At 39.8% G+C, this 288358-nt stretch overlaps 2 protein-coding genes and 1 long non-coding RNA gene across 4 annotated transcripts; 2 read left to right on the top strand and 1 right to left on the bottom strand.

Moving 5' to 3' along the window:
- The first annotated feature begins 88309 nt into the window (after window positions 1-88309).
- On the top strand, window positions 88310-226650 carry COL5A2 (collagen type V alpha 2 chain). Its single transcript, XM_047720551.1, has 54 exons — window positions 88310-88676; window positions 155640-155864; window positions 158456-158469; window positions 162768-162800; window positions 163879-163911; window positions 164919-164972; window positions 169718-169828; window positions 171341-171418; window positions 172989-173033; window positions 173986-174039; window positions 174422-174475; window positions 175620-175673; window positions 178794-178847; window positions 181381-181434; window positions 182399-182443; window positions 182921-182974; window positions 186207-186251; window positions 187359-187412; window positions 189637-189735; window positions 190060-190104; window positions 190221-190319; window positions 191702-191755; window positions 191985-192092; window positions 193174-193227; window positions 193822-193920; window positions 195067-195120; window positions 195956-196054; window positions 196162-196215; window positions 196318-196371; window positions 198013-198066; window positions 198785-198838; window positions 201401-201445; window positions 201771-201869; window positions 202865-202972; window positions 203322-203375; window positions 205554-205607; window positions 205825-205878; window positions 206619-206672; window positions 207109-207216; window positions 207325-207378; window positions 207897-207950; window positions 208638-208799; window positions 209447-209554; window positions 210651-210758; window positions 212165-212218; window positions 213830-213937; window positions 214462-214515; window positions 217041-217148; window positions 217538-217591; window positions 218625-218732; window positions 220788-221079; window positions 221810-221997; window positions 224061-224300; window positions 224966-226650. Exons 1-54 carry the CDS (start codon window positions 88583-88585, stop codon window positions 225110-225112), a joined length of 4497 nt encoding a protein of 1498 aa, XP_047576507.1. The 5' UTR covers window positions 88310-88582; the 3' UTR covers window positions 225113-226650.
- On the top strand, window positions 133172-135380 carry LOC125094894 (uncharacterized). The gene is made up of 2 exons (XR_007125732.1): window positions 133172-133304; window positions 134346-135380. It is a non-coding gene; the product is annotated as an uncharacterized LOC125094894 (long non-coding RNA).
- Window positions 226651-238255: 11605 nt separating the features above from the next.
- COL3A1 (collagen type III alpha 1 chain) lies at window positions 238256-277948 on the bottom strand. Of its 2 annotated transcripts, XM_047721296.1 has the most exons (51): window positions 277729-277948; window positions 266996-267198; window positions 266687-266737; window positions 266115-266228; window positions 264743-264823; window positions 262908-262961; window positions 262394-262447; window positions 261577-261630; window positions 260920-260973; window positions 260701-260754; window positions 260007-260060; window positions 259525-259569; window positions 259339-259392; window positions 258641-258685; window positions 258028-258081; window positions 257538-257636; window positions 256970-257014; window positions 256721-256819; window positions 256466-256519; window positions 256269-256376; window positions 255992-256045; window positions 255075-255173; window positions 254730-254783; window positions 254464-254562; window positions 254021-254074; window positions 253850-253903; window positions 253477-253530; window positions 252895-252948; window positions 252530-252574; window positions 251867-251965; window positions 251672-251779; window positions 251360-251413; window positions 249800-249853; window positions 249662-249715; window positions 248920-248973; window positions 248232-248339; window positions 247742-247795; window positions 247397-247450; window positions 247053-247214; window positions 246828-246935; window positions 245767-245874; window positions 245046-245099; window positions 244856-244963; window positions 244361-244414; window positions 243887-243994; window positions 243544-243597; window positions 243342-243449; window positions 242238-242535; window positions 240978-241165; window positions 240334-240576; window positions 238256-239366 (listed from the first exon to the last, which is right to left on the bottom strand). In XM_047721296.1, the coding sequence occupies exons 1-51, from the start codon at window positions 277805-277807 to the stop codon at window positions 239220-239222; spliced, it is 4401 nt and encodes a 1466-aa protein (XP_047577252.1). In that variant the 5' UTR covers window positions 277808-277948; the 3' UTR covers window positions 238256-239219. The 2 variants fall into 2 exon arrangements, with proteins under 2 accessions (XP_047577252.1, XP_047577253.1); XM_047721297.1 differs by lacking the exons at window positions 244361-244414; window positions 244856-244963; window positions 245046-245099; ... (3 more) ...; window positions 247397-247450; window positions 247742-247795.
- Window positions 277949-288358: the final 10410 nt, after the last annotated feature.

Genomic DNA, 288358 nt, shown 5'->3' with positions numbered 1-288358 from the left:
TTCTTATTTTGAAACTGTTTTTTTAATTTGTAGTTCATTAAAAATTGAGGTGAAACCGTTTAACAAATTTTTAGACAGTAATATTGGCAAAACAATGCTAGAAAATGGTTACTTTTTATGGAGAATACTGTTGACTGTGACGTGGATTCTCTTAGTGCTTATGCCTTGGACTGTGTTTGAGAAGTCTCTAACGACTTCTATAGCTCTCTGCATGCGGGACGGCCCACCTTTTCCTCTAACTCTGCCTTCAGCGTGTCTGTTTAGTGTGTTGCTGTAGCAGTCGCAACTACGCTTCCTCGTGCTTGGCGGGAGGTGACAGACATGGCAATCTTGCTCTAGTAGTTGGCCAAAATAAAGGATGGTGTGGATGGAGGAGAGGATTGTGACACTCTACCCCCAATTCTGTGTGAGTTCGAGCAATGTATTTTACAAATCTTAGCTTGGTCCTGCAAGCAAATGTATAAAGTAGTTCCTGCCTCCTAGAATTATGACCAAGAACTCGCTAGCAGACGTCTGATTCAGAGGCACTGCATGACAAAGGAGATAGACTTTCATGATTCACATTTTCTCCTGATCAACTGCCAACTCTCTTTTCTGACTGACTGACCAAATGTCAAATATCCTTTGGAGGTTTCTGTGTCTTTTTTTTTTTCTTAAGTCAATCTGTAAATCTCATTAGTTGTCTAACAGTCTTTCCAGAACCTCTTTTGTATTTACTTTTCCATTATTTTCTGCATAGTTTTTCAGACTGTACTTTACTTAAGACATTATTTTAACATGTATGTATATGTAGAGATGAGAGTTATTTCACCTAAAAAACACAATTTCAAAAGTTATAGTTGTACTGCTGTATCTTGATGTTTTCACTATTAATTCTTTTTTTTTTAAAGATTTTATTTATTTATTTGACAGAGAGAAATCACAAGTAGGGAGAGAGGTAGGCAGAGAGAGAGGAGGAAGCAGGCTCCCCGCTGAGCAGAAAGCCCGATGTGGGGCTTGAACCCAGGACCTGGGATCATGACCTGAGCCGAAGGCAGCGGCTTAACCCACTGAGCCACCCAGGCGCCCTCACTATTAATTCTTATTCATAAATACTAATTTGGATTAGCAGGAATACTGAAGATGATGAATGGATTCTATGAGACTATGTTGACTCTGAATTATATTAAGCATATTTCTATTCTCAAAAGTTTCATGTAGAAATGTTTGGGTGAAATGTCAGATTAGAGAAATTCAATGGATTTCAAAAGTAATTATAAAGATTGTTAAATAAATATCAAATGTAGATATTCCAGTCTTCCTGAGAATTTGAATATGTCCATATATGTCCGACCTGATCAGTTGTTTCTGACAACCCTTGTTTTTAAATCAGTGAAAACACACGAGCATCTGTTCTATTTTTAAATATTTCATTGAAAGACAATAACAATGTCCATCAGTTACTAGGTCTCAGGATTAACAAATTTCATTGGATAGAAGATTTTCCTTTTATATAACCTGAATTCCTCCTACTGTAATGTAATTTCCCTTTTACAGATTCTAAATGGAGAACATCTGGTCCCCATCTTTCTTTCTTTTATTCTTTTACCGTTTGCCAAAGCCATTAGCAGAACCCTGTCCTCTGACCTTTACTATTTAAGTCTGACCCTTAAAATCCCACTATTTTGTCGTGTGGTTCGGGCGTGGTGCAGAGGTGGCAGATTCTTTTTTTTTTTTTTTTTGGGTGGGGGGGGAGGGGTCCAAATAACTTTATCTGAATGAAAAGTACAAATGAAAGAAGTTAAGTAGATGTTTTAGTACAACTTATAGAAAGGAGATGGGATAGGTAACTCCAACATGAATGCCCTGCCTTGGTGACCAGGGAAGAAACCCTTCTAGCTTAGGAAGACAGCCTAAGGCTTAGCTCTCATTATCACTGTTTCCCAAGGTGAGGTGGCAGATTCTTTGATTGTCTCAGCTTCATTGGATTTTCAACCTTTGCTAGACTCAGTTCCCATGAGCTGGGCCCACTCATTGTCACACGCAGGTCAGCTCTGCTTTACTTTCTAAATGCAACGGGGCACTTGTAACGTGGTAATAAATAGCCTTAGCTTCCCATGGAGGCTGACTCTATTAACTATCCTCCCAATTCTGGAAACTGGGGCCTCCTCACTTGTCAGCGGGCCATCCGAATTGTCTTAGCTGCCAGCTAGCTTTGGCATTTACTGGTGATGGAACTCCTAGATCACTGTACAAAGTCACGTCTCTCTTTGCTAGAAGTTTTAAATTCAAGTCTGTTGGTTAACTTTCTAAGAAACTCTGAGTCCCCTGAAATTGCCGTAAGGCACCACATGTGTATTTTTTTTTTTTTTGGACACTGTACATTTCAGTAGTTTCTCAAAAAGTTATGTAATACAACAAAGTTTATAAACAACTTATATTTTAGATATGTATGCTGGATTTTAGAAAGCAACATCATATCTACAGCCAACATACAATAAAATTTAAGAAATAAACACTTTACTTACTTCCATATGTCCTTGTGCCCAGTATTGGGTGTTTTCTTTGGTATGTGATTACCCACATTGCCCTTACCTGTCTCCTTCCTGTGTGGATTTTCAGTAGTAACTGAGGTTTCAGCCCAGTTACCAAGTTCTTTGGCCCTTATACATTCTTCCCAGAAGACAACCGCCCTGTCTAGCTTCCTACACTTAATTGGCTTCTTTCTCTTGTTAAGGATCCTAATATCTCCTCTAGGAAATGTCATTAACAATAGAACAGTCCTGACTTGGCCTTTCTTCCAGCCCTTCTTAACTCTGTGAGGTCAGTTACTATAGCCAAATATTTCCTAGTATCTGCATCTACCTGAAGGGTAAATCTTATGTCCGGTTCCAACTCCTTCAGTCACTACAGTAGCTTGTGAAGCCATTAGCCAAGTACAAAGATGTGAAACATGAAAATCTGGGTCTTTCCTTCTGTTCTTCTCATATCAAGTTTGTTATTATAATCAGGGAAGAAAGACACAGAAAGGGAATAATTAGGTATATATGTAATCATATTCCCCTAAATTTAAAAAAAGAGATAAAGTCTCAAGCTTGGTCTAAATTTGTAACAAAATGATTACAATTGAGGCTGCCTTGGAAAATTGGTGACATATGGTTACCATAGTGAAGTAGAACAATCACATTTTTACTGGTGAAGTTAAAAATAACCTTGGAAAATTACACTTCAATGAATATAAGACTATAAATGGAAAATCAGAGAATGGCTTACAACATTCAGTTACACATTTTCTTTTTCACATTTTGAGAAGAAAATTATCACATATTTCTTGTTTGTGTAATTATCTCCTAGTGCACATTTTTCTTTGAATAGCATCTGATCTGCCACCAAAGACATTTCTCATTTAAAATGGACCAAAAGTTCATTACAGATTACTTGACTGATGTGTGTAGAAGAGTCAAAATTAGCTCCTTTTCTAACTCAGATGAACTTTACTTCTTATTTGCTGTGTTTGGGTGGTAAGAGTGAGGGTGGAATAAGGTTGGGATTATCAGAACATACACACCATATTGGACCAGGAAGGCATCTTGGAGATCATATGGTCAAACTTTTCAGCTAAGGAAACAGATCAAGGTTTGGTGGATAATTTGCTTGGGCTCATTTGGCTGTCAGAGCTGAGGCTGACATCCTTTCTCCTGGCTCCTGGATGTGTGTTCTTCCGGTGTCATCATTTTTGTCCCCTACTACTAAGCAATTTTCTGGGCTACTACAGCTCCCTGTCCTTTCTCTTCCAGTAAGGAAAAAAAAAATCCTTTTTTGGCGGGGGGCAGAGAGAGAATCTTAAGCAGGATCCACACCAGTGCAGAGCCTGACCTGAGGCATGGTCTCACAACCCCGAGGTCATGACCTAAGCTGAAATCAAGAGTCAGAGGCTTAACTGACTAAGCCATCCAGGTGTTCTGAAAAAGAATCCTTTTAATATTACATGTCTCCTATTTTACACACAAACTCAAAACATGTCACCCTCCTTACAGTCTTCTATTTTGAAGGTAGGATTTAATTAAGAAACCCTATATTGTTCTTTCTGCAATACTGGGCTCAGAATTACTATGTTAAACAAAAATTAGAGAGTTTAATTTTTACTAGATTAGTTATCATCTCTTCTCAATAAGATGATAGGGTGGCATTAGCCAACACTTCTGTTCAGAAAAGGATGATAATTTAAAATTATAGAGAAAAAGCAACAATATAATGAATTATTTTGGGTACAAAATTGGCTATCATTAGAGTAATTTTTAGCCCAAATATTTTAGTTTTCATGAAACAGTCGAAGAAAATCTGAGGTAAGTGTTTATTTTACCAAAGTTTGTGGTATTATCTGTTTAATCATTTGGAACTATACTCTTACAGTGACAGAAATTAAGTTCATAAGAGAAACAATAAGAATTTACCCAGCAGAACTTACTTTTACAATAAACTTAAATATATGTATTTCACAAGAAATACATGTATTTTAATAAGAGATAGTATGGTATAGGGAAAAAGATTTTCAAATGGATAAGATAAAATACATACATTTTCATTTGGGGTTATATTATACTTGGAAAAATTGTTTTAAAAATATATTTTATGATAATTGGTAACTGGCAGGGGGAACCAGTATCTTATCTTCCTTTCTATTCCCAAGATCTGATCCATTTCTTTACATTTCATGCATGTTTAAAGTAGTCTATAAAAGACATCTAAAAATGAAGGAAACTTGCATAAAAATCTAAACAGTGTCGGGGCACCTGGGTGGCTCAGAGGGTTGAAACCTCTGCCTTAGTGTATCGAGCCCTGTATCAGGCTCAGCAGGGAGCCTGCTTCCCCCCACCTCTCTGCCTGCCTCTCTGCCTACCTGTGATCTCCGTCCGTCAAGTAAATAAATAAAATCTTAAAAAAAAAATCTAAACAGTGTTTTGGTAAACATGGTGGGAACAAACTGATTCATATGTTGCTGTACAAGTCCTATGAAGGACAATTTAACGATGTCTACTAAAATTATGACTGCACGTAGCCTTTGATTCTGGGTACTTATCCTAAAGATAAACTCAAAGGTGTGTGAAATAGGAATGTACATGTCACTAACTGCAGTACTGTTTGTGATAGAAAAGTTTGTCAGTAATATAAATTCCAGCAATAGTAGATTGATTAAATCATTATGGTACATTCAAAAGCATGTAAAAAATACTGACGGCATAGATTTGGAAAGATCTCCAAATTTTCCTAATTATAAAGTCTTGAATTAGCCAGCCTTACCCACCCAGTTGTAGTCAACTGTGGACAACTTGGGGAAGCTGAGGAGAACATGAGTTCTCTGAGGGCAGTAAGAGAAATGGTCAGGGCTCTATGCTTGTTTTATCCTTTGAAATTTGCCAACCTGGTCAGTCATTTCTCCACCTCAGGGTGAGAAGAGAAGCCGTGGGTAATATTGCTAATCGCCTTCATTCTGCTAGGAAGGAAGCAGCACAGGAGGAAAATAAGTGTCCGTCAGGATATACCAATCTTCCCATTTTCTATCTTTTATCCCTCCAATCTGTGTAACATTTACCAAAGAGTGCTCTCAGAATATGGTTTCATTTACTCATCTGTTTCCACAAAGACCTTCAGAAGCTTCTTGTTGCCCACAAAAATGTAATAAAATTTTAAATTTGCATTCCAGATTTCTAGACAGGAAGGCACGGACTGAACCTTAATCCCCATTGAATCCTCCGTACCAAGTGCTCTGCTTGGAATACAGCAGACATGTAGTAAATACATCCAAGTATATAGTAAATAAATAACAAATAAATGCTGATGGTCAAAATCATTCTCTAATCACCTTTAAAGCCCCACCTCCTATTCCCAGCCCCCATATACTCTAGCCATTCTACATTGTCAGTGCACTCACCCTCCTCATACTTGAAAGGCTTGATGTTCCAGAGGGAAATATTCCGCCAGTTCGTTTCTTTCTTTCTTTGTTTGTTTTTTTGTTTTTCTTTTTAAAGATTTATTTATTTATTTATGGAGGGAGAGAGAGGAGGGGCAGAGGGAGAAAATCTTTCAAGCAGACTCCCTGCTAAGCGAGAAGCCCAACATGGGTCTCAGTCCCACAACCCCTGAGTTGAAACCCAGAGTCAGTTGCTAAACCGACTGAACCAGCCAGGTGGCTCGAGTGCCGTTTCCTTTATGAAACATTCCCCGATTCCCCTCATCAAGAGGAATAGTTTCCCCTACTTTACTCTTACAACATGTTTGCAATTCACTTTAGTTCTTACATCATTCCACTTTATGTTATAGTTGACTAATTTTATGTATATTTTACCAATTAGATTATAAACTCTTTGAGGGAGCTTATTTTATTGTGTATAGAGCCTACATTAGAGCCAACCTATAGTAAGAATTAGTAACTTTAAATTGAATTGTGTCAAAATTAAAAAAATATGGTGTGTGCTGTGAAATGTGTAAGTGTGACAATTCACAGACCTGTACCCCTGGGGCAAATAATATATTATGTGTTATTAAAAATAATTAATAAATAGAGAAACATTTTAAAAAATTGTGTATTTGGCAGTGACTCTTTTGATGCACAGAGAATTGGTATGTCATGGACAACATAAATTTAGTTTGTTTTGTGAAAATATCAGCATTTTTCAAACATTTATCCAAGTAGTAGTGGGTTTCAGAACAGAGATTTGGGGAGTTAGGGTTGAGAAAAAGAAGGTGGCCATTTGGATGGAGAAAAGTTAAGAGTACAGATGGCATTAAAATTACTCTATAAATTTTATTACACACTGGAAAGAATGTCAAATGATACACAAATTTGACTGTTTTAGTAATTAATTGTGGAGTGCAAATTTTTGACTCACATGGAATTTATATTTGAACTAGACTTTTGATATGTTTGGATTTTAACTATTTTTAAATCAACTTAATCACCTATTCACTTAATCAACACTTGAAGTTTATGTTTGCATTCTTAGACTCATATCAACCAAAGTCTTTGGATCAGAGACACATATTTGTAATATGTGGGAAAGAACCCGGCTCACCTATGTTCTGATTGGTGGAGAGGGGAATGATACATCACTTTTGGCTTCTATGACTTAAGGTCTACTTCTTGGGAAGGGACATAAGATGGGGTGTGCAACTACTTTCTCTGTGCACTTTATTAATAGCAAATAGCTGTTTGTAGATGGCAGGATAGAGTTTATAAGGCACAATGATTATGGTGTCTTCAAAATGAAAGAAATATGTGTCCTGATTCTTTCAAATGAGAAGACCTTAGTTGCTAGATTAAGCAAGAACCTGTGAGGTGGCTTAATCTCCACACTGGCCCAAGGTTCACAGGTTTCCTGGCGTCCCTCAGCAACATTTGCTTCTAATGCAGTGAAATACTGTCTTTTGGCTTCTGGTGACAAGCAGAGGTAGCCTGATTCTGTAATGTGAGTGTAATGTCAGGGGAAATGTTCTGTCACACAGAACTTGGAGTGGCAGGAGTTACGTGGGAGTGCTGTCAAGGGCCCAGGCAGAACACAGCACCAGAGGCCAGGAGAAGAGGTCATGAAGATGCTGTCTTCCCTGAGCCTGGTCAGGCAGGTTTTTTCCCTTCTCAGTCCCAGACTTGGAAGTCTGGAGGGTACATGTGTTTGGTGGCTGCCCTTCCGAGACATTTTTAAGCCCTGCTGAAGATCTCTTAGTGGAACAGTGATACTGGTTTAGACCATTGGCCATAGAATCCTTGAGTTTCTAAACTAAGAATAAGCCAACCAAAATTTACACCCCTCATAACTGTTATTTGTGAAGCATTCAGATGCCTGCCCACACAATGAAATGTAATGTGACCCGAGCAGGATAAACAACTATCATCTCTGTGAAATTATAGCACAGCATATGCTTAAAGATTAGAATTATCTTAATTGAGAAGACTTGAGTTTTACTTTTTGGAAAGACTTTGTGAGGATAATAAAATATTCAAGGACCACCAGCAGAAGACCGGAATGTATGAACTTGATTACTTAATGAGCACTTTTTAGATTACTTCCTGACAACAGGTTCCACAATGATGACACATGAAAGCTAAGTATTGACTACAAGGACAGTCAGCTTATGACAATAAGGAATTTATAAAATATTTGATAAACTTCCTTTGACTTATTTGCCATTGCATGGGGTGAGAGATTCGTCAAATAGTTATGCACTGTATTTATTCTTCTAAGACACCGGTCTGATCAGGTGTAAGTGCAGGGAGAGTTGCAGTGCAGAAAGGGAGTCAGGGAGCAATGAGGGGAGATGAGTTGTGCACATTAGGTCCTCAAATGCAAGACTGTTTGTGGGGAAGGTTCAAAATGACCCAAAGTCCAATGAAAGTTCAGGGGCTTGTTTGGCAAGGATTTTAGAGAACTTTGATCGAATTTAATTCAAACCTTATGAACTTAAGTCCTGGGGATTTCAAAGATGATGAAACCATGGACTGTGGTATTAGCTTGGATTTTGGCGGGTGTAAATCAAAGTGAAAGAGATGGCCTGAAGAATGATCTGGTAGAAGTAAAAAAAAAATGCAATTATGTGTAGAATTCTGTGGTGCCGAAAACTGGATATTAATGATTGACTTTAATTCTCAAAGCATCTCTAGAGGTAGATATTATGATCATCTCTACAAATGAGAAAAAAATGGATCTAAGGAAGGAATGTTAATTTACCTTAATCAGACAGCACGTGGCAAGACAGGCTAGGACAAGGGCAGTCTCAGAGCCACATGCGCCATGAGCCATCCTTACTGACAGTGACTGAGACCGCTATTAGGGATGAGATCTTCACTCTGACAGTGTCACTCGTCACTGCGCTATTCGGCTGTTTACCGCCTCTCATCCTCACCGGGATACTGTCTTACCTCACGTCTTCAGATTTGCTCGACATTGCCTTCAAAATCGCAGTGGGAGATACAGATTGGGTCATGTCACTCCTTTGTTAAAACAGGTCGTGTCTCGTTGCCTCTAAGAGCGAACTCGGGGGCGCCTGTGCGGCTCAGTGGGTTACGCATCCGACCCCTGATTGGCTCGGGTCATGGTCTCAGGGTGGTAAGACCCGAGCTGTGTGGGGCTTCACACTGGGCTTGGAGCCAGCTTGAGATTCTGTCTCTCCCTCTGCCTCTCCTCCACCCTCCCCCTAAAAAACAAAATAAAACGCCAACTCAGACTTCTCAGTGTGGTATCTGATTCCCTTTACCATCTAGCCCTAGTCCCGTGGTCCCTCACAGCCCGTCCTCTGCGACTCCACCCTCTCCTCAAGCCTCTGGCACATCCCAGCCGCACGTAAATATGCTCTGTCCTAAAACTCTGCCAGAGCCTTAGGGCCCCTTTAAAATACTGTTTTTTATGTCTCCTGAGAGTTCGTGCATGGGACCAGTGAAATAGTAAGAAATAAATTAAAAAAAAGATTGAAGTTAAAAAAAATTAAAAAGACATTGAATGACAGGCTAAGGACTTTGAAGTTTATCAAACAGACAGTGAGGAACTGCTGACGACTTACAAGGCAAGAACCCATCAGGGTGGTTCTTTGGGAAGATTAATTTGTTGGAGTGGGCAAAATTAGACAATAGAGGGATTTTTTTTCTGCTTAGTTCAGGTGCCAAGAACGACGCCCGAAGAGCAGTAGGTGGTCTACAAATATTTGCTGAACGAATGATTCTAGAGCATGTCCTGGGAACTAGTGCGTACACAGTATCATTCTCTTTCTCCATTCTGACCTCTAGCTCTCTCTCCTTCAACAAATGTGCTCCCTCTTTTTCATCCATTATGAACTCTTTCCTCAGCTATTATAAAGAATAATTTTCTGACGTAATTATTATTGTAACTATTACAACTCATAGTCAGCACGTATTTCCTAATTATTGTGTCCCAAGATGAGTTGCAGTGGTATTTGCCCACGTGATTGCATGTAATTCTCACAAGAACCCAGTGGGATGGGTGTCATTGCTCACATTTTGCAACTGATTGATGTCAAGAATCCATACAGATTTCTGGCTTCAAGTCTTGATCTCTTTACACCAGAGTAATCGAACAATTCATATTGTGATTTTTTTTTTTTTTTGGTCTCTGATTGACTTAACCACCTTTTTAACATTAAAATAAAAATTGCAAGAGGGGAAGGAGTGAAGATGGGATGATAGCTTTACAGGGAAGCATGCTGGAGGGATTGTTTATTTTCTCAAAGGAAGCAGAGATGTGAATGTGTTGTAGTCTTGGGCAAACGAAGAAATATTGTGCAGTAGTGTGAGGACAGTTATGAATCAAGATAATTTAGAGAGTATGGCAGCACACGGAATTAAGCACTATAATGGGACCTTGAATTAGTGTTGGGAAGGGAGAGGGATACTTATTCCTTCAATGAAGGAAAAAAAAAGTAGGGAAAACAGTAAAGCACTAAGATGAATTTTCAAGTAGGGGAGAGAAGGAGTTGCAGGAAATCATGTCAGTAGATTGAGACCCTATTAAAGATTGTAGCTAATTGGTTGGACACAGAACATTTGCAGCAACTGTCTAAAGTATTTGTCTCTAGAAATGCAAAAGAGCCTGGTTAAACTTCATTACTTGGTTAAGAGTATGGATTATGGAGTCAAACTGTCTGAGTTTTAACCATGGCTCCTCTGTTTGCCAACTGTGTGATCATTGCAGTCACTTAATCACTCCGGGCTTTAGTCATCATCTGTAAAATGGGAGGATACAGTACTAACCTCATAGGTTTGCTGTGAGAATTGAGTTAATATATCTAAAGCTCTAGGAATGGTACTCTTTATTTATTTTTTAATATTTTATTTATGTATTTGACAGAGAAAGAGTGAGAGAGCCTGAGCAGGGGAACGGCAGAGGGAGAGGGAGAAGTAGGGAGCCATAATCCCAGGATCATGACCTGTGCTGAAAGCAGACGCTGAGTCACCCAGACACCTCTAGGAATGGTACTTTTTATACAACAAGACTTAAAATAAGTGGGAGCTGCTGTTCCAGTTCCCTACCACCTCAGGCATCTTGAATATTGTTTATCCTTTTCATATAGAATATATTTTCTTTGGAAGGTGTGGTTTAGCCGTAGACTAGAAGAGAAATGTGCTGTTCTTTCTTCCACTTTTACAACATACTCATGTATATGGAATGAGAATCAGATAATTACTCTGGCCTTACTCCAGCTGACAGCTGTGATTGAATGCAGTCTTTGTTATTTGAATTGTTTTATTTTTTTTAAAGATTTTATTTATTTATTAGACAGACAGAGATCACAGGTAGGCAGAGAGAGAGGAGGAAGCAGGCTTCCTGCTGAGCAGGGAGCTCAATGTGGGGCTCGATCCCAGGACCCTGGCACCATGACCTGAGCTAAAGGCAGAGGTTTTAACCCACTGAGCCACCCAGATGCCCCTGAATTGTTTTATTTTTAATTAAATAATTAAGTAGGAATATTCAATCAAAAGTGACCATAGATAAAAGGACTACTTTAAAAAAAAAGATTTTATTTATTTATTTGACAGACAGGGATCACAAGTAGGCAGAGGCAGGCAGAGAGAGAGAGGGGGAAGCAGGCTCCCTGCTGAGCAGAGAGCCTGATGTGGGGCTCGATCCCAGGATCCTGGGACCATGACCTGAGCCAGAGGCAGAGGCTTAATCCACTGAGCCACCCAGGCACCCCAAAGGACTATTTTTAAAAGCTTAATTTGGGATTCTGTAATAAAATGACAAAGACAGAGGAGGAGTCAAGATGGCGGAGAAGTAGCAGCTGAGACTACTTCGTGTAGCGGGAGATCAGCTAAATAGCTTATCTAAAGATTGCAAACACCTACAAATCCAACGGGAGATTGAAGAGAAGAAGAACAGCAATTCTAGAAACAGAAAATCAACCACTTTCTGCAAGGTAGGACTGGCGGAGAAGTGAATCCAAAGCGACGGGAAGATAGACCGCGGGGGGAGGGGCCGGCTCCCGGCGAGCGGCAGAGCAACGGAGCAACAGAGCAAAATCAGGACTTTTAAAAGTCTGTTCCGCTGAGGGACATCGCTCCAGAGGCTTAACTGGGGTGAAGCCCAGGCGGGGTCAGCACGGCCTCAGGTCCCGCAGGGTGGCAGAAGGATCGGGGGTGTCTGAGTGTCGCAGAGCTTACGGTATTAGAACGGGGAAGCCGGCTACAGAGACAGAGCCGAGGAGTGACTCTCAGCTCGGGGTTGCCTTGAACCGGTCGCAGGCTCGGTCAGCTCGGAGCGCGGCCGGAGGCCAGGGTGACGGGAGTCATTGGGTGCTGTTCTCTGAGGGTGCACTGAGGAGTGGGGCCCCAGGCTCTCGGCTCCTCCGGGCTGGAGACTGGGAGGCCGCCATCTTCATTCCCGTCCTCCAGAACTCTACAGAAAGCGCTCAGGGAACAAAAGCTCCCGAAAGCAAACCCGAGCGGACTACTCAGCGCGGCCCCGGGTAAGGGCGGTGCAACTCCGCCTGGGGCAAAGACGCTTGAGATTCACTACAACAGGCCCCTCCCCCAGAAGATCAACGGGAAACCCAGCCAGGACCAAGTTCACCTACCAAGGAGTGCTGTTTCAATACCAAGGAGAGCAGCGGAATTCCAGAGGAGAAGAAAGCAAAGCACGGAACTCATGGCTTTCTCCCCATGATTTTTTAGCCTTGCAGTTAATTTAATTTTTTTTTTCTTTTTCAATTTTTTTTTCTTTTTCTCTTCTTCTGCTAAATTTTTTTTAACTTTTACCGTTTTCTTTTTTAACGTTTTTTAAATAGTTTATCTAATATATATATATATATATTTTTCCTCTTTTTATATTTTTTTCTTTATCGGCTTTCTTTTTTTAAATAGTTTCTTTTTTTTTTAAATTTTTTGAATCCCTTTTTATCCCCTTTCTCCCCCTTCACAATTTGGGATCTCTTCTGATTTGGCTAAAGCATATTTTCCTGGGGTTTTTGCCACCCTTTTAGTATTTTACTTGCTCCTTCATAAACTCTTATCTGGACAAAATGAAAAGGCGGAAAATTCACAACAAAAAAAAGAACAAGAGGCAGTACCAAAGGCTAGGGACCTAATCAATACAGACATTGGTAATATGTCAGATATAGAGTTCAGAATGACGATTCTCAAGGTTCTAGCCGGGCTTGAAAAAGGCATGGAAGATATTAAAGCAACCCTCTCGGGAGATATAAAAGCCCTTTCTGGAGAAATAAAAGAACTAAAATCTAACCAAGTTGAAATCAAAAAAGCTATTAATGAGGTGCAATAAAAAATGGAGGCTCTCACTGCTAGGATAAATGAGGCAGAAGAAAGAATTAGCGATATAGAAGACCAAATGACAGAGAATAAAGAAGCTGAGCAAAAGAGGGACAAACAGCTACTGGACCACGAGGGGAGAATTCGAGAGATAAGTGACACCATAAGACGAAACAACATTAGAATAATTGGGATTCCAGAAGAAGAGGAAACAGAGAGGGGAGCAGAAGGTATATTGGAGAGAATTATTGGAGAGAATTTCCCCAATATGGCAAAGGGAACAAGCATCAAAATTCAGGAGGTTCAGAGAACCCCCCTCAAAATCAATAAGAATAGGTCCACACCCCGTCACCTAATAGTAAAATTTACAAGTCTTAGTGACAAAGAAAAGATCCTGAAAGCAGCCCGGAAAAAGAAGTCTGTAATGTACAATGGCAAAAATATTAGATTGGCAGCAGACTTATCCACAGAGACCTGGCAGGCCAGAAAGAGCTGGCATGATATATTCAGAGTACTAAATGAGAAAAACATGCAGCCAAGAATACTATATCCAGCTAGGCTATCATTGAAAATAGATGGAGAGATTAAAGGCTTCCAGGACAAACAAAAACTGAAAGAATTTGCAAACACCAAACCAGCTCTACAGGAAATATTGAAAGGGGTCCTCTAAGCAAAGAGAGACCCTAAAAGTAGTAGATCAGAAAGAAACAGAGACAATATACAATAACAGTCACCTTACAGGCACTACAATAGCACTAAATACATATCTCTCAATACTTACCCTGAATGTTAATGGGCTAAATGCCCCAATCAAAAGACACAGGGTATCAGAATGGATAAAAAAACAAAACCCGTCTATATGTTGCCTACAAGAAACTCATCTTAAACCCGAAGACACCTCCAGGTTTAAAGTGAGGGGGTGGAAAAGAATTTACCATGCTAATGGACATCAGAATAAAGCAGGAGTGGCAATCCTTATATCAGATCAATTAGATTTTAAGCCAAAGACTATAATAAGAGATGAGGAAAGACACTATATCATACTCAAAGGAACTGTCCAACAAGAAGATCTAACAATTTTAAATATCTATGCCCCTAACGTGGGAGCAGCCAACTATATAAACCAATTAATAACAAAATCAAAGAAACACATCGACAAGAATACAATAATAGTAGGGGATTTTAACACTCCCCTCACTGAAATGGACAGATCATCCAAGCAAAAGATCAACAAGGAAATCAAGGCCTTAAATGACACACTGGACCAGATGGACATCACAGATATATTCAGAACATTTCATCCCAAAGCAACAGAATACACATTCTTCTCTAGTGCACATGGAACATTCTCCAGAATAGATCACATTCTTGGTCCTAAATCAAGTCTCAACCGGTATCAAAAGATTGGGATCATTCCCTGCATATTTTCAGACCACAATGCTCTGAAGCTAGAACTCAATCACAAGAGGAAATTTGGAAAGAACCCAAATACATGGAGACTAAACAGCATCCTTCTAAAGAATGAATGGGTCAACCAGGAAATTAAAGAAGAATTGAAAAAATTTATGGAAACAAATGATAATGAAAACACAACGGTTCAGAATCTGTGGGACACAACAAAGGCAGTCCTGAGAGGAAAATATATAGCAGTACAAGCCTTTCTCAACAAACAAGAAAGGTCTCAGGTACACAACCTAACCCTACACCTAAAAGAGCTGGAGAAAGAACAAGAAAGAAACCCTAAACCCAGCAGGAGAAGAGAAATCATAAAGATCAGAGCAGAAATCAATGAAATAGAAACCAAAAAAACAATAGAACAAATCAACGAAACTAGGAGCTGGTTCTTTGAAAGAATTAATAAGATTGATAAACCCCTGGCCAGACTTATCAAAAAGAAAAGAGAAAGGACCCAAATAAATAAAATCATGAATGAAAGAGGAGAGATCACAACGAACACCAAAGAAATACAGACAATTAGAAGAACATACTATGAGCAACTCTACGCCAACAAATTTGACAATCTGGAAGAGATGGATGCATTCCTAGAGACATATAAACTACCACAACTGAACCAGGAAGAAATAGAAAGCCTGAACAGACCCATAACCAGTAAGGAGATTGAAACAGTCATCAAAAATCTCCAAACAAACAAAAGCCCAGGGCCATGCGGCTTCCCGGGGGAATTCTACCAAACACTTAAAGAAGAACTAATTCCTATTCTCCTGAAACTGTTCCAAAAAATAGAAATGGAAGGAAAACTTCCAAACTCATTTTATGAGGCCAGCATCACCTTGATCCCAAAACCAGACAAGGATCCCAACAAAAAAGAGAACTACAGACCAATATCCTTGATGAACACAGATGCAAAAATTCTCGCCAAAACACTAGCCAATAGGATTCAACAGTACATTAAAAGGATTATTCACCACGACCAAGTGGGATTTATTCCAGGGCTGCAAGGTTGGTTCAACATCCGCAAATCAATCAATGTGATACAACACATTAATAAAAGAAAGAACAAGAACCATATGATACTCTCCATAGATGCTGAAAAAGCATTTGACAAAGTTCAGCATCCCTTCCTGATCAAAACTCTTCAAAGTGTAGGGATAGACGGCACATACCTCAATATTATCAAAGCCATCTATGAAAAACCCACCGCAAATATCATTCTCAATGGAGAAAAACTGAAAGCTTTTCCGCTAAGGTCAGGAACACGGCAGGGATGTCCGTTATCACCACTGCTATTCAACATAGTACTAGAAGTCCTAGCCTCAGCAATCAGACAACAAAAGGAAATTAAAGGCATCCAAATCGGCAAAGAAGAAGTCAAACTATCACTCTTTGCAGATGATATGATACTATATGTGGAAAAACCAAAAGACTCCACTCCAAAACTGCTAGAACTTGTACAGGAATTCAGTCAAGTGTCAGGATATAAAATCAATGCACAGAAATCAGTTGCATTTCTCTACACCAACAACAAGACAGAAGAAAGAGAAATTAAGGAGTCCATCCCATTTACAATTGCACCCAAAACTATAAAATACCTAGGAATAAACCTAACCAAAGAGACTAAGAATCTATACTCAGAAAACTATAAAGTACTCATGAAAGAAATTGAGGAAGACACAAAGAAATGGAAAAATGTTCCATGCTCCTGGATTGGAAGAATAAATATTGTGAAAATGTCTATGCTACCTAAAGCAATCTACACATTTAATGCAATTCCTATCAAAGTACCATCCATTTTTTTCAAAGAAATGGAACAAATAATCCTAAAATTTATATGGAACCAGAAAAGACCTCGAAAAGCCAAAGGAATATTGAAAAAGAAAGCCAAAGTTGGTGGCATCACAATTCCGGACTTCAAGCTCTATTACAAAGCTGTCATCATCAAGACAGCATGGTACTGGCACAAAAACAGACACACAGATCAATGGAACAGAATAGAGAGCCCAGAAATAGACCCTCAACTCTATGGTCAACTCATCTTTGACAAAGCAGGAAAGAATGTCCAATGGAAAAAAGACAGCCTCTTCAATAAATGGTGTTGGGAAAATTGGACAGCCACATGCAGAAAAATGAAATTGGATCATTTCCTTACACCACACACGAAAATAGACTCAAAATGGATGAAGGATCTCAATGTGAGAAAGGAATCCATCAAAATCCTCGAGGAGAACACAGGCAGCAACCTCTTCGACCTCAGCCGCAGCAACATCTTCCTAGGAACATCGCCAAAGGCAAGGGAAGCAAGGGCAAAAATGAACTATTGGGATTTTATCAAGATCAAAAGCTTTTGCACAGCAAAGGAAACAGTTAACAAAACCAAAAGACAACTGACAGAATGGGAGAAGATATTTGCAAATGACATATCAGATAAAGGGCTAGTGTCCAAAATCTATAAAGAACTTAGCAAACTCAACACCCAAAGAACAAATAATCCAATCAAGATATGGGCAGAGGACATGAACAGACATTTCTGCAAAGAAGACATCCAGATGGCCAACAGACACATGAAAAAGTGCTCCACATCACTCAGCATCAGGGAAATACAAATCAAAACCACCATGAGATATCACCTCACACCAGTCAGAATGGCTAAAATTAACAAGTCAGGAAACGACAGATGCTGGCGAGGATGCGGAGAAAGGGGAACCCTCCTACACTGTTGGTGGGAATGCAAGCTGGTGCAACCACTCTGGAAAACAGCATGGAGGTTCCTCAAAATGTTGAAAATAGAACTACCCTATGACCCAGCAATTGCACTGCTGGGTATTTACCCTAAAGATACAAACGTAGTGATCCGAAGGGGCATGTGCTCCCGAATGTTTATAGCAGCAATGTCTACAATAGCCAAACTATGGAAAGAACCTAGATGTCCATCAACAGATGAATGGATAAAGATGATGTGGTATATATACAGAATGGAATACTATGCAGCCATCAAAGAAATGAAATCTTGCCATTTGCGACGATGTGGATGGAACTAGAGGGTATCATGCTTAGCGAAATAAGTCAATCGGAGAAAGACCCCTATCATATGATCTTTCTGATATGAGGGAGAGGAGATGCAACATCGGGGGTTAAGGGGGTTGGAGAAGAGTAAATGAAACAAGATGGGATTGGGAGGGAGACAAACCATAAGTGACTCTTAATCTCACAAAACAAACTGAGGGTTGATTGGGGGAGGGGGTTGGGAGAGGGGGGTGGGGTCATGGATATTGGGGAGGGTATGTGCTATGGTGAGTGCTGTGAAGTGTGTAAACCTGGCGATTCGCAGACCTGTACCCCTGTGGATAAAAAGATATGTTTATAAAGCTGTAAAAAAAAAAAGAAAAAGAAAGGATGAATACCCAAGTTTTGTAGCAACATGGACGGGACTGGAAGAGATGATGCTGAGTGAAATAAGTCAAGCAGAGAGAGTCAATTATCATATGGTTTCACTTATTTGTGGAGCATAACAAATAGCATGGAGGACAAGGGGAGATGGAGAGGAGAAGGGAGTTGAGGGAAATTGGAAGGGGAGGTGAACCATGAGAGACTATGGACTCTGAAAAACGATCTGAGAATTTTGAAGGGGTGGGGGGTGGGAGGTTGGGGGCACCAGGTGGTGGGTATTGTAGAGTGCAGGGATTGCATGGAGCACTGTGTGTGGTGCAAAAATAATGAATACTGTTATGCTGAAAAAAATAAAAAAAATTAAATTAAAAAAAAAAAACTAAAATGACAAAGGCAATTCATTGTACTTCAGATGTGCTAAAACACCTAATAAGTTCTGGATTATTTTTAAATACAGAAATTTTGGATCCTGCATTACTCTAGGAAACTATAACCAATCTACTACATAGTCATAAATCAGTAAGCTGCTGGAGTTTGGCCATAGCATACACAGTAAATCCTAAAGTTCAAGGCCAACTGGAGAAAGAGTATAAGTTTGCATTAATGACAGGTTCATTGCTTTAAAGCTGTTACCTTCTTGTGATGTGACATGTAGACAGTCTCTGAATTTTTTACTATTTTGATATATGATTACAATTTGTGATAATAATGCTAACAAATTTTAGCAGCCATCCTAGAGAATTGTAGCAAAAGGAAAAATAATCTGATATAATATATGCCTATTCTATACATTGCTAACGTCATTCTCTGAAAGTGTGTTTTAATGAATTCTTTCTTGGTATGCCAGAGAAAACTACGGAATTGGCTATCCTTGTGACAAAGGTGCTTAAGAAAATTCATTGCAAAATTTTGAATTAAGCCAACAAATGCTTATCCCCCCTCAATCCTTTGAAATATCAAAATAACCTTCTTTTTGGTGGAATCATCTTTTAATCTCTCCACTAAAAGAGTCTTAAAGATATTTTAAAGCTATTTTAATGATGTGGAATGATCGTTTGACCAAGAATAAAATGAACATATTGTGCAAAATGACCAGATATGCCCAGAAACTGAATTATTACTCAACCACAAAAATCTCTGACAAATGATTGTGGAACAGTAGTAAATCATGAATTAGTCTATTTTCTCAAGCAAATGTTAGTTTACAAGCTATAGTAGAAATTAAATGGATGGATAAAATCATCAGGGTTAATATTAAAAATTACAGATTATAGTAAGCAGAAGGAACTTGAAATATTTTTAATATATTACGTGTATGAGTAGCTATCTAGAGTTTCATAGAGACTGAAAATTATGATGAAATATAATATTCTTTAAAAGTTGTTTTCCATATTAATAAAGTTTTATATAATACATATCAATATTTCTCCTTTGTCTCATTTCAAATTAGTTTTTTTCTTTCAAGAAAAGTACATGCAAAATAAACTTGCCGTTATACAGAGCTGTTCTTCCACTAATGCTCCAGCACTTGCCACCAAATATTTTTGAAATAGTTTGAAATACGTATCACCATTCAACATCTGTTTCTCCTCCAGTTTTTTTAAAACATGGAAATAGGGGCACCTGGGTGGCTCAGTGGGTTAAGCCGCTGCCTTCGGCTCAGGTCATGATCCCAGGTCCTGGGTTCGAGCCCCACATCGGACTTTCTGCTCAGCAGGGAGCCTGCTTCCTCCTCTCTCTCTGCCTGCCTCTCTGCTTACTTGTGATTTCTCTCTGTCAAATAAATAAATAAAATCTTAAAAAAAATAAAAAAAAATAAAACATGGAAATAGCTGTAGATAAGGGAAACTTCTCTGAAATGTCAGACTGTATTGTACAAACATAAATTAGGACATACACAGCTGTATCATGAGACAGAAAACTACTAATTTGGACACTGATAAAAGCACATAATATTATGATAGAAACTGTGACATTTTGTAGATTAAATATATACATTCCTTTTTTCTAATATTTTGGAACTAATAGCCAGAACTAGCTAAAACTAATTTTTGTAAAAGTCAGTTAAACTATTTGGGGAATAAAATATTTCCAAGTGAATTATAACAGTTAATTTTACTTCTAGAAAGATGAGAATATGTATTGATTTTAAAGGTTTTGAACATTCATTAAATATATCTTCAGAACCTATCATTGAACAATGATGCATGGGTTACACGCTACCTCATGTTAGTTTAAAAACCTAAATTTGGGGGCACCTGGGTGGCTCAGTGGGTTAAAGCCGCTGCCTTCAGCTCAGGTCATGATCCCAGGGTCCTGGGATTGAGCCCCGCATAGGGCTCTCTGCTCCGTGGGGAGCCTGCTTCCCCCTCTCTGTCTGCCTGCCTCTCTGCCTACTTGTGATCTCTCTCTCTGTCAAAAAAATAAAATCTTAAAAAAAAAATTAAAAAAACAAAACAAAACATAAATTTGACCTAGGTTTCCTAAACGAATGTGCCATGTAAACCTCAGTGTGACAATGGGGATATTGGAAAAAAAAAAAAAACATTGTCCCATGGGCAGATAAATTTGATCACTTTAGGTTTCTCTGCTGCAGAGCTTCTCAGACTCTAATACATATTGTGGATCTGGAAGGGGCTCTTGGTGCTTATGTCAGAATCCTACTTAGCCACAGAACCTCTCTGGGGAGCGTGGGTGGGGTACAGAGCCCCCATTAAATCATTGCTCACTGATTGTGGACACTAAATAAGACTTGGGTAAACAGTCCCCAGCATTCCTATGGTTCTCTCTCTTTCATTGGGCTCCCTGGGATTTCCCAAAGGAAGGTTGATTTCTTATCTATTCTTTATTTCACTCCATAATCCTGCCCCTTTACTTTTGTATATGCCGTCTTCCTGGGCTGTTGTCCATTACTCTCCTCCTTACTTGGATGCTTCCTGTACCATCCGTGATGTGGTCGGCACCATCTTGTCCTATCTGCAGGAGACATGACCTGCCCAGATCCCTTGTTAAGGTTCAAAGACAACCAGCTTCTCTACTACCTGTGTTTGGACCTCCTTACTCTGACCTGTTTTAGGTCAAGGAAGACCTCTTTCACCTGACCAGCAGAGAAACATTTCCTTCACCCGGGGCTTGCTTTTTTGTTTTGTCTGTAACTGGAAGGGCAATTATTATTCCTCAGAAGAATTGGCTTGGTGATGTTCTTTGAATAGGAAGCAATAGAGTTGTTTCACGTTTACTCCATAGTCTTCTCTTTCTCAACAACCACAAGTAGCCCTCCGCAGTCCAGAAGGCCAGATCTGATGGGTTCAAATATCTTTTAAGGCTCTATTTTCAACCACCAGTCTCTTTCACTAAGGACATATTTTGCTAAATCTGGCCCACTGGACCAAAGTTTTTCTCCATTTATGCTTTTATCCATTATTGCATATTCTCCATTCCATATTCCATATATCCCATATTCTCCACTTAGGATTTTTCTTTCAAGGGAGCCTCACTCTCTGTCAACCTGTTATTTGGCTCTGGCTACATTTTACCCACTGCAGTCTGTCACATATCTGTATACAAGTAAAGCCCAAATGTGGACAGGTTCACTTTTCTATGTGGTTTCCCAGTCTCATATAGCCAAGGCAGATAGCTAAGTGCCATTGGGGATGTCACCTATTTTCATTTACTACAATTCCCAGCCTCAACTGTGACATAGCTGGGAATTTGACAAATTAGTCTCTGAAACAAACTTGAACTAATGAGAAATTAACTAATGTGTGATATGCTATAATTTAGATAATATTCCTGGGGTAGAACTAGATTTTTCCAGTATTTGTGAAAAAATAAAAAAGTTTCATATGATATACTTTTTTTTCTAGAAAGACTGATTTTTTTCAAAAATAAAATGACATAGGCCTATTTAAAATAACCAAATATATCATCATAAGTATTTTCAATGGTCTGTAAGTAAAATTGACAACATCAACAAATTTCTGTTTATTTATTTATTTTTTATTTATTTATTTTTATTTTATAAACATATATTTTTATCCCCAGGGGTACAGGTCTACACACTTCACAGCACTCACCATAGCACATACCCTCCCCAATATCCATAACCCCACCCCCCCTCTCCCAACCCCCTCCCCCCATCAACCCTCGGTTTGTTTTGTGAGATTAAGAGTCACTTATGGTTTGTCCAAATTTCTGTTTATTGAAGTCTTATTTTCATCATGGGCTAAATGTTTTTGTGGTTTCCCTAATATTAGCTATGATATGGTTCATCAGCTCATACCATGAACTTCTCTAGTTAGAGGAATCACATGAAATACAAATTATGATGGCATTGATAAGGGAAACCGCTTCAACTCTAACTCTACCAAAATAGTGAACTGTTCTTCAAAGCGAAATTAATTCTAAAAATGTCTCTTTACCATATTGTAGTTAATACGAAGGATCAAAACAGCCAGTGGAAGGGAGGAAAGAATAATCAGAGAGGAAAACTACATCTGTCGGGAACTTAGTAAAAATACACAGGTCTTTGGGACATTATAATTTTGGACAAAGCTAATATTTTAAGAGGTCAATTGATAAATATTTGAGCTTAGAAATGTCTTAAAGATTTTTAGGCTAAAAAATCCAGTTTAGTGGCACAAGTGATAATCGACAAGGCCTGTATTTCACCGGATAGAGTGGTGCATACAGAGGAAGTGTCTGGGAAACCCAGGAAGAGGCATTCTGTTTTGACTGCCTAAGACAAAGTTCTACCTCGGCGAAGAATTGAAACTGTCGTGATTGGTGAGGAGGAAGATGGAAGTTCATAGTGTATCCCAACTGTATATTGTTTAGTTTTTTAAAAAAATTTAAGTATCTCTTAAGTTAACTTTAGAGTAAAACACATATAGTATGCATACCATAGTTTGAGCTTCATCATCTCAAATAATCCGTTTAAATTTTTATTTCAAACATCTCTCCCAGGTATAAATTATATCTAATTATTGCAATTAAGTTCCTGTGTCTGGAGTGGGTGATACCGAAGAAGTAGCATCCTTTATAAAATATTGCTCGGTTGTGGTACTATTGTGGTCCGTTGAATTATTTGAATAGAAAAAAAAGAGGCATGAATACTGCTCTCAAGAAATCTGCAATTCTTATAAATTATGAGAAACTATAGTCATGAATCCCATAGTTCGATGCTAGATTTTTGCTAGATTGAATGTAAAAACAGCTGCAAAACAACAGATGCTTTCTTCTTCCTTCCTTTCTTGCTTCCTTCCCTCTCCCTCGCCTTTTGTTTTGTATCCACCACCCCCCACTTCCCCACCCCCCTTCTTTCTTTTCTTTTCTTTCCTTCCTACCTTTCTGTTTCCCCCCCCAAAACAGATGAAGTTAAATCGGGCCTGACGTGTAGGGGCGTGTTTTCTCTCTGACATCCCCACTTCCAGTCTTCTTCTGCCTCATGCACTTCACTAAACGGAAAAGGATTGATCACCACTCACTTGGCTTTAGCATTCTAGGCTTTTATCTTTATTTTATTTTACTTTACTTTATTTTATTTTGCCTTCTCTTCCTGACTGCTGACATTTTCCTGATCCATTCGGGGCTCACTGTGTTCCTAGTACCTGCTCCTCTATCCAAGTCATCAAAACAGGGCAGCTTCTCATAACAGTGATTTTTTTTTTTCCTTCCTCATCTATTCTGGTGTCTCCATCTAGCTCTTGGACACCAGGAGCACAAGGTTGGAGGGATCTGGACTGGCCAGGCTGCTTCATCCTACCGGAAGCTGCTAGGAGCTGAGAGGTCTGTGTCCTACTTTTTCAGCTTCTCCGGGATCATTTGACAGGTTCCTCTCTGCAGCCTCTTCCCTTATCCATTGTTTGTTCTTCCCACATACCAAGATCAACTTGTTTCGTGAAGTTTTCAAATTTTCCACTTTATATTTTCTGTTTGAAAGTGTATTTTAAAGTTAATATATTGTAATTGACGTCTTTAGCTTTGTATTACTGATTTTTCTCATAAAAAAATATTTGAATGGAAGGCAGCAAAATTTGAATCCAGTGTAAAGGATGGGTAAAGTTTGAAACAGATCAGTTTTAGCAAGAAGTGAGCACTGTGAAGTAGCACCCAAGCACCCAATAAGGCATGTTTATCTGTGAAGCATACATGAAAACAAGAAGGGCTTAGTGTTGGGTAGAGCTGTGTTTGAGTCCTAGATCTGCTGGTTACTAGCTATAGAGCCCTGTGCAAGACAATGCACCTCTTTAAGCTTCAGTTTCAAGAACTGAGTTGTGTCAGAGAGTAATGAGGATATATGGTGGATAAGGTGATTATATTTGAAGTGGAAGAAAATAGGGCACCACTGAACATTATAGAATATTGAAGAATGAAAATGAAAGTTATATAAAACAATATGAGTATACAAAGCGGGATTAATGGCTCTTTTTTCTGAATGGCAAGCTATAGTTGATCCTTGAACATCATAGGGTTAGGGGCACTGTCTCACTAATGCAGTTAAAAATCCACATATAACTTTTGGCTCCCCCAGAACTTAAATACTGATAACCTACCATTGACTGGAAACTTTACTAATAACATAAACAGTCAATTAAATTTTATATGTTATATGTATTATATACTGTATCCTTATAATAAGGTAAGCTAAAGAAAATAAAGTGTTTTAAGAAAAACTTCTGGAAGACAAAATACGTCACAGTACTGTGCTGTATTTATGGAAAAAAATCTAGGTACAAGTGGGCCCACATAGTTCTAACCCATGTTATTCAAGGATAAACGGTATTTGGGTTTAATGATAAAACAATATGTGACTAGACTTGGAAATTTCAAGTCTATTTTGAGGGAACAAATACCAAGGGTTAAGAAAGGCAAAATATTATGAATATGGTTTTGTTCATGATGTGTATTTCTGAGCATATTTTAATGTCTTGGATGTTCCCTCCACAGATTTATTGGCTGATTAATCCATTAATCCCCTATTGTATGTCACTAATATTTATGTGTTCTGTCATGCATTGACTGTACTTGAAAGCTTCCATGAAGCTTCCTCTGACAATCTAGAAATAAAGTAAGAAGTCCTCAGGAGTTATATGATGAAAACAGCGCACAATGGTTCAGAGAAGAGATCTACAAAGCTATCATAAAGACACTGGCTGACTACTGTTGCCAACAGGAAAGGAGTAAAAACCCAGATAAGCCAATCACAAGAGACAGTGGTTGGATAGAGAAACACAAAAAGAAAGGAATGTCAAGCCATAAAATACTGATAATACGCAACCTATACTTTGTTGGGAAGAATTCATCTTAAATTAGCTAACACTTTAAACATTGCTATCCGTTGGTAAGGCTGTCTTTAATATCTTCTCAAAGGTACTTATTTTTGTAATCTAAAAGCTAGAACTTGGCTCACAGATATGATTAACTTAGCTTGCTTAAAGTTATTTTTTTAATATTGCATTAGTTTCTTAATATTGCCATAATAATATATCACACCTGTAGTGCCTTAAAGCAGCACAAATTTATTATCTTATATTTCTGGAAGCCAGAAATCTGAAATGGGTCTTATTTGGCAAAAAACAGGTGTGGGCAGTCTGCATTCCTTTTGGAGGCTCTAGAAGACAGTTGGTTTCCTTATCTTCTGCAGCATATAGAAGTCACCTGCATTACTTGTCTCCTGTCCCCTCTTCCATCTTCAAAACCAGAAGTATTGTACCTTCAAATATTTCTTTGACTCTGACCATTGCTTCTGTCATCACATCTCCTTCCTTGCTTCATCCTTTCTCTTAAGAACATTTATGATTTTTAAATTGGGCCCACTTAGATAATCTAAGATAGTCTTGCCATCTCAGAGTCTTAACTGAATCACATCTGCAAAACATTTTTTGCCAGAGAAGGTTATATATTTGTAGCTTCTGAGGATTCATGGGTGTATTTGGGAGGCCATTGTTCCATTACAATTTCAAACACTTATAAATATGAGGATAAACATTAAAATTTGAAATTCCAGAATTTCTTGAAACATTAGAAGATCAGTGGAAGTCACAAAGATGTCAGCATGGATCATTTCTGACTTTGCTCCCTGTCATAAGAACAACTAATATCTATTCAAGAATAAGACACCACTGAGAAGATCCTAGAATATGAAGGTAACGCTGAAGTACCCATCAGTACCTCAGAGACCAAGACAGACTGCATTAGAAGAGTAACAGAGGGGGTACATGTGGGCTTCTTTGCCACTCCCCCAGGACAGTGCAACACCATGTGGAGAAGTCTCCCCTGAGCCTCTGGTTCCTCCAGTGAAAAAAGAGAAGCCAGGTGGTACAACTAGCCTCCCCCAGCATTGTGGGTCACTTTCTGGGAGCCCCTATTCTGATCTCATATCATGGGGATTTGCAGGGATCTGGAAGGTCCAGCCACTGGGACTCTGTGATGGAAAAGGGGAGATTCTTGAAAGAGCACACAGTTCTTGGCAGACTGAGTTCATACTTGAAGTGCCCAAGTAGGAATACCAACCAGTGGCTTTGAGGATTGATTGTTGTGATTGCCAAAATCATTATAGCTTCCGCCACCTCCAAAGTTGCTTCCATCATTACCAAATCCGTTATAGCCATCCCCACTGCCACCATATCCACCATCACCTTGACTGCCACCAAAGCCACCTTGACCACTGAAGTTTCCTCCATGACCAAAGTTGTCATTCCCACCAAAACCACCTCCACGACCACCACCAAAGTTTCCAGAACCACTTCGACCTTTGGCTGGATGAAGCACTAGCCATCTCTTGCTTAGAGAGTGCTTTCCTTACTTCACAGTTGTGGCCATTCACAGTATGGTATTTTTGAATGACAATCTTGTCTACAGAATCATGGTCATCAAATGTTACAAAAGCAAAACCCCTCTTTTTGCCACTGCCTCGGTCAGTCATGATCTCAATCACTTCGATTTTCCCATACTGTTCGAAATAATCTCTTAGATGATGTTCTTCAGTGTCTTCTTTAATGCCACCAACAAAAATCTTTTTCACAGTTAAGTGGGCACCATGTCTTTGAGAATCTTCTCTTGAGACAGCCCTCTTTGCTTCCACAACTCTTCCATCCACCTTGTGTGGCCTTGCATTCATGGCTGCATCCACCTCCTCCACAGTGGCATATGTGACAAACCCAAAGCCTCTGGAGCGCTTGGTGTTTGGGTCTCTCATTACCACACAGTCCGTAAGTGTTCCCCATTGCTCAAAATGGCTCCTCAGACTCTCATCGGTTGTTTCAAAGCTCAGACCTCCAATGAAGAGCTTCTGCAGCTGTTCAGGCTCTTTAGGAGACTCTGACTTAGACATGACGACGGTGGGAGGGGAGACTTTAACGATGCTTACTCGTCGACATCCACAGGCAGAAAAGCGATTCTCTCTCTTTTTAAAAAAGATTTTATTTATTTATTTGACAGAGTGAGAAAAGAAACACAAACAGGGGTAGTGGGAGAGGGAGAAGCAGGCTTCCTTCCGAGGTGTCCATCCCAGGACACTGGGATCATGACCTGAGCAGACGCTTAACAACTGAGCCACTCAGGCGCCCCCTGAACCATTCTCTTAAGGAAATTTTGGGAACTATAAGAAAACACAGACAGACAACTAAGTGAAATTAGGAAAACAATACATTAACAAAAAGTTTGACAAGGAAATAGCAATCATAAAAAAATAAATTCTAGAGTCGAATAATATAATAAATAAACTGAAGAATTCAACAGAGAGTGTCAAAGTAGAATTGACCATGGAGAAGAATCAATGACCTGGAACATGGGACATTGGAAATTGCCCAGGCAGAGGAACAGAAAGAAAGAGAGAGAGAGAGAGGAGAGAGAATGAAAAAGAGTGAAGAAGGCCTATGGGAGTTCATTACCACTAGATTTGCCTTATAAGAAAGGCTAAAGAGAGTTCTTTGAGTGAAAGAAAAGAAGGCAAGTTGGTATAGAAACACAAAAAAGTAGCATATATCCCACTGGTAGTGGTAATATATAGTCATGATTAGACTGCAATATAGTAATAGTGGCACATAATTCACAACTTTAGTTTAAAAGTTAAAAAAATAGCCCAAATAACCACAAATACATCATCTGTTATTAGTCATACAATATAAAAAACATGTAAATTGTAGCAGCAATAACCTAAAATATGAGAGGAAGAGAAGTAATAATGTCTAATATATAAATTCTATTGAGGTTATGTTGTTACCAGTTTAAAATAGAGTGTTACAAGCTTAAGATATTTCATATAAGCCCCATGGAAACCAGAAGGGGAAATCTGGTATTAATTACACAAAAAGAACATAATAGAGAAGACAAAGCATACCAAAAGACATCAAAACACAGAAAAACACAGTAAATAAGAAACAACAATGGATCTACAAAATGACTAGAAAACAATGAGCAAAATAGCAATAGTAAGTCATTACCTGTCAATAATTATACATAAATGGATTAAATTCTCCAATCAAAATATGTAGAATGACTTAAGGGTTAAACACACACACACACACACACACACACACACACACACACCAAGATCCAAAAATGTGCTGCCTATAAGAGACTCATTTGAGACTCAAAGACATTCATATACAGAATGAAAAGATGGAAAGAGACATTTCAAACAAATGGCAACGCCCCCAAAAAAAGCAGAGGTACTTATACTGTTAGACAAAATGGACTGTAAAAATGGTTAAAAAAAAAGACAAGTTATTATATCATGATAAAGAGGTTGATACATCAAGAAGAGAAAACAACTGTAAATATTTATGCACCCAACATTGCAGTACCTAAATATATAAAGCAAAAACTAATAGCCAGAGGGAGAAACAAATGGTAATATAATAACTACTGGGGACTTTAAGACCCCACTCTCAACAATGGATAGATCATCTGACAGAAAATCAATAAGGAAACAGTAGATTTGAACAATGCTATAGACCAAGTGGATCTAACAGACATATAAAGAACATTCTATCCAATAACAGCACAATGCACATTTTTCTCAAGCACACATGGAACATTTTCAAATATTAGGCCACAAAACAAGTCTTAGCAAATGCAAGAATATTTAAATCATAACAGGTATCTTTTCTAACCACTATGGCATAAAACTAAAAATAATAAGAAGAAAACTGGAAAATTCACAAACACCTGGAAATTAACATTCTCCTCAAAACCAATGGATCAAAGAAGAAATTAAAGGAGAAACAAAGTTTTTCAAGACAAATGAAAATGGAAATATGATATACTACTATTTGGGATTCAACAGAGCAGTTCTAAGAATGAAGTTCATAGGAATAAATGATTACATTAAGAAGCAATAAAGATCCCAAATAAAGAATCTGACTCCATGCTCTAAGGAACTTCAAAAAGAAGAACAAACTGAGCACAAAGAGAATGGGATAAAGGAAGTAATGAAAATTAGAGAATAAATAAATGAAATCGATAACAGGAAAACAGAAAAGATTAGCCAAACTAAGAATTGGTTCTTTGAAAAGATAAACCATATTAATAAACCATTAGTTAGACTAACCAAGGAAAAAAGAGAAAATCAACAAAATTATACATGAAAAAATAAGACATCATAATGAGTAACATAGAAACTCAAAAGATCATAAAGGGATACTATGAAAAACTATATGCCAACAAACTGGACAACCTAGAAAAGATGGAAGAAATCTTAGAAACATTCACCTTACCAGGAAGAAATAGAAAATCTGAATAGACCAATTACTAGTAAGGATACCAAATCAGTAATCAAACATCTCCCAGTGAAGAGAAATCTAGGACCTGATGGCTCCACTGGTGAGTTTTACCTAATAGTTGAAGGAGAATTAACATCAATCCTTCTCAAACTCTTCTAAAATACTGAAGAGGAGGGAACACTCCCAAACTCATTTTTTAAGAGATTTTATTTATTTCTTTGACAGAGAGAGAGAGATCACAAGTATGCAGAGAGGCAGGCAGAGACAGAGAGGGGGAAGCAGGCTCCCTGCTGAGCAGAGAGCCCGATGGATGTGGGCCTTGATCCCAGGACCCTGGGACCATGACCCAAGCTGAAGGCAGAAGCTTTAACCTACTGAACCACCCAGGTGCCCCTCCCAAACTCATTTTATGGGACCAATATTATCCTGATGCCAAACCAGAAAAAGGACACTACCTGAAAAGAAGACTATAGGCCAATCTCCTTGAAGAACATAGATACAAAAATTTTTTTCCTTCCTTTGTTTTTTTTTTTGTTTTTGTTTTTGTTTTGTTGTTGTTGTTGTTGTTTGAGGGAGAGAGAGGTGGTATAAGGAGCAGACGGAGAGAGAGAATCTTAAGCAAGCTTCATACCCAGTGTGGAGTCCAATGCAGGGCTTGATCTCATGACCCTGAGTTCATGAGCTGAGCTGAAATCAAGACTTGAGTACTTAACTACCTGAGCCACATTTTGGTGCCCCCAAAATTCTTAATAAAATACTAGCAAACCAAATTCAGCAGCACATTTATTTTTATTTTTTAAAAATATTTTATTTATTTATTTGACAGACAGAGAGAACCCAAGCAGGGGGAGTGAGAGAAGGAGAAGCAGGCTCTCTGCTGAGCAGGGAGCCCGATGTGGGGCTGGATCCCAGAATCCTCGGATCATGACCTGAGCCAAAGGCCGACACCTAATGACTGAGCAACCCAGGTGGCCCCTCAGCAGCACATTTAAAGGATCATTCACCATGATCAAATGGGATGTATCCCTGGATTTAAGAATGTTCAACATATGCAAGTCTATCAATGTTATACATCACATTAATAGGATGAAAGAAAAAGAATCATATGGTCATCTCAAAAGATGCAGCAAAAGCAGTCAACAAAATGCAACATCAATTCATTTCAAAAACTCTTTACAAAATCTCATTAGGCTATATCACAACATAATGAAGACAAAGAAGGAATATATCTCAACATAATAAAGGCCATATATGACAAGTCTACCACTAACATGATACTCAGTGGTGGAAGCTTGAAAACTTCCTCTAAGATCAGGAAAAAATCAAGGGTGCTCACTCTCATCACTCTTATTCAACATAGTGCTGGAAATCCTAGCTAGAGGAGTCAGGTAAGAAAAAGAAATAAAAGGTATCAAAATTGGAAAGTTGTCTCTATTTGTGATCAACATGGTTTATGCATAGAAAGTCTCAAATACCAATCAAAAAACTGTTAGGCCTAATTAATCAATCCAGGAGAGTTGCAGGATATAAATTAACATACAAAAATCATTATCATTTCTGTACACTAACAATGAAATTCCAGCTCATTCTGTACATTAACCATGAAAAAGAAATAATCAATCCCATTTATAATAGCATCAAAACCAATAAAATACATAAGAATGAATTTACCTAAGGTGAAATTCTCTGAAACTATAACACATTGGCAAAGGAAAATGAAGGAGACACACATAAATACAAAAGATTTCCCATGTTCATGGCTTGGAAGAATTAATTGGTAAAATGACCATACTACCAAAAACTGTCTATGGATTCAATGCAATCCCTATCAGGATTCCAGTGGCATTTTTTACAAAAGGATCTAAAACAGTCCTAAAATTTACATGGGACCACAAAACATACCAAAACCAAACAACGCTAAGAAAGAAGAACAAAACTGAAGGTATCACATTTTCTGATTTCAAGATATACTATAAAGTTATAGTCATCAATGCAGTAAAGTAGTGGTATAGAAAGAAATAGACCAATGGAACAGAATTGAGAGCCCAGAAATAAACTTAAGTATATATGGTGAACTAACATTTGACAGAAGAGCCAAGAATACTCAATGGAGAAAAGACAGCCTCTACAATAAATAGTGCTGGGATAATTGGATATTCACATATAAACGAATGAAACTGGACCCATATCTTATGCCATTCACAAAAATTAACTTGAGATGGATTAAGACTTAAATGCAAGACCTGAAATTGTAAAACAGCTAGAAGAAAACACGACTTTGGTCTCAGTTATGATTTTTTTGGGTGTGACATCTGGAGCACAAAAATCAAAGTAAGAAATAAACAAGTGGCACTAAAATTTAAAAGCTTCTGCACAACGAAAGAAACCATCAACAAAATGAAAAAAAAAAAAACAAACACAATTTACAGAATGGGAAAAAGTACTGGCAAACCATATGTCTGATAAAGAGTTACAATCTAAAACATATAAAGAGCTGATACAACTCAACCCAATTCTCCAAAGAAGATGTGTGAAAGGTTAACAAGTACCTGAAAAGATGCTCAACACCACTAGTCCTTAGGAAAATGCACACAGAGATATTACCTCAGGCCTGTTAGAATGGCCACTGTCAAAAAGACAAGAGACAACAAATGCTGGTGTATATGTGGAGAAAAGGAAAGCCTTGTTTGCCATTGGTAGAATTGTAAATTGGCACAGCTATGAAAACAATACGTAGGATCCTCAAAAAATTAAAAATAGAACTACAATATGATTCAGCAATTTCACTTTTAGGGATATATCCAACGATAATGAAAACTCTAACTTGAAAAGATATCCATATGTCCATGTTCATAGTTAGCACTATTTATAGTAGCCAAAACATGGAAACAATTTAGTGTCCATCAATGGATGAATGGATAAAGAAGTTGTGATACACACACACACACACACACACACACGTGTGTGTGTGTGTGTGTGTATTATTCAACCATAAAAAAAATGAGAAAATCCTACCATTTGCAACAACATGAATAGAACTTGAAGGCATTATGCTAGGTGATATAAGTCAGAAAGAGAAATACAAAATACTGTGTGATCTCACTTTTATGTAGAGTCTAAAAAAATAATGAAAAAACCCCTAAAACTTGTGATTACCAAAGGTGGAGGGTAGGGGTGGGAGGAATTGGAGGAAGGTGGTTGAAAGGCACAATACTGCAGTTACAAGGTTAATATGTACTAGGAATGCAAGATACATGATGACTATAGCTAACACTGCAGTATGATATATAGGAAAGTTGTTCAGAGACTAAATCCTGAGTTCTCATTGCAAGGCAAGAAGTTTTGCTTTTCTTCTTTTCTTCTTATTGTGTTTATATATGAAAAGATAGATGTTAGCTGAACCTATTTTGGTAATCATTTCAAAATATACATAAATCAAACCATTATGCTATGTGCCTTAAATTCATACAGCATGTATGTGAATTATTTCTCAATTAAACTGAAAAAAGAACATAAAAAATTGGAGGATCTGTCAACACTGGATCTGTGCTCCCTCAATACATTGATCAACTAGAGATTTCCAGTAGCTCTTTTGTGAAGAACCTACGGTCCCTTCAGTTCACCAAAGTCTTCGAGTTCCTTTTCTAACTGACAACACCTACCTGACCTCTAAAGTATTTGAACTTTTGTTATCTGTTGCAAAAAGGTATATAATGCTATAGCAGGATCTAGTAAATATTTAATTTTCTAAGTAATTACCTTTTTTTAAAACAGTGATCTCTAATTATACTTCGTTTCTCATGTATGTTTTCCTAATGAGAGATACAGAGATTCTAGTTCTCTTTAGAATCTTATTTCTCACTGAATGTTTATCCATTTGAACTTTGAATTCATACTTCAGGATTATGATCCATCATAGTGTACAGGAAAAGTCAGGTCTCTGAGGCTCTGAAATGGGAGGCCCATTTCCTGGTCAGCAATTAACTAATCGAAAAGGTGAAACTCAGTAAGACTCCTTGGAGATGTCCTTCTGGCTACCTTATTTGCATTTTGAATCATTAGCAGAATGAAAAAAAAAAGTCATGTTTATGACAGAGCAGGTGAAGAGATCTAGTAATATTGGAGCAATGCAAATTCTCAAATAGAAAATGAATATAACTAGAAATATTCTGGAAAATTAGAATGAACTTCTATTACACGCATATATATTTCAACTCTGAATGCATGATGTAATAGCTCACAAAGAGTATATTTTATTCCTGAATCTCACTGATAATTTTAGTTATGATGAGGATATTTAGTTTCTGTGAAAACCTGACTGAAGTCAGTTTTTATTTTCATTTGGTTCAATGAAAGCTTCAGACTGGCTGTAATAGCTTTAATATATAACCTTAAGTAACATGATAATGTTTACATTTATTTGATTCATAACTGGATCTTGCCATATTCAGTGCAGAAGAAATCCAAAGTCCATCAAACATAGAATTATAATTTCTATGTTATGTCTAATTATTTCTTGACTTTCATAAACTTCCATGAACAAATGGAACATTTGTGCCAAATATGGATTTTGGTTCATTATTAAAAGTACACATTACACTCAGTCATTATGAATTTGTATGATCAGTATATTGCCAAGATAACTAAAATACCAGTTATTATATGTATTTTGGCTCTTACCACAGTAATGTTTTTATTATCACATCATCAAACTCCAACTTCTCTGAGGTACATTCCTTTTTAACCCTGAACCAATGTGATTCCTCACTCTTTTGAATCCCTTTGCTACTTAGTATTGTATTATTTTATATATAATTAAAGAAAAACTTTTTTACTGTAATAGTGACTTTCATTTCTTGAGCCCAGCTGCTTGTTTGCTGTTATTGTCTTACAGTGGTAATCATTTCTGTGATCATATTCTCATCCTTTTTTGTGAATTCTATAAAGTAAGAGATAAAGTTGAGAGAACAATAAAAGAGAATGAAACAGAAAGAACATAATTTCCAAAGAAATGATCACAAACCAGAGCATATTGGAGTGGGAGGCGATAGCGTTTCCAGAGGAAAGACGGAAGAAATGGAACAGCAAAATATTAAAGTATATAATTACAAAGAGAAGCTTTCTTGAACTGATGTAAACAGTAAACCTGCAGATCAGGTTTACTTATCACTGAGAAAATAAATAGTAATCAATTATGAATCAAATTCTGGAGAATTTGATACATACATGCAAAGAATCATTTCCAGTGTACTGTAGATTTAAATGTAAAAGGTAAAGGAGTAAATCATCTAGAAGAAGCATAGGAGGACATCTTTATGACTTTGGGGATAGTAAATATTTTCTAAACAAGACACACAAACTACTAGGTATAAAGAAAAAAAGCGATAAGAAGTTAAGAACTTCTGCTTACTACGAGTTAATGTGAGGAGAGCGAGTGGGAGAAAATATTTGTCATATTACCAATATACAGGTGTACATATATTAATAATAAAGGTCTTACATATGGAATACATAAAGAATGCCTACAAAATCAATAAGAAAAAGGAAGACAACCTAGAAAAGCAAAGACTTAGAAAACAAAGACCTAGAACAGAGACATCACAATAGAGAATACACAAGAAGCCTTTAAACATATGAAAAGGAGCTCAGCTTTAATCATGAAGAAAATTGCAAACTAAAACCAAAATGATATGTCACTCTGCACTCACCGAATTGGCTAAGCTGAAAATGCCAAGTGTTGGTCAGGATGCAGATAATGAGAACTCTCATAAACCATTGATAGGAATGTGAACTGGTATAACCACTTTGAAAAGCCAGTTTTCAGTATTTAGTAAAGCTGAATATATATCCTATGATCTAACAGTTCCACTCCTTTGTATACGTATTTAACATATTTTTACCAGAGGTGCCTGGATGGCTTAGTCGGTGAAGCGTCTGCCTTTGGCTCAGGCCGTGATCTCAGGGTGCTGGCCACATGTCAGGCTCCCTGCTCAGTGGGTGAGTCTATTCTCCCTTTTCCTCTCTGTCTGCCCCTGCTCGTGTAGTCTCTCCCTCTCTCTCTCACTCTCTCAAATAAATAAAATCTTAAAAAAAAAAAAACCCAAAACAGAAAAAACACATATTTTTACCAAAAGGCATACACAAGAATATTCATAGTAGCGCTACTTGTGATAGCCTGTGTTGGGGATGGCCAAGACTACCCGCAAAGTCTCATGATTCACTAGAGGACTCACAGGACTCAACAAGCCCAAAGTCGTGCTCATCAGTGTAATTTATTATAGTAAAAGGGTAACAAAGCAAAGCAGAATCAGTACAGGGAAAACCTATGGGGCAAAGTCCTGAGGAAACCTGGAAAACTTACAGAATCCTGCCCCAGGGGAGTCATACAGGACATGCTTACTTCTTCCAACAAGATTTAACAGCGTCTGTGAAATACTCTCTTCCTGGGAACCTCATCAGAGACTCCAGGTTTCTGTTGGGCCTGGTCAGGTAAGCACCTTCCACTTGGCATGTATCAGAATTCCAGACTTCCAGAAGGAAAGCAGATGTTCACATAAACCATATTGTTTTTAACAAACAGTTTGGGTACAATGAGCCTTTCTTAAATTAGGGTGGTGGGAAACCTTCCAAAATCCAAGTTCTCAGGTACCAGCCAAGGGCCAACAGTATGTGCGATCCTGTCTGAGGATAACAGTCAGTCCGCTGTGTCCACTTCTTTCTCCACAAGTGCTAAACTGGAATTAATTCAGAAGTCCATCAACAGTAGAATGGAAGAATGCATAAATGAGTTTTTGTATATTCATAGAGTGGAGTACTATATAACAGTTATAATCCAAACCCTGATGCAATATGGATGAAACGTAATGCAAGCAAAAGAAATACCAGATGTGAAAGGATACACATTGTATGTTTCTATTTGTATAAAGTTCAGAAATAGGTTAAATTAAACCCCATAGTGATCGAAGTCACCTAGAGAGTTATAACTGGCATAGATAGGGGAGTTTCTGAGGAACTGGTATTGTTTTGTTTGTTGATTTGAGTGGAGGTTACATGTTTGCTGTGTAAATATCCTTTGGACCAGCACTTATAATTTGTGCTTCTCTCTGTGTTATGTTATATTTCAATGCAAACTTTACCTGGAAACAGTTTTTAAGCTAAAAAAAAAACCAAAAAAACTCCTGCATATATTTAGGTAGAAAAAACAAGTTATTTAGAAGCAAGAGAGTATTCTAAGAGTACTAATGCATAACATCAAAATAAATAAAACTTCTGTATAATGTTAAAACAAGACAAATATGTATAATTTAGTGAGTGTTTGCACCAGGCGCCCTGCTGAGCTGTTACCATGTTCCTCTACACTGTGCAGTGAGGTCGCCACTAGATACATGTGCTCACTGAGCACCTGAACTGGGCACTTCCAGATTTATAAATGCTGTATGTTTACGCTGCAAATGTGTATTACAGCGGTATGGTGTAAGTATGAAACATACACCACGTTTTGAAGACTTAGTAAAAAAGAATATTTTTATATTGTTTACATACTGAAATGGCAATGTATTATGGAGTATATTGGATTAAGTAAAATATATTATTTAAGTTACCTTTTTAAAAAAAGATTTTATTTGTTTTAGAGAGACAGAGCATGTGCGTGTATGCGTGTTCATACACGTGTGCATGAGCTGGGGGAGGGGTGAAGGAGAGGGAGAGAAAATCCTCAAGCAGACCCCCCGCTGACTGTGGACCCCCCCCCCCGCCTCCCATTATGGGGCTCAGTCCCAGGACCCTGAAATCATGACCTGAGCTGAAATCAAGAGTCAGCTGCTTAACTGACTGAGCCACCCAGGCACCCCTATCTTTTTGTTTTTACCTTTTACATGTGAGTGCTAGAAAATTTTAAACTACATATATGGTTTGTGTTATATCTCTATTAGATTGTATTAATATAGATCATGTCTCAAATCTTTTTTAAATTTTTTATTTATTTTATTGTTTTCAGTGTTCCAAAATTCATTGTTTATGCACCACACCCAGTGCTCCATGCAATCCGTGCCCTGTTATTAATTTCTTACATCAGTCCTGAGAGATAATAGCCCCATTTCATAGATGAGAACACTGAGATGTAGAATACAAAGAAAAGGGTATATAATTTATAAAGGTTATGTAGAAATTAATTAGTGGAGCCAAAATTAAATATATATATAACTTGAGGTCCTGTGTTGTTCACTTCTGTGCTGTACTCTCAGAAGACAGGGGAACACTGTCTACCAGATTTTCAGGGAAGAAAAAAAAATATATATATATAGCTTATTATATCTCAGTGAGCTAGTAGTGCCATATAAATGCAACAAGAAAGTTTTCTTAGGTAACCAAACGCTCAGGAAATACATTACTTACATAACTGTCTTACCAAAATCTCCCTCTAAACACTCAATTCAGCCATTTAGGGCAATTGAATAAGGAATTCATAGTGTGAAAGGGTGGTGGTGGGTTTTGTGTTATTTAAGCATAGGCTTATTATTATCATAAGTAGAAATATAAGACATAAATACAATTCCTTGAATAAGATATAATTTTTAAATAATTTTTTAATGTAAAAATAGTAGTGATTTCAAAAAGCATAAAAGCAAAAACTAGGCTGTGCATAGAGAGGTGGGATAAGGTCAAGGAAGTGTGTAAGTCAATAACTTCTTTGGAGGAAGTTAATGGGATTTATCTCATTCCTGAACTCGATGAGCTGCCAACCTTGCCGTTCAGATATGTCATTAAAAGATATAAAAGTAGGGGCGCCTGGGTGGCTCAGTGGGTTAAGCCGCTGCCTTTGGCTCAGGTCATGATCTCCGAGTCCTGGGATCGAGCCCTGCATCGGGCTCCTTGCTCAGTGGGGAGCCTGCTTCTCTCTCTGCCTCTGCCTGCCTCTCTGCCTGCTTGTGCTCTCTCTCTCTCTCTCTCTGTCAAATAAATAAATAAATAAAATCTTTAAAAAAAAGATATAAAAGTAAACACTAATGGAACTAAAAACAGAATTCACAACTTAACATATAGTGAGAATAGATGTCGTTTTCTATGATAACGTAGGAAATATAGAGACACCATAAAAGAGAGAAAAGAAAGAAAATAGCACAGAGTCAGAAGTAAAACAGGATCTTTAAAATAAGATGACAGAAACATCAAGTAGAGCTATCCTGATGATAAAAGAAAATGAGATAAACCGATTGATAAAGATAGATTCGAAAGGAGCTTAAGAGACGAAATATGACATAGAACATTTACTCTTACATTTTATTTTCCAAATACAGAAGTAAAGCTGTGGTATCAAAGTTATATTTAATAACTCCAAGGCATCTAATTCCATATGCTTTTCTCGTTTCTACTTTTCATAGTTCTTAGGCTCTCAAATATTGTTGAGTATTTAATATGTTTATGTTCATGGATAAACAGCAGTATGAATTAGAAATGGTAATTCTCCTTTTTAATCATCTCTGTTTAACTTGGGACTACATGTCGTTTTGCTTGAGAGTGTAGCACTAACTTTATCCTTAGATGGAAGCATTTAAATCACTTTATCTTTCCTAGATCTCAGTCTCTAATGACCTGGAAACAAAATGAAGGCGGTAAGAGTAAAGTTGCAGAGAGCACCAGGGAAACGGTAATTCGTACACTCAGTATCATAATCATGTATATCTTTGGTGTGCGGCCTGTTGTTTCTAGACTTTTTCTTTCGACTGAGATATATTGCCTTTTTTTTTTTTTTTTTTTTTTTTTTTGAGAAATTTCTCAAGTAGCAAACTTGGTGTACCAGAAATCTAGCTGCTATTTTCCTGGATTTTCCTGATACAGCAGTATTCCCAGGCCATTCCAGCTCTGAGGCAGAGACCGAGTCTCAGTAATAGTGACACAAAACAACACACTTTTTCAGGCAGGTCCCCGCCACTCTTCAGAAGCAACCGCTTTCCCACTCTTGACTCCTTTGCTGGGCAGGTGTTTTCCGTCTGCTTCGCACGATCCGCGCAGACCACGAGGTAAGCTCGCGTTCTTCTTTCTCCCGCCCGACGTCACTGCTGTGTGTCCCCTGTGTTCCAGGGGGAAGCGTGTCATTCACTCGCGCAGGCCTTGCTGTGGACGCGTTCCGGAGGGGACGCGGGTGCGCCCCGGAGCTGAAGCCGGTGGCTCCACGGGACGCGGCGGCTGGTGGGCTGCAGGCTGCGCGCGGGCGGCTGCGCGCCGGGTGCGGTGGGCGCCGGTGCGTGAACCAGCCCCGTCCTCGTCACTGCGAGAAGCCGCTGGCTCCAGCTCCCCTCGCTGCTGCAGCTGCCGCAGCAACCGCCGCCTGCCCTGCACGCCCCGCGCTCTGCGCTCAGACGGACGGTGGCTGCTCAGACACTGAAGCAGGCCCAGGCCCACCGTCCGGTCCAGCAAGTCCCCTCCCAGGTACGTAACCGACAGAGCTGAAGAGACTATCAAAGAGGTGTTCGTGCACCCATTTTTCTGGCTGCGTCATTCGTAACAGCTAAAACGAAGAAGCAGCCCAAGTGTCAACTACAGGTAAACGGATAAGGAAAGTGGGGCTCGCGCCTGCAGTGGGACATCAGTCCGCGCCTGCAGTGAGACATCAGTGCGCGCCTGCAGTGGGACATCAGTCCGCGCCTGCAGTGGGACATCAGTCCGCGCCTGCAGTGGGACATCAGTGCGCGCCTGCAGTGGGACATCAGTCCGCGCCTGCAGTGGGACATCAGTCCGCGCCTGCAGTGGGACTTCAGTCCGCGCCTGCAGTGGGACATCAGTCCGCCCCTGCAGTGGGACATCAGTCCGCCCCTGCAGTGGGACATCAGTCCGCCCCTGCAGTGGGACATCAGTCCGCGCCTGCAGTGGGACATCAGTCCGCCCCTGCAGTGGGACATCAGTCCGCCCCTGCAGTGGGACATCAGTCCGCGCCTGCAGTGGGACATCAGTGCGCGCCTGCAGTGGGACATCAGTCCGCGCCTGCAGTGGGACTTCAGTCCGCGCCTGCAGTGGGACATCAGTGCGCGCCTGCAGTGGGACAGCATCAGCCTTCACAAGGAAGGAAACGCTGAGACGTGCCCCAACGTGGGTGAACCCAAGGGACAGCATGGTAAGTGACATAAAGAAAAAGACAGATACTATGTGATTCTGCCTCGATGAGGGACGTAAGAGTCGCCAAATCATAGAGACCGAGAAGTATACCGCGGTTGCGGCGGGGGGGGGGGGGGGGGGGGGGCAGGGGAAAGGTCACTTACTGTTTGATGAATGTGGAGTTTCAGTTGTACAAAATGTACAAAATGGAAAGAGCTATGGATGTGGATGATGGTGATTTCACAAAATTATGAATGTGTTTGATACCACACAACTTTGAAATGGCTGAAATGGTGAATTTAATGTTATGTGCATTTACTCATAATAAAAAATTGAAAAAAGAAGTTATCCATCTAAATGGAAGACTCGTGTCAGGTAGCGAAGGAGTCAAGCCCGGCCTGCACCACAGGGCAGGTGTCCGCAGGAGTGAGTGCCCGGCTACCTTAAATGCAGTTTTGTGGAAGTGCTGTTGTTTTCTGGTTTTGTCGTTGTTTTGCCTTTTTTTTTTTTTTTAACAAAGTGAACAGTTTTTAGAGAAGATATAAAAAGTTTTGGGTGCGGATGACAATCCCAGGATTTTGTGAGGTCACTTCGGAAGGGGCTCTCCTATTCCTTCTTCACTCCATCTGCATATGTTACTGTTCTTTCTGATGGAGTTCTTATTCCTTTCACTCTGTTAGAATTATTATTATTATTTATCATCTGTCATTGTGGTAAATGTGGTAAAAAGCATATAACATGAGATTTACCCTCATAAATTTTTAAGTGAGAAGTTCAGCATTGTTAACTGTGAGCACAGAATGTTGGACACATGGTCTGGTCTTCTCTTTCCCTTCCCAAGGAGAAGCCGGGAGGTGCGAGCTTCCTCTCTGTCGTGTGATGCTCTCCCAGGGAGAGGGGTCATGGCAAGACAGTGCCACAGATTTTCCCACTGGCTTCCCTTTGGCCATGTGTTCTTCCGGGGGGCAGCAGCCTCTGAAGTGTCTGGATTTCTCATAAAGGGAATTGGTCCGATATTGTTGAGTCAGTATTTCAGTGGGAAGAAGTAAGGTCTGGGGCATCCTATCCCACCAACTTGCTGTCGTTACTCCTCTATCATTCCTCTGTTTGGTACTAGTTCTTGTTACTTACAAATGCTTTTATGGTTTCAGTACTTGGAAATGAGATTGCCAACAAATCATGCTCTGTGCTTTTTATCTGTATTAAAGAAAACAGTTAAGAGATACCGATGTACAAAAAAAAATGAAATCTTGCCATTTGTGACGACGTGGATGGAACTAGAGGGTATTATGCTGAGTGAAATAAGTCAATCGGAGAAAGACAATTATCATATGATCTCCCTGATATGAGGAAATGGAGATGCAACGTGGGGGGTTTGGGGGGTAGGAAAAGAATAAATGAAACAAGATGGGATTGGGAGGCCGACAAACCATAAAAGACTCTTAATCTCACAAAACAAACTGAGGGTTGCCCAGGGGAGGTTGGGAGAGGGGGGTGGAGTTATGGACATTGGGGAAGGTATGTGCTATGGTGAGTGCTGTGAAGTGTAAACCTGGCAATTCACAGAGTTGTACCCCTAGGGCTAATAATACATTATATGTTAATACAAAATAAAAAAATTAATAAAAATAATGAAAAAAAAACAAAAAAAGAGAGATACAGATGTAATGATAGACACTATTTATGAAGCACTTTTACTACATCAACAATGCTGCTAAATGTTTATACAACTATATTTAATTTTCATAAAAACATTGCAGATATGTTACTGTTATTTTCCTAATTTTATAGAGGAGGAAACTTATACACAGAGAAAGTATCTAACTTGCCCAAAATGAACTCAGGCAGTTTAATTCCAGAGCCTGTGCCCTGGAAACAGAGACAGTACATGGTAGTTGTCACACTTGTGTAAGAACTCAGTGGTTGTTCTAGAAGTAGAAAACAATAGGGAAAAGCAAAATGATGCAATAACCTAAAAATTATAAAAAACTGTAAAATCCTCAAAATTCAGTGTCCAACTTGGAACATGCATTATATGTGAAGGGGTTTTGTTGTTGTTTGTTTTTGCTCTATTTTTTAAAAGATTATTTATTTATTTATTTGACAGAGAGAGAGAGAGAGACAGAGATCACAAGTAGGCAGAGAGGAAGGCAGAGAGAGAGGGAGAAGCACACTCCCCGCTGAGCAGAGAGCCTGATGTGGGACTCAGTCCCAGGACCCTGAGATCATGACCTGAGCTGAAGGCAGAGGCTTAACCCACTGAGCCACCCAAGTGCCCCATTTTTTTAACTTTTAGTTGGGGAATCCAATGCCATTTACTTTTCTTGGATATATTTGATTTGTTGTATTTTCTCATTAAGAGAGAAACTGATTTTTGGTTGTTTTGGGTTTGACATTTGATATTCTTTAAATGTTTTGATTTTATCCTCAATCCCCATACCTCTCCTCCTCAGGAGAGTGGCAGTTACTTCATGAGATAGATCTTCCAACTTATTCCTTTTCTGTCTTAGCTTTCCTTGGTACCTACTTTCCTTGCTCTTAACTCTCATTTTTAATTCATTTTCATGTTATTTTCCTCAGTGGTACACAATGTGATAGGATTTTTAATGAACACTTATGGGAGTATAATATATATACAGAAAAGTGTGCATATATTTTGTGTATAACGCACACAGTAGATTTTCTCAAAGTGAACAGACCCATGGAGTTAGCACCCTGTTAAGTAAACAGGGTCTTGTTAACAACTCGGAAAGGCCCCTTTACCAACACCAAATCAATATCTTTCCTTCACTCTCCAGTTAGCCATTATTCTGATTTATAATACCACAGATTAATTTTTCCCAAGTTTGAACTTTATATAAATAGAAATATACAGTATGTACCAACTATATAATATTGGCTTTCTTCAACATTATGTTTATAAGATGTTTGCTAACTGTACATAATTATAGATCATTCATTCTCATTGCTGTATTATCATAACCATAAATTTATTTATCCATTCTGTTATTGATAAACATTTGGGTGGTTACTGATTTTTGTCTATTAGGAATAGTTTTGCTATGAATATTCTTATACATGTTTTTTGGAGAATATCATTACAACACAATTAGTTTTTTTGTTTTTTTTTTTTTTTTTTTAGATTTCCTGGCTTATTTCTGACCTACAGACTGCCTAGATTGTTCTAGTATTCACAGAAACCCAGTAATTGAAGACTGAAATCTGAATTTTGAAAAACAGGGACTATGGATTAGGCAAATGTAGGCCAGCCTGGTTATATGCATAATAATACTTTTGAAACATATAGCTGTGTTACACTAAATCTTGTGTGCAAAATAGTCTGGATGAGGAAAAAATTTAGCTTTGGATGAGAAAGGTACCTTTTCCAAGATGGCTTCATTTGGAAGTTGTTTTGGTGGAGGTTTCTTATGAGCTAAGTCATTTGGAGAAATTTGTTTGCTAATGAATATAAACTGGTAAGATAGTTTAGTATAAAACTAACTCATACAGGAGCACATTTTTAGCTGGCTCATGTAGAGAAAACCCAGATATTTGTCCATTTTGATTAAAATGTAGAATTTGCATGTTATCCCTGGGTTATTCTGACATACATCCTGGGGACACTGGTGCTGCTAAGTGAGAGTTGCTCCACACAGGAGACGGGAGCAGTCTGGTGTGAAGCAGCTCTCGGACCAGTGCTGACTTGCCCTTGTCCTGAGATCTGGTTTTCATATGTTCAGTGACGCTCCGCGCTTAGCCTGCAGCAGAACTCTACCACTGGAATTCTGGGAGGCTTTCTACTGGGCATCAGTATTTCCTTTCCTAAACTACAAACACAACTGCCCCTTCTGTAGAGGAAAAGAGACAGGTTTGCCTTGGCCAAAGTACGATGGCCCAGAGTCAAGCCCTTAAGTGCTTTTTCAAGTGCCCAGTCTAGGTCTCTGAGGATTCGTCTGTTTGGTAGCCCAAGAAGGAAATTACCCGATCATTTCTGTTCTGGCATTTACCAGTACACAGATGTTTCTTTTGATTTTGTAGGAGAACAGACTTGAACTGGCACTTTTCCTGGCTGGGAGGATACAACTGGTAGGAGATATAAAATATTTTTTATTGACCTAGATGTGGAGAATATATTATGAAAAATAATACTTAATAAGCTGTATTCATCCAGTGTTCACATAATAGTGTTAGAAACTCCCACAAACCTCTAGTAAAAACTTGGAAATTTATAGGTATTTATTGCAGTGTTTCTTAATATATGGACCATACTCCCAGTCCTATTAGTTTGGAATCTTGGGGAAAGCAGTCTATGGATTTCCATTTTTATTAGTTATCTCGGGTAATTCTGATGTATACTAACATATGAAGATATATAGCTTAAACTCCAAAGCATTCTCAGCTGAATTTGCTCTACTAGTTAGAATTTATTTGAGAATAAGAGAAAATTTAAGTGGCAACAAAATGATAGTGATTTACCTGGATCAATGGACATTGTTAAGCATTATTTTAAGTGCTTAGTTCTAGTTAATAACCTTGAATTTTTTTTCAAGGCCTCAGGGCTATAACTTAGAATGGACTCAAGCTAAATTCCCTTCACCGTGGGTCTTAAATAGATCCACATTATAGAATATTCTATTTTCTAGACAGTAAGTTTATGGTGGACACATGGTGGCCATGGAGATAAGCTCCTCATGTCTCCCTCCAGGATAAGCCTTGTTGCCCAGCATCATTGATTAGTCAGATTTTGGTCTACCTTTTATAACGTTGCTATGCACTGCTCTTCTCTCTTGTTACCATAGAAGAACAGATGAGGAGAGAATGAAAAAATTAAATGAATTTTTTTTTTTTAGGAACATGATCTATTAAAATGGAAATCCCTATCTACGAGAGTCAAGAGGGGCTGATGTCTAAATTCCGTGTGCCTTCCTTTTTTAGTAACCTAAGTGTAAGGTTATCTAATTACATTTCTTGAATAAGTATCTTTTAGTAAAGAAGTTATAATGTTTGGATATAGGCTTCATACCAAACATGTGCTTTTGGGGTTAATGTTAGCATGACTATAATTTTTTTCTTTTTAACATTTATTTCCTTGCTCCTACTTCTTACCCTGAGGATTTAAGTTCCTATGTCTCTGTGAATGATAAGAGCTTAATTATATACTGAAAGGCAAAATAGAAACCAAGCTTTACTACTAGTACCAGATACTATTCTCTAGATTTTTCTCTATTTAAAAAAAAGAAAATAACATCTCTTGGCCATTTAAGATAACTTTTAGATTACATCAAAAGCATAATCATCCACAAACTGAACTTCAAACTGGTGTATGCTGTAATTATTTTTTATAATTTGTAGCGTTTAGGAGTTTGAGTATTATCATCTCCATTTTGATTTCTATTGAGCTGTGGTGTAATAACACTTTGCCTTTGCTAATAATGCAAATGTGGGTTTATGGACTTTATATTTTTAGTTATAATTTTATGAAGGTTTTTATAAATTTCTATGTACTCATTCATTCATTCAACAACTTATTTTAGAGAACTGATTGTGGGTCAGCCACTCTTCTTTGTACTGGTAATATAACCATGAACAAAGCTGGCAAAAATCCCTGACCTCATAAAGCTTCTCTTGTAGAGGGAGGAGATGGGCAATGAAAATAACAAATACGAACATAAGTTCAAAAGAAATCATTGCTATGGTGGGGAAGAGAGCGAGGTAAGAGGGGTGGGAAACATTGGGCGATGATCTTTGCGCTTATGATCTTGCTTCTGTATACCACAGAGCATCAGAAATAACATTGGGACGCTAAATGTTGCTTACATTAGTGCTTATGCTTTATATACTGTAGCTACCGGTGTTTTATTTCTTAATTTATAACCAGGATTACTAATGTGTTTCCAGAATCCACTGAATTTAAAATCATCCTAAAATGTGTCCTTATTTGGAATAGTCTAGCTGGAATGTATATCTAAGTTTTTTTGTTTTTTTTTTTTTTTTTTTTAGAAAAAGCTAGAGGTTGTGAAGGGGCAGAGGGAGAAGGAGAGAGAGAATCCTAAGTAGTCTCCACACCCGGCACGTGAGCCCAGTGAGGACTCAGTCTCACAACTCTTGAGATCATGACCTGAGCTGAAATCAAGAGTTGGATCCTTAACTGACTGAGCCACCCAAGCACCACTAGCTAAGTGAAATTTAATTTAAAAAGACAGAGAATAAAATAATAATAATAATAACAATAATAATAATAAATAAATAAACAAACAGACAGACAGATAGAGACTAGGGTGCCTGGGTGGCTCAGTCAGTGAAGCATCTGCCTTCAGCTCAGGTCATGATCCTGGAGACCTGGGATTGAGCCCCATATGGGCCTCCCTGCTCAGTGGGGAGTCTGCTTCTCCCTTTGCCCTTCCCCCTGCTCATGTTCTCTCTGTCTCTCAGTCTCTCTCTCAAATAAATAAAATCTTAAAAAAAAGATAATAAAAAGACAGAGACTGAAAATTATATTGGTTAACATTGGAGAAGTTGGCATATTAAACCCTGTAGAAAATTAATACTTGTCTTTTTTGTCTCTAGCGCACAGAATTTATGTCACAGTTATAAATTTAAAATGCAATTAGGATAATTTGAGTTCTCTTGCTAAGGAATGTTCTTACTAAGAAAGAATTTTAGTGTGAAATTTTCTTAGGTCATTAAGAGTTAGAAAAATGACTTAAGACTTCTGGAATCTTTACATACTTATAATGAGAAAGAGAAAACTGGGCAACTAAATTTATCCTTAAAGTATTGCAGGAGCTCCTGGGTGGCTCAGTGGGTTAAGCCGCTGCCTTCGGCTCAGGTCATGATCTCAGCGTCCCGGGATCAAGCCCCACATTGGGCTCTCTGCTCAGTGGGGAGCCTGCTTCCCTCTCTCTCTGCCTGCCTCTCTGCCGACTTGTGGATCTCTGTCAAATAAATAAATAAAATCTTCAAAAAAAAATAAAGTGTTGCAATAAGATCTTAATCCAACACCCAAAAAATAGTCATCACGCCAATGGTGGAAATAGAAACAGACTACCTAGGTCCCCCTCAAGAATATTTGTTGCCCAGCTATCTGCAGCTGCAGAGTGGGCCTCCACAGCAGAGCATCTCCTTACCTGAGGTCACATCCTTCTTGTGGCAGCCCACAACTGTGACAGCCAGGCAGACATGGCAAGTACCATTTCAGCTCCACATGGGCTGTTGTGACTGACCGTGTGTGTTCTACAGAGACCCGGCTACATAATTTGCAGGGCTTAGTGCAGAATGAAAATATGGACCCCTATGTTCAAAACTTACCACGAGTTTCAAGAGGAGGGCAGAATAATGAATGAGCATGGGGCCTTCTATGTGTGGAGCCATCGCACCTCTCCAAGTCACACATTTGGAAAGCGGACAGTGGCTCCATAGATCCTGTGTGCTTGGCCAGGCCTCCTCGGGCTAGCCTCATGCTGCAGTTCAACCTGGATGCCAGGCCCATTCTTGTATAACCAAGAAAATACTTCCTACCGAGGAATTTAGACTGTGCTCTGCTGGTTCACATGCAGCTCCAAATACCAGGACATGAACAACCCTGGTATATATCATTCTGTTTTATATATTACACCCAAGTGTCTTCCAGCATAATCTCTGCCTTCCAAAGTCATCATGAATGGGATGCTTTTGTTCATCCGTTTCCTTTTTGCCCTTCAAAGAGGTACATTCTTACTCAATTTGAGAGAAGACTTCTATAAGAAAAAGAACAGAAAATTACAAATACATATTGGGTGTGCAAGTTAATATTTACTTAAAATGAGAAAAGAAATGATAAAAATAAGAATATAAAGACTTGACAAATTCCACATATGTAGGAGTTGCCTGCTGGAATTTTTACCAACTCTTTTTAAGTTAATGTTTTTGGCTTCTGCGAGGATACTCCCCTCCTGTTACATTTGAATTTTGGTAAAACAAATAATTGTGAAAAATATCCAAAACTAACTTAAAATCACAAGGAAGGACAGTTTATTTTTAAATGGCTGTTCTTTTGTATTGAGCTATGCAATTGTCCTTTGCTTGTGTGTGTGCAGTGGTTCTGTTACTAGAACACTAGCTTTTTCCAACAATTTTTCTACATTGGTGGCATTTTGCATCTGGTTTGCTCCAGACTGCCAGAATAAGATGAAATACATACACTAAAATATAATCCAATATATTGAAATGCATATAAAACAAACATTTTCACATTTTGAAGTACTTCCTGTTTTTACTACTACTATGTGTTGTGTCCTATAACAGAGGTAACTGACAATCCCATTTCATACTTCCCATCAAAAACAAGAACAAAAGGGGCGCCTGGGTGGCTCAGTGGGTTAAGCCGCTGCCTTCGGCTCAGGTCATGATCTCAGAGTCCTGGGATCGAGCCCCGCATCGGGCTCTCTGCTCAGCGGGGAGCCTGCTTCCTCCTCTCTCTCTGCCTGCCTCTCTGCCTGCTTGTGATCTCTCTGTCAAATAAATAAATAAAATCTTTAAAAAAAAAAAAACAAGAACAAAAAAACGCACTGTGCATTTACAGTTGGGTGCATTGAATTGTCAGATACTTTGCCGAGAGGAGAGAACTTGCACTTCGATTACACATAAATGAGAATCTAAAACGGCAATGGAGTTGTACACGGCTGATGATTAGAAGAATTTTCCAGACTAGTTTCTGGGTTTATGTATTCCAATTTTGGTATTTTCTTCACTGCCTACCTATTTTTTTGTAAGGCACTGTAGTACATGTTCATGTTAATATATAAACTCTAGCCCTGAGCCTTTGTGTTATGTTGCTGGGCCAGTCAGCACAATAGGTAGGAGGATTTCTTGAAGCCATTCATATACTGGGCCTGCTAGCAACATCTTAATTCTTTTGGAAGGGACTGTGAGCCAAATAAATATATCCCACCAAATCAACAATAAATGTATCCCCAACTCAGCTTCTTGGTTGGATTCCCAAAATGCCTGTGGCTGCTCCAACATAGAAAGTGACCTTAATGGATTACAGTTAAAATATCTCATTTTTTGCAGATTTTACAAAAAATATGATTATGTGCACACGTTATCATATTTTGATATGGGGAAATTTCTCACCTCCACTACTGATGTCTTTCGATGACAAGAAGATGCTGATGCTCTTCTTACTTCAGGACATAAATAAACGCGAAGACAGTAAGGAGCTCTTCAGTATTATTTATAACTAATGAGTCATCATTCACAAATAATGATCCAGTGTTAATTTTTTTAAGAATTATTGTATTTATTCAGCCAGGCCCAGTACAATTTGTCACATGGATACTTGCTGTCACCTCCCCCTTCTTCTTTCCTTTTTCGCACTCTTACACAGTAAATTTTTGCAATTTCTTCATGTTGGTCCTCACTGATGAATGAGATATTCGTGAGTCTGCCCATAACATTTTCTTCAGCAAATTTAGATTTTATTAGATCCATTCAATAATAAAAAATATACATTTTTGAGTTTGCAGAATATGTCAGAGACAATTCTTGGGGCTCAGACTATTAGTGAGCTCATTTATTCCTTGATAACATTCTGAGATGGTATTACCATTTTCTTCATTTGAAGGAATGGGAACTGAGAAAGCTCAGTTGTCCAACTTCATACAGCCAGTAAGTGACAATGTTCAGAATTAAAATTCAGAGTTGCTTGACTTCAGTGTTTGTGATCTTAACCATTCTGTTATACTACTTTTTCTTTAGAATCCTAGTATCTGCTTTCCAATGTGACTTATTCAATCCAATTAATACATTCTAGTGACATATACTACTGTAGAACTAATAACATAGTATCTTTTGTTTATTTACATATTTGATCTTAAAATCTCAAGGCAGCATGTAATTCATTTTTTCATCTTTGAATTCTCATCTTCTAGCACCTCGTGAAAAGAATACTGAATGCATAAGTGAGTTAGTGAATGCTGAATGAATCTAACGGCATACAGTAGAGATTAGTGCCTCGGTTCAAAGAGGTCACATAGTCCATAGAGTATTCTTTAAAAACTTAACGTTGATCTGCTTTAGGTTGTCAGCCTCTACTGTTTACTCGACTGTAAGCAATGTCACTAACAAAATAACCTCCACACCTGGGTGGATCACTCTCCCTGTGCCACCTCTGCTTCCAGGTGACCCATCTCAAGTCAGGCTACTGAAGTTTTCAGGGAACGGTTGCTGGCAACGATCTGGGATTGTCTTGTTTCTCAAGTCATCAGATGTCTCTTGGTTTCCCTTGACTTTCTCTTGCACAGCTTTCCATCCCGAGCAGGTTAAAGGCTGTTGGTGGTTTGTCCCCACACATTTGTATATTGCCATCTAGTTTTGTTGTAAATGTTGTCCAGGGGTGTTTGGTTTTCTCTAGCTCTTTCCTCCGTTTTTATGTAGGTTTTCTGGAAGACCCCAAAACTATGCTGTTTCTACTTTTGTCATTTTCCCAGGATCCCCCTGAGTATTTTAATTTTTAATCTTTGTCATTACGAAATGGGAGTATAGTATTTCCATGGGTTTTCTTTTTTTTTTAAAGATTTTTATTTATTTGAAAGAGAGAGTGAGCAGTGAGGAGAGGGTTTTTTTTTTAAGATTTTATTTATTTATTTGAGAGAGAGAGTGAGCAGTGAGGAGAGGCGGAGGGGGAGAGAGAGGCAGGCTTCCTGCTCAACAGGAAGCCTGCTGCAGGGCTCAATCCCAGAGAGTCATGACCTGAGCTGAAGGCAGACATTTACCCAACTGAACTGCCCAGGCACCTCAATGCTTTACACTTTTCGTTACTTGATTTTTAGTAAGCCTGGTAATTATTTTCATATATATGTATTATTATTGACCTTTTTTTCCCTATATTGCCTGTTCATAGTCTGCCCATTTTTGTTAGCATCCACATTTTTCTTAATGATATGTAAGAACTCTTCTTAAGGGGTTCCTGTGTGGCTCATCAGTTAAGCATCTGCCTTCAACTCAAGCCATGATCTCAGGGTCCTGGGTTCAATCCTACACTGGGCTGCTGCTCGTCAAGGAGACTGCTTCTCTCTCCCTCTACTGCTCCCCCTGCTTGTACTCTCTGGCTCTCCTTCTGTCAAATAAAGAAATAAAATCTTTAAAAAAAAGCGAAAAAAAACCTCTTCTTAAGATACAAACCTTAACTCTTTGTCTATCGCATGTTATAGTAAAACAATAGTAACAATAATTTTAATGGTGTGGCTTTTGTCATCTAAGCTTATTTTGACATAACATAGTTTAGAACTTTAACTGAATCAATTTCTCAGTATTTTTTCTGTGTGGTTTTGGTTATATTTAGAAAGACCTACCCACTGGTTGTTGAAGAGTTTAATAAGCTTTACTGATGAAAATATTTAATTAATGTCGCTACAGAACAAAGAACAATGAAGCCTTAGAAAGTAGCACATTGTCTTAATATGAAATAATACCAGACAGTTTTGTTCCCATTCGTAGATGATCTCTATATGCTCTGGTCTATTAATACATAATAAGTAAGGTTGATACAGTGCCTTATAATTTAAAGATTGCTTTCACTTATATAATTTTGGGCCTCCAATAATTCATGTACTTAGAAAAATAACTGCCTAATGTCAGCAGCCATGGATTTCTTTTCCAAGTGAATTCTGGCTAATTCTGTCTTTTTTGTTGTTAAGGGATCTGAAGATTAGTATTAGCAACTACAGTTTAAAAAAAAAAAAAAGTCAGGAACAAGCCAGGAAGTGGATTGTTAGCAGATTACTTGGCACAGATCCCTGTAAGGAAGCACGGCTGTTTGCACCTCTTTCTCCCTTCTCCTGCTGTTTTCCACAGAAGCAAGTGTTTAGATACATTTGAATCATCCAAATGAAGAGTTTATACTAATCTGAACAAGATAAGTTATAAAGACCAGGTGAGATTCTAATATTACCTCTCTTTTCTATAGTTGATATTTGTATTTTAAAAAACATTACAGAAGATAATTTTTAAAGGGTTTTCTCTGGTTTTAAGTTAAAAGTTTAAGAAAGTCATAAAACATTTTTTATGTGATTTGGGGAATTATTTCTTGAATACAAGTTTTTTTTTTTTTTTAAAGTCTTTTAAAGTTAGAGTTAGTTCCTATGATGCTGCAATTCTGGTGAGTCAGAAACAAACCATATTTGGACTTTCAATTTTCCACTTTCAATGGCTTCCTCTGTCTTTTTTTCAAGCTCAACAAATGTAAAATATTTTAATCAAGTGGAAACAGACGAAAATGTGACTCATTCTATTCGGCTAAGGGATTGGTTTGCTGATGTCACCCCAGTCTCTTGCCAAATCGTTCTAAGACATATGATCAGTCCAAGGAATCCTGCATTTTAGTGTAGGAACTAAAGCATTTTGTTCTAAACTGTGTTTATCTCCCATTTCCCTCTACTTCATGTTTCCTTTAAAAAAAAATACTGAAAACCTCTTGAATCATTTCATACTTTCCTTATGTGTCATACCACATACATTTCCTTTCATTCTCTGTGTCTCCATTCCACTGCTTAACATATATTTTTTCTGAAGACTGTTTGCTATTCTTTATGTAGAAAAAAGAGTCTTAAGATTTATACTTAACAGTTTGAAAACTCTGTTCACTTTCTTTCTGTAGTCTCACTTTCAGGAAAGGCATTACCATCTGCTTTCATAACTTTATCTAACATCTTGGTCTTGAGAACTCTTGAAATCTGTATCTTTATGTCAACCATTTAAAGTTCTAACTCAAATTGGCATCTGACATCTAACTCAAACTGACATCACTCCTTACCTTTCCCACATTCACTTTTAATTTAAAATATTCAAAATTGAATTAATTATACGTACCAGGCACCCAAAGTTGATCTTCTAAAAAGATTTCCATTATCATTGATAGCTTTATCATCTACCCACTCACCGAAGTATGTCTTTGCATTTTTTTTTTACTTCTCCCTCTCTGTGATCTTTTCTGTTGAATGAGAGTTCAAATATTATTGCTTCCTTCTCAGAAATAATTCAAGAATTCAATTCCTTTTTAGTTGTTTAAAAAGAAGGACTTTGGAACTAGAAGACTGGGGCTTAAACTTTGTTTCCACCATTATTATTTGTGTGACCTGGGGCCTGTTACTCAAAACCTCTGTGGGTCTCAGTTTTCTTGTCTATAAAATGGAAATAAGTATAATATCTATATCAGAGGGATTATGGACCTAGAACGGTTCTTGGTGTGTAGTAAGTTCTCCATAAATGTTAACTATTACTATTTTCATTACCTTTTTACTCTTCCCAGCTTCTCTGATTTATCTCTTATCTAGAATATTAAAATCGTCTTTTAATTGATCTTCTAACTCCAGTCCTTAGCACTGTGTTTTGCAGCCCATAGGGAAGTGTTTCTGTCCGTTGGGTCCAGTAAGAACTGTAGAAGCCACACACGGAGAGTTGAAGATGCATTGAACACTAAGTTATTAGAAGACTGAAAAAATACAAAAGAATACCAGAAGAATTGGGAAAGCTGCTACAACTCCTAAGGGAGGGAGCAGAGACATGAAGCTGGACTATTTAGCAAGGAAGTTAGAGGAAGGACCCTATAAAGGGAACTCAACTTTGGGGGGAGGGGCAGAGCTTGGAAGTTACTGGTACCTCCATAGCTAGTCATGGGAGGGCCAAAAGAAGCCCAAGGGCCATGGTAGGTTGATTTTGATAAAAACATTAATAAAACAGGAATGAGCCCACTTTCCCTTTTACCAGTCTTCTAGTTTCCCTTTACAGTCCCCTGTTGACAGACTCGAACAGAACAGCTGGCAAGACGGTGATTTGCAGAGTCCCAGCATTAGCATCCCAGAACCGAGTATGGGGGTGGACTGGAGATGAGCATCATAGCTTACTCACCAATACAGTACACTTCCTTGAACACGGATTATCTCTCTTTCTCAACTTGGAAATCATCAGTGGCTCCTAGTTGCCTCTGAGATAAAGTTAAGAATTCTCACACTCTGGTCACAATCTGCTTTTTCATCTCTTTTTCCAATCTTCCCTTTCCTCCTCTATGACTGCCCCTACTCCACCTCCCAGCTTCTCGTCCCTGCTTCATCATGCCCTTTGCTCTGTAGTCCTCAATTCATTCTCCTGAAATATTTGTACTTCCATAGTTTTACTTATGTTGCTTTTTCTGCTTCCCCTTATCTTGACAAAATCCTGTTCATCCTTCAAGAGTAAACTGTTCCATTAAAATGAGTTCCAGATAAAATTAATGACTGGTTCCTCTGCACTTCCATAAATCGTTCATTCATTCAAATCAAGTATGTATTAATCTCTTATTCTATAGATATTGCACAAAGCATTGCACATACTTGGTGAACCAAATGCCCTTGATCTCTACTGCATGGAATTTCCCGAGGAAGTGACTTTTGAACAGGGATTAAAAGTAAGTAAGCAAAGGAGGGTGAATTGGAGAACAGTAATGAATTTGGTTTCAGACAAGTGGAGTTTGATATTCCTTCGAGACAACCAAGAGGAGTATTACAAACACTAATGTATAAATGAGTGTGTAGCTCAAAGGTGAAAGAAAAGTACCTTGAGACTTCCTAGCATAGACTTTCCAATCAAGGTTTTGGGGACGGAGGGGAGCATAAGTGCAATAAGCAAAGGCTGGGTCAGGGAAGATGACGCCAAACGGAGAGAAAGTGATTAGAGAAATAGGATTAAAACAAAACCAGTAAGAAAAAATTTCAAAAAGATGGAGTAACAGCAGTGTTGATTGCTTCTAGTTTTTTTTTTTTAAGATTTTATTTATTTATTTATTTAACAGAGAGAGAGAGAGAGAGAGAGATCACAAGTAGGCAGAGAGGCAGGCAGAGAGAGAGGAGGAAGCAGGCTCCCCACCGAGCAGAGAGCCCGATGTGGAGCTCGATCCCAGGATCCTGAGATCATGACCTGAGCCGAAGGCAGAGGCTTAGCCCACCGAGCCACCCAGGCACCCCACTTCTAGGTTTTGGTAAGGTAACCAAACTTTTGCTTTTTGCCGGGGACTTGATGATCACAGGGGAATCCTCTTCAGTGGAAAGATGGCTATGCTGCATGGAGCAGAGAGAGGAATGAGGAGGTGAAAGTGAAGACGGAAAACGTAGAGAACTTGTTCGAGAAATCTGGCCAGAAAAAGAAGTGACCCTGAGCACCTATTTTCTTCTGTTTTAGTTGTTTGTGAGGTTTTCTAAACCACCAGAATGTGGACTTCTTATGGGCAGCTTGTCGATCTCCACAACCTTTGCTCTTAGACCAGCCACTGACACCTATGAGAAGCCTCCAGGATTCTTTCATGACTGATGAAGGTCTTCAAAGCAGATTACTGAAACTGTAAAATCACAGTGTCTTCGTCTGTTTGGCCTACTGTTATAAAATACCACAGATGGGGTCATTATAAACAACGGACATTAGTTCCTCATAGTTTTGGAGGCTGGAAGTCCAAGGGCAGGGTGTTAGCATGGTCAGGGTCTGGAGAAGGCTCTCTTCTGGGCTACAGACTTCTCACTGTATCCTTCACATGGTGGAAGGGGCGAAGGATGTCTCTGGAGGCTCTTTGATGAGGCCTCAATTCATCAGGGTTCTACCCCCATGATTTAAACACTTCCCAAAGGGCCCACCTGTTGATACCATCACCTTCTAGAAAGGAGTTAGGATTTTGACATAAGAAATTTTGAAGGAATGCAAACACTCAGACCATAGCACAAAGTAAGCTCTTTCTGGCTTAGGTTTAATAGACTGGAAGCTGAAATGCTTGTTATTTTCTTCCCAAGTTACTATTGGCCTAATTTTGAAGATATGTCTTAATGATCCAAAAATATTTTGCATAAAGTTAACAATAGAGGTTAGAGGAACCAATTAAAATGCAGCCAATTTTTTGAAATACCAGTATTCAATAAACTTCACAACTCTAGTCTACAGTCTTCTTGTTTAAGTTTGAAAAGTCATACGTTTACCCTAGTTTAATTCCAATTTAACATATATAAGAAAAAAACCCAAGCTTTTGTTTGATCTGGAGTATTGATAGTTCCTTTTCACATGTATTGTTCAATATTGCAGGAACACACCTTACCAGTTTTTTGTCTTGAATTTGCATAAAATCCAAGGATATTTTTACAAAATCACTTTTGCTACTCTTTAAAGTATAAATTGAATTGTGTATAAGAATTATCTCTAATATTCCTAGTCAAGGAATTTTAACTTAGGCTTCCAAATTTAATATTACTGGACATTCTTATTGAATCGCTGCTCACAATAAAGTTAGAAAATTCTACATTACCTTCACAAGCATGCGGCATTGTTATCACAGCCTTGTAATGTCACCTTTCACAGCCCTGTGGTGCCCTGTGGCTCTTCTTTTTCCCTCTCTGCCTCCCACATTTTATTCATCTCAAACAACTTCCACACGATTGCTGTCAGGGTGAACGTGTGGGCAAATACGTCTCCAGGTGAGCTGTAAACAACGAACACGAGTGGATTTTCCTTCCTGCTCTGCGGTTGTTCAGGTTTGGTTCCAACACTTCAGTTAACAGGGAACCACTCCTTAGCCCAAAGGACTTCTATTCATCACATGATGTATTTTTGGAGAAGAAGCCTCTCGTTTCCTCTCAAATCACAACATTCAGGCACCTACTATTTCTGCCTCTGTGTGTAGCTGGCCCAGAGGACACACACATCCACTGTGAATCCCCTTGTGTCTCTGTCCAGGCCGTGTGTGTCCTCAACATTCTGAGTGCTGTAACAGACAAGGACAGTGGAACTAGGTCTGGGCCTCTGTCCCTGTGAGCCTGTGTGGAATTGACTCCCCGGAAGCTCCTTTCAGCGTTTGGTTTAAGGTGGATATTCTTTTGTGTGGTGATAGTCACCTCCCTGGTTTTGACCTGTTTCTAACACTTGCCTTTCTTATGGAGTCCGGCAGTGAGCCTGGACTCACGTGCACTGGCTCTTTCTCTATTCCTAGTCAGTCATGTGGGGGCCCATTATCTCCACGCATCTCTCATCCCCTCCCCACTCCCTACTCTGTCCGTCCATGATGAGACATAGCACCTAAGGGTCACTCAAGGAGCACTTTGTAGACTTAGAAGAGGCTAAGAATCGTTGGTTGCAGGGGAGGGGAGTAATTGCTCTTCAACTTTAAATAGGTCATTTTGGGAAATAAGGAATTTGGCAGGGTGGTATGAGTTTGGTCCTATAATTACTTAAAAACTCTACCAATTTGTCTTCATAAATGTGATATCTTGATTCAAATGTGTTACACAAATTTGCAATTATTTAAAAAGATTCATTATGCTTGCTTCTCTAATGAGTTATAATCCTTTTTTAACCCTGAAGATCTGATTAACTATAGGAATTATAAGAAATTCAAATATGAGTGTAGACAGCCAACACTTATTGCCATCTGTGGGTCAGATGTCTTACATGCAACCATTTTACTAATCTTTGTAATCACTTCACCAGTTAGGGAGCATTACCTCCATTTTACATAAAGGCAAGAGTGGCGCAAAGAGACGAGGTTAGGTAACGAGTACAGCATGGACATTAGAATCTAATGTGAGACCAAGTACTAACTGTTCTGTTTCTGAACATTAATTCTCAGCTCAGTTATTTTAGTAGGACTTAGAGATGACCTGTTGTCTCTTTTAGAGACATAGCCTCCCATTGTAATTTAAAATATAGGGTTCCTGGGCTTCATATCTCTTCTCTGCTATTCACCAGAGCTGGGGCTTGAGTACATCTCCAAACTGAATTTCATTATTTCTAACTTAGAGATGCTGCTGCTGAAGATGTCAGTAGTTCCTTTCTTCCAGATTGTCTGTGCTAAATGAAATGATCCATGTAAGGCAGTTAGCATGCTGACTGTGTAAACTAAACACAAAGCCATTGTTCTTTTATTAATTCAGACCTTTTGACTTAAAAAATAGCTTTCTTTTGGCTAACGAAATAGGAATTAGAAAAAGTCATTTTTTTTTCAAGGCAGCAGTCTCTACATTCCTGTGAGTTTCCTCAAAAAGTTAAAAATAGAACTACCCTACAATCCTGTAATTGCCCTGCTGGGTATTTACACCAAAAATACAAAAACACTGATTCAAAGAGATACATGCACCTCCGTGTATAGCACCCTTATCTACAATAGCCCAGTTATGGTAGAAGCTCAATTGTCCATCAATAGATGAATGGAGAAAGAAGACGTGATATATATGTATACAACAGAATATTACTCAGCCATAGAAAGAATGAAATCTTGCCATTTACAATGACGTGGTTGGAGCTGGAGAGTATTATGCTAAGCAAAGCCTAGTCAGAGAAGGACAAATGCCATATGATTTCACTCACATGTGGAATTTAAGAAACAAAACAAATGAGCAAAGGGGGAAAAAGAGAGAGAGAGGAAGAGCGAGAGACAAGCCAAGACACAGACTCTTAAGTTTTGAGAACAAACTGATGGTAACAGCAGAGAGGTAGGTCAGGGGTGGGTGAAACAGGTGATGGAGATCAAGGGGTGCACTTGCCGTGGTGAGCACTGGGTGATGTTTGGGATTGTTGGGTCGCTACATTTTATACCTGAAACAAACACTGTTTATAACTAAACTGGAATTAAAATACCAGATTAAAAAAAATTTTTAAAACCTCATAAGTTAGAAGGAAATTCTTCAATCTGTGACAGCATGGATAGACCTTGAAGACATTATGCAAAATGAGGTAAGTGGGACAGTGAAAGACAAATCCAGATGGTATTACTTACATGTGGAATATAAAAGAGCTAAACTCATAAAAACCTAGAGTAAAGTGATGATTACGGTGGGCTGGGGTGTAGGGAATAGGAGAGAGACTGTTTAAAGACTCAAATTTGCAACTAGTAATCAGATGAGTCCTGGAAATCCCATGCACAGTGCACAGCATATGGACAATAATATAAGATTATAATCATCAATCTTGGTAAGATCTTGGTTATTCCCCCTATAAAAAAATGACAATTATATGTTGTGGTGCAGGTACTAATGATCACTATAAAGGTAATCATACTACAAGACATAAATGTATCAAATCAACATGCACACCTTAAGTTTATATAATATCTTATGCCAAACATAATTCAATAAAAGAGAAAACTGATTTCCATAAAAAGAAAATAAATAGCAAGTGTTCTACCACTTTGCACCCCACCATTCCAAGTTCATAGCAGACATAATTAATCCAGCACTACATTATTTCCTGCTCAATGCAGACATTTGTCCTTAAGCTCTTCCTAGTAAGATGTCCCAGCCAGTCACTATGAACCAATCACGAGTCAGCCCACAGGTTGAAGTCTATTTGTAGCCTTTGTGAAATGTCCATTTAAAAAAAGGGGGGGGGACAAGAAATCTAAAGGGAAAGTAAAGTAGGGAAATATTCTAGTGTGCCTAGATTAAACTTTAGAGATGAAATGGATTTGATGATGTGAAGGTAGGTCTAGGTCAATTCAACAACAATGACTGAAGCACAAATAGATTTGAAACATCCTGTAGGGAACTCAGACACACATGAACACGTAATTTAGAACAAGGTATGTTGTAGTAGGTTGTGGTTAAGCAGTCCAGAAAGAAGTCCTAAAAATTTCCAAGAATGGAACAAGTAAGGCACTAAGGGACCATTTAGTTATTATTCATTCAGTAAACATCTTTGGGCAAAGCCCTGCTTGGTAAATGAAATGGTGCTTCTTTTTCATTTTCATTTTTGAAATGCCAAAGACCAAAACATCTCCATAAAGTAGCATAAATCATTAAATTGGAAAATTAATGTTTGTGTGGAATTAAGGCTCACGTGAAAAAGCCTCATTCTTATATAGGGATAGCCATGGACCAAGTTCTCTAATTTTATTCTCAGTAATTTTCTAGCATTACTCTTCAGAATTTCAGTGTGAGATACTTCACTTTTATTAAAATTCTCACACATATATAACTAATTATACCTTCAGCTAAGTCTCTCTTAGGCTAAAGGGTCACCAGTTCCTAATTATACCTTCAGCTAAGTCTCTCTTAGGCTAAAGGGTCACCAGCTCCTCTGGAGTTTGCCTGTGCTACATTTGCAGCAAATAGTAAAGTATCTGAATCAGACCAAGAAATACAGCCATGTAAGCGAGATGTGGCCCTCGGTACTGAAGCTGGAAGTACTGGGTTACAACTTGCATAGTGACAAAAGTGCTTTATAGAGGTCACATATTCCATGAAAAAAAAAAAAAAATCAGAATGACACTCGGTTCTCTAAACTTGCTGATACATTGCAAATTTGGATATTCTTCTGTGTCTGATTCAGCAGTTTCAGGAACACTGGAATGCTCAGCATACAGCTGTGTTCCTATTTGCACAGACTCCACCTCTGCCAAAGCAAATACTGGTCTCCCTGTAATTCTACCGTGCCACCAGACTTTCTCCTGTATTTATGGAATGGGTGTGTTGTTTGTGAGTTAGAGTTCTGGTGTTTGGTTCTTGACTACATTGTACTTAAGTTCATTCTATGTTGGCTTTTTTTCTTCTTTTTGGCTAGAACTTGAAAGCAATGCCACTTTTAGATTTGGGAGGGTGCAAAGAAATAAGGCCCAATGATTCTATTATAGTCATGATATATCCTTATTTTATTTCCTTGACATGCACGTGTGTTTGAAGGACACATGTTTTCTCTTGTTTCCAAACTATACTTTAAAAAAAAAATTCCATTTCAGATATTGAGCTATTAAGCAAAACTCTTTAAAGAGTAAATAATTTTACCTAAACATTGATAAAACTTAAGTATTACAAGTGGCGACATATGAGGCATTGGAACTGTTCTCTAGAAAAGGTTAATAAATGAGCATTATTAGCCCTCTTAGCGCAGTGAACAGCGCATCAGTCTCATAAATGAGCATTATTTCTTTGATCCCACTCTCCTTTATCCTTATCCTCATTCCTCCCTTCTGGCCAGATCTTCCAACAAAGATGATTTTAATGATGATTCTCAAATTCCTTATGCCTAGAGTGAATCTTCCTTCAAGTGAATCCTTCCTCAAAGTGAATGGTGAAGTCTTCTGTTCTCTTCTCTCTCCTTCATGTACCCTACACGCTTATATCCTACTCTTAAAATGTCTTTACTTTTATAACGTCTATATTTTGCTCAGCCGCTCTCTTTTCTACCACATGAATTCTAAGCCTGGAAAAATTAATTTTCCTGCTTCTGGCTATGAAGCCTCTGCCTCCTCTGTCCGGTTCACTTACCACGTCTTGAGTGAGTCAGAGTCACCCCGTCCTCCACACTTTGCCTGCACTTACTCTTCTCACCTCTCTCCCATTCATTCAAATCCTACATTTCTTCGAGACCCAGGCTGATCATCTATGGTTTTAATTGCATATTTCAGTTTATTAACATTTACTACAGCTTAATTTTTAGCATTGCATTTTATTCCTATTTATCTTATTTTTCTGGGTTTTTTTCAGGAAAGAGTTTAATAGATTTTAGTTTTTGCTCACAGTTTAATCCTGCACCCCCAGCTACAGTCTATTTTATGTATTTAATTTCTTTTCTTTTAATTATTGTCATAGGTATTTTCACACATGTGTTAAAATTAACAACCTTAAATTAGTATTTTTAACTTTTTTAATTAGTTAATTTATTTTTTTAAATTTTTAAAATTTTTTTTTATTTTCAGCGTAACAGTATTCATTGTTTTTGCACCACACCCAGTGCTCCATGCAGTCCGTGGCCTCTCCAATACCCACCACCTGCTTCCCCCAACCTCCCACCACCCGCCCCTTCAAGACCCTCACGTTGTTTTTCAGAGTCCATAGTCTCTCATGGTTCACCTCCCCTTCCAATTTCCCTCAACTCCCTTCTCCTCTCCATCTCCCCTTGTCCTCCATGCTATTTGTTATGCTCAACAAATAAGCGAAACCATATGATAATTGACTCTCTCTGCTTGACTTATTTCACTCAGCATCATCTCCTCCAGTCCCGTCCATGTTGCTACAAAAGTTGGGTATTCATCCTTTCTGATGGAGGCATCATACTCCACAGTATATATGGACCACATCTTCCTTATCCATTCGTCCGTTGAAGGGCATCTTGGTTCTTCCCACAGTTTGGTGACCGTGGCCACTGCTGCTATAAACACTGGGGTACAGATGGCCCTTCTTTTCACTACATCTGTATCTTTGGAGTAAATACTCAGTACTGTTTTTAACTTCTTACCAACTAAGCCAGGCACTTAAAATGCTTTACTTCCCAAATCCAGCAGATAGATACAATTTTAGTTTCGTATTATTTTTATGAACCCATCTGATTTTTTAGAAATTGTCTTATATAGTCATTGATTGTTCAGATTTACCCATATGTATAAATTTTTCATTGCTTGCATCTCAGACTTCTTTCCTGAGGTAACTTTTGTTTTCTTCCTAAAGCGTATTCCTAAAGTAACTTACACTGTCTTCTGGTTTCTTTTCTTATTGGGAAGTCAGTTTTTAGCGTATTTATTGCTCCTTTCAGTTATTTGCCTTTCTTTTTCTAATTCTGCTTTTATAACATTTTATCTTTATTGTGCTGTAGTTTTAATACAATGTGTTTATGTGTGAGTTCCTTTTTATTTATTCTGCTTAGGTTTTTGTTTTTGTTTTTTACATTTTCTAACTTTGAGGATCAAGTTAATTTTTAATTTTGAAAGTTATTAGCCATTATCTCTTATAATTTGCCCCTTTTCCATTTTCTTGACTTTATACTTTTGGAATTCTAATCAGATGTATTTTACATTTTCTTACTCTAACCTTTATATCTCTTAATGTCCCATTTATATTTCTTACTGCTTTTCTATGTTGCATTCTGGATATTTTGTCTTCCAAATCATCAATTCTCTATTTAGCTATGTCTGGTCTGCTTTTGGATGATAATATTTTGTATAATTCCATTTGATCTCCATTATGGATTTATGAATAATACCTGTTTTTAATACTTTGTTAGTGGTTGCTCTAGGGTTCAAAATATATATTTTTGAATTGAAGTCAACCTTCACATGCAGTGTTAAAATTTTTAACAGTATAATTCCACTCTCTCATTCACACTCTTACACTACTTTTATCATATAGTTTACTTTTTTGTTTGTTTGTTATAATTGCTACTTTTGCTGTTTTAGAAATTCAATTATGGTTTAGAGTAAAAACAATAATAAAAAATCTTTTATATTTACTTTTATTTTAACCCTTTTCAGAGATCTTTATTTCTTTGTATGGACCCAAGTTTCTATCATATTCCTTTTACTTAAATAATTTCCTTTAACTTTTCTTATAGTGTAGGACTTCAAGTAATGGGCTTGAAATCAGATGCTTATGCTGTATAGAGAATTTTTTTTTTCTCACCACTTTAAAAATGATATTTTTTGCAAAGTTTCTGATGAGAAATCTGGTACAATTATTTATATATTATGTATTTGTCTTTTTAGTCTAGATATCTTAAATGTTTTCCTTTTTATTTTTGGTTTTCAGAAGTTTGAATATCATGCACCCAGAGGTTTTGTTTTTCCTCTTTGTTATTTATGCAAGGTGTTCTCTGAGCTTCTTGAATCAGTACCTTTAACACATTTTGTTATTTTGGAGAAACTCTTAGTTACTATTTCCACAAGTATTACTTTTGTCCCATTCTCTCTTTCTTCTTTAATTTGTTTTACAATTCCATCTTCTTTTTATATATATATATTTTTAATTTTTTTATAAACATATATTTTTATCCCCAGGGGTACAGGTCTGCGAATCGCCAGGTTTACACACTTCACAGAACTCACCATAGCACATTCCCTCCCCAATATCCATAACCCCACCCCCCTCTCCCAAACCCCCTCCCCCCATCAACCCTCAGTTTGTTTTGTGAGATTAAGAGTCACTTATGGTTTGTCTCCCTCCCAATCCCATCTTGTTTCATTTACTCTTCTCCTACCCCTTTAACCCCCCATGTTGCATCTCCTCTCCCTCATATCAGGGAGATCATATGATAGTTGTCTTTCTCCAATTGACTTATTTCGCTAAGCATGATACCCTCTAGTTCCATCCACGTTGTCGCAAATGACAAGATTTTATTTCTTTTGATGGCTGCATAGTTCTATTGTGTATATATACACATCTTCTTTATCCATTCGTCTGTAGATGGACATCGAGGTTCTTTCCATAGTTTGGCTATTGTAGACATTGCTGCTATAAACATTCGGGTGCACGTGCCCCTTCGGATCACTACGTTTGTATCTTTAGGGTAAATACCCAGCAGTGCAATTGCTGGGTCATAGGGTAGTTCTATTTTCAACATTTTGAGGAACCTCCATGCTGTTTTCCAGAGTGGTTGCACCAGCTTGCATTCCCACCAACAGTGTAGGAGGGTTCCCCTTTCTCCGCATCCTCGCCAGCATCTGTCATTTCCTGACTTGTTAATTTTAGCCATTCTGACTGGTGTGAGGTGATATCTCATGGTGGTTTTGATTTGTATTTCCCTGATGCCGAGTGATATGGAGAACTTTTTCATGTGTCTGTTGGCCATCTGGAGGTCTTCTTTGCAGAAATGACTGTTCATGTCCTCTGCGCATTTCTTGATTGGATTATTTGTTCTTTGGGTGTTGAGTTTGCTAAGTTCTTTATAGATTTTGGACACTAGCCCTTTATCTGATATGTCATTTGCAAATATCTTCTCCCATTCTGTCAGTTGTCTTTTGGTTTTGTTAACTGTTTCCTTTACTGTGCAAAAGCTTTTGATCTTGATGAAATCCCAATAGTTCATTTTTGCCCTTGCTTCCTTGCCTTTGGTGATGTTCCTAGGAAGATGTTGCTGCGGCTGAGGTCGAAGAGGTTGCTGCCTGTGTTCTCCTCGAGGATTTTGATGGATTCCTTTCTCACATTGAGATCCTTCATCCATTTTGAGTCTATTTTCGTGTGTGGTGTAAGGAAATGATCCAATTTCATTTTTCTGCATGTGGCAGTCCAATTGTCCCAACAAAATTTATTGAAGAGGCTGTCTTTTTACCATTGGACATTCTTTCCTGCTTTGTCGAAGATGAGTTGACCATAGAGTTGAGGGTCTATTTCTGGGCTCTCTATTCTGTTCCATTGATCTATGTGTCTGTTTTTGTGCCAGTACCATGCTGTCTTGATGATGACAGCTTTGTAATAGAGCTTGAAGTCCAGAATTGTGATGCCACCAACTTTGGCTTTCTTTTTCAATATTCCTTTGGCTTTTCGAGTTTTTTCTGGTTCCATATAAATTTTAGGATTATTTGTTCCATTTCTTTGAAAAAAATGGATGGTACTTTGATAGGAATTGCATTAAATGTGTAGATTGCTTTAGGTAGCATAGACATTTTCACAATATTTATTCTTCTAATCCAGGAGCATGGAACATTTTTCCATTTCTTTGTGTCTTCCTCAATTTCTTTCATGAGTACTTTATAGTTTTCTATGTATAGATTCTTAGTCTCTTTGGTTAGGTTTATTCCTAGGTATCTTATAGTTTTGGGTGTAATTGTAAATGGGATGGACTCCTTAATTTCTCTTTCTTCTGTCTTGTTGTTGGTGTAGAGAAATGTACTGATTTCTATGCATTGGTTTTATATCCTGACACTTTACTGAATTCCTGTACAAGTTCTAGCAGTTTTGGAGTGGAGTCTTTTGGGTTTTCCACATATAGTATCATATCATCTGCAAAGAGTGATAGTTTGACTTCTTCTTTGCCGATTTGGATGCCTTTAATTTCCTTTTGTTGTCTGATTGCTGAGGCTAGGACTTCTAGTACTATGTTGAATAGCAGTGGTGATAACGGACATCCCTGCCGTGTTCCTGACCTTAGCGGAAAAGCTTTCAGTTTTTCTCCATTGAGAATGATATTTGCGGTGGGTTTTTCATAGATGGCTTTGATAATATTGAGGTATGTGCCGTCTATCCCTAAACTTTGAAGAGTTTTGATCAGGAAGGGATGCTGTACTTTGTCAAATGCTTTTTCAGCATCTATGGAGAGTATCATATGGTTCTTGTTCTTTCTTTTATTAATGTGTTGTATCACATTGATTGATTTGCAGATGTTGAACCAACCTTGCAGCCCTGGAATAAATCCCACTTGGTCGTGGTGAATAATCCTTTAAATGTACTGTTGAATCCTATTGGCTAGTATTTTGGCGAGAATTTTTGCATCTCTGTTCATCGAGGATATTGGTCTGTAGTTCTCTTTTTTGATGGGATCCTTGTCTGGTTTTGGGATCAAGGTGATGCTGGCCTCATAAAATGAGTTTGGAAGTTTTCCTTCCACTTCTATTTTTTGGAACAGTTTCAGGAGAATAGGAATTAGTTCTTCTTTAAATGTTTGGTAGAATTCCCCAGGGAAGCCGTCTGGCCCTGGGCTTTTGTTTGTTTGGAGATTTTTGATGACTGTTTCAATCTCCTTACTGGTTATGGGTCTGTTCAGGCTTTCTATTTCTTCCTGGTTCAGTTGTGGTAGTTTATATGTCTCTAGGAATGCATCCATTTCTTCCAGATTGTCAAATTTGTTGGCGTAGAGATGCTCATAGTATGTTCTTCTAATTGTCTGTATTTCTTTGGTGTTCGTTGTGATCTCTCCTCTTTCATTCATGATTTTATTTATTTGGGTCCTTTCTCTTTTCTTTTTGATAAGTCTGGCCAGGGGTTTATCAATCTTATTAATTCTTTCAAAGAACCAGCTCCTAGTTTCGTTGATTTGTTCTATTGTTTTTTTGGTTTCTATTTCATTGATTTTTGCTCTGGTCTTTATGATTTCTCTTCTCCTGCTGGGTTTAGGGTTTCTTTCTTGTTCTTTCTCCAGCTCCTTTAGGTGTAGGGTTAGGTTGTGTACCTGAGACCTTTCTTGTTTCTTGAGAAAGGCTTGTACCGCTATATATTTTCCTCTCAGGACTGCCTTTGTTGTGTCCCACAGATTCTGAACCGTTGTGTTTTCATTATCATTTGTTTCCATAAATTTTTTCAATTCTTCTTTAATTTCCTGGTTGACCCATTCATTCTTTAGAAGGATGCTGTTTAGTCTCCATGTATTTGGGTTCTTTCCAAATTTCCTCTTGTGATTGAGTTCTAGCTTTAGAGCATTGTGGTCTGAAAATATGCAGGGAATGATCCCAATCTTTTGATACCGGTTGAGACTTGATTTAGGACCAAGAATGTGATCTATTCTGGAGAATGTTCCATGTGCACTAGAGAAGAATGTGTATTCTGTTGCTTTGGGATGAAATGTTCTGAATATATCTGTGATGTCCATCTGGTCCAGTGTGTCATTTAAGGCCTTGATTTCCTTGTTGATCTTTTGCTTGGATGATCTGTCCATTTCAGTGAGGGGAGTGTTAAAATCCCCTACTAGTATTGTATTCTTGTCGATGTGTTTCTTTGATTTTGTTATTAATTGGTTTATATAGTTGGCTGCTCCCACGTTAGGGGCATAGATATTTAAAATTGTTAGATCTTCTTGTTGGACAGTTCCTTTGAGTATGATATAGTGTCCTTCCTCATCTCTTATTATAGTCTTTGGCTTAAAATCTAATTGATCTGCTATAAGGATTGCCACTCCTGCTTTCTTCTGATGTCCATTAGCATGGTAAATTCTTTTCCACCCCCTCACTTTAAACCTGGAGGTGTCTTCGGGTTTAAGATGAGTTTCTTGTAGGCAACATATAGATGGGTTTTGTTTTTTTATCCATTCTGATACCCCGTGTCTTTTGATTGGGGAATTTAGCCCATTAACATTCAGGGTAACTATTGAGAGATATGAATTTAGTGCCATTGTAGTGCCTGTAAGGTGACTGTTATTGTATATTGTCTCTGTTTCTTTCTGATCTACTACTTTTAGGGTCTCTCTTTGCTTAGAGGACCCCTTTCAATATTTCCTGTAGAGCTGGTTTGGTTTTTGCAAATTCTTTCAGTTTTTGTTTGTCCTGGAAGCTTTTAATCTCTCCTTCTATTTTCCATGATAGCCTAGCTGGATATAGTTTTCTTGGCTGCATGTTTTTCTCATTTAGTACTCTGAATATATCATGCCAGCTCTTTCTGGCCTGCCAGGTCTCTGTGGATAAGTCCGCTGCCAATCTAATATTTTTACCATTGTACGTTACAGACTTCTTTTTCCGGGCTGCTTTCAGGATCTTTTCTTTGTCACTAAGACTTGTAAATTTTACTATTAGGTGACGGGGTGTGGACCTATTCCTATTGATTTTGAGGGGGGTTCTCTGAATCTCCTGGATTTTGATGCTTGTTCCCTTTGCCATATTGGGGAAATTCTCTCCAATAATTCTCTCCAACATACCTTCTGCTCCCCTCTCTGTTTCCTCTTCTTCTGGAATCCCAATTATTCTAATGTTGTTTCGTCTTATGGTGTCACTTATCTCTCGAATTCTCCCCTCGTGGTCCAGTAGCTGTTTGTCCCTCTTTGCTCAGCTTCTTTATTCTGTGTCATTTGGTCTTCTATATCACTAATTCTTTCTTCTGCTTCATTTACCCTAGCAGTGAGAGCCTCCATTTTTGATTGCACCTCATTAATAGCTTTTTTGATTTCAACTTGGTTAGATTTTAGTTCTTTTATTTCTCCAGAAAGGGCTTTTATATCTCCCGAGTGGGTTTCTCTAATATCTTCCATGCCTTTTTCAAGCCCAGCTAGAACCTTGAGAATCGTCATTCTGAACTCTATATCTGACATATTACCAATGTCTGTATTGATTAGGTCCCTAGCCTTTGGTACTGCTTCTTGTTCTTTTTTTTGTTGTGAATTTTTCCGCCTTGTCATTTTGTCCAGATAAGAGTATATGAAGGAGCAAGTAAAATACTAAAAGTGTGACAACAACCCCAGGAAAATATGCTTTAGCCAAATCAGAAGAGATCCCAAATTGTTAGGGGGGGAGAAAGGGGATAAAAAGAAAACGGTAAAAGTTAAAAAAATTTAGCAGAAGTAGAGAAAAAAAAATTAAAAAAGAAAAAAAAATTAAATTAACTGCAAGGCTAAAGAATCATGGGGAGAAAGCCATGAGTTCTGTGCTTTGCTTTCTTCTCCTCTGGAATTCTGCCACTCTCCTTGGTATAGAAACTGCACTCCTTGGTAGGTGAACTTGGTCCTGACTGGGTTTCTCGTTGATCTTCTGGGGGAGGGGCCTATTTTGGTGATTCTCAAGTGTCTTTGCCCCAGGCGGAGCTGCACCGCCCTTACCCGGGGCTGGGCTGAGTAATCCGCTCGGGTTTGCTTTCGGGAGCTTTTGTTCCCTGAGCACTTTCCGTAGAGTTCCAGAGGACGGGAATGAAGATGGTGGCCTCCCGGTCTCTGGCCCGGAGGAGCCACGAGCCCAGGACCCCACTCCTCAGTGCGCCCCCAGAGAACAGTGCCCAATTACTCCCGTCACCCTGGCCTCCGGCCGCGCTCCGAGCTGACCACGCCTGCAACCGGTTCAAGGTTAACCCCAAGCTGAGAGTCACTCCTCGGCTCTGTCTCTGTAGCCGGCTTCCCTGTTCTAATACCGGTAAGCTCTGCAACACTCAGACACCCCCGATCCTTCTGTGACCCTGTGGGACCTGAGGCCGCGCTTACCCCATCTGGGTTTCACCCCGGTTAAGCCTCTGGAGCGATGTCCCTCAGCGGAACAGACTTTTAAAAGTCCCGATTTTGTGCTCCGCGGCTCCGCCGGTCGCCGGGAGCCGGCCCCTCCCCCCGTGGTCTATCTTCCCGTTGCTTTGGATTCACTTCTCCGCCAGTCCTACCTTTCAGATAGTGGTTGATTTTCTGTTTCTAGAGTTGCTGTTCTTCTTCTCTTCGATCTCCCGTTGGATTTGTAGGTGTTTGCAATCTTTAGATAAGCTATCTAGCTGATCTCCCGCTACCTGAAGTCGTCTCAGCCGCTACTTCTCCGCCATCTTGACTCCAATCCCCATCTTCTTTTTATATTGTAGGAAACCATGCTGCTTGGCTGCCCTGTAACCTCAGGTTTCTATTGGGTTAAAGAGAAATTATGATTCTGGAAGTTATCTGGCCTTTACTTCTTCTTAGTATGGAGAAATTAACATGTTAGCTTTCTACTTCCTACTTGAAAGCTAGTAGTCCTTTTGTTCTATAATTCATTTTGAGATAGTACCTAATGAGTTTTAACAATGAGAAATGAATATCGGTACATTTTATTTTTCTTTTCCCTTCCTCTTCTCCATCCCCTAATTTGGATTACTTTGTTTGTTATTTAGGTCATCAAACTTAACACATGATTTTTCTTTTCCTTTAGTCAATTTTTTTTTCAGTTTGTAGCATGATCATTTCACTGTACTTAAAGCCATTTCTTGATTAGCTAAATCTGATCACTGCAGGTTTTATTTTTAAGAATAATTATCAAACCACTTTTTCTTTTCCCTCAGTATTTTCTAGATATCACTCCTTTTTTTTCTGGTCCTGAATATTACTGTAAAAAAAAAAATCTCCAAACCAGCTTGATTTTTTTTATCAGACTTTCAACTGCCTCAATATTCTTGTAATTTTTATTACTCATGAAAGTTCAACAAGATATGATCTGACGTTGATGATCCAGTAACAGATTTGCTGGGGTACATGTACTCTTTCTAAATGTATATTCAAGATTTTTTTTCCTTTCATTAAAAATGTTTTCTCTCTCATATCTTTAAATATCTTTTCTGTTCCATTTTTGTTCTATTTTTTTTTAATTCAAGAGGACCAATTATGTGTATGGAATCTCTGATTTCTTTAGTCATCCAATATCCATCTTTGCCTTTGTATAGTTAAATAATTGTGTTACCTTCCACTTCATTGTTGTGTGAGTACTTCTAGCTTATTCACTATCTCTCTGTTTTCAGTAATATTTATTTCATCACTTTTATGTACACATAGGCTTTTGTTCTAAATATTTGTAATTTTATTTTCCATTTATTTTTTGAGCACTGATTTATTTTTTACGTAGTTTATTATTTTTGTGATTTGTTAATAGAAATAGCACACACTAATTTTATTGAGTGTCTGAAGAACTCTTTGTGTAAACTATGCCTCTGTTTTCATATGTGTTATGCTGTTCTGCCTTCTTGCATGTCTTTTCTCCTTTTATTTTTCAGTTTTATTTTTCTTTTTGGTTTCCATGCTGGCAGTTTATGGAGCTGGAAATTTGCTGAAAAGTAAAGTGGAGAAAGAAAAGTAGCAGGGAAACAAGGTAGAACATTTTGTAGCTTTGACCGAGGTTTATTTTCTTGAGCACTCCTTTACATGCACTCTCATGTAGTTCTCGGCATCCATGAGATTGGCATGGCTGACGGTGACATTTACAGTGAAGCTCTCCTTTCTGCCAGCCTATTCTTTTCCCATAGACTTTTTGAGCTTTGATCTGGTAAATATTACAGGTCATTTGATTAAGATGCTATACTACCTCCTCCTGTAAATCACCATATATATAAATATGATGTAAAAATTGAAAAAGGTAGAGATTATGTGACTAAGTAATTACCGTTTGGTGACATCGTGTTGCACTTGAGAGAATGGACTCTGGATTCAAAAACACTGGAGTTTGAAACCCCGTTCCAGTCACTATCTTTGTCTGATTGTACTTAACCATTCTGTTTCGGTCTTCTTACGTTTGAACCTATCTCAAGATGGTGTTTTCATTAAATGATATAATGCCTGAATAGCTCCTGGTAGAATGCCAGGCACACAGTATTCAGTAATTATAATTTTTCTTCATTTTTATTATGTGGTTTTGCTTGTAAGTATGAATTCTTATTCATAAATCGATGAGTTCCTTAACTACAAGTTGCTGAAGCAAATATCTGCCTTGGTCTCACCTGGTTCGTCTCTTCTCAGTTATCTTTTTCTTTGTCTCTCCCCAACGCTCTTCTGTATCCAACACTTGGATGCATTCTGTTTTTGATGGGTTGTATCTGTCAGGATGCTGGCCCACAAGAGATCAAATCTTCAAAAGAGATAAAGGAGGATAATGTGATCACTCTTTACATAGGTATGGGAAGGAAGGTAAGACCAACCCCAAATGACTTATATGTGGAGTATGTAAATCCTGGCCAAATAAGAACAGAATTAATAAAGTATCCAATCTTACTTTTTCATCATAGACTTGCCCAGCAATTCACATTTATGGGAATCTCGCTCACAGAAGGTTATAAAAAAATAATCTTAATTCTTCTCCTACCCTTAGTCTACTAGTCTAAAGATATAAAACATCATGTGAAAGCATACATAATACACATCAGTATATTACATGTGGGGAATTTGCTATTCAGGTTAAGAAGTGTATAGGACTATTTTATTTTATCTTATCTCATTTTATTTTAGTTTAGTTTATATTTATTTATTTGAGAGAGAGTGAGCCTGCAGAGAACTGGGGGAAGAGTGGAGGGAGAGGGACAAGCAGACGCCCTGCTGAACAGGGAGCCTGGAGCAGGGCTCCTCTCAGAACCCTGAGATTATGACTTGACCTGAAATCAAGAGTGAGACCTTTAATCTACTGAACCAGGTACCCCGAAGTGTATAGGACTTTAGAGAAAGAAAAATATTAACACAGTTGAATGAATGAATGATTAGATAAAATAGTTGATGAATAAATTATAAATTAGGGTAGAATTGGCCTAATGTTTACCATTTTTCCAATAATTAGTTATTACTATTACTTATCTACATGCCTGAAAATAGTGACACACACACACACACACACACACACACATATATATATATATGCTGTACAATGGCAGGTAAGGAGTTGATTTTCAAACCTTTAATTTGTTTTTCATTTATTATTATGAAAGCAATTTCTGGATGGTTAAATTGACTTCTGAAACATACATTAATTAAAGTATCAGATAAATGGTTCTGGTTGGTATGTGCATCCCATATGTCAACAAACCAACAAATAAAACTTCTTCTTGTCCCTCCCAACTTTCTAGTAAACCTTTACCACTGGATTTCTCCAAAATTGATATCTCCTACCATATGTTTTCCCTTTTACTATCCACATCTCATCCAGTCAAAAAATAAGCTCCATTCTGTTTCATATGCCCAAGGTCATTTGCTCATTATTAAATAATCATAGGGTGGTGGTAAGAGATCTCACTTTGTTCTGGCAGTACTACAAAATATGAATGATTACCAGACTAGATTATATATTTATAAACCCATTAATTATCTTTATAGCAATATATCTTTTTATTTATTATATAAAAATAACTTGTATTTTATATATGAATATATATATATGTATATATGTATATAAATATATATATCTATCTCCCAGCCTCCATGTGGAAAATTGGTAGGGTAAAGCGTAATACACACTTCTTCAAGGTAGAAGTAATAAACTCCTAGATCTAACTATATATTTTACTAAGGTTATGAAAGCTTAAGGTAGCAGAATAAAAACCAAGAAGGGCCTATGGAAAATTTTTACTACATAAGAGAAAAAACAGTAATCTGAAGTCTCTGGTGTTCTTGGTTATCTCTGTTCCTTAAATATATCAAGCAAAAAATAGTCTGAAGGCATTTGCATGAGCTTTTGCTGGGGTTTTCTTCTGGAAATTCTCATGGCTAACTACTTTGATAATTTGAATCTCAGCTTAAATATCACTAATAAACTAAAAAATAAACCTAAATAAACATCATTTTAACCAATTCAACAGCTGTAACATGCCCTTCCTTAACCACAACAAAGGATATGTGTGCCTCCAGGTGTCTTCATTTACTACTCAGAAACTTAGAGAAACCTACCAGGAACCATCTCTGTTTTCCTTTATTTGTAATATTTTAAATTGGCAACTAACTAACAGTAGGAGGGTACCTCAATAAGTTATAGCGTGAATATGATAGAATATTATATAGTCATTAAAAGAGCTGCTCACGGAATTTTTAATAGTATGCATAAAATCCTTTCTCAGTGATAATTAGGAAAAAAAGCAATATATTAAGCAAGAGATTACATATTGAAAATGTATTCTCAAATGAAAAAAATCTTTGAAGAGAGATGTTGTAAATGTTACCAATGATTATATCAAGGTGGTGGGTTTATTAGTGAAATTATTTTTAAAATATTTTCTTCATTTTCTCTTCTTTATGGTTGGCAGGAAAAGCATGTGCTACTTTGTAAACTTGAAAATCAAATACTATATTAAAAATGTAGAAGAGAAAGGGACATGCTTGGACTATGGCATAAATAAGTAATTCTCAAAATCTTGGTTTGGTCTCAGGAGACTTTTGTACTTTTTAAATTATCAAGGGCCCTAAATAAAATGTAGTAGGTTATACCTATTGATATTCACCACTTTAGAAATTAAAACTGAGAAATTTTTTATTTATTTAAAATAAGAATATTACCATTTTGTGTTAACATAAATAGTGTATTTTTATGAAAGTAGCAATACTTACCAAAACAAAAAGTTAATGAGAGGGATGGCATTATTTTACATTTTTGCAAATCTCTTTAATGTCGATTTAATAGAAAACAGTAGGATTCTCATATTTGCATCTAATTTCAAGCTGTTGCCATTTTTTGCAATGGTTAAAGTGTATGAAAACATCTGGCCTTGCACAAATTATGCATTTGGAAAAGGAAAAACTTCACAGATCCACCTTTGACCCCCAAACAAGAAGATCCTGTGAGCACCGAGGAACGCTTAGACCTTCTAAAGTCTATCTTTAGATCTGGGTTGTCTTGCATGGTTTACTTACGAGTTGTGTAAGTCTGTATCTCATTTAACCCTACTGAACCTAAAGTTAATTACCTATAAACTGAGATTCTTAACCCACGATGTGGTTGAGAAAATTCAATGGTGTGTCCTTTTGAGAGTCCTTTGCAGTATCCAAAGACTTGGGGTCCCACACAGGTCATTTTTGTATTTTCTCTGTGTAATCAAATCAAAGCTTTTATAATAGTTATGTTTGAAACGCTCATAGTCATAAATTGTAAAGGAATAATATTTAGCTTATGTGCGTCAGTTTTAAGCAAATGGAAAGTCTGTTTTTTCCAAGGGGATAGCAGATACTTTCTCTCATTATTCTTTCCCATCTTTTCTCTCCAAACACTTACTCTCCTTTTAGCTCATTCTGTTAGATCAACACTTAAATTGGAAGTTCTTTCTGAGTTCAGGCAGTCTAAAGGGAACCCTGCCAAACTAAGGCATTGCTCACTTGTCCTTTTACCCACTGAAAATGTGTTTTAAATCGCTAAAAATAACTGCAGGATCCCACGCTGTCCTTTATTAAGCAAAGAACTGAATAGAGTTCTTCTCAAATGGCCTATTTGTAATTAATCATTCCTCAAATGTAGTAAGAATAATGATAGCTTATATTTTATTAATTTTTAGAACTTGTAAAACTCATTCATGAATGCTTCCTGTAATAATACTTGGAAATACAAAGGGGTTTTACTGTCTTATTTTTCAAATAAGGACTTGAACTCCGCCGATGTATGGAGCTGTCCTAAGGTCAAGTGGTTAGTCAGAGGCCGTCCTGAGACCAGAGCTCACATTTCCCATGGCCCAGTGTTGTCAGAGGTGATATTCTGTGGAATAGTCTTTTCAGAGAGATCACACTTCAAGTTCTTAATGACATAAAAGGAGTTTTTGTTAATTTCCTTTCTTTTTTTAACCTAAAATCAGTTTGATTATACTAGCTCTTCATTCCCTTTCTTCAGGATTTGGAATTTGGAGCTGTATTTTCTTTCTAAAGACTTTAAAGGGCTAGTAACAGTCACAGACTTACATCAGAGAGGGACTTACAAATATGTTCTCCACTTCTCTTTGCTATATTGACTCTCAGGCTGCTGAAAAACCACTTTGGAGTGAGCTTAGAAGATGAGATGAGGTTGCTATGTAAAAACAGATTTCAAGTCTCTGTATGGTTACTGATTCATGCACATTTTTTCTTGAGCTATGTCTTCTTTTGGAAGAGAGAGGTGGGTGTGGTTCTACAAGAAATAAAACCATGCAGAGTATTAGAAATACTTTTTTTTTTTTTTTTTCTGCATGAATAAAGATGCAGGCATGTTATTGATGTCTTTGTGTGTCTCTCCAGTGACAGAGCATTCTGGAGAATATAGTCCAAGAGTATGTTAGTTTAGTAAAATCATTAAAAAACCCTTGAAAATTCCTTGCAAAAAAAATTCCTTGAAATGGAATAATTAGCATAGATACTATCTTGAAATACTGACTAGACTATTAAAAAATGAAAATCTTGTTAAGGTTGGGATTTATTGCTTTTAAATATTTCTTGGCCCCTCTTCCCATTTCCTTTACTATAAATACTTTATGCTTTTAAAATATTGTGTTTTACTTAATAAGTTCAGTATTAATTTATTAATTTTATATGTATTTTTATTTATTATTAAGTATTTAAGTTTTACTTAAATATTTCATGCTTTGTACTGTTGAGTGGCATTAATTTTGTACCATTGAGATTTAACTCTACTAGGCTAGTAATTTCTTTAAGCCACTTGAATATTTTCCTTTCTGTCTTCCCTAATGTTCCTTTAGTCAATCTCTGTTGCAATGCTATCTATGCTTTGAAGCTCTACTTAAATTCTACCACCTCCATAAACTCCAGATTCCTTGTGACGTTATGTCCCTTTACCTTACCCTGTTTTTCTGTTGTTCTGTGCACTTCTGTAATAGAACTCATCCTGGTAGTATGTGGATTATAGATACAAATTCTTGTGTCTGTTACCACCAAGCCAGGTGAGCCCTTGGAGGGCGATGAGTATGTCCTGTATATACTTGCATCCTCAAAGGAATCTCACAGTCAGTGTGCAGTATATGAATTGCATAGAACTTTTGAAACTAGAACCCTCACTTACTTAAGTAGGGAGGATGGATAGAGTAGGATGTTCAAGATACATCTGAAGAAAAAGGATGTGGTGGCTGATGCTCATGCCTCAGAAGCACACTAACTTCCTAATTCTTTTCTTTTACTGACAATTTCCATATCTCAAGTAACTGAAGTAATTTGGAGATTTTTTAATAGATACATAAAAAAATGAGCAGAATTCAGAATAAATTTAGTAAATTGAGTGCACTATGGCTTCTGGAGCCACCTGATGGGCCTTAGAGATTGACTATAAAATGCAGGTTAATACGGGATCTCTTCTTACAATTACATGTGTATAAATTTGATTTTGGTTAAAGTAACAGGGAGAGAAATTACCGAAGTTCTGTGTCCCTGGATTGTTCAGCTATGTTTTACATTTACAGAAAAAGGAATTTCGAATGTTCCAGGAACAGTTCTGCAGATTCCTCGCATTCCAGAATCATGGAAGTGGAGATGATGTGGAAAGGGAAGACAAGGCACATTATAAAGTCTCCCTCATCCAGTAATGTCTTATGATAGCAGTTATTCCAGAGAAAACGAAAGTAAGTCCCTGTAAAATAAGCAAATGAGGACCATGTGTTCTTCCAGATCTCAGGAGACAGTATCTCTCACATACTTAAAAAAAACCATCAAAATAATATGCTCTTCAACTGGTGAGTGAAACCCATGTCAGTATTTTCTATGTATTAGGAGTAATCACCCAGTGTTTGTAGTAAGTGGTCACAGCAGGCTTTGATGTCCTCATCTTTGGGGCCAAGGACAATTCATTTATGTGGTGCAGTAATTTAAGATCATACTCAAAGTCAAGTTTATGAATTGCCTTTTCACCAACTCTTTTTGTATTTTGTGTGTGTGTGTGTGTGTGTGTGTGTATGGATATCTACATATTTTAATTCAATAGTAATTAGGGAAATATGATCTAAACATACAGAATGTTTCTGATTTCTAAGCAATATAATCACTGAGCCACTGGGTCCTTGTAGTGTTTAGGATATTGGAAAGAGCTCAAATGTCCATCAGCTGATAAATGGATAAAGAAGATGTGAGATATATAAATAATGGAATATTACTCAACCATCAAAAAGAATGAAATCTTATCATTTGCGATGAGGTGGATGGAGCTAGAGTGTATTATGCTGAGCGAAATAAGTCAGAGAAAGACAAATACCATATGATTTCACTCATATGTGGAACTTAAGAAACAAAACAAAGGAACAAGATAGAAAAGATAGAGGGAAGCAAACCATAGGAGACTTAACTATAGGGAACAACCAGAAGTTACTGGAGAGGAGGTGGGTGGGGGGGTTGAGTTAAATCGGTGATAAGTATTAAGGAGAGCACTTGTGATGAGTGCTGGGTATTATATATAAGTGTAAATTACTAAATTCTACTCTAGAAACTAATATTACACTGTATGTTAACTAACTAAAATTTAAATAAAAACTTGAAATAAGAAAAAGAAAGAACATTGAAAAACAGCTACATAGTGACACATTTTAATATTTATTTATTTTAAAGATCTAGTTTATTTATTTGACAGAGAGAGAGCACAGGCGGGGGTGGTGGGGGCAACAGGCAGAGGGAGAAGGAGAAGAGGCTTCCTGCTGAGCAGGGAGCCTGACATGGGGCTCCATCCCAGGACCCTGAGATCATGACCTGAGCCAAAGTCAGACGCTTAAGTGACTTAGCCAAACACTTTAATATCTAATTAAGACTTCAATTAATGTAGTTAGAGCCTTTCTGAATTCATAATTGTATATTTATACCAAAATAAACATTGATTACTCGAAGATATTTAAATAAAAATTATAATCCAAATGCATCATATATTTTTCATGCAATACTCTCATTTTATCTTCTTAATGATTATTAAAGTACTAAAACATTAGAGAGAATTGTGATAATAGGGATTATGAATAGAAGTTTCTGCTTTTCAGCATTGATTAAGACTGGACCACTGATGGTCATTTTCTATTTGATATGTCTACATTGAGGAGAGGGAGATAGGTTGAATCTTTTTAGTTCTCACAGGTTATCTGATAAAGGATTTTAAAAAATTAGTATTGAATGCTCTGATACAACTGATAGCTGGTATAATTATTTTATTCAAACACTGGACACAGGTATGAAATGTGAAACGAAACTATAGCATAAATGATATTTAAAATGGCTCTTTCATATAGAACGTGATCCTTTTTTTCTTGCTATCCTTTCTTAAGAGCCAATTTATTAAAACTTTTTGCATATTCTCTCAAAGCAGAGAATTCCTGAGTTGCAAAACAACTGAAGGAATTAGAGAAGCTGAAAGAGTGGTTTGCCGCAACATACAGGAAATTTGAAATATTAAACAAAGTACTGATGGGCTTGAGAAATGCAATAAAATACATCACATCAATTTCCTTGTCCCCTACTTCCCTCTCCACACCAAGGACATAATTCCCAGACCTCTGGCTGCCACATAATTGTCAAAAGAACAACGTCAGAACGCAGTCTGGTGGACTGAATCGCTCCTTTTTTGTTGAGAAACAACTTAAGACTCTTAGGCTTTTAATTTTTTAAAAGCAGTATATGGAGCATAACAAGCTCATTTGGTATAAATGGCTTTTGGTGTCATTGAGTTTCTGGACAATTTCTTCTTTGTAGCCTGTACCTAGTCCTGCCATCTAAAAAGTTTCCCTGAGGGGAAGCCCTGACTCATGGATGCTCATTTTAGCTACAGAGAATTGTCTAATCCAATGCAAACAGTCATCTGTGTTTTAAGATTTATTAGGCTTAATAACAATGGATTAATGGTTAAGAAAGAGAGAATAAATTTAAACATGCAAACATAGAAATTTAAGAAAAGGAATGAACTTCTGATGCATGCGATAGCATGGGATGAAATCACAGAACCAGACAAAAAAGGCTACATACTTTTAAATTTTATTTATATAATATTATGGAAAGGCAAGTCTCTAGGGATGAAAATCAGATCAGTGGTGCCAGGGATGGGGATGGGAGAATATTGACTCAATATGGAGGAACTTTGGGGGGCAAGAGAATATCCTTTAGATTGTGATGATGGTTACATAATTGTACACATTTGTCAAAACTCAAAGAACTATACACCTAAAAATGTGAATTTTGCTCTATTTAAAGCATGCCTTGAGACACCTGCTGGCTCAATCAGTAGAACATGAGATGATTCCAGGTTGTGAGTTCAAGCCCAGCATGGGATGTAGAGATTACTTAAAAATAAAAATAAAAATAAAAATAAAAATAAAACTTAAAAAAAAGAAAAGAAATAAAGCATGCTTTAATAAACATAATATAAAAGAAAAAAAAATGAGGGAATTACTAGAGCATACTGTGGTAGATAATTCAACTTCCTTCTAATGACCTTAGAATTTATGTAAATTTTAACAGTTTAATTTTATTTTATTAAGAATTTTTATTGATGGGGTGCCTGGGTCGCTCAGTGGGTTAAGCCTCTGCCTTCAGCTCAGGTCATGATGCCAGGGTCCTGGAGTCGAGCCCCATATCGGGCTCTCTGCTCAGCAGGCATCCTTCTTCCTCCTCTCTCCCTCTCTGCCTGCCTCTCTGCCTGCTTGTGATCTCTGTCTGTCAAATAAATAACTAAAATCTTTTTTTAAAAAAGAATTTTTATCGAAGTATTGCTGACATACAGTGTTATATTGGTTCAGGTGTGCAACCTAGTGAGTTGACAATTCTATTACACAATGCTCACCCTAGTGAGTGCAGTTACCATAAGCCACCATATACCATTATTCACAATATTATTGCTTATACTCCCCATATGTACTTTTTATCCCAGTGACAAGCTTATTCTATAACTGGAAGTTTGTACCACTTAATCTCCTGTATCTGTTTATCTATTTTACCTATCCCTCAAATATCCTTCCCTCTGGCAACTGCCAGTTCCTTATATTTATGATTCTGTTTCTGTTTTATTTCTTCATTTGTTTTGTTTGTTTTTTTTTAGATTCCACATGTAAGTGAAATCACATAGTATTTGTCTTTCTCTGTCTGAGTTATTTCACTTAGCCTAACATCCTCGAGGTCCACCCATGTTGTCACAAATAGCAAGATTTAATTTTTTATGGCTGAGTAATATTCCACTGTATACATATTAATGGTAAATTTTAAACTGATCATAAGTTGTGTTTTTTAAAAGAAGCACTAATGCTGTTACTTGTTTTTATTTAACCAGAACATATATAATAATATTACCTTTATGCCAGACATTGTCTAAGCACTTTTCAAATATCAACCTATTTAATCCTCAGAATGACCCGGTGAGGCAGGCAGGGTTATTATTCTCATCATGCAGACAAGGAGACTAAGCTGCAGGAGGACATGCAGGTTCTCCATAGTCATGCGGCCTGTCGGTGGCGGGCCAGGATATGAACTCTGGCCGGCTTCCAAGTCTGTGCTAGAACCACTACTTTAGTGTTACTATTATTATTATTTTAATTTTTTTCTAGCTTTATTGTGGCATGATTGATGAATAAAATTATGTATACTTAAGGTGTAGAAAATGATTTGATATATATGTATATTGTGAAATAAGAACCATAATCAAGTTAATTAACAACCATCATCTCACGTAATTACCTTTGTGTGTGTATGGTAAGAAAATTTAAGATCTACTCTTTTAGCGAATTTCTATGCTGTCACCATGCTGTATGTAAGACCTCCAGTTTGTGACCTTTTTGATATTGCTTTTCTAGTTAGTAAAATTTGAATTATAGTTTAATTATCATGAGGTCCAATGGATTGAGTGCTAGGACTTGGAAGCCTATCTTTGAGACTCTTGTTTGCATTGTGTAACTCCTGAAAAGTCACTAACCTCTCTGAATCCCGGTGTAAATGGAACTAATCATCCTGACCATATTACTTTACTGGGTTATTGTGGGTCTCAAAGACTAGATGTGTACTCAAACAGTACACAGAGAAGAGGGTGCCACAGAAGCTAATATTATTTACCAGATCACTTATGATTTTGTCTCACAGGACTCTTCATAACTTCTAAATGTGAGTGTCGATTGCCTCAGGAGATAGTATTTGGGAGTGTAAAATCGGAAATTTTTCTCAAAATATGACTTATTCTGAAACATATCTAGATTAAAATGAAAATTTATAATTTAAGAAGTGAACAATTTCTAATAAAAAATTATTTCTAATTATGCTTATATGTAGAAAGATATTTTTTAGTACAAATACTCAGCTAGAGGTAACCTATATTTACAAAATTTGGATATAGATAGAATTTGTAATTAAGTTCATTGGTTCATATATTTGTTTACTTGAAAAAATATTATGCTAAATGCATTCCAAGGGATTCTCCCAGTATTGTCCATCGGTGATGGAGTTTAAGATAAGGAAATAAACATCATATCATTTCTTTGAACCTCAACTCCTTGTTACAAGAAGACTATGCAGCCAGAGTTCTAAACCTGGATCTGGTAATTCCTTGATGTATGACACAGTTACCTATCTTTGAGCCTCAATTTCCTTTCTTCATCTGTAAAACAGGGAAAATAATATCACTTATCCCATAGCATCAATTTAAGGATTAAGTGAATTAATACACATAAAATGCTTACATAGCATTTGACACATGGTCAACACTTAATACAATTTACCCCTTACTACTCTTGTTATGGTTACTATTTCCACAGTAGCTTTCTGCCAGAAAGAGAGTGTATTCGTAATACACAGGCTTTTTCTGCTCAGAAATTACGGTGATGCTGTCTCATAGCATGAATGTGTGGAGACGCATCTCATCTGTTCAGTGAGCTTCTTCAACTCCATTACCAGTTTCTTTTCCTAGCCAAGATAGTTATTTCACCAGGATCATCATTTTTCTAGTCCCCTGGGTTGGGTCTTAGAGTCATTTTTATTTGGGCTCACCGCCACTTCTGTCATGGCCTTTCGGTCATCAGTTCTACTGATTCTCTATCAAATGACATGCGTTCAACCAATAACTATTGGGCAAATGTGAATAACCAAACAGTGTCTGTAATCCCCGGCGGCTTTCAGTCCAGCAGGGGAAGTAGACATACCCACGGCGTGCGATGTTAGCGGTGTCCGCACAGAACATGCCCAGAAGCCCTAGGAAGGAAGAGCCGGGGTTTGTCTGTGTGAAGTTGGGCTGGTAAAACGTAAGCTTTGGCAGCTCTGTCATTCTCTTAGTTGGCAGAGATGTCCTCCTCAATCTTTCCCTTTACCTAAGTTCTCAGTGACTGTATTTCCAAAACTTTCTGGACTCCCCCTGCTTCTTTCTGTTTTCACTGCCTTTCTCGACTTCGAACCACCATCATGTCTCTTTGGAGTAGAAGTTCTGCCTTACTTGCGTTCTCACTTCCCTTCTTGCCTTGGTAGGATACGTTTCTTGTAAACTATTCATACTATTTAAAAATCAGCACATTAGAGTACATTATTCCAATGAGAATCCTTTCCCATTGCATTTAGGGGGGAAAAAAATCTAAACTCCTCTCCATGACTTTACTAACCGACCTTAACCGGAAAGGGCTTTCTTCCTATTCTAGCCCATTCAAAGCTCTTTCCTATATATGGTAGGAGAATAATGGCCTTCCAAAGATACCCATGTTTTAATCTTCAGAAACTGTGAACGTGTTACTTTTCACGTCAAGAAGGATTTTGCAGATGTGATTAAAGATCTTGAGATGGGAGAAATTATCCTGGATTTTACAGGTGGAACCAATCAAGTCACATGTGTCGTCAAAGAAACGTGTGGCCGCAAAAAATAACGTCAGCTGAGGCTATGTTGCTGGCTTTGAAATGGATGAAAGAGGCTGTGAGAATGTGATTGACCCCTGGAAGTTTAAAAGGGCAAAGAAATAGATTCTCCCCTAAAGCCTCTATAAAGGAGCGCAGGCCTGCTGTCACCTTGATTTTAGCCCAGTGAGACCCAGGCTGGTGACTAACAAAACGGTAAGATATTACATTGTATTGTTGTAAATGACTAAGCTTGTGATAATTTTTAGGACAACTATAGAAAAGTAATATATCATTCCAGGCCACTTGCACTTGCCGTTCCTGCTTGGAATGCCATTTTCTCCCAGTTCTCTGGGGATTGATACTTTCTCAAATTTTAGGTCTCTGATTCACTGCTGCCTCTTTCAGTGGGTCTGCCCTGATGGCCCTAATCTGTGGCATTCTTCCCAGTACCAACTCCTGAACGACCCTAGACCAACACACTGTTTACCTCCTTCTTGGCATCTTACTATCTGGAATGACCTGTCTGCGTGCTTGTTCACGTCTTCCCTGCTGTTTTCCACTCACGGTTGGAAGCTCCACCGCGTCAGGGACGGTGTTAGTGTTGTTCGCAGGCGCGTCCTTAGCTCCTTGAGTAGAACCTGGCAAGTAATAGGCATCCAACAAAGACTTGTTGAGTAAGGGAATGGATTAGACCAGGGACGTGGCGATTTCAGGCAAGTCAGAGCCTGAGCAGAGCTCTGAGGTGTGAACTTCCTTATGTGCCTGGGGTAAAAAGTCCATGTTTCCAATGGCTGAAGCCAAAAGAGGAAAGCAGAAAGAGATGGAAATCAAGAAACAGGCATTTTCCTTTTCCTTCTCCCTTCCTCTCCTCCGCCACCTCCTCCCCTTTTTCTTCTTTTAAAATATCATATAACTGTGTCGTGTAAGTACTTGGGAGTTAATAGTTTTTTAGGAAAGGAAAAGTAATTGAGTGAAGAAATGCATAACAAAATCAACAAGACTTGGCCATCAGTTGGATGTAGGTTGAGGGAGGAGAAAGGGTGTCTTCCTATGTTCCTAATCTTTGGGACTAGAGTAATGGTGACAGTGTTAATGCATATAAAGAACAGTGAGAGATAATGGTTTCATTTTGGATTCCTTGAGTTTCACGGACTTGTCCAGAGAAAGATGTTCAAAACAGACACTTAGAAACACAAGTCTGCAGATCTGCAACTGAGGAGGAAAGTCTTGACTGGAAACCATGAGCATGTGAACGGAAGTAACAACCAGGGCTCTAACAGTTAATACAGCCCAAGAGAATGGGCAAGGACGGGAGAATGCCGATGGGACAAGGCTGGAAAACACAATAACTCTCTGAGAGAATTAGAAAAGGAAGTTTGGACAGAAAAGGGGGGTATAAGAGAAGTTTGTGGGGCCAGGAAGTCTTGGGAGGACAGAGTTTCCGTAAGAAGGGAGTAGTCAGAGTATCAAATACTACGGGGAGAAAAGACGGAAGGTCTTCAGGTTTCTCGATGTCTCTTGCGGTGCCGGTGATGATGTTCTAATGAAGACAGTCAAGTGTACCTGGGAGTTAAGAAGTAGAAGGAAAAAAGGAAACTAGAGAAGATGAGTAGTTCAGGGGAATCTTTGGGTTTTTTTTTTTTTTTCTTTTTTTGAGGATAGATTGGAGGACACAGAGTAACGTCCTGAAGGGCACGTGAAGGGATGGACAAAGAGTACAGAGGGAAGAACCGACCCTGAAGGTGCTGAGGCATCTTTTCTTTGGAGACTGGAAATACTGGTGTTCGGCCGATCTAAGAGCTAGGAGGTGAGAATACTCACTTTGGAGTCAGCACTTCTGAAACAGAACCTAAGTGTAAGTCTACCACTTGGTAGCTGAGCAAACTTGAGCCAGTAAGCTCCTTTGAATCTTTACATATGATTCAAGGAAAATTATAAATAACTTTCAGGGTTGCTATGAAAGTGGATTTGGTACAGACTTACCCAGGAGGCAGGCATTTTTCTAAGATGTACACTTGGGAGGAGCTTATTGAAATTGTGATGGGCTTCTGAGCTCCTCACTTAAGCACTAAGGCCTGGGATTAGTTCAGGGACTGAGGAGTGGTTGGGTCTGCTCTGCTGAATGCAACCACATCTATGAAACCAACACACCTGGTCAACACCTGTGTACGTGCTACTCTTTTCCGAGTTATAACGTAGGATCCTAAAGCTGATCATAGAGGAAAAGCCCAAGTCACAAAGCTCATGAAGAAAAGCTAATTTATCACAGCTGTCCTGAAAATATTTGCTGTGTCCCTATCACACCACATGCTTTTGGTCTGACAGGAAGAAGAGGCTGAAACTGGAGGGGACCATGAGAGATTGAATTGTGTTCTTAATCTTTCTTATAAAAGTGAAAAATTTAACTGAGAGGGACAGGGTTACAGCTGCTTGGAAAGTTGGTCCCCCTCTGGAATACATCTCCAGAGATTCTAGCTCCAAGCTAAAAATTCAAAGGTTCTTGGATTTCCTCTATAAAAAGTGATAGTGTATTACTTACCTAATCGCACTCTATCATATCTCCTTTCTCTGAGTTTCTGTTGGGGTTAATACACCCACACATGTTTATACGCTCCAGCTTATGTTTCTTTGTTTCACGTGAATTTATTTTTTTAGCATCTACATGTGTACCTTAAAGGCAACGGGCATGGCTTACACTTCTTTTGGGTCGTTGTCTCCCTCAGTGCTTAGTGTTGTGCAAGGTGCCTGACCGCTGTTGAGTTACTGGAGACCGCAGACGGCCCTGTTTTGGATAGTGTATCCATTCCAGGTGGAGTCAAGATAGCAAATGTATTGGATTACGTAGAACATTCTGAGGTCATTAAGTTCTTGGCGAGGCATGAGAAGTGGCCCAAAGTTTATGAATATTGCTGGTAAATGGCTTGTGTCACTGGGACTGTCACAGTCCCTGAAAACTAATGTGGGAATAATAACACCACCATGTCCTCTTATGTAGCTCTTTGTAATTTGGAATTTAGTTAATAGCATATTCCTCGTTTTAGTGTCACTAAACCCTGCACACAGGTCAGGGCAAAGCCCTTTTCTCAAATGAGCAAATAGGAGTGCCTAGAGATAAAGGAGTTCATGTTTACGAAGTTGGTAAGTGGCAGAGCCATTGTTGGAAGTGAGGCTTCCTGCACTGGAGTGTGGTAGACCTCCCATCCCTTCACAGGGACAAAGCAGACCAGTTTTCAATAGAATAAAACTTTCTGGGACAAGAGGGACCTGCAGATGTGTTCCCATAAACGAGAGATGTGGAGAAACCCAGAGATGGTCTTAAAGTATGACACATCCCAAATTTATTTGTCTGAAACAGTCCCTTCACCTGGACTTGACTTGGGCACAATTTTAATCGTCCCCTTCCAGAATCTGGGAAAAAAACCAAAATCTGGCAAGGAGATGAGACTACGTCCTCTTCAGTCAAAAGAAAGTGTTAAAATTCGATCCTTTGCAAGTGTAAGGTGGACAAGAGACCTGGATGATCTAGACACCAAAATCGAGCCTACAAGGCTGTATTTCCTCCCTAATGTCTTTTTCAGCTTATAGGGAAAAAGTGAAGGGGCGTGTGTCTAGGGAAGGATTAGGGAGGGGGGAATAGAACTATTTTCTTCTAACAGTCTGTCTTTAAAAAAAAAAAAGAAGAAGAAGAAGAAAAGAGAAAAAGAACTAAACGTTTGTTTCTGTGATTAAGCGCCCATTTCTGTTTAAAACATAAACGGAGCAGGGACAGTTGGAGGCTCAGAGACACAGAGAGGCGCGCTCTGATTTGGCTGTTTACCATCAATCAGACCGTTGCTTGGCAGACACTGGATAGTTATGAGCCTGAACAAGCTGAAAAGGGGCAGGAAGAGAAGTGGAGGCTGCATTCTTCCTATTTAAAGCTGCATCGCTTGAAAAAAGTTTTCTCAGACTGTGCTGGAGCTGGTGCTGGGAAGGGGTTTGCAGAGGCTGCCCCGCCAGAGCTGAGAGAGCCGAGGCCGGCTTCATGGTGCTCCCAGAACCTTAGATCACTTCTCGCTCCCAGGAGGACCTGCATGCCTAGCACTTCGACGAGATGGCACACCGGCTGCAAGCAACCCCTCTCCTCCTTCTGACTGTTTTATTAGGGCGGCTTGTCTCAGCGAGAGCCCAGGACGAAGGCGAGGACGGTGAGCTTGCGGCCGTTTGCTCTGCTAGTGCTGTTTCCTGTGGGTTTGGGACTGGGGGATGCTCAGCCCGGGGGAGGGAGAGGGCGCGGGGGCACTTGCAGTGGGGAGTGGGGCCGGGGCGGGCAGAGGTGCACCTGGGAGCGGCTGGAGGACCATCAGATTATCTGCAGACCCCGACGCCCGGGGCAGAGGACAGCACCGGGTACTTCTGCCAAAGTCCAGGCAGAGTCCTTTCAGCTGCAAGGGGAGGGGGAGACATTTGAAAGGAAAGCAGAGCACTTGAAATGGAGCCCTGAAGGCAGGGTCACCAGAGGGGCTCTGTCCTTGGGGCAGGGTGCCGTCCTCCTTGCAGGGGACCTCAGGCCGCACAATTCTTTGTGTGGAAGGACCTCTGTGGCCACTCGATGACTGACTCCTCTTTGTCTCGGGCCTGGCTCTCCTCCCTTCGCAGACCTTTCCTTCTGTCCCTTCCCACTTGGGATCTTAAAACCGCTTCTGCTGACCCAGAGCAGGTCTCGCTTACCTCCCCGTGACAGAGGCTGAACGAAGCCAGATCCCTGGGACTGTGTCCCCTCCCGGCTGCACCATCAGGACAGGGGTTCCCTGCCAGAGGGCGGAAGGCAGCACCGGCTGCCTCGCCTGCCTCGCGGATGAAGCATCTATCATGGAGCATTTGCAGGGACATTATCCTTTAGATGCAAGTTTCTTGTCTTTTTCTCTATTGTAAGACGAACCTTGCCTGTTACCAGTTTTTTTTTCCCTATGCAGTTTGCTCCTCTGAGGGCTGGGTTGTGTGGTCTGCCTAAGCAAAATGCCTGGCGGCTATAAAATGTAAGAAAATACGTAATTTGGTTCCACTGATTATTAAGTCCTTGTTCTCCAGACATGTTCTTTTTCATAATAGGCCATTATAGATTTTCACGACTATTTAACATCAAACTCAAGCTTTTACAACTTAGCACATGTGAACTTTTCGGTTACCGTCTTTCACAGATACTTTCGTGCTTATAGATATGCAGATATATGCATACATCTTTGTATATATTTTTTAATACCTACTTCTGTGTCTTTTTGCTCTGAAGATGGTCATAAAATTAGTCTAGAGGCCACAAGTTCTAAGAATCATTTTCACAGTGAAAATAAGAATGTGAGATGAAGACCCAACAATCTGTCCAGAGTCCCATAGAGGGGGCACTTCCAAAAACTTGAAACTTTTTATGTTACTTTTTATGTTTTCAAAAATGAGGCAATTTACAAAAGGTCAAACTCTTGAGTTTCTTTGTATTGGTGTGAAAAACGTGGAAGGGTGGATTGGTTGGAAGGGTGGGGAAAATACTTGGGAGCTAGAAGTCAGGAAAGGGAGAGAAAAAACAAAGAAAAATTACAATAGAAACAGCAAATCTAATTACTAAGGGGACAGTTCACTCCCCTCCCCCACCAAAACAATCAACAACTTTAAAACTTAATACAGCATTCCTTGTTAATATTTTAAAACAACTTTTACAAAGTGTGACAATAATTGAGCATGGGAATAAACGAAAGGGCTGTCTCGTAGGGTGTATGGAATCGGCCACTTGTTAACAGAATTCCCCAAGTCGCTGTAATGACTCTGTAGGTGCTTCTGAAAAATAAAGAGAGCTTATTTTTTCTCATTATTAATTTACACAAATGTTAGAAATCTGTTATTTGGTGCAAAACTGCCCCATCTGCATACCAACCTCTCTTCCCCCAGCGCAACCAAAGAGCACAGCAACTGGAATCCCAAATATCAGATTTTATAGAAATAGAGTAATTCCTTGCATTCACATCACAAAAAATAAATCCCTCTGTATTATTACTCTACCTAGGAGAGTATATGTGATAAAAATTCAATGGCGAAAGAAAGTAGTATGGCCCTAATTAAAGGTGATCTGGAAAAGAATTCCAGAATCCAGTATACTGAGTTCCGTGACTTGGACTGACTCACGCGCATATTTTGGTTTCAGTTACATTGAATGGATACTTGGCAGTACTCTATTTCCCCTGTTCAGGCTTGACACGAGCTTAATAAACATGTTAGAGTTTTGAAACTCCATGTGATTTTAAATTCAGGGAATAGTAAGTTCAGGTAAATGCTTTAAACTAAAGAACTAAGGTACACATGCAAAACAAGTATATTTTTCAAATTTTAGCTATAACTAAGTCATATAATGTGCTATTGACTTTGCATACAAATATGTCCCCTTTGAAATGGAAAGACACGTTATCACATGTAAGTGGATATTTACACACTTTCATATTTTTCTTTTTAATACTTCAAGGTGTATCTCTCATCTGTTTGACTGTGGTTATTTACCGGAAATGTAAACATAAGCCTAGTGCCTGCCTGATAGAAATACTTATGAACAATGAGGTAAAAGTAAGTAAATCAAGTCTTAGGCCTTTTAGGTCCAAACATTGCTACTTATTAGTAAATTCTAAGAACTGAAAAAAATAAAATAAAATAAATTCCTAAGAACTGAAAGGAAGTTGGGCTAACATTAATTGAAACTCTTAAGTAACCAGAATCATAGTTAGAATGACAAAATCAGATTTTGATGAGTTTTTGGGCATGTGTGTTTGTGATGGTGGTGGTAGGGAGCTTTAAAAAGGTTTCCCATTTGTTTTTTTTTGTACGAGAAAATACTATTGCATTTATAATAATTGTTATATTCCTAAACAAAGTTCTAACACCTACTGAGTTACACACATTCTTGCTATTAGAAACGGGCAGACTTAATCTTAGAAAATCATCTTTGGTGTGAATCATTGATTTCAGCAACAGAGAAGTAACGGAGAGGAGAAAAGGTGCCAAAATGTACCATTTTATTTCCGGAGGCCCGGCAGGTGCCATAAACAAGTGGAGCGAGTAAGTGGTTGTGCATCGGTAGGGAATGGTGGGCGTGTGGAGAGCTGAAGATGCCTCCCCCTTTAAGACATTCAAAACTAACGTTTTCAGAAAGCACTGCATAAGCCAAATGCCATATGTCTGAGTGCCAAGTTTGGCTCATGGACCATAAATCTGGAACCCTCTTGTTGTAACCCTACACTGATATCCTGGACCCAAGCCAACTTCCGATTACTAAGAGATGAGGGGCTGACAGTCCTTTTTATATCAAGGTCTCTTGCATTTTATTATGCTGTATCTGCCATTTATCTCATCATTAAAATACAAATTCGAAGACACAAATGCTTATTGCTCAGCCTTACTTGGATCAGACCACTTTAAAGGAAGTAGAGAATATGAATACGTAGCTTAAGATACTTGACCACTCATAAATTGTTTTTAACTCATTACTGATAAAATAGATACTTTGGATTGTGTAGGACATGCAAACTTTTACAGTGGGTGTTTTATTCGTGGTTCAGCTGCATCTAACAGAAAGCAATAGTTTAAATTTTTTTTCCTATTTTTAAAAGAAGCTTGTAGTTAAGTAGTGAAAGCCTGGTATATTAGCTTTACAAAGTCATCAAAGACTCAATCTCTTTCTAGTTCTTTACTCTCATATCCCTAGGGTATAATCCTTGAGTGATGGTCCTAGGTGGCTGCTGGAGTTCCAGCCATTACATTTACTTTCCAGGCATTTGAATAGAGAATGAGAGACAAAGGTGGTGATCCTCTCTTTTTTCATGGAGACAATTAGGCCTTCATTCCATTTCAACTTATAGTGGCTGGAATTTAGTCATATAGGCACACAAAGCTACAAGGGCAGCTAGGGAATGTAGTGTTTTAGCTAGGTGGCACTAGCTGTGTACACTACTGAATAGAGTTATGTTATGAAGGATATGAAAGACAGAATAGCTGTTAGGAAGCAACTCTAGTCCCAAACACAAGGAGTGTCAGTCACTTTCAGTGGAACAAGCCTTCTAATTTCAATGGGCAGGATATAGTTGTGTGATCAGATCTACCCTGGTTATTGTTCACTCCTGAGTAGTGTGTGAGACTAAGATCATTGGAAGGCACTGATATGAGCCTGCAATTCTTTGCTTCCTGATTCTGTCCAGATAAATTTAGAAGTACCTGTAACTTTTACCCAAACTAAACTGAGGCTTTACTTTGAAGAGTGTATCTCTCTCTATACATGTAGACTGTAGATCGAGAGATAAAGACAATATTTTATTTTGAAGAGAGGAAAGAACATGGGGGGAAGGGCAGAGAAAGAGGGGGTGGAGAGTCTTTCAAGCAGACTCAGCCCTGAGCCTCAGAGCCTGATATGTGGCTCAGCATCAGGACCCCGAGATCACGACCTGAGCCGAAACCAAGAATCAGCCACAGTCAACAGACTGTGCCACCCAGGTGCCTCGATACAGATAATTGTTTTATAAATACAAATACGTATTTTTATAAATACAAATAAATGCAAATATTTGTCTTTTTATAAAGACAAATACAATATATGCTTTGACCATGACTCTTTGGGTTAGTGGGTAAACAATCCACAGGTCCACGTTGAGCAGGCTGTGTGGTCATCTGAAGAGCTTGTTACCAATATGGATTCTGGGCTCTTCTCCTTTCCAGATACCCAACTTAGCAGGTTTGGATGGGATTTGGGAAGCTCTCTAGGTGGTTCTGATTTGTGTTGGTGAACCACTGTGTTACATCTCTGCCTAACGCTCTTGATCTTGATGTGGACCAGTTAGGTTCTTGTTCCAAGACGACACAGCTGTGACTTGGTGGTAACTTGCTACTCCCAGTGATTCCCTTCAGTTACAGGTCTGCCTAATTAAAGTTCATAGATAAACCACTGCAGATTCACTGTCATTTCTGGAAAAATAACTCAATGCCCAAATCCCACTCATAGTGGCTTATGTAAATCGTTCTACTATACAGTGGATGCATGTTATTAAAATATATTTTAATAGGTGAATATAGAGTTTTCATTTTCTCTCTTTTGCTTCATATTTTTCATACTTTTAGCACTGTCACTACAGACCTACAATTCATGGGGTTGATCATTCCAGAAATGCCCATAATGCTGGAAATGAGGTAAAAACAGAAAGAGAAAGCTTTGTTTTGAGGAGCTGGGACTTACAAGATTGGAATCATGTTAAACTATGGTCACAGGAAGAAAACTATTTAATCAATGTACTCCTACTTGAAGGACAATCCATACATCATCACTTGGTCTTTTATTACGTTTATAAAATGTTTAAAAGTCAGTCATTTTTTGACCTACCATTTTTTGCTCTGAGGTCACATTGCAAAATTTAGATTTACATATGAGATATGTAGTAATGGTAAGGGAAAAGTCTAAAATTATTAGTTATTAAGTGATTCATTATATAAATTTGACCAAGTTGTATAAATTTATATAAAATAATGGAGTTGGGAAGATACTCACAATTCAGCTTTTCTCTTGATTACTTTCCATGTAAATTTCATCTAAGTTTCCTGTAAGACTGTTGAATCATGATAGTCAGTATTTTTAAAAGTATCTACTTTTGGCATTTGCTGGAGGGAGCAGACTATCCTATGGAAAATTTTGCCTTAAAATTGTAGCCACATTGCAACCTTAGTGTTTTTATGATAGTTTATTGAAATGTTCAAAACTAAGCCCTTCAGAAGAAATCAAGGTGTTTTCATCTTATACTGTGAATATATTCTCTAAGGAACAGTGTGTAAGAGAAATCCCACTAGTGGTAAGTGATTAGTGGGATTCTGATAGCGTAAGATTCTTCTTATCCACATGCCTTCTACAGAGAAAGTAGGAACGTCAACAATATTAATGAATTAACGTGTCCCTGTAGCTCTGTGATGTAATGTTCAAACTCAAAAATGTTTTTGTTTTTTTTTTTCAAACTCAAAAATGTTTACATGCTTTTTTTTTTTTTTTTTTTAATTTCTCCTGGGAAAGAGAAAAGACATCTCACAGTCCTTTCTCTTCTTTCTTTCATCTTTTTTTCTCTTTTTGGTGTCTGCTCAATCAGAATTATAAATTCAGTTGCAAGAGACAACAAATATACTCTCAGTAGAAATCTTGCTTGCATCAGAAGCATCACAACCTTAAAGTCTGTGTACTTGAGTAAGAAGCCCCGTCTGGCAGTCATTGGGAAAACACCTGCTTCTGGTCCCTCTCTGGGGTTTAGGAGCTCTGCAACCTGCAAGGGGTGCTTTCACCTCGCCAGACTTTTGGGTCCTCATCTAAAGTTGGGAAAATGTACACACCTCTGTCAGTCTGCTGGGACTCCTGGAACTTACCCCTGAAGGTAATTTTAAAACACTTAACTGAGACACAGAAAGTGATATTACAATCTGATTCCAGTCATTACAGATAAAAACCTTAGTGGCATATTTTTTACTTTAACCTAATCTTTGAATTTGTTTTGAAAAGCTTCTGGATTTGTTTCCCTTCTGCAGTTTTGTTTGTTTCCCACTTCCCAGGGGAACTTTCTCCACCAGTCAGTCACCCTCTCTTCGCTCTAAGGACAGCCACTTCCTTTCTCTGGGGTCTTTCCCCTTATCTGGTATACAAGCTCAGCTCCTCCCAGGGCCGTGTCTGGCTCCCACCCTGTCGTAATTCTTAGTCCAGCTGCTTTAGGAGAAGTACACTTTTCTGCCTCTGTCTCCACGCACTCACTCATCCCCGTGCGCTCGGACTTTTGTCTCCTCTACTCCAGTTAAGCTGGTCTGGTAAGCTGAGGACTAAAATGTGTGATGTTTCAATGGGCCCCTTTAATCTGTTTCATCAGGCCTTTCTCCATTATTTGATACAATTGACCACTCCAGCTTTCTTGAAAAACTGTTCTCTGAAAGTTCTCCCTCGAGCTACCTAACCTTTTCCTGTCAGCTTTGTGGGCAAGTTCTCCCTTTTTCCTTTGCCCCTCCCCCTTTTTTTCCCTCATAGGATCTGGTTCACTGGTCTTCCCTGTTTATTCTCTTCCTGGATCATCTGGGAATCACTCTCTCAGGGTTTCACTTAACAGCTAACAGCTGAGAATTCGCAGATCTCTCTCTGCAGTCCTGACCTTCCACACCTTCCCAAGGACGGGCCATAACCTCTTCAAGTTCAGCGCATCTAAAACCCGACTCATGATCGTTCCTTCAAGACAAGAGCATCTTTCCTATGTATTCCTTATATCAGGGAATGACATCAATCATACCTGGTCACTAAAGCAAAATTCCGATCAGTCACTTAATTTTACCATTTTATCTGCCCAATATTTCCCAAATATACCTCTTTTCCCTTTCTTCTACAAATGCCTCGGTTCAGGTACAATCAAATCCCTGGATAATTGCAAAAGCATTTGAATTCCCAGCCAGGCCTCCTATGTGGCCACTTCCCACTCACACGTACGTAGAGCTCCTCTGTTGCTGCTGTGACATCAAACTAAAGTCTGATCACGTCATTGCCAGCTCCATCACCTTCTGCTGGCTCCCATAATCTGAGGGAAAGTATCATGTGCAGGCTCCTGAGCGTGGCATATGAGACCTTCTACGATCTGGCTCAGTTCTAGAATTTTAGTCCTATCATAGCTGTCACTCCCTGCCTGAAAACAAGAATTTGCTTGTAGTTCCCAACTTCCACTGCACATGCACACGCACTGTACCTTTTTCTTACTTGCCTCTGTTTTCCAGGTCCCATTCCATGTTATTAATTCATTTTATGTATTTGGCACATAATAGTTATTCCTTGAATATGTACCAATTAAACATTATTTTTAAAACTCTAAAAATATTTCCTAGCATTTACTCAACTATTAGTGAACTTATATTAAACTCAGTTTTTACAAATTTGTATAATCTTGCACAATTTTTTATTTCTTTATGTCTTAGTTTCTTCATCTGTAAAATTGGAATAACAATATTGACCTCACATAACTGTTATGAAGACTACCGTATGTATCAACTGCCTATGTAGTTTGGGTCCTGACATAGCAGGAGCTCATTAAATGATAGTTGATACTATTTCTCCATTACTGTTTAATTACACAGCAATGACAATAATGCATATTAGGTGATTATGAGAATGAAACTGTTAGATACCATGGAAAAATAAAAGAAACAACTTTTGCTCCCAAAGAGATGAAAATCTAGTGTAAAACTTAAAATGCAATTTAAATTTAAATTAAGTTTTACTTAAAATGTAAAACTTTAAATTTTACCTACCATTATAGTAGGGTCATTCTGATAATACATGAAAATATGCAACTCATTTCTAGCTGGGCTATATTCTAAATCCATTTAAAAATGTCACTCTTCAAATAGTAGAGCTTTATTGTGTGGCTCCTTGTGTAGGTTTATTATGGGGGAAAAACCAAAGAAACCAAAACATCTTTCCATCGGAGACTGTCTCATGGCCCTGTGGTTTGAAGCGTCCCAGCCCCCCCGTCCCACACCCGCACTTTATTCTCTGCGGTGGCTTCCCGCGTGTGAGCCAGGCCTGGCTCCTTCCAGGTTGCAGGGCTACCTCACGCCTGTCCACGAGCTGTGTCTGTTTCGGAGTTTATTTTCTGAAACCATGATCATCGTAAGAGTCTCTATTCAAGTTTAGAAGCATGTTTTCCACACTGCATGGCTCTGGGTTGCATCAGCAATGAGAGGAATCACTTCCCAACACAGGGATTGCCGAGGCAGCTCCCAGGACCCTGTGGTCCCGCCGTGGGGGTGACCACCATCTCCTGGACCTCGAAGCAAACCTCTTTGTTTTCCCAAGTCTGCTGGTTTCTTCACTTCTTTTACTCCCAGGAGAATTTTGTGAGGTTTACTCCAGAAGGCAGAAGCTGGTGTAGGAAGTAGGCACGTTGTTTACACTCACTCATGCTTTCTTTTCTTTCTCCTTTCTTTCTTTCTTCTCAGTGTTTTAAACTTGAACAAATGACGGGTTTGACTTAGAGGGAGGTATGCATATGGAACCTTGCCAGGTAATTTGTAGCTATGAATTCTTTTAATTGAATCTGTATTATTCAGTATGGTGGTTCTGTGGCCATCCGTTTTAGAGTCTTTCCTCATGAAATTCTAAAAATGTGGGTGGGTTCCGTAGCAAATAAATTCATTTATAGAGATTTAGTATTTTCATTTATCTTAAATAGCAGTCATGCTTATTTTTGCTCCTGAGGTAGTAGAACCTATCACATTCCTGTATTCTAGTTTGAAATTATTTTTAAGCCATTTCTCTCTCATTCGTTGCAGAGCTTTATATTGAAGAAACGATTAAGTTAGTTTTTTCATATGATAATTGTCTTTCTCTGATTGACTTATTTCACTCAGCCTAATACCCTCTAGTTCCATCCACGTCGTCGCAAATGGCAAGATTTCATTTCTTTTGATGGCTGCATAGTATTCCATTGTGTATATATACCACATCTTCTTTATCCATTCGTCTGTTGATGGACATCTAGGTTCTTTCCATAGTTTGGTTGTTGTGGACATTGCTGCTATAAACATTCGGGTGCACGTGCCCCTTCGGATCACTACGTTTGTATCTTTAGGGTAAATACCCAGGAGTGTGATTGCTGGGTCACAGGGTAGCTCTGATATGAGGAATTTGAGAGGCAGGGCGGGGATTCGGGGGTAGGGAGGGAAAAAATGAAACAAGATGGGACTGGGGAGACTCTTAAACTCAGGAAACAAACTGAGGGTTGCTGGGGTTGGGGGAGGGATGGGGTGGTTGGGTTATGGACTCTGGGGAGGGTATGTGCTATGGTGAGTGCTGGGAAGTGTGTAAGACCCATGACTCCCAGACCTGTACCCTGAAGCAAAAAATACATTATATGTTAATAAAAACTGTTACAGTTTAATTCGGAACATCATCTTTCTCATGTTAGTGCTAATTTTTGAGCTAGAATTTCTGGTAGGATGAACTGGTGGACACTGAGATTAACTCGTTACCACAGAAGATGAACTGCAGAAAAAAATTCCTCATTTTCTGGTCTTTGGCTATGAACACAAAACCTCTGAAGTTTTATAAGGAAAGTTGATACTTTATTTTGAGAAGGCAGAAGGATACTGGTCATTCTGATGCAAATGAGTGATTCTTTTTTTTTTTTTTTTTTAAAGATTTTATTTATTTATTTGACAGAGAGAAATCACAAGTAAGCAGAGAGGCAGGCAGAGAGAGAGGAGGAAGCAGGCTCCCTGCTGAGCAGAAAGCCCAATGCGGGGCTCGAACCCAGGACCTGGGATCATGACCTGAGCCGAAGGCAGCGGCTTAACCCACTGAGCCACCCAGGCGCCCCGCAAATGAGTGATTCTGATAAAAGAATTTTCTTTTACATGAATTTGTACTTAAAAAACAAAATAAAAAAACTTGGGCCTTGAAGGAGGAACCACTGAACCTTTCCTCAGGGATCTTGTGTTCAAGTCTTAAGGAGCTACAAATGTTATGTCTTTCTGAGTGTTCATTAAAAAATTCTCATTTCTTTCTCTAACCATTTCCTATTTCCCCTCAAATCTTGACATCTGCCCATTCAATTAGGCATGTGTTTGTGCTTTTATTTTTCTCCCTTAAGCATAGTAAAACTGAACTGAACTTTGCTGAGAAACAACTAGTAAATTCCTGAACAAATGGAGTTCTCATGAGCCTGGGAAGATCTCAGTCTTTTTACAATCTGTTTATTTTACTTTAAAAAGAAATAAAGTGGGATAATTACTTTAGAGAATGAGACAGAAATGAAACAGAATTAGTGCTGTAGAGATTAGCCAGTGACTACATTCAAAGTTCCATTTGCAGTGCTTGTGTTTGCAGACAGGGAGGAGGACGGAATAAAATTAACTTAGTACACTGATGATAATTAAGTTAGTATTTTGGCGTCTTCAGCATATAAATAAGTATGTTTCATAAACTTGCCGAAGGTCCACTTATCTGAGCTACCTGGTATTCCTTCCACATCTGTTCCATGGATGCAATGTTACAAGGTCCTAGAAGAATGAGCAAGTTCAGTTCTAGAAAAACAGTTTTAAAATAGATGACTTTAGTTTTGTTCTGTTTTAGGAAAATATGCTTTCAAGCTCCTTTCTGTTTGAAGGGAAAGCACTGAGAATTCTGCATGAGAATTAGGGTCCCACACTGCAGTTCTGGTTGGATGTTGTCAACTTCCCAAATTTTGCTTCAAATTATAGACTTTTCCTTGGAGCCTGGGCTCCCACCAAAACTTTACTGTTTTGTGTCCTCTTCTCTCCTACTCCATGAGAAATACACAGCGCGTGCTTTCTAGTTACTATTTAATGCCCAGTATTAATAATATGACTCCCTTATAATGAGAGCCAATTATATGATAGTTTGCCTTTTGCAATCTTTTTTTCACTGTTCTCTGACCATTAGAATCAGCAGATACTGTGGTCCTGGGTGAAAAGTCCACTATCAGATCGAGTCTGTGTCTCACACTTTAGGCGAATGAAACAGGGCTGTCAAGGACGTTCTGTACTTGTCCATGGACGGTTCCACAGTCGAGACGTTACAATCATTTCAGATCCATTCTACTGAAACTAGAAGTTGCCTAAGTATAATCAAAATGGAAATTTGCCCACCACATTCCCAGTGTTTCTGAAGAGGACTTTTGAGTTTCTTCAGGGTAGAACCCTGCGGTAGTGCATCACACGGAAGGCTTCGGTGAGTGGAAAGGTGGGTTCTCTGTGGGTACCCAGGGTGCCAGTTAGCATCTCTGTGATACACTAAAATGCAAGTCACCAAGCTAATGTGAGACTTCATGACTGGACCTATATCATGTCTTGTGAGATTTATTTAGAGGATTTCAAAGAGGTTGGGAAAGTTTGTGACATCCATTAATTTTTGTTCTTTAATTTCTCTATTTTTTTACCCTATATTCCTAAAACATTGCCATTTTAGAATAAAGAAATAGACACTAACATGATACTATATTTATTTTTTTGTGTGCCAACAGCATATATACTGTAGGTTGGGCCTATAGATGGAAGGAAAAGCTCATTGTTTCAGTGAGATTTTTTTCTCTTTTTGATTATAGGAAATTCCCTTGGTTCCCAACTATTATCATTTTTTGATACATAGGGCCTTTAACAGTTAGCAATTTCTACATTTCAAACTTCTCCTTTTCCACTTACTTTCCATGAGCAGTTATTAGCGCATGGTCCTTGGAGTCTCATGTTGGGGTCCTGATCGGCCATTGGCAGCCGTGTGACCTTGAGCAGGTTGTTTTTTTCATCTTGCATATTGAGAAATTGAGTTAAAATTCCTCGCACTTTAAAGGCACTGAAGAAAAGCAGGTGTTACTAATACTTAGGTTGATTCCCTGATAGACCATTGCAGGCTGTTTTCGCTACCGTAATTGAAATAATTTCCATCAGGGCGCCCCCAGTTACTCGGGGTGAACGGGAGAAAGGCTGCGGGAGCAGCGAACTGTAGGCATGGGGGCAGAATGTGAGGTTAGGAGGGAGAAGCATAACGGGGAGGTTTGAAATAGCAATAAATAAATGTTATTTATCTCATGTTGTTCCCTTGAGCCAGGCCTCTGCCCACTCGATTACTCACAAAGCAAGTTAGGAAAAGCAAAGCACCCAAACCCCTGAGAGTTACACTTTGGTATTAGGGTGCAACTCACCAACTTGGAAGTACATGTGCTCACTTAATTTTATCCTTTTTTCTAATATAACGACTTCGGGAACTGTTTGCCCATTTGGTTCAGGGAGGGAGTTGTTCAAGAACAGTGAAACTTCTGCTTATCTTCCTCGTATTTTACTGATGTCAAGGCAGACTTATTTGACCCCTGAGCAGTGTCTTCATGAGGGATGGCATTTGCCTCCACCTGGGCTCTCGGTGGGGAGGACGGTGCGGTGAGTGTGAGCTCACTCGGTGTCTACTAACTCCACGTGGCAGGAGCACCTCGAGAGCACTGCGCGGATGACTGGAATAAAGTCTCCCTCTTTCCTTATAAATTCCTTATAAGAAGCCTTAGTGGCCTCATTTATGAAACAGGGATCATACCTTTTATTGTCTCACAGGTACAAAATAAAGAATTCACACTATGTGTGGAAACCCTGTTAGCTGTAAAGGCCAGTAGAGGGATAGCATGGTGTCAGCGTGCCTCTGCTGTGCTGACAGTTAGCTGAATGCACACCAAGTGTTTCCTTCTGAGCAAACACTCACGTTAGCAGTCTAAAGGAGTATCAGACTCTCCATAGACATGAAAGAAAGCAAGTTAGGGCGTTTTGAATTGGGGAACGTAAAGTACCTTCTTACAGAACTATCTAGGAACCTCCCAGAGCCCCCACATAGGAGTTAAAAAGGAAGGAATGAGAACAGAGTCTTTGACTGGAGGATAAACAGAACAAATAGGAAAAGAAAACATGATGTTTGTGATGTAACTGGACTGTAATCTCTCCACATGCAAAAACATAGCTTCCTGGCAGAGGTTGAATCCACTATTATTGTTACTTCTCCCCTATGCATCTCCCATCAGGAAGCCTGTCTCAAAATCAAAGAGAAGCTCTGAGGGCCTGTTTGTAGCCTGGTATCCCTTTTTGCTGGGTCAGAAGGGGACTTCGAGCTGAAAGTTTAAACTGGTGACAAATGTCCACACAATCTGAGCTCCGTGTTTAGACAAAGGTTCCATCGCTCTCAGGCCTGTCTGCTCTCCGGGGTGTTTTAAGACTTTCTACTTGTACAGGGAGAAACAGGCAGTTACGGAGATGAGGGCTTCCACCAAATAGACTGTTTTCTTTCTTCCGTGAATAAATTGTTGAAATAATTTTAAAGAAAAGCTTCTAGATTAAAACTGGACCAGGACACACGAAATCTGCGTTCTAATGGCAGATCTGTCAGGAACTAAGTGGGTGATTCCGTGGAAGGAACTTAAAGTCGCTGGCCCTCAGACTCTTCCCTTCCTAAACCCTGTGATCCATTATGCAGAGCAGTTCTTCCTGCTCTGAAAGTCGGGGACCGCGGACGGCTCTGGGAACCTGCACCCACACCCTCAGAGTTGTGCACGCGCCTGCGAGGAATCTCACGGACGCTTTTGGCAGATTGAGGTGTCATGCATAGTCTCCGTAGATAATGTGTTTCTGTACTTTTAAGTTAGGATTTGATGTTTTTATCCATGTTTGTCCAGTTTTTACCCATGGTTCATTTCAGGAATACAACTTCTGATTTATGACTTTGGAAAACGATCTGCTTTTTGGTTAATGGCTTTATAGCAAACTTTCTAGGGAAGTCTCTAAAATGAGACAAAGTGGGGCGCCTGGGTGGCTCAGTGGGTTAAGCCGCTGCCTTCGGCTCAGGTCATGATCCCAGGTCCTGGGTTCGAGCCCCACATAGGGCTTTCTGCTCAGCAGAGAGCCTGCTTCCTCCTCTCTCTCTGCCTGCCTCTATGCTTACTTGTGATTTCTCTCTGTCAAATAAATAAATAAAATCTTTAAAAAAAAAAAAAGAATCTATAAAATGAGACAAAGTTTCTAGGCAAAGGTTCCTTCCTTTTGCGGGGCACGGAGGGAGAGGGAGAGAGTGGATCTTAAGCAGACTTCATGCTCAGCACGGAGCCCACCGTGGGTCTCTGTCTCACACCCTTGAGGTCATGACCTGAGCCGAAATCAAGTCGGACGCTTAACTGAGCCAAGCAAAATTTCTAAAAGGAGGTTATGAAAAAATTTATAGTATTATGGCCTCAAATTGTGTAGGTTTCAGGTAATTTTGAGCTTTCCAACAACAAAGAAAACGTGTACATGTATCATGTGTTGTATTACACCATCACAGTCGTAAGACGCCAGGTTCTCCAGGTATGTTTTGGTGGGATGGGTGGTCAGATAAGCATCATCCTAGGCTCTCACCCTTAGAGCTGATGGATTTGTCTTGGTAGCAGAGACACCGTTTGTTCTTCCTGACGACTGAACATAGTAAACTGCTATTCTGTACAAATTTTAAAGAAAGAAAAAAGGAGAAGGAGAATTAAAAGGTTCTGGGCTTTCATGTGAAGAGTAGATCATGGGATGGTCATACTTATTATATTTTTTGGGAGACATGTATGTCTTTACTCTGAATATCTAGAAGGTTTGATTTATTCCACTGGTGTTTCTTAAACACAGAACTTTTGAGAACATACTGCCTGTCCTCCTCATACTTCAGGGAAAATGAGATTCTGTGTCTGCTTCTTTTCCAGTTTTCCTCCCTTCAGTAATACTAACTGGGTCTTCTACACATTTATGTACCCAAATCCTACTAGAATTTTACTCCCAGACATTTTGGGGATAGAGAAGAGCATTTTTAAAATATTACTATGTGTCTAATTCAGGTGCATGAAATTTTTTAATTAAAAATCTGAAAAGATTAAAAAAATACTATTCACACGTGCTTACCTCCATGTTCAAATCAGAGATTTCGGTGGGAGAAAACTGTCAAATTCTAGACAAATGCACTCTTCAAAAAGTGAGAGCTACTTGGTAATCTTACAGCACTTAGCAATAATTTACTTTGCGGTGGGATGTAAATCCCCCTCAAAGGCCATTATAAATTTGTGTTAGTGACATTGGAATTTAGTTCAGATGATTCTGAAATTTTTGACTTTTTATTAAAGGAAATAATGCTCTAATCTCAAGTGATAGTAATTTTGACTGACTTTTCTCTACAGAGGAAGATACTCCCACTGTTTGTCTATGAGGCACTCACCTGCATTCCTTCATTTATTTACTCCTTCAGTAAACATTAACAGAGTACCTGCTGTTTACCAGGCCCTTCACTGACTGATGCAGAAATAAATATTTAATCTTTACCCCCAAAGAACTAATCATGTAATGGGCACAAGTAAAGGACTATACCGTATGGTCTGTGCTGATGGCGGCAGACAGAGGATCCTAGGGGCACCAGAAGACACCCCTTCTACACAATGCCTCAGAGACGGGAGGTCAGGGAAGGTCTGAGAGGAGGGAACACCAGAGCAGAGTCATTCCCCTGCTTTCACTCCGTTATCTCCTTCCTCTGCCTCCCACCCTCTCGTTCATTTACCCAAGTCTTTAACATCAGGATCTGGTCTGATGTGCCTCCTTCTAAAAACCTTTCCGATGATCCCAGTCATCTCTGTTCTTTTTGTCTAAATGACAGCATTTCCCCTTTCTATGGCACCTTTAACCCTCGAAAAAACCTTTTCTGTATCTTCCATTGTTTTAGCTTCATTTATCAATAAAGCATTTATCATTGATCTTTTAGTTCTATCATCTGCTCCTTCAGAATAAAGACCATCTCTCAATGGGCTAACTAGATGATGGGGTGAGGAGCACGCTTGTCATGATGGGCACTGGGTGTTGGAAGTACACATCTAAATTGTACACCTGAAAATGGTCGTAACTGTATGTTAACTAACTGGAATTTAAATAAAAACGCACACACACAAAAAAAAGACCATCTTTCAAACCCAGAAAATCAAACGCATTTCCAGTGCTGTGCATGTTTCAGATACTCAATAAATGTTTGTGGTTAATAATAAAGCAAAATATATTTTTTGATGGTTCAAAATCAAGTGGCTTCTCTCCAGCTAATTATCAGATTGTTTTCTAATTATATTACTCAATCTTGCTGAATTTTTTATATCAATAGCAAACGTAAAAAAATTGAATCAACTTTTATGTATAGGTTAGTTCCTCTTTGTGTGAAGCCTCATAAAAATACATACTCTGCAGCACACAAATTGGGTACAGAAGGAAACAAAAATTAATTTTATTTATAATGACTTTAGTCAGGCATTAGGGACACAAAGGTGATTAACACACAAGGGACGTGTGTAATGAGGGAAATCAACATAGGAGCCAAAAAGTAAACCACAATATAATAAATACAAGGAGGGTTATCCAGCTCCCCTCGGAGAGCAGGGGTTGGTTTTCTGGAGGAGAGAGACCCCACACATACATGACGGATGTGTGGTCGCCCGCAGAAAGGAGACAAGAGAGAAGCAAGAAGATGGCATGTAATTAGGAACAAAAGATGTGAAGAAATACTCAGAAGTATGAATCAACATCATTTTGCAGAAAAGGAAAAAGCTGCAGAAACTGCAACCACTTTAATGTCTTGGAGCATAGAACGGAAGGTAGGGTGATCTCGTTCGTTATTAGAGAGGTGATGTTTTAGATAATTTATTGATTACTGATAAAGTCTGTATTTAATAATAGTAGAAATAACAAGCATACATTATTATTTTTCTTTCCTTATTCATTAAAAAGCTGAGTTGTGAAGTGACAAAGAAATACAGGACCATAATTGGGATAAGAGGTAGAGTCAAGTAAGGATTTTTGCTTTATTTTGTTTTCAGAGGACAGAATGGGCTGTTTATGGCCTGAGCGCAAGTGTCCCAGGGAGAGGGAGATCTTGAAGATACAGAAAGAAAGGGCAATAAAGATTGACCACGATACAGAAAGGCACTGTGTTGTGTATAAAGGTAGAGAGGTTAGCTTCAAACAGGAGATGGGGTTAGTGTGTCTTTGTCTCTAGAAGCAAGAAGCAGATGCAGATGTGGCTTCAGGTGAAAGCAGCTCTGTGGGGTCCACGAGGTGGGAGTGGAAGGTCGTGATGGCCCATGTTTGAAAACACGGTTTTTATTGCTTCAATTTAATGTTTCAATTACTTTAATGTAGCAGTTTTAGGTCAATACAAAATTAAGTCAGTTCAATGTAATTAATCAAATTACATATGCTGGAATGGCCCTCTAGACCAACTGTTCTAACTATTGGTCTGTTTGGGCTAACATGACGCAAAGATCAAATTATCAATACATTATTCGTTTTTATTGAAAATGTCGGCTAATTGTCAGAGACTTGCTCAAAATCCTTCTGCAGCGTGATCCATAATGTTTCTTCTTCCAGCCGGGTGGTGTACTCTTCTTTTGGACGGTCAGCTTCAACTTTCCATCCATACCTAACTCCCCTCCCTGCCCCCACCACGTTACTGATCACAGTGCTTAAAAGAGATTCCCTTTCTCAGAGGCAAGGCTAGGGTTTTCCACACAGGCCCGTGGTCCAGATTCAGCTGATTTGTTTATTGCTGGAGGTCGCTGCCTCTGTAAATTACGTCACGCTCGATCTAGGTAGGATTGAGCAGTTCACAAGGTGCATTTACTCATTTGATGCACACATAAAACCCAAGAACCTTAGTTTACAGTTGATGAAATTGAGACTCACAAGAAATAAATGATTTTGGACAGGGATATGGAACTTGGGTTTCCTGGCTCCCAAGCCACAGCTCTTTCAATTGCATCTTATAGAGAGGAGAAAAGGGAAGGAGCAAGACCGTTTAGTGAAGAGAAAAGCACTGCACACTGCATGAAAATGGTGTGTTTAGTGCTGCGTTCTTAGAGACCTCAGTGGGACCAAACCTGTGGCAGGCGATAATTAGGGCAAGTATCACATCATTTGATCTTGCAGAGGCTTAGATTTTTTTTCTTTTTCCAGACATGAAAGTTTGGGATTATCATGAAGAGCTATAATGGGGAAGTAAGCAAGCAACTTTTAATTTACCCAACTAAACATTTTACTTGCGATGAAATAGGAATCCTTGTAAGCAGGACTCCACATAGAGTTGAAAGCAGATGCAATCATAGGATGTGTGACAGGGTGAGAGCCAACAGTGACTTCGGAAAGAAAAAATTATGTGGGTTTAGCACTCAGTGAGACACCTCTAATTATTAGGTTTTCTGTCCTGGCATTCTGTGCTCCACTGATTATAAAATTAATGAAGAAGTCACTGGTCAAATATTATTGTGTGCTTCCTCAACCCCTGGATCCTAAGTTCCAGGCCAGACAGTGGAAGTAGAAAGAAAAATAAGAATCATTTTTCTTAGTTACAGAGTTCCAGTCTGAGAGATACACTGTAAGTTTTTGAAGCAAGAGCTCACAGAAAGGCAACAGCATATGTGCGGGTCTGCTTAAGCTGTTCTATAAACTAGAGAAAAGCTACAAAACCCAGACATCTACATCAAACATTTTCAATAGGAGGCTCTCCAATTAAAATGTTTATTTGTTAAGAAAATATTTTCTTCCTTCTCTAGTGACATTTTTTATCAAAACATGTGTTCATCTTTCCATGAAGGTAATTACAAATGAGTTCAAGATTTAATCACCTGCAGAAATGTTTTACATTTACGTAAATGTTGCTCATCGATAATGAATCAATCTGTAATAGCAAATATTTGTCTGAGTTCTGTGTACTAAGCCAAGTGCTATGGTACACTCAGTATATATATTTACTAATAAGTTCAGAACTAGAAGCCATGGTTCCTCACCTTAGGAAGTTTCTAATTTAGTTACAAAGTAAACACTTGAAATCATTAAGCCAAGAAATAGGATACATAAGCACTGAACAAAAATACATTAATTCTTTTTTTTATTAATTATTTTCATTAACATATAATGTATTATGTGCCCCCGGGGTACAGGTCTGAGAATCATCAGGCTTACACACTTGAGAATAAGCCTGGGGTAAACTTAGGAAAGGGGAAAATTGACTGGAGCTGCTAGAAAACGAGTGAAAATTTCAGAGAGGATACAGGCAGGAGAATGGTGTTGTGGAAGGCGTCAGAAAGGCTCTCGGATTGGGGCGCCTGTGTGGCTCCGTCTGTTAAGCGGCTGCCGTTGCCTCAGGTCATGATCCCGGGGTCCTGGGATGGAGCCCCCCATCGGGCTCTCTGCTCAGCGGGGAGCCTGCTTCTCCTTCTGGCTGATTCTCCCACTGCTTGTGCTCTCTCACTCTCTCTATAAATAAATAAATTTTAAAAATCTTAGAAAAAGAAAAAAGGTTCTCAGATCAATGGTAATTCTATTACAGAGATCCAAGGGAAGGATGATGGGAGAAAGGTCCTGGATCCTGTGGTGGGGAGTTTTCTGACCTTCCTCAAAGGTCTAAACAGTTAATAACCAAAGCAAAATTGCTAGTGGTTTGACTTCTCATAGGTTCAAATACATTGATTTCTGAACTAATTTCACATGGTAGTTTCTTAAGTAAAATTCTACTCAGCTAATTTTAGTTCTCTATTATTTTCTAGAGGACTGATTGGATGTTACTAATGAAATGGTGGATACAGTCTGTTGGTGTTTCCGCAATGTGAACATTTTTAGTGCTAGGAAGTAATTTGTGGTGCTGATGACGTATTGTATAAGAGTCGAGGACTGGGATCAGTGGATTATACAAGCAGAGTGCATAAAATCCACATTGGCTTGGTGATATTTAATCTGTATGTGATAAGAATACTTGTTATCACAAAAATGACAGAAATTCCGTAAATTATTTAATAAAGCCATTACTATGGAGTCAGTCATTGCACGTATCGTCGGTATTACATTGTAGATTCTCAGAGACCCTTCTATTAATTACTGGTATGATGACCAGTTTTTGATTTTCTAATTAAAATTTGGCAAGCATTTGTTGGATATGCGCTGTGTTCAAGCTACTGTGCACGGTTACGGGAGTACCACAGTGTAAGATGCCCTCACTGAATTCAGTCTATAAAGAGAGAGAAAAGCAATATATAGAATGGGAATGTTTTGTTTTTTAAAAAGTTTAAAAGATTTAAATTTTTAAAAAAATTATTAGAGAAAGAGAGGGCATACATGAGCAGGGGGAGGGGCAGAAGGAGAGGGAGAAGCAGACTCCACATGAGCAAAGAGCCCAAAGTGGGGCTCCATCCCAGGACCCTGAGATCGTGACCTGAGCGGAAGGCAGACACTTAACTGACTGAACGACCCAGGTGCCCCTAGAATGGGAATGTTTTAAAAATTTAGTTGTCACAAATAAACCTCTTTTTCCCTATTTAGATAAAGAAATAATCACATATTATAGTTAACATCAGATAAAAATATTTATTTCAGCCATTTCATTGATTGTAAAAATGGCAAATTATTTCTTCAAACCACGACATAGCAGGGAGAATAGGGCATTTTGACCTAACTCTTGGCAAAGTTTTATTTCATACCAGAATACCACAAAACATTTAGTTGACCGAAGAATTAGTCCACATTTTATTTTTGTCATCCAAAGAACATTACATTCCAAACTTCCTATTGCTGGTATGTGTGAGATACACTTTGAAGTAGACAGTAGTCTGGGTTGGGGTTCTTTTCTGTCTGTCCTGTTCAGTCATGTTGGCAAAGTGGTGCAAATATCGCCTTTTCTAGCATAAGAAGATAACAGAACACTATGTGATTATTGCTCAAGAAGAATGAGGAAATATTTCTGTTCTTTTTGGACCTTTTTATTTAAATGCCTTTAACATGCTCTGTTAACTCAATGAATGTTTTCAATTCTTCTCTAACACTGTTCCTTTTTTTGCTTTTGTCTTGGGTTCAACTTCTAGATGTGTTATTATTTGTATATGCTTTAGGAAACACAGAAGAAACAAATGTTTTTTAAAAGTCAGCAAACTGGGACAACTTCTAATGTGATCTGAAAGTATTAGCATGGGTTAAGCCTCTGCCTTCGGCTCAGGTCATGATCTCAGGGTCCTGGGATCGAGTCCCACATCGGGCTCTCTGCTCAGCAGGGAGCCTGCTTCCCTCTCTCTCTCTCTCTCTCTGCCTTCCTCTCCGTCTACTTGTTATCTCTCTCTGTCAAATAAATAAATAAAATCTTAAAAAAAAAAGTATTAGCATCATTTGTATTTACATCTTTATATATATGTACATATATTTACATATATCTATATATGGGAGAGAGAGATCTGTTTATATTTATGTGTAATTTTCATTAAACAGTACAGAATATTTAACTGCTTGCTTCATTATAGCCTGAGTGCTGAGTGGTGTCCACTGGGGAGGTGGGTGAAAAATTAAAAGGTAGTCAGAGCCATTACATCGTCATATTAACAGTTGCCTCGGTTGAATTTTCCATTTTGTAACCAGATGTTATTTTTCAGCTCCCATGGCAACTAATCCTCCATCATATTTTCATTATTTTATTGCAAATTATTATAGTAACTTAATAGAGCATATGCTTATTATATTCCCTCATGTAAATTAATGCTGTATTTTGTCTTAGTTGTTTTGCAAGTTACAGATGATAATGTGATTTTACACTGTCAGTTTAATGGAATTTATTCTTAGATAACAGATTCAAATATTTGGCACAAAAATATATTTGAGACACATCAATATAAGTTTTGGAGTATGCAAAAATAGTAATTTTTCTACTAATGCATCAGTTTGTGACAACATTCTGCTCATTTAATGCATATGTCTCACTGGGGCAATCTCTCCAGCAAAGCAGGATAATGAGACTCTTAAAATTAACATATGGGGACAAGACCATCAATATCAGAAAACTGAGTGTATTTGGAACTTCCAAGTCTTGGCAAGTCCTCCTTCTTCTTCTTCTCCTCCTTCTTCTTCTTCTCCTCCTTCTTCTTCTTCTTCTTCTTCTTCTTCTTCTTCTTCTTCTTCTTCTTCTTCTTCTTCTTCTTCTTCTTCTTCTTCTTCTTCTTCTTCTTCTTCTTCTTCTTCTTCTTCTTCTTCTTCTTCTTCTTCTTCTTCTTCTTCTTCTTCTTCTTCTTCTTCTTCTTCTTCTTTTTTTTTTTTAAGATTTTATTTATTTGAGAGACAGAGACCACAAGTAGGCAGAGAGGCAGGCAGAGAGAGAGGGGGAAGCCGGCTCCCCATCCAGCAGAGAACCCGACGTGGGGCTCCATCCCAGGACCCTGAGATCATGACCTAAGCCAAAGGCAGAGGCTTTAACTCACTGAGCCACCCAGGCGCCCCTTGGCAAGTCCTTCTGAAAAGAAAAAAATATATATTGGTTTGTTTTCAAATGTAACATAAATTATAATTTTATGGTAATTTTTATCCTTTTATTTTTAAAATTTGACAGTCTTCAATATCCACAGCCAAGAATTATTTCCCTAAAAAAGGAAACTTAAAATTCGTTTATTTAACAACTATGTATCGAGTGCCTGTGACAGCCGCATTCCCTGGCCCCGGGCGTGCAGCCGCGAGCCGGCTCTGACCGCAGGGATCTGGGATTTTCCCCCGGGGTGTGGCTGCGGGTTAACCGCCCTCCACAGATGCCCCGAGCGTCCTCACAGGGCAGGGGTGAGTAGGTCTGTGGATGGCATCGTGGAGACTCGTCAGCTGAGTGCCAAGGGAGGAGATGGACTTGCGTGGACTGGGTGGGCCCGGCGTCATCAGAAGGAGGCAGCAGACGTGCAGCTGCGGAAGGCGGCCCCGAAAGCAGGGCCCGTCGGAGGGGGGGGATGGTAGCTGTGATACCCGGGCAGGGTCCCCACATCACGGAGGGCGAGCGGCCTCCGGAAGCAGAGAAAGACAGTGAACGGATCTTCTCCCAGGGCCTCCGGGGGACGGGGCCCCGGCGACACCCTGATCGTGCCCCACTTGGGATGCGCGGCGTCCGGAGCCGCAGGACCCCAGGTGCGCGTGCAGCGGGGACTTGCGGGCCTTCGTCCCGACCGCAGTGAGCGAGGACAGCGCAGAAGCGGGAGAGGGGACCGGGCCGAAGAACCGGAGAGACGGCGCGGGTGGACCGGCCTGAGGTCCCTGGCGTGGACCCCGGAATGGAGCTGTGAGCCGAGGCCTAGGGGCAGCCTCCGGAAGCCAACACGCACGAGACAAGGGATCCCTCCCGAGAGCCGCGGGGCGCAAAGCCGAGCCCTTGATTTCAGCCAGTGAGACGCGTCGGGGACCGCGCGAGTCCGGGACTGTTTGTTACAGCGGCCATCGGAAGTAGGACAGCTTATGAACAATTAAAAAAATAGATAGTTTTTGACAATAATTGGCGTAAAGGAATGAAAACAAAGCAAGCTTCTGCGGCTGTGTCGTCCAGGACAGTACCCCTAACCACCTGTGGCTACTTACATTAAATTCAGTCGGAATTAGTTAAAATCTAAGCGCTCCCGGTGCGGCCAGGGACGACGCAGCGCGGCCGAGCAGCTGAGCCAGCGGCCGTCTCCGCGCAAGGACGGCTCACTGGGCGCGAGGTGCGTCCCGCGGGGGCGGTCTGAGCCCGGGGGTCGGGCCTGTGCAAGGCTGTGCAAGGGCCGCAGGTAGACGAGCAAATGCAGAGCAGTTCGGTGCCTGGTGGTTGTGCGGCACTGACCGGCCCTGGCGCGGGTGCAGCCGCGGCCGAAGGCGTAGCCGCCGCCACGATGACGGCGCAGCCCCAGGCAAGGCTCGAGCTTCGTAAACTTTAAGTCCTTCTCCCGACAAGTCTTGAACTAGAACTTCATGTCGACACTGTATGTTTATTGTCGTTGCTATATATTCTCTTCATTGTCCCTTCGCAGTTTGTGTTAACGGTGCTGACTGTCAGGGATCCGACCTTACGGATTAAAAAGGAGAGTTTCGCGGATGGTTGTCTCTGTTAAGGAATCCGGAGAGAGAGAGAGAGAGAGTGTGTGTGTTGCTTGATCATTTGTTTTAATTTTTTCCTTTTAAGCTATTTTAATTTCAGGATGTTATAACACTGATTCATAAAACGTGTCATTACAAACGTGATAGAAAGTGCCAGAGTTTGCCGTCAGGGAGTTTCACTAGAACCAAGGAATATTCGAGGGCTGTTACTCAGAGGTAATGTGGAGTCTCAGGGGGTCTCTATGGGAACTGCCTTTTAAGGCAAATGTATCTCACCGGTGAAAGTGATGGAGGACGGTTTCCAGATGTTGAAATGCTTATTTTGGCAACTGCTGCAGAAAACTGACCCACGTCTTGCCAGAACAACCAGAAGGGATGAAAAGCCGGTGTAAGTGGGTCAGGCACACGGCAAGCAGAGCGAGCAGAACCCAGAAAGTAAAGATTTAGGGAAGACAGTGGAGCCAAGGGAGCAAATGTGGAGCCTCAGTTCATTGCTTGTCGTGAAAGCGTGTTTGCCTCTGTCCTGGGGCGCACTCGTGCTTATCACTGCTTTACGCTCCACTCCTCCCTTCCTCTACCTTCATTATCTTTCCTGTAAATAGTGATGTCAGTACCTTAATCAGGGAAACTCCTCCCAGCTAGTGTGCTTGTTAGGTATTACAGGATTAGTAAAACGTGTATGGCTAGAGTCAAACAGATTTGTCTTCCAGTCCTGGGTCATTATTTACGTCAGGATGACCTTGGCTGAACTGCTTAACCCCAAAACAGTCCAGATTCTTGATCTGTAGAAGGAAGGTTACGATCTCATTGATCTGTAGAAAGGTGGTTATGATCTCCTTCCCAGAGTCCTGCTGTGAGAAATAAATGAAGTCAAGTATGTGAGGTGCGTGCAGACACGAGTGTTTCCTTGCATCTGCCCATTCTAACAAGCCTCCAGAATTCACATGTTTTTGTACAGTGAGGAAAAACACACTTTCAGAAGACATCTGAGAGTTGAGTGTAATGTGGACAAACTCCTCGATGAGCTATTTTTAGCCAAGTGGGTTCTCCTAAGCTCTCATAGTAGAATCTCGAAGATGACTAGGGATTCTATTTACGTATCAGGCACCCCCTGGGGATTGTTTCCTGGAAGGTGAAGAAAACACGAAAATAAACACCCACCCTCAATGGAACATTTTCTTTTATGCTCTGAATATCCACGGTGCTGCTTCTGTTCCAACACAGTGTTAACCTGTGTGTTGATTTTTACAATGCGTCTGTAGGGGCACCTGGTGGCTCTGTCTGTTGAGCATCTGGGTGTCGTGAGATCAAGCCCCCGTCAGGCTCCACGCTGGGGGCAGAGTCTGCTTGGGATTCTTTCCTTTCTCCTCTCCCTCTGCCCCTCCCCACGGTCCTCTCTCTTTCTATAAATAGATAAATAAATAAATAAATAAATAAAATCTTTAAATAAATAAATAAATAAATAAATAAATAATATTTATTTATAATAAATAAATAAATATTTAATAAATAAATAAATAATAATAATAAATAAATAAATAAATAAAATCTTTAAAATGCAGACTGTAATTGTCATCCTAAACTAGCCAACCGGTTCCACGCAGTTCGAGATAAATGAAATCTCCCATCTGCCTCCTCATCTTGGTGAGATCTTGGACTTCCATTTCTCTCTTTTTTAAAGACGTATTTATTTATTTATTTACTTGAGAGAGAGAGAGAGAGAGAATGCACAGGAGTGAGGGCAAGCAGGGGCAGCGAGAGGGACCAGCAGACTCCTAACTGGGCAAGCAGCAAGTAGGGGCTTCGTTTCCATTTGCACAACCCTGAGATCATGACCTGAGCCAAAACCCAGAGCCACCCAGGTGCCCTAGACTTCTATTTCTAAATCATTTTGTTTCTCCCCTTCCATCCGCAATATTCTATGCCCCAGATCTTCTCTGGAATAGAGCTTTTTTTCCCCCAATCTCTGTGCTAAGCCTGGCCCTGGCCCACAAAGGCCAGATTCTTCCAGAAGGTCAGCCCTATAAGAGTTGGAACCTAAAAACCTAATTCATACTCCCAACTATTTTCCTAAGGGACGGAGTAACAAGAGCCTGGATAACAGGAAGAGATCCCTGTGGGGACCTAGCTCATTCCACACCTGGACCCCTGGCTGTGTTCCATTGCGCACTTACTGGGGAAGCTTTGAAGTCTAAATTTGCAATCGAGCTAAACCCTGTGTTGATCTCTCTGCCTTTTCAAATTAGCACAGTCGCTGCCCTGCCCGTTGCCATCCCAGTTTCTCAGAGATACATCACAGAGATACAATTCAGAATTTTTTGGTGTCATGACTTAATCCTAGGATACTGACCTTACCTGTTATCACACGTGGAGGTAGAAGCTTTCAGCACAAACCTTAGCGCCTCCATCGAGCAGCTGCGTGACTGTCTGTGTTAAAGCACACACGTGGGGCTCAGGTTCTAAATCTATAAATGCGGACGGTAAAATACTTGCTCTGACGACTTCATGGTGTGTGAGGAGTGAATGAGCTCATGCGCGTCGAAGCACATAAAACAAAGTAGATGAGTCCTGTGTTCTCGGAAATTTTGAGGTTTTCTGTTCACACTGCAGTGTCATTACTTGACTCTCTCTCCTTACTGACGAAAGGATGGAGATCAGTTTTATTTCTGTGTATTCATCCCAGCCCCAGTACCTCGCACTTGCTGGGTCCAGGGGAGGTATACAGACATTCTTAAGAATGGGGCCTCTGATGTCCTGTTGCAGCAAATCCACATCACATGCTGTATGATTCTGAGCAGGACAATTAACCTGATGAAGGCTCAGTTACCTCATCTGTAAAATGGGATGAGAGTCATTGCATACCTACTCCCTTTATCAAACAAGAGACACCTGAAACTTTTAACACAATGTGTGATGTGGATTAAGGTTACAAAATTTCTCAGTTTTCATTTGTATTACAGGCACTTAAATAAATGTCCTCAATGAGATTTTCTTTACCTGATACAAATTTTCTTCTATGCAAGATGATTTTTTTGTTGTTGTTGTTATTCTCCTAGAAGTTTGGAAATAATTTTATGCCTTGAATTACAAGACTCTATCTTTTCAGGACTCTTCAGCACACAGAGGAACATCACAGATCTCTCTCTAAAGTCAATACTAGGATAGACCCAACAATAAAGTTTTCAAGTGGGCTCCATAGTTACATGATTTTTTTTTTTTTTAAAAACAAAGTGGCTTTTAAAATAAAAATGACTGTTCTGTCTTTCTTACCAGGATATAGTTTTACCAAAGCTATTGAGAAGTATGTACGATGTGTGCAGTCAGTTGAAAAAGCTCAGTTACAGCAGAGCTTTGAAAATTATAGAGAGTAAAATTTGAAAAGGTACTCTAGTGGTTTTGAAGTTGAGAACACAAGAATGAGTTATAGAGGAATGTGTGTTTTTATGGCCTTGCTTTTAATTTAATTAAAACACACCTTGATTTTAATTTAAGGTTTTAATTTAAACACACCTTGGCAACTCCTTGTGGAAGGGGAGTAAACGAACTGAAAAGGAATCTTATAAAAGCTAAATGTCAGGTGTTTATTTAATTTGCAGGTTATCTAAACCTCACTTCTCAGGGCGCCTGGGTGGCTCAGTGGGTTAAAGCCTCTGCTTTCAGCTCAGGTCATGATCCCAGGGTCCTGGGATCAAGCCCCGCATCGGGCTCTCTGCTCAGCAGGGAGCCTGCTTTCCTTCCTCTCTCTCTGCCTGCCTCTCTGCCTACTTGTTATCTCTGTCTGTCAAATAAATTAAAAAAAAAAAATTAAAAAAAAATCTCACTTCTTTAAGCCTTTGCCATGCATTCATGTCTTTAGTCATGGATATAATAGAAAATAAGACAGTCAAAGCACCGTTATTTTCATTATTGCTTTTCTTGAGAGGATGTGCTGTCTAGATTATCACTATCTTCGGTCTGAAGATTGCTTCATTTGTCATTATGCCTTTATTAACTATAAACTATAAAACAATTTTGGGATTGACTCCAACACCATTTGCCATAGAGATCCTTTTAGTTAAAGAAAGTACATTTGGAAGCACATCCAGGGAAGGATATGATAATTCTTTTGTAATACAAAGGGTGAAGTGATTGAGTTCATATCACAGAAGATAAGAAAGGAAGATAAGAGGGTAGCGCCCCTGTTAGTGTGTCTTAAAATATCTGAAGGAATCTTCTGTGTGGAAATGAATTAGACTTATTTCTTATGACTCTGACAGACTAAGATGGCTCCATATACCTACCTGCAAAAGTAGGTAGATGTAGGTACCTACAACGTGTAGGTAGGTCGATTTTGGCTGCCAGGTAATCCATGATATGTTAATTGAATTACAGTAAAGACAACTGGTCAGTATTTATACATAGACACACTCTCTAAAACGCCTTGTGGAATTCCCTATAGAAGATACAATAGCTCCCATTGAAGTGGGAAATTCTCCATCTCTGGAAGTAACCAAGCAGAGGCTTTATAGTCCCTTAAGGATGCTGTAGAAGGGACTCGTAAGACACTGGACTAAACAGCTTCTTGTTTTCTTCTGGTGATCTGTGTAAATGAATCCCATGTTCAAGAAGTCAAAGACAGGCTCTGTAAGTTCACTCCAGAACAAAGATCTGAGAATAGAATTTTCAATGAATATCATGAAACATTTATTATATAGGTGAAACTCTTTATCCTTCAGGTTTTTTTAATGGGGGTGATGAAATGCAAGCCTGAGTTAAGTTGATTTCCTTATAAGATGAATATTAATGGTAGACCACACAGACCCTGCATTGCAAATTAACATTTCAATCTTTGATAACTTTTATAGGAATTTAAAATTTACATCTTCAGATATTTTTGTCCCAAAGAATTTTAGTTGACCGAATTTCAAGTAGAAATCCTTTCTATGCACTATGTCTCAAGGATTTTTGTATTGACCTAACAGAATGAGATTTCTGTTTGGGGCACGATATGTGACTATTAGCATGAACTCTCATCGCTTCTTTTGCTGTTGCTTGTCATCTGAGAGCATTTTGGATGTAATTTATTGCCTGTTAAACCATCTCCAAAGTACAATTGTAATATAGGAAACAATCACAACCGTTTAGTGGTTGAACAATCGGTTGCTTTCATTTGACTTTGCTGTGTTCTGTGAGCCTGTTAGTTTGGTTCCTGGAGGCACACACATTGTTCAGGAATGTTCCAGTAATGAGTGAGGGCTAGTTTTCCATATTGACCTCATACATAATTACATAAATTAAAGCAAACCATAACAACTGAGGATACACATAAAATATACTTCACAGAGGGATTTTAAAGCCCTTGCATTGCACTAAGCTTGAAATTACATAGCTATATAGGACATATATCATTTTTGAAAAGTGTATGTTTAAGTTTCTACTAAGACTTTACAAAGAACACTGAAAAATATTCTATATTAATAAGCATTATCATGGTTTTTTTTTTTCTCTAGGAGAATTTGGCTATGAAAGAGGAATATTGGCATAGAAGGCCACAGTTTATTCTGGAGGTTAATGATTTGATAACAGAAATTTCTAGTGCTAGCCTTCCAAACTATCTTGAGACCACTAAATATTTAAAAAGCAAAGGGGAAATGTAGAATGTAGATCTTAGCTCACTGGAAAAATCAGCCATTTTAATGCACTTATAGTTTCTTCATTTTCTGCATTTCCAGAATATGTTGCTACTTAGCCAAGTCCAATTTAATTTTGTATTTGAGCCTTAACATACGTGATTTATTTCTTTGGTTAATAGTATGGTAGATTATTATTTTTATAATGTAAAGTATTATATTAGTTTTTATTCTGTTAGACCTCTGCAAATGATATTGCATTTCATGTGACTTTTAAAAGAATCATAGACTTTTAGAACTATATGGAATTTAGATCCAACATTAACTATATCACTAAGTAATTTATTTTAGATTGTGGAAAGTCAAAAATTTTAGTAATCAGGCAAATACTAATCAAATAAGATTATTAATCAGTGAGTATTACTGCATTTATTTCACTTCTAAAACAATCTTATTTGAAGTTTGTAGAAATTTAGTTCTAGTTGTCTTCATCACCAGTTTCCAAAACAACAAAAAAAAAAGACTTCATAAGATGCCATGAAAGAGAAAATCTTCACCTAAAATTTAGTATCAAGTTTTGATTTTGATAAAAAGAGAGTGAAATTGCCTTGATGGAGGCGTAACATTTTCCATACTTCAAACTTCTATAGCATGCAACCAGCATTTCTTAGAGAAGACTATACCACAATTAAAATGAACTTCACACATTTTAGGAATTCCATCTTTGGTTAAGGCCATGGTCTATATGAACTAGTAATCTTTATATGGGATTAAATTTACGCAGTGAAGATTCTTTGCAGAAAAATGAAGATTCAGCTAAATTTATGACTGTATGTAGGGGTAAAAGACTTTTAAAAATACTTCCAAATACACTTTTACCTTGTCTGGTATTCCTATGTTTAGCTCAAGCTTGGTCATTGCACTATTTTATAATTTTCTAGCACCATATTGGAGGCCAGCATGGAATTTATGTTTAATACCAACCCTATAATATTCTTTCTTTTTAGTCCACTTTTTACATCTTTCCAGTCTCAGTGTACACCCTACAAGACTTAGTACACTTCGCTGGCCTATCAAACTCTTCCTGATTTCATGTTCTCAGCCTGGAAGCCTCACATTTTCTCTGAGGATTTACTCAGCTTGCTTACCAACTTACTCACCTTGGGTTGGCGCTGGTCTGTCATGGAAGTCTTTCTGTCTCGATGTATCTTTCCTTAGTGGTGGCAACCCGTCCTGTGACATTTTCTAGACTCAGCTATGTCACGACTTTGTTAAGCATCGGAGACGACTTTATGTATACGCTTTCTTTCTCCATGAATATGTTGGCTTTTTAAACCAGCACCTTGCCATACTGTCTTCAGGGTGAACTGTAAAGAAACTCAGGTTATTTTTCTGACTCTTTCCCATCATAACGTAGCATGTTGTCTAAGGGGAAATTTGGATTCCTCCACCTACCCCCACCCCCCAAAGAATAGAAATTTATTTTTGTGTGAATGTAAGTATATTTTCCGTGAAGAAGTGCATTAGTCCTTCGTCTATCTACAGATCTATCTACAGCATCGCAGAACTTTTTGATGATGATCATTCACAATTTGTTGTTTGTTTTTTAATTCCTAGAATGATTTAAGATTGCCCAGTAGTGATTCTAAGGATTTGTGGTAAAATGCTCAAGCTCATTTGATACAGGCCCAGAAATACACAGAGAGGAGGTGAGACTTCTCTTTCTCCTCTCCACCGCTGCCTCCTTGTCTTTTCTTACTCATGAGAACTTACTGGGGTGCTTGAATTTTGGGGAAGGCTTGTGCCAGATTCAAAGGTAAAAACCACTCTGATGTTATAGAGAAATCTAGAGATTTTTTTTTAAGATTTAATTATTTATTTTAGAGAGAGAGTGTGCACGGGGAGGGAGGGCTGGGCAGAGGGAGAGAATCCTCAGGCAGGCTCCCTGCTGAGCACAGAGCCTGAAGTGGGGTGCGGTACCAGAACCCTGAGATCAGGACCTGAGCTGAAATCAACAGTCTGATGCCCAACCGACTGAGCCACCCAGGGGCCCCAAGTCTAGAGAATTCTATGGGCACTGCTTTTTTTTTAGAGAAGTTATAGCACTCCACTCCTTGGAAGAGTCTAGCATTGGAACTTCGCTACCTGAAGAAATGCTTATTTGGCCCTACTTTTTGTTCCCTGACTCTAAACTGGCTCCTTATGCTCGTCAGAATACCTTCCTAAGTCCCGTGGCAACTCAACATTCAGGTAGTTTTTGTATGAACCTGTCAGAGACCTTTAGGAAATACAAATAAGTTTTATCCACCGGTTCTCTCCTGTCCAAGTGCTTACTTAGCGTGACAGCTCCAATGGGTTCGTCAAGCATCATTTCCTCCTTCAGGACCGTGGTTCCTCTGTGGGTTCTGTTGTGTGAAGTACATAGATGCCCTCCACTTTGTAACAGAGTCCATAACATTGCCTGGATGAGATGAGTCTCAGATTTCCAAGGTCTTCACTGGAGTCTGTGTTTATGACTGGAGTCATAGTGACAATAGAGCTTCTCTGGTAATTGTTCTCTTGTAATTATTACAATTTGTCATTGACAGGTAACATGGCTTGACGTCCTATTCAACATTTCACTCTTAAGTTCTTCCGTAGTTTCTCTGTAGATGCTATAGCATCCCGGAGATTTTTCTGTGCCAGATTTCCTAAAGAAGAAAACACCTAATGTGTTTTTGGCATTTTGACTTCGGCACCTCTGACATGCCTACCTCAATATACAGTTTAAGTGTTGAAATCTTCAAATGAATAAACCAACCAAAACAGAAAATAACTAAACATTCTTCGAGTACTATTTTATATTTAGGATTCCTTTGTCTTCTGTGCTTGGATTCCTTCTGTAACATTTTTAAGGATACTTTGTCATTATTGACTTTGAAGTTCCTTATAAGATAGTCTTGCAAACATTTTTCTGGTCTGCCTAATTTTTAATTGTATCTAATCTGTCACATTTGAGAGGCTTCCTTTTTTCCCTTAGACTTGGAAATCTTTATAGTTTATGCCTCACTCTCTGCCAATCAGCTTTTACTGTACCAATTTGCTGTGAAAGCAAACTTTTTCTCTTTCTTTCTTTCTTTTTCTTTTTTTTTTTTTTTTTTTTTTGCATCAGTCTTGTTTTTATGATTCATGACAAAAAATTCATCTTGGGCTTCTAATGGTGTATTTTTAAATAGTCTCCAGACTTTCTGTGGTTTATTTTATTTTAAACGATTCCTTTTTACTTTTTTTATGATGACCACATTTTCCTAAGCTCCCTTTCCTAAAATTAAATGATTTTATATGGCATTCCTTCTTTTGCCCAAGAGCTGAGCTGAACTGTAAATAATTAGCAGACAGAAATGGGCACCATGATACAGCCAGCCTCAAATCCCGCCCAAATCCGGCTCAATGCTGAAAATTCAGGTCCAGCAAGCCCACGTGTGTGATGGCTTGTATTTTTGCATTCTGGTGCACGTACTATCTGCCTGTGAGAGAGTGACAATATAAATCTGCATTATTGTTACTCCATTAGGTATCTTCACCTTCTTATTGTTGTATACGCTTCTGATTATTCTGCTTATTTTGTTTAAAATGGTCCCCTATAGCATCAAGAATAGGTTTCAGATTCTTTAGTTTAACAACGAAGGCCTTTAATAATTCGGTCCCTAATTACGCTATCTTCATTGACTTCCGACACGAGCTCTTTCTTTTCTTTCCCAGTATAGCTCTTCCTAAATGGTATCATTTTGCAACTTTGCAGCTTCTCCCGGATCTTCCTGGAAGACCTTTTCCCATCTTCCTCATTGTCCATATATATGCAAATATGATGTAGATGTCTTCACTATGCAAAATATTAGCTTTCCAGTTAAATTGCATGTAACTTCCCCAAAGTCCATAATCCTTTGCCTTCTGCATAATTCCACACTCTTGCCTTGTGTGAATCCAGAGGTGACAGTCAGCACCCCACTCACACACACAATAAAAGCCATTCATGCCAGGTCTTTGAGGATTTAATAACTGATGGAAGATTTAGGGTTCTAAAGAAGGGTCACATTATTAAGGACTAAGATCTCAATTATTTTCTTTCCTCATCCTTGCTCACTCCTCTCTCTCTCACTCTCTGCCTCTGTGTCCCTATCTCTACCTCTCTTTTTCTTCCTTCTCTTCCCTCTCAGAGAAGAAATAATTTTTTCCTTATAAATTTTTATAGCCTGAACTCACCTTTCATACTAGATACCTCTGATCAGCAACTTAGCAAATATATCCTCTTCTTTGAAATATTGTCTTGCCCCATTAGAATCCCACTGAATGTAATCTTTAGCTCATTACCTGACAATAATTTTTTAAATGCCTGCAACGTGGCAGACACTGATCAAACAGTGGCATAAGTGCAGATAAGATTTTTGCCTTCATAGAGTTTCTAATTTAGTATGTGATCCAAATAACTATGCATAATTGCAAACTATTTGATTCGTATCCCATTCCTACAGCTACCGTAGCATCCAGGACATACTTCTGTTTCTACTTGTAACCATGCAGTATTATAACTGGTTGTTTGTGAGTTGCTCTCCTCTATTAGTGTAAATCTCAAAGGAAGGATAGTGTTTTAATCCACTCTGTGTTCCTGGAATTCAGAATAGCCCCTACATAACCACCACCAGAATGGGTATTCAATAAATACTTGGGGTTGTAGGAATGAATCTCCTATATATTCAGCTTAGTTGCATGATTTTAGTGAACAATATTTGTATGACTGTATTTTTACTATTAAATAGGAAATTCAGTGAGCACAGCCTTGAACCTATGGAAAAGTATTAAAGAAGGAAAAGATTCTCAAGGAATAGGTTATTCTTAATTCCTGATGTAGGCGATTTCTTCACATTATTTCACTCATTTAAGTAAGATATCTACTGAATTTAGAGTCCCCTTGTAGTATTTCTGATGCCTTCTAGATGCAAGAATCCTTAAATCCTCTTACACTCCACATATGCGGAGTTTGAGATAAGGAGGGCCTGGCCTGGCTTCCTTTGTTCCATAATAGAGATTTAAAAAGAATCCTTCAGTGCTCTGGAGGTAATGCTAGATGTGGGCTAGAGTAGCTCAGCTTTCCATTAGGATCCAAACTCAAAAAAGGGCTAGGTCAGGAAGAGTAATAGTAGAGAAATTGTGTGATAATATATTCCAGGAGATGGTGAAATTTCTTATCTTATTAATTTGGCAGTGCAGAGTTCCTCTTACGTAGAGTGTAATTTCCTCTCTAAAAGAAAATGAGGCATCTGTTCCTACTCAGAACCAAATGGAGAATTCTTTATTCACATCAGCATGTCAGGGCCGCTCAAACTGTCCTTAACGCTCAGGACATTCTACTCTTCCAGACTCAATAGTGTATCTCGTGTTTCACACTATTTGTTGGAATTATAACCACTTACCATTTCCCAAATTCATTATGATTTTAGAAACCTGATTAAAATGTGTGTCTTTTCGAAATTCAGGAGGATGGCTCATGGAATTCGTTCAGTCAGATTATTTGAAAAACAGTCCTATATAGTATGTTTGGTCAGATATTTTTGTCAGCACGATCTTTGGTCAAATATTCATTCGTGCAACTGTGTAGTTACAAGGACATCGCAGCCTACTGAGTCCTTATGAAGCTAAAGATAGACATAAAAATCACTGTTTTCTGATGCAACATTTGCAATAAATAAGCACTGATTATTTGTTTTTCTTTCCTCCCCTTTAAGAAAACCCTTGCTCAAAAATAAAACTTTTGTTCCCCTAACTAGGTAGAAGTAAGCAAATTCCTAACTAGATACTTACTGAAACTGAGATTCCTTTTTTATTTTTCAATCTGTGTCACACTGCATATTTTTTTATCTATCTTTTGATTTTTTGAATTGTTCAGAAAGCCCTCAAGAGCTTTTGAGTTTACTGTTTTTAGAGGATCAAGAGTCTTACACAGCAACATGCTTCTTACAGGGGAAGAATGTCTTTGAGAGCCCGCACCCCTTTCCATAAACATCTGGTTTGCAGATGATAAAAACAAACACTAGGTTTTTTTTTTTTTTTCCCCTCCCCTAAAGATCTGGGAAACAGATTGGACATAAATTCTACCCTGGTGATCCCTAATACATTAATCTTCATTATCATGTCAAATTCTTTAAGAATTACAGTCTCTAGCCCTATGTTTTTAAAGATTGAACATACAGTACCTATGGCATTCCACCTGTAGGATGTTTTCCATGACGCTATAATGTCTTCATTCTTTTCTTCAGCCTAGACACATCTTACTCTTTTTTCAAAAGCCCGTTGAAGACCTGCTTCCTCTGTGAAGTATTTCCTGGTTACTCTAATATTCCTGCACCTCTCCTTCATTGTCTGGAGCACCCGTCTTCACTGGAAGTCAGAGTGAATGGTGGTTTGAATTTTGTCCTATGCATTTTGGTTCTCCAGTCGGTGTTTAAGTTGTTTGATAACAAGATTGTTTTGTTTTGTTTTGTAAAGTATAAGGGACATAATGGGTATTCAGGACCTCAGTGTTGAATGCAGAGGGCCTTCATGCCTTCAAGGAAGCCTCGCTCCACCTCAGAGTGTGGGAGAGGCTCGATTCGGACACTTAAGTTAGGGGAAAATTCTAGTGTGAAGCATTAACTTTGACTCCAGGGCCAAGTCTAGCCTCTACATCGCTTTGGTGTGAATTGGAGACGACCTTGCCTCTGGGCAACCCCAGACAAGTGGATCATCGTACCCTTGTGGGAACTCCTTCCAGAAGGTGCAGCCTTCAAGGGAGGGCTAAGAGCCTGGAACGAATGTCGCACCCACTGGGTCCCTCCGTTGGAGCCTTTGTGAGGTGCACAAGCTGCCAGGGTACGCGGCGGCCCCCCCAGCAAGTGGTGTGGGTGACGCGGGCCCGTGCAGGAAGCTTGTCGACGAGGAGGTGCCCACTCGGGGGACAGTCCGTGTGGCAGGAAGCTGGAGGCCGAGAACTGAGGGAGCGTTGTGGGTCCCAGACTGAGAGAGGGAGGTGGGTGTTGTGGCTGAGGTGAGAGGATTTATGCACTTAGTCTAGGTTTCTGATCAGCGCGCGAAATAGCATTTAAGAGCGTGAAGGGCCCAGCTCCAGGACGGATGCGGGGACAGCAGATGAAGCTGGTGAGGCGTGAGCAGCGGCCCGGTGAGCAGCGGAGCTGAAGGTGCGCGCGAGCTTGTCATTGGGGCAGGTCCAGTGGGGGCAGCGGCTGAGGCTTGAGAAGGGGACACGGTTGAAATGCCACTTAAGAAGACAGTTTTAGTAGCTACATTTAAAGCAGATGACAGGGTAGCAACCGTAGGACGAAACCTGCAGGATGTCTGCGATCTCGAAAGCAGAAAGAAAGGGAAATGATCAGGGTGAAGTGTGGAGCGAAATGTCTAGTCGATGTCATATAAAATCTACGTGCATTTAAAATCCGAGGACAAGTGTTCCGAAAGCTGAGGAAATGGAGTGCATAGAATGATTTGAGTTATAATTCCTTAGAGGACATTTATGAATGCAACAATAATTATTATTGATTTCCTAAAATGTGCACTCAGGGGCGCCTGGATGGCTCAGAGGGTTAAAGCCTCTGCCTTTGGCTCAGGTCATGATCCCGGGGTCATGGGATCGAGCCCCGCATCGGGCTCTCTCCTTGGTGGGGAGCCTGCTTCCTCCTCTCTCTCTCTGTCTGCCTCTCTGCCTACTTGTGATCTCTCTCTGTCAAATGAATAAATAAAATCTTTAAAAAAATAAAATAAAATAAAATAAAATGTGCACTCAGTTACTAATCCTAATCCTGGGTCCCATGCATTGTTATAACTAAGGCAAGTGTACAGTACTGAGGGAGCATTCAAAAATATAATCTCCTCAATATAGGTCTAAAGTATTCTTTTTAATGACAGGATTATTTTAAGCTAATTTTAAAAATTACTTACACTCTAAAATTCTATGATCTATGGGAATGTTTCCCAAAGCATAAGACATTAGTCTGGGTGGTACATGAGATAACTTTTAGGTAGCATACAACATTTAATTTTTTGCAAGTTTGACATTGACAAGTATATTAGCTTATCAAACCTGAGGTTTGTCTAGAACTAAGCTTAAGAAAATCTAAAAGTTAACTTAAAATAGATTTTAATGGAACACTCACATAAATAATGGTACACAATATACACAAGTATAGAAGATCACAATATGGTGAGCTCGTTGACTGCCCAATGGGAGATCCTAATCTACAGGCTACTTAAAGCATTTATCTCAAAAATTAAAAAAAAAAAAAAAAGGAATTGGGGAGAATTATAAATGTTTAGACATATTTAGTTGGAAAGTAGTAGAAAGAATTTTATGATCTTAAAGAAATTTTTTATTTAAAATTATTTTAACCATTAAAATATACTTTTAACTTAAATCTTGTGGAGTGGTCCGGATCTATTCCAACTGTAGTTTGCCAAGTCTGTGCATTTCTTCAACGTTTACATACATCACGGAAAAACCCAGCTGTGAGTTACATCAATTTTATATGATCACTTCGTATGAAATGTAGCAATGGAAATGTTATTGGACGACTGGATTTTTTCAATACTTTAAAAGAGATAGCTTCACTGCTAAGTCCTGTCGTCTCTGTGACCCAATCTACCGGCCCGTTAACTTTATTTATGGGTCAGAACACACCTCAAGAACCCAGAGGAAAGTTAGCCGGCATTTCAGTCTTTACCCGCAGCAGTGGCAAATTTCAGGAACTCAGGGGAAAGTTGGGAAGAGAATTTGTTAACTTTAAATGTTGTTTTAACCATGTGACCCATGTGACTTTATAAACTTATTTTATTTATTGGGCAAGAGGAAATCTCTAATCAGAGCCACAGATGAGTCATCCTCGTCAGAAGGGCAGTCCTCCGTATAAGGACATGGCCATCGGCTAAGGTTTCGTGAAGGACACACATTCCTCAGTCACAGAAATAAGACTTTGAAAACTGGCTCTTCCATACTTTGGGAAAATCATTTGCCCCTGTGAGCCCCAAGCCCTTTATCTCTAATATGGGGAAATAGGAAAATAATTCCTACTTCAAATAAAAATTGGAGCATTTATCAGACAAATCTGAAAAATGCTTTGTATAGAATAAACACTTGATAAATGGTTCTTATTATTACTGGTGACCTGACGTGTTCCAATTATGTGATATCTTCATTGGTCTGTTGCACACGACATTTCCAGCTTATGTCCTCCACACTAAAGCATCCCGAGTACTTAGCTCTTGTTACTCCTCTCCCCTCTCTCTGCCTGTCGGTCCTGCTTTAATTCCCAGAGTTCCTTACTTTCAGCACATCTCTATTAAAAGGAATCCATCTGGCTATTTTATAGTTCCTTCCAATAAAGGAATAATTATTTGTTATTAAAAATATATTCATATCTAGGGGCGCCTGGGTGGCTCAGTGGGTTGGGCCGCTGCCTTCGGCTCAGGTCATGATCTCAGAGTCCTGGGATCGAGCCCCGCATCGGGCTCTCTGCTCAGCGGGGAGCCTGCTTCCTCCTCTCTCTCTGCCTGCCTCTCTGCCTGCTTGTGATCTCTCTGTTAAATAAATAAAAATAAAAAATATATATATATTCATATCTCAAATGGGCAAGGTATGATTTTTAGTGCATTTTAGAATAGAATATTTGAATTATATCAACCAACAAGAACCATTTACATAGTGCTCAACAGATTACACTTTTTAATAGAAATTATCTCATTTTATTTGAGATGAGAATTATTAAACCTAGTTCTTCAATTGGAAAAATCAAGCCTTAGGAAAAGAAATAACTTACTCAAGGTGTCCCTGCTAGTAATTAGTAGAGCTGTTTTCCCAGTGTATATTGAACTTCTACAGTGAATAGTAAGACTTCTCACAAAACTCAGAAAGGGCCAAAGTAACAGCTGAAGCGGAAAGGGGTACGGAGACGGAAAGCTCCCACAGTAGGGCAGTGCACATTTCCCGCGAAGACGAGCTTCCCCTTTCTCTCTGTCCCTTTCTCTATGCGTAGCCTGTCTACACACTTCCTGTGTCCTTATCCGCTCTTCTTGCTGCAACGTAGGTCTTTCTGTGTGGAGCCTCCTGGTCTACACACCTACCTTTGTTTCATAACCAGGCGCCCCGCGTGCCTCCGGGCTTGAAAAACGTACTGATGTTCACAGCAGTCCTCTAATCCGTTGAAGAGAGTAAGGGAAAGAAGACAACTTGGTCCCCAGGCAAGGGCTCTCGCGTGGGAATCAGAGGACGCGAGAGCCAAGATGTTCCTCTCGCAAGCCTTGGGCATGTTCTCTGTGTTCACCTGTGTTGGGAAATTCTTGTTTTGTTCTTGGCTCTGTATGGGGTTGTGTGGAGTATGGATATGGGGTTACGTGAATTCTCTGTTGGTGTAAGTGATTTTCTGAACTTTGATGCTCGTTTTCACTTTTGCTTTTTATACAAGATAATTATAGAAATGCTGAACAATTACACTTTGTCATACTTTAAAATCTGATCATTTTTTAAAATACATTTTTATTTTAGAAGTTTTAGATTTACAGAAAAATTATAAAGATGCACTCCAGACGTAATTTCCTCTCTTTTTACCATCCTATATTAATAACTAATTAACCAGTATTGGCCAAATTTTTTTATTATTAACTTTATTATTAACTTAAGTCCATATTTATTCAGAATTTCCTTGGGTTTTACCTAATGACTTCTTTCTGTCCCGGGATCCCATCCAGGACACCATTTCACCTTGAGCTGTCACCCCTTTGTGGGCTCCTCTTGGCTGTGAGACTCTCCTAGACTTACCTTGTGTTTCATGACCTTGACAGTTTTGAGCAGTACTGATTATTTTATAGAATGTTGCTTAATTGGGATTTTTTTAACTTTTTTTTAAGGATTAGACTGGGGTGGTAGATTTTAGGGAGGACAACCTCAGGGGTGAAGTGCTGTTCTCAACTCCCATCATGACTTATTACTACCAATTCCCTGAAGTAATATTTGTCAGGTGTCTCCACTGTAAATTCACTATCGTTCTTCCTTTCTACACAGCGCTCTTTGGAAGAAAGTCACTCTGTGCAGCCCACACCTAAGGAGTAGGAGCAATGTTCCATCCATAATTTATTTGGAATTCTGCACATTCCATTCATTCATTCGTTTATTTTCATTTATGTATATTAGTGTGGACTTATGGGTATTTATTTCAAACTTTGGGTAATAATTCAATGCTACTTTACTCTTTTTTTGGTCAGGTTTTTCCTACTTTGGCCCTTGGGAATTCTTCCAGGTGGCTCTTTGTCTCTTTGATATACCCCCATTATCATTGTTTTTTGTTTTTTTTTTCCCTTTTTTCTTTCTCTTACTTTTTAGCATTATAAGATGCTCCAGGTTTCTTCAAAGAGCCTTATTTTGTTGGAGTATGATATTAGAAACCATAGTCTGAGGCCTAGATATATATGTTCATGGCTACTGAGGAGTCATTTTTTTTTTTACCCAGGAAATATATGCGTGTATACAAACAGGTGTATGTACATATGCCTACAAATATTTAATGAATTACATATCTACTAATATGTGAGAAGCAAGGACACCTTGGGAGTAGGATACCTTTGGCTTTTATAGCATTTCTTCCCAAGCGTTGCATGTGTGGGCAGTCATATAAAACAGATGCACATTAGGACATATTAACGAATGCCATAAAGGTGGAGTGAAGCAAAGGCAGGAAACAGATCATCAAAGTATACCCTAAACCAGATTCCTCCCTGGAGTTCCCTGGCTGAATGGGCCTATGCATATGTTTCGTTTGTTGTGCACAGAGCTTTTAAAACTATTTAAATTCCATAATAAAGAGTGAGAGAGGTCAAATACAAATATTGATTTCTAGATTCTCTTTAAATTTTACCGTATCTGAGAAAGCCTGTACCCTCATTGTTCATGTACCAATCGCTTTGCGGTGAACAGCGGTTCAAATCTTGGTGAGCTCTGCATGAGCTCGAGTCCACGGCAAGCCAGGCTCTCCACCCCACCCCCACCTCACTTTCTCCTGGATGCCGTAGAGCCAGCTGAGGGTCCGACCCCTTATGCTGTGTTCCTCCCATGGTAAGGAGGAGAGGAAAATATTTTTTGAATCCATGGCTAACACGGTGGGAAAATGAAAGGTTGTCTACTATATGTGTGTATATATATATATTTACAAATTTTTAAGTAATGAGAGAAAGCATATTTCTCTATGCAAGTGGGAAATAGTCCTATCTGCTTGATATGAAAAGTGTGACTGCATCAGAATAATGCTACCTAAAATTCCAATGCGAAATGAACCCTGGACCATTAAATCTGGATGTCTGCCTTAATCCTTCGTTTTCCAATAAGGATCAGAACATAAGCCTTCTTGTCACTTCTACAAAATGACTTCGTAGAGTAATATGATCCAACACTGAATACAGATTTTAATGTGGCCTTGATATATATATACCATTAATATATGGCCGACTTTTAAATCTTTAGAAGACATCTCTGTCTTTGATTTTCTATGAAAAATTTCATAAATCTTGAACCATGTTATTTTGTGTAAAAGGCCAGCAATAAATAATTTATCCAAGATCTGTAAACTACATTTTTCTGCTATATTTAAAGCACTATATTTGTAATTTTGCCTGCCGAGTCCAGTTAGTTTTATTCAGAAGGAACATGAATAAAGGAAAAGTTATTAATTGTAGAATATAGATTTCTAGTCACTAAATATATGGAATATGGATTCAGCATTTTATTTGACATTTTTCTTCTGTTTTCAGAATGATGAATATTATGAAGAAATAAAAAGTCTGAGCCATTAGTTGTTAAATGAAAATAAAATCTAGGTTTTAAGTAGCTGGAATGGAAGGAAGCTTGCAGCTTCCCATGTTTTACTGACTGAACTAAATTCAATACATTTGTCAAGAAAATGAATGTATGGCAAGAAGAAAAAAAGTGTTGTAACCATTGGAATAAAGGTGAATTTAGATAGAAATTTAAGTATAAAAATAAGTGCAGTATAAAATAAATTTAAAAGAAATAAACCACATTTAGCAATTTGACCTCCCCCCAATATCTCTGTACAATTGTCAGCATCATAAGATTGTGTCATGTTTACGCATGTCTATCTGCGTGTATTATAAAACTAAAAACACATAATTTCCTCATTTTTATACATATGTAGTATTTTTTCTATATATGTATTTATAAAAATCTATAACTGCCTGTATGAGTGTGTATAACCGTTTCTACAAAAGAAAATATCTACAACCACAATATACACGTGTGAAATGATATTTCATATATACTTCTGTATTTACAACATAATAGTCATGTTTCAATTAGACAAAGCTAATACACTCAGTGGAAACTCTTGGTCTGCAGAATATGTTGAGTTTTCACATAATTTCTTAGGAACATGTGCCCCATAATTTAGCATTCAGAAAAACCTGGTGAATACAGCTTGAGTTAACCATTAAGATTCTGACTTTTGGTGCTGAGAAGCCAGAAATTCAATCAGGACTCTACCTCAGCAGGTTCTGTGCTATTAGACATTTTATATATATTTTAAAGATTTTTATTGGTTATTCAACAGAGAGATAAAGATCACAAGTAGCCGAACGGTGGGCAGAGGGAGAGGGAAAAATAGGCTCCCTGCTCAGCAGGGAACCCGATGTAGGGCTCGATCCCAGGACCCTGGGATCATGACCTGAGCCGAAGGCCACTGCTTAACTGACAGAGCCACCCGGGGACCCCACTACGAGCCATTTTATTCCAATACTTCCCTGGCCACGGCCCATCCAGGGAATGAGGGTGATTGAGGAAGACTGTGGTTCACAAAGTCTTGCTTCTCTGTTGACCTTCCGTCCTGATGGAACAGTTACATCCGAAATAATACCTCTGGTTTCAGACCTGGGCCTTTCCCTCCTGAGGTGTGGGCGTCTTGGCCTCAGGACAAGCTGTTTAATCCCTGTGAGCTATTACCGTTGCCACGTGGGAATGACACGATGTTGAAGATTACATGAGATCAAGAATATGAAACTTTTGGACCGTACTTAGCACATGGAGTATCCGTCGACTTCTGTGGTTACTTCTGCCACCACTACTGTCAATTTAAAGAACATCTTTTTAGACTGAGTTGTCTTCTATTTTAATGACTCTTGTAAAATAAAAAAAGACCAACATCCAACTTCTGAGTCAACAGTTCAATGTCATCAATCTGGAGATTTCCTGAGTGTGTAGTTCTGGCCCTAATATTTGCGACTGTTTGAGCCTGCGGATTTTCATTAACGATGAGCGGCCAAGAGGAGTAGTATGTTCAGCCTTCAGTTCTGTCTGTTCATGATCCAAGTGAGTACATTGGCTAGAAATCACCGTAGTATCTTGTTTGCAAGCTCGGGTAGTGTTTCTCTTACCAAGTAGGTGCTCCACGGTCATGGACCGTTGGAAACGTGTGTGTTACTGTTAGGATTTGGCAATATTTGGTCATAAAGTATTTCACTATAAATTACATATGACGTGTTACCACACTGGTTAGGGAAGAAGAAAGTTGCTAAAGGGGGTGAGATAATCATCTAGAAATCCGTGACCATCTGTTGTAGGTTCTGTCTTTGCTGTTTGGTTGGTTTGAATGAGAAGCTACGTGTTTCTACATTAAGCTAGTACTTCATTATTATTCGACTTTGCCTGTAAATGCAAACTGAAAGGGAAAACAGAAACAGAAGGTAAATCATCACCTCAATTGAAGATTCGCCATATACTTTATATATATTCCAGCCGACCTAGGTTGTGAAGCCGGAGATACGGATACTGTTCTTGAGGGCAAGATGGCTTTCCAAAGCTTTGGGACGTCTCTTATAACTTCTCAGATAGCACTGACTTCCTGTGGTTGGTCAGGCACGTAGGACCTCGTGTTCTCACTAATGATGGATTGGAACGAGGGGGATTTTGTAAGTCTTAAACCTGATTCTCCACCCGTCTCCCTCTGTTTAGCCAGGCTTAAGAGATAGAAATGGAACTTTTTGCATTGCCATTTGTAATACAATTTATCTCATTTTCCTGGACTTTGCCCTTTATTTCTTGGTGTCTGCTATCTCCTAAATTCCAAAATCTTTTTTTTTTTTTACTTCATAGTTCATCAAATTTGAATTTGCTTTATGCAAAACTGTTGAAAATTATGTACTCCAACACAGTCCAGGAAAACTGCCAAGAGACTGTCATGGTTATATTGTCAATGGCCTTAAGAGAATAATTTTCGGGCTCAGGTTATGATTACTGTCAACTCTGTAAAGGCTTCCTGGCTGGTGAGAGGGTAACCCGCCAAGTGACCGACACTGGAACAGAAGGGAGGGCTAGAGGTACGGATAACTCTCGGAGTGGCCTGAAGACTCCTAGGTCTGAGTCTTTCTCGATACCAAAACACTGGTCAGCATGTCACTTCTGATATTTGCTTCTTTTTTATTGGCAAAAGAAGGGCTTTCAGGAATGGTGAACCGATTCTATTGGGCTCTGCCTTCACTAGTCTGTAAGGTCTGTGAGGACAGGGGAGTGATTGCCTATCCGTCTCCCCCGTCACTTGTTCAGAAATACATGCTTGAAAGAAACCAAAAGAAATTGTCCTTCCGCTCTTCAAGGCAGGATAAACTGCCCCCAAAAATCTTCATCTCGCAAGAGACAGGACTTCCGAACTCTTCTGACTGTGTCACCAACATCGGGCTTCACATGCCTCTCTAACGACTTTCTCTTTTTTTCCCTTCTGTCCTTAGGCTGAACCCTCCTTGATTCATCCTAGGACCAGAATAATGACCACCTGTCTGGTTTGCTGCATGGACTCTTTCTCTCCCTATGATTCTCCCAGCTTACTCTACAATCTCAGAAGATTCTTCCTTCTTTCATTTTGCTGCTCATTGAAGGGAAGGACTTCAATGCTGTCACATTACCATCAACCAAGTTCAATAAAACACTGTTAGCTGGTGTTCAGGATTGCTGTGATTGGGAGCAACTGACACTTTCTGGCATTTCTGCCATTTATTTCCTAGGCAGATTACTCAGTTTCAGGAAGACTAAATGCAAGAGTGCCCCTCAAGCACACCCCATGTGCAGCTCCTCATCTCTGAGTAATTGCTTAAATTCTCCCCAGTCGTTAGTGCCAAAGCCCCTAGACAGGCATTCACGGGTAGGGAGTGCTCAGTTAATTTGTTTTCTTGCATTTTGACAGTACATGAGATAGAGAGTTAAAAATTATATGCCCTTTCTTCAGATACATAGTGATTTGGTTATTTGAATTTCATTCACTGTTTTTTTTTCAATTCTATTATGCTTTTCTAAAAATGATTTATGGTATTTGGTTTAAATAAAAGTACTGTCAAATTATTAGAATGTTAAGATAGCTTCTGCTTAATATTTGGAGCCAGGGAGAAAACACTTCTACAACTCTCTTACGCACACAAAATTAATTTTATCTCATTAACTAAAGGTGTTCTTGAAAAAAGTTGTTTTAATGTACCATCGGCTTTGTAACCTTCCCTAAAACAAGTTCTTTTTTTTCTCTGATTTTCTGAAGTTGTCTGTACCAAAATGATACTGTTATTCTGGAATGTTGATGTGGTAGGAAACTTCTACTTAAATCTCTAAAAAGTAGGCTATGATTACATATCATAAAAATAGATGTAAAACGTGGCTATTCTGGCCTCTTGAGGTCAGAGAACCTTGCCATGAGCATGTCTAATCACATGTCTGTACATCTCAGTGACTTAATATTTCAAATAACAGACATTTTAATACAAGACAATCAAAATATAGCCCTCAGTGGGTGAATTAATAGTTACTTTGTAATCAACTGCTACCCTCGGAAGTCATGAAAATGCAGTATTCATTTTTTATTTAATCAGTAACATTACATAGAGTTATTTTTTCAAGATATTCAAGTATTAACCTGAGAAATATGTAATTAACACATAGCATCTCTCCCTTTCCCCTCTAATTTGTTTTAAGTACAAGAAGTGAGTTTAGCTAAAAGTTATATAATGAAATTCTCTCGGAGGAACTGTAAAGCAAATTGAATCAAATTTAAGTATTTATGCTTGTCAACAATTCAGTTATTTTTTGAAAGTTTTTATTTATTCATTTAAGTAATCTCTGCACCCAGCACGGGACTCAAACTCATGACCCTAGGATCAAGGGTAGCGTGCTCTTCTGACGGAGGCAACCCGTTCACATTTCATCAGAGTCGTTAAATTTTCACCTTTTTGGATGTTAAATTTTCACCATCATTGTGCTTTCCTGAAGCCAAATTGCGTGGAGAATCATCATCTACTTTCCTTCCCCCAGGCCCAGACGGCTGGGTGTCTCCTGCGTGAGTTCCAAACGCAGCTGCTGGTTTTCTGCTCAACACAGACCCACTGCGCATGACACAAACCTTCATGAATTAAGCAGAATGAGACCCACTGCGCATGACGCAAACCTTTCTCTATGAATTAAGCAGAATGAGACCCACTGCGCATGACACAAACCTTTCTCTATGAATTAAGCAGAATGTTCACGGCTGCCCTCGGTGTCCAGTAGCAGCTCAAAGGCAAACTTTGATTCAAACCCTTTGTCCGTGAAGGTGTCCTAAGACTATCTTGGTGTCTTAAGACAATCTACTTCATTAAGCCTTTTTCTTTTTCAAGTGAGAGCTCTTTAAGCAAAAGTTAAATTTTATCACTGACATATTGCCATATTTTCATGAAATCTTTGAAATGGCATGAACTGTTTAAGGGCAAAGAGGAATATTTTTCGATGCTTTGTATTTTATTTGCTATTAAGTTACATTGGCAATGTGTCCCATTATATAAACTTTATGATGTACCTAACCATCAAAATCATTTCCTATAACCCCAGAAAGAACTTGAAATTGCTGTTCATGATGATAGTACTTAAGATGACATTTATCCTAATAAAAATTGTAATTTAAAAATGTTAAAAATCTCTGTGAGATTACCCCTGGTTATTAGAAATCAACCGTAGTTGTCCCTCCCCACTCAATTCATGTCTCTCCTAGCACTTTCTGTTTTTACCTTTCTGCAGTTTTCTTTGTAACATTTGTCACTGTTAGACATATTCAATGATTACATGTTTATTTGCTTATTTTCTGTTTTCTTCCGTTACTGTGTAAACTCCTTAAGGACTAGACTTTTTCTGTTCTGTTCACACTTAACATTCCTAACACTGGCCTGGTGCCTAATAGAGGGCAGGTACTCAAATAGGTACATATGGAATGAATGAACGAGAAGTAAATGGAACTTTCTGATATGACTTGGGATTTTAAAAACTGACTTGTAATTCAGTTACTTGGTCAAAGGTGAGATTGTAGACTGGTTTATCCTCTGAATATTTATTCATCTGTAAAATGAAATGGACACTTATCCCCTGCAGAAGAGGTGATAGACACGTGTAAGATCTCATGGCCAAAGTGGCTCCTTAAATATGGTAGCAACCCTCGGATTTTATCTCCTTCCATCCCTTTTACACCTCCTGTGTTCTCACACCTCCTGTGTCTCATACCCCTACTAGAGGTGAAGGAAAGCCATGGTAGAGAGGAGGATGTAGTCTAGGAGGTAGTGGAACAAAGATTAGGGATGAATCTGGTCAGTTTTTTTTAGAAATCAGCCCCCTTTTGCAATTGAGCACTCCAAAAAATAGTTGTCAAATAAATGAGGAAACTTTAAAGAAATTCTAAATCAGAATTTAATCTCTTTTAAGTGAAAAGTCAAATTTTTAAAAAAAATATATTCTCCTCTCATAATTTCTCTGTGATGAATAGGATTTGGGGTAAATTGTCCAAAAGCGTGGACACACACACACACACACACACATTCTACCTATGAAATATTGCCGTCTTTCTATGAATTACTAGAGGAAGGAAAATTCTCATGCAGAATCAGGTGAGACAGTTCCTTTCAGAAATCAAAGTATAGGAATGTGTTGCCTGTGACTCCATCACCAGTGTCCAGAGAAGTGTCCAGCACAGACAAGACAGAAAGTGCATTTTTGTCCAATTGAATTGAAGGACTATAAGGAGGAAAAGTATTTTAGTTCTGTGGCCAACACCATCTCTAGAATATCACAACACAGACATCTTACTTCATGAACTATTCATTTCTTTAAAGGAATCTCTCTTTGTTTTGGGTCAGTTGTGGTCATAAAGTTCATAACTGCTGTAGACAGGACCATTGGAAGACCACAAGTTGAAACAGCTGAAGTACTCATGCACAGGAGGCCATGAACGTGGTATCACTACAAACCTCCCAGTGTGCCATCTTTTATCATGCGACTTCATAATGGGTGGCCGCATATCATCCAACCACTCCCTCCGAATTTCAGCACGTATGAAGTCCGCGTGGATGCACATAATACAGTTGAGTCACTCTTCGATTCCTGACTTGAAGATAATTTCCTAGACCACATATAATAATTTGCCCATTTTTAGATTAAGTAGGGGAGTTATGAAAGTAAATATCACCTAGTCGTTTTTACATGTAAAATGGAGAACAGGGTTTTAAAAAATGAAAACAAAAGCATTTGATGTATGAACTATTATTTGGTTCACATTATTTTCTCTTCACTCTTGGATATTTAAGGAATGTCTCAAAACCATCTCTCAAAATAAACAAAAAGGTCATTTTTCAACCATTTTACATATTTCATATTTAAAGTATGGATTTTTTTTATTTCTCTAGTGAATTATTTATGGGCTGGGCCCCTTTTGGTAAAATGTAAGGGATTTTTCCTGCCAAGTCATGAAAGCACAGAAAACAAACGAAGCCACAGCTACGTGCTTCCAGCTTTAGTAACGCAAGCCATCTGTTTTCTATAAGGTAGTTGTTGTTTTTTCTTGTTAAATTCTCCCTGTGAAATGTTTTTCTTGAGATTTCTTTTTTTGGTCTGCGACTTCTACCCACCGATACTACTCACTCGTGGACCATAAAGGCCCACATGGATTCTGGGGGAGCTTTGTAACTGCTGATATTCACACCAGAATCTCACTGGACTGATCAAACTTGGATAGTTTTCCAGGGAGATGGATTTCTGAGATACCGAAGAGTCATACTGCTTGAAGCGATTTTAATGTAAGACTTCTTACACCTTAAATAAGAGATGATTATTGAGATTTCTGTTTGTGATCATTTTTAGTGGTAATTTTCCTACGGAGGGGGGAATGCCAATTAGCTTTCCCCTGGGTTGTTTTAAGGAAGGAACAGAAAATATATTCTTTTCTAACAAGTGGACATAAGGAAGTTGAAAGGCCCAAATAGGCACGATCTTTCTAACAAACAACAAGCAATTTTCTTATGGTTTCATCCATTTAAAGGAAGTAGTGCACGTTGGAAGTGCTTGCTATCGTGACTAAAGTAATTATACCCGAAACTGGCATCAAAATACTGGACGAGTCTTTAAAAAATACAGATTTCCAGTTGCAAAACAAAATCAGAATCACAAGAGATAGGGTCTAGGAGGTGATTTTTTTAAAAGAAAATTTCTTTGAGTGATTCTGTTGCAAAGCCAGATTTGAGGAGCAGGGGCTTAAAACAGAATCAAGGCTGAAATCTAAAATAAATTAAGAAAGTTAAATGAAAAATTAAAAGGGATTTAAAACGAAACTCTTCAGTTTGAGGGATACCTGGCATTTAAAGTCCCCAGACACATACAGTTCTTATTTGGGGTAAAATCTTTGAATGGAAGATCATAAAATACAGGCATAAAAAAACTTGAAGCTTTCAAAGGCTCTGAAAGATGATACTGGGGTTTGCCTTCCTACCTTGCAGGCTCAAGGACACCTACTTTAAAAAAAAACATATCTTTTAAGGTATTGGTCATAGTGGCTGAAGTCACAAAATAATCTGTGACAGCCTCTTGTCAAGGTTACCATATAATTAATTAGTTTGAAAAGCTTTCCAGCTGTGGGTTATATTAGACACAGCTGTATTGCTGTGGGCAGGGGCTCAGGTATCGTGGCATTAACAAGCCACACTGATTACTACGATGGCTTTGCCGAATATTGTATGCTAACTCAAAAAAATCCCTCTTGCCCTACAGAAATCACCTTTCCCCTCTTCTCTGTGTGTTATCACTGCTCTTCTTGAAATCTGAGCACAGTCCTGTGTTGTGATATTATTTATATGGACAGACCCAAAGCCTGACAGTTAAGTAACTTCACCTCAGGGCGTTTTGTGGGAGAAACAGGGTTCCTCTGCTGTCTTCACAGCCCCACACATGGATTTCTGCAAGGATTAGGAAATGTATGATTTCCCTCTCCTCCTTCACCCTACTCCAGATGCTGATAGGTCCCCATACTGGGCAGAGAAGTGAGCATGAATTTGCTTTTGATGTACGTGTAAATGGGGTTGACCCAGACAAGAGGAGTCTGGGAAAGTCTAAGTAAATAATAATGTCTGTGTTTAAATCACACTGATTTTTTTCAGAGCACTTTCACGTCTGCGTGATTCTCAGATCCTTGTGGGGGGAAGTGTATTACCCCTATTTTTAGATGAAACAATTTGAGGGCCAAGTAAGTTGTCATTTGCTAAATGTTCTATATCAAGTCATTTTCAGCGCCAGGGTTAAAAAAGCAAAATCAAACGAAAAGCTCAGGTTCCCGGGACCCCTTAAAGTCCACTGCCCCCACATCACTTTGCCTTTCAGGGACTCCCAAGGACTAGCTTGAGTCAAAATATGTCTGAAAGGCTTGAGAGTTAAAGGGGCAACCCCCCCCCCCTCTTCCCCATCCCTCACTCTCTTGATTTAAGTAAGAGGAGGGCGACTTGCCCTGAGTGTGAAGCCCAAGTATGAGGTGCTGAAGTGCATCAGAAAACTGAGCTCCAGCCCCCCATGCTGCCACCTCTTCCGGCTCTGGGCCTTTTCCCACCGCGGGGTCTCTTTCTTCTGCTTTCTCCTCTCCCCTTCCTTCCTTCTCTCCAGCGCGAATTCCATGCGGCTCCTGGATAAATTCTGCTTCTTCTTCCACTCTCAGTTGACACAACACTTAACACCAGCAAGACTAACCCAGTCCTCCTACGAAATGCCTGGAACGGTGTTGGGCTGCTCCATCGGCATCCCGTGTCTACTCCTATCGGGTACTTACGTTCGGTACATTAACTGCTTGATCATCGGACTGTCTCTCGCCTCCTGGGGCTATAGCTACTTGGAGTTTGAATGCTTTCAGATTTGAATTTGGATGTCCTTTACTTCGTTCAGCTCTGGTACCTAGTGGAGAAATGGTATAGTCCCTGCTCAGTATTTGCTGGATAAAGATCCTATTGTCTCTGCTCATGACTTTAGTGTTCCTTGGATGTTTTTTGGAGACTCTGAATCATTCCTTTACCTGCCAAGACCTTTCAAGTCCCCTGCATAGCACACTGGGCTTTATGTATGTCATTTTATTAAGTGATGCCATTTAACAGGAGAAATTAGATTTGATTTACATTATTTTGTTTGTGCACACTTTGCTAAAAACATGTTATTCCTCCTGAGTTTTAGGACTTTTTGATCTTTAGTAAAATTGCCAAACAGCTGATTTCCTCTTAAGAAATTCTGCAGAATTTTCTACTTAATGTGCTCTAAGTGCCAAATCATTTTTCTTGAAACTGACTCTTGTTTAGCAACAAGAAAAGTAATAAAATTTTATAATTTTTTCAATATTAGGATGGTACTTCCTTTTGGCAGGAAAATACTTAAGTATTAATATTAAAAATAAGAAATATTAATTTAGTGTTAGCAATGATAACTGAGAGAAATTTGCCATAGTCTCTTTCCATCACACAAAATATTACCATTACAAAGATCCACATAAACTCACTGATAGATAATAGACACTTTGCTATCTTATTGTCACATTGGCTTTTTCATTAAATTTTAAATTATTTACATAATTTAAACTATTAACTGTAAACTACAATTTTAAGCTATTAAGAAGGACAAACTGAATGAATAAGATAAATTAATCCCAAATCATTTTAAATGTACTCTAGTTCCTACATAAAAATAATTTTTTAAATTTCTGACATCTTTAGCGCACCAAGTCATGGCAGTTTGCAATTCATCGTACGTGGGCTAGCATAAAGTAGCATTAAGTCACGGCTGGACGGGGTTGTCACTGTGTATTTCATATTCCCGTAAGTCCTGGGTAAGCTCTTTCCTCACTGATAGAGAGCTGAAGGAATCCAGAGCCTGAGGGCCCGTGATCGCAGGGACGGTAGAATAATGGTGCATATCTGAATTCTGCTGTGCGGCAGTTTGGTCTGGATAGAGAGAATGGTTTGTCTGTTCCTAGAACTGGTAACGCCCAGAGAACTGGTAACTGTATATGGGCATGAAATAATGCTTCTAAATTCACTCTTCTGTTCAGCGATGCATCTGCCCTGCATGGCCTTACTCCTCACAACTCCATACTCCATACTCCTCTACGACTCCAGAGAGATCCCATTGCTGGAGTGAAACTTTAAGTGTCCCTTTGTATCTACCCACCTTCTCATTTGGTGATGTCCTCCGGTCATGAAGAGTCTAGCTGAGCTCTCAGTAAATCCCGTCAACCTTTATACTTGATGTTTAACTAATAAAGTCACATTAAGTTAATCACCGCTACGCCATTAACCTCATAAGAATTTTCAGTTTCTCCCAGTTATCTCCCCTTAAATCAGTACGCAAATGGATCAGGTTTGAATTTTTTTATTAGATCACATCCCCTCTTTTTAAACAAAATTAGCTCTCACTTTTATTCCATTATTTGCTTTTATTTCTCATCATTATTGCCAGTCAAATTCATTGTGACTGAACTGATCATTACTAAGCAGGAGAGAATTGAAATTGTACCTTGGTCCTTGGAGGGAGGTTTCTCTTTTCAAAGCTCTTAACACAAGATTAAATTAAAAAAAAAAAAAAAAAAAAAAAGGAAGAAGAAAGAAAACAGTTAAGAGCTTTTGTAAAGCCTAATGTAGACTTTGGAAAAAAGTGAAAGGAAATGGAAACCTGAATAAGGAGCAATTTAAAAAGCAGTTGGTTATTGGTTTGCTTTTAATTGTCTTTTTCAGTGTTGAATTTTATTGGGTTTTCCCCAGTGGCTTTTTCAGCATCCCCTCTTTAGTTTAAATAAAGCAGATAGAATAAAGTGTATTCTTTATTATTAGGGGAGTCATATTTATATGGTATCAGTTGAATTTTCTAGAGGAAAATTTCATTTCCTGTGTCCTATAAACCCATCTAAGACAGACTCAGACCGCACGCAGCCAGTCACTATTCCTACTCATCAGGATGCCCGAAGGCTTATTTGTGTCATGGAGATACTTTTTCCCCATCAATATCCTGTGGAGCCTCAGGAAAGCAGGGGAAATTTCACAGGATATTAGGATGTAACATTTGGTGGCTACACAGGTATAACGTCAGGAAATTAAATACTGACTTTAGAGTCGGAGGCTGAATAGGAAGAAAGAATGGAGTTCACATTCTTTGTGTGGTTCACCGGCTTCTCCTTGATAACAAATTCAGTCTTTAAAATACCATGGTAATCTCTCGTTCCTTATCTCTAAGGTGAACTGTGCTTTACTCTTTTTTTTCCTTCCTTTCAAGTGAATCCAGACCCCTCCTGCCCCTCCTTCTTCATGTGACAGTCAGCTTAGTACTGCCACTTACCCAAAATCTGCACTTAGAGGACACATTTTAAGTTGTATACGTACAAGTTTGTCCTCCCTTCAGTCTTTCTCTAAAGCAGCCGTCCGGCCGTCTGACTTAGAATGTGATAATTGAGTGTGTGGTTTTTCCAGTATTGGCTCTGCCACTCCCTAACTCTGTGAGGACTGACGCCCAGCCTCCCTCGGAGTAGCTTAAGGATTTGGTATGGAACTTCCAGAAGACGCTGAGCGTGGCCCTTGTAACACAGTAAATAGTGGCCGTTAGTATTTATGCTGGGTTGTTCCTCCTCAACATTCCTCCGAATACGCCTTAACCAGGGTTTAGAACTTTTCCAATCAACTTTATTTATCTTTCCAAGCTTTTATTTTACTCAAGGTCAATACCATTGTCCCATCCTGTAGACATCTGTGTTTTCTAGGCTGCTGCATAACAAAGTGTGACAAACTGGGTGGCTTACAACAACAGAAGTGTAATTGTCTCAATTCTGAAGGCCCAAAGTTCCACATCAGAACACTGGCCCGACCATATTCCCTCCAAACCCTGTGGAGGGGGAAGCCGTTCTGCCTCTTCTGAGCCCCTCAGGCTTGTGGCCCTGCTCTGCTGGCCTTGGTTTGCAGCCTCTGCCTCTGACACGTGGGTCTCGTCTCTCTGTGTCTTCTCATTTCTTCTTCTTAGGACACCAGACACGTGGGATTAAGGGCCCTCTGTACTCGGGTATGAACTCATCTTAAGTAATTACATCTTCAAAGGACTTATTTCCAAATAAGGTCAACATATCTTTGTAGGGCACATAACTCAACTCCTAACCATGTCTGGTAGATGTTACTTCCTCTGTTCATTCCTGAGCCTTGAAAGTCATTTTTAAAATTGTTCTAATACCTTGTCCCACCTGTAGTTAATCAAACCTTGCATATTTTATATCATGGATTTGCCCCACTCTCTTCATTCCTAGAATAACTATTTCTGCCACCCGCAGTGTAACAGTTTTTAACTAGCAGCCTTCAGTCTTACTGCTTCCAGCTCATTTTCGGCTATGTTGTCGGAGCAATGTTCCTGAGACTGACTCATACTTTCTTTTTTTTATTCACTTATTTACTCAACAAGCATTTATTGGACATTGTCTGTGCATTGGGCACTATTCTGCAGTGATGATATAAAGAGAAATAAATGTTGCTTATCCTCAATAAATGCATAGCGCAGCAGTGTTTACATGTCAACAAACTAGTAGGTTTGAAGGCGGTTGCAGGTGCTTTGTCGGAGCAGGTGAGGTCAGAGCGCGGAGCAGCCGGACGGCAGGTGGGAAAGAGCAAGTGTGCAAATCCGTTTTAGAGGCAGAGCTGTTCTTCTTCCCAGAATTCACAACACTCTTTTTTCCTGTAAATAGAACCATCCCCTTCTGATATGACGTTTGCCCTCCTCTCCATGCCTTTTTTTTTTAAAATGTGGTTTCTTCTCCCTTCTCAAGCAGTCTTCCTGACTCAACTCATCTCAAATGTCTTGCATTTTTCAAGACCTACTTTAGAACCCAGTTCTGTTCATCCCTTCCCCGATATGTCAGCTCACAGTGATCCCATCTTCTCAAACCTCTTGAATAGGATTCTTCACACCTACTATCTTACACAAAGGACTTGCTACCTCAGGGAATCTGAGAAAATGGCTATAAATCGATGTGCTAGGAATAAAATAAATGAACTTCTAACTCAGGTATTTGGTACCTTATTTTGTACTGTGTTCTGAATTACAAACTTGCATCCATGGATGAAACTCAGGGTCTTTCAAAGTGGGTGTTATACAACGCAACTATGTTTGACTTCTTAAAATGCCAAGGCCCTATAATCCAGAATGCTGTACTAAATTTGAAAAGTGGTAATAATTGTGGCTTTGCCGAATTTCCAAATGGTTGTGGAATCAGACCAGGAAAAATTCATTTATACTTCATCCCAACATGGCCAGACTTAGTCATCGGGGTGGCTGGTTCCTCCCATGCAGCGTGGGCCAGCTCCTGGCCTCTGCTCGGCTGGTTGCCTCCACGGCCGGCCGAGGAGCTGCTCCTCCACTCCTCTCCGAGGCACCTACCTAGAGAGGCACTAGGAGGTTTGGAAACAAGAGTGCTGTTGTTTTACCCTCAGGTGAGAGAAGAGAAGGAAAAAATAAAAAGGAAGTCACGAGTGAGAGGAAGTGCCTGTACTCCTTCAGATTCATCCAGGCCGTTTGGCGGAGAGCAGGAGTCCATTGCCAATGACCAGCTATGAGCCAGGAGTGACAATATTATACAACTTGGAAGTGAGTTTTTGGAAGAAACCACTTTGGATCCTAGTTTTCTCACTCAAAGAAAAAGAAAAAATGGAAAAGAAAGAAGAAAAACTAAAAATGTATTAAATTAAAGAAAGGAAATAAAGAAATAACAGAACCGGAATCACAGAACTCTTGATTTTCCTTACCTCCAGCCTACATGAAATGTCCCTCCTAAGTATTTCTATCCAGCCTGGGTTTGCCTCTATATACTTGGAGAATGTGTTCTAATAGTCTATTTCTGGATGGTTCCCTCATAGAGGGAGTGAGCGCCTCAAGTGGGTGGGTTGGGGGAGGAAGGAATCCATTAAATTACCTCTGTATTCCCATTATTTGGCAAAGTAACAGATAATACATACTTGTTGAATAGACAGTATTATAAAAATCCATTCATTCTGTTATTTTGGTATTTGCTTCAAGAGCAAATGCATTTACTTTGTCATTTGAAAGCATTATTTTTTTTAAAGATCTGTATTTATTTATTTGACAGAGATAGAGAGGGAGAGAAAGCATGAGTGGAGCAGGGAGAGAGGCAGAGGGAGAAGCAGGCTCCCCACTGAGCAGGGAGTTCCCTATTGTGGCAGAACCCCAGGAACATGACCTGAGCTGAAGGCAGAGGCTTAACCGACTGAGCCCCCCAGTTGCCCTCATTGGAAAGCATTCTTAATGCCAAAGGTGCTGGAAGACTAAAACACAGAAGGAAGGCTAAAACCCACACAGGGGATCTTGTAACTATGGCCTTGATGTAAGAGAGCTGTATGGAGTGCATTTGTGGGTTTCTGCTCTCCCACTGATAGGCATTCAGAGTGTCCCACAGTTTGCAATACACTTTATTACCATATAGGACCCTGAAGGACAGTCAAATCGGTGATCTATCTGCTCTTAAGATAATTCAGTGTCATTTGGAATTCTATGTTCTCTTTATTCCTAGCTACTTGAAGTCTGCTTTTATAAATATGACTTTCTCCCCCAAATGACTGAAGGTTGTTTTTGTTTTAGAAACTAGAAAATGCTCGGGTTGATGTTCCCAAGAATTAGTCCTAGTTGATTAAGATAAATAGCATTAGGCAAAGATCTTTCAAAACACAGAGGAAGATTTCCAGAGTTGAGTTTATAAAATTTCAATGTGTATGCAGTTTTCTAGAATGTACCATTGGAATACACGTATATGCAAACTTATTTTGTCCTACAAGAAAATTTCAGTACCTTTTGCAGTTTTCGTATATTTTGACTGTTTTTGGCAAGTAAGCTGGGTCCCAAATGTCTCATTTCATGATCCGGAGTGAACTCTTGTATTAGACAAGAATTCAGTGAAATTTGCTGTGTAAGTAAATATTGACTAAATGGATTAAACAAGGCCTCCATTCCATTTGCCAGATTGACTAATTTATTTAGATTAACTTTTAGCAACAGGTTAAGGCAAACTTATTTGTGATATCTTAGAATATTTCATTTTACCTAAAAGTAAAGGCTCATATTTTGTTTTTTCCTATGCAGTAATAAACAGAGACACTGAGGCTTTTCATGTATTATAGTAAACAACCTAGTTACTCTGTCTTTTTGTCCAACCTAAATTTTACATACCAGGTTAGCAAATGTCCTACATCCTTTTCTGATTTCAACACCTGCTAGCCACTATTAGCACAAAATAAGTATTCCATCACTATTTAGGATTGAATAAATAATTGAAAGTTTTTGAGAACTCTGAATTCTCCTATAGGTATTTTAAGAAAATAGTGAGGGTTCTTTCCTTTTACATACAGCCATAGTCACAATGTTTTCAGAAATTAACATAGTCACAATATTTTCAGAATTAAACAATAGTGATAAAATTCAGAGTTTAAACAAAACCAAGGAATAATTTTGAATAATTGTAAATAATTTAAGCTTTTGAAATTTAATAAAGCTTGTCATGTTCATGTCACCTCTACCAAAGGGTGTTTTAATTTGGTTTCCATTCATTTACTTATTAAACGAAATAACTTCTCAAAAGCACATAGATTTACAGGTCAAAATCTTGGATTCCACTTTTTTTTTTTTTATTTTCCTTATCTAATCATAGGATAAGGAGATATCCCTAGTTGAATTCTGTGTTTTGCTAAAGAAACTTGCAAATCTTCCTTCTCAGTGTAATAAAAGTATGTAGGAAAAAAAAAAAATTATTGTCTTGATTGGCCTCAACCTCCTTCCCCTCCCCATCTTCTTCCTCCTCCTGTTCCTTCTCTCTTTGCTTTTTGCTTTTCTTGTCTATTGTTCCTTCTACAAACACAGAAATTTCCCAATGAATAGTTCTCCTGTGCATATAGAAAGTTATTAACATAACTTTCCCGTAAAGGCACAGCTTCTATTTCTCCTCCTGAATATTACTGTGGCATTGTCTGGCAATGGGATTCAGTGCATTGTAGGGCTTGATCTTAGAACTTCAACAAATAAGATGGCGAGTATACGATCACGAGTATGTATTCTAGAAGGGAAGCTGAACAGGAGGAGATAGATTTAGATTCTGAAACAGTGGTTTTAGTCTTATTTTAAATAATCTGTTACCTACTCTAGAACTGATTTGAGTAAGGAATGCCAGAAAGAAGGGTAAAACCCATTTTCATTACTGTTCTTTGGTGAAATCACCTTCTAATTTTGTAATAGCCACAAAATAGACATAAATTAAATCTAGGTAGATCAGGACAAAAGTGGGAATGATGGGTATTAGTTCAAGTCCCTAAAGAGACCCATGTGGAGAACATTAGAAATTGTGCCTTCAGGATGACAGTAGGGCCCTTCCTCCGGCAGTGAACTCCCAGGGGAAGAGTGTAGAAAGGGACAACCACTTTAGGTCCCCTTTCCAGACTTCAGGGTATTTTAGAATTCTTGATAGTAAAATGAATGGAATCAAAGAGCCATTGAGAACTGTGGAATGTTTCACTGATTATAAAAGAAATTTCAGTTTGGTCAGGGCAAGGGCAATGAGCAAAAAGTAAGTCAATAAAGAATAAATTAGAAGAAATAAACTTGACTATGATATCCTGATTTTCTCTAGAGGCCTAAATCTTCTTTTGTGTCAGGGAATATGAGAAAAGAAAGCAAGACTTAGTGGCAAAGAAATCATAAGATACAGAGTAGAAATCATTCTAAAAATGTTTCATCATATAAAGTATTAAATTGTATACCCATCTTTTGTTTTTGAGTATAGTGGACACATAATGTTACATTGTAACAACTGTGTACCTTATGTTGTGTTTACCCCAAGCACAGCTACCCTCCTTTACTCAGATCTGAGTACCCCATATTGAATATTCTCTTAATACATAAAAATAACTTTTTTTGTTTTAAAAATGAATAAAAGTATATGTTCTTTTCAGGACAAAATACCTGAAATAAATAACATTAATACATGATATTCCCACAATGCCTGGTATTTTAAATCCTTGTAGGTATGGCCCACATTTAAATAGTAGTGAAAAATGAGACTTTTAAAAAAATTATGTAATAAGTGCAAGATCAGAGAAAATAGCTTTATATCCAATATGGTATAGATCTCTCCCTGGTATTCTTACAATTGAATATTCAACAAATTAACTCATCAAATACTTATTGAGAATCTACTATGATCCTGACACTATTATAAGATATTGGGGTATATCAATGGACAAGCCAGAATAAATTCCATCTGTCCCTATAAAGCTATTATTCTATCATGGGGAGACAAACAATGAGCATAAATATAATAATATAGTAGGCTTTAAAGTGATAAGTACTATATTAAAAGGAAAAAAAAAGAGCAGGTACTGGTGGATTGAGAGTGACATGGGTGTGTGTCTGTGTGCGCCCAGTTTCAAAGTTCTCCGAAGGTGGCTAGAAGACACTTTGTGGGGAAGGTAACACGAGCTAAGACTTGAAGGAAAGGATGGAAATCTGGAAAGCAAGTACTATATATGGCTCAGAATTTGCTGTGTGCTTCATGTACCACCAGACCATAGGATAACCGTGATACCACCCATTTGCCAGAAAAATAGCTAGGCAGGTTTTTGGTTCTCCTCTCTTTATTTCAAGAGTATCATGCTGGGGAGAGATTAAACAGACCGACTTCATTCAAAGCAATTCAAACCTGTTCACGCATTTAGGGAGGCGCCTTGGCATAGCCCAGAAGGTATTGGACTCGCGCACCGAGGGTTAGCGTCTGGGAAAAGCACTCGGGTTTGCACAGAAATTCCTACTGGAATTCCTAACGTATTCAGCATGAGGCAGGCTTCAGTTTCTTCGTGCTCTTTTACAGCTACTCGGTAGCTTGAGCCATGCTCCTGCAGGAAAGAAAATCTATGTCAGATGCGTTAGCAGATGTGAGCGGGCTTTCCAGACAGTGGGCATTGCGTGTGCACAATGTGTAATTTCAGTCTCACATTTTGGCCACAATCATTTAGATTTCCCGATACATGGAAAGAAACTTAAGTAGTACCTAACATGAGAAATTTTCCTTTTTATTTTTTCCACTTTAACTCAAGTGAAAACAGCAGTTTTCCTTGACTGAGAAGCCTTCGCACCGGAGACGGAGACATGTCCCCTGGCCCCGCGGAAGGAACGACCCACCGCTGTAGACCGTGTGTCCGATTTCACTTTACTTCTGTCCTTTCCCGAAATGCCGTCGGGGCGCTGCCTTCTGCTTACTTTCTTGGACGTTAAGGTCATTTTTTTTCAAACTTAATTGCTATTATATTGCTTTAGAATGTAAAATAGGATTGTCCTTCGTAATGCGGGAATGCGACTCCGCTCAGATAACCGCTGTCTGCCTCGTCCTGCTCCGCCGGAGCGATGGGGGGGGCCGACGGGGGTGACAGTTCGGGTGACCGTCCTGCATCTGGAAAGTGGAAGCCTATAGTGGATAGAACGGCAAAGGATGCCGACCCCGTAGGCCGCTCCGGGTTCGCCCCCCACCCCCTTACCCTCTCCCAGACCTTGCGGCCGAGGGGAAAGACGTCGTCGGAGCAGCCGGCCGACCCCCTTCGCCGACCCCCTTCGCCGACCCTGGCGGCTCCACGCGCATCTACGGTTCGCGCGGGACCCGACGCGGCGTCGCTGGCGTCCACCGGAGCGTGGACAGGACGCGCTCGAACGCGCCCACCTCTGGGTCCCCCCTTCGGTCGACAACGCCGCAGAGCGGACGGCGGGAGGGGTCCTCGCAGGAGTTTCGGGACCGAAGCCCGCAGCTGGGAAGGGCGGCGTCTGCGGTCCGGTGCGGGACACGCGGGGCCGCCCTGCTGCGCCCCGGGCGCCATCGCCGCGTCTGCCCGTCGGATGCGGCGGCAGCGGACACGCCCTCGACGGCCTTCAAAGACTAGAGACACTTTAATAACTAGAGAAGAAACTTTAAATAGAGGAACGTCAGATAATGTTAGCCCAGACCTTTGTGACCCCCGCAGGGGCTGAGGCTGGGCGGGGAAGGCGGAAGGGCCGCCGCAGCTTTTCTGAAAATCCGTCCGAAATGGGAGCCGTCGCGACGCACGCGGTCTTCCTCTCTGGCCCCGCAGACGTCTAGGTATGAGGGACACACTGGGCAGGAACCCGCAAGTGACCCTCAATGACCCTTTCCATTCAGCATAGGAGTCCCGAGTTTCCGTCCTCTCCGAGAGGCGGAGGGAACGGGGCAGGTCAGCTTCTAAGTACGCACCTCGGCGACCAGCCCCTCCCTCCTCGCCCCCTCGCGCAGTCGTCCACCCGCACGTGCGTCCGTCCAAGTCCGATGATCTGACCTTGGCTGTGGAGGTCACTGAGAGGAACATAGTTCTGGCTCCCCAGGAACTTACAGTCCAGTGGGGAAAATTACCGGAACAGACACTGGTCTGAAAAGAAGATTTAAAATGTGTGTGACGTGTAAGGACTCGACATTATTTCTGCCGGGAAGAACTTCCCTTAACGTCCAGCGAATGACCAGCATAGGCTCAGGAAATTTTATTTCATGTATTTTCCAAAGTTTTTAATAAATCCCAATAATTTACTACACAAAGAGAATCACATCTTTCCTGGGAAGTCAATGGTTTCCATATGGTCATTTCTGTGCAGGCTTTTTTGTACAGATATGATTCTATAAAGGAATGTGGATCTAGGCTATGGCCGGTAAGTGAGCAGCAGTTCTGGGGATGGAATTTCTAATTATCTGTGATAATAAGCTAGTGGATTTGGTCTGCCATCTAGTGATTAAAACTGAATTCTTACAACTGCATTTAAAAGCACATAAAAGCTTTATGAGAAGACACGTCTGTGAAGATATGTGAGAAACAGGACAATCGGGTTACTCTGAAACACAGTGTGGTGGGATAAAATACATCTCATCTCTAAGACATCAGTGCCAGGACATTTGTGGTGAAGACTTCACCGTGGACTGGTTCAATGCATTGGAACATGATAAGAGTAAAAGAACCCTGCAGCTTGGAAGACAAAATTTTTGGAAGTTGCAACACCTCAGAAGATCACAGAATAATGGCAGTATTATCAGACATCTACCAGTCCTCCTCAATTTTAAGAAAATTTAAGAAACACCAATAGCAAACTACAAGTGTCACAATATTGCAGTTTGGGAATGTTTTTTTAAGAATTTATTTAAAAAATTGCTTACCTACCTACTTTAAAACCAGTCATTATTTAAGTTCCAGGCCTTAAATCAAGGTTCGTGTTAGCTTGGGTTAATTTTTATGATTTGTGTAGAGGAATCAGGACAGTATTGAATCTCTCAGAATGTCACCTGAACAGTTCTATTTGTTTTTTTTTTCATAATATTGTCATTTATAAAATAATGTGTCATGACAACTTCACTGCAAATTGTCTACAATTCTGCTTTCTATTTTACTTTTCTTCTCATTGAAGTAAACATCTATGGAGAAAACAGCAGGGCCAACCTAATAATCAGGCACACAACTACCATGTACAGACCCGAGAAGGGCCAGCCACCCTGTATTTTCTACTTGGTGTTTCTTTGTACATGTCTTTCATTCAGACATGAACAATGAGGGTTCGCCAAGATTTTGTGCCCTCTGTGATGTGTGTGGATCCTTGTGCGGGGGAGGAGAAGACAGGGTTTAGCAGTAAATGTGGTTTTTCATCTCCTTGCCATTTAAAAGCATTCCAACTAACTTTCCACATCATCTTAAATTTAATTATAAATTCTCCGGGGAAAAGGACCAATGATGACTCATGGTCTATAACTAACTTTTAACATTGTCATTTAAAGAAAGTCCTACAGCGGCTCACTTCTTTGCCTCTGGGTTGAGGTCATGCTGTCTTAAACTTTCAGGAAGAAAGTGACCTTCTCTGAGTTGACACAGAAGAGAGAATGTGTCTTTTTATTCCAGCCTCAAAGGAGCCACAGAAAACAGGATAAGTCACCCCAGAAGAGTCTCTCACACATTTTAATGTTATTTAATTGACAGCATTATTTCCCATCAGCTTGGTTTTTGTTTGTCTTTCGTGTTCTCTATTTCCACTTCCCTAATTGTTTATTGAGGTCTGCCTCACAATGATAATATGTACTTTTTGGAAACAGAACAGATACACTCTCAGGACTGTGCACCCTCTTAACTCTCAGGAAATATGTCCAACACCTTTGCCCCTCGGAGTATGGGAAGGGAGAAGCGAGCTGCTTGAATTACAGTGAATCTCTTTTTCAGCCAATGGCATTTAGGGTTTGTGACTGGATATTTCTTTCTCACTCATAAAACTTAATGAACAAAGTTAATCTTCAAGTATTTACCTCTCTCACTTGTGCAGTTGACGATAGGTGTAAGTCCATTTCTGTACAGGGTGTGTTTTGTAGAAACGTTCATCATGGATTTACATTGTTTTAAAGTGATATTTCATCTAAGAGTGACTCGGCTATTTGAGGCACAGATTTCTTAATTTACTTCAAGACAGTCCCGCATTACAGCACGTTAAGGCATGGGTGCTGTTTTCTCCCGGGCTTAAAATTCCTAAAATACGCAGAGTCAGTCCTGATTGCATCAGCAGTGTGTTTTGTGATGATCCTCTTCTGCTGAAGCACCAGCAGATTAGAAACCGGGCGTCCAGCTCATCTTGCGCCTGGCTCGGAAGCCGCGTGTGGTGGTGGAGAGCAGCTCCCCGCCGCCGCAGAGCTGGGACGAAGGACTGGACACGTGCAGCAAAAGTGTTCCATGAAGTTCCATGAAGCTTTCTAGAGTTAGGGGATGCATATTTGGGTCAACGTCTTTCCCCTGAGCTGAAATTTTTATCTGTAGCTCGGCACTGAGTGTATCGGCAAACGAGAAGCTGTTTCTACTGTAAGACTTTGTATAGTGACAGACGGTTACCACATTTACTGTGGTGAGCATTTTGTAACGTATGTGATTGTCGAATCGCTATGCTGTACACCTGAAAATAGAATATTGTATGTCAACTACACTTCGATTAAAAATAAAGAAAAATTATAAATGCTTTATATAACAATCACAAATGCCTTTTTAATTTTTATTTGAGTTTTAGCTTTGTACAAAGTTAATGTCCGTGCAATTAATTTACACTCATTGGCACATTCCTGTCTATCCATTGAACAACTATTTGTTGAGTGTTGGCTCCCTGCGAGGTGTGGAGTCAAACTTTAGAAATGCCATGATGAACCAGAAAAACTAGTCCTTATCTTCGTGGAATTTATTGGCAAGGGAAGGAGATAAGAGAATAAACGAATAAAAAGAGTAAACTGGGGCGCCTGGGTGGCTCAGTGGGTTAAGCCGCTGCCTTCGGCTCAGGTCATGATCTCAGGGTCCTGGGATCGAGTCCCGCATCGGGCTCTCTGCTCAGCAGGGAGCCTGCTTCCCTCTCTCTCTCTCTCTGCCTGCCTGTCTGCCTACTTGTGATCTCTCTCTGTCAAATAAATAAATAAAATCTTTAAAAAAAAAAAGAGTAAACTGATACTACTTGTGATAAGTTTAATGAGAGCAGTGATTTTTCCTGCCGGTTTACATTTTAGAAACTGGTTATTAGCTGGTGTAGAAAATGGAATGAAGGACTAGGTGCACGGGTGAATGGGTTGGATAAAGGAGGTTCACTTTTGTAGAGCGGCCGGAATTGTGGGGGCCGGTGACAAGCAAACCACAATAGTGAGCTTTGTGTGTCTGGCAGGGAGGAGGGGAGATCGTGCAAGGAGACTGGGAAGGGGGATCTTTGGGCTTCAGAATTTAAGTAGTTTGGAGGATTCCACAGGAACTAAGCAAGGATGGTATGATCCGTATTGTGTTTTAAAATACTATAGTTTTGTTTCTTAAAAGACACAAAGAAGCAATATATTTCTCTTATAATAATTGTATAATAGAATTGTTATATATATGAATGTGTGTGTATTTTCCAAATCGGCATTACATTTTTATCTAAATGTAGAGCAGTATTTGGCAGGTATATATGATAGCTTACCATATTGCTGTCGAGACTCTCCTTGATGACCTTTGATCTGAAGACTGCGTTGCCATGTCAGCTTTGCTTGTCCTTTGGGGCTTAGTAAGCACCTGGAGTTCAGCAGACACATCCCATGAAACGAGACACTGTTTTTTCTTTTCTACCTTATGTTTAAAGCTAATTTTTAAAAACCCATACACTTTTTTTTAAAGTTTTTCTTCATGGAATAAGAATACATATTGTCTTCTGTTGTTGCCGGATTTACTAATCTAAAGTTTCTAGTGATTGAAAATCACGTAAGGGTTCACCAAACACAGAAATTATATATACCCTTTTGAACTATTCTTCTCCTCACCCTTTCAAATTTTTTAAAATGTTTTCTTACTGATCTTCCTGTTTTGGGTTATTTAAACCTTCACAAATGAAGTCTTTTGGGAAACATTACCTGCTATCTACTTTGGATCACTTTTCCCCTCCCCTGTCTTACGAGGATGTACGTATCACGATCGTTTCACTGTGAATCGCACGTTGCTTAGCATGTAAACACCTGTGACTGAGACCATCTGTGTTTCGCCTCCTAGGTAGGTTAGTGCTCAGCCCAGAATTGTTTGGACCCACAGGGTGATTCACCTTCTTAAGTATTTCCCAAATTCCAAAATTTCAGAAGATTACTAACCTCCTTCCCTGCCCCCTGCATCTTTTTCTTCTCATTCTAGAAGGATACGGTGAAGAAATAGCCTGCACTCAGAATGGTCAGATGTACTTAAACAGAGACATTTGGAAACCTGCCCCTTGCCAGATCTGTGTCTGTGACAATGGAGCCATTCTCTGTGACAAGATACAGTGCCAGGAGGTACTTGAATGTGCTGACCCCGTAACTCCCCCCGGAGAATGCTGTCCCGTCTGCCCACACACAGCCGGAGCTGGCAACAGCAATTTCGGTAAGAATGCTTCAGGCCAGCCCAGAACAGCCCAGTGACTCATCTTCATCGTTCCAGTGGTTTTTGCTCTCAGAATTCAGCAACCAAGAGAATAATGAAGCCACTCGTCTGTTTGTGGTGTTTGGAGTTAATGGTTTTTCTCACCCACCTTATCTAATGTTACTGAGAGGGAGAGGATAATTTCCTGTCTTCTTAAAAACCAGGGGAATTTGGGGCTGAATTTTGTGTGGTTATGTCTAGGTTGAGAATTTCTTATGGTCACTTCAGATGGTCATTTGTTACCCTGTGCATGCTGGATGCCTCCGAGATAGTTGTCGGTATTCTGTGAGGTCCATTCATGCTCCAGAGGAGTTCTAGAAAACATATTTGTCTTCTCTGGTGCCAGGTTTGCTCTTGGGAATGGAATAATTATTTCTGATCTAATTTAATGCCAGAACACCTTCTGTCACATCAGCTAAGTGCAGAATGCTTTTACTGATGGCTCAGAAAGACAAGAGGAGGAGATGGATTTCCTGAAGAAAAGAATGATATCATTTGCTGGTTTTGAAAACCTTTTTTGGAGACAAATGTCTGTGTTTAATATAGACTATGTATTTGAATACATGTGTCAAAGACACATATTAGAGAAAAAAGTTCATATTTATATGTTTTAATGAATAGGGAAGATTAATATTAAACCCTTAGGTCATTTGCTTCAGCGGTCGCGGATGTTTTCGCGCGGCATGCATCAGTATCAAGATAGTGTGGAGACTTTATCCCCTGCCCAAAATTCCATTGCAGATAACAGCAAATATAATGAAGTAGTCAACCATATTTTCATGAAATATTAGACCCTAATTTATCAGTTCTCCTCTTGGATATCATTCAACAGTAACAGTGTGCCTTGAATAAATACCTAAACTCAATTTTTAGCAATGTAGTCAGAAAGACATAATGCGAAGAATTAAAAATATGACACCTAAGGGCCGCCGAAAGCTGATGCAGTCCGCTAAGAAGCTCCAGGAGCAAAGTAAAGTTAAACCTACGGCGCTGAGTAATAGTACGTTGGGACAATCAATAGTGGCAAAAAACCAAAAACCCCAAACAGCAAAATGTGTGACCTTCTGCAAATAGCTGGGTTTGGAAAGTCCACTTTGTTCCAAAATGAATAATAAAAACAGCTAGTAACAGCACTGATGCGAAGATACTCTAAGAAAGAAGGTGGGAGTGTTTAGCTACATTTACAAAATAAAGAACACACTGGTAAATATATTACCACAGAACTGATAAAAAACATGAGCATTCACCATAACTAAATAAAACCTAGTGGAGTAATTTATTAAGAAAGGCCTACGTTAGAAATACAAAATAATTAATGATGAAGAAAGAGGTAGAAGGAAAAACCAAAAACCATCACAGGGAAATGAAGATGACAGAGGAAAGAACACAGAAGAATCAATACTGCCATTAAAAAAATAATTATTTTAACAGATCTATGAAAAAAGACCATTTTATTTTCCTTGTAATCGAAACAAAGATATTTGGCAAAAGTGAAAAAGTACTCTTGACAAAGATGCTTGGTAACTTAGTATCAAATGGTATTTCATTAAAATGATAAAATATTTACATCTCAGCTTAAAAGCTTCATAATGTTTAGTACTAGAATTATTTTCTCTAAACTCAGAGACAGAACATGGATATCCACCATCACCACTACAACTTAATATTATTGAATGTACTTGAACAAACAATTAGGTAAGAAAAAAATTAAAATAAGGTTTAGAAATTAGAAGGAAGGAGGTAAAATGATTAGTTGCAGAAAATATAATTGTGTTCTTATAAAACTTAAAGGGAATGGAGTAAAAAACTACTAAAAGAATAATTTTGTACAACAATGCAGTGTAAAATTACAAACAAATTAATAGACTTAACTATTTATCAACAATCACCCCATAGAATAAATAATGAGAATTAAAAATACCTCATTTTTAATAGTAAGAGATAGGATAAAATGGCTAAGAACAAACAATATGAAATGTACAAGATCTACCTGAAAAAACTGTAAGACACTACTAACTCAAATGACAACTTTAAAAAATAGAATGTCCCATTATATTTTTGGGTAGAGGGGCTAGTAATAGAAAAATCACTAATAGTGGCCCCCTCGGGGCATTGAAATGTGGGCAGTAGGAGAAAGTGACAGGATAGAAGGAGATTTTTTTTACTCTATAATTATATACCCTTAATGTATTTTGGTTTTTTAGCTATATGAATGAAGCCTACTCAAAAAAAGGATCAAAACAATAGAATATTGATTAAGATAATTCATTACTATTTTAATAGTTAATTTTATCATTTAATGAACTTTAAATATTATATGAATGGTGTGAGGAATATTTAAGTAATGTTAGAATTTTCCAAAGGGATGTATTACTTTACCTGTTATGGAAATATTGATCTAAAACAACTTTTGAGTTATGCCTACTGGTAGTAGGGAAACCTGTTAAATTCTGACACCCCAAAAACCTATTACTGAAAATAATAAGAGATTCTCGATAGCTGTTTCTCCTTAAATCAACATGTTTAATGTATTTCTTCTTCTTTTTTTATAGGTAGAGGAAGAAAGGTAAGTTTTGCTTTGCATAGTTTCATTTTTGTGAAGCGTCTTCTTCAATCTAATACTGTCCCCTCGGGACTGTGCCTTATGGCGTTTGAAAGCCTTTTGTAAAGTACAAATTACCGAATATAAATATATGAGATACTTCGCTTGTAGATTACGGCTGCCTCTGTTTTTTCACTTTGTTAATCTTTGTTGATAGATGTTTCTTCTAGAAGGTTATAAACCCCTTAGGGATTGAGACTGTGCCACATTAACCTTCAAATTACTTGCATTTATTGAGATGTCTGGTGGCTCAGTCTGTTAAGTGACTGACTCCTAATTTAGGCTCAGGTTGGGGCCTCAGGGTCATGAGATGGAGCCCCCTGTCAGGCTCCATGCTGGGTGTGCAACCTGCTTAAGACTCTCCCTCTCCCTTTGACCCTCCCCACCTCCCTCTCTTAAAAAAAAAAAAAAAGAAGAAGAACAAGTTACGTGTATTTATTACCATGCTTAGTATATACCTTACACGTATTAGAAGTTGAGTAACTGCTTAATTGAAGGAAGGATGGATGAAGGAAGGAAGGAAGAAGAGGGAGGAGATGTCGTACCTACTGTAGGGTTGTGGCCCCTCTTCTATTTGTTGGAAAAGTAAATATTCACTTAAAAGAAGTAATTGAACACTTTACCAAACACACATCACCTTTTCTTCTCTCCCCTTCCCCCAGTTCAAGGAGCCTAAAATCTAATCCCAGAAACAATCCTTACACTCAAGAGGACAATGGTATAATTTAGCCTTGACCCTGGATAGAGCTGGCCACTTCAGCCACTTGTCTTCTGGATGTGGATAACCCCTTGAGTGGAGAGGGTTCCATTCCCTTGAAACTGGTCTCAGTTTTCCAGTTAATTTGAAAATGGTGGCATTTGTTTCAGTCTTGTCCAGATGGGATGGACTCAGGGATCAGGAATCGAAATGGGCCGTGATCCTGAGTTTCACAGCAAATACTAGGCAGATCACCACCAACTTTAAAATGCCTTTCCTTTTACATGTGGTGGAATGTCAGTAAGGTGAAAATCAGATACTCAGATAAAGCAATGCTATACATTCATGGTCGATGAAAGTGATGCTATCAAGGGGAGGTCCTGCACTTTTTATTTGCACTTTTTAATTAAAAGGGAAATAAAGTGTCTTATTTGGAATAAATATCAATGAAGTCATTTAGATTTGAATAGACGTTAAAGGAGCAGATCTACAAATACCAGCTCACATTTAATTTACATCTGAAATTAAATCTGAAATTTTCCAAAGGCATTGTAGCTGGGAGGACACACCCGAAGCAGCTGCCAGTTTACATCATCGTTATGTGCTGATCATCATGACTGTCGATGATCATCAGGTGCCATCAGAACTGTCAGAGCAGAGTAATGTAATAAGAATGTATTTTGCCCTTGTTTCATATATTAATTTTACTTATCGTTCATTCATTCATTCATGTTAACTCCCAAATAAGTACTGAGCCTTTGTCATATCCCTGAATGAGGCCAATGTTACAGATGATGCAATGGTGGGAAAAACACTCTGACGGTCTCCATGGAAACGCCATCCTGTAAAAGTGGGGAGGCATGTCCATGTGGCATTAAGTGGTGAGTAACAGGCAAGAAGCAAAATGAAGCTATAATTCTCACCCAGTTCTGAGTATTTGAATGTTAAGTTTACCAGTGGGTATGAAAATCAAATTTAGCAAAACCTTAGACAAATGATCATTCCATGTAAATTAACTTATTCAAAGCCCATATTTAAAAAAGCAACTAATGCTTACATTTGTGGCTTATTTCCAAAATAAGAATCATTACTGAATCATTAGAAAAATGTATTATCAGAACCTAATAATGGAGCACTTAATCTCATATCAAGTATTGTGGAACAACAGAAAGTTCATAATAAGATATCTGAAGCCTCACAATTTAGCTAAGAAAGATACCAGTGAGTTCCATTCTCCTCAACACAGAGGAAGAGCGAGGGCTGCATTTTAATTGCTGGTCTCTTGAAATGGAGATTTCCCAACCATTCTTAGCAAACTATTCCATTTTTCTCTCTTTGGCTGAAATAATTTCTCTTTGCTTTTGACTCGTTTTTCTAGATTTGTTCTAGAAAGGAACACTATTTTCAGCATTATTCTCATAAGGTCCTTTAGATATTGGGCACAGATTTCTCTACCCTTTCTAAACAATTCAAATTCTTTCAAACATCTCAAGGAAAGCTCTTACAGCTCTAAAGAGGTTAATTTTTATTACTTTCTGGTTATGTTAAAAATAGAAAGACCCCAAGTAGAAGTTAGGAGACTTGGAAATGCAGAAGTAAGCCTGCCCTGTTTTGCTGCCCATATTTGGGGATCCCTTTCTTCTAGCCTTTCTCTTGTGTCTTTTAGTCTCTTGTATCCTACCTTGAATTTACTCAGGTAGTACTCCCTCCTGCTTCTGGAGAGCCATTTCCCACTGCTGAATTCTAACCTGAGCATTAGAATCAGCAGGGGTATCAGGATATGGTTCTGCCATCGAATCCATTATTAAGACTATGAAGATTATAAAATAATTTTTAAATTTAACTTTACAAAATTTTATCAGATGTGAGACACAACTGGAAGGATATAATTAAATTGTACCTTTCAGGAGTATGTTTAGGTGATCTAGATCAAGAACCTGAAATATTTGTATGGTCTTTAACACACAACTTTTAATTTCTAGAGACCATCTTAAGATATCAACTTGAGATACTACAGATGTTTATGAACAAAGATACTCATTGTAGTGTTATTTTTAATTGTAAAAATGAAACTGTAATCAAAGAGTCAAATGCTGAGGCCCTGAGGAGGTGAACCAAGTTCAGGTACGTGACAGAAAACTGAGAATACAAGAATGTTGAAAGAGGTTGTCTCCTGAGTGTTGAGCATGATATTTAGTTTCTTCTATTTTCAGAATTCTCTATTAACCCACATTATTTTTTATAATCAGACAAAAGAGCAATATATGTGAAAAGAGAAATTAAATAAAATAGAATTCATTACTTTTTCTACATTTTGGATACAATCCTTAAGGTATGCATAGTCTGCACTGGCACAGTAAAAAGCATTATTTCATACTATGTTAGTGGAAATTAATACGTTCAAGAATTTATTGAGGATTTCTGTGTGTCAGACTGAGGATATAAAGTAGATTTGATCATGACCTTGGGGAGACCAACATCTCTTGGGAGGCAAATTCCAAAATAAATAACACAAGTAAATATATGGTAAAATAGAGGAATTCGAGGTACAATTCATCCAATAATATTTGATCTATGTACCTGAAATCATACTATGAGAATACAATTTTTAAGAAACCGAAGTTCTAAGAATGTAGTGCACATCTCTTATATTTGCTGCATCTATTAGAAAAGCCAATTAAACTTCCTGGTGTTACTTCCTTTAAGTTATAGTTGTTTACTGTGTTATTTTTATTTTCCTATTCAATTCATGTTTTTTCCAGATTTTCATCAGATATTGAGAATTGACTAACCAATATTATTATTTCCTTCCTTCCCACCCTCCCTTCCTTCCTTTCTTCCTTTTTTTCTGAGGATAAGCAAATTTATCTCTTGTAATTTCTCAGATTCCTCCATGAGTTTTAGAAAGGGTGGCAAGAGTTTTAGAAATTCCATCTGTAGTCACTAAAAACTAGGGGGCATGCAGTATGGTGAAAATTCAGACATATCCAAATGTTGGATTTTCTTTTGAGTTTTCAGTCTTTGGGCAGTTTTCCTATAGTGCTTTGACTTTAGAGATTTTAGGACAAGTATCTCCTGGTCTAGTCAATACACTAGGTTTATTCACTATAAAAACTAAAGTGAAATAACTTTATGCTTTTCAAACACTGGTTGATATTTTTGTGTCTTTCAAATGTCTTTCTTTTTCATCAATAATGTTGACTACTGCAAATACTGTTTCTTTTCTCATTTCCTTTTTGCTTTACATTTAAAAAAAAAAAGATTTTATTTATTTATCTGAGACAGAGAGTGTGTGAGTGAGAGGGAGAGCAGGAGCAGGGGCAGAAAAAGGGGGAAAAGCAGATCCCCTGCTGACCAGGGAGCCAGACCTGGGGCTCGATCCCAGGACCTCAAAATCCTGACCTGAGCGGAATACAGATCCTTAGCTGACTGAGTCACCCAGGCACCCATTTTTTACATTTCCTACATTGAAATTCCCAGTGTTTATATGGAATATTCTAGTAAGACATGATTGGGTTCAACAAACTATTATATTTTGATAACTGAACATCTTTTTGCTTCACAGGGACAAAAAGGAGAACCAGGATTGGTGCCTGTTGTAAGTATATGTGTTTATTTTTTCCTTGTATCTTTGATAAACTTATAGTGTAGTGCATATTAGTGCTTACATACGTACTGTCATAGAAAAGGAAATCAGTTATTTTATAACCAAGTTTTAGTATAAGACAAACCAAAAGAGATGATTCTTTAATACAATATTTAATGTTTGTTTATCACAATATTCCTGACTTTTATTGTCCCATGACTGAAAGTGGACATCAGGGTTTTACAAAGTTAAGCACATTATATATGGATGTAAAATGGTAGTTGAGATGCATATTTTTTACAGCACAAATAGCCATGTAATCCACGCAGAAGGCAGGATTTAATGGTCCACTTTTCTGAAAACATGTCTTGTCAGTATCCTGATTGACATTCCATATTTTGTAAGAATTCCTAAGAGTTACCGAGACTTGTGCATGATCAAAAAGTGTATTATTAAGTAGGATGAAAACTCTTCAGCCGCCAGGCTCATGATCTCAAAGGAGTTGCCATCACTCTGTCAAAGCAAAAAGTACGTGCATGTTGACTTGTTGGACAGCATTGGCCGTTTTGCTTTGCCTTGAAATTGGCCTGTTTTTAATAAAGATTGCCTAAAAAGTAAATCATTCATTTGTTGTCTTTCATTTAAAAACTCTTATATGTACTTACTATGTCTTAGGGGCTGTTTTAAGAGCTTTAGAAATATTTATTTGTCTTCACAACAGCTCTGCTAGGGAGGTAATTTTATAATCATCATCACCATTTTATACAAGGAGGAATATCGAGCACGGAGAAGATAAGTCCAAGGCCACATCACTGGGAAGGGGTCGGGTTAGTTAGGATTTGAACCCACGCCTCTCCTCTGCAGTGCTGTTGCTCTCAGGCAGTGTAAAATACTCCCTCCTATATTAGAGTTTAAATTAGATAATGTCCTAATGCATACTCAAGGAGGACATGGGCATCAACTGACAACATCCATTTGCTCTAAAAAAATTCACTGGGATTTTTGTCGTTATTTTTACTTGTTTGATTATTGATTTTTTAAAAACTCTGTTGAAACTCCCTGTTTACAGATTATCTTGTTTATCGTTTAGGTTACAGGCATACGTGGGCGTCCAGGACCAGCAGTAAGTAGTTTCTTCCAATGTTGATGGGACTCTTAGGTTCTTAGAGACACTGACAATCTTTGTGAATATTAAACCCATCACAAGACAATAGAATGCAAAACCATGATGTTTGGCTTCTTGAAACCTTTGGTTTTGAAACATCTTCATGTTTAAGATTCCTTTGCATCAGTGAATGATGCGTAAAAGATCATTTCATTCTGAAATTGGTGAACCCTATTATTCTTTTGGGTTAGTGTCACTATTGGTTCTGTGAAAGGCAAAGTGATCTGTTGAGTGTCACTATTGGTTCTCTGAAAGGCAAAGTGATCTGTTGTTACATCGTTGATTTTAGATTGGCTTTACTCACAGAAATTAGGGCACATCGGTCTATTGTTTGACAACGATTAAAGGTAGGCTACTTTTATCTGTTTAATGAAACAAACTGTTAATGTCATCTGTTAATGAAATTAAAGCGTATTTCCATAGAATTTGAGAGATTACACATCAGAATAGCATATTACTGATTTAGCCTGAAAGATTACTGATTTCAGGTTTGGAGTAGTGGTAGCATTCCTAGGTAACTAGATGGAGAACACACACGTACCTCCCTCAGACCACTGATAATTTGGGGTTTGCACATCTATGGAGTTCTAAAAATCCAAACTGTAAATTTTTGTGGCCATCATTCAGTGGCAAAGGCTTGCTTGGGACAAGACAGCATAAATGATCCTTTTAAGTTTTGCCGTTATCGTTCAAGTAATATACTCGGCTCACTGGGCCCCATGAGGCTATACACTTAATTTTTTAATTCTTTACAGGCCTCTAACCCTCGTGGCTGACATAAACAGCCTTTCTGTGTGCACAGAGCTTTTATAGGCACATGGCTTTATTTTCTAGAGTCTTCAACTAAAGACGAGTTAGAAGAGTGATATTTCTGTTTTTCAGTTTTCTTAGACAAGCAGACATTTAAAACAAAACCATGTGAAGTATGTGTGTTTTGCAGGCATAGTCATCATTTTCTGTTTTAGGGACCTCCAGGATCACAAGGACCAAGAGGAGAGAGGGGCCCAAAAGGAAAACCTGTAAGTTGACAGCAGTTGCCTTTTTTTGTGAATTGTGCCCTGTACCCAGTAAGCGCATCGAGACCACATTCCCTGGGCGCAGCACACAGTTGGTGGCACTATTTCTCTCTCAGCTCTATCAGACGGGACAGAGATCAGGTCATGAAGTGATTGTGTGTCTTTTCTGATTCAGAGGAAATATCACATGGTAGTAATGACCTATTACCTTTGTAGGTAACACAAATGGCATTTCTTCTTCAGGAGGTCAAACTAAAAGTAGAACCTAAGGAAACATGAATACCTCATGTTTTCAGAAGTTGTAAATCATGAGTGAACAATGCCAAGAACGTACGGTTGAGATAAAACACCCAGTTCTGTGATCGGTAGTTGCTCCAGGAATAACCAAACTGGATAAAGGAAAAAATTATCAGAGGATGAAATATTCTTTCAAACAGTTGTACAATCAACTGATTTCCCAAGTAACCCTCTACCTTTTTTCGCTGCATAGAGTTACAGAGCCATGAAAGGAATCATTTTAAAAAATCAACAAATCCATCACCAGAACGAAGGAAACACCTTTAAATTTAAGTGATCAACTTTATACCCTTGAGATAAAACATGAAGAGATTAGCGAATACATGCCAGATGTGTTTTTCTTATTACCAAGTCCTAGGAGAGCACTTCTTCTTCTTAGATCTTCCCTTAGAAACTGATGTCTTTCATACATTAAATGAGTGCATTAATTTTTCTGTTGCTGTCATCATCATATATTTTCATCAGAAAAACTTGTGCTGTTCAATCTTTGAATGATAGCTCCTAAATTTAATCTAGATTTTCCACCTTCCAAACATGTGTTTATCCGTATTTAGGTGGGAGAAATAGACAGGAAGGAATTGCAAGGAAGCAACAAACAACCTTGAATTTATAAATAAAGAAAAATGTATTTTAGATTATGTCGCTAGGGTTTCTTGCCACTTTGATATTATTTTATGCTTTCGCCTATCTGACCAAGTAGAGCGTGATGACAATACTTTCTTCAAACCGGGGCTGGAGTTATGGATGGTATGACAGTGCCCCCAGGAGACGCGGCTTGGTCCTCCAGGTGTGTAGGAAGGCTGTGTTCTGATGACCTCATGCTCTTATTCGTAATTTAGAATTACGAATTAGACCTTCAGAATTCCTTGTTAGGATGCCGTGAGTCTGCTCTCGCCCCATCTTCTCCACTTGACGTAGTGTGTGATACGCTCTACCTCCTATCTCGGTTAGCGATGAGACAATCAGTGAGGACTCGGTGTGTGTGTGTGTGTGTGTGTGTGTGTGTGTAAAAGGAGTAGCTATTTATTTGGAATTAATAATCTTGACAGATGCCCAAACAGGAAATCTGTTCCTCTCTTAATCCTAACAAGCAGTGGTGTGATGGTATGTGTTTAACAACTGACTCGTTACAAAATAAATAAATAAAATGTGCCTGTACTTTTGCTGATTTTCCTGGGGTAAATGCTTCCAAAATGGCCAGTTCCAACATGGCAGCAAGATCCTGGCATGATGTCACGACATACCCGCAGGTAGAGTACTTAGCCTCAGGTCCCAAGACCTGGAGAAGCTGCTCACCAGACTAGGGCTGTGGCAGGCGCAATGGGGGGGCGCTACTGCACCCTTAAGTACGTTTTCCTCCGCTTCCGTTGGCACAGAAGCCACAATGGAAAGCTCGGTGTCTCAGGCGCAGCATGTTGGTGTTGGGGGCCACGTAATTCCTACACATCGTGGGAGGGTTGGGAGCATTTCGGATTTCTACCCACTAGATGCCCATGGCAGCACCTGTCCTCCTCCATCACTTGTGATAACTGAAATGTCTCTTGATGTCATCCGTGTCCCCCTGGGGGAGGCAGCAAAAGTGCTCAGGACTGAGAACCACCGCTGTAGACACACTCACGAAGCCTCTGTTCCCAGCCGAGGACCCCTGGGGCTGTGTCTCCTGTGTCCTTGGGTTTAACCAGGTTAACCTGGTGACTTCGCAGTGACAGACCGGCAGTCCCCAGCAGACGGACGGTGGCGCGCGAGTTCTAACTGCACGTGACATTTAGCCCCTGTGGGTCTGTCTCCTCATCCACAAAATGGGAAATGTGCCATCTTACAATCCTACCAACTCTAACGTGTGTGCGTGTGTGTGCGTGTCCGTGTGTGCATGCGTGTGTCTGTGTGTGTGCATCTGTGTGTGCATGTGTGTCTGTGTGGTGTGTGTGTGTGTCTGTGTGTGTGCATGCGTGTGTATGTGTGCGTGCGTGTGATGAACACGCTTCTCTGTTCGTGGACGTTTAAAGGCCGCCACCTCGTGGCCATCTGTCAGTACTTCTCACTGCAGACGCCGACTGAGATCCGTGCTGGGATCTGGGGGATGGGTGGGAATGAAAACAAATAGGATATTTACCTCAATATAGAATGTATATAATTCAGCTCACTTGGAAATATGAAAATATGTATTTTAATGTGTTCCCAAATTATAGTTTTTGTTTTCAGTGTCTATCCGTAAAACTGCTCATGAACTCTGTTTTTCTTACCTTCACTTATGTTCACTTAATTTTGGATAATTTTTATACATTTTTATTAATTTTAATCTCAATTTGCATAAGATTAAGTCATGTAGTCTATGTAGAGAGATGCCTTGGAGGCACAGAATGCATCTGGAGTTGACAGAGAAGCTGTCCTCAGAGTGGCCTTGGAGACGTGACTGTTAATCGCAGAGCGATGGGAAAGGACACGACTTTTGAGGACGAATATCACCCAAACTTCTCTCTACTCTCATGGGCACCAAATGAAGTTGTTGGTGTTGTCTTCAGAAATCCCCTTGGGAGCAGATGTCGCGGCTCGCTTTCTGTGTGCTACCACGTCTGGTTATCGGTTAGCAACTTCACATTTCAAAAAGACACGGTTTTCCACACCAGCCTCCTTGAGTAGACCAGGCGGTGGGTGTTTCGGTGCCGCCGTTGACCGGAGGAACTTCCAGCTGGTGCTGCTCCCATTCCTGTGACCCAGGAACCCCACAGGGCGACAAAAACCCACCTCTCGACTGTAATGAAAGTTCGGTGAATTGACAGTGGTTTAGCAGTTAGTGTTTGCCTTGATAAAGGAGGAGAATGATTTTCTGAGAAATTAGTCCTTAAAATGTGAGTTTTTCAGATTATCTACTTCTATTTGAATAGACAAGTTCACCTGTATTCCTCTGTTCCTAGAAGTAAACGTAGCTCTGTGACTCCATATGAAGGTTTGAATATACTAATTACTGAATAGCTATTATGCCCCTCCCCGCAAAGCCAGCAGGTAGGCCCCCGTCCCGTTCCGCTTGTTTCTTCCGTGGTACCGGCTCACATTTTGATTACTTGTTGTGAACCACGAGGTAGTCTCATGTTTAGGCATGAGAAGCTGCTTCTTCCAATAAACTCCAATTCACTCACCATATTTTTCTTGATCCCTACTTTTAATTGTAAAAATCATACTGACTTTTGAGTTCTTTGGTCCCTTCTTTCTTTTGAAAGTCTGTTAAGACTCTTGAGGGTTAAAAAGTCAGAAAATGCTTCACAAGACTTGTGGGAATGATGAGGTTGGGGGATGGAGCGCTTCCAGAACTGAGGACGTGGCTGTCCACCAAGCGGCCTTCAGAATGTGGGTTGGGAGGAGGGTGGAATTTGGCAGCGAGAAGTCGTTGCCACTTCTCTGAGAACTAGGCTTGGCTGAGTCACTGTGCCTTTCTCTCTGTTTCTCACTGGTCTGGTCAACCTTTGGGGGGTGGGAAGGAAAATAAAGTAGGCCAGACTTGAAGAAAGAGGATTGAAATGTGAAAATATAATAAGCATATATTGTGTCTACTATGTGCCAAGAACTATACAAAACATTAAAACATTAGAAAGATGGAAAACCCACAAACCCCAGTCAAGGGTCTTTCAGATGTTTTTGGGTGGGAGGAGGTTAAGTAGGCACACATATAGTTAACTGTAATCTAAACAGACAAGTGAATTTAGAAATTCTGGTTAAACACCACAAAACCAACCAAATAGGGAAGTTTATTCTAGAATGCTGGTGAACTGAATACAATTTTATAATTTTCCAAGAAGGCTCATTACTGGGGATTTAATACATCAGAAGTGAAATGTTCACCCAGAATGTACCAAGCCCTGATGGAGAGGCGGTGGCCAGTGCTGGAGTCAGCAGTGTCAGCAGAGCTGATGGAATTACTGTAGGTGGCCGGATCACTATGGATTTTTTTTTTTTTTTATACAGGACTTTATTTTTTGTAGAGAAGTTTGAATTTCACATCAAAATGCAAAGGAAGGCACAGCAAGTGCTCATGTAGGCTCTGTCCCGGTACATCCGTAGCCTTCTGCACTTCCCCATTATCAAGCTCCCCCATCAGAATCCATCATTTACATTAGAATTGCTCCTGGGGCGATACTCCATGGGTCTGGACGCATGTGTGCCGGCACAAATTCGTCGTCACAGTATCACACAGAGAGTTTTCACCGTCCTAACATTCCCCTGTGCTCGTCTTTTCATCTCCCCATTCCCAACCCAACCCCTGGCCACTGCTCGTCTTTTTACTGCCTCCATAATTTCACCTTCTCCAGAATGTCCCCAGAATTGGAATCGTATATTACGTCCACTCCTTTTTAAAATAATGAGCACTTCATCTGCCTTAAGAAGTCCGTGCTTTTAGCTTTCTACTGAGTACGTATTTGGCAACGTGTTCTAACTGGCGCTGGCTTGTCTCCCAGGGTCCTCGCGGTCCTCAGGGAATCGATGGAGAACCAGGTGTTCCTGGTCAACCTGGTGCCCCAGGGCCTCCGGGACATCCATCCCACCCAGGACCTGACGGCATGAGCAGGGTGAGTTCTATGCGTTATTCGATGTTATGTTTAGATCATTTGTCAAGTTCTAAAATGGTCATTACTGAAGGACTGTTGACATACCACCATGTCACGGTAGTTCCGAGTGTACAATGTAGTGATCGACAGTCCTGGACCTTCCTCGTGCCCAGCGCCGTGCGTGTGGTCACCATCTGTCCCACACAGCGCGGTCACGGTGTTGTGATTCCGTCCCCTCTGCCGCACTTCTCATCCCTGCGACTTTCTATTTTATGACCAGAGGTTCGTGCCTGTTTTGCCCATCCCCCCACCCAAGTTTCTGATTTATTGTGACTTCAAGTCGTCTTCGTGCGGACGTTGGCCTCTGACGCTGAGAGCAGGTGAACGCAGCCACCAAAAGACCAGGGAATGTGCAGGGACCGTCGCGCAGCCCCAGACGGCCTCCCTCACGTGCCATGCCACAGTCCTTGTGCTTCCACGTCCTCTCGGTGGGTCCGAAGGGCCGCAGACACCCTCCCCGCTGTAAACTGGAAGAGCAACATCTTCCTCCTTCTGCTGTTCTCTGGACTCAGAATGCTCCAGAGCTGGGTCCTGCGCTCCCCGGGAGGGGGACGACACTTCCAGTAAGATCGATGGTCAGCAGCGGCCCGAGTGGACACCGAAAATGCTACCTGATGATCTCCCAAGTTCAGTTTCTCGCCAGAAACAAAACAAAATGTCTTTCTATGTTTGCCTCCCTGAATTCGTAGTGGCAGACAGAGGGTTTAGGAGAAGAGACATAATGAGACTAGAGGACATTTGGAGCCTGACATGGGATTTTTGTTTTATCATAATTTATATCGTTGCTTCTCAACTGATTGCAGAAGGAATTGCCAATTTATTTTTTTTAACAATATACACATTTTCCCCACTAAAATCTGGAAATTTCATCGAACTCCTGGCATACATATGGCCAGTTTGGGTCAGTTGGGTTGCCAGAGTTTTTGTGAGGTGAAAGAGAGAAGATAAAACATTGCCAATTCTTGGAACAGCCAAAAAGTCACTAAAAGGGTCATAAAATCTTTATCAACTTGTATGAATACGGTTAAAGTTTGCTGGTCATGAGCGAAGGAACAAGAATTCCATCTGAGTGAAACAGCCTGGAATGGAAACCGTGATCTGCAGGAGAAAAGTTCTAAAAGCCTCTCTCGGCCTTTGTTCAGCGGTGGAAGGACGTCAGGTGCGCAGAGTGAACGCGGACCTGGGTCAGACGGGCGGGCCGGGGCCTGCGTCTACCGAGCGGGACGCGCCTGGCCCCGAGCTAGTCGCTCTGAAGGAGCTTCGCTGTGAAATACTCTGAGGAACATTGTTCGATCAAAAACACACACAGCGAGAAAGAACGCGAATCTCCTTCTGCGCTGTAAAGCCAAAGTGCAAAACGGTTGTCCGAAGAGTCATTCTATGAGAATCCCGGAGAATGTGCAATTGTCAGTTTAAAAGTTTCTCGCTCTGTGTCTTCCACTGTGGGAATAACACGAAACATTGCTTTTGTAGCCATTTTCAGCTCAGATGGCCGGCTTAGACGAGAAGTCCGGACTGGGGAGTCAAGTGGGACTCATGCCTGGCTCTGTGGTAAGTACAGATTCTACTGATAATCCACGTTCTTGTGGAAAATAACGTTACGTAAAGCAAGGTTTGAATTAGCTGGTTAAGAAGTAGCATGTATCTTCTAGAACACACCCGTCCATCCGTTAACTCATTCAATTTATTTGTCAAACCCTGCGTGTACCAACTAGAAGCCCAGGGGTGTTCCCTTCAGAGATGTGCGAAGAACTTGTTGACTTTAATAAAGGGTTGCCTGTATGTTTCATTTAATATTTGAAGAAAATAAAGAATTTTAAAACCTATCACCACCACCACCACAAAACCTGTGCTTTATATGGTGTTGTCAGAAACAGTGATTTGGCAAAACTTTCACATGGGAAATTTTGCCATTTTAATTTTCATAATTTCCTGCTTAATATCCTCTGACTGCCTATGCCAGCACCCATAAAGTTCCCGACTGGGCCTAGTTGCCGTTCCCATCATCTTCTGAATTTTCTTCAACTGCCAGAAAGAGTCCCATTTTCTCTGGGCAAGTACGTTAACCTGGGTCTTTGGAGAATACAATCTCACTGAACAAATTAACATTTATACAACCAACTGTCCCATGCTTTTTTGCTCATGACATAATTCAAAGGCATCCCAGATTAATGGGATTTCAGGCAATAGCAAGTGTAAAGTTAAACCACGTACGTAACCACCCCTGTCACCCATCCTTGAACACTGTCTGCCTACTAGCCCCGTGGCTCATTCAAGGACTACCTTGGGATATGTCTCTGATATATATGTGTTTTCATCCATTTGAAGTTACAATTGCATACACGTTTAGTTTTTAAAGGGCACTTTTGTTTTCTTCCTAGCTAAAACCCCGATCAATTCAAAATAAAAATTTAAATTTTTGCCATAAGAACGAACCTGATTTTGATTTAATTGGTTTCACTTTTTCTGTCATTTCAAAAATTTTATGGCTATGCGGTTAATACAGTTTTTAAAAAGGCGTTTTCTTCTTCTTCCCTTTTTCCTGCCCCAGTGTCATCAATCATTTCTTATTTAGATGGGGAAGGCCTATGTGGATTTAAATGTGTGTTATGAAAGAAGAAATAATGAAGAAATCTCAGTGCCATAGACAATTTTACACTTAATATGATCTAGTCATTATCATTGATAGCTTCCTAAGTGTTTAATTTAGTGCGCTCATTTAAGTTACAGGAGTTTATCTACTGTGAGACTGAAGAACTCACTAGACGGTTTGAGAATCACTTTCCCCTGCCAAGATTTTTCTTTTGTTGGATATTCTGGTTTAACAGAACCGCCCCTTGAGCATGCAAACGGTCTTGTCCCAAAGGCACTGGATGTACACAGGCATATTCTTCTTTCTCTTTATGAGAGTGAAAGTATGTATAAAATCATCCCAAATGTTGCCCAAACATTAATCTTCTTGAACTCAGCTGCGTTCCAGATGAGGACAAATGGAGAATGTCATCATCTTTCACTGTCAAAGCTTCACTTTTCCAGATTCTAAGCCTGATTCAACATTTTTGAAATGTTTGACCCGACTGTCATGAACACTACGCAACTTTTCTTCTCATTTGTTTTTAAGGGTCCTGTCGGTCCAAGGGGACCTCAAGGCTTACAAGGGCAGCAAGTAAGTCTTTTTATAATTAAACTACCTACTATGGCAAAGTAAAAAAAAGTACAAGTAAGGTCTCTGTGACGCGAGTGCTCTCGGCTGGTCTCTAAATTTCATATTGCAGTGCTCACTCGGAACAGGCTGTACTCAATTAACTTCTACTCAGAAACGTATGCGGCTTGTTTTTCAAAGTTTCTTCATGGGGCTCAAGTTTTATCATCTGGTTTCTCTATGTGACTGGCCTCCAACACCAAAGATTTTTATATGCCTTTGCTTCTGAAATAACAGATCATTATCTCATGTCATAATGAACGTGTTCCTAATTGGTTATCTGCTAACTAGGAGGTTGTGAAAGCAAATCATTAAAGGGTACCACCACGTGGTACTAGAAACCACAGTCAAGGTAATCACTCCATGGGGGCGTCTTTAAAAAGAATGTAATACTGTTCTTTCTTTCTATAGCATATCGAGTACTAGTAAGTTAGTGTAGCGCTATTTTAAATTTTGTAGTGATTTGACGAGCAGTAGGAAATAATTTTTCAAAGGAAAGGAAAAAAAAGAATTCTTAGCTCTGCCAAAGATTTTACATTGTCATTATCATGTGTGTGGAGTCTGACTTTGGCCATTCTGTATGACTGAGGAAGACGATGGTCGCTGCCACCGATGGGACGCTCACTACGCGCCCGCACTGTTCTGGGTTCTAAATGTGCGCTGGTTCTCAAGAGACCGATGACAGCCCAGTGAAGTAGGTAGCGTTATTATTCTCATTTCATGATTAGGAAATGGAGGTTTAGAGAGATTTAGTGACTCCCTCGAAGTCGCAGAGCTGGAAAGTGGTGGAGACTTGCAGTTTAAGCGACTGCCCTACCCTGCAGGAATACATAATGTCGTGTTCTGCTTTTCTTTGGTTTACACATGTAATTTACAAATAATTATATTTCTTTGCATCATTTGTTCTCAATTTTAGGGCGGCGTTGGGCCTACAGGACCTCCTGGAGAGCCTGGTGAACCGGGACCCATGGTAAATGTCCAGAAGCACGGGGACCCAGTTAAAGATGGGTCCGGCATCCTGACGGTGTCCGAGCTGTTTGCTTCGTCAGCTCTGTCTTAACGTAGCAAGAAGTTGGAGGCCAGTTCGGGGGGCCTGTGTTATGTTTCTGAGGGCAGAGAATTTGAATTCAGAGGCCTTGAATATGTTAGCAGACCGTACCAAGACATATGCTCTCATGAAATTAAATTTTTTTCCTTGGAACTCATAATCTGAGGCATGCAACGTAAAATTCAGACAGATAAAGCTAGTTTCTCTGATATTTGTCTCAAGAATATTTTAATTATATCATTCGTAGGCATGGGCCAATATAAGTAAATATTCTTTTTTTCCTTTTGTTTTGCTTTGTTGTTAGGGTCCGATAGGATCACGCGGACCAGAGGGCCCTCCTGGAAAACCTGGGGAAGATGTAAGCTTCCTGCCTTCATTACACTTTGAAATTTTGAAGAGGTTAAGAAGGAACGATGGTGTTAACATGGATATGATTTATTAACTCCCAATGTATTTCCCTCGCTTTTAGCTTTCATTAAACGCATGCAAAACTGGAGAACTCAGTGTAGTTATACAAAAGTCTGAAAGTATTCTTAATTTTGCTGATTTTATATTATTAGGTTCCAGCTTCTTCCTTGCATTCCCCCGGTTTGCCATTGTGATTTCTCCGTAAGATACTAGAATTGTTGTCAATTTTGTTGATGGAACCTCTAAGTGAACTTAAAAAAAAGTACCTGGCTCTGATGGCAAAACATCAGTATGATGTAATGAAGTCTTCATTAAATGGAAATTTTTGATGTATTAATAGTATAGCACCAATACTGCTCTCCAGTGCAGAAAAAGCCATTTCTTCCATTGGATTTTTAAAGTTGAGACTCAATTCCAGGTTTTAACAGTAATAACATGTGATCTAAGAACTGGATACAAAACCAGATTTGCTTTTCTGGATTTTTTTCTTAGTTGTACCAAAGTTGAGGATAAAATTATGGATAAACCACTAATTTCTGTGTGATCTTAAGCCAAGTAAATATTTCCTCTTTGTGTTTCAAAGAGATTTATTTCAGCAGATTACATTGAATTTCATCATAAAGAAAATATGTCTAGTAGTTCTTAATTATTTTATCACAAGAAAATAAATGAAAAGAAGTGTTCTAAGAAACTGTTTTAGTTCAGTGCTGCATGTTCATGTAGAATTCATAGCACGTACCTGTGCGTTCATGTGGGTGTAAATTTTGATGTTTATAAAATGGTGAGCTAGGTCAGGTGAGTATAACTTATATTAATTTCTTTTTCTGGGTAAGTTAATGAAACCCTCACACCTGACTTGCTGTAATAGACTCCCACCAGAAACAACGCCTGCTTCACTCTTACGTTGTCTAGAACACTGGGCATGAGCTTTCCATCTTGGGGTCGGGGGACATGGCTTTCTGAAAAAGACTTGTATCTGCGCTTGACTGCAATTGACTCATCACCTAGTGTCAGAAGGGAGCGTTTTAATCCTCCTTGCTTCCCCCTCACCTTGTTTTCTGGTTTGTTTTTTTGTTTGTTTGTTTCCCTTAAAGGGTGAACCTGGTAGAAATGGAAATCCCGGTGAAGTGGGGTTTGCGGGATCTCCGGTAAGTTTATACATCTCAATACGATGCCACAGAGGCAAACTTTGGAAAGTAAAGAACAGTAAAATTGCCTTGTAATTCATTATATACATGTGTACTAGACACTAGCATCAAGATATGTGCCCTTCTGTCACTGCGGAACAGTACATTTTGCCAAAGTGACGGCTGATTCCAATTTCCTATTTTATATCGGCTCCACACAAATAATGCTCCTGAGCTCGATAATTATTTCATAACCTAACCAGATACTCTCCAAAAGGAATGTCAGATTTACGAAGTCACCAACCTGACCTGTTTCTATTTCACAACCTCCCAATCCCATTTGTCTTTAATATTTTTATTTTGTACAGTTTACACGTCAGAAAAAACAGCTTGAGAGTTTATTGATTTGTTTATTTATACAGGAACAATGAATTATGGACAGGATGCCTCTTTGGCTGCCCCTTAAACCCTCATGTTGGCTGAAATTCTTGATGTTCTGGTCCTAGAATCTAATGACAATTTCCACTGATGACCCCTAACACAGCTTTTCATGCCCCTGGCTTGCTACAAGGACCTGTCCCTGCTTACACGCTCCACCAGAATTCAAGACCTGGGCCACGTGGCCATACACTGAACCCACCTTTCCATCCTTCTCACGCTACTTGGATAGACCCTCTCCCAGGATGTGCTACCGGGCAATGGGGAAAATGAGAGAGAAGCAGCAAACATCCTCTTAACATTCTTGCTCTTAAAGCTTTACCTGTCTGATAATCCCTAAATAGGTTCGACCTTCCACTTACGACGTTTCCTATATTTTTCTGATGTTTCTGCCACTTGGTACACCTGACAGTACTGAATTACTCTCCACTTACTTCCTGAAAGAGCAGGAAGTTCAATGCTGGGTTTGGTTTTTTTTTTTTTTTTTCTTTTCTTTTTAAACAAATGAGTGCTCATCTTTTAAGGGAACTTACGGGGCTCCAAGGATTATTTTGTTTCAAATATAAAACCAATTCCCCGGCTCCCTGCTCTCTCCCTCCTCCCTTTCCTCCCCCATCAGTCCGGGGAGTCAATGCAGACACAGGGATGCGGTTTAGTCATTAGCACAGATGTCCACGTCGGCCGGTCCAGGCTCCCGCACCCCATCCTGCCGGGCTCTCGAACAACCTCTCCTCGAGGCCTCCGTGGGGAGGAAGTGGGCCCTGCCAGCATGTGGCAGATGCGCTCCGCCGGTCTGTGCAACAGCACATGTGACTGGGCTGTGATGACATCCTCCGGTCAGCAGAAAGAGAACGTTTTATGAGTCCTAGCACATCTGGTTCAGTTTCCTGTTGTAGTAGAGATGTGTAAGAACATGAGAATTCCCTTGCAGACCACGAGAATTCAAAGCTAACTAATGATCTGAAATAGCACAGCTCAGTACTTCTCCTATAGGCTGAGGGTATGGATTTTCCTGTTCAGGAAGGAGGGGGAGCAAATATGGGTAAAGGGGAACATTCCAATGGACAGACTGAAAGGAAATTCTTGAAGTGAGGAATTCCTAAACAGGGCTGTGGAAACAGAAGAATGACTGGAAGTTTCTTTGTTCAGAGAACATGGTTTGCTGTGCCCTTATTATTATAACCCCTCCTTAGAGCACCACAGACACGTTTTCCCTGCAAGAGGTCACAGAGGAATGATTGCTTTGCTTTTATATAATTTCATTTCTTGACTATTTGGTACACAGTGAATGAAGGCGGTGATGTACGGAGCAGAAGGCTTTTCCGTCTGTCTAAGATGTGTTAGCACAAGAGAAGTTCCTCAGGAAAGGTTTAGGAAAAGTGCTGTGAGTGTTAAGAGAATTGTTAGATCATTTCTTCTGTTGTTTATTCGGTGATTATTCATTGATGCCCACTCACCAGGCATTAGGCTAAGTGCCAGGGATGTGCAGATTAAGAGTAATAATTGATAGTAACTAACATCAATCTACACTATCGATGTACTCAGGCTACTGGTGCCAGTGGTGATGACATTCATTTCAAAACCAAATTAATGGGGGCGCCTGGGTGGCTCAGTGGGTTAAGCCGCTGCCTTCGGCTCAGGTCATGATCCCAGGTCCTGGGTTCGAGCCCCACATCGGGCTTTCTGCTCAGCAGGGAGCCTGCTTCCTCCTCTCTCTCTGCCTGCCTCTCTGCTTGCTTGTGATTTCTCTCTGTCAAATAAATAAATAAAATCTTAAAAAAAAAAACCAAATTAATGTAGACAATGAAAATAATTAAGTCACTGGGTCCTTATCTATTTTAAGAGGGTCTGAGGAAAAAGTTGCTGGCATCATTTCCAAATAGTCATACCATTTGGGCTTAATTTTCTGTTTGATTTCTAGTTTTCTAGTTTACTATGGGTAGGTGGAGGATGCATAAAATTAGTACAAATTAAGGAATTATTGCGTCTATGGCCCAACTTGTTCTCTCCATACTTCCTGACCAAACCTCCTGTGGGATATCTCCTTTCTTCAGTTGATCTTTGCAACAATCATAGACCATAAAGCTTCTCCTGAACATTTTACTTAAAGTAAATCTTTGATCACACTTTCATGTGATCTTTATAATCCTGTTTTGCGGCCAATATTTAGTCGTTCAGAGAACGTGGAACGTCTTGCTGCGTATGGACGTATTTATTCTTCATGGTGCCACCACTGAGCACCATGTAGAGAAGGCGTAGTTTTCTCTAAGTTCCTTCCCTGATTTTCTTCCACATGAACTGATCTAGCTGATTCAGACATGGAACACGTTGACTCAGACTGATTTTCCTGGTTTTTGTTGGTTTGGGGTTTTTGTTTGTTTTTGTGTTGTTTCGTGTTTTGCTACTAATTATAACACAGTGATATAGTTTTCCAAAATTTGGAAACGTCGTCACGTCAATGCCTGGCAATAATCCATGTGTCTGTGTAAGGCGCGTTTCCACTCCTAACGGGGGTTTGCTTTGTGAACGTCGATCACCTTGGCGTGTTCTGACAGGTTAAAGTATATTGCTCCTTTCTTTTCTTTGGTATTTTGCTAAAAAAACTATAGTATTAGATTTTTGGTGAACGAAATTATATTAAACAATTTCCTATTCTTATTAATGACTCTCAAATGCCTTATCTTTTTTTTCTGCCCCCCACAGGGAGCGCGAGGATTTCCTGGGGCTCCTGGTCTTCCAGGCCTGAAGGGTCACCGAGTAAGTTTAACTCTTCATAGTCCTTTCAGATACTAAGGCTTACTGAGCAGGGTCTGGGAGCATAACCTTCAGCATCGTTACAGTCTATGAGTCAGTTGTCCTTAGCGGGCCGTGGTCTCAGTATTCATCTGTGGTTACCAAATTCACAATATGTTTTTAATATTTTCCTTTGAATTTCATTTGATTCTATAAACAAATACATTTTATGTTCTTACTGTATGCTGGATACTGTGCTACAAAGGAGACACAGTGATGAGCAAAAAAATCCTTAGCCTTCAGCTTCAGGCTCAGAAGGGTGACAGTCACCAAAAGACATAATGACTGCTTGGTGGGGTAAGTGACGTGATACTAGAGAGAGCACTAGGTTATGGGAGAGGCCCAGTCAGCCCAGGTCTGGAGGGCCATAGAATGCTTCTCTCTTTATAGCTCAAGACAATACGTCCTTATTCTAAGTACAGATATGGAAATTATGTGCCACTCAGAGCGGAGGGAAACCCCCTTGCAGCACCAGGGTGCGCTTGGCCATGCCAGGTTCGTGAGCCTGTAATGGAACCAAGAAGAGCTGTTTGCAGAGACGGTTCTGTGAAGCCTGGTGTCCGTCTAGCGGTGAAGAACACTTCCATTGGGGGTATTAAAGAAGACACAGAAGAATAAAACCTGAGAGACTACTTTGAAAACTACGGCAAGATCGAAACCATGGAAGTTATGGAAGACAAGGACACTGGAAAAAAGAGAGGGTTTACTTTTATAACTTTTAATGATCATGATTCAGTTGGTAAAATTGTGTTCAGAAATACCACACTATTAAAGGGCACGATGGTGAGGTAGAGAAGGCATTTTCTAAAGGAATGTAGTCCGCTGGATCACAAAGGTCATGGGCGTAGATCTGGAGACTTTATGGGTCATGGAAGTAACTTTGGTGGAGGATGAGGCTATGGTGGTGGAGGTGGTGGGAACAGAGGAGTTAAGGAGGAGGTGATGGTAGATATAATGGATTTGGAGGTGATGATGGCAATGATGGTGGTGGGTCCTGTTTATAGTAGTAAAAGAGGCTGTGGTGGTGGTGGACGAGGACATGGAAATCAAGGAGGTGGATATGGTAGTGTTGGTGGAAGATATGATGATTATAAAGAATGAAGAAATTTTGGAGGTGGGGGTGGGAGCCATAATGGTTTTGGAAATTACAGTGGACAGCAGCAATCAAATTATGGACCTATGAAGGGAGGCAGTTTTGGAGGAAGAAGCTCAGGCAGTCCCTATGGTGGTGGTTATGGATCTGGTGGTAGAAATGGTAGATATGGTAGCAGAAAGTTCTAAAAAAACTCAGAAGGAAATGCTACAGTTCTTAGCAGGAGAGAGAGTGAGGAGTTGTCAGGAAAGCTGAGGGTTACTTTGAGACAGCCATCCCACAGGCGTTAGAGGAGCTGTAGAACTCTGTCCCAGAAGGAACAATGGTCCACAGTCAGAGAAGTTACTGCAGCTTAAACAGGAAACTCATCCTGCTCAGGACTCTCATCACCCCAGTTTGCAAACACCTGTAGCTATGGGTCAATGTAGTGTAGTGTCAGTTAGAGGACGTATTTTATCTGCTATAGCTTTTGCTTTTTCATTTCATTACCTCAGGTATATTGCCTGTAAATTGTGGTCGTGGTGCCAGGAATAAAAAGTTAAGAGATTTTTAACTTTTCAGTATTTGTGTAGTTCAGTTTTTCTATATTCTAGTACAGAAACTTCAATAAAATGTAGTTTTGAAGGTGTTTCCTCGTGAGTTAACAAGTAAAGAAGATCATTGTTAATTACTATTTTGTATGAATTTTGCTAAAGTAAACTGTAAAGAAATACTTGGTGACTTGCAGTTTAAGGGGAATCTATTTTCTGCATTTCCAAACCATGAAGTTAGTGGGCTCTGACATGTGGAAAGATAGATATTTATATGTTTTCAGTGGGTTTTAGATAAACAGAATTGAATATTTGCATAAGCATATGTGTGGATTTAAAAGCATTAGGATTTACCCTCAAATGAAAAAAGATCTCAAAATTCCAGAAAAAAAAATAAATTACATATCTGTTTATCAGTCTATAGTCTATATATCAAAAGCATGGGTGATATTTGATAAGTATATACTGGCTGCCCCTGTTTTGAGTAGTTGGGCTTCTGATTAGAATGCTTGTTGCTGTACTAATTATTATTTTGAATGTCATCCTTAGTTATAACCCATATCCTGAAACTATAGAAACTCCACAATTACTTGTCTTCTCTAAAACCACCGTAGGTTTTTCATTTGTAGCTATAGATTAAATTTCTGTGAAGTTCCAAAAATCTGAAAGGTGAAGATGTTGCAAATTCAGAATGGTGCTTTAATTTTCTTCGAATAGGCTTTCAAAAAATGTTGAGAATTTGGAAACATTCTGGGAAACAACTTTAAATACCTGTTTTTATAAGGCACTTTCTGTGAGCTTATTTTTGGTTCTTCTTTTACACATCTGGGAATTAAAAAAGCAGTAAAATACAAATTTGTATTTTTCTCCCTAGGGACACAAAGGTCTTGAAGGCCCTAAAGGTGAAGTTGGAGCAACTGGTTCCAAAGTAAGTGTATAAACCCTAACCCTAAGCTCCCCACTCATTTTGGGTTTGCTTCAAGTGCCTGCCAACCTTCCAGAACCCCCTTACATTTTGGAGGGAAGAGGAGTATAGTTGAGTGGATAAATATAATTCTTCATATATGAGTGGCAATAGATTTGGCAGGATACGCGACGTTCTTAACTTTGCCACCAAGAGTAGGCACTTGTTTCCGCCAGTGTAGGACTGTAGGGTGTTTTCCTTACGTGAAGATGGCACTATGAATTCACCTGCTAAAACACAGCCACTGTTTTTTTCTTCTTTAAAAGTATCTGAGAGGTTTAGATAGTTTATTCGCCTCATTATTTAGTACCTTTTTGACTCCAGGGCCTTTTGGCCATTGTCTCTTTCCAAGATGTGTTTATGTTTTAGGGAAATAAAGAGACCATGAAAGAAGCACAGAGGACTTTTTAGCGGGAAGCATCATGAGATATATGAAAATACATACATACACGTGTGTGTGTGTGTGTGTGTGTGTGTGTGTATGCATGATGTGTGTATGTATGAATATATATATGTCTGTGTATATATATATGCTTTGGCTTTAATTGTTTTATTTTTAAACTTCCTACAATAAATCTTAAAGGAATACTAGCCAATTTTAGCTTTGTAACATTTTACTTGAGCTACAGTATAATCAGACATAAACATATAATTACCTTTTTAATACTAATTAATGTGAACAGAGTAATAGTTTCACCAATCTTGTTTACATCCTCATTTTTATTTTATAATTTTATCTATAGAAACTAAATTACTATTGCATTTTAAGAAAAAGTAATACAACAGAATTTTGATGTCCTTATTTCAAGTATGTCTTCCAAATGCTCAGATTGAAAATACACCTTTAAAATGACATATACTTGGAAACAGTGATTTGAGTATCCGTTGTAGGTTTTTCACACTATAATGTAATCTCGTTTTGCTTTAGGGCGAAGCTGGCCCTACTGGTCCAATGGGTGCCATGGGTCCAATGGTATGTATTAATTTAATTCTTTGTTTTTGTTTTTTGTTTTTTGTTTTTTTCCCGGTTTAGACCATATAAAGAGAAATGAAACGACATGGAGAAAATATGTTAACGGATAATGTAATCTTGATTACCAGTTGACGGACAAGCACATTCAGAGAATTGTACCCTTGAATAGCAAAGGCCTCTTGCGTTTCATTGTTCTTAACCATTGAAGGCTCTTACTCTTTTTCTTTAGTTAGTGTTCAAATCAGGATTGTTGTAGATTTGGCCCATTATAGGTACATTAAGTGAAATCTATTTCCGTAAGAGGCAGTAGGTAATGTATCTCCACGGGCAGAGATCTTTTCATACCCCAAATCGCCCCTGGAAATACTACCGTTTGTGGCCGATTATAGTGAGTCTCCACTGAACTGAGTGATGTAGTCAAACTACCGTAGAATTCAAATAAATGCTTCAGAGGTGTTTTTTCTCTCTCATCCGTAGGGTCCGAGGGGAATGCCAGGAGAAAGAGGGAGGCTTGGGCCACAAGGGGCTCCTGTAAGTATGTGTACTTCAACTCTCTCAAACAAACCGAATATTCTCTTTTAAATGAGAATATAGTACTGCTGCCTACTTTTTAGTTTGTCAGCTTTTATCCTTGCTTTTTATTCTGAAATAAATTTATGCTTACAGAAAAGTTGCAAAGGTAGCACAGGGAGTTCCTGTAGTTTCTGTTAATGTCGACATCACATATGACCACAGTTCGTTTGTTGCCTACTTATATTAATGCCAAAGTTAAGAAAATTATTAAAGACTCATAGCAGCATGGAATACGGTCCATGGAAAAAATATAAAATTCAGAATAGTAATAAAATTATGATAATCGGTGCCACTTATCAAGCAGTTATCGTATGTCAAGCATCCTTCCATGCTTTATTTCATATTCATCACAATCCTAAAAGGTAAGTGCTGAGTGTACCCTTCTAAAGAGCTGAGTTTCCTGGTCATCTGTCTTTGATTTGTTTTATTATTATTTTTTAAATTTTATTTATTCATGAGAGAGAGCATGTGAGCCAGAGGGGAGGGACACAGGGTGGGAGAAGCAGGCTCCCCGATGAGCAGGGAGCCTGATGTGGGGCCTGAACCCAGGACCCTGAGATCATGACCTGCGCTGAAGGCAGAGGCTTAACCCACTGAGCCACCCAAGCTCACCTTGTAAAACACCCTGTGATTTATTTTACATGTATAGCTCGAGAAGTGCCTTTGCTGCCTGTACACCTTGAACCTGGTAGGGAGGGGCACGTTCTATTGATTCTCTTCACAGCCCCTTGAAGGTCAGGCCATACTTGCTAACATTTCAGCCCTGCAGTTCATCGTTTGCTTTAATTTGGACAATTAAGGACGGCACCAGCCTCTATTATTACGAGATCTTGTCATCCTCATTAATGTTAGAATCCCAGGTTTACAGCGTCCCCTGCTGGGACCCCTAGCCACTTTAGCATTTCTCAATAGTACTAAATTCAGGGCCCTGGTTGTGCAGAAGTGAGACCCTCTCACGAGGCCCTTGCTTATCCCTTTGGAGACAAAGTGTCCTCCGGAAACTTGAACCCACTGTAGAGTATAGTCGGCTGTTGCTCATCCGTCCTTACGTGACACGTCTGGTCTCATATGTTCACTTCTCTGTGCTCTATTCTACCATCTGCCAAGGCAGCTCTGACATTTCTACCTCACTCACTGCGGGATTCTGCCCTTTCTAAACCATCTCCCAGGTTAACACCATTTCTCAGAATCTTTATCAGAGTGTTGAATGTGTATTGTGGAAAAGTATTTCCATATTATTAAAGTTCTCCACTTTGTGTCCTTTGCCTCACGATCTGGTACCCTCAGGACCTACTCCCACACATTCTTTGTTGGATTCTACCTCTACGTGATGTAAAGGACGTGATGTAGCTCCTTTGGTGTGTATCTTCCCTCTTTTATCAGAAGCAGCTTTTCCTCAGCTCAGTTATTTTGTGACTCGATGCTGGTTATTGGTCTGGTGGCCGAGCCGCAGGGACAGGTGCTCATGGCAGTAGCATGTGTTGTCAGGTAAGATAGAGGCTTCCGCATTATCTTTACTCGAGGAAGAATAAGCTGTTAATGGTGGGAATGGTGGGGATTTCCACAGACCCACAGACTTCAGAGTTGAGATGTCAGAGTTCTTAGACTATCCCGGTGCCAAATTCCATTCCTTCCAATCAAGGGCCCTGACCATAGGGCATAACAGACTTTCTTGTTTTAGAATTCAACCTTCTCAAGAACTCTTAAAGCTTTATCAAGTCCTGGGCCCAATCTTCAGTTTTTTTCTTTCTTCTGATTGTAGAAGATTACAATATTTGAGAGTGCTTCCAAGGAGTCCTTTACTGATGATACATCACCCTTATCCTTTCAGTGTCTCTCTCCCGTGTCTTCATTCCATGAGATCCATGCAATTCCATCAGCTTTATAATTGCTGTTTCTTCGTGTCCTTTGCAAGTTCCTGAGCTGTTGTACCCACAGCCCTTTCTCTTACACTTTTGCCCCATCTCAGTTTGCCACTGGAGACAATATTTATTGGGGCATCATCACAGGCTGTCAAGAGCAAGCCATGCTTCATCTGTCACAAGCTGGTCAGTGAGGAATCCAGCCTTAAATCCCATTTTATAGTCTGCTTTTTTACATTCCTTCTGGTGACAATGGTATTAGGGTGTCAGGTCAGGTTTCCTAGGAAACAGCATCAGAGCAAAGACTTACATGCAGGAAATTTATTAGGAATTGTTCTCAGAAGCTACATTTGTGAAGAAATGAATAAAAAGCAGGGTTTGTCGCAGGGAGAATTTAAGCTGTATGGCAATTACAACAAAGACCCCAGGCTCCATGAGTTCCCGGTTTCATGAGAACTGTGGGGCTGGGATGGCTCATCACTCTGGTCTTGAATGGGGGGCCAATCCTTTGTACTACTGCGTTGCCTTAGAAGAAGCATAACCTCGGAGGGCTGCCTCCTTAGCCAAGGGCGGTGTGTGGGAGGGTCTTGACTGTGAGCCATCAGCTTGCAGCACTTCCAGCAGTGGTAGAGCGATTGCTTCGGTGCTGAAGGACCACCGAGATGATCACCCTAGCCTTCACTGCTGCTTAATTCCCTCTGTGTGCATGCGTGTGTGTGTGTGTGTATGTGTGTGCCTTATTTTTTTACTGTTTTTACAAGGAGCACATTCCTCTTCTGAGTTAATCTGCCTATTAGACTGAAGTGTACAAAATTTCATTGTCTCTGAGCTCCTTTGATTGAAAGTCATACATTCAAGGAAAAAGGATCATTTTAATCAGTTCCATTTTCTCAATCTTGATTTTTCTTTGTCATTGTTGTAAGGATAGATGTATTTTTTTTAAATAAAGATTTTTATTTATTTATTTATTTGACACAGAAAGAGCACAAGTAGGCAGAGAGGCAGGCAGAGAGAGAGGAAGGAAAGCAGGCTCCCCGCTAAGCAGAGAGCCCAATGTGGGGCTCGATCCCAGGACCCCGGGATCATGACCTGAGCTGAAGGCAGAGGCTTAACCCACTGAGCCACCCAGGCACCCCAGGATAGATGTATTTATTCTACCTTATCAGTGTTGTACTCAGATGTATTTTTATTGCTGTTTGAAACTGTTGTCAGTTAACTTTCATATTTGTTCTTCAGTTTCTAACAGGGAAATTTTTATCCGACAAATGAATTATGAGCAAATACTGTAGAAAATGTAATTTTATCTTGTCTCTTTTGTTCCTAATTAGGGACAACGAGGTACACACGGTATGCCTGGGAAGCCTGGGCCAATGGTGAGCTGCACGACTTTCATCCTCATTCATCCCTGTACTGGTCCGTTGGCGCATTCACGAACACATGCAGAGCACCCACTGTATCCCCGACACCGAGAATAAAATGGTGATAGACACGCAGTACTTGTCTTTGGAACTGCCTTGTGTATCAAGGAAGAAAGATCTATCGATTCCTGTCCTAGCATGGTGCTGTTGCTAAGGGCTGTGTTGTAGAGTGTAACTTGAAGTTCAAGTATGGGAACCTTGCTGTACCTCCACCTACAGTGAGATACAAATATTAATCAAGGAAGACTTAGAGAGGAGAACATTCAAGCTAAACCTTGAAAGACGAGATACAGAATGAGCAGGAATACAGCATGGTCTGTATGATGGATAGATGAAAAAACATGGTGAGTTCAGGGAAATTCGAGGACGGTACATCAGATTTGAAATGATTTCCCCTTAGCATGTGTCCTGTCTCGTTCTTCAAACAGAGGAAACAAGAAGACAGGAGGAAAACATAAGACTCATTTAAAAGGGATTTTATTACTACAAAATGGATGGGATGACATCACAGTCCTCAAGGACGAATCAGGACGAGCTGGAAGGGAATTCCTCTTACACCCACTCACCTCCTCTCAGTCTGGCCATTGAGTCAGTGGCCTCGACTCTGCGCGCCTCCCCAGATATGGGAGAGTTACAAATGTCCACATATCGGCCTGGAAAAACATCACTCCTAAACACCCACATGATTCTTAAGCATCATTTTTATAAAGTGCAGTTCTAGATTTTGGTACAAAACCTGACTTTCTAAAAACTGAATTCCTTGATTAGCACAAAGAAAGTACATCTCTCAGGAAGAAATGGTTTCAATTTGTGTTTGTGACTGGCTTATTCTCTAATACACTACCACAAGCATTTAATACCACTGGACATAACTTTTAGCTCTATTCCCTATCAATGTCGGAAGGTACTTATTATAAAATGACATCATCTTTGTGATTTGAAAGTACTCAGTGGATTATTCTTATGTGTCAACATACAGAATGTCGTCGAAAAATGAAAGATGACTCAATTACATATTGATTAAAAACCACGTCTGATCACTTTTCTGGTTTCTTTTAATAGGGTCCTCTTGGGATACCTGGATCGTCTGGTTTTCCGGGAAATCCTGGGATGAAGGTAAAATGTTAATATATTTAGCTCTTGGTTACAAGAATTACTTGATTATACGAATGCTGAAGTGAGGAATGACATTTTGTTAATTGTATGGAGGTTGCTTAACTAAGGAAAAAACCTAGAGTATTCTCAGCGTCTATTATGGTAGGGAAAAAAAAAACTGTAAAAATTTAAAAATGAGATCACTAAACAATGTGTTATTAAAAAAGAATTACAACAATTGTAATATCAACAATAGCATCAAACAATTGTAATATCAAAGAGTCTGTTGCGTTAGAACTCCAGTCTAGACAACTGTAACAGCTGCAGGGAATATGAACTTAGTCTGAATTGGAAGTCTGTTCCTGGATACGGTGTCTGGCAGTAATAAACAGCAGAATGTTCTAAACAATAGGAGGTTAAAATAAATCAGACGTTGTCGAAAGGCTGTTCTCTGACACAACGCTGGCCTTCACTCCTCGCCCTGCCCCTACGATTTACACAACCATTAGAGGAATAGGCAGGGAGGCTCTTTGGCTTTCCACGTGGGAATGGATTAAAGTATTCTGTTGGGATGATTTACATTTGTCGGAAGTCACAGTTTGTTCTTCCAGCATTTTGGATGATAAATTCAAGGATTAAAGCAGGAGGTTATTAAGATTATATTAGTTAAATTAGTGAATACATTCAGAAAACTTCAAATGTTAAACAATACAATACCTTTGACTACCCCTCACACCCAGCTTCCCCTTGGCAATAATTTCCTTCCTCCCAAAGAAGGGATTTGCTCACCGGATTCGTGACTATGGCCGTGGCAATCACCTCACTTCTTCTCATGGAATTTTGTTGAAGGATAAGTGATGTCCTCAATAGAGGTCCAGGCTTCTTGTGGGGAGTGCTACTCAAACAGGCTTTGAACTGTTGTTTGAAACAAACAACAACAACAACAAAGTCCATAGCTGACATTGCAGATACTCTGAAATGTGAGCATCATCAAGTCAAATTACTCTTCAGGCTCTCGCTAATGCTGTCTGTACCCTCTGGGCCCCAGAGGTACGGCTGCTCTAAAACGATGCCTATGTCATTCCACTCGCCAACCCCTCCTTTCATTGAGAACTCACTGTGCACTGGAGCTCCTGGGACCTTCCTGAGGTCCCCTCTGTTTCCGATCTGCTCCCCTAAATCCTAGTCCTGCTGCTACAGACCCGGGCCATGGAGGCCAGTCCTCCCTATGCTCCCTGACCAAAATATGCAAAATCCCTTCCCCCTGCCTGTGAGACCCTCCACCCTCAAACTGAGCTCTGGCCAGAGAATTAAGGATAGAAGATGCACAATGTCCAGGACTAGGACTTAGAAGAAAGTGGTTTCTGCTCCTGGGGGGGCATCTAGCTAAGACCTCGTTAGAACCACAATTTATATAATAGTTTACTCTGCAGACCTCCTTCTCCTCCTGGGGTTACTAGCCCTGGCTCTTGTCTATTGAAAACTGCTTAAAAAGTCATTTTGCAAAACTGTTTTTCTCAGAAATTCTTTGCCTATCCTTTCCCTTCCTCCCCAAACAAAAAATTCCTAGATCTTCGTTTTTGGCCAGGATTTTCCTATACCTGTTAAATTCTTCCATGAGCTCTGGTTTTCTGGATGAAGAATAAACTTCCATATCCACTTCTTTGTATTCCAGGGATTCTACAGGGATTTTATGTGTTTTATTGGCACTAATGAACACCCTGAGGCTTAGTTCTTATATTCTTAGTTCTAATATTCCAGGTTAAGGTCCTCTAGGATTTGATCTATATAGGGACCTAAGATATTGTATAAGATACAGAAACCCACTTAGCTTTAAATTTCAGATAAATAAAGAAAAATATTTAGTATAGATATGACCCTAATATTACCTGCAACAAACTTATACTTAAATTAATTGTTATTTATCTGAATTAAAACTTAATTAGGCAACTGTATTTTATTTACTATCTGGGCGTCTATCGTGGGTTGAAATAAGGGTGGCTATCAGGTAACCTTGACCCCTTGATGCTGCTGTTAATGCTGAGGACGTCATCACGCTTGGAAGGGTAGGAAGGTGAGCCCGCTCCTTAAGCTAGGTTAGGCACACACCCTTGTAAACCAATTTGTGCTCACGACCCCTTTAAATACTAGAGTGTAAGATGTAAAGCTCCAAATAAGCAATAAACCTTGAACCACACCACATTTATATTTTTCTTAAATTGACATGCCTTTTGTACCCTGCTAGGGAGAAGCAGGTCCCACTGGAGCAAGAGGCCCCGAAGGTCCCCAGGGGCAAAGAGGTGAAACTGGGCCACCAGGTCCAGTCGGCTCTCAAGGTCTTCCCGTAAGTTCCTAGGACATCTAGGAGCGATGCTCTTAATAGAAAGCTCGACATGTTTTATAACATCAGAATGAAGGCAATCTATTTTAATTTATCTTCTTTGAATTCTGAATGTTGGCAACTAATTTAAAAAAAAATCTCTTGTCAACTCTGCAAAATTTAATCTATTTTAAGGAAAAGGGAATTTGTTATAAAAGTGAGTTTTATGATATAATGGTGGTTGATTTTTTTACGATAAATTTCTGCCTCTTTTGGAATATGGGAAGACATCCGAAGACCACCCTAGATATGGCTTAATGTCTTATAAACTTTTCATGTGTCTTTTAGGGCGTGGTAGGAACTGATGGGACACCTGGTGCCAAAGGCCCAACGGTAGGTAACTAACTGCATTCATCCACGCAAAGCTCAAACAGACATAATCTTTTGGACATTGACCATAGGCTTCTACGTGGATCTCTGCTCATCATGTCGCTCTTTCACTCTATTAGGGCTCTCCAGGCACCTCTGGTCCTCCTGGCTTATCAGGGCCCCCCGGATCTCCAGGACCTCAGGGTAGCACGGGACCTCCAGGAATTCGAGGCCAGCCGGTAACATCCTCTAAAATAACAATCATCCGTTAGTATAATCCAGCTAAGGTCACCAAGAAAAATAGCACTCAGTGAGATGCAATGAAACATAGATTATGTGGCTTGTCTAAACGAGGCAACTGAAGATGGGAATCTTTGTAGAGTGGAAGCCGAATGTCGTTGTACAGGTTAGGCGTTTAAATTCAAAGGAGAACATTACTGCCTTGTGTTGGATTGTAGTGGGTTTTTTATATAAAATAGTAAGGTCATGACTTCATGGTTAACCTCATAGACTCTTATCCGGAGTTGAATAATAACCACATGGAAATATTTTTGCAAGGCAGTGCGGAGAAAGGTGGAGGTTATCATGACAACGTGGTGAAAATTGGGTCCAACAGCTAATTCTTTTTTTTTTTTTAAAGATTTTATTTATTTATTTGACAGACAGAGATCACAAGTAGGCAGAGAGGCAGGCAGAGAGAGAAGGGGAGATAGGCTCCCTGCTGAGCAGAGAGCCCGATGCGGGGCTCGATCCCAGGACCCTGAGATCATGACCTGAGCTGAAGGTAGAGGCTTAACCCACTGAACCACCCAGGCGCCCCCACCAACAGCTAATTCTTGAAGACTGATCCTACCATTTTGTAAAATTATTTATTAGAAAAAATGTTATGATAAGTGCATAAGAAATAAACACATTGTGAAGTTGCGCTTATTATATTTTTAGCTTGATATGTAAAAATTAAAACTTTTTTTCTTAGCACTGCCTAAAACAAGTACTTTGAATTCTGTTCCAAGTAACTTAGCTATGCTGATAAATCCTTTTGTATGTTGGTGACAGACTTATTAAAACAGTGTTGCAGATACGTCTCATTCAATTTTATCATGTTCTCAATTTAGCAATCTGTTTCCCACAAGTTTAACTGATATTTAAAGACACACATACACAAAACCCCAGAGCACTCCAAAGATGAAATGTCCTATTTGAAGTTGTCAAACTGTCAAAAAAGAGAACATAAATATAAAATTATTTTGCTTCTGGGTAAATAAGTCTATTTCCTAAAATAAACCTGAAATAGATTTATCTGTAGACGCTATTATTGTTAGTTCTAATTTTAGTTAGCAAATTGCAATAATTGAATAATTCTGAGTGTTCTAGGATGCATGATAAAACAGCAAGATTTTAAAAGTAAGTCTCTTAAAGACCACTGTAAAACAGAGAAACTGCTACCTAGTTATACTATGTTTTATAAAATTTCACATACATTCTACAAGATTTGCAAAATTAAAAAAATGGTAATACAGACTCAGCTGTGGAAAGTTTCCAAGGCCCACTTTAATTAATTAAAGCAGATGGGACTGGCTAACTGTCCTGGTTCTCATAACTATTCATACTTTTATTTTAGGGTGATCCAGGAGTTCCAGGTTTCAAAGGAGAAGCTGGCCCAAAAGGCGAACCAGTAAGGTTTCATTTTTTTCCTGAAATGATAAGAAGAGTGTGAGTATTGTCCAGGAGTTCACAGATCAAAGTGCTCAAGTATTTAAAATAATAACAATAAGGAATATATCCTTGGATGGAAACAGTTTACTATGGTTTTAAATTTGTAATTGACTTCATTAAATGAAGCTTTTGACTGTAACTCCCTTGGACTCGGGCTCTTTCTGAAAACTTCCTTCTGTTTTTAACAGGGGCCGCATGGTATTCAGGGTCCAATAGGCCCAGCTGGTGAAGAAGGGAAAAGAGGTCCCCGAGGTGACCCCGGAACAGTCGGTCCTCCAGGCCCAATGGGAGAAAGGGTAAAATTTGAATAATGCAACAAATTCTTAGGGTTGCGGGGGAATTACATGGGTAAGTTTTGAGTTGGTAAGGAAAGCTCGAACAGTTAAAAGAAATGCTTGCAAGTGCATCGAACAGTTCAGTATGGTTGTCTGTGTATTCACGGAGGCTACTGTTCAATTGTTGCTCATGCATTCATTCAACTAATGCTGATTGAACAACTACATTGTGCCCGTTTGATACGCTGGCATGTAGTTGATATATTGGCATGTAGTTGATATGTTGGTACTTAGTGAAAAAGACGGCAGTGGCGCCAGCCTCATGCTTGGGCTAGTAAACAGTAGTTTATTCCAGTGGGGAGGTAAACAGTAAACAAGTCAACAGGCAAACAAAAATGTAATTCTACACTTTACTAAGTACTGTGTACACTGGGAAATAGCAGGGACGTGGTAGAGAGCAGCTGTGAGCGTGTGACGGTATGTAACACTAGATTAGGTGGTCAGGACGGGTCCTTTGGGAAGATGACAGTTTAGCTGACACCTGACGGTGCGGATGAGCCAGCAGGAGAACTTGGGAGAAAGAATGTTGTCAGCAGAGGAACCAGGAAATCCTAAACCACCAGGCCAGGAGGGCTGATGATTTTAGAAGTTAGAAGAGGTTGCTGTGGCTGGAGTAAGATGATGCAGGTCCGAAAGGGACAATGTTATCCCGTTACATGTACAGAGGCTTTCAGAGGATGCAAAGTTCTTCACACAGAAGACACTACAAATGGCGTTACCATTGACACGTTGATGGTGATAGACGGTGCTCATATCTAGATGACAGTTTTCCTCCATGTGTAATTTTACAGTGAATTGTTAGTATAGTTCTGAATTTGAATAATTTTTGGCTCAGTACTTGTACATTCTCCAAAATTTAAAATTTCTTTCCATGTACTCAGGTTTTTTTTTTTTTCTTTTTTTCCTCTTATACTTATCTACTGTCATGTTGGGTTGATCACAGCTCCTAAAACCTTATAATACTAAAAATAAAAGTTACCTACTAGTTATACATCTCAAGAACATCAACAATAATTAAGAGTCACCTGTTGGTCACTTGCAGGGTGCTCCTGGCAATCGTGGTTTCCCGGGCTCTGATGGTTTACCTGGACCAAAGGTGAGGTTATCCCATCAATGGTGACACTCATGTGGCAGGTGCTACATGATGACGATGATGCCACTGTCCAGAGTAGTGATCTGGCTTGGGTCCACGTGGGTACAGATCCAGAAAGGAGTCAGACACAGATGTCAAGCCTAATGTCAAAACCCCCTGCAGAGGGCTGGTTTCTGTATTATAGAGGGCTAGGAAGAACGAGAATGGTTGGAAGTATGTAGAAGTTTGTTTTCAGACCTTCTCCAGACGGTGCTGAGGAGAAAAGGTCACACACCTTTACTTTAGCTGTATAGAGACTTTCTCCTTTATCTAGAAATTCAGACTCTAAAGTTTTGGTGTTTTTTTCCCAACTCTAGATTATCGGAGTGGTAATTGAAATATAATTCTCTTTAGCCAACAGTGAAAGTCACTCTTCTTTAATAAAGACAAATGAGAACAGAATATGTAGTGATACTTTTTGTAACTTTGTAAGTACTTGACAAAGTATTTGAATGGTATGCTAGTGCTTTGATTTGTAAAACATAAATTTCGTATTTCTTTCCTTTTATTTTCCTGCATTGTTTTTTTTCTGACACATTCTGCTTTGCATTGGAACAGGGGGCTCAAGGAGAGAGGGGTCCTGTGGGTTCTTCTGGACCTAAAGGAGGTCAAGGGGACCCAGGACGGCCAGGTGAACCTGGGCTGCCCGGTGCTCGGGTAAGAACACAGCCATTTGCTACATTAACCCAAGAGAACTGCTCCTCAGAGCTCAGCAAAAGGACTGTCTAACTGAGCTGGTCTTGACAAGTGGGAGCATGTCTTTTTGTTTACAATTTTGACCTGATTCGCTATTTTAAAAATACTGGTTTGTTATTTTTCATGTATGGAAAATACAGTCATTTCTAGTATCCCTTTCTCAAAGACGTATGCATTCATCATTTTGCCCCTTGACATGAAAGAAAAACCCTGTTTGTCAATATTTACTTTTTCTTTACTTGCTGATGAATAATTTATTTGGCTTTTGGCCGAGAGAATTCCTGATAAATTTGTTTTTGACCAAATGTCACTCGAAAATTCATTTTTTGGACTGTGAAATTCCTCTCATATTCCATTGCCAGCAGTGCTCCTCAAAGAGAAGGGAATTATACAAAAAGTTGTTGGATGGAAATATACATTTGGCTCCACATAATCTTGAACCCAGTGTTCAAGATATGAGTAAAAGTCTATGATAGCCCTTCCTCCTTCTGCATGGGAAACCGACATTTTCCTAGAAATTCTTCCCTGGATACCTGATAGAGTTGGAACGCCATCTGAATGAGCAGTCACCGCTGCTTACAGTGAAAATGACCCCTGAGTGTTGACCACATTTGGACTGGGAGGGCCACGAATTATAAAAACCTAGTGGGAGGCATAGCTTTGGGTGTCCTGAGTTTAAAGTGACTAGGCCTGAGTTTGGCATGACTAGTAAGGCTCCCCTGGCTAGGATCGGTATACTGTGTTCACGGCGCTGTAACAAATGCTGGTTAAGGGAGATTTCTAAGCCAGAGGGCCTCCTGTGCCCGCTGTGTAGACTCCTTTCCTCACATGTGACCTCTTCACTGTGGGAGGCTGTGCTGTGAGGGCTCCCCCGGTGAAGTCCCACATGGTGCTGCCTGTGGCACGCTGTGTTTCTGCCCTGTGTCCTTCCAAAGCCATGCTGGCCAAGGCCCGTGACCAGCCTGTGAGTTTGCCTAGAGAAGGCCACTGAGAATGGGCGTTGCACAGTGGAACTGGGTCCTTTGAACACGGTGCTATTTTTACTCTCATGACTCTTTACCTCAGTTGCAAGTTAGCGACAACATGACAAATGCTTTTAATTTTCAGGGTCTGACAGGAAATCCTGGAGTTCAAGGTCCTGAAGGAAAACTTGGGCCTTTGGTAAGTAATTTACATAAAACTCCTGAGGGGGCCTGGGTGGCTCAGTTGTTTAAGCGTCCAGCTCATGATTTCAGCTCAGGTTTTGATCTCAGGGCATGAGTTCAAGCCCCATGTGGAGCCTACTTAAAATAAATAAATTAAAAGCCCATAATCCTCAGTATTTCTCAATAGACCTACAACTTAAACGATGAGATGTTTGTTTGAGGTCAATGTTTTTAATCGGGGGGATGCTGATGATACAGACATGTTTAAAATGCTGGAGCAAATTCATAGGATCTTGATATTTTAAAATTCACCAGAAACTGATCAAATTTAATTGATACCAATGCTTGAGATTGAAATTACTTCTCTAACATCAGCGGAAAAAGTTGAAATTATGTATTCCTCCAGCATTGGTCAAATTTGTCTATTAGAAACATTCTTATTTCTTGATATCCTCCCAATTGTATAGGTTTAAAGATAGGTAGGTCTGACTTTGGACAGCTTACATACTCTGGGCCCTTCCTTTATACCAAAAATGTGAAAAAGAAGTACCAAATTTTCATTACCACAAGCTAGAGTAAATTAAAGAAGAATGAAAATTTTTCCCCGTGAGAATGAGAGTGTAAGGAGATGCGAAGTTGAGGTTTGTGTATAGAAGAAGAGTGAAATCTCTGTTCTCAATACTCAAAATACTTCAGCAGGTTTTTTTTAAACACTCAACTATTCTGATTCACTGAGTAAAGGGTGAAGGATAATTTAAAACTTACGTAACTTTTGTAAGTACGGAAAGACAAGTGATGACTATTTAGAGAGAATTTACATAAAACTTACTTTGCTCCTGTCAACTTTGTAGGGTGCTCCTGGGGAGGACGGCCGGCCAGGTCCTCCAGGCTCCATAGGAATCAGAGGACAGCCGGGCAGCATGGGTCTCCCAGGCCCCAAAGGTAGCAGTGTGAGTACATGTGTGATAGGTTTGCTATCTCATCACGACCCTCACTTCAAGCAGCCGTGTTTTGAGCAGGTTGATTGACGTTTAAATGGCTTCTAAATTTTCTTTAGGGTGACCCTGGAAAACCTGGAGAGGCAGGAAATGCTGGTGTTCCTGGGCAGAGGGTAAGTATACATTTTCTGCCAAAGGGGGGAAATATATATATATATGAAATTATCCAAATGTCTTGTGGCCCCACTTTACATATTATCTCTGTGTGATATTAGGGAGCTCCTGGAAAAGATGGTGAAGTTGGTCCTTCTGGTCCTGTGGGCCCCCCGGTATGTGATCTTTCCACGAGAATGTGTTCCCATTGCATTTTTCATGTTTGTCCAAGACTTTACTTATGAGTAATTTTCAGAGGAAGTAAGTAAGAAAGTGCAGGATTGAAGAATTTCAGTTATAATCTTTCATTTTGATTCCTGTGTGGGTACCTTCTGCCTTTTTAAATGGAGCGATTGGACTTTTCGTTTTAAACTTCTTTAAAATGTTGATGGTAAAACCTACCTCATCATCTTTAAGTGTTGAAGAATGTGTCAACTGAGGAAAATCAGTTTGACAAATGTTTTGACAAATTTTTGACAAATATTTTGTACTTTTATTGATAATATTTTTTTAAAAGATTTTTATTTATTTATTTGACAGAGAGAAATCACAAGTAAGCAGAGAGGCAGGCAGAGAGAGAGGAGGAAGCAGGCTCCCTGCTGAGCAGAAAGCCCGATGTGGGGCTCGAACCCAGGACCTGGGATCATGACCTGAGCCGAAGGCAGCGGCTTAACCCACTGAGCCACCCAGGCGCCCCTTGATAATATTTTTTAAAGATTTTATTTATTTATTTGACAGACAGAGATCACAAGTAGGCAGAGAGGCAGGCGGGGGAGGGGGGAAGCAGGCTTCCTGCCGAGCAGAGAGCCTGATGTGGGGCTCGATCCCAGGACCCTGGGATCCTGACCTGGGCCGAAGGCAGAGGCTTTAACCCACTGAGCCACCCAGGCGCCCCTTGATTAATATTTTTTATGGCACGGAGAAATAAGTGGAATATTGGAATAGAGACACAGGTCTCCCCCATTATCTGAAAGTAGAGTGTTCCCGTGAAAACTTTATAAGCTGAAATGGTATAAAGCCAAAAAGCAATTATCACTAGTTTATACGGACATTTTTCTTAAAATTCCCAGACTCCAAAAAGAGCCTCTCCTAGGCTTTTCTAATACCTTAGGACATATCTTACCCTAACAGATGCACAAATAAATGTAGATAAAACTCAGATGCTCACAGACACAGTTCCGCGCTATGGCGGCTTGATGTCGAGATGCGAGTGTGGTTCTCCAGGCAGGAGCTCGTGGGGGCCCCTCTCGCTGCCAGGGGTGCACTGCTTCTGTGACAGCTCACAGCAAAACAAATGCTGAATGTTTTGCGGTTTTTTTTGTTTTTTTTGTTTTTTTTTTTTGCTTTTCGCCTTTTTTTCATAAAAGCAAAAATTCTCTTCGGACGTCTTTCCGTTAGCAGAAGACTAATACAGATCTTTCATAAAAGTGAAGTGTTACAGCACGAACTTTGGAAAAGCAGGAGATACTTGTATTGCCTGCTTAGATTAGTTGTGTAAAAGTAATGAGTTTTTCCAGGTTCAACTTATCCGGTTTCCCCACCCAATTTTATGGTTGGCTCTAGACATTTTACGTTTGGATCAAGAAATGAACATATGTTGTCAGTGTCTATGTCAGCTTTAGAAGATACTTTCTCAGCAGCACGGACTTCCAACAACACCGTTCAACAACTTCATTATAGTGCTCACTCGTTATCTGGCTAGAATGGAAACGTGATTAGAAAACAGGCAAATATCAATACTCATAGTAGGTCGCATACACCAGAAGCAGATATGAAGGTCAGACTCTACTCATGACTATCTTTCCTTCATGACTTAGGGTCTAGCTGGGGAGAGAGGAGAACAGGGACCTCCGGGCCCCACTGGCTTTCAGGTAGGCGCGAATCCACTTTTCCATGGTTTCTACCGTTAATTAAGCTGCTTTTTTAAAATATAAAAAGATATGGTCAAATGATGTGAAATTCTACAATTTTCAAAAAAGTCATTTTTCTTTTAGTAAATAAATAAAATGGATCAAACCCAACATTTCTGTTCAAAGAGAAGGAACAGACTTCCCCCTAAAAACTGATCAAAATCTAAAATTGTTAACAAATTAAAAATTATGAAATGTTTTTGATAAGTTTTATTGAACAATTTTAAGGTTGATTCAGTTTTATAGACACAATGTCTTAAATTTTTTGTTGAATAAATTTTCATGATTTATCTAAATATATTGTATGGGAAATTAATAATGGATAATCATTTGATTAAAAAGAAACTTTCAGGAGTGACTTTCAGTACTACACTAGCAACCTAAAATATTGCTTTCAGACCCATAAAAACTTGACAAATGTTAAGAATCTCCCGTTAGATTCTTATCTTTTTTCTTCTTACGTGTGTCCAAATGAAAATCTAAACCTATAAACCGACCATTGCTGCATTATGGTATAAGATAGAGTTTTCTTGTTCTGTTTTCCTTGTCTTTAAACAATATCTTTTGCTTGAACGTATAGTCATGGAACCTGCATGAATTATAAAAGGTAAACTGTGAACACTAGTAACCTGTTAAACTTTGACAAATTCACAATTTTATTTTCTTCCTTTTCCTTTAGGGGCTTCCTGGTCCTCCGGGGCCTCCTGGGGAAGGTGGAAAGCCAGGAGATCAGGTAAGTTTATTTAAAGTAATAATAATAATAATAGCAATAATAAAAATTGCTTGCCCATAATATCATTTATTATTATATGTGAAGTTCTGTTCTGGTTTGCTTTATAAATGTAATATCTTTTAATCCTCAAAACAACCCTATACATGTAGGTACTATATGATGCCTGTTTTTCAGATGAGGAAAATGAGGCACAGAGATGTTAGGTGACTTTCCAAAGTGACACAGTGGGTATAATTTGTGAATACTGGCCTGTTTCCCAAGACTGTTTGTAATCGCTAGAGATGTGTCTTCTCATAACTACCGAGTTTTACTTGAAGCTTTATAAATGGCTATAAACAGATATTATTTTATTTCTATTATTTTATCAGGACATCAGTTAATTTATTTTTCTGTGAGTGATTCATTCATTCATTTAACCATTCAGCAGGTATTTGCTGGGTACTGTGTGCTTAGGTGTCTTGAGCTCTGGCCCTAACCAATTGAACCAGATGGACATGAACTTTACATTATATCACGGTAGGAGATAGAGAGTTTCTGGGGAGGTACTACGTGTGTGGAAACATAGAAGATGCACCAAATTCAGACATGGGGATTTAGGAAAAGTTTCCCAGGCAAAGTAATATCTTTTATGAGTAATGGGAGAGAAGGAAGGGAGATGAGTGCAGCAGGTGCAAAGGTTTTGTTGGTCAAATGAAGGCACTGAAAAGGTTGCTAAGTCAGGAATGCAGAGAATAAATTCGCGTGGAGGTGAGGCTGGACGGTAAATCAGGAGCCAGATTATGGGAAGTCTGACTTCGAACGTCGTTTTTTCGGATTCTTCTAATGGGAGGTGATGAAGGGCCTTTAAGCAGGGAGTAGTGTCACTAGATTTGGGTTTTTGGAAGATCACACCAAATGGAGGACGGTACATTGCAGGGGATAAAACTGGAGGCCCCCTTGATACGGTTTTCGTTTTGTTTCTTTTTTTTAGTAAAAGGCAAGGCTTATTTGAGGAACTGACATAAAAGGTGGGTCACTAAGTCACTAGCAGCAGTGATGTCCTAGTGTGACTGCACCAGCCTGTGGCTGCTGCTACGTGCAGAGGAAATGCTAGTCCTCCGTTCTGGAGGGTGTGACATTACTGTCCCAGGACAGCACTTGCTTCTTTGTGTTTCCTGTCCCCTGCATCATCCTGGGTCGGGGATGGAGGATAGACACTGACGGCTCTGAAGGGGAGATACATGTCCACGTGCCCGAGAGAACTCTCCTGTGACACTAGTGGAAATTTCTCATGATGGGGGATTACCACAGAAGCAAATGTACTGCATATACTGAGATTAACATTCGTGGTTTTGTAAACATAGAGGGTAGTGGTTTTAGTGACCATAGGTATCTGTTCTCATCCAAACGGTCAGACACGGGCTACTTTGTCCAAAATTTAGTGCACTATCTGCCACAAAATTGCAAGCCATATCATATTTAGAAGTTGCAAGATGTACCATTACTTAAACGTTCCTACAAAACAGCACATGATGTTGATTAAGCTACCACAATGTTTTCTATGAGATAAAATATTATTGAAGGAACTCCCAGATGTGTTTGTACTTTGGTTTTCTTTTAAACCACATATTGCCTATTAGCATAGATAAAAAGGAAAATAAGAGATAAATAATTTGATTAAATTTTTCTTAAAACTTCACATTGAGGACCAACCCAACTTCTAAATTAGTTTTCATCCCAGTCTGATGACCGTGGCTTTCTACACAACAGCTTTCTTTGTCATTAGTTATTATTTTTAATCAAAGAGAGAGGTTTTGAACTTGTTGACAAACTTTCTTTTAGTTAAGAACAGACTGAAACTTGTGACATAGTCATGACTACACTAGTTTGAACCCACAATTCCCAGGGACTGTTGTCCATAGTGTATGGTCAGTGGAAATATTTACTAAATTGAGTCGAACCAGTTATGTTTAAGAAATCAGCTCCTTGTTGGTTTTTTTTTTTTTTTTAAGATTTAATTTATTTGTCAGAGAGAGAGGGAGAGAGAATGAGCACAGGCAGACAGAATGGCAGGCAGAGGCAGAGGGAGAAGCAGGCTCCCTGCCAAGCAAGGAGCCCGATGTGGGACTCGATCCCAGGACGCTGGGATCATGACCTGAGCCGAAGGCAGCTGCTTAACCAACTGAGCCACCCAGGCGTCCCTCCTTGTTGGTTTTTATTTCTGTTTCCTCTATTAAATTTTTTTCACATTAGGAAATAAAATTACTATATATAGTTGTCTCTAAAAAGACCAGTGTGCTTTATTTGTGAGATAATGTTTTGCATGTCTTCATTGCCCAAAATCAAGCATTCAGCTTTAATAAACATTTTTTTTTTCTGGAAAAATAATTTCCATCCAATGTATGGGATATCCCCTCATTTTTAAAAGTATACACATTTTTCTTTCCTCATTATTATGGGTTTATTCAAACCTCTAATAGTACATTAAAAGAAATTAGATGTGTGGTATGGAAAGATATCTAATAAATACCCAAAATTTAGCTCAAAGCATATCTTGAAATTTTTTAAAATTATATGTTCTAGGGAGTTCCTGGAGATCCTGGAGCAGTTGGCCCATTAGGACCCAGAGTGAGTATTTTCTCTTTCGCTATTAACTTTATTTCCATTGCTTTCAGTTAAAAAAAAAAAATCTTTTCTCATAAGCTGAGCTTTATTTTAAGAATTAAAATTCTTTTCCTTGATGAAAATTAATCTTACGAGGAAAGTCTATGCCATGAAATAACATGTTCTTACTTCAAGTTCATTTCTTATCACTAAATTAGAAAAATGAACCTCAATAGTTGCTCATTTCTCAGTTTTTCTCTAGTAGAAGCAGTTTTGCAGATTTCCAGAAACATTTTTAACCCACTTTCACAACAGTTGCTGATTGTTTGACATCCCCGTGTTGCACTAGGGAGAGCGCGGAAACCCAGGGGAGAGAGGAGAACCAGGAATAACGGGGCTGCCTGGTGAGAAGGGAATGGCTGGGGGCCACGGCCCGGACGGTCCCAAAGTAAGTACGGCAGTGAACTGGGCGCTTCAGAATGTTCCAGGAGCTACAGCCTAATAAGCACATGATGGAACTAGAATGGTTTCTCTTGTCGCGAGAAAATTCGATTATATAATTTCCTTCTTCAACAAGTATTTAATAAGCACTACTAGGCTTTTTCCTTGGCATTAAGGAGGCAGCTGAATGAAGTCTCTTCTCTGTGATAGGATTTATGGTTTTGTGCACATAGTGATACATTCTTATATGAAAACCCATTCCTAATATTTATTTACATAATTTTACTAGTGGCTTCCATTAATGAGCAGAGACAATAAATAGGAATCCATATAACTTATAAAGAGATGTTCCTGATTATACACTCCGGTTTTTTTTGTCTCATGGTCCTCTTACTAACCGTAAGAAAGTACGTCATCTTAGAAATCTGAAAGTAAAATACATCATGAGGCAAAAATCAGTCCCGTTTCCTTTGGGAGACATTTCAGATTGGTAGAAGACGGGTGCTCAATTTCGGTATAAACAATTAAAGTAGAGTTTTTCATGGTCGTATAACATTAGATCCCTTACATTTTCAAGGTCCAGAGTGATTACCTAGGATCAGCTTCCATTTAATCACTTACTTAGCCTGTAGGCAAGCTTAATAGCACGTCTTCGTTAGTGAGAGTGAAATACTGTCTAAAAGTAACGTCCCCTTCCTTTATCAGGCCCCGCATGATGTTGTCAGGGAGAAAGGAAGGCAACCATTGTTTGTATTTGACTTGGTGCTCAATTTCCCCAAGGAAAAAAGTTGAAAACATAGACCAATGATTAGAAAGGCAAAGTCTTTTTGATTCCAAAAAATGAGCTCAGAGATAATTTTCACAAATGAAAAATATAAACACTAAGTTGAACCATATGAAATCTCTGATATTCCACTCTTTTTGTCTTACCAGCAGAGAAATCTCATGTGGCTCAATCTTAATACCGTATCGGCGAGGTTCCTTATTGTTGGTTCATTTTAGGGCAGTCCAGGACCATCAGGGACCCCCGGAGATACAGGCCCACCGGGACTTCAAGGTATGCCAGGAGAGAGAGGAATTGCAGGAACTCCAGGCCCCAAGGGTGACAGAGTAAGTCTCTGTTTTGTTTTTTTTTGTTTGTTTGTTTTGTTTTGTTTTAGTTCATTCATTTAGAGTTTCTAAATTCCTCCTGAAAATTTTTTCTTGGCCAGGCTTTTGCTTCTACCATTCTAAGTCACAAGTCAATCTTTCCTCCCTTCCTGCGTCTCTTTCTTTCTTTCTTTTTCTGTCTTTCAATACCTATATTTATTCAGAAAATACACAATGCCAGGCACTGTTCTAGGCTCAAGGGGATATAACTACGATCAAAAGAGATAACCCCTGCCCACATGAAGCTCCCCCCCCATGCGAGAGAAGTAGACAATTAAATGAGTAAATGGCATTTTGTGTGTCTCCCCAGGGTGGCATAGGAGAAAAGGGCGCTGAAGGGACAGCTGGAAACGACGGAGCAAGAGTAAGTGAAATCATCCCTTTCCCAGCTGAGCTGGGAATCAACACTGTCAGTATCACATGAATTTGCCTGAACTTTCCAAAATAAAGTTCATTGTATTCCCATATGGTCAGGATTTGGAAGGTGATTGATTTTGAGATTTGATGTTGATCAATCACGGATACTCCTTTTGCTTACTTTGAATCAGAACAAGCCAAAACGTCGTCATTGTCGAGGGAGTGAAACAGAACACATTTTCCCGTGCACATGAGACAGTGCTTTAAGCAGTGGGGCTCCCTTTGTCTTTCTCCACCTTCTTTTCTATTTCATATGCAGTGTGTGTTTTTGTTCACGTGTTGATCGACTGAGCTGTTCTAGACCTCACTCCAGGGCAGGCAAGGGGAGTTTTCACTGTACCAAGTTGAGGTGCATATTTCTTAATACGCTGGGTGTTAGAGGTGAGAAAGCTACTGCACAATGGACCATTATTAATGCTTCCATCAATAAGGAAGATGAAGAAGTGAAATTTGAACAAGATGCTTGACCCCAAGGCATTGTTTAATGTCATGTCAGAAGCTGACCTTTAACAAGGTTTCAGTTCTCAAACATACAATACATTTGCAATTCTAAGGAGAGACTGAATATAGTTTTTTAGACTTTAAGGAAATTATTCTCTTGTGTAAGAGCAGATAGATACAGCTGCTCAGACATTCAACATTTTCTGAAATAATTCCTGATATTTGAGGAGTAGTTTCTGTTTCGGTGTGACATGGTTTGCTGGCAGTTGTCATTGTGTGCCCCGGTAAGAGCGCTTATACCATATAGAAAGAGCTCATGTGGAACCGTCATTAACGTATTGATTCTGCACATTGAGCTGCTGTTGATGCCCGATTATATTAGCTTTTGATAAAGACAATAAAGTAAAATAAAGAGAAAGCTTTGTCTGAGTGGTAATTATCCCTTTTTTTTCTGAAAATCTACTTAACTTAGCAAATTATGAACATGAGCTCTTTCTTGCCTTGTAGTTAGCTCTAATATTTAATTCCATCTTTCAAGAAAGGTTTGAGTGAGTCTGACACACTGTTGCTATCTTATGTCATCGACGGCCTGTAGTGCGTAGTGACGTAGTGCAGAGCTGTTTGAAGGAGGGCTGCATTGACCATTTATTTTAAGGTGAAATCTGAAACACTATCTATTGTTTCTACAAACCAACTTTGAAAATGCAGTGTGATAGAAACAGGACTTGAGCAGTGACTGCTTTATTTTCAGGAAGGACATTGCTTTAGGGAGGAAGCAGAGCAGACCGCTTGCTATAATCTCACAGTAAAGAGAAAAAATGAGTAACATGTTTTCTCTGTAAGAAAAAAAAGGGGGGGGAATTTAATGAAGTGATCTTTATATTTAATCCAATTCTTTAGGGAAATATATTAGGTAAATTATTGGAAGAATAATGTTCCATTATAGATCTAGAGAATATATGGCCACAGTATTCTCATGTTCTTATAAGAATATAAATTTAAGATGTCCTTTTTGTTCCTTAAATTCCCTTCCTAGTACATACAAAGATTAAATGGCAACAGAATATTAGGGCTGCCTCTGAAGAGGCAATGTACAAATGTCAGAGAGAAAACTTGTTCCAGAAAAGACTCCACTATAGTCCAGTTTAAAGAGTGTGACCACATGTCAAGAAGACCCAGTTCGAACCCTGACATGATCGCTCCCTAGGCTCTGAGCGTAAAGAACCCCACCTCGGTGTAGCTGGGTAGTCACACTCCTTGTAATCTTAGGAGAATGTAGAAAACTCAATGCTTTATCACAGTTTCACTTTAAAAAAAAAATAGAGTGGCTCTTCGTTCATATATTTTAAGAATATAATATTCTATACAAAAGAAGAAAAGCCAGGAGACATAGAAACATTGTGGAAGAGCGGCATTAATTTAGAACTAGTGTCTAGTTCAGAACTAGGTCTGACTTGAGGTGGATGGAAGAGATTAGAACATGTCGTAGAGAACATCCAGGAAATTGTTTTAGAGTAAATAGGAAGATCTTAAGAATATACAGATTATTACCATGTATTATAGACAATGTTTTGCAAAAGCAGCTAAGCTATAACAAAATGGGATCTTTTGTGATTGTTTGTTCAATCATGGAGAATCCCGTGTGTTCACTTCTTTACTATGTCCATGTTCTGTCCGTCGACAGGGTCTTCCAGGTCCCCTGGGTCCTCCGGGTCCGGCGGGTCCCACTGGAGAAAAGGTAATATCATAAATTGATGTTCTGTGGGTTCGGAATCAGGAAGTCTGGATGATAGCTCTTTCTCATGCCGTTTTCTCTTTCACAACATGTGGTAGGTGGGCCCGGCCATCTCAGAGCTCCCCCCGCCGTCTGCCCTGCACATAGCGCTCAGTACCCTCCAGTTGCCTTATGTTTTACTTCTGCTTTGGACAATAACCATCTAACATCTTCTTTGCAGGGTGAACCTGGCCCTCGAGGTTTAGTCGGCCCTCCGGGCTCCCGTGGCAATCCTGTAAGTGACAGTGTTTTGATGGTTTTTTAAAGAATGGGATTGAGCAGGAAAACAACTCATCGTTTTGTCTTGATATTTATGTAAAACCATGCCTGTTGGTTCAGGCTACTTGTAACTTCTTAGTTTTCAGCATTTACTTCTCTTTAAACTCAAAACCTTGCCAGTCTGTTATTTCTATGCTATCTATTAAATCTCGGTAAGCAGCTTGTGTACTAAAGAGTTACGAGACTTTTTAGAGACTTCAGACCATGGAAATTTTTTTCTATGGCCCTTATCTCTATATCATCCTTAAAAGTCTTCCTCAAGAAACACATCTAATCATCTATATAAACATTCCAAAACACTATAAGTTTATATAATTGTATTTTTATATTTTTTAAATTTTTTGTTGTGTTAGTCACCATACAGTACATCATTAGGTTTTTTTTAAAGACTTTATCTATTTATTTGACAGACAGAGATCACAAGTAGGCAGAGAGGCAGGCAGAGAGAGAGAGGAGGAAGCAGGCTCCCTGCTGAGCAGAGAGCCCGAGGCGGGGCTCGATCCCAGGACCCTGGGATCATGACCTGAGCCGAAGGCAGCGGCTTTAACCCACTGAGCCACCCAGGCTCCCCCATCATTAGTTTTTGATGTCGTGCTCCATGACCTGTTGTTAGCATATAACACCCAGTGTATTTTTAAATACTGTTCCCATTTATAGTAAAGTGTGAAAGCTATAGTAATCTCTGTTTTCTCATAGGGTTCTCGTGGTGAAAATGGCCCCACTGGGGCTGTTGGTTTTGCTGGACCCCAGGTATGATCTGCAAGTATCTCTAATTCACAATGAACACTCTTCCCGTGATAATAATAAATTTAATTAATTACCATTGTCCTATGTATTGAAGGTATACTAAAGATGCTGGAAAGTTTACAGTTTTCTAGGCAATATTCTCATTTTCAGGACAGTCTTTCACTCTTTCATACATCCTTTCACGACTGGCACTCAAATGGATGTGTTCGCACTATTTCAAATTCTGTACTTATTTGGTATAATAAAAATGTGGTGGGATAACTTTTTTTCTGACTGCCTTTGAAGATCTCATTAGGGCACTTTTTTCTCCTGTGCTTTAATACTGATTACAAAGCACCATTTAACAATATATGGTTAAATGATATGTTGGTAATAATCACTGTCGAATAGCTTGTCTACAAGTGTTGTAACCAACTGGTTATCTAAACAATTGATATAGGGTCCAGATGGGCAGCCTGGAGTAAAAGGGGAGCCCGGAGAGCCAGGACAGAAGGGAGACGCCGGCTCTCCTGGGCCACAAGGTCTGGCAGGATCCCCAGGCCCTCATGTAAGTGGAAAGAAAAACACCAAGAACCTGAGTCACGTGCTTAATGTTTAGACTTTCAGCCCATGTTGCTTCCCTATTGTGATCTTTTGTTCATTTCTTTCCATGTAGGGTCCTAATGGTGTTCCTGGACTCAAGGGTGGCCGAGGAACTCAGGGGCCACCTGTAAGTTGGTGTGAAGTTCTGGTCGCAGACACCTAGCGCTTCCTGGCCATTTTAAAGTGAATCTGAAGCTGTAACAATGAATTTTTACTCGCACAAGTAAACTCTTGTGGAAAGGGCACGTAAATGGAGATCTGGGTTGCAATTTGTTTTATGATCTTGGAGACCCAGCTGTCTCCTCCATAACATAAAGGATGCATTCCGTATGGGAGAGGTGAGGGGTAACGGGGAACTGCTCTACAGGGCTCTGATATGCCAAAGATTAATGTGATTCCAGTGAGAGCCTTGGACATACTTGTATGTGCTCAAGGTAAATGGGAAGTAGAAAGGGGAAAGTAGCATCCTTCCTACCAATTAACTCAGATCCATTCTCAGAAACGTAGTATACAAGAAAAAAAATCTACTGTTTACAACAAGGAAGGGAGTCTAAAGCCTCAGCATCCCGGTGGGAAAAAACAGACCCCAGAAAGTACATAGAATCAAGTTATTCTAAAATTGCTCATGTGATACTGTATTTCTAGGGTGCTACTGGGTTTCCTGGTTCTGCTGGCAGAGTTGGACCTCCAGGCCCTCCTGTAAGTCATTTCAGTGACTCAGATCATGGGTAGGGGAGTAATCACACACACACACAGGAAAATACACACAAACACACATGTACACATGATACAGATACACATACATATTTGAGTTGCTGTTTATTCTTTTATTTAACCTCTTAGTGATTTGTTAGCCCATGTAAACAACCCTGACCCTAGTGATTCACGCCACCGCTGTCCTGTGACAGCGAGGTCATCTTTAACCGTCCAGTGTTTCTCGGAGTACCTTATTTACGAGTCCTCTTAGCCCAGCGTTTGACTGTCATTCCATCTGGGTACTAAGTTCTAACAGTATTGTGTGCTAATAACCACTCCTTTCAGTTGGGAAGCACCTCCGAGGCTTTGTCTAGTAAATGTCATTCTTTCATTGTAAGATCAGGATGGACAGAAGGAAAGGTCATCTATTCATGGATGGAGCAGAGACCTAAGAAGTTTGAAAATTCAAGTTAATTTCAACACACTTTTAATATTGAGTCAAATGTAATTGTCTGCAAATAATTTAGATTTCCTCTTGGGAAATGAATCTGCAGCTGTGTTTTGTTTAATTTTGTTTAAATCCACTGAATGACTGATTATCTAAAAGGAAAAATGGACCCAAGAGGCCATTGCACCTGTTCCTCTAATGTGGCTTTGACTTTGCCCTCCTGGGTTTCTATCTCATACTAGGGAGCTCCAGGACCTGCGGGGCCCTTAGGAGAACCCGGGAAGGAGGGACCTCCAGGTCTTCGTGGGGATCCCGGCTCTCATGGGCGAGTGGGAGATCGAGGACCAGCTGGCCCTCCTGGTGGCCCAGGAGACAAAGGAGACCCGGGAGAAGATGGGCAACCTGTAAGTTTGGCACCTTGGTTTACGGCCACCTCTAATGAGATAGTTACTAACAGATCTCCATCGTATTCACTGCCGTGAAGAAACAGTTTATACAGTAACCTGGGAACTTTCATAAATCCTGAGTCCTTATATGTTTTAAATTTACAGTTCTCTGCTCTAGAAGAAGAAGTAAATGTATAAGTATAAAATACAACAGTAATGGGCGTGGTGTTCAAAAACTGAACAAGACAGCATTCTTTGTTAATCCATGTGTTATATAAAGACAGTTTTTCAAAACACATTATTCTATTTGAAATCTAAATGTCTCAAAATACTAATATGTTTAGCTAGATTACTATTTCTTTTCTTTATTTTAAAAATTTCTTTGTCTTTTTCAAAAGGGAAAAAACCTGAGTAGGTACCGCTTTGAGTCTGTCAATGTGCACATGACTCCAGGTTTCTTGGAACTCTGTGAGCTGCTTTCCCCTTTAAACAATGTTAGAGGCTCTGTGTTTGACTATAAATTATGACTATCATTTGTCATATGTAGTATGGTTTTATGAAACAGAATTTTTTTCTTGGTCTGAAAAACCTATAAAGCTGTGAACTGGTCTTTGCATATGGTTTTACACTGGAGAATTTCTAACTGTAGTTTATCCTCAAATTAGGGTCCTGATGGTCCCCCGGGTCCAGCTGGAACCACTGGACAAAGAGGAATTGTGGGCATGCCAGGGCAGCGTGGGGAGAGGGGCATGCCTGGCCTGCCAGGCCCAGCGGTGAGTGGCCACGTCGGTCATGTTTTATCTAATTATGTGCAATATAATTTGTGAAGGGAGAATTTTTTTTCTTAGTAGATTTAAAGTCTTTTTTAGACACAAATTCTGACGATCATAAAAACGTTTGACTTTGAATGTCAAACCCTCTACTTAAGCATCTTGCAAAGTCTGAAAATTCTCTTTATTTAACCCCGGGACCAGAGAATTAGACAAATAAGGATATGGATTTTGGGTGACTCTAAATCTTCCTTCAAAAATCAAAAATACCCGTGGAACTAGAGAAAGGGGCTAGTCTCCTCTGGGGAGTAGGTCGCCTCTTTTTAAATGCACACACCTCATCCCAGCACCCACGTCTCGCAGTTCAGAGGGCAAGTTTTTGTTCATCATCCAAGGGGAGAAGTCATTGAGCCACAGTCGTACTGGAGGTGGGCTGGGCCGAGCTGTAAAGTCGGGCCGGAAAGTGGCCTCCTTCCCCCGAGGGTGCAAAGAACCTAACACTCCCTGGAGGGCAATGAGCGTTTGGCTTCCTGTGAGCTTTGAAGACAGGAAATTTTGCCGCTCAGAGTCTGCACACTTGGTGGGGAGGAAAACTGGTGTTTGTGTTCGGGATGTGGACAGAGCGATGCACCGCGGGGCCCCGGGAGCGGGGGTGTGGGAAGAGACCTGACACCCGCCAGCGGGGGTTGGGAGGATTTCACGGTGGTCAGAAGCGAGCCAAGGACCCAGAAGGAGAATGTCCCCCCATGACAGTGAGACCCAAGCGTGGCTGCAGGAACGAGACGCGTGCCCGAGGCGGGAGTGAGTGTGAGGGCTGCGTCCTGACAAGGTGTGGATCCCGCTGGGGCAGCAGAACCAACTGCAGCGTGCGGGGTTAGATCCCAAATCCGCACCTGCGCAGGTGGCAAAGGACCCTTTTTAGTCCCTTTGATAAGTGGGGATGGATGTGATAAGGCGTGAGCCTCTGGACACTGTGCGATCATGGGGAGTCTATGAACGGAGGGACTGAGGGGCCACTTGAATAAACGCAGCCCTCACACGCGCACTGGCTTCTGACACCTCTGCGGACGCGGCTGACATGCTGACACTCTTGTTTCAGGGCACACCCGGGAAGGTTGGACCCACCGGTGCACCAGGAGATAAAGGTCCGCCCGGACCTGTGGGACCCCCCGGCTCCAATGGCCCCGTGGGGGAGCCTGGCCCCGAAGTGAGTGCTCCAGGGACAAGGGACAGTAGCTCTCCTCTTGTGATCTGGGTGTCGTGGGGACAGTGTTTTCATTTAGAAATCAATTATCCTTTGCCCTGGAGTTTCCGAGTGAGGTTCCTGATGCACCTTCCTTCCCGGAGACTTGTCTGCACGACGGCAGGAGGCGGTAAGGTTGGCGTCTTGGTGCCGACTTCGTCCGGTCGCAGCCAAGTATGTCAGTTGGTTTAGGTGGTTGCCAAATTGTTTCGAAGGTGGAAGCACACCTTCGTTCCTTCTTACGTCACTCTATAATGGCACATTTTTCAAAATCGCCAAGTTTTGTGGTGATAGGTTTAATACAAGGATTAAAGCTTGTGAAAAGAGAAAAGTAGGGAGAGATCATTCTACTTAAATTTCACTACGCAGTAGCATTATGCATGTCATGTTCCCAAGTCTCATTTGAGAGGAAATCGATTTTTGAAAAGCGATTTGAGAAGTTATAGGTTGGCATCTCCTCTGTTCAGTGCTTTCATGAGTAAATCACAAGACAGTGTCATGTTTTCTTGAAACAATACCTTTCAGGACAATTTTTCATCAAATGAAAAATTCTGAAAAATTCTGAAAAAATTCAAAAAGTAATATAAGAAGAGAAGAACATATATTCTAAAAGTTGTTTCATATCTAAACCCTGTTGTTTTATTTTAAAACGTTAAGGATGTTGTTTGCATGAGCTTCAGATATGAAAAGGAGGAAAACCGTTCACTGGTGATACACACAAAACACAAAATTCTAAGAATAAAATTATTGCCTATGTATTTCAAAGGATTTGAGGAATTTTTCCCTCCTGTTTTAAAATAAAAAACAGAAACGAAGAATTTAGATTAAGTGCAGGATGCCTGCTGGGAGTGCCTGGGAGGGGCTTCCCTGGGGGTGGCACACCTCCGTCCAGTGCTGCCTCCCCTGGGCCCACCAATGAAGAGGCTGATTAAGCCAACTGAGCATAGATTTAGTATTGTTCCACACAAAAAACTGAAGGACCCAAATTTGTAGCAAATTCCATGACAGTTCTAAGGTTGAGCTTCCATAGTAAATAACCGGACATTCTCAATGCTTGAATATGGAAGACATGCACAGGACAAGGAAATAACGTTGCACTTTATAGGCACTAATTATAAGTGGAAAATGCAATGTCTTCCATAAAATGTATTAAAATTGGCACCAAAAAGGTAAGAATGTGTTAATAATTTTACAAGCAATTCCAAGTAATAGAAAAGATGGCAGAACACTTTCTTCTACTAAAATTTCTATAAGTGCTAATTAATACTTTATGGAAGAGAGGTGGAAAACATGCTGTAATTTTTCTGGCAGTTGGCATGAGTTTTTTTCATTACTCGGTTAACTCATTTCTCAAACATGATTCATTATAGGGTCCAGCTGGTAATGATGGTACTCCAGGACAGGACGGTGCTGTTGGAGAACAGGTAAGGGCAGTTTCACTGATTGGGAAATCTGCAGTAATGTAAATTTGAAATCTTTGTAATACTAAAGATTTCATTGCTCCAGGCAGCCCTGATTTTTCTGACAGTAGCTACTTTTTCTGTAATGTCATAATTTAGACAGATCTTGTCAGTGAAATGAGATTTGAGTACACAGCAAGGTAAGATGGCATTTCTTACTAATTGTAGGAAAGCGCATTGCTTTCCTATCTGGTGAAACATGAAGGTTTTGGATGAGGATACAGATGAAGTAATCTAAATTTCAACTGGTTCACAAAAGCATGGAAGCAGAAATAGAGCTGGGCACCATCTCAATTTCTCTACTCTTCTCCTCAAGTGAATGCCCCCTGAGAAAATAAACCATGTGGCTTCCTATATGCTGTATATCCCATGATGTGTGTTAAATCTCATGACATATGCGGAATTGAAAATATCCCCAAATTTCTCTGAAGTCCCAGCCCCTTTGGGTCGTCACACAGCTGTCTCAGACTACGTATAGTCCACAGCAGGCGAAAAATCAGTCCCCCAGGCTAACCTCTGTTATGACACAATTACTCGTCACTCTGGGAGCTCATCATGTAGCAGAACGGGCTCTAAAGTCAGACATTCACTGGAATCTTGATTCCTTAAGTAACCAGCGGTGCAGCCTTAAACAAATTTTCTGAACCTCAGTTTTAAATACTTTAAACAGGATTAATACTTATTCTGTTGGACGTTTGTGCATTAAGTAACATGTTTAGAGTATCTAGTAAGTACTCAAAGGAAGGGAAAGAAAGAGTTTTGAAGAATCTTAGAGTCAACCCTTCCCGTCTACCATAAAGCCAGGGAGTGCAACTTCTCTTCGCACCTGGGTTTTTCCCTCGGTCAGTACACATTGTACAACACAGTAGTCTTCAAAGATTTTGCTGATGTATTCCACGGTATAATTTTTAAAATCAACACTTGGAGCCTTGTCATAGTTGGGTCACCTGGATAAATAAGGATCAGCCTCTTTTTTCCAAATACCACATTGCTTTATTCTCAAGTGAACTGTGCACTGTGGAAAAGTCCTTAGTGTGGTGCCCAGAGCTGTTCACTCCTTGAGGCATTGCAAGACAATAAGACTCCGGAGGGATATGATGCTTTTTCTTTCATAAAATGGGAGAGAGGTGACTGTTAAGAGGAAGCAGGGAAGGATCCTTCAGTCCAGTTCCCTGAGAAAACACACATGGAGCTGAAAATCTAGAAAGTGGTTTCCTTAAAAATTTTCCCAGTTTTCATACCCTGGAAAGTGTGTATCCCAAGTGAATAGATATGCTTGAAGACTGCTGTAAGAAACATGCTAAATTCTGGAGATGACACTGCCATACTCCAGTCATCTTGACTGTGGAAGTCATAGGGTAACAGGGGAGGGGGGGCATCTGAAATTGGGGGAAATATTCTTATTCTTTTCAGTTTGACTTATTAATAAGTAAATATAAGTAAAATACAAGTTGAATAATAAAAATCAGGTTTTAAAAAAGTGCATATTTTCTTACCACAAATAACATGAGCCTATAGAATGCCATCGGTTTAGGATAAATACGAAAAGAATAATACCATGATTATTCCCATCAGGGTGATCGTGGAGACCCTGGACCTGCGGGTCTGCCAGGCTCCCAGGGTGCCCCTGGAACGCCTGGCCCAGTTGGTGCCCCAGGAGATGCAGGACAAAGAGGAGATCCGGTAAGGAGAGTCAGTTCCGTCCTGACAGTCGCACACATCACTGTGCTGTATAAGCCCGCGGTCATACATGCACGCTTGATGAAGAAGTCCAAACAAGGAATGATAAACAGTCAGTTATGACTAAGGCTGTTTTAATGTTATGGAAAACATTTGATTTCTAGTAGATGTTCAGAAATCCTGATGCTTTGAATGTCATCATCTGAAGATGTTGTGATTTATAGGAAATGTAGTAAGTACACATCATGTTAAATTTAAGCTAGTAATGTCTTAGCGTAATCCACTCAGGGGACCTTCGTTCAGCGAAGTCAGTTAATAAAACTGACTAACGTAGTGTCACTAGAGTCGTAGTGAGCACGTTCTTACTCTGAAGGACATTAGCTTGGTTTTAACCAATTAGCTGTAAGAGTATACACATGGATACACATAAACACATATAAGTATCTGACTTACATATTTTTGATTTCTGTGTTTATATAGAATATGCATATTTTGTATATGCCAATTTTTGTGAAAATTTCTTCTAGGGTTCTCGGGGTCCTATAGGACCACCTGGTCGAACTGGAAAACGTGGCTTACTTGTAAGTTCTCTGTTTTTCTTTAAAAATAAAAATCTTCTCACATAGAATATATATACTCCCAAAGAAGCACACCTTAAGATTCATAAATGAAAATTAACAAGCTCCTCAAACTGTGGACAAAAATATTAACACCCAGAAGTTTGTATTTGTTTTTATAATTTTAAGATATGTCCTCTGAATCTCACTGTGAGTTCTTTCAATAATCAATGAAGACCTTTGGAGTCACAGGTTTCTCTCAAAATAATAGGAATAATAGTGCCCTTGTTTGACATTTTCTAAAAATTACATAGGAAAATGGGTTTGAAATCTCTTTGTAAACTTGAAAAGAGCTACTCAAGAATTTTTTATTTTCAGCTAGACTACCCTGCTTATGTCCTGATCGTTTTGCTATTTGCAAATGCTTCCAGGTTTATGATGATTATACAGATGTTTTACCGTGAATGAGTCATCTCTGATGGACAGTCTAATAGGCCACATTCCTTTCACACTCATTATATAAATTAATATCTATATTGATGAAGAAAAATTATAGCCTTAAATTCATGGCCTATTATTAAATCATAATTCTCAGCTTTGATTTGAGCCTGACTGGAGAAGATTTTGTAGTTATATGGCATGTCAAGTGAGCGATTTTCTAACTTGTTACAAAAACAATGTGGTCTATTTTTCAGGATTAAATGAATTTTAGTTAATAATTTAAATAGGTGCTTTCTGGTTTAGTTTATTTTCAGTTATGAAATTTTAGGATACCCTGAAACAAAAGAACCTCTCTAGCATGAAAACATTCAGGCTGATTTTAGTATTTAAATATGTATTATTATATAAAATATATAAAAGTAATGAAGATCTACTCTTATTTTTATTATAAAAAGATTCCCATACTGTTTGACAATTAGGATGTCCAAATAAAAAAAGAGAAAGAACCAAACAAAAACTAATTAAAAAAAATTATTAACCTGAGAGCCAGTCTATTTGATGATATTTTCCATTCTCCAAAGTCAGATTGATAGAGTTTGAATTTCTTTTAGGAAAACTAAATACAACTGAAGCTGTCCCTATAGTAGGTGACCATATGCCTCTTGTCTGTTTATTAGGAACCACTGGATTCTTGGAGCTGCTCTCATTTCCAAGACTTAAAAAAAAAAAAAAAAGCAGCTTGCCGAGACTGATCCGATTAATCTGATAATTTCTACCTCTTCTCTAGGCTTAGCATCTATCCCACAAGAAGATGCTTACTTACTGCTTTTTTCATTAGTTTCTCAGGATCCGGATTGATGGACTTGGGTACAGATATTGCAGATAGGAGGATAACAAGCATTTCTTGTTTTCTTTAGAGGAGAGTGGCCTAATGATGATATTCCTCTTCCATTTGCCTGAACAAGACTTTGTCAATTTTTTATTGAGATGCAATTGGCATATAACATATTACAGTGCATAGCACAATTATTTGATGTATGTATATATTGTGACATGATTATCACAATACCACAGTAAGTCTAATTAGCACCCATCATCTCACATACTTGCAATTTTATTTTCTTGTGGTGAGAACTTTTAATATCTACTCTCTTAACAACTTTCAAATATGCCAACTTCCTTAATATACTCCCAACTGTCACGTCCAGTTAGCTTATCTATAGGTGCAAATTTGATAAACATTCCTTTTCTAGAAGTAACATAAGTAAATAAGAGCTCATGTTTTAGTTTAAAAGAATCTATGTATGGGGCAATGTTTTTACATAATTATATCAGCATAATATGTGGAATACAGTTTTTGGAAAATGTTTCAGGTAGGTTAGATCAAACTTAAAAAGACATCATTTTATTATAAATACAGGGTAAACATTTTAAAAAAACTGAATCTTTAGGAAAAGCATTATTGTATATCTTCTGTTTTTAGTGGTCACCGTCATTCCTTGAGGAAAATAGACAAACACTTCTAGGTCTAAGTCTGTTTAGATAACTATGTTAGTTTGTGCAGTTGTTCCCCCTTATCCGCCGTTTCACTGTGCGGGGTTCGGTAGCCCGTGACTGAGCGCAGTCAGGAAGCAAATGATCCTCCTTCTGATACATCATCGGGAGGTCGGTCGTAGCCTCACGCCACCCCACAGTGCCCACGTCACTCACCTCACTCCATCTCGTCACGTAGGCATTTTATCCTCTCACGTCATCATAAGAAAAGCCGTGAGTACGGTACAGTAAGATGTTTTGAGAGAGAGAGACCACATTCGCATAACTTTTATCATGGTATATTGTTGTAAATGCCCTATTTTGTTATTTGTTATTGTTAATCTCTTAATTTGTGCCTAATTTATAAATCTAACTTTATCATAGGTATGTATGCACAGGAAAAATCATAGTGTGTCGTGTTCGGGCATCCACTGTGGGTCACAGAACATACCCCCATGGATAAGGGGGGACTGCTGTACAGTACTCAAAAGTGTAGTAAATAGAATTGTAAAAGTTAAAATTGCGGTAAACTGTAGTCTCACCAAGCAATATCTATGCTGCGACCCTATTTCTAGGGACCCCAAGGACCTCGAGGTGACAAAGGTGATCATGGAGACCGAGGTGACCGAGGTCAAAAGGGTCACAGGGGCTTCACTGGTCTTCAAGGTCTTCCTGGACCTCCTGTAAGTTATTCCTTTAAGTAGTGTTTGCCTTCCATGTGAAAATACACAAGTAGCTTGACACAAATATTTATTTGTCCGTAAAATGGTTGGACTTTTTGTATCTCAGTTTCATTTGAAAGTGTATCTTGAATATTTAATTACCCAGTTACCCATTATAATCTGCCATATATCAGCTATAATTTTGTAGGAAGGAAATAAAGCAAAAGGATATACGTGCTAGTACTCTCTAGTTTAGTATTGGTCAACTCATGTAGACACAGGAGAGGCTGATGACTTCAAGAAATTACTTTATGCTGCTAAAGTCAACGACAGCCCATTTTTAAAAGCTGAGAATGACAAAATGTAGGTGTAAATATTTTGGTGACATTTTTCACTTTTTTCCTACTTAGGGCCCAAATGGTGAACAAGGCAGTGCTGGTATTCCTGGACCATTTGGCCCACGAGTAAGTAACAAAACCTGTTAAGTTGCGGATATAAATGATAATGCTTTGGTGACATAATGTTAGGGCTCGAGTATCATATTTATGGCATTGAAGCTGAAGTCAGCCCCAGTTCCCTGAAGCTCGTAGCAAATATATGAGACAAACCATTCAGCGACGACCTTTAAGTAGAAATATTTCTAAATATGACCTACTGCTTCATGGGCCTACATTAAAATCTTTTACCTGCTGTGTATATACTGCTCTGTTGCTTCATTTTCTAGTCTGTGTTTATTGAATTTCACTGAACTCTTTGAGAAGATACAGTAGGACTTACTGTATGGAATGAGATGGAAATGAGATGGAATGAGATGGAAATAGATTTTGAAGCTGGATATTTTTTTTTTCGCTTTAAGTAATTGAGATACTTTCTCAGAAGTCGTTTGCATAAGGCTAATTCAGAAGCAAATCATAAAATGAAACCAGTATTTGAGGCTTTTGAAAATTCTACTTTGGAATCAATTTTTCCTCCAATAGGTCATTAATGTCCTACGACAATTGACACACGTAATGACTTAGGACAATCATTGGGAAAAATGTCTTCTCTGTCTAAATACAGGGTAACAAATCATACATAACGTTGAGAGGAGTAGTTTTAACATAACTGGGATGTGACAAGATCCTGGGGAATAAGCACATGAATTTAGCTTATTTAATCAGTCATACCTCTGCCATTTTCTTAGTCCTAATTAATTAAATTTCCGATTAACTCTACAATATATGAGATTTGATGAAACAGCCTTCGTCCCATAAAAGTAGATGACCGGTCCAGTAAAGTTTGTGGCTGGTGCTGGTCTTTCACCACACATGGATGATGGAGAATCCACATGTGATCCAACAGTGAACACTAAGGAGCCGGAGCGCCATTGACTGGTTAGCAGGACAATGAATGAGAAACGACTATGACAGCTCCTGGAGGAAAGGAGGCCTTTGATTAGATGATCATTGTAAAAAGTTTTCTTCCTAGAATCTAAAATGCAGTCCTTGTTTCTGGCAGGGTCCTCCAGGTCCAGTTGGCCCCTCAGGTAAAGAAGGAAACCCTGGACCACTTGGTCCTATTGGGCCTCCTGGTGTGCGGGGCAGTGTCGGAGAAGCAGGACCAGAGGTAATCACGGGTGTTTGATGCAGGTTATACTGTTGGTTTCCAAAGCCTGGACTCTGTCTGAGGAACATCCGTGCAGCATGGTGGACAAGAGATCAAAAAGACTCTGGAAACAAACCTAGATGTCACACACATATGTCACATGCCTATATAAGTAGCCACTGCAAGTATTTTAATACAGATGATTCAGAGCACAGTAAATTAGAGTCCAAGCTACAGAAGCCCTGACTTCATGTAACACCAGTGAGGGAAAGCAGCAGGTAATGATTGTATTTATAATTAAAGTTATGAAAACCTCACTTTGCTTTAAATGGCAATATACTAAACGTGAGGTTGATGAGTATAGTCATTCAGGAAAACAATGAAGTTATTTTTCTCTATTGGAAATGACATTCAGAGAGGATTTAAATTAAAACTTCTTATGAAAAATTCCGAGTATCAACTTGGGATACATCAGGAATTTGGGACGCACCCTCCCATTTCTGCCGTGCACACGTGTGCGTGTGCGTCTGTGAGTCTGGGCGCCCCTCTGTGCTGTTTCTTCCTGCTGGTCTTGTTTACCTTTCCTTCCTCATTGTCTCTTTTCTTACTGATATGACCATTAAGCCAAATATTTATTATTTATTATGTGGGTGGAATAGCCTTGTTTTCCCCATGGTCAAGGGGAATATTTCCTACACATTTCCCTGGGAACAGTTAACAGCTGCAGACTTGGAACACCTGGGACTCACATGGCTCTTGACCATCTTTGTTCTGTGGTTCAGCGGTCCTTGATAGAAAGAAAGAAAAAAAACAAAAAAACCCTCTTCCCCGATTAGCATAAAGGGACGCATAGAATCATGATATGACCTTAAAGGAAAAAACCCACCAGACTGACCAGACTGTTGAGGTCGAGGCCAGGTTGGCAGTGAAGGTCGAAGCACCGTGTTCAGGGCCACTTAATGTGGTGCGGCGGGCAGAGAGCTCTAGCCCTCCGACGGCCAGGACCGTGCTCCCCGCGTGCAGCATGCACTATGGAGCTCGACAGACCGTCCATTGGCCCCTCAAGCTGCCGGCTCTTCCCTGGAAAGGGACTGATCCCAAGGATCCACTGCCTGCCAAGTCCCGGCCACTTTCTGTGCTTATCTCCCTGCTACTGCAATAGTCCTTGTATGGCGGGGCAGAGAGCTGTTTGTTTTGTTAATAAAAAGGCTGAAGAGAACTTTTATCAGTTTTACTTAGTACAGAGAAATTCGATCTACGCACTAGTTAATGCACGTAAGAAGCCTTCCTGTACTTCCTTCTGTATGTGGAAGTAGAGGAAAATTCTTTTCGGGGCTGTTTCTTTCTTTCTTTTTTTTTTTTTAAATTGTTTTCGGGAATGTTTCTTGTGGGCACTTCCTTAACACGATGTGAGGCCTTAAGAACCAGCACCCGCGACTCGCTGCGTCTCCTCTTCCAGCTTCGGCCCATAAATCCTTTTGAAATAGTTCAGTGTGCCTTGCCCCAAACAGTTCGGAAATGCATGTCTGCCTCCACACACTCTCAACAGAAACGTCGTGCACCTGCAAGGTGACGTTGGGCAAACATTCTGCGCTTTGGTTTGTGTCGGTCTCAGACGCCGGCTTGCAGACTTGTTGCCTGATAGAAGTTATGCGTCATTTCTCGTGTTGGGAAGTTACTGAAGCAGGCCAGAGCCACATCGTTTAAAAAAGTCATGAGGTCAGGGACACCTGGGTGGCTCAGTGGTTTAAGCGTCTGTCTTCGGCTCAGGTCCTGATCTCAGGGTCCTGGGATCAAGCCCCATGAAAGGCTCACCACTCAACAGGGAGTCTGCTTGTCCCTTTCCCGCTAGAGACCCCTCTCCCCCGCTCATACTCACCTGTGCGCTTTCTCTCTCTCTCAAATAAATAAATAACTCTTAGGAAAAAAAGTCATGAGGTCACAGATCTGTCAGTACCATCAAATGGGGGTATCACACTGTAACCCCCCGCATACTGAGTTCCATCAATGCCTTTGTGTTCAGTTGAAAATAAAAAATAAATACATTAACTGCATTTCTAATTTTTTAAAAATTAGGGTCCTCCTGGTGAGCCTGGTCCACCTGGTCCCCCCGGGCCTCCTGGTCACCTCACAGCTGCTCTTGGAGATATCATGGGTCACTACGATGAGAGCATGCCGGACCCCCTTCCAGAGTTTACTGAGGATCAGGCGGCTCCAGACGACAAAAACAAAACAGACCCGGGAGTCCATGCCACCCTGAAGTCACTCAGTAGTCAGATTGAAACCATGCGCAGTCCCGATGGCTCTAAAAAGCACCCAGCCCGGACGTGTGAAGACTTAAAGCTTTGCCATTCTGCAAAGCAGAGCGGTGAGTGGACACCCTGCCCATTTCAGTAAAATCTGTTGTTCCAGATCGTGTTCTTGACTGCACCCCTAAATGTTTTCTGGACTTTCTAGTTAAGTGACAGGCCCAAGAAGTGAAAGTGGCAGACATGTCGCAGAATTTATACCTTAGTGGTGAGGACAGTCAATGATGTGAAAAATCACAGGATGAGACAATCAGGGTGACAGAAAAGGACAGACTATTAATGACGCCATCTCATGCGGCTCCAGAGATAACTCAAGGCATTCTAGTTGTAGTTGAACTCATTTACTGACTTCATTCATAGTTTTGACAATACGCTATTTTATTAGATTCCAGTCATATTTTGCTTTAAAATACTGGCTTTCTAAATTTAATGAGAACACACCCTTTTTGGCAAAGACCCTTGATTGTTGAGGATTTTCTCCTTCTGGTACAGTTTTCCCAGCTCTCAGATGGGAATACTGATGTTTCCTTCCCGTGTGTGTATTGAGCCTTTCACACATGGTGTGGCTAAGTGCCCTAGCACAGTGCCTGGCAGGAGGGAGTGTGCAAACGCGGAACAGTGACTTTTTCCTCAGCTGCAGGGTCTTTCCCGAGCTAGGTACTCTCTCTTAAGAGAGATTGAGTTCATCAGTGAGTTCCTCTCTTCAAACCCTCTGTTCATTCTTTTAGAGACTCATAATCACGTTTGAAATTTTCTTGACTTAGTGTGTATTTTTATTTTGGGAACTAGGGGAGTACTGGATTGATCCTAACCAGGGATCCGTTGAAGATGCCATCAGAGTTCACTGCAACATGGACACGGGGGAGACATGCATCTCGGCCAACCCGTCCAGCGTGCCGCGCAAGACCTGGTGGGCCAGCAAGTCGTCCGACCACAAGCCTGTTTGGTATGGTCTTGACATGAACAGAGGATCTCAGGTAATTTAATACGCTTTCTGAAAATTACATTCTTTGCCTTTCATTATTAATTGTATTTTATTATTGATTTAGGACTATGCTATTATTTTTGGCCAGGTTTATTATTACGTAAATAAACTTCACTATGAATTATATGAACATAAATTTTGAATGATAATTTCCCCACTGATGGAATGTGGAAAAGTCATTGTTTTTACTATTAGTTCCTTTAATGCACGTGACACTGACTGTGTGGTACACTGAAAAGGACCTCACCGTAGCTGCAAGACGTGGATTGCATTTAGCATCAGGAGACCTTGGTGACCAACACCTGGATCTCTTGCCGACTTTGTGACCTCAGGGAGTCACTTAACCTTTTGAAACATCGTTTTGCCATTTTGAAGTAAAAGTGATGGGGCGCCTGGTGGCTCAGTTGGTAGAGCCTCTGACTCGGTTTCGGCTCAGGTCGTGTGATCTCAGGGTCCTGGATCGTCCTGGATCATCCTGGGTTGAGCCGTGTGTTGGGCTCCACGCTCGGCAGGAGGTCTGCTTGAGGCACCCTCTCTCCCTCTTCCTCTGCCCTTCCCCCGCTCATGCATGCTCTCTCTCAAATAAATAAATATATCTTTGAAAAAAACGTAAAAAATAAAGTGAAAGTGATAATATCTACCTCACAGTCTCTGTGTGAGTATAAGGAGCTTAATATACTATCTAGTACCTGATAAGGTACAAATAAATATTAGATGATTACCATAATAGTACTTTTAATAATTAAATCACTATGTAATCTCTGCAGTATTATTTAAACTCAGGGCATTTTTGTGATTACAGTTGATCCTTGAGCAACACAGGGGTTAGGGAGAAACCTCAGTCAAAGGTCTGTGCGGTCGGAAATCCACACACAACTTTGACTCCCCTGAAACTTAACTACCAACAGCTACAGTTGACTATAAGCTTCATCCATAACATAAACAAGACAACTAACACATATTTTGCATGATGTAGTACATACTATATTCTTACAAAAAAGTAAGCTAGAGAAAAGAAAATGCATTAAGAAAATCATGAGGAGAAAATACATTTCAGTACTGTATACTGTTTATACTGGAAAATTCTGGGTATAAATGGTTGCAGGCAGTTCAAACCCATGTTCTTCAAGGGTCGACTGCCTATGAATTCTTTTAGTATTTTTAAGTCTCTGTCTCCTTTCTGTTTCTTTCATGGTCCTGTATTTAGGTTCTCAACCAGCCTTGCCATTTCCTCTTATAATACGAATACTTCATTGCAGATCTCTTGATGGCAGCCTCACTCTGCAGTTTTCCTCTCTCCTCTGCTTCTGATCTTCCCAGAGCTCATGCTCACAGAGACATAATGAGACAGTATGGATGTGTAGAGGGTATTCCGGAATCCACTTTGAGTAAATTAATGAGTAGGAAAGTTTAAAATTTAAATATACCCAGTTGAAATGTAACTTTGTTAATATAATATGTAAAAGGCTTAAATAGGAGCATTGAAAATACAATTCAAAACAGAAGATAAGTAGAAAAGAGCCTATAGGAAAATATTTTTGATTATCTGTTTTTGTCAGCAAATGGGCAGTTTGTAATTCGTATTTCCTTAAGTATGGAACAGTGGGTCTTAAAAGATTTTTAAGCCAGTAATTGAGTCCCAATTCTTACTATAATTAGCAATAAAAACAGAGTTATTTTTGACACACAGTTAAGTCAGTGCACAAGTATAACTTCTAAAAAGCAATATCCAGATATTTTTAAACAAATAGAGAAGCAGATTTCAAAATATACTTAGATTTTCTCTGATGAGTTATAATTATCGTTGGTTTCATCACCTTTTGTTTGGGGTAGGAAGGACAGAGGTTCTTGTGAATATTCGCAGAAGTTTCAAAATATTTTTATATGCGGGTAAAGTATGTTGTTTTATGAAAGAAAACAAAAGTAATATTCCTCCAAACTGATGTCTGAGATCAACACACACACACACACACACACACACACACACACACACAACCATAGGGCACCATGAAACGCTTCAGTGTTTTATATAACAAAGACTCGTTGTTTCTCCAGTTTATTTACGGAGATCATCAGTCACCTAACGCAGCCATTACTCAGATGACCTTCCTGCGCCTTCTATCAAAAGAAGCCTCCCAGAATATCACTTACATCTGTAAAAACAGTGTAGGATACATGGATGATCAAGCCAAGAACCTCAAGAAAGCTGTGGTTCTCAAAGGGTCAAATGACTTGGAAATCAAAGCAGAGGGCAACGTTAGATTCAGATATATCGTTCTTCACGACACTTGCTCTGTAAGTACTTTTGACCGATATTGATCTGGTAGAAGAAGAAATTTATTTTTGACAAAAATAGTGTCATGGCAGAAGTGGGGGCAATCTTACCCCCACTTTGTTTATACTTGTTCTTTAAGGTAAACATGAATGTGGGTTAGTCCACGAAGCACAGAAGTTTTAATGCAAAATAATGAACAAAGGATTGGGTCCTTGGGATTCAGCCCAGCTCTTCTGCAAACCCTCTGTGGTTCTTCTGCAAGTCACTTTATTTAATCTCAGTTTCAGGCTTAAAATTCCTTGACTCTAAAATGTATAATCAATATGAGATATCCCTTACATTTTTTGCTGATTTATACGTCTCCTCACTTGTAAATTTTAAAAGGGAAAATATCTAATGATGAATTATAGTGTCATTTGTAAAAACCAAAAAGGCTTTCATAATTTATGTTAGTGACCATTTGGGAAGCTGTCAAAGAACAAAAGGTATTTCCTCAATTTAAATCATGAAGGAAATGCCTGCCAGCTATGCTAGGACCTATCCTGATGTTAGCAGTGCTCTTAATCCTAAGTAGTGCTCTAAGACTCATTGCTTTCACATTATAAAATTTGGCTTGGAAGTTTATGTCTAACATCTTTGGAATAACTTGTCTATACCACTAACCCGTTGCACCATTTAATTCCAGAAACGAAATGGCAACGTGGGCAAGACCGTCTTTGAATACAGAACACAGAATGTGGCGCGCTTACCCATCATAGATCTTGCCCCTGTGGATGTTGGCAGCACAGACCAAGAATTTGGCATCGAAATTGGGCCAGTCTGTTTTGTGTAAAGCGAGCCAAGATGCGTTGACAATGAGCACCACCCCCGCCATCCGAGACCGCCCACTCACAGGGATTTTGACTGTTGGAAGCTGATCCTGAAACTCTTGAAGTAATGGCTGGTCCCGCATCAGCACTGCACATGCGGTCTTAAGTGCCTGGTCTCCTTATCCTTCAGAATATTTATTTTACTTACAATCCTCAAGTTTTAATTGATTTAAAATATTTTTCAATACAGCAGTTTAGGTTTAAGACGGGCAATGACAACAACCACCTTTTAAAAAAGTAAACTGATTGAATAAAGGAATCTCCATTTTCTTCAATTTATTTCAATGTAATGACAAAGTTGCTTAGTATTTATGAGGAAATTCTTCTTCCTGGCAGGTAGCTTAAAGAGTGGGGTATGTAAAACCACAAAACATGTTTATTTCACTTGGCTGTAGTTTGAAAAATAGTAGTAGAGCCCTTCTGTGACCTCTTATTCCCAGATTATCAATTAAAAATGAAATCAACATGTTTATCCTTGGGATTGAAGCCCACATGCATGTCTTGATATTGTTCAATTACCATAAAGACTCTTTGAAGAGAACTTTGAAAAAAAAATCCGTTTCTCACTATCTTAAATGAAATTTTTTAATAATATATATTCAGTGGAGAAACAAAGTGATCTTAAATTTTTATGAAGTGTGGTAAGTTCAGGCTTTTTTGTCATTCAAATTTAAAGATACCTTTCCCTCTTGACTCAATCTGTCAGCATAGATAGAAGTTACATGAGTACACCATTGAACACATTTGCACTTTCTTGTTTAAGAAGACATTGAATGCAAAGTAATTTACACATACAACTTTGTAAACATATGTCCAGGACCCAAAGTCGAGAGTCTTCCACGTGTACCGTCTCGGCATCCTGAAGCCTATAATGAAGAAAAAGATTTAGAAACTCAAGTTGCGGAGCTGACTGTAATCAAACGTGATGATTGGAATTAGAACATTCGGCCTTTGAACTCTCATAGGAAAAGTGACCCAACATTTCTTAGCATGAGCTACCTCATCTCTAGAAGCTGGGATGGACTCACTGTTCTTGTTTATATTTTAGATACTAAAAGGTGCTATGCTTCGGTTATTATTCCAAGACTGGAGATAGGCAGGGCTAAAATGTATTACTATTTTCTTCTAATGATGGTGCTAAAATTCCTTCTATAAATTTCTTTTAAAATAAAGATGGTTTCATCAATACCATTTGTGAAAAAATAATTGTTAGACTGCCCATTTCTGAAAGAAGGAGCATTGTTCCAGTGCCTCTCCATTGTTCATCTGTCATACTGTATCCAGAATGTTTTGTGATACGCGCATGTTTCTTAGACCAGAACATGTAGGTCCCCTTGTGTCTCAAGTTTTTTTTTCTTTCCCCTTAATTGCATTTATTGGCTCTGTTTTTATTTTTTCTTTAAAAATAAACATCTGGGACCATCCCAAAGGCCAAGCCATGCACGCAACTTTAGTCATGTATCTCTGCAAAGCATCAAATTAAATGCACGCTTTTGTCATGCCAATGGGTTTCGTTTTGTGACATTCCTTTGAACATATGAGATCCATTTTACTTCCAATGGTGAAAAGTAAAGTGTTGTAGTATCCTTTTTTGCCATTTGTTTGAAGGACAAAATGAGTACCTTCCAATGTGTATCTATATAATGGCTCAGAAACAAAACTCAATTGTCAACATCACCCACAAAGGCAACACAATACTAATTATCATTGTCTATGCCCTTAAAAATCTCAAGGTAGTTTTGCTGATAACAAGAGAAAAGCAACTAATTTTTCATGGTTGAACAAACGGTGATAATAAAATATATGTTCCAAAGTATATCACATATGAATTTAGCCTAAATGATTTCAGAGTTTTATTTTCAACATTTATTTCACAATATTGTTTTTTCCCAAATTGGTTATTATTTGAGCTCTACATCTTCCAATTGAATATTTATGAACCTAAAGACATTTGTGAATTATGTTTGCATTAAAACTTCCTTCAAGTCTGACCTATACAGATCATACAAGTTCAGATAAATGAACCAGAAAAATGTGGTGAATCTGTTAAGTCAAAAACACTAATAATCTCTAGCTATAGAAATACCAGCCCCTATTTGGAGCTCAGGAATGGGAAGCTGAACCAGACGATTCCAAAGGCCCTCAAACTGCTCGCCAGAGATCTATAGGTCCCATTAGGTTCGTGGAGTTCTTTGCCCTCCTGGCTAACTGACATCTCAAACTCTACATGATCCGAAGTGAAGTCATCTACATCTGGGGAGGATGGAGACAGTCACTGATTATTAATTTATTAAAATACAAATGAAAACCCCCCAAAATAACAGGAGTTAAGAAAAAGAAGAAAAAAAGCTAAGAAAGCATAAAGAATGCTGAAAAAGAATCCCAAACTCAGAACATAAAATTTGGCAAATTATGGCCAAGTTGAATGTCATTTATTCCAAATTGAAAAGAGTCATAGACAACATCCCTTCTCAACAGAATCGTGTTGTAGGGCTGAAAGCAAGTGCAAAACTTTCTGGGGGGAAGAAGAAGTACGCAGAGTCCTCATCCTCCTGTGAACAAAGAGCATCTTAAGATAACTGGGGTTTTTTTTTTTTTTTTAGAAATTACGAAGATTTCAGGAGAGACTAAGAATAATCTTTTTCTTTTCTGTTTTTTTCTTTAATTTTGTTTCAATTCAATTAATTAATTAATGTATAGTGTATCATTAATCTCCTAAAAGCTCATTGGGGGCCAAGTTCCAACCGTGGTTAACCACGGCCGTGACCCCGTATGACCCCGAGAGGCACGTGCGTCCGCGGGTTTGAGATCGGAACGGCTCGCGCAGCAGCAGCTTCTCTGGCCCCTTCTCGACGCGTCATTTTATGCGAACTTGAGTGCCAGCCGCCCCAGGGGTCCGTCTCCTCCTGTCACCCTCATCTCCGCGCTCTGTCGCCGCCTGGCCTTGTCCCTGCGCGGTCGTCCTGTCCCGGCCCCAAACCGCGCAGTACAGCACGTCTGTCCCCGGAGCCGGAGCTGGGGAGATGCTCGCATAGATGCTCGCCTCGTGTGTGTCGGGCCGGCGCAGTCCCGCGTCCGCACCTCCGCAGCGGCCTCAGCGTCCGTCCGTCCGTCCGTCCGTCGAGCCGGAGACCAAGTGTCGGTCTCGACACCCTCCCCCGCAGAATTCCCGCGTCGCTGCGTATTTCGGTTTCGTCCTGTGAAAACCCGAGACACCGAGTTTAACGCAGCGTCGGGCCACCCCGCGCGGGGACGTCCCGCAGCCCCGGTCGCCGCACGCGCTGGGTCCCGCCGCGGCCGGGGAGCGCGCTACGGGACGGTCCCCCCAGCCTCCTCCGTCACCGCGGCCTCGTGCTCCGGCCGCGCTGACCGTCGTCCTCGGCCCGGGTCGCGTCACCTCTGCGGCGCCCAAAGACACTGGTTCCTCCGGTGACCCAACCGGCGCTTCTGCTGCCGGCACAGTCGGGAGCCCGGCCAGTGTCCGTCCGTGTCCCGGTCGCAGACCTGCGCGGTCGTCACGTCCGTCCTGACCCGTCCACGGACCCGCGCCAGGCTTCGGGTGACCGTCCCCGCCCTTCCTGAGAGCCACAGGGGCCGAGCGGGGTCCGGGTCCGTGCGCCGCCGCCCTCGTCGCCGGCCGCTCCGCCCTGCACGCGCGCGCGCACACGCCACACAGACACACACTTGCGCGCACGCATGCACACTCACGTGCACACACTCGCACACACGCGTACACCACGCGCGCGCACATACACTCACGCACACACGCGCACACCCACGCGCGCACGCCCCACACAGACACTCGCGCACACACTCACGTGCACACACTCACACACACTCGCGTACACGCCACACAGACACACACTTGCGCGCACGCATGCACACCCACACACTCACGTGCACACACTCACGCACACACGCGTACACCCACGCGCACGCACATACACTCGCGCACACACCCACACACACTCACGTGCACACACTCACACACACTCGGTACACACGCACACTCACACCACAAGACACACACTTGCGCACACACTCATGTACACACTCACGCGTACACACGCGCGCGCACATACACTCACGCACACACGCGCACACCCACGCGCGCACACCCCACACAGACACTCGCGCACACACTCACGTGCACACACACACACACTCGCGTACACGCCACACAGACACACACTTGCGCGCACGCATGCACACCCACACACTCACGTGCACACACACGCGTACACCCACGCGCGCACACCCCACACAGACACACACTTGCACGCACGCATGCACACCCACACACACTCACGTACACACACTCACGCACACACGCGTACACCCACGCGCGCGCACATACACCCACCCACACACTCACGTGCACACACACACTCGCGTACACACGCACACTCACACCACATAGACACACACTTGCGCACACACTCATGTACACACTCACGCGTACACCCGCGCGCGCACTCACATAGACACTCGCGTGCACACTCCCGCAAACACACGCACGTGCCCAAAACAGACGTGCATACACTCACCTGCACACGCGCACACACTCATGCACTCACGTGTACACCCGCGCTCGCGCGCACACTCACGCAAACACACGCATGCGCACACTCGTGCACGCGTACAGAAACAGACGCGCATACACTCGCATGCGCACGCTCACGCGCACACCCGCGCACAGATACACGCGCACATGCACTCACGCGCACAGACACGCTCTCGCACACGCACACACACACACTCGCGCACACCCACACCCTAAGAACCCGAGCGCTGTCTCCCAGGATGAAGATGAAAATCCTCAAACTCCGAGTCTCCGCCGTGACCAGAATTTCCAAGCTTCGCGGCGTCACTGTCTGCCCGACTCCGTCACACACACGGTGCGTCTCTGTCCCTGTCCTCGGAGCTCCACGTCCCGTCCAAGTCCACGCGCGCGGCGGTCCCTTCCCCCGTGGCTCCGCCGGGCGACATCCCCGTCCTCACCACCGCCCGGTGCCATGACTTCGTTGCGCGCCCTGCGGTTCCTGACAGCGACCCCAAGGCTTCCGGCGCGCGTGATTACCTCCTGGGCTGGTCTCCACGGTCACTTGCAGTTGTGACAAGGGCAGGGGCTGTGCACGAGGATCTAACATCCCGCCCGGTGTCTGTGTTTGTCCAAAGTGCGCTGAGCGCGGGACGAGACACGACAAACCGCGCGGCGGGGAAGCACATCTACAGTGTTGACACGTGGTGACTCGCGTACTGGTGTGAAACGTCAGTGTCACTACGTCCTGTCCTTAACCGTTTCTGCTGGTGTCCCCGGACCGGGAACGTGGTGGGAGAGATTATTCGGTCCCCACGGCGGTGACAGCTCACAGCACCCAAAACTGTATCTGACCAGAAGTCTGCTGATCCTGCCTAAAACACTAACATTCCTCTAAGATACCTAAAGTAAGATAAAATGGGAATAAAAGTCCCTTATTCTCACATAGGGAAGCTCAGTATTTGAAAAATGTAGTTCTTTTTCTTATATTCATGCTTAAATTAAATACAACCCCACTCGAAATCCCTATAGGGTCATAAAAACATGGAACATGACAAAATCATTCTGAAGTTTATTGGAGCAAACAATGTGCAGAAAAATGATAAGGACTTTACTCATTTGTATCCCTCCTCCTGCTTTTGTCCGGAGCCAGATGAGGTCATTGAGCATCTGCAGAAGGGTCATTGCCAGCTGTGCTCAGCCGCCCCCGACCTGCCGTTCCCCGATGAGTCACACACGCGGCCGTGCTCAGCCGCTCCTCTGGGTGAGTCACTGGCAAGTGCGAGCGCCACGTCGAAAGCTGAGAGACACGACTCCCGCTGCGTCTCCGTCCTCCCTCGCTGGACAGGAACCGCTCCTGCTGACTCTCCGTGTCCTCCTTTTGCTGACCCCATTTCCACTCTAACCTAATTTTCCCAGCAAGGACGTCAACACTCTGTGACGCCGTAGTCTAGTCTTGGGGAAAAAAGGGCCCAGATTTTTTAGTCAAGTGTTTTTGTCTTACTAACTTCTTCCCTAAAACGGTGACTCTCTCCTCCTTCCTCACAGTGACCTCTTGTCACCGCCTGTTCATCCGATCCGTCTCCCCACACCCCCTTGTCCTTGGATCCCCTCCAGCGAGAGTTTTCCAATAAATAAAGCTTTTGTATGGCTCTACATTAAGAATCCGATCAAAAAAACAAACACCTGTCATTGAACTGCTGGAAGCTTTTGGGGCTAGACTGTACTTCCAGCCCCATCTCATCCCAGCAGCGAGTGACAGCTAAGCTCCACCTGCAATGGGGCTAATTTAAACACCAAGTAAACCTCAGGATTCTGCGCCTCTTCCTTTACAGCATTCTCCTGGAACTCCCTTTCTCTTTCTCCTTGAAAACGTTGTTACTTCAACTCGGCTCCAAGGCCACCCTCTGCGAACAGCCCTTTGAGGCTGTTCCCTCCTTGTGCCTCTCTAGTACCTCACGTCTTTCTAATCCGAGTTACACGCTGAGCCGTGACGTGTTGTTGTCTAAACGGCATGGTGTCTCACTCCCGTTGAATCTTCTTGTGCACTTGGTTCTGGGCCTTGCATTTGTAATTGCTCAATGATGTTGCTGAAGTGAAATGAATGCATTAAGTAGCCTGGGTTCTTCACTATTCCAGGAGAATAGAATAATCACTCCTGCTTTATTTCTCTTCTTTTGTTTTTAGTCTGCAATGGCTTTCCTTTTCTCCACCATTTGCCCAAATCATATCCTTCTTCACTCCACAACTCAAGTTTTACGTTCTGAAAGACAGTCCGGACAATATCATCATCACTGACCATTCTTTCTTCTGATGTAGTGTCCGTGTCTCCTTGGTGGGTCCGGCACAATTTGGCTCTTAATTGCTAACCACCTTGTATTTGTACTATTTCAAATAGGTTCAACTTATTAATTCTAGATAGATGACACACTTCTAAGGAGGAACAACTACATATTATATCCCCCTATAACGTTTAGCATAGCACTGAGCACAGAGCAGGAGCTTATAGTAGACAGTAGGTTGTTCCACTCGTACTTTCTCTCCAAAGCCAAAGCACTCACTGCCCCTGGAACTGCCTGTTTTTGAGGATCCACAGCCATTCCTCTCGCTGAGAATTGCTTTTAGTCACCAAGACTGCCTTACTGAAGACACCTCCCACCCCTTCCAGGTTCTGGCCCAGTCAGTGACTGTCTGAGTCAAGGACGAACAACCCCTCCCCCTTACTGGGAACTCTAACACCTCAGAAAGGCCATCTCAGTTCCGGAACTTATTATGGGATAGTCTGAGACCTCACTGTCCATCGCATGTGGGTCAGAGTCTCCTTCCGCCCAAGCTTGCCTTTCTGGACTTGAGTTGACTCCTTAATGAACGTTCTGCTCACAGGTTGCTACCTTGCTATCTGTTTCCAGACAACCCAATCTAAGAACTTAAATCTTTTTTCCCCTCCCACCTATTTAATTATGAAACTTTTCATTTTCAGCATTGCAACAAGCATATCCTTGCTTTCACGTCATCACGAAACATATAGAAATGTAGTAATTCCCATTTATAAATTTTATGAATCCCCAAAGGGTACCTTGACTTTTGTTGGTAAGAATCATATCAGATATGATTGGAAGATGTCAAGTGATTCTGTGTACTTTAGTAAAACACTAAGGAGCTTCAAAAGGAAATGTGTTTTCGGACAATGTTTAAAGACATGAGAAAGAAAAAAGAGGAACAAAATTATCATCAGAGAAGAATTTGTTTAAAAAATATTGGCCATAGATGACATTTTTCTTTCCTTTGTGGCATGAGCTCAAAAGTGATTCTTTTATAAGATCTGTGAAAACTGTAGTGTGGCAGGCTGGGGAGCACAGAGATCTGGTGAGAGCTTTCATCTGTGCACTGTCATGTAGAATGTTTCACTAATGTTCTGTCAAGCTCACTTAGTGAGCTATGACTCAATGGAGAATTATGTCTGAAAGGAAAATATTTTTCACAGCTTATGACTCACTTTTAAAAATAAGTGCATTTCTCTAAGATAGAACCCAGACAAGTAAAATTTTGATATAAACTAGATAAAAGTGAGGATTTTTTGCTGTGATTTCTAACTTTGTAGCCATTACTTTTTAAAAAATAGCCTCTCCTATGGTTTTCCTAATTATTACTAAAATCAAAAAAAATTTTAAATAATGTGATATCCCATGAAATGGAATAAACCACATACAAAAGTGCTTCTGCAGTATTGTCCCAATTATGTTAGAATATACATAGAATAAGGAAGTATCCACTGACATGGGACAAGGTGAATCAATTTTCCTTCTTGTCTGCATTTTCCAAATATGTTGTAATGTCTGTATAAATTTCATCCTCAAGACTTATAAAATATATTTTATTTAAAATGAGGAAGTGAAATAATTTTTTGTCAAACACTGGCTTGGAGGTAAAGGGAGTTGTATTCAATCTTCCAACAAAGAAGAGACAATAAAGGGATAATATGGCCTTAAAGCAGCAATACACGTGGGAGGATTGCATCACGTCCCTGTGTGTAGCCCACTGGACACTGGGAAATTGATAAAGCCTCACTTGAGCTCCCTGTTTAAAATCTGTGACTAGCAACCTTGGACTGGACCAACTCTAAGCTAACTTATCCTTCTAATATACCATGATTTTAACATTGAGACAACAAGCCTTTTTCTACTTGCTTCTAGGTCACTGCAATTTTCTGGTTTCCTTTCATGAAGTCTCTGTCTTCTTTGCTGCTTCCTCTCCATTCCTCCAAACTGTAAACATTGGACCACCCCAGCGTTCAGTCCTTCTTCGCTTTCTCTCTTTCTACGCTCCATTATTTGAGGATCGCATCTGCTTCCATGGATGTAGAAGCCATGCATATGCAGAAACTCCTAAGTGTGATTCTCTAACCGGGACCTCTCCCCTGACCTCCAGGTTGGTCTGACCACCAGCTCAGCAAGTCTACTTAGGTGACTGAGAGGCATCCCCAGGGTAACCTGCCCAGCCTGAGGTCCTGAACCCCTCAAATCTTTAACCTTGATAGTCTCCTCCATCTCAGCTATTGACAACCCTCTTCTCCCAGTTGCTCAGGCTGAAAGCTTCGGATTCAGGCTTGGCATCCCCCTTTCTCTGAGACCACCATCCAAGTTATTAGCAATTCTGTGTCCTCTATAATCAACATATACCTAGAACCCAATGGCTTTCGTCACTTCCTCTATTAGCCTCCTGGGTGGAAGTGACCGTGATCCTTGGCCCAGGTGACTGTGATGGACTCCTACCTGTTCTCACAGATTCTGCTCCAACACACTGTCATCTCAGGAGAGCCACCACAGCAACACTCTAAAACTGTAGGCCGGATCATGCTGTCCATTTGCTCAATGACTTTTCATCTCACTGAGAGCAAAGGCCAAGGTCCTCACAGTGGCCAAATAGAAGTCGGTGGCCATTTAATATCATCAAGTCAGAGTACTTAGAGAGTTCTAAAATGCTGAATGTCATGAGACATCAAGAAAGTACCCATAAATAGTGCTCCCCCAGGCAAAGCCAGACCAATGGTCACCCCTCCTCTCAAACGCTGTGCAATCTGTCTCCCCATCTCTTTCTGTGGTCTTTTCTTGTACCACTCTCCCACATGCCAACTGCTCCCATCCGGCCCTTTTTTGTTCCTCCTTGAACAACCAAGAACATCCGTCTCTCAGGACCTCTGCCATTGCTCTTGCCTCTGTCCGGCACGATCTTCAAGATCTCCATATTGGTGGCTTCATGAAAGACATTTGGAGATTTCGGTGGAGATCTCTGGCAATTGAAAACATGGTTAATTTGTTCTACAAAATACAGATATGAATTTGTGAGTTATCTTCAGTAAAAGTGCTGACTCGAGTTTTGGACATACCTGAGATTGTCTAGGGGAGATATTAGAGAAACTAATGACTCTCTAATGACTGGCAAGAGGAAGATGACAGAGACAGAGAAGAAATTGCCCCCAAGATAAGGCATTTATCCTTTCCCCAATGTATCACTAACGTGATAACTTAGACTGTTTGTTGTCATGGCTTAGAGTATTAGCTCTAAATTCAGATTGTTCGTGTTAAAATCTTAACCCCAAATTTTAACCTTTTACTAGCTAGGTGACCTTTGGCAATTTACATAATATTTCAAAAATTTTTTTCTTTTTTTTGGTAAATTAATAAGTTTAAACTGACTAGAACAATGTTGGCTCCTATTAATAATGCTTGGCTCATTAGTTACATTGTTATTGTAGGAGATTCCTCCAAAGCTCTGAACTTCATTCAGAGTGCTGGTTCTCCGAACTGTCTCGTAGTCTGGAAACTGGATGGAAAGTCATGTCCCGCATAATCGTTCAACCAAGCTCTCTTTCTACCTGCACCAGAATTGTTTGTCATTGTTGTTTATAAAAAAAAAACTAAGTAAAACTGTCATGGTCAGCCCAAGTAGTAGGACCAAAATAGTAGACCTTTATCAATTAGCCGCCACCAAAGATACGATATTTCTGACTTAGGCCTTTTTTTTTGAACTATTCTCCCCTGTTGTCTCTTACACTTATTCTCACTTTGTTTCTTGTAAGGTAGAGAAGCTCTTTGGCTTCTGACCACTCCTGTCATCTCCACTGAAACCAACAAGCTTATTTCCGCTGTATTGTTTTGTTTTTTTTCTACTTCCATCTCTAGACCAAAGTCACAGTTCCAAGCAGGTTTTCAAAGGTGCTGGAACATCTCACTATGAGTTTCTTAAGACCTTGGTGTTCCACCCTAAGAACACAGTTCGAAGGGAAGTTATGTTTCATGTAGGGTAAGCCATTCCAACATTTCAGTCTTAATTCCTAACTTTAATTCTCCATCTGGAAGGACTGTTTGTGATGTCTCAAATCATTTTGTTCATTTAATTTGTGCTGCCTGTGAGGTATGGTTTGGTCAACCAACCATATTAACAGTGGGATCTTTCTAGAATTTTCTTTTAACATTCACATATTGGTGAATTTCATCTGCTCTGAATTGCACAATTCTTCCACACATATTGCCCAGATTTTAGAAAATATTACTTAATTAAATTTTTTCCTTCTTTTTATGTGTAAGCCTCCTCCTGAGATTGACTTTTTAACTGTTACACAATGTGCATTCTGGGATCTGACACTAATTATAAATCTGGAGACAATAAGCAGTGGTGGGAGTGATGTATGAGGAGAATTAGTCTTTTCTTGCAGGCATCTTGCATTTCAAGAAAGGCAGAAATTTTAGCAGGCAGGAAATAAAGGGTCCTATTTTAAATGGCTAGAGTAATTCAATGTGAAAGAAGATTTGAAGAGAATTCTTTCAAAACCCCCATGCAATCTTCTGGGTTGTATTATTTCCTAGTTTTGTACCAATCAAAGACAGAATTTGAAAACCCATTTAGATTTATGCTGAAGTTTGCTGATCTGCAAAATTAAGAATTATATTTTCTCCTTGGTTATCTCAAACCTGTGCAAAAAGATGAGTTCTAAAATATGTTTTTTCATGTTAATATATTTATTTTAGCATAGTCAGGGAAAGGCCACAGCTTTCGTTTTGCATCTCGAGCCAAGAAGGTATGGATCTGAACTTGTCATTCTCTTCCCATGCATCAGCAGTAAAGCAGACACACCTACATGCTGTCCTGCAATCTCTCATGAGATTTAAATATCCTGTTGTGTCGCAGTGGCCACTCGTCCTCCTCAGCCTTGGCTTCCCAGGGCAGGTCATTCCAGGCGGTCACAGAGGTGAGCCCGACCTGCACAGACTGATGAGTTCTCATCTCTGTATGCAGATAGGATTTTCCTATATTTACCCCTGACCAGTATAAATATTTGATCCCACAGTTTTCCCATTTTCCTGAATTTCTGCTCATTGCCATCACTGCTCTTATCAGGTGCTGGCCTAGTCAGGGTTCACTGTTACAGACAACCCAAATCAACATGGGCTGTTTTAAGTAGAAATGTAATTTATAGATTTTGTCTAAAGTTCAGGGAAATTCGGAGAAAGCTATAGAACTCAGGCTCATAGAATAAACAGATGTGAAGAGGGCGCTTACACTCAGAGCCATGTAAAAAATCACACCCCAAGAGCAGCCGGTGAGACATCACAGTGCTGGACACGATGCTGTTTCGGGCATAAGGTTGCTGGCAGAATTAAGGTTGGTCATCAACTGACCTCGAGAAGGTGAGGTCATCCTAAATTGTCCAGTTGCACCCAAGTAATTATAAGGGTCCTTATACGTGAGAAAGAGAGAGGCAGGAGAGCCAATGTCAGAGTGAAGTGCTGTGAGGAGACTTGGCCAAATATTTCTGGCTTTGAAGATGCCTAAATTTAAAACTCCAAGTAATTTAATTTTAATGCATAATGCAAATTGGCTTTCTTACTGCCTCTCTCTCTCTGTCTCTCCTTCCATATCTGTGTGTGTGTGTGTGTGTGTATGTGTGTTTCTAGAAAGCTGCACAAGAAGCTGTTGAATTGGTTTCCTCCAGCATGGAGGATAAGTGATGTGACCTGTGACTGGTGGAATTTTTATTTCTGAAAGTAGCATTATTGTTATAAACCATAGAGAGGAAACAAACTTCCAATATGAAGTCAAATGTGCAAGACCATACTTATAGTAAGTAAAAAAATAAGAATTTGACGGTGGAAGAGGGCTGAGAGGGCAAGGAGAAGTGTGTCACAGGGGTAGACGAGCCCCAGCTGGCGGCCATTCTCATTTTGCCAGACCCCCCTCACTCCAGTAAATCACCAGCATCCTCCACCCTGAATCCTCCCTGCTCCGCAACAACTGAATTGACTATGTTCCTGTTTCTGGTGATGGACTCAAAGGGCATGCCCTAAGTTTTCAATATACCCCAGTAGTTTCACCGAATATGACCTAAAAGTCCTCCAGATTCCCCACGGAGCACCATCTCTCTTCTGAACACAGCTTATTCTTGAGGTCATGGCATTCCTAACTACAGAGTGAGAATTCACTATGTTTTTCCAAGATCACCAGAGTTCTTGAGTGTACACACGCATTTCTTATATCCATGAACAGTGACAAAAACCAGAAAGTTTTTATTATGATATTTTATTATGGGTGTCTGTAGGGAAAAAAAAAGATCAACAACCACATACAAGCTTACAAAGTTAAATTTCAACACATTCCCTGTGTTACTGTAACAAAAGCGCCCCACTATTTGTCTTTTGTTGTTGTTGACTTTTACAGGATCAAGGGAGATAGTCCCCTGAAGTGACACGCCAATAAATGTTTTTGACAGGAGACATGTACAGATGGTGTGCATTTATGTTTTGAATGCAAGGCAACAATTCTGACCTAGAGTTTTTAAAGTGAAAGTACATTAGCACCATAACATGTGTCTTTAAAGCCTTCCCAAATATCGGTAATCTTGATCATTTCAGCAATGACAAGAAAAGAGAAAAGCACCTTTAAAAGCAGTTAATTTCCAAGATTAAAATAATTGTAGATTTTAAAATGTCTCTTTAAATTCTTCTACTACACTTTTACCAATATTTTAGGAAATTATTGTTAATTTATATAATTTTTTTTTTAATCTTCCAGGTCTTCTAGAATTCATCTGTATTTCTGACCAGGTTGAGGTAGTTGAAACAGGGAGGTCTTTTCTAATTTCATGTTGACTATTTCAGAAGGAATGGTTATCTTTTGATGGTAAGCCTAGTCATTGCTCTGCAAATGGGCTAGGATTCAAAGAATATAACACAGTGTTATTGTAAGAGTGTTGAAGTTTATTTATTATAGCACCATTGAGACATTTTGAAATTGGAATTGGTAAAAAAATAGAACAAAAAGCATTTGGACTGTAATTGGTGTAACAGCAAAAAAACCCAAAACAAAACAAAACAAAAAAAGTATCCTTTTTTGCCAAATTATACTTTTTCCAAAACTTTTGGAAATAAATAACTGGAATTGAGTTGGTCACTTGTACTGGTTGACAAGGTTAGGACGAGAGGAACACATACGGAGTGTGAAATTTTTTGCTGGGGTTTCAGGGAGAGTTTGGTTTATAAAAAGCAAACAGGGCCAATGTCCACACCAAATTCTTGATCAGGACCACCAATGTCATAGGGAGCAATATCAACAATAGGTAGCCTCACAGCCTTGCGCGTTCGGTATTCGAAGACCGTTTTGCCCCATTCCCCAGTGTGTTTCTGTGAAAAAGAGGGAAAAAAAATGTGAGCTATCATGACGTTACAATTACTTAGACAATTCCTCTCACTGACCAGGTTTAGGAAAATAGTGTGCCCTAAGGGCATTTCCAACTTGCTGTGTTACCTTCCATGAATGTGAGACGTTTTCCATTTTAAAGCTATAATCATCCCAGATAATAAACCATATTGGGCTTTTTTTAGAGATTGAGAGAGAAAGTGTGTGCATGTGAGGAGGTAGGGGCAGCAGGAGAGGGAGAGAGAGAATCCCAAGCAGGCTCTCTACCCCCCCATTCAGATCCCCACCTGGGGCTTGATCTCACAACCCTGAGATCATGACCTGAGCAGAAATCGAGAGATGGACGCTTAACTGACTGAGCCCCCCAGGTGGTCTAATAAGCCATATCATTAACCAAAAGTCTTACAGAGCTTTAAGGTACATCCAGTAGAGACTGCCAACGGCCCCCCATTTTTAGGAGGCCTGGTTCTGCCTGGTTACTGCTACTAGATACGGTTGGTTTACTAAAAAGTGAGTAAGTCTCTGATCATGGAATTTGTTACTATTAGAAGTGAATTCTCCCTTTGCTTATAAATGATAATAACAAAGAATAGATTCAAAGCTAACCTATAAAATTAAAAAGAAAGCAGAGATTTTAGATTGAGTCCATATAATAGCTAGCATGCCGAATGTATAGGAACCACCCAGATTATCTGATAAAGTTTATATCATGAATTTAAATTTCTACTGATTTCCTTTCAACTCCTTTTGCCTGGAGGTTGAGATGAAAAGTGTGTGTGTGTGTGTGGTGTTTAACATCCCTGCCATGAACCAGCAGATCCTATGTAACTCGCACCAAATGTAATCATTTGTTCACCGCCATTATTTTTCTTCTTCTTTTCGGAATAGCATGACTAAACTAGAAATGCTGAGCTCGCTGTGATCCACGCCTTTAAAAATGTCACTACTTACAGTGCAACCATCCTCCAGAACTGTGTATGTGAATTTGCTGTTTCCTTCGGCCTTGAATTCACCTTCATTTGACCCCATCAGCCTCAAGGCCTTCTTTACATCGCCGCCGGCCTGATCCATGTATGCAATGCTATTCTTGCAGTGGTACGTGATGTTCTGGGAGGCCCGGCTGGAGAGAAGCCTGAGGAACGCCAGCTGGACATCAAGGATGTCTTCTGGAAGGTCAGGATTGCCATAGCTAAACTGTGATGGGGAAAAACACCATCGATCAAACACGTCAGTTGTGCCCATATGTCCTCAGGGACTCATGCAGTACAGTATGGTCATCATAACACAGGTTGGTCATATATTCTGTGTATGAGTATTTTATATATGAATATGTTCTTATCACTTGTGTAACCTACACTAGAGTAAAGCAGGTGTTAAGAATTCAAAGAAAGGTGGTTGCATGCAATGAATCATTCCACCTCACTTAGCTTGGGGAGACAAGTTATGAAAGTTATAGAGGTAGTCACCTGGATATATAAAGCATTGTGTTCTTCTATTTATTTGCTACTTTAACTTTGTGATGAAAAATTGGGAAAAACTAAAGAAGTCAGGTAAGTAGGAATGACTTAATTTAAAAACGGTATATCCTTTATTACCTGAAAACCACCTTCCACGGATTCTCCAAACCAAACATGTTTCTTCTCAGCACCAGAATCTGTCCACCAGTTCTTCCGTGGAACATTCCGAGGACTGGCATTTATGCACGTTTCCCCAGTTTCCATATTGCAGAATACTTTAATGGCGTCCAACTTGCAACCTTGGTTTGGATCAACCCAATATTCTCCTGAATAGTCACAAAAAAGAATGATGGGAATTGGTTACAAAATCCGGTAGTGAAGTTTGGACCAGAATGATTTTGTTTGTTTATTGGTACAGCACTCACGATGTTGCTTGCTAATCTATTTGTATTTTACAGTATAGTATAATACAGAAACTTTTATTGAAGTTGTGGAGATTAAAAAGAGGTACAATAATTAGAAAGCATTGAAGTAAAACACAGCTTCTTGTATGGAACGATAATGATCCACGAAGCCAAGACATTCTGACTGGTGTACTGTATTTACTGAAATCCCTCCTCTTTTTAAGATGATTATCTCTTTAACATGGCTTCTCTAAACAATGTAAGCTTTTAGTCTAATCTAGGTTTATGCCAGTGGGTTTAACCCCACGTCCCTGTGAATGATGCTGTTTTCTATCTTAAGTAATTTTCCGAAATGACTTCTAACAAAGGCAATGTTCCATGTCAAGGTATTTGAAAGCCTGAAATAGTTTTTGTTTATTATTATATATTATTATATTATTTATATATATTATATATATGTTTATATATAATATATAATATTATATAATATTATTGTAATATTTGACATAATTTTATGTAAGTCTGGGATTTTTCTTTTAACTATTTCTTAATATGAAAAAGCTAATTAGATTTATCACAAAAATTAATCTCATTAAATAAAGATTGCAAAAGTTAAATTGCAAATTACGTCTGTACCAAGTTGTATAAATTTTATCCTGAAAATGTGGTGATCTAAGTTGCTTTATCACTCAGACAACTTTGGAATGATATGAAGAAACATCCCAAACTGTGACTTCTATCACAGTTTCTTCAAGACTGCCTTGAAATGTTCCCACGTTTAGAATATTTGGGTTATTGATGTTCCATGTTAAGGATACCTGCCGTGTATACTTCCTGAAACTGTCAAGCGGTTTCAACTCAACCAACATTCTTTAAGTACTACTTCTGCTATCAAAGATCTGTTTACAGTGAAGCTTTCTCTTCCCCAAGTTCTCATCTAAGCAGCTTTCTCCGAGCTCTTGTTGCCATGAGCGTGGAGGACTCCCGCACGTACCACTCTGGAGCTCAGGGTGGCAGAACTTCAGGTCTCGGCAGTTCCGAGCAGGGTGTTTACGAGATCCGTCAGGACTAACGAGGCTTTCTAGTTGTCCATTGACTGATTTGAGTGATGTCATGATCTCCTCAGTGTTGATTTTGAAGTCCACTGGTTCATCTCCGTAATACGGGGCAAAACCACCAGCTTTCTCACCTCCTCCAACAACACCCAGGGCGGCAGCCCCACCGCCGCAGCACGGACCAGGGGCACCAGGAGGTCCAGGTGGGCCCGGCTGTCCGGGGTGGCCTGGGGAGCCCTAGGACGGGTAAGAACAGGCATCATGGAGGTGTGCTTGCTCTTTGCTGAAGGTGTATGTTGCTGGGCCAAGATGATGCATCAGAAACAACTAATATGTTATAATTACTTTAAGAAAGGTTTACTCGAGTTGTTTTGTGATCAAATGATAACCAACGATAATAAATGTGTTACCATGAAAGTTATCGTTCTCCCCTGGGTACGAATCAGCGGAGTTAGAGCACAAACTTCACTCTATCATGTTTCCTTCGGAATGAATGATGTAAATACTGCTAACTCTGACATACCAGAGGGAATATGATCAGGAACCTAGATTTGGATCCCAGATTCCCCATTAACTCTGTGTCTTTGGGCTGATGACTTACCTGTGTTTCAATTACCAAATGTGTGTCTTGTGGGGATAATGGTTTTTATTCTGTTTATGCCAAAGATGTGGGATGGACGGTATCGGGAATGACGGTATTAGGAGCAAAACAGAAATCACGGAAGCCATTTGAGAAGAGGTACTACAGGCTCACCAGTCATTACGGTGAGCATAATTGGGTGATCTCCAGCAGAGCTCATTTGGTTAATTGGGCTTCTGTCTTCATTCTGACAGTGACCACTCTCTGATCAAACTGTAAAAGAGGTGCTCTTTTTTTCTCTTGTTGTTATAGTGTGATGCAGAAAGGGCAGACAATCTCTAAAAGTCATTGTTCATTCTGTAAATTAAGTCAGGTGCTTGTATTGCATCTGACTCACTGTCTAGGTTCCAAGTCTTACAAAGTGTCTCTGGTGCGTAAAGGCGCAGTCTGAGCGCGGTCTCACCTCGGATCCTCTTTCTCCTCTGTTACCTCGCGGCCCTGGTGGTCCGATGGGGCCCGGATGCCCACTCGTGCCATCTTTGCCGGGGGGGCCACTGGGTCCAACGGGTCCCTAAAAAGTTATCGTGATGTCACAACGCTAGAACATCCTCCAGCTAGAACATTTGAAGAATACGGATCTTCCAAAATCCTTCTATGCAACTTACTCTGGGGCCTGCGGGTCCTGGGCTACCGATAGCACCTTGGTGCCCGGCGGGACCCTGAAAGGGAAGGAGGGTAAACACAAATGAACACTTACGAAAGAGCGAGGGAACCGTACACTCACGATCCAGTCAGGAACATGGAGATCGCCACGGAATGTGACGGTGCCCTTCCCTCGTCTCCCCGTCATCTCAGGCCAACTACTGTTTCAACCAAGCCCTCGCATCCATTTCTCATCTCTTCTGGCACAAACTTTTAAAGATGAGCATTTTTCTACTTTGGGTCTCCCAGATTTGCCTAGCTCATCACGCACCGAAGGGAATTTTCTAACAAGGCAGGTGCACTTACTGGAGAACCCGGGGCGCCTGGATTACCGGGGAATCCTCGATGTCCCTTGATGCCTGTAGAGCCACGTTCACCGGTTTCACCTTTGTCGCCGCGTGGACCTTGGGGACCCTTTACAGACACAGTTCAAATTAAGTTCATAAACACACGTACATATTGGTGAAACAAAACAGAGTTTATAGCAATTAAATCTAGTTGATGACATTCCATTAGCTAGAAATACCACGGACACTGCCTACATGCAACACTAAAGATCCTTCTTGTAGGTTTGACTTTGGACTGATCATTGCATGAAACCCCAGTAATTGCTACGTAGGTCCTTGGCCCCCAGGACCTTCTAGATCCTGAATGCTTTCTGTGTCATCAACGCAAGGTTAAAATTCTGTTCCATGGTGGGGTGTGTTGCCATCCCCTTTCTTGAACGTGCCAAGAGGCAGGACACTTCTTAGACTGTGGAATAGTTAAAAAATAACTCACAGGAGGACCTCGGGAACCAGCAGGACCTGGAGCGCCAGAAGGACCGGCAGGGCCCTGAAACAGAAACAGACAGGCAGGGAATTGTTTATGTATTGATAAAGCTTTGTTTTATTTCAAGTTAATCTCACTGTGATAGAATAATAGCATGCACACTATTTTTGAAAGTTAGCGCCATTTTCTCCTTCCGAGTGCTTTCTCTGCTTGTCTTTCCGAGGGGCCTGACAGGAAAGCTGGGAAAGTCTTGCTAATTCAGCCTGCGTCCACCCACTGAACGTGCACTTGGACTGATTAACGCCGCCTCAGATTTAGTAATGATTCTCCATTATCTACTGCCAGAAGCTTAGCAGACACCTTCCTTACCACAGTTGCCTAAGGAACGAGTAGCATAAAAACGAAAAGAAATGATAGTAGATCATTTGGTTGGCAGATGACACATTTTATCTTCTACCGACTAATCCCTTTATTGAGGAAACAGGTAAGCAATGAAAAACTCACAGTTTCTCCTCTGTCACCACTCTTTCCAGCTGGACCAACGGGACCAGGGGGGCCTGGATGGCCAGGAGCACCAGGGGCACCGGGAGAGCCATTTTCTCCACGATCACCCTGAGGACAAATTCACAGATGCAACGTAGGATCAGCAGTCACTGTTAAGTACCCAAACCCACTGTATCGATGTTCCTTATACCTTGCCACCGGGAGCCCCGTCTCGGCCTGGAAGACCATCTGATCCTGGGTTTCCCTGATTAAAAAAACAGGAAGGAGAAAAGAAATCAAACTCTTGCGAACCATTCAAATCTAAGCCATGTATTCTCAATGGTAGCAAGAACATCCTAAAGAGGATAAAAATTGGTTCTTGGGACTAAACAATCTTAGCTATCACAATGGCTGTGGCCCTTCAAAGGGTCATACTTCAGTAGATAAGCAGTACACCTGCAGCACTAAAATTTCACAGGTGAGAGAAAGGGAGAAGTGGTTAGGAAAAAAAAAGTCTAAAAAAATCCTTAGGAAAGAGATAACAAGTAAGAGTGTAAGAAATAGTAATTTAAGCTGATAATGGAAATCTACAGTTTAAGAAAAGACTTAATCACTGATAACATGCAACACATTTTCATGCTAAGGAATGCTGTAAACTGGGGCCTTCCACATCCCCAACTTGTGTCTTTATTTAGCTAGCTTTTACAGTCTTTTCCATTAATGACCGTTCGTTGGGCAAATATTAATGAACATGAACATTGATGATTATTCTAAATTGTAATAGAAGAGACATCTTATTAAAGAAAGGAGAAGAACTTTGGCATGTGGCAATATTTACACTCTTAGACATTAAGACACAATTTGACCCTTGCTTAAATAAATTACCAGACACTGTAAGGATAATTGGATATTTCCTGAGAACTCATGCTTACATCTCTTCCAGGTTCACCAGCTGTACCAGCCAGACCAGGAAGACCCTGGGGTCCAGGAGGACCACGTTCTCCATTGTGACCAGCAGGTCCTGGTTTCCCACTTTCACCCTGTGCACAAAGAAATAAAAGACATTTTATTTCAACTTATTTTACCCTTTGTTAACTTTAAATTATTTTTTAAACTTAGTATATCTTAGCAATCAATATATTGAGATTTCCTTATTTTTTGAAGAAAAGCTGTGTTTTATTAAAAATTCTATTGAATTTGTTCCTGAAGCTATCCCTATCATTGAAGAAGAGTAAGTTTCTTGTATTTTCCTACTTTCCAGGTCACTCTGGCCAAAGAGCTGAATAATGACAATGATTATATTATTTAGAATACATTCTAATATGAGATATATAAGTGAGACATGGACATTTTGAGAAAAAAAATAATGATTAACCATCAGGAAATTATAGGTTTACAGTGACCATCAGAAGGTTATTTTGAACACCTGGCTCCATTTAAAAATATATATATTTATTAGATATGTTCATATAAATTGAATATACTTAAATGTAATATCTTCATTTCATTACAATATAATACAGAATTTAATTACCTCATTTGCTAAGTGGGTATTTAAGACACTAACTATAACATGCTAATATGTTACAGTAATATTAGGGAAATGAAAATTAGAAACAACTCAACAAATTGAGTTGATGCAAAATTGGTATTAATGAAAGACTTTCATGCGTCCATAAACTGACTAGTTCCCTCTGTAAAACTGAAAGTCAGCGAAGTAAGGAATGCTCACACATCTCCTAGTAGAGGTATTTAGGCTGGCAAGTTATTTTCTGTGATAACAGTTTCTTAGGGTTAATGTTCAAGGCTGCCATATGGTGGGCATTGGTTTTGTGTTCTGCAGCTTTAAATAAAATGCATGCTTCCTGAGAATCTGAACATATCAAGAATTTGCATCTTTTACAGGAAAATTTGTTCATGACGTGCTTGCTGCATTAAGTGATCTGCAAAGGCTACCAGAGGAAACAGTCCAGGAAAAGACGGCCACTCTCACCTTGATGCCCTGTGGGCCTGGGCTTCCCCTAGGGCCCGGCATGCCCGGTGGTCCTGCGAGACCCCTAGCTCCGGTAATCCCAGCAAGTCCCAGCGGGCCTGGAACTCCCTGTTGAACAAAAAAGACAGCCTTAGTTCTTCTCTCTGTGACTCTGTTTTCCTCTGTTGAATTCATAATTCAAAATAAAACAGTATTGTCAATCCACAGAGCAGCGCAGCCACTCACCGGAGGGCCCTGGGGGCCAGGTGATCCCTTCTCTCCGGGCTGGCCAGCATCACCTTTAGGTCCAGACACCCCAGGGCTACCAGGAGCACCATTGCTGCCAGGGGGGCCGGGGGGGCCGTCCTTGCCTGGAGCACCACTGGGGCCGGGGGGGCCTGGGTTACCCTGCAAGGAGATTTTTTGAAATTTGAGTGTTTTATAATGAAAAGTTCAATGTTTCTTCCCGCTTTTACCTGCAGTTTAGATGGAATTTATGACAAAGTAAAGTGGCAATGGGTAGGTTTCTCCTCTCATGCATACATGAATATTCTTTATGGAATAAAGAAAAATTTTAAAAAAATACTTACATTATTACCAGGAGGACCAGGAGGACCACGACCGCCAGGGAAGCCAGCGGCGCCCTGTGAAGGGGTGATATGTTTTTGAGTTTCAAAACTGAAGCAGAATGAATAATTAACTACTAAAAACAAGAATAGAGCGTAAGAAATGAGATCCGCTTTCCACCCTGGGAGCACTTATGGTTTGCTGGTTTTCCTTTCAGAATCACATATTGCCGGCATATGATTAAGGGATCATAGATTTTATACTCTTTTGGGGTCTAGTGCTTTTGAAGTTGTTTTTGCACAGATCGATATGAATTAATGCTTTCGAACCACGGTTTAGAGGCAGCAGTAAGGAGAATCAATACTTACAGGACCCCCAGGACTGCCACGCTCACCCTTGACGCCCGTGGGACCAGGAGGGCCCTATATGGAATGGAGGCAGAAATGGTTCATCAGAATTTCACCAAAATCAAAATTTGAAAGAAGGCTTCAGCCTTTGAAAAGCAAGTACTCTACTTATTGTGATAACCCTTTCGCGGCGTAGCCGTACATGCAGCCATTCTGCGGGCGCTTCAAGCCTGTGCACTGCCACATGTCAGTCAAATCTTAATAAAACTGGGTGGGGGGCTACAAGGGGCCTACACACGAACAGACAAAGGTCCGCAGAACGGTGACTCTGGGAAGTGGTCAGAGCAACGGGACTGGGGTCCGATCCAGACTGTGGGGGCATCAAAGTCCGAGCTGTACCCCTGGGGAGACGGTACTCATCGCCTTGACAAGCTCTCCCAGGATGGAGTCTTGGACGGCGGACACACTGGCGCGCTTTCCCCTTGGAAACTGAGCGAGAGAGGACACTCACCGCAGGCCCGGCACCGCCCGGAGGCCCCGCGAGGCCAGGGGGCCCGCCTTCACCCTTCTCGCCGGGAGCACCTCTTTCTCCCTTGGCACCGGGCTCGCCGTTCTGTCCCTGCATTCAGAAAGGACAGCCACCTGTGAGCGGACGTCCTTCCCGGGACCCCCGGCCTATCCCGCTCCTCCTCCAGAAACACCATCCTTCAGGGGGCAAGTGGTTGAAACCAACTTGTAAAGGAACGTTCTCGGAAGACGGGCCAAACCAAAACCAACAGAGATGCTTCCAGGATAGAAGAAAACTATCCGGGAAACGTTAAAATGGATGTTATTCGTCCTAAGGGAGAAAAGCTCTCTGAGGATTGTGCTTTGGAAAGGAGCGCCAGCAAATTCGCCGGAGACAGTTAAGGCCCAGAGCAAATTTTAGTATCATCGTACAATGGAAGAGCTTTCAACATTGCCAGTGTCTTAAAATCTAGGGTATCATGCGCGTCTCATTAATGAGGCATAAAGGCAAGTCAAGTGTTTTTAATCCCATCTTTTAAAGGGGAGGAGTGAAGTACAAAATAACACACACACGCATGGAGCGGGGGTGAAATCTCCTACAGGGAAGGAGAAGCTGAGGCCTGACTAGAAGCCAGATTCAAACATCAGCTTCTCAGCAAGAGAGGGGTTCTGGGCTGCGTGTTCATACTCACAGGAGCACCAGGGAAGCCAGCGGGTCCTGGAGGCCCATGCTCGCCTCTCTCACCCTGGAGGGGAAAACATTGTCGTTGGTCACGGTGAAGACGCCTTCGCACAGGACAATCGACATATCACCCTGGACATCTCGTCTCTTTCCTTTAAGCGGGAAGTACGCGAAGCTGACCAACAGGGCGCGACTGGGGAGCTTTTCCACTTCTCAACAAAACCAGGAGTGGACACACCAGAACCTCCCGTTCCTCCTGCCTCTGATTGTGATATTATTTACGAGAAAAATAACCTGAGAATTTTGAAGGGTTTAACACATGCAATCATATGACTTCTAGAAAATGTGAGTATTTAAAAATATACTTAGGGTTACTTGAGAAATCAACCAATTAATTAGGACCATTTACTATGTATCTGTCCTGAGTTGCAAATCCTGAAGGGAGAGAATTCTATTTAGATCTAGAAGGTGCCTCAGGCAAGATCCTGCGGTTTAAGAAATATTATTTACAAATGTATATTATTTGTGCATTTTAAATTTTTTTCCAGAATTATTTAGGATAGATGGCTTGATTTAAAACTGTCTGCTGTGAATTTTAAATTTCAGAACTTGAACCTTCCTTTGCTTGTCACACAATTCCTGAAACTGTCATCCTGCCCTTGAGACACGGGGCAGAATTGCTAAGGAAGGAAGCAGGGGTCCCTGCTGCCTGGGTGGGGCTGCAAAGTACAGGGAGAGTCATTAACACTCACAGGGCCACCACGGGGACCAGCTATACCCGGAAGTCCAGGGGCACCACCTTCACCCTGAAAAAAGAGGAAAAACACTTTGCCCTGCATCCCAAAGCTGGGGACATTTTCTTTTGGTTTCTAAGTAGTATGAAGTGTTACCTTATCTCCAGGCTGACCAGCTGGGCCAGGGGGACCAATGGGACCAGTAGGACCCTAAAGAAAATAGAAATACATTTTTGATTTTAAAGATAAAATTATTAATTTTATTAATGAGAATATATAGACATAGTATAATAATAATATTATACTAGATAATAACATAATAAAACATAAAAACATAATAAACTAGATACTAGTAGATAAACTAGATACTATGACTTCTATAGTGGCTCGAATGGTGCTTCCCTTGGTGTGTAAATGTCGCCAGGCCTACGGCATCGGAGAGTCTATGGAGAGGCCTCTAAAGGACGGTAAGACTAGGTGGAACTTGACTGATTCATTTTTCTCTCCATTGCAGAAGGTAAGTGATGTGGTGTGAGATCTTACAGGAGTAGCTTTTTAAGAATTGAAATGCATTGCTTTATTCAACTGCTTGATAATCCAAAACGTTTAACTACTCAGAATATAAATGCACGTATTAAAATTTCCAAATTGACATTTTCAAATATGAGTTTTACCAATGTATGTGAGGCATTAGGTGGTTTTTTTAAATTGGATGATGGCCTACCCATCCGATCTGTCGAAAGTGAAATTTCTATGAATTTCTTGAAGGCGACAATGGTAAGTATGACACGTGTGTAATGACTTAACGGTCGTGCCTCTTGGCCGCAGTCATATCTGGAAGATGTTTGTTTTTAATGGTTACTCTGAAGATTCCCAAGACGTTGCAAAAGCAGATACAGGAGAATGCTATGCACCTGTCTCCCAGCATCCTTCAACGTTAATATCTTACACAACTTGGTACAATATTAAAACCGAGAAACGCATGGGGACCATGCACAGAGCTGATTCAGCTCTCGCACTCATTCGTGCTGGTGTGTGTGAGGACAAGCTCTAGGCCCCGTTAGGTAGAGTGGCCTGGTATGACGACTGCCATAATCACGATGCTCGAATGTGCGACTGCCGTGAGACTCCCTCTCATGCCCTCTTTTAGTCACACGCACCTTTCTCTCCCCTCTTCCTAACTCCTGGCAATCATCAGCTCTATTAGCTAGCAAGTGTTGCATGGATGGAATCCCGCGGTACGCACCCTTTTGAGATGGACTCTGTTTCACTCAGCCCGTGTCCTTGAGGTTTGTGTAAGTTGTTGCATGATTTCCTTGTCGCTAATGTTGCACTTACTTACTGCTAAGTAGGATTCCGTGGTATGACTGTATCACTGAATTACCATGTGTATAAAATAAAAAAAAATTATTTCTGAACTGTGTTGATTATCTTGGATTTTAGGGACTTGGATTTATGATGACTTCAGTTTGTGACTTTAATTATACTTTTGAGGTTTTTCTATTCTCACGTCAGCATTGAACCAACATCAGGTAATAACAGATATAAACTAGGAATTTTAAACATTGAGTCACTGTGGTCTTCTTAATGGTCAGAAAAGGCAAACTGTGGTCTAAGTGACGGTGATGAGTTTTTAGGACCAGCAGAAGTAGAGATGGGGAAGTCTTCCACGTCACACTCAGGGAAGTCCAATTTGTGCCCTGCAGGGAAACTCACCCTGGGACCGTCTTTCCCTGGAGCTCCGTCAGCCCCCGCACTGCCCGGTTCGCCCTGTCAGATAAGAGCCAGAGTCATCAGGTTAGAAGCAGCCGCAGGGAGACTCGGCCAGGAAGAGGAGTGACCCTGAGGACGTGCCGTGATGGCTGGTGAGTGTTCGCATGAACAGTCACTCTAGCAACACACCTCAATTTCCCCTTCCTAGAAAATGGCCACATTAATTCTGAAAACAGGTTGCTTTGCAGCAGTGCTTCTCGCCTTTAACCCAGGAAGTCTGTTCTATGCTAGAGTTAATAGCACGGAAGTGCCTACCTTGTCACCCTTTGGGCCGGGGCCCCCAGGACCTCCTCTTTCTCCAGGCATCCCTTGCAGACCAGGAGTCCCGGCAGGCCCAGCTGGCCCAGGGGGACCAGCAGCACCCTGAAATTAAAGGACAAATGGTAAACCACCAGAAGGAAATGGAGTGCACTACTTTGTAAAGTCTAGAACTGAATTGTGCAGAGTCACCTTTCCTCCTTCGGGACCAGGGGGGCCAGTTCCACCTCTTGGTCCCGCGGGCCCCATGGCTCCCGGAGGTCCTCGTTCGCCCGGGGCTCCCGAATCACCCTGGGGTAGAAATGCAGAAGAGCCCTGTTAGCCAACCCAAGGCTAACAGCAAACAAAAACACCCTAAATTGTATTATTTTGATGTAGACCACTGGGGAACTTATATTTTTGAACAACTGGGAAGTGCTGGTAGTTATAAAAGACATTTGATCAATGGAGTGAGAGATGGAAACGGAGACACAGAGTGAAGGAGGGAAACTCCATGCCCGATCTGATGAGCTACCTCGGACACTCTTATTGTTTTATTCATGGGGGCATTTTTTTTTTTTTAAGCTTTTCTACCAACAGTTTTCCTGTGCAGAGTCAATGCCCTGGAAAGATTTGACTTTTCAATTTCAGGCCCATAGCTGCCTCCGTAGTATTTATTCATGTCAGAAAATGTGATTTTTGAGATGGAGCAAATCTATTCTGCAAATGTCTTGAGTTACCCTGTGTACTCGCCAAATAGTTGCAGTGTTGAGCTTCTAAAGAAAGACCATTTTGCTTTGATATACCAAAAGTGAATCACTAGTCAATTGCTCTATAAAATGCTGAAGAAATTAGAAAATAGATGGAAATACTTACCTTGCCTCCTGGAGTTCCAGGTGAACCGGATTCACCCTTTGGACCCTAGAAGATTGGCATTATCTGATTAGGCCTCCGTCAGAACACATGTTGTAGGAACATAAGCAAGAGAGCACACGTGACTGGCTTGCATTTTGTAAAGTTAAATCTCCAGCTATGTACGCTTTCTTTCATTTCATGGTAAAATGGAAACCTTCCGTGTGATACTTATGATTGAATAATTTTTCTTTGTTGAATATTTAAAAACTATATGTTAAAACTCAGAAACTATGGCATGAGAAAATGCAAAAGCTAATAACTGATAAATGATTACAATTTATTCTTTTGGCTTCTGAGCTCTTTTTAAAAAAGGGCACGCCACTTACTGGTTCGCCGGGTTTTCCATTTTCTCCTGGAGGTCCACTGGTTCCAGGCAAACCCTACAAAGAATCATACTTGCACTTCAAACACTGCTTACAGAAAATCTTCTCAATGTATGTTTCTGCAAGGTATTCAAACTGGTTTTAATGGTCTTTTCAAGGCTACAAAATTTGTGGCTCTCAAAATCCAGTGACAGAGAAGGGACAACCATATCTTCCAGACTTAATGTTTCTCTCCCTCTAGTTTTTCTACTGCTGTACATGAAAATGAATGGATGAGTATGGGAAGATTGATTTAACTATGTGGATTTAAATTATTACAAAAATAAGTATAAGCATAAAAAAATTTATTAATTAAAAATTAATTAATTAAATTAATTTTAATTTATTAATTAAAATTGACTAATGCGCTTATTTTATTTCAAGGGGGAAGACAGACCACAAATTTTAAGCTTAAGATTAATTCTAATTTAGTAGTGTCATCCAAAATTTGAACTGTCAATTAGCTCAACAAAGACAGCTCTTGAGAGGAAGTACTGAATTATCTGGTAGAAGTGGAAACCCAGGGATATGAAAATAAGTTCTTACTTGTAATCCTTGTGGACCCGGGGGTCCTGCATCTCCTTTGTCACCAGCTGGCCCCTAATGTAGAAAAATATAATGAGATGTTCTATTATAAAATATTCTTTCATATTTAGTCCACACAGTTTTCTTTTCAACAGGCTCATCACTTAATTGAAACTTAATGGTGTGAGGAAGGGCAGAGTCTGGCCTACAGAACTGGTGCAAGGGAGACATCCTCATTTCTAGTTAGTCAACATTTAGCTAATGAGGTAACCAAGCTTCAAAACCACTTTGGTGAACTGTGATGACATAGTGTTGGTGACGATAAGATTCCCAAAGTCTTTCCTCTGCCCCACCCCCACTCGCTTCCATTTCCAAGTTATGTGAGCGAACTTACAGTGGGTCCTGGGGGGCCCTGAGGTCCAGTTTCACCATTCTTTCCAGCAGGACCCTAAAGACAAAAAAAAGCAGTTAGGGAGGCAGAGATAAAGGAGATCATAAACAGAAGCCATAGGATGGGAACGAACACCTCTAGAGAAAGCTGGAAAAGGTAATGAAAGCTGCGTACCTGAGGGCCAGGACCTCCAGGGCCACCTCGTTCTCCATTCTTGCCAGGTGCGCCCTAAAGAAGTAGCAGCATTTACTAATTTTCAAAAGGAAATCACTCAGCGTCCTATTCCCTAATAGTTTTGATCTGCCCCTTCCATACGCACATGTATGCGTCCACAACCCAAAACTCCTTTCTAGAACTAGATTGCCATAAATTTCTCTACTCTTTCCCCAGAACTCAAAAAAAAACAAAAAACAAGAAAACAAGAAAAAAAAGAAAAAGAAAAGAAAACAACAAAAACAAAACAAAAAACAACTCCTTGTCTCACATGGCATTTTGATTTTCATATATTATACCATGCTTTGAAGTAGAGATCAGGTTTTGGCCATCTCTGAACTCCCATATGGAAAAGAAAAGCCTTCTGTCAAATATTTATTGAAGAAATAAAGGAAGGAACTCACATCATTTCCTTTAGGACCAGGGAAACCCATGACACCAGGCTGACCTCGGGGACCAGATGGGCCTGGAGGACCTGGTCGACCACTTTCTCCTTGACTGCCCTAATGAAAAAAAAAAAAAAAAATTACATGAACAGAGGTTTTAAAAAGATTTCATCAAAATATCAAAATATGTATATCAAGACTCTACAATATACATCCATGTAGGCCAAAGTGTATGTTCCATTATTCACTGGGCTTATCAAATGAGATGTTAAACATGTACATACGGGAGGCCCTGGTTTTCCATCACTGCCTGGCCCTCCTGGGCTTCCGGGCATACCCTAAAATGAAGAAGTTAGGCATTTAAAAAGGATAAATAAAAATATATATGTATATATGTGAAATTTTGAGATTTTCTATGTAGACTTTTATCACACACATTTTCTTGTCTATGTCTCAGTCAAGTGTTCTGTTTTCCTTCAATCAGTTCTAATCTTCAGTTATCTTAAGAGTATTTTGTTTTGTCTGGAGGCTGTAAAACTACAGTCTGTTTTAAGGAGTCTTTGATCCTCCTTTATTTGCTTTTCTTCTTACTAAATGGCAGTGTCAAGCAAGCAAGTGTTTCTCAGTACCCTCATGCCTGGACCTCCGGGGACACCATCTCGGCCGGGTTCTCCAGGAGCTCCTCTAGGCCCTGCGGGGCCGGGACCACCACGCTCCCCAGCGGGACCCTATGAGGTGAGATAATTCGACAAATAAGTAAAAGAACCTTCATTGACCTAGACATTGATCACATTTAAGTTACAACTAGAAAGCTTCCTTTTGTCTGTCTGTCTCTCTCTCTCTCTCTCTTTTTTTTTTTTTTAAGATTTTACAGCGAGAGAGGGAACACAAGCAGAGGGAGTGGGAGACTGAGAAGCAGGCTTCCCACCAAGCAGGGCGCCCATTGCAGGGCTCGATCCCAGGACCCTGGGATCATGACCTGAGCTGAAGGCAGATGCTTAACAACTGAGTCACCCAGGCACCCCTTCCTTTTGTCTCTTAAAGAGAGCTAGTGTGCTGCTGACATGCCATAAAGTCACTATCTATTAGCTTGGGTTATCATATTGTGAATATTTTGAGGCAAATTTGATGAACACCACATGCCAGAAATATTCAGTGGGTATCACAATACATTTCTGTGTGTATAAAATCAAATATCTTTGATGATATAATATCGTATTTGTGTAGTATTTTAGAATTTTCAAAGAATTTCCAAGCATTTTAATTTACTTTATTCTTGTAATGATACCGAAATAAATGGCTCTCAATTGACACATATGTTAGAAAATTCTCATAGAAGCTAAGTGACTTGCTTTAGTTACAAAGATAGGAGAAGAGCTAATCAGGGGCAGGAATCATTACTGTAAACTGGAAATTATTATTATTATTTTTATACTCCAATATATTTCTTTCAGATATTTAGGTTTTAGTTAATGGGAAACTATATGGAAGAATATAACTATTTGTAGTACCAGCATTTACAAAAATAGAAATTAAAGTCACCCACCTTTTCTCCTGGAAGGCCGTTGGCTCCAGCAGGCCCTCGGAATCCAGGCGCACCCTGGAAATAGTGAAAGACAAATGTTTCAGCCCAAAGCATGAAAACTTTTTCATAATTTCTGAGTAGCAATAGAGATGTTCTTGAGTTATACAATGCCTCAAAAGCAGTATTTGGGATTGAGTACTCAGCTTAAGAAAAAGCATGGTCTCCTCACCCTGAAGGTCAAGTTCTATGTGAATGAAAGTGATCCTGGTCTCCGTTGAGACGCCTGTGGGAAACGTACCCTTTCTCCTGCAGCTCCTGGAAGTCCGTTTGCCCCAGGCTCTCCTGGAGAACCATCTTTGCCATCTTCACCTTTAGGTCCTGGAATACCTGGAGAACCAGCTTCCCCCTAAAAACGACGCCAATAAAGGGATAAATCTGGTTGCAAAACTGTCATCTGAAATAAGAAATAACCCATTCTGTTGGGGTAACACTTACACGTTCACCGCGTGGCCCCGGCTCTCCTTTGGCACCATTTTTACCAGGTTCACCCTAAACAAAACAAAATCTTGGTTTAAAAACAGGGAGCCCAGACTAACAAAATCAGCAGCGGCAACTGCCAATGCTGTGGTAAAACCAGAGCGAGACCAGCATAAAATCAGCTGAACAAGTACCAAAAGTCTGCTGTTTATACTTGTTTTGTGGGAACGGAGCCACACCCTCCAAGCAACCAAGGGAAGTTATGCAACTCACTGCACCGCCGCGCTGTCCAGGAACACCGTTGGTTCCGGGTGGCCCAGGAGGACCCCGGGCTCCCATCAGTCCAGGAGCTCCAGGAATGCCAGCAGGACCCTAAAAATAGCCCAAGCACACAACATGAGTCAAATTTGAGCTCTCTTTTTTGAAGAGCTGATAGACATCGCAAATGGACAGTCACGCAAAGGGCAAAGGAAGCCGATGACGTGTGTGGCTGACACGAGGGTGGGGGCGAGGGCAACGTACCATTTCGCCTTTGCCACCAGGACTACCATTGCTCCCAGGAGGGCCCTGGGAGGGGAAAAGAGAATATTAAAAATAATGTCACTAGCGAGCATACATTGCAAAGTAAACTCGTTGGTGGGCGTTGGGCTTTGTAGAGATTCGTTGACTCCTCCAACTGTGGAACAACACACCATGCAGGCAAGAGAATGATCACTATCTGGATAAATTAAAGACAATCTGTGCTTGGTCTGAATTGTTAAGTAATAAACAGAGGAGGTATTTAATCCTGTTTCTTCCTCAAATTGTTGTGATTGGTGATCGGGGAGCACAGTCTTTGAAGCGTCAGATCACTCTCCGTCCTGTACTTCACTTTGTCAAATAAACGTGAAAGTCATAAATTCTAGAAGAGTTAAATCTCAAGGCCCACGAATTTTAGTACTGATCAAGTCTGTATTTATCACAGTAGAGTCATCTCAGAGCACCAAGCAATGATTAAAATACATAAATCTTGGGTGATAACAACAGTAAAGCACATGGTTTCATGACACAAACGCAGCGACGCGCCTCAGAGGCCGCATTTGTCACTTACGGGAGGACCTGGCGCACCAGCATGGCCCTGAGGTCCAGGTTCTCCTCTTTGTCCGGGGGACCCGCTTGAGCCGGGCGATCCCGCAGGCCCAACTTCACCCTAAGGGGAAAGACCCGAAGTGGTCAATGTCTCTCGTCACTTCTAACCACCAAGCCAGTTTCAGCCCATCTCCCCAGGGCTGGAAATGTGTGATGATGTGCCCCGTCACCAGCAAAGAGTCACGAATCAGGAAGGCAGAGAAACGCTGCATGTGATTATGGGATGTGCTTTTCAGAAAGAGACTGGGAAACGAGAAAGAGATATAGGAATAGTTGAGTGCCAGGTATAACCCCTTTTGGAATCAAAAATAGGGTGTTAAAGATCGGAACAGGTAAAAACATGCCTACTCGATGCCTACATAAACATATGTACAATTTTTAAGAAACAATCCAATGATTTTTCTGTTGCCCCAACACCTCTTTCATATTCTTCTGTAGAAATTCATGTTTACCTTAGCACCGGGGGAACCGGGGAATCCTGCAGTTCCAGGGGGACCGGGGGGGCCCTGAAAAAAAGTAAAGACAATTTCAAGAGCTCTTAATCAAGAAAACAGAAGCTAACATAGTGCTGGCTAGGAAGTTGGCACACACACAATAAAGAAGACAATTGCACAGATAAAATAGTATTTATGGTCCGTGGATGAATATTATGTGGAGAAACAATGTGACAAAATAACAAGAGCGGTTCCCCTGCCTTCTGCCGCAAGTTCTCCGACTTTGTGCAATTTCCTTAGCCTGGAGCTCTTGCACTCTTGTTTATAAAGTGGAGGTAACATCAAGATCTATTTTGCAGGGCCCTTTTAATGGCCATGTCCAGGACTGGGTATTAACAAGTGAACACTATACAGATGTTAGTAATGGGCCAAGTATAATGAAAAATAGCAGAATTTCATTTATGGGTTTAGGGTTTCTAGATTGTTTCTAGATTGTGTTTATGGACTTAGTGTCTGTCGGAGTGAATGTTTATGGACAATGTTGAGTTTTAGGTCTGTAATCCGTATTAGTCCAGCATTCCATACTGTGTAACGTCCCACTCCCTTAAAGAACCAGATAAAAGGTACTTACTGGCTGTCCATCACTTCCGCGAGCACCGTCATTACCTCGAGCCCCCTAGAAAGAGAAGTTTGTCTCAAACATCTCCTGAATTCTGAAAACCCAGTCATGAGTGATGTTCTGACTAAAATTCTCACTCCGTGGAGTTGATTCTTCTTCCAGTGTACTACAATCTGCTTACTAAGAACATGTTTTTAGAGTCAAATTGTTAACATTCTGATGTGTACAACAATGATGTGTGGAAGACCTGGGTCCTGCGTTTAACAGAATAGACTGTGAGGGGCACCGGGGTGGCTCAGTGGGTTAAGCCGCTGCCTTCGACTCAGGCCATGATCTCAGGGTCCTGGGATCGAGCCCCGCATCGGGCTCTCTGCTCAGCGGGGAGCCTGCTTCCTCCTCTCTCTCTGCCTGCCTCTCTGCCTGCTTGTGATCTCTGTCTGTCAAATAAATAAATAAAATCTTAAAAAAAAAATCAACTGTGAATTAATGGTTCAAGTAACGTAGACAAAGTAGACACTTAAAAAACTTTCAGAAGAGATAGTAACTGTGAGGCCCTTATTTGTTTCCCTACACGATAGCTACAAATAGGCCGCGTTAAATGCTATCTCATGGGAAAGATTTTCCAGAAGCTTGCCACAGCCTGCAGACTGGGCTGAGGCCCTGATCTGTGATTCTGGCTGGAACGGTGCAGTGCCAGTACCAAGACTCACCGCAGCTCCTGGGAGCCCGGGCCGTCCTCTCTCACCAGGAGCTCCTCTGGGACCCTGCAGAACACAGTAGAATGAACGGTCTTATTTTAACCTTGTGAAAAAACAGCTGGAGAGGAGCAAGGCAAGTTTTGGGTTAGATGGAGGCTAATAAATTAAAACTGAAATTTACATAAGAAATATAATTACCATGGGTCCAGGGGCTCCATTTTCACCTGGGAGGCCATTTTCACCCTAGAAACATGTAAAGTATGTTACCATTTTGTAGAACAGAGGAAGGAATGTATAGTTTTTTCTAAAATGCAGCACATTATGAAGAATATCATACAACCTAAGAAAAAGATATGTTTTAGCAATATCAAATTTTTGGTGGCATTTTATTTGCTGTAATTCTCAATTTTTGCATTTTAAAAACTTGAGGATGAAACAGAAATAATCAGTGAGTTACTTAGGTGTGCACAATCATTTCTAATCTAGACAGTTCAAGTTATCAGCTTTCGTGGAAGCTTTGGTAGAACATTTGAATTAGTCACTGTTATTTAGTTCCTGGAAAGCAAATTTCAAGTAAATTTCAGAAAAAGTTAAACCCCAAAGTATAAATCTTAAACATAGCTATAACATTTAAATGAATTTACTTAAATTCATTTAAGTATGATTTTATTTTTATTTACCTTTAATCCAGGAGCACCTGTATCACCCTTTTCTCCATTTCGTCCATCAAAGCCCTAGGAAATGTATAAAAATAGTAAAAATATTAAAGATCTGTTAACAAGCCAGAATGGTTGGAAACTTTACATTGTATTTTTCATAGCTGGTTTTTCCCACATAGTACTATTTCCAACACTGATGTGAGTAATTTAAAACTCTTTTAAATGGGTTGAAGACATTTGACAGTGATTTTATAGTAAAAAATCTGAATTAGCAAGTACAATCCAGTTCAATTAGGAAGTTGCCTTAACTATAGCAAATATCAGCTTCCCAGATTTTATTTCTATTAAGGTGGTAGACCTGGGGGTCAGTTGGTAGAATCCACCTAATGTTTTGCATAGAATAAAGTTGCTTGATTCACCTGCAAATCACACCAAGTCAACGAATAACGCACGGCTCTTAATAGCATATTTTCGTTTTTTTCTGGCAATGAAGTTAAGAAAATTAAATAATTTTTCCCAGGCCTTTTTTCATATTAAAAACAAGTCTAATTATTATCTGTAAAATTACTACTTGGTTTAGTCAGCAAAGTTGATAGACTTAAAACAATCAAGTCAACCATTTTTGGCACATACTCAAATTGCCTAATAAAATTGGTTAGGCAAGTAAACATAGCTAAATGAAATAGCTTATAGTTAATTCAGAAACTCTACTTACTCTATGACCTTTCATACCAGGAAATCCAGGCATTCCAGCTGGACCTTTCATACCCTAAAAATAAGGAATAGAACAGATATTAGTGAATTTTCAAATCACAGTCCAGTAGTAGTAAAATGCCTTCCACTTTTAAGTTTTATTCAGTTTACTTATAGAATAATTTTCAAGCTAAGATCATCGTGATTACTCCAAGTAATTCACTGCACGCCACAGACTTACTGGAGGTCCAGGCAACCCTCGCTCTCCGGGTCGTCCGGGTCTTCCTGATTCTCCCTAGGGGAGGAAGAAAAAATAGACGCGTGATTGTGTAAGAGAAAACACACTGTAGCTAGTTAGCAAACCAACTGCATTTTTCTCATCAAGGACTCACGGAAGCGGTTAGGCTAAACACAGTTGTTAGAACAGCTTTCCCTAGTGGAAGGAACGGGGAGGACTTCTCCCTTCTCAACAGTAGGCAGCACTCCTCACTGAAGTATTATGATGCTCTCTCAATCCATTGATGAGGACTTGCCATTGGACATTGAATGGGAAGGGACGAAGGACACAATATTAAAGGCGTTTTACGTTTTCAAGTTCATGAAGTATTGATATCAATTTCCTCATGACAAGAGGAAGAAAGAAGCTACTTGTTCCTCCTCCAGTTATGATCTATCCACTCCGTGTACCTTCTCGACACGAGGAAGCACATGTAGGGGTTCTGTTAGTTTGGAATTCAGAAAATGGTACAGATGGCTGCACAAACACCCTACATCCTAAAGTTAGTATGAGCTGACATGTTAGCAACAGTTTTTTGAGTAAGATTTTTCTGTGAGCCTAGCATACAGTCTAATCCAACTTGGATTTTGCCGTATCTCCATTCAGTCTTTAAAGACTTACATCTTTTCCAGCAGGGCCAGATGGACCTATAGCACCAGGGGGTCCTGGAGGGCCCTGAAAATGAGAAAATAAAAAGCAAATGTGTCTATAGGTTTTTCTCTTACAAAAATTTGTTACATATCATGTGTTTTCCTGAAAGGAACCTCTTTTTAGAAAATACTCTCAATATTTTTCATGATGAAAATGACACATTGAGTTAATATCATGCTTGTCATATATACAGTTTTTACTGTTTAATGAACTTATTTTTAATAAGAATTAAAAATATCATATATTTTACATCACATGTATTTAGAAATCCATAAGCACTTTTACATTTTATGAGATAATGAATTTTTTAATATATAGGTATTTCCAAATAGTTTGAAGTATTAAATTGGACTAATTCCCCTCACTTGCTTGCTTATACAGCGCGATTTTGGGAGAGGAATCTGTTGGATTATGTTTATTTCTAGTAAATTAAGTTTTAAAAATTGCACGTCAGGAGACATGTCAGGAGATATGAAGGTGAACCTAATTACGGGAACATTAAATCTCTGTTTAAGAGAAGGAGGGTTTGTGTCCACACTAGGAGGTGAACGATGATGGCTGATGAGCCAGGGAATTCCTAGATTCAATAGCAAGTATCTCTGGGGAATCTAAGCCACTAGAAGAGTCCAAAAGATCTCCGAAACCAGTTCAACCATTGTAAGAAATATTATTTATTGTTTTAAAATCTGAGTACACTACAGGACCTAAGATGGTGTTTCAGACCGTGGAGGTGGTGTCTACGTGGGATGGTCCATGCACAGACTCTGCAGCTCTGATGGATACTTACAGCAGGACCGGCTTGCCCAGGTTCACCGGGGGGGCCTTGGTATCCTGGAGAACCCTAGTAGGTAGAATAATGTGAAAATATTTTTAAAGTAATGTAATGTTCACTTTAGGCATTTACCTCTTGAAGACAGTATGAAATTAAGATTTGTGAAGCAATTAGTGAATCTTATTCCAATTTATAAACATGGAAGCCAAAATTTTTCAGATCAAATAAAGCAGATTTATTCCGTTGTCTCACTTCATTCCACTGGAATTGAATTGTCTTGAACTTGAGGCCATATCACATGCAAGGTAAGCCTATGGTTTAATTTTAGCAAGGTTTTAATTATGAGTCATTGTTTGTAGATGAATTAGATACGAAACTCCATCTTTGAAGGAATGATAGTTTCTGGGGTGTGATTCCTCTACTTATTTGGGGTTATGCATGCTGGCAGGGCTACACTACGGCAAGATCTGTGTTAACTTGATTTCTATAAATGCATGAAAAAGAAAGCACCACTAATGGCCACACTTACCGGGGCGCCAGGATGACCAGATGTACCAGGGGGACCTGGAGGGCCAGGGGGACCCTGGAATATAAATTTGAAGGATAAAGACAAAATAGGCACAACTGAAATACACTTTTTTCAGGCATCAAAGAGATGAGAAATGATACTGACACTAAAAAAAAAAAAATGAGAACAGCATGCCTCATTATGTAGTAACTATTCACAGATATGATTAATTTTATTAGATATACAAAAAAATGTCACTATAAGAACATCACTTTAAAAGGAATTCTCACAGAATCAATAATTATTGGAAAATGCTATAAAATGTTAGTCTGAAGTCCCCATAAAAGAGAATTCAAAAGTCTAGAAAAATCCATGTAAAACACTATGAAAGTCCTAATGTTAGGATGATACCAGTCCTAGTGAGGAAGCAATTTTTTGCCTGCCAGCCAGACTCCTGTGGGAAAATACCTGCATACTGTTAATCCCAGTTTCTAAAAATGATGATGTAAATCAACCAGGAAGTTCTTCATTATGTCACCGAGTTATGCTAACATGAAGATTTAGATGTACATATGAGAATCAGCACACGTGGGGCCATGGTAGATTACAGTTAGAACCAACAGGTTTATCATTGCTAGGAAATACAGGTTACACTAGAAAATCTTTCGTTTTATAGCCTGCTATTTCTAAATACTGAAAACAAATTCATAAAACCACAGTTTGTAATTAAATGTTCTCTTTCAACCTCTTTTCTGAAATATTAAGTAGTGGGCTTTTTGTTTTGTTTTGGTTTTAAGGTGGGTTTTTTGGGTTTTGTTTTGTTTTGTTTTTAGTAAAAACTGTATATAGGATTGAAAAATAAGATTCATAATTTGAATCTAGTTGCATAAGACCAGATATTTAAACTGTTAATAGAATTCTTCTGGCTTTAAAAAAAAAATCACATCCCCCCAAACTTTAGAGATTTGTAAAATTCTCTATTTACAATTTACATCAATGTCAAGGGTCTTTCTTTAACTGGTCATTTGGATCTATCAGCTAAAATTTTGTCCTCTCTCATTCTGGAAGTCACAAATATGGTGTCTAGCGATCTGGGTGGCAGTCTTCCGTAATCCCTGAGAATCCGGTGTCATGCATCCTTTTGCACTTATGTACCTGTTACTGGCAGTGAAGCAATACTCTTCCCCACACTGCTTCTTCCGAGAGCCTGGTCTACAATTAAGGTCATTTGTGTGGGACACCACACATCATGCCCCGGTACCCAGGTTTCACTGATTTTTGTCTATTTTCTTCTACAAAACTCCAGGTATTTACATTAAGGGAAAGCTTCTGGGTACAAGGTAAATAGCTATCATTTGTAGGAAACTTAAAGACTCAATAAATTGTGGAAATATTTGTATTTGATTTCAGGGTTGGGATGTGGCAGATCGCAGTATTGGGCATCCATCACTCGAACTGTCATCCAGAAAGTAGCACTTACTTGATGAAAACACATGAAAAGAAGACTCTGAATGACTAAAGGAGAACAAGGAAAAATGGAAGTGAAAAATAGCAAAATATGGTTAAAATTAGGGAATATATGGGTGTGAGACCTAAGCACAAAGGCAGGGGGCCTCCCGGAATGCGTGGTTGTCTAAAGAAGGAAGGAGTGGCAAAACAGGTGTGAGATTAGAGGAAAAGACAAGTTAGGATAAGAAGGGTCATAATCCTACACTTGCTTTCCCAACCTTCATGGAGAATAAGCTATTTTGTGTGAATATGTACTAATACTATATTACTGGGAAAATAACCATTCAAGAATTAACAAACCAGAAGCTAAATCATGCTCTAAAATGCTGAGAAACTCTTGTACATACAGCTGGCCCGGGGTAGCCCGCCATTCCTCCTCCTCCTATTCCAGCCTTGACGTCATAGGACTCGAACTGGGGAGAATAGTTCTGTAGCAAAGAGACCGAATAGATCTGGTCATTTTGATATATACATCATAGTTCTTTCCAAAAGCATTTAGAAGAAGCGCATGCAACATCTGCTATTCACTGGTAGGAAGTTTGTGCAAGCCAGAGGATGTGGTCCGTGTGCCTTCATCGTCTTGCTTATCCTGTCCCCATAGCTTCAGTAGTAGACGCCCTACAGAAGTACGAGATACACGCGTCTTTCCGCTAACTCTATGCAATGTTAATCCCAGATGATTTGTTCCTGTGTGATCTTACTCAAGATATTACTTCTAAGTGATACCCACAGCTTCAAACATAGGATCATGGACTGTTAGAAGCTGGAAGAGCCTTGAAGTCATATAATCTGATCTCATTCAGAGCAGAAAAAAATGGGGAAGACAAATTACTTTACCAACATTTAAGGATGCAAGTAAAATTTGTAACCTCTGGCTTCTGGTTGATATGCCTAACAAATTTGCCCCCCAAATAAACACCCACATAGAGCACAGGCACCAGAATAATAGAAAAGCTAAATGTGCTCGTTGGATTTCTTTGGAGAGTATTTTGTTTTGAATCTCAGGCCCGCAAGCGGGTTATGTTTGGTACCAGCATAGGAATGAGTTGGATGGTCCGCTTTGCCTTCTGTTGAACTGATTCTGAACAGCATTTTTTTAAGACTCGGAGTGATTTGTAGATGCGTGGCTTCTAACTTCTCCTAAGGCCATGCAGCAGAATTGTGTCTCATTGACATGTCTGGTTAGGTATTCTCACGCAGCGTTAGTGGCTGCCACGCTTTCTTGGGGGGGAGCAGGGTAGGCTCTGCAGGTGGGGTGGGGGCAGTTGCCGAGGCTCAAATAACCCTGTTGACCTGAAGTCGGTGAGAATTATTTGTAGCTCTGAGTTCATCCGAACTTTCAGAGGCTCTGCTGTTGGGGTTGTAAGTCACATAAGGCAGAGCTGCAGCAGTTCTTAAATGCTCCAGATGGACTCATTCGGGAGTCGATGGCTCATTTCTCAAACATAGTGATAGATTCTACGCCTGCGGAGAAGTTGGGAAATGTTGCAAAGACAGAAGAGCAGTACCATTGGCATTACAAGGAAAAGCAAAGTTTATAAAGCACTTAAAATAGTGTCCAACACGGAGAAGCACGAAATAAGGATTTGTTAGAAACATACAATGGGAGAATTGATAGAAAGAATCCACAAAAGTGAGATGTCATACAGGCCAAAGAAAAGAAAATGAAGGGGGTAGTTGTATTAAAGGAGGGGATCTCTTTGTCCTGGAATTTATTACCTGAGGACCAGTAGGGCATGATTCACAGATTCCAGGGGGGCCAGGAGAACCAGGGGAACCCGGCTGTCCTGGGATACCAGGATCACCATTTCTCCCAGGAATACCAGGGGGACCCTAAAAGAATCAGAGATACAAACTCATAAGACAGTGAAAAGGCCTACTGATTCCGAATTATCATCCAATTGTAGCTTCTCTGCTTTATATTATGAGGAATCAACGTAACTGATGAACTTTCTTGAGAATATATACTTTTTAAATCTATATCATGTGAATAATTTTAACATAATTTATTTCTTTGTAGATCGACCTATATTTTATTTTTCAAACTGACAATGGGGATGAAGACACTATATGAAGTTGGGAAAATGTAAATATTCACATGTACGATGACGGATTCTTGGCTTGAGTTCTTCACTGTCATTAAATATGTGGTAGTCAAGGAAATATCTGAATGATGAAGGCTCACATATGGAAAGGCTATTAGAAGAAGCAAAAAACCAAAAAAAAAAAAAAAAAAAAAAAGCAGACTACTTAAAGAACTCATTTCATTCCACTAAATAATGTTTACTTACTGGATCTCCTTTAGGGCCTTGAGGTCCTTGACCATTAGGAGGGCGAGGAGGCTGATAAATGGAAAAGATACAGATTAAACAAGACATAAGAAAAACTTTCCCGTGAAGTGTGTCCCAATTTGCATATTTATTTCTTATCCCAAACTACATCTAATCCTTAGGTTTAAGCCAGAATGTTCACCTTTTACTTATAAAACCAACAGAATTGGCAGACATGACTTTCTTTTCCTTTCAAGATCCTGTGGTATAGGGACTATTCATGTGTTAACATATGAATCTTGAAGATGGACAGATTTTCTTAAAACTCACAGCTGTTGGAGGCTGGGGGCACACCGCACAACATTCTCCAAATGGGATTTCTGGGTTGGGACAGTCTAATTCTTGATCATCACATATTATGTCATCGCAGAGGACAGATCCTGAGTCACAGACGCATATTTGGCAAGGTTCTGGCTTCCAGACATCTCTATCAGCATAGGACTGACCAAGATGGGAGCATCCTCCATCAACAGCTGCAAAGCAAGTCAGATGTGTGATGTTATCTTATGTTTTGCTGAAATATGATTTCTAATGTTGTCATGACTTTCCAGTAACCAAAGTGGAGATAGGGTGAAACCAATAAGTTCTTCTTTTTATTAAACTAATTTGTATGTTTTTATAAACATGTTTATGCAAAAAAAAAAAAAAAATCCACAAACTAAGTTACCAAGAACATCATATTCTCTCAACATAATTTGCTAAGTGGTAAGAGATTGCTTAAAAAACTAAATCTCTTTATTAGCTTCAAAATGGCACACCATAGTAAATTTTCCTTAAGGCCAATAAGAATTTTCATTTCAGGGGCGCCTGGGTGGCTCAGTGGGTTAAGCCGCTGCCTTCGGCTCAGGTCATGATCCCAGGTCCTGGGTTCGAGCCCCACATTGGGCTTACTGCTCAGCAGGGAGCCTGCTTCCTCCTCTCTCTCTGCCTGCCTCTCTGCCTACTTGTGATCTCTGTCTGTCAAATAAATAAATAAAATCTTTAAAAAAAAAAAGAATTTTCATTTCAATTGTATGAACTGAACACCCATGGAAATCACACAGCACTTAAATATCTATTTATTAATTGTGTAAATAAAAACAAGCCTTTCTAGCAATCATTATCCTCTGCTTTCATAGTAGATAGGAACGTTAAACTTAATGATGATTTTGTCGCTAACTCTAAAGACTTTCTGGATTTTATGAAGCTAATTGGAAATTTCAAGGGAAAATAGCTATTCTTGGCCACATAAGACTCTTCCAGGTTCCTGGGAAGCTCTAGCAAAGCTTATTGCATGTATTGAATATCACCGCCAGCTCCATCGGGCTTTAGCAGGTTGGATGATATGACATAATGCATTGTATAGCCCACACGGATAGGAAGAGAGTTCCAAATCACTAAAAATAAATAGTGTTTTTTAAAAAAATAAATATGGGCAAGGAATAAGTAAAATAATAGGGAAAAATATGAATCATGACCATGTGCATTTGTGGCTTAACATGGTCAAAAATTTGCTTCAACCAAAATTTTAAACTTGTTTCCTAATTACATGTAAGGTACTCCAGTTTCAGCAGGCATTAACAATGAACCAGCTCAAAGGTCGCCAACACAAAACCTGGTCTCAACTCTTACAGCATTAGCTGTGGGTTGTGGCTAAATACAACTTTGGTTCTTGAGGATTACTATGCTAGCTTGCCAATAACTGAGCAAATAAATAAGAAGTTCCTAAACATCTGCAAAAATTTTTGCAAACAACAAATGGTGTACTGTTCAGTACTTATATTTTTGTGAAACAGTGACATTTTATTTTCTCAGAGCCAACATCTTTAAAATGTCGCTGGAAGAGGCCTGCTTGGGAGGAAGCAAGTAGTTGAACAGCCATGCTTTTCGGTGCCTTGTGGTCAAGAGGCCTTTGAGTGGGTCCTGAGACTTTTCCGTCCAGAGATTGCACACGGCCGTGAAGATCACTTCATAAATTCCCACTTCTATATCGTCTCGTATCTGCAGTAATAATGGCTTAGGTTCAAGCTACCTACTTTGGGTTTATGGTTTAGCCGGCTTAGCAAAAGGTCACTAAAGAGGGGTAATTGCAGAACCTATAGACGGGCATGGCCTCCATTTGTCCTTCCCATTATTGTGCACAGATCCGACATTAACTGCCTTGCACAATACCCCCACCCGCCCTGGAAGTTTTAAAGTCTGTTCTTACTGTGTGTGACCATTACCCACAGTGGTCTACAGCTAATAGAAGAAAGTTTGTTTGTTTTATTGCAATTTTAAGAAGGCAAGAACCTGTTTACTTTAAAAAATTATTCTCATTCTTCCTCCATGTTTGAAACAGATATATGAGAATATTGGAAAGACACATTGCCTAAGCTCTCAGAGAGCATTCCTTTCTACTTAATGAGCATCAAAGCTGAGTGCCAGAATGCTTACCTAATGTAAATGAAGTAGTCAATTAAACAGTGTTAGGAAAGATAGGCTGAAGAGAAGACCAGTCTTTTTCACATTGTTGTGAACAATAATAATATAAGACAGGAGAGGCACCAAACTCATTTTTCTCTAAGCAGAACTGATACTTTATATTTAGGAACTAAGTCCACTGTTTTTCAGAAGAGGTCCAAATGTTTTAATGAGATGGAAGATAGTTTAATAAATTGCATGAAATATATTCTTCAGTCTTTGCATTGGCTTCTGATTCTTAAAATGAAACATTTTAAAACTTTCTCTAAATTAACATTATGTGAAATGTTCCAGCAGATTATTTTCATTTTCCTCCAACAGATTATTTTTAGTTCAAGATTTCTCCGTTAATAATGTGGACTTCAGGCTCCCCAGCCTTCTTGAAAATACCACTAGTGTACAAATATAGGTTACAGGTAAAAATACTGCATCGTATACTAGACATTTGCTAAGAGAATAGATTTTAAGTGCTTATACCCCCCCACACACACACAAAGGAGACCGTGGGGTGCCTATTAGTTAACTTGATTGTGGTAATCGTTTCATAATGTGAAATGTACATCAAGTCATCATGCTGTACACCTACAATATACCCAACTTTATTTGCCAGTCACACTTCAGTAAAGGTGGGGGAGAAAGTGCAGTGCTCATTTACGCTAAGAGTTCCTTCAGCTCTTCGACTCTGCGTCAGGAATGTCTTCCCACATCTAACACAGGACCTGTGTTAGAAAACTTAGCTATGGAGTACTGATGCTTTTGTAAAGACAAATGGTAAACAACAGTTAAAGGGAGAGTCAAGTATTTCGTATTTTAAATATATTTTCTTTGTTCCTAATCTGTCCTAAAATTAACATAAACTTTTCCTTTGTATATTCATCCTCTCTGTTTATACTCATTGAAAGGATCCCCACATCACTAGAAATGGTGTTTCCCATCTGCTCTGTAAAGGATTAAATGAGCACAATATTTACTTTTAAAGAATTGTAAATGAATTTGTTAGAGTTGGGTTCAACCCAATGTTATATAAATGAAAATTGTTACTTAGTCTCTTGTGTCCAAATTTTATTAGAAACCCTATGTATTGTGCCTCTTGAACCACAGAGGTCTCACTATAACGGTGAGTCGCTTTAGTGTACGTCTTTTCTTTTAAGTGATGTTGTTCTAGGGGAGAAAAAGTTGGAACACTTGAAAAATAAGAATTGTTTATTGCCATATGTATTTCACATCCATTTAAAAGGAGTTTGGCTCTCCTGAAAAGTCAGTTTCTGTAGAAACTAGTGGTTGAGAGTCAGACTGTTTTCTGCCGCTCTAGTCGGTCACCATTGCTGAGAGGCAGTTTTCTCTAATTTCTTGTTCTGTGTGTGACAAGATATGGTTGCCACTATGTTCCCCCAGAAGCTAACCCTCTCACAAAGCTGTCTCGTGGCCCTCGGTTTTGTTACCGCCTACTGATCTGTGGGAAAATCACACGAAAGTCAAGAAGAAGAATGTTTTGCTCTCAGGAGGGATAACACTCTAGCTTGCCACTTGCAGCACTGAGAGATGGTTTAGAAAATGGGATTCAGAAATTCAAAAATGTTAAATAAAAGGCAAATAATCTCATTTTTACTACTGGACAAGAAATAGACTTTTCTAATTACTCCCTTTATTGCTATTGCTTAAACAGCCTCTCTGTTCCAATACGTAATTAATTTTAAGCCCCACCTCTCATGTCACTTGGTGTTTCTGTTCCTTATTACAAAGTACAGTCCTGAAATCAATGTATTTGTGGCCATGCAAGCCATGCATTAGTTAAATCATGACCTTACTGGGATCTACATTATAAAACAAAATGAAGCTAGTCTATGACATAATCCACTCTGAGCTTTCCTTTCTCAGCTCTCTGTTTTGAAACCTCAGGGAAAATAAAAACAAGTAACACAATCTAATATTTTTAGATATGTGTAACACTTTCCTTTTCATTGTTTTTGTTTCCAGTCTTTCAATGTTAATTTATGCTGGTTTGATAGAATTTTATTCTTGTGACTAAAAAATAATGTAAATTATGTTTCTCTTAATTCCCTTTTTGGAGTGAAAATAATATGTCCCAAAGCATCCAATCAAATTGTTAACTTGGCCTGAGTGATAAGTTACATGTTTTTCTCTTCTCTTCTTACTGAATCCTTTTCTGGGAAAAGGTGCCCTTTAATCTGAAAATTAAAAATAGCAGATGTGATATGCAAATTACCATAATGTTACTCTCCTGTTTCTTTAGGAAGTTGAACATTTTGTAAGTATGAGTATTTGGAATGTATATAGCTTCCAACTGAAGTATGTTTTGCTTTTAAATGACACTGTTTGGAAAACGTGCATTTTGATTAAATGCTGCTTACATTTATCAGAATATTTAAAAATACGTTAGATGAGTTGACTCAAAGGACTTCAAGGAAATATCTGCAGACTATACAGGTGGGTAACTTCGACTTCAGAATGTTGTTTTACATGGACAAGGTGGTTGCTGATTATTCTTGTCCCCACCAGAAAAACCCAAACCAAAAACTTTGTGAATCATTTCTAGATGTTTCCCTGTTTTATTCTTTATAGCTCTGTGATTTTTCTGCCTCCAATTAGAAATTTCCTTTAAGGTGATTAACATATTGTCCTGTGAAAAATAAAAATAATTAGAGAATTAGAATTAAAAGTATCATACACCTAACAATGAGCAATTGCATTGTAATAATGTAAACTGATGTGACAAATTGTAGCAATATTGAAGAAAATATGTTCTACCTGTTTTATGACAGTTTGCAAACATCAAATTTTACACGTCACTTTCCTTATCACTGAGTCACTAAGTACTTTCATTCCCTGCAGCAATTTTATTTTGTACTGACAGTAAGAGTGATACTAGGCAGAACTGGTAGAGTACCTCCTAGACTGCAGGCACCCTTCTGAAGCCTTTGAACACTTATTTACTCAATCCTCCTTATGGTTGCCTGCCGCCATCATCTTCATTTTACAGATAAGAAGAAAGAGATAAGAAACTCTTTAACCACTGCCTTGGATTCCTTTCTGCAGTTTCAAGGGCAGGGTAGGGTTAAAACCCAACTTCAAAGCTCTACCCCATTAGGGTTTCTAAGCCCTGCAAGCTTAAAATCAGAGTCTGAAAAGACAGTGGGGTTTTTGGATTGTTGTTTTTCTAAGGGATAAGAGTCGCCTACAGAATATTTTTTCCATCTGGTCTCAAAACAAGAAGATAGCATCTGGAGTTGAGTTCTGCTTATTTTCCCCTGACCTTATGAAGAAGAGACATATCTCCAAGGCCACCCTAACGACATCCAGACCACCAACAGGATTAATGTGTGATTGGGAAACTCAGCATACATTTTACCATATCCAAAGAGGCCTGTTCTCACAGCAACACTAACGCAGCAACGACCAACAGATAAGGCTTCGATACCTAACACAGGAAAAAGCTTATTTAGGATGTCTCACTGAGGTACTGATTTTCAACGATTTTAGCTATATAGGGTAGTGACTGATTTAGTAGCTACAGTTACTAAACAACACATGTTAATGAACTTCTAACTTCATTACAATCTTCCCTACTAAATTTGAACGTTACAGACATACCATGCAGTTCCAAAGAGTGTTTCTCTGGTTTTAATTAACTTGAGAAACAGTCTCTGTTTGCCATCCTCCACACCAAATACTATAGGAGGCATAGTTTCAGAAAAGTCAATGCCATTTCATTGAAACAGGAATTTCTCAGTGCAAGTTTTCATAGCAAATTTAACTTCTAATAGGTTCCGGATCCTTTGTCTGCGATTTTTTAGATCTTTTGGGCATTCTAAGTTTTGCCATCTTCTTTGAACTTTTCATTTGGTTCATTAATTTTACATTTTAAATGGCAGTTCTGGACTTCAGTCATGGAAAGCACAAGGGTTTTACTGGTTAATCTGAAAGGAATCCACGTCTGCTGTGTTTTCATTAGGCACAGACAGACATTCTAGTGGTTAGTGTAACTTCCCAAACTGCAGTTAACAGATGATTTGTGGAGGAGCGATCTCATTTTTTCCATTGTCATTTTGATATGAAACAGGCAAACTTTCCCCCTTTGAGAACTCCAGATTTTTTTTTTTTTACACTACATCTCCCTCCTCCCTTTCTTCTTCTTCCTCTCCTTCTTTATTTATTATTATTTTGTTGGGGGGGGGAGTGGAAAACAATGGGACTGAGCTTTTTTCCAGGGAAAACTGTTTTACAAGAAACAGTCCACTGAGATGTTTCCAGAAAGTTATTGCAGACCTGGAAACTTTACAAATGTTCTTCATGTCCAGCAAAGGCAATAACATTTTTCATCTTTAAACCTTTAACTCTTAAGCAATCCACTTTAACGACTTCAAGGCGGTGATATCATTGATGTTACAAAATAAAAGCCTGGGCCGCAAAATCTTGGGATCTCTGTGCCAGTCACCCACAGTGAAAACCATGAGGTTTCAGTAGATGGCACTCTTCTCTGAGTGACCAGTCAAGGTCTGGCAATTGACTGTAGGTGTGGAATAGGGACTTTTCTTTCAGGGAGTCTCAACTCTACTCCAGGAAAACTCACAGCCACTGGTCCTTGATTTTTTAATATAAACCTGTAGATCAGACATCAGCCCAGGAATCTGAATTAGTTAAAAGAGCAGTCTTTCCTTCTTTCCCAGAATTGTTCCAGTGGTTTTGCTCTTTCCACTTATGATAGTGCGGTGTTTAATTCCAGAATTTAATCAGAATAACTATTTACTCTAGGTATTTAGATCATCTGATGTTGAATACTCTGTGGGTGGTAAAAAATGCAACGTATCATAAATGAAAAACACAAAATTTTGTATCAAGACTTTATTTACTTAAGATTTATATTATTACAGAACTGAAGATAATTTCTGGTTAAATCATAACTGGAACTTTTGTTAGTCTGGTTTAAAGAGTAGATTTACCAATTCAAAGTTGAGTGTTAGAGAAAAATCTACCTTTTCTCACATTGAGAAACACATTTGTGCCTATATTTTCTAGGACAATAGACAATTTTCTAGTATTCCCTTTCAATGAGAAACAATTACAAAAATAAGAAAAGTCAGATACTCTAGATTTAATGTCTGTTTTCTGTTCTCTAATTATTTGGGATTTGACAGAATTTTGGTCCTAATCTTAACACTGTCACTTCCGGGTTGTACAATCTCAACTAAAGCCCCACAAGCCTGAGCGATGCTGGCACTAAAATACACGAGAAATTATAAATTCTCTCCTCTTGAAGGGACAGTTGCTTTCAGTGATTTTATGTCAAATTTTCTCCATTCGGTATGTTTAATTCTGGGGGCAACACAGACCAGGGAACTTGACTGCTACTTGATGGGTTTCAAATTGTCTCCTGAAGCATAGTGGGAAATAGACTCTTACAACCTGTGGTGGGGAACGAATGGAGTCTCTTAAGTCCATTTATCTTGTAATTCTAGAACAACGAAAGTCTAGCAGTTCATTATACGGTGGAACTATCAAGGTAGCAAAATATAAGCAAAAACATTAGAACACATTTAATTAAAATAAAGTTTATCTCCTTGCCCTTAATGAAGCAGTATCACTAACAATGTCGACCTACTTATCCATCTAGCTATAGCACGGTGGCATGAGTATTAGTCAGATAAGGACTCCATAAAATATTGGCAAATATTAGACAAACAGTTCCAGGTTATATGTGGAAGAGTTAACCTGGGGAATTTTGAAAATGGCCACAGCATTCAAGCTCACTTCCAGTCTTTGAATACTGTTACCACGTGTTGTGTGTCTGTATGCAAGTTGGGCAGTGTTTCATCACTAATATACTTATTTCCTTAGAAAAGTAGTGCTTAATATTTAAAATTCACACACGTATTATTTCTAAATCTCATTCTAAAGCATGGAGTCAGCTGTGTAAGGTCTATGTGGGTGCTGGGCGTGCAAACGATGACTCTCCCAGCCCCCAGGTGGCGAGTCTTTGTGCTTCAGACCTGGCGCGTTGGTAAACTCCAGGAAATACAGCACAGACCACACCTACCCATTGGTGGAGTACAAGGCACGAATTAAACAGAACTTTCAGAAATTTGTAGAAGGACCAAGTACTTTGTGAGGACGTGTTTTAAGCTGCAGAGCGCTTGTGTGGGTAGACCTTACATGAGTGTTCCTTGGGGCTGGTCCATCTCTCCCCGGGATTCTCAAGACACACATAAAAAGCCCATATTCAAGAAGTGACTGTGTTTGTTCATGGTAGGCTGTGTACTCAGTTGCCTTCCGTAGCCTCCCCAAAGCTAATCCACCTACAGAAATTCCTTGTAAAATTTATAGGGAACACGAGAAATACTATCTTAAAACACTTAAACTTTCCTTCATGACAAACAAAAATAGTAAGTTGAGCAAAATTCCTCTCAACTTCTTTTGAACTTAAAAGCACACAAATGTATCAGCAAAATTTCATAACTATTTATTATTTTCTTTTTTTAAATATTTTATTTATTTATTTGACAGAGATCACAAGGAGGCAGAGGCAGGCAGAGAGAGAGAGAGAGGAGGAGGAAGGGTCCCTGCTGAGCAGAGAGCCCAATGCGGGACTCGATCCCAGGACCCCGAGATCATGACCTGAGCCAAAGACAGAGGCTTTAACCCACTGAGTCACCCAGGTGCCCCATTTATTATTTTCTATGGTTAAAGACAAAGAAAAATAAAAAGAACTTCTGTGATGTACAAATAATGAAGGTATTAAACCCTTTTCCCCCTTCTAATGTTGGATCAAGAAGAAAAATAACAATAGTGCTTATAAAAGATTGTAAACACTGGGCAACTACAAATATTTTGTCACTCTTTTGAACTAAACACCAAAGGTTTGTAGTCTTTCCAATAAATGGCAACTCTGTTCCCCCACTTACCCCCGCCCCCAGAAATCAGGAGAACTTAAGAACTGTAAAAAAGGTCCATGTCTTTGTTGAGGTAAGGGTGTGGTGGGAGGCATTTGGTACCCTAGCCAAGGACTGGGAGTTGTAGCATGTTGTGGGAGGGGCAGAACAGGAAGGGAGAGGGGAGAGTTCTGGGGGAAGAAAGTAGGAGGCAGCAAGAAGGCAAAGAGATGTGGCACAGGGAGGACACTTGGGGATGAGGGAGGGCGTGATAGAGGAAGAGGAGGAAGAGAGATGAGGAAACACGGGCTTGCCTGGGAAAGGGGGTTGATGATGGAAGGAATGAAAAGGGGGAGGAGGCCCAAAAGAGCCAGAAGGGGCGGAGAGACGGGCAGGAGGGGCCCGGAGGGAAAAGGGGAATAAGGGGGAAAGGAAATAAAGGGAACAAGCAATATGGGTGTTTCTTTTCTTTCGTGGCCACGGGCTGATTGTAACTGAAGCAATGTCACTGGGTGTCCCCCCTTCCCTCCTCACTTATATGTGACCTCCAAGGACATCAAAGATTTTATATGAAAAACAAAAACTATTTTCAGACACGTTTGTAAAAGCTCAATTTAAATGTAAACATTTTCATTCTGCGCAAATAGAAATACATGTATAATAATTTTTTCTAACATCTTTAAAGTTAACATTTAAGTATTTATTTCTATGAAAGTTTGTACACTTCCAATGTGTCTGGCATTTTCATGACTATGAGAAACATGAGTTGAAAGAAATATTTGCACATAACCAGATAATGAAACAAGCGTGGTTTGGGGGAAATTAGAACATGAAAACCATTGTTTGCAGTTACTAGAAAACACAACAAACCAACCTTCTTCTAAAGTCAGAGTACCAGCATCTTTTTACCTTGTTTGCAGAAAAGTCAAACATTCCTGTTGGAAACGCTTTTTAAATATTCTCTTCATTAATGCAAATGCAGTTAAAATGTAGAACATGTGGAAAACACTAGACCCTTAACAATAAACTATTAGAAATATGTATTAACCAACTATGGAAGTGCTTGAAACAGAATAAACATAGGGACGATGAAACATTTTTAGCAGTTCGAGTCCATTTAAAGAACACTGATGATATCTGCTGGCTGCCGTTGTAACAGAAACACATTCCATAATTCTAAGAATGTGTATTTCCTTTAATTCATGTTGTTTTTAAAATGCATTACCTTACTGAGAAAACAGTGCTCAGGATTCTATCCTTACAAAGAACCCAGCAAACAAAAGAGAGTGTAAAAGTGTTACAAGAGCCCAATAACTTCCAGACTGCCCAGGGAAGCATTCCAAGATGTTAACAGCCCAGGAGAGGAACTTTTTAAAAGCCATTTCAAAAGTTTCCAGCGCCACTAACACGAAAACAAGTTAGTACAAGAACGTCTTTACCTTAAGCAACCAGAAAACTTTTAAACACGAAAATGACAATATTTTTCTAAGTAAACGTGGAAAAAAGGAAAAAAAAAAAAACCAGAAGCACCATCACGCTCAGTTATACATTTTCCCCAGTTTGGAGCTTACAGAGGAAATTAACTTCACGGACGATAATTTCCCCTTGATCTCTGTTTGTAAGGAGAAGGAACGCAAAACCCCAGAAAGTTTCTTGAAAGCAGGACCTACTCACCTTGCTGTTGTGCCAAAATGACCGTGGGATGAAGCAGAGCGAGGAGTAACCAGGTCCCCTTTTGCACAAAGCTCATCATGTCTAAATATCAGACATGAGACTCTTTGTGCAAAAAGGAGGAAAGAAAAGCAGTTCAAAGTAGCACCATCAGATGTCCCCTGCCCTTCAGCACCGGGCCCGTCATAAAACTCAGCCACTGAGATTCCTGTGCTTTGGCCTTAAATAGGAAAAAGTTTGGCTTCCCTCACTTTCCAGCCCCTTTCTGAAATATGAGAGCAGCACCCATCCCCTTAGCAGTAAAAGAAATGATTAATATGTCTTTTTCCCTTATAGAAGACATAACCCACAAAGTAGGAAAAAGAACACATCTGCAGTTTGCGTGCATGTGTTTGTGTCCCAGTTTGTAACGTATTTTACTTAGAGACGGTTTGCATACCTTAAGAACAGATGTCCAAGGGCTTTGCCTTGTGTTTTCATGAGAGAATGAAACATATATATTTTTCATTTCCTCTCACAACATTAACAACAGCTTTATTTTGAGAACTTGCTTGATGCCCTTTGCTGGGCATGGCTAATTTGCAAATCTTATCTTCCTAGAAGTTCTTTATCCTGGGATTTTGCCAGAATCCACCCTAACTCAATTTAAATAAGAACTGTAAGAGATTAACTGAAAGAAAAGCCTCTGTTTGTCCCTTCTCATCCACCCACTCTGCGTCCTGAAGTTCAATTTCAGACACACGTCAAAGACTCAGTATCCCAGCTCTGTTTGAATGGCATCGTCAAAGCTAGACACTCATCAATACCGTGCCTATTTCTCACAAATTCCTGTAGCCGGCCGAAGTGTGGTTTCTTGTGAGATTTCAAATTTGTATGCTGTTTGCGAAAGCCAGGACAGAATTTTCTAGAGAAAAAAAATAAGCTTTTTCGTGTTTTGGCTTTGTGGGAAACAGGAAGGGGAAGGGTCTCTTACAGGAATATTGAGAGCCCCGGAAGCGGTTCTGTGTTATCTGCACGAATATTTACATGTTCACAGGCATCGTTTCCAAGCCCCATTAACGTAGCTTCTCATTGTAGTTCTGGATCTAAGGAGTGATTTCTGGGTCCTACTTGAAAGAGAGACAAATACCACTTGTAAGTCTTTGAAAAATTTTGGCCAGGGAAAAACGCTTGTCCGCAGGATCAAGATATTTCTAGTAAACACAATACTTTTTCATACCTTAATTGTCAATCCAAACTTCCCTCAATCAACTGTATATTCTACCTGGGCTCTTCAATTCTGGTCAATTCTAGTCAATGTCACTTGCACGTCTTCCATTGTTTCCACATTACCTCAACTGTGCCCATTTCCATGAGTGCTTGTGTACAGAAGATCCTCTCCACCTCACACCAACTCTCGGAAGTCACTGCTCTAAGACCCAGCTCAAAACTGTCCTTTCAACTTGCTTTCATCTCTCTTTCTCTCAATTCATGTTGCTCAACTTTTACTTAATTCCCCCATTAAGTGTACACTTCCAGCTATAGGGATCTGTTCTGTCGGGATGGAGAGTAGTGAGCTCGCCTCCCAGGCCCAGGTACAAAAAGCACCTAGATGTTCCAGTGTAGATGACGTCATCTGATGGCGCGAAAAGAGAATCGGTCGGACCGATCTCTTGTGAGTCTTCTCATTCTAGACTGGAGAGCCACCACCTGATGGAAGAGAAGAAGCAACCAGCTGTCTTACTGGCTCAGAGTGGAGATGCTGGGGAATGAGACGGTTACTTACATCTTTCTGTCTTCCAATCATCTTCATCCCATACTTCAAAAACAAAAACAAAAAATCTTGCATTCAAACTAGTCCAGAAAATGATTCATTTTTCTCCCAGTGTCGCTGACACTTGTATAGAAAATTCAGATATCTCTACTTATTATCCTATTGTTTTAGATGCTCAATAGAGTGAAGTTTGTTGAATTTCTTCACTTGAATCATTTTGCAGTGTAAAAAATTAGGTTATTTTTCCAAATAATGCTTTTTGGGCTTTATCTTAGGCATTGCAAGTACCATTTCTGTTGTGTTTTGTTCTTCTTTTCTATACATTCCTGGCTGCCCTGACATTAACCAGCTCACACAGACATGTCATTTTGCTGGCTGGATTGCGTTGGGAGTTTTAATGCAGATCTAAACACCTGCACCAGCAAGGGCACTGATTAATGTGGCTCTCCTTTCACAAAGAGAGTGACTGCAAAGATGAGGCAAAACGAGGGTGTGGCCAATTATCAACCAAAAGTTCCAGTCTTTTCCAGTTCAGTGGAAAGTGCAGCTTGGGAGAGACACATAAGCACAGCTGTGATGAACTCAGAAGGCCAGTGAATGTCAGCAGTGCTCTCTACAATAGCAACAAGAAAATCTCTCATGTCCCTCATGAGAAACACATGGAAGGAGAACGCCTGCTCTCCTTTCTGCTGCTTCAGTGTGTTTCTTTTTTAAGGAAGGGGATGCAGTATCTTTTATGGATGTTTTCTATATGCTTTCAAATCACTGTACGTCCCTTTAAAATGTATCTGTGATAAGATTCACTTAAAAATGTGCTGAATCCATAGCAGAATTGCAGCCTAAAAATAGGGTAATTTACAATACAATTGTAAAACACAAGGCCGATGTTCCTTGCTATTCATCTAGGAGTCGGTCACTTAGTTCACTTACGTGTGTGAAAGCACACTTGAAGAGTTGTGTTCCCTTAAAAGAATTTGGAAAAATACCACTATGTGTGCAGTCGAGCTAGAAATATGGTTGAAAAAAAAGTCATGTTGTAGTTAAACAACTTGGGCATCTCTAACCATAGACAGATCCAAGGCTGAGACAATGACATTGATAGTGGCCATGACAGACAGATATGTGAGTGATTCACTATGACCAATTCTTCAAGACCCCTTTCGTTAATTTCCTCTTCGTCCACAAGGTAGAATTAACTGTCTTCTTCTTTTTGTTTCCATAACCCTATATTGATATCCCCTTCTCTCTAGCCTAGAAATTTCACTCTTAGAGAAGACTTCCATTTCCTTCACATTTAGTGGAATGAAGCGTGCTGCAGTGTACCCGTTTTGGAAACACTTAATGTCTTTATTCTCATCTATTCTTTTTATATCTGTTGCTGGTACTACTGAGGTTCTGCATTTCTATCCTTGTATTTTGCAGCTGAAAATTACCTCAAGTTCAAAGAGGTTACATGATTCTCCAAATTACTCATTGGGATTGGAATTAAATAGCACACTTTCCAATTTTTTTTTCAGCTGTTTTCCACTTGGATTAGTCACTGATTGTGGTAAAGATATTTTTATGCAATTTAAGAACTGGGTGAATGCAAACTTGGCACTTAATTTCGTATGTCTTCTACTGGGAGATTGTGAAATGGTGGAGAGAAGAGAAAGAGAATATTTTAGAGTTAATGGTCAATTTAAAAAAAAACACCAGTCTTCTGATTTTTGGCTTACCATTAATCTTCACGTAATTTCCAGTATTGTTGTAATTAAATTTTTTTAAAAATAAATACTCATTATTTATATTGAAAGAGGAGTCCAATCTTGGGGCATATAGGGGAATTCACATATGTTTGAGTATGTTTATATGTGTGTCTCTGTCTATATTTATATGTATACATTTGTGTATGTATATATACACACTTTTAAATATATATATACCTTAATATAATATATTTATATATATATATACGTGTGTGTGTGTACTTTCAAAGATTGACAAAAATTTGAGCAAGAGTACAATTTCCTGGAAACTGCCCTAATATACACATTTGAACTGTGAAAATTTCTGAAGTATTCTCACTATGTCCTTTAGAATGACATTTTATGTACTTATGTTTCAGTGAGATTCATTTACCATCATAATTATTATTGTAATTATGTTTGAAAATTCATAGAAAACTGAAATTCACTCATTACCTAACACAATGACTCATTCCAGAACAGTGCGATTACTTTATAAATTTTGCCACAAAGGTGACACAGAGGCTTGGATGCAACATCTTGTAGGAGTTTAGGAGTTCCCTGTTGGGTCTTCAGTTAACTTAATCATTCTCAGGATTGAAGCTCTTCTCTGCAAATCCCACTAGACTCTATATCAAATATAATTTGTCATCTGAGTCATACTTAGGAATTTTCAGCAATATCCAACACAGCTGCAACAGCTTTTCAAAGGGAGCCAATTCTGTCTGTTGATAAAAAGAAGGCCCAAGTTACCATCTACAGATAGAAGCATTAGATAGACCAAGGCCAAACTCACTGGATTTGCACGTTTCAAATAGAGACCAACTTTAACTTCTATCAATATTTTCATATTCAGATATTCAATGTGGGGGGTGTCCAGATTTAGGGTCTTTTAATCCAAATAACTCTTTAGGACAAGGAAATTTAGAGCCATCTCCCTCTCTCTCCCAAAATGAATGAAAATGCAGCCTTTCCATGTTTAACTTATTGTGATTATTACTTTATGCAACTAACCTGTCTTAATTGTCTGAAGAGTTTATTTTTGTCTGTACATTAAAACAAGTTTAAGAAAGCTCTGCATTTCGGTATTTATTGATCTAAGAAACAACAACATTGAATTCTTGGTAGGAGCCCCTGGATGGCTCAGTTGGTCAAGCAGCTGATTTCTGCTCGGGTCACGATCTTGGGGTCCTGCGATTGAGCCTGGAGTCAGACCTCCTCAGGCTCTGCACTCAGAGGGAGTCTGCCTCTCCCTCTGCCTCTGCCCATCCCCCACTCATGCACGCTCTCTCTCTCAAATAAATTAATAAATAAAATCTTAAAAAAAAAATTCTTGGTGGAAGGGGGCTGTGGCAAATGGGCTGCTTTTGTTTCCAAGGATCCAACTGTCACCACCTGGCATCTTCACCTTCATGTGTCAATGTCCATTTTAATAACTTTGCTTTACATTTGTACTTATTATAAATTTATTTTATTCCTCCTTATAGGTCATTCTTATTTTTTACCTCACCCTCTTCTTAAAGTCATGCACAACAGCAAGCACAGTCCCTGGAATGCAATAGGTGTTGGGAAGTGTGGGGAAAAAATTATAGGATTGGAATGGAGTATTTAAAATATTAGACATTCTCTTTCTTGCCATCTTGGGGTCAATGGAGGCCTGTTGGGATTGGGATTTCTAAAATGCAGATATGTCTGGAAAAGTGTGGTCTGACACCATTTTTGCTGGCTTCAGTAGAGGCTCCATATCCATAGGTCCTCTTAAAATTGAAGGTGCTTATGCTTGAGATAAAACTGAATTCTATTTGGGCAGAAATGTTCTTAGGCATACAAAGGACACACAGTGACTTCTGGTGTCCAACCAAACAAAACCAAAGTAATCTGGGGAGAGATGCCAGTGGAAACGGGGGCACAGTTCATGCCAAATTCTGAAGCAATCTTCCTGCTAAGGCCATTGGACACAGAATCCGCATGATGGTGCATCGCTTAAGGATCTAAACTTACTGAAAATAATAAATAAAAGTATGGAAAAAATAGTAGGTATTTAATAATACAGACATTTCTTCAAATTTATAGGACCCACACCGAGAATTCACTTCTACCCTTCACCATTTTACAGATGTTAGATACATTTCATGATGTGATTAAGTCAAAACATCTGACTAATGAAAATAACCACTCCAAATAGAAAGTTTCCACATAAAAATTACACCATCTTGATTATGTAAAGTACTAATCTTTGGATGATGATATTGAATAGATTAATCTTACTTTATTCATATTCTTTCATGTCCATCCACCCTTTCCATTTCCCATCCCCTCCCCAATAAGAGGCTGAACACTCTTAGATAATTTCTGATATGCAATTCATCTTGATTTAGGCACTACCTTCTTAAACTGAATAGCTCTCTTTTCTAATATCTAACCTGTATCTATGTTTCCATGCTTTTCCTTGTGTTGCCTTTCTGTCTGAAATGATCTTTTCTTTACCTGTAAATGCATCTCTATATGATCTTTCTCTACCACATTTTTAAGACTCATCCCATAGATGACCTAATGTGGGACATCTCTCTGATATTCCCTGTCAAAATAGTTTCCTCTTCCTCTAACTTTCCTTACCTTTCCCATGGCTCATACTTTCTTTTGACTTATAGCTTTTTGTCTCTCGTACAAAACAGAAAGCTTCTCTAGGATAAGATTCAGGTTTATTCATCTTTTTACACCCCATAGTAGTTATAGGGCTTTGTATACAGTAGGTGATTAATAAATATCAGTGGCATGTGACTTAAGATCTACAAAATACATATGAAGTAATCTACTTCCTTTGTATTCTTTAGGAATCATGTAATTTTTAATAAGTTAATAAATCCCAGTATTTCTATCACTCTTAAAGAAGAAAGGTCACTCTTTCCAGCAAAGGAAGTCTTGGATTATAATGGATTTTTAAAAACTTCCAGATGTTATGAATTTATTTCCAGAATAAGAAAAAATAAATGATAGAAGTGGTTAGCAAACAAATTGAAAGCAGCCAAACTCTGTTTACCACAAGTATCACAAGTAAGAGACAGAGCACTAAAAAAAAAAAAAAAAAAAAAAAGGTAATTTATACACTGAAAAGAAACAGGTAATTTACCAAGGACTATAAAAGCCAAAATTTCATTTCACAATGAATTTAAATAACTGAACTAGAAATGCATCACAGTTCTAATGTGCTTTATTGGGAGGGTTGTTAAAAACAAACCAAAAAAAATGGCATATAAATGAGTATCATGAGAACAAAATTCTTGAAAAAGAAGTTCTCACACTTTTTTTTTGTTTGTTTAAACTCTTTTACTTCTCTTTACTCAATTTTCTTGCACTTGCAATTTTAAAAAAGGGGAAGAAAGTGTAAAATATCAAATCAAAATACTGAAATTTTCTCTTCTACAAACACAAATGCTCCACACATAATGTAAGACAACAGTTTAATGGTTTGTTTTATATTGTTTGCTCTATTGGATTAAATGCCACGGGACAGTGAGGAAGCCTGTCCGGTTAGCTGAGCAGGCCGAAGACCCTACAGAAGTCAGGGAATGGTATTCTCAAGAGGTCCTTTGTTTGTTGAAACTGGAATCCAGTTTTTGGTTGCGAGGGGCAAAGTTAGCTCCAAAGTGGGCGGCTTCTTTGACCTAGATACAGCATCAGGGTTGTATCACTCTTGATTGGTGTGAGCTCAAGCAGTCACTCCTAAAACTTCAGTTAGGGTGTGACGGGCAATGGGAAGCCAACAGCTAAAGGTTAGGAGCTGGAGGCAGTGTGTGATCAAACTGGGTAGGATTGTGTGGAAATTGCGTGATTCTCCCCATCTCCCAAGTTGAAGTAGTTTATTTTATGCTGGGGAAAGGAAGGAAAAAAAAGAAACAAATATGTTTGCATGTTATGATGACTAGCTAATTAAGAAAAAATCCATAGCTAAAGTAAGACTCTTGGATTATTTTTAAATGCCAAAGAGTTATTATTTCCTATTCAAAATATAATCAAGAATGGATGGACTCTTTGAAATCATGCAGATTGGGGGGGGGAGGGAATGGGAGAGGATGCATCTTGGGAGATTTCACTGAAATTAACATCATGTTGAAAAATGGTAATTTTGTATCTGTTCTTTTGCTATAGCAAACAACAGAGCAAAATATGGCCAGACAGTCAATTGGGACAGCATGACACACCACTGGAAAAAATGATGTCGAGTGCAAAATTACAAGAAAAGTAAAATCATTGTGGAAGCCACGTTAGCATACCCTGCTCAAAATTATATCTGATTCTCTAGACACTTCTTTTGGAAGATTCCCCAAACAAAAGCAGAGAAATTACATAAATGGTTTTCCAGGCCAACCTTTCTGATTTAGTGTGCTGTAAGATGCTTGCAGTGTTTCTCCAAGTAGGGGATCCAGGAAAATTTCTAGGGGCTGTGGATTTTGGAACCTCACCAAATTGTTAATGATGCAGCCAACACTAGTTAGCAAAATCCTTCCTAGCTGCTCACAACTGAACTGGAAGAAACAATAGCAGCCATGACAGGCACCTCAAGCGCCTCTGTGTACCCATCATGGTGGTAGCCTTCCCGCTTGCTCTTCTTAGCACTACACTGGTGCCCTTAAGTTTTCTTCTCCTTGGCTAAAAAAAGATAACGACAACACTTTGCATTTTCTCTCTTCAACAGCTGATAACTGGGGGGAAATGGGCATCAAAAGTTTGGGGTAAAGAAATCGTAAGACACAGGGTTTTAAGGTACTGAGAAAGAATGCCCAAGTATGGGCCATCTTGAATGGCCGCATTCCCAAACTGCTCAATTTCTTGTCCGGTATTTATTTGTTTGTTTATTTTTTAGTATATGTGCTGCCGAAGCGAGCACTTGTTTATTTATTTATTACGGGCATTTACTTGATCACTCATAGTCGTCATTTTAACTTCCTGCAAGACTAAGCTTTATGCACAAAGGGTGGTGCCCATTCTGGTGATCACCTTTTCTCTGCTAACTAGCCCCCTACCTCAAAGAGCGAGCGCCCACTAGAGGCCTGTGGGCCGGTGAGACGCTGAGAATCCAGGCCACTACGAATCCAGATACTAAGCTCTTGGGTGATTTCATGGTTTTCCAGTCTAATTCACGACACTTAAATTTAAATTGAAGACCTCCTTGTTCTCAGTCTTGAAAAGTGGGTTTTAAAAGAAAATCATCACGTTAGAATACAAGTATCCATCAGGTGACATTTTTCTTCATTTCTTTTTTTTTTAATCCCAAATACAATCCCGCCAAATGAAAGAAATGCAAGGAAACTCAATTTGCCTGCAGCAAGTTTATTAACATTTTCCCAAAGCCTATCTTATTTGAACTGTTTATTTTGGATCACTATCCAACAGATAACGTTTTTTGAAAGTCTTGCAAGAAAAAGATTGGTCTGTTAATGCTAGTTTGCACACATAAAGGCAAGGAATGGGGTTGAGTGAAGAAGAGGAAGAGTCTCCCTCAATTAAAATGTTCTCAGAAATTGTGATTATGCATTTAAGCACTCAGCCCTAAAAAGTGTTAGGCAGAGAGCTTCAGTCATATCATAGTAAAATCTGAAAAATATGAAATACTTTATACCTGGTGCAGCTCCTGGCAGGTACGGGGCTTAGTAAACATCCATTTAATGAGTGAATCATGAAGTGAGTTTACAGGTTTTCATTTTATTAGTAAGAAGATGGATATTGCTATGGAAAAATAATTGTGGGTGATTGTCCATAATTAAAACAATAAACAAAGCCTTTCTTAATAACAGCAACAACAACAATAAATAACAATTCTTATTTATGTGTTTAATATAATATATTTAAAATATAATATATAGGGGGTCCTGGGTGGCTCAGTGGGTTAAGCACCTGCCTTCAGCTCCGGTGATGATCTCAGGGTCCTGGGACCGAACCCCACCTCCAGCTCCCTGCTCAGTGGGAAGCCTACTCTTCCCTCCTCCTCTGCCCCTCCCCCCACTTGTTATCTCTCTCATATAAATAAATAATATCTTTAAAAATGTATAATATATAAAAAACTATATACATGTTTCACTTAATCCTCACCACTACCCTATGTGCATATACTTTTATAACTGTTTCACAAGCGAGGACTATGACCTGCAAAGATCACATGGTTTGTGAATGGCAGAGCCGGGAGTCAGACCCGGGAAGTCGGGTTCTAGAATGTATTCTTTTAATCTCCATATATTATGTTGAGTTTCATAGCATTAAATTTTTTTTTTAAGATTTTATTTATTTATTTGACAGAGATCACAGGTAGGCAGAGAGGCAGGCAGAGAGAGAGGAGGAAGCAGGCTCCCTGCTGAGCAGAGAGCCCGATGCGGGGCTCGATCCCAGGACCCTGAGATCATGACCCGAGCCGAAGGCAGAGGCTTAACCCACTGAGCCACCCAGGCGCCCCAGCATTAAATTTTTTTAAACAGATCAGAAACTTTATATTCAATTGATCATTTTCATCTTCAATAAAATATTTGGTGTAGCTCTATTTCAGGGTTTTTTCCTCAACTGCATACTTGTTTGAAATCTATTGAGTGTTTCCATTGGCAGAACCATTAAGGGTAGTCTTAAATACTTTAGATGACTGAAAACAATTTGCTTTAATTTCTTTTTCTTTCTTTTTAAAGATTTTATTGATTTGAGAGACAATGAGAGAGAGAGAGCGAGAGCACGAGAAAGGGACGGTCAGAAGGGGAAGCAGATGCCCTGCTGAGCAGAGAGCCTAATGTGGGACTCGATCCCAGGACTCCAGGATCATGACCAGAGCTGAACCAGTCGCCCAACCAACTGAGCCACCCAGGCTCCCCAATTTGCTTCAATTTCTGATGAATAAATGGGAGTAAACAAGTTAAGTGAAATTGAATAAAAAAACAAAATGTGAATGTAAGGTAATATTTCCAGTTTTCTTGCATGTCTCACAAAATGATTCCAAAGGTAATTCCATAGAATAGATCCAAAAGTGTGTTTTTTTTTTTTTTAAATAATGGGAGGATATGGGTCAAAGATGTATCCTTTCTGTGTGTTAGTAAAAAGAAAAGAATAAAAGGATTCTTAAAAAAATAACCAGTACTCAGGGGAATTTTAAAAGTCCATGTAAGAATCCTGTAAA

The sequence above is a fragment of the Lutra lutra genome, chromosome 3 (genome assembly GCF_902655055.1).
Source record: "Lutra lutra chromosome 3, mLutLut1.2, whole genome shotgun sequence".
NCBI lineage: Eukaryota > Metazoa > Chordata > Mammalia > Carnivora > Mustelidae > Lutra > Lutra lutra.
The sequence above is the reverse complement of the archived record's forward strand: the minus strand, read 5'-3'. Positions and strand labels throughout refer to the sequence as shown.

Bases quoted from the DNA above. Each gene is read 5' to 3' on its own strand.
- COL5A2 (XM_047720551.1), top strand. From the start codon at position 88,583: ATGGCACACCGGCTGCAAGCAACCCCTCTCCTCCTTCTGACTGTTTTA. The intron at 201,446-201,770 runs GTGAGTATTTTC...GTGTTGCACTAG, and splicing joins TTGGCCCATTAGGACCCAGA to GGAGAGCGCGGAAACCCAGG. The intron at 210,759-212,164 runs GTGAGTGCTCCA...GATTCATTATAG, and splicing joins TGGGGGAGCCTGGCCCCGAA to GGTCCAGCTGGTAATGATGG.
- COL3A1 (XM_047721296.1), bottom strand. From the start codon at position 277,807: ATGATGAGCTTTGTGCAAAAGGGGACCTGGTTACTCCTCGCTCTGCTT. The intron at 248,974-249,661 runs GTGAGTGTTAAT...TTTCCCCTCCAG, and splicing joins CTGGTCCCCGTGGTGGCCCT to GGTGAGAGAGGCGAGCATGG. The intron at 247,451-247,741 runs GTAAGTATTGAT...ACCCCTTCACAG, and splicing joins GTGGCAGTCCTGGGGGTCCT to GGCGCCGCTGGCTTCCCTGG.